The sequence below is a fragment of the Pseudopipra pipra genome, chromosome 15, assembly GCF_036250125.1.
Source record: "Pseudopipra pipra isolate bDixPip1 chromosome 15, bDixPip1.hap1, whole genome shotgun sequence".
NCBI classification, from domain to species: Eukaryota; Metazoa; Chordata; class Aves; order Passeriformes; family Pipridae; genus Pseudopipra; species Pseudopipra pipra.
The window spans coordinates 18,817,194-19,105,551 of record NC_087563.1 but is presented as its reverse complement, the minus strand read 5'-3'; the positions used below and the strand labels follow the sequence as shown (position 1 = coordinate 19,105,551).

The 288,358-nt window shown below is 38.2% G+C and overlaps 2 protein-coding genes and 1 long non-coding RNA gene across 6 annotated transcripts; 1 reads left to right on the top strand and 2 right to left on the bottom strand.

The window, feature by feature from the left end:
* The first annotated feature begins 69,942 nt into the window (after positions 1 to 69,942).
* LOC135422799 (uncharacterized) lies at positions 69,943 to 236,249 on the top strand. The gene is made up of 3 exons (XR_010434595.1): positions 69,943 to 70,195; positions 176,902 to 177,073; positions 235,866 to 236,249. It is a non-coding gene; the product is annotated as an uncharacterized LOC135422799 (long non-coding RNA).
* On the bottom strand, positions 113,320 to 175,458 carry GABRG2 (gamma-aminobutyric acid type A receptor subunit gamma2). 4 transcript variants are annotated; one of them, XM_064672300.1, is made up of 10 exons: positions 174,606 to 175,457; positions 152,817 to 152,965; positions 151,116 to 151,183; positions 150,149 to 150,369; positions 147,475 to 147,557; positions 146,640 to 146,777; positions 120,162 to 120,314; positions 118,447 to 118,652; positions 116,716 to 116,739; positions 113,320 to 115,261 (listed from the first exon to the last, which is right to left on the bottom strand). In XM_064672300.1, exons 1-10 carry the CDS (start codon positions 174,710 to 174,712, stop codon positions 114,986 to 114,988), a joined length of 1,425 nt encoding a protein of 474 aa, XP_064528370.1. In that variant the 5' UTR covers positions 174,713 to 175,457; the 3' UTR covers positions 113,320 to 114,985. The 4 variants fall into 4 exon arrangements, with proteins under 4 accessions (XP_064528370.1, XP_064528371.1, XP_064528367.1 ...); XM_064672301.1 differs by lacking the exon at positions 116,716 to 116,739 and having other exon boundaries at positions 174,606 to 175,458; XM_064672297.1 differs by lacking the exons at positions 116,716 to 116,739; positions 174,606 to 175,457.
* GABRA1 (gamma-aminobutyric acid type A receptor subunit alpha1) lies at positions 229,861 to 267,609 on the bottom strand. Its single transcript, XM_064672311.1, has 9 exons — positions 267,528 to 267,609; positions 263,741 to 263,853; positions 254,812 to 254,879; positions 248,984 to 249,204; positions 247,344 to 247,426; positions 242,775 to 242,918; positions 237,004 to 237,156; positions 234,120 to 234,322; positions 229,861 to 232,685 (listed from the first exon to the last, which is right to left on the bottom strand). Exons 1-9 carry the CDS (start codon positions 267,599 to 267,601, stop codon positions 232,377 to 232,379), a joined length of 1,368 nt encoding a protein of 455 aa, XP_064528381.1. The 5' UTR covers positions 267,602 to 267,609; the 3' UTR covers positions 229,861 to 232,376.
* Positions 267,610 to 288,358: the final 20,749 nt, after the last annotated feature.

The window sequence follows — 288,358 nt, the reverse complement described above, 5'->3', positions numbered from 1 at the left end:
CTCTGTAGCAGCTGGACTTACATCCATGCTCTTTTTGAGGAGGTGTCCAACTCCCCACCACCTCCCCTTCTTACTGTTCCATGCTTACTCAACCAGTACTAAATCCTGGGGCAGGAGGACAGGTTAAGCCTGCGTTCCACTCTGGTTCCTAGCTGCTTTGTCAGGTTACTACTTGATTTCAGAAAGTTCTTATAAAAATATTACCATAAAAGGGTGTAGTCATTCAACAGGGAAAGAAAAACATACACTAATTTCCTTGGAGTGGCTTTTTATACTAAGATGTCAAGATTCATTGGCATGAATGGAATTCTGGAGATTCAGGTCTCCACCAGATGAGAATGGTAATAGCAGCAGCAGAACAAGTTATACTTCTCTTTACCTTTGCGTATATTTTAAAGAAAAGGGGAAAGAAATCAAATAATGCAAACGTTCTGAAATAGTCCTTACTTGGATGCTTTTCATCTCCTCCCAGAATTAATATTAGTTCAGAGAAAACAAATACCTGATGTAATCCCCCTATCAGTTCCATGACTATATTTTCTATTCTTTGTAGTTTCTGTGCTGTTCGTATTCTAGAGACTTCTAGTCTCTAGAAAGAAGGAAAAGAAAAGATTAAAAAAATTATCACACACAAGAGACTCATTCCTGTACCAAGAGTTCTTGTTAATTCTGGTCATGTCAGGTCCCTTTCAGAGCTTCAAGGGCTGTTACCCCCTCCATGCTGTAGCCTGGCATTTAAAAGCTTTTAGCTTTGCCTCTTGACATCTACTCTATTTGACTTGTTCAGCTATATTTCCCTCAGAAGAATATATGAGGAACTCATTCTTTTTCTGCCTGTATTCTATTTAAGGTGTCTAAACTCTGGTTCTCTGTGAAATATGCTACATTTTTTTTTCTCTCTGATGAAACATTATTTTCAAATCTCAGGATTTTAGCATTTAAGTAATACTAAGATTCTTGAAATATGTTATTAAAAAAAGAGTAGGATTCTTTCAATTTTCCCTGCAATGCCATATTAAATGGGAAGAGGTCTTATTGTACAGCTTTATTTAAAATATGCTAATGAAGATGGCTTCTCTACTAAAATATGCATTTTCCAAGTTATCAGGCAGAAGCATTCTGTATGAAGTACCTACTTTTACATTTTAAAATGTAATTGGAGCTTGGTCAAAACTGACTGCAGTTAAAAAGAAAAAGAAGAAAAACAGGCAAGTACAGTAAGAAAGAGAAGAGAAGAAAAGAAAATACAGTATGTGCTGCTATTTGGATTCTTTGATGACTACTTCCTTTTCTGGTTTTTGATAGAAAGTTTGACTTGCATAAAAAAGCTCTCTGGATTTCTGTCAGTGGCCTCTTTTCTTCATCCTTTGGAAGTTAAATACTTTTGGGCTATAGTTTAGACAAGTGTCTACAGGTTTGACAAGAGCCCTTCAAAGCAGCAACTACAGTGGACTCCAACCATATAGGGCAGCAAGAGGTCATATAAATTGTGTGAATTGATCAGATCAGGATATAAAAGAAAGTAGACAGTGGGATTTTCTGGAGCTTGGGCTCTTCTGTTAAGTTCCAAGGGCAAGAACTGATTTGATCCCTCTTGCCCTCCCAGGATCGGAAAGGTTAGGATGGATAACAAGGAACTTTATGGGGCATCATGGGCAGCCAATTAGAATGATTAGAAGCATAGCTGCCTACACGTCATTGGTATTCCATGCATGCAGACACTTTCAGAGGACAATTCGATATGAAGAATCCATAAAAACGCTCAGAGCCTGAAATTAGGTAGGTAGGATGGAGAGTTCATCTAATCTCAGCATAGCTGCTGGTGCTTTGCTTTTCTGACCATCTCTGTGAATTTTGGTGCCATTATATTCTTGTGAACACAGAGGTAATCATCACATGGGTAAACACAGAGTACAATTATCAAGTTTGTTGAGCTTACAGGAATTACAGATCACAGAGAGTAAAAGTAAATTACTAGTCAAGCAGTTAGGAAGTAAATTCTTCTGGGGAGTTGACAGCAGAATTGTGCTTTATAGATGCAGAGCCTACTGTAAGCATTATGAACAAGATTTATATGTTAGGGTGAAGTCAAATGAAGTCATTTAAAGCTGTTGAGCTGCTGAAGAGATTAGCACAGATAGCTATTGTATATATTTATGCAGCTTGTTAGCCTTCCCATCTGAACACAGAGGGATTTAAGTTCCTCTTTTGATCACATAAGGAGAGGTGCTTTCCCAGGAGGTCTCATTAGACTGGATTGTTTCAGCATTAGTCACACATTTCTTTGGTGGGTCTTTTGCTGGTTGTAGAAACTGCACTGATGATAGATGGAGTAAACCAGAGGAGATTTCAGCAATATTGTGCCTACTTAATTAATCTTGGTTGTTGCTCTAGAACTGCATAGCTGCTAGGGTAATAATAAGACTAAGCAGAAGGTTTTTGTGTAGAAAATGCCCATCCACAAATATCTCAAGATGTCTAATGCAATACAATTAGACTCTGACAAGGCTATAAATGGCATGGTAATTGAACCACTATGAAAATTAACAGGAACAAAACAAAACCACAAGATAATGATTTTGTGCCTTCAAATCTGAAGTTCTGATGTAAAATAGAATTCTGTTTTATAGAGTTTTGTTACAAGGAGAACATCAGAGCCTCCAAAGATGCAGATGTGCATGATAGGTTAAAGTCCTTGTATGGCATCAATGCCTAGGAGACCAATATGACACAGATGCTGTTTTCTGCCAGACACTGTGTAAACAAAACTTAACGAATTATCTGTTTCTTTATGAACGATAACAATGCCTATTCTTTGAAGTTTTCATCAAGAATTTGTATTATTATGTAAAGGCAACAGTCCTGTAACAATGTAAAAACTAATAATGGAAAAAGGAGAATCTGAAGGCACACTTCTTTCCTACAGGCAACAGTGTAAACCTCACTCATTTGTAAATGCTGTGCCTGTCTGACCAAGATTTCAGGCTTTCTGTAATTGGGGTAGTGCTTCTTTTGCTCACAGCTGGTAAGCTACCAAAAGCAATATGAATGAATTAGTCTACCTTGCTGTATGAGATATTAAATTTCATGTGCTAGTTTGTGAACCAAAGCCAATCTGTAATTTATTTGAACTAAATCACTGTTCCCTCAACTTCCTTTGTAGGCCCTTGAATAGTTTCCACAGTAGCTGCTGACTCTTAAGTAGGAATTTAGGCTATGGCAATAAGATTGTTCTTAGTTTAATATGAACCACAAAGCTGAGGTTTGAACTCGAAGGAAGAACACTTTGATTTGTAGATTTTCCTCTACAAATTTTTCAGTTAAAAAGCTAATGGGTATGCTATTTAAACAGGTAAAATCTTTTTATGTCCTTTTCCAAGATGCTGTGTGTGGACAACTTATATACAAACGCTCATACATGAACATAGTGTGACTCCTTGGATTTAGTGGATAGTATCACTTGGTGGATCACATGGAGTGGGTCAGCACAGCTGCAGTCACAGCTTAAACTGCAGAGGGCAGAAGAGAAGGCAAAGATGCCTGTCACTGCTCTGCCTGCATTATGTAAGTGTGGTCTCTCAGCTTGACGCTGCTCTAAATGTTATGAGCTGTACAAGCCCTTGCAGACCAAGTAATTTTTCCTTTTACTATTTATGTACTATCAGTGAGAGTTCATGCATGAACCGTGCCAACTGAGTATTCAATCATCCAATTTAGCTGTTAAGGATGCTTTGCAGAAGTGTGACAAGGGAGCATGACTAGCTTACTCTTTTTAATGAGCAAAAGCAAAAAGTTTCTGGTTGTATCATCCTTTACTCTTGTTATTTTGAAGTCTAAAACATATTCTGATTTTGCCTAATGAATTTCTTCATTACAGAGTAAGATGATGCTCTGCTTTAACAACTTTCTTTCAGAATGGTTTTGAGACCTCTCTCATCTTGCTAAGATATGTAAATGTATATAGGAGCAAAAAAAGTAAAATATAGACAAAACTCTTGAACTCTAAGCAAAGCAAGAAGTAACAATAGATCTCTCAAGCCAAAGGATCAATGTTCTTGTGATAGATACACTTTCCTTTCTGGTTGTTGAGCCCCCAACTAACTTTTGATCTTGACCATTACCTCACAGCAGAATGAGGTGAGGTGCTTTTATACATCTGGGCTATGCAGGGCAAATGACAGTTGCTTGCCTTACGAGGCTCTCAAATGCTATCCCAAGAACTTAGGCAGGTAGTGCTGACTGTTCTAAGCTTGTGTTTTAAGCTGAAACTTCTTAGTGTGTCCATAGAAACAACTAACAAGGAATACTAGGGGATAAAAACAGAGGCTCCTCTTGTGCGTCAGTAATTGCCCAAAAGACATAATTGTGTTTAATTTTGTGCCTGACGTTTATGACAATGATACTATATTAAATGTAATTTCTTCCTTATATCAAGTTAATAAAAAGAAATCCCTTTAAAATGAGAAGAAAAGACTATGTCATTTAAATACCTTTTAACTTTAGTTCACTGTGTCTGTGTCCCAAATTAAGGGACTGCTGTTTTTTCAGTACCTGCACTGGTTGAAGATGATTCCTTACAGGGTGCATCTCAATAGCTTCCATTACAGTACACTGGCTAGCCTGGTCTTTCTTGCTGGTTGGCATAATTTGAAGCTTCCATAAGAATTATTAGAGTTCAGATTCTCAGAAGTGCTCAGCTTCTTGCAGGCTTTTATTGTTCTTCTGAGTGTGATTGAAAGCTTGGTCTCAGTAGGCAGTTCTGATAGCTTGTTTCTGTACCTGCACTAGTGGGGCTGTGAAGGCCTAAGGAGCAAAAGGGCTTTTTTTTGGTCAAGATTAGAATGAACTTTGCTGGTAACACTAAAGGTATTTTGGGGGAATATCCCCTCTCTGCTTCTAAGATGATGCTGGTGTAATGTTGATTTGCTTTGAGACAGAACAGAGACCTTCAGGTTATATTTCCACTGTAAACTGCTGGGAATATTTGTCAGAATATATTTGACAGAAGTGGTCTGTGTTGCTGAGTTAAAGGAAAGAACAGTTTGGGGAATGACAAGTAGGTAAACTGAAGACTAAGCGTTTCCAGCTGAGAGATAATATTCAGTGAGGATCTAGTGACTAGAAAGACTATAAAAGTGCAACATTCAGAGCAACAAAAGATAACACTTTAATTCAGTGAGGTCTGTATTTAGACATTATCTGATTGGAAGCATTCTGTCACCTCATAAATCACTAGAGAACATTGAATCCATCATGAAAAAGCATGAAATGTTAAGGTACATGGTTGGAAGAAAAGTCTAGTTATGCTTCATCTAGCACTGAACCAGCTGTAATAAGGAGAAAGGGTGAACTAACTGGAGCAGGTGGCTGGAACACGTGGGTTCCTAGGTGCCTTTGTCAAGCTATTTAACTCCTTTTAATCTTAGCTAATTCCCCTCTAAAAAGCAGGGTAGGGGTCAGGTATTTATCCTTCTTCATTAGGCATTATCATTGAATTGCCATAAATGTTCACAGCGGGCATAGGTTTGCCCTGAATATTCAAGAAGGCGTCTTTCTTTTTTGTTAATGTGAAATTATGTGTCTTTCTGTGTTAGAAAAAATCACATGCATAGAAAAGGTCTCAAAAGACAGTGTGGAGTGGAGAGCCAGGGGATGGCTCTGGATGACTACTCAGCCAGTGGGAGAAGCTTCTGAACAGCAGTTCTCAGGAAACAGGCTGGAAATAAGCAACCAAATAGCATCTCAGCCATGGACCCAGACAGAGAAAGGGTCAGACTTTTAATAATATTGAAATTCAATATGGACATAAAACGTGCGTCATTTTTCCTACTTTGTCTATCAAGACTGCATTCCTACTCATTCGCATTTAATGGGTACAGCCTGAGAAATATCGCAGCATAAAACCCAAGACCCCTTCAGTCCCGTGGCAATTAAATGTTCATTAGCAAATCTGTATTTTATCCATGTGTGAGCAGCAGGTGAATGTATCATCTGGCTTATTATGACAGTGTTTAAAAGAAATGTCACATCGACTTTTTAAGGAATTTTTCTCGTTAGGTTTTGAGTACAAATGAGTATTAAGCTTGGCTGCAACACTTTGTGGGGAGGAGCAGTGAAGAAGTCAGGTAAATTCTGAAGCCAATTCAAGGTTGCTACAGGCTCCAAAATTAAACAGAGGAGAGAGGTGAATAAAAACTGATTTATTTTATTAAGTTCTTCAGTCTAGCTGGTGCAGTTAGCACGTGGTAAGTGGAAAGCTGTACTGTATAGTACTTGCTGTGTTATAGGAACCATGAAACACAGTTCTGGAAATCCCCAGTTCATGGAAATGCTTAGTGTGCACTTTGCATGGGATGTAGTTTATTTTTCGTCTAGTGCTCGCTAACGTAATCCAGAAAAATAATTAGTGCCCAGACAGCATCACAGTATCACTCATCTCTACTGCTGAATGATAACAGAATTTACCCAGTACTCACTAAAGATTGTGCCTAAGGATACAGCCTACCCCTCTGATATTTAAAACAAGCAGGAAAGAGAATTCTCAGTATCCGTGGGCTTGTTGATGTTGTACTTTAGATGCATCAACTAAGCAAGCAGCAGCACTGAAATGTAACAACAAAAGCAGCACAATTTACCATTCTTCTGAATACAACACCCACTCATCCCTTGCAGAGATCACTGGGCCCACTTGGTCTTCAAGCAATGTCTGTATGAAATTGCACAGGGAGATGAATATTGGAAACTGCTGTGGAAAACCCAAGCACTTAGCTAAGTCTCTGAGGAATCACAAACAACGAAAGAAGAAGGGAATGTGAATATAAATATAAATACTAGGGTATAATTCATCTATTACATTATTGTATTGTGTGGCTGTAGATGTTCTGCTGGCATAGAATGCAGAACATATAATCAATGACAACTTTGGTCCAAAAGATAGTGTGATATATGAGACATCACCAGAGAAGTGAAACAAGCTAACAGATGCAGAGTGAGTGGAGGACAGGTTAAAAACTGCTAGGATATGGCTATTGGTAGAGTTCATTGCCAATACAGTACATCAGTCACAGCCAGTTGTGTTTAAAATTAACTCTTGTAAATTAGCAATCCATGTATGCTGCAGCTGCTGAGAAATGGTACATGAGGTAGAGATATCTGTAATCCTTCTCTTTCAACTGAAAGCTGGTATTTTAATATCAGTTCTTATGATGCTCATGTTATTGTGTTATTGGTCTGAATGAACAAATGAACAAATCTTAAATAGTTTAAAATCACATTAGTCTAATAGCCTTGATCATTGGAGGGCTGCAAATTAATGATTTACAAGCAGTTAATTTGTTCCATCTAGGAAGGTGTGAAACCATTTGTTTTCTGGATTGCAATCTATTAGATTTTGGCCAAGATTAATACAAAAATGATTAAGTTTACTGTAGATGCTGCTGCTCACTGTAACAGTGAACAGTGAACTGATGAATTAATATCTAATGTGATTTTATACACCCTTACGAAATCAAAGGAGAGGTGACATTGCAAGATATTCATACACTAATTCTTCCTTCGGAAAGGAAATAGTATAGAGGTCTAACAATGCCACATTCTCCTGCAGGGACAGACAGGCACAATGGCAATGGCACAGAGTAACTTGCTGTAATGGAGAGAAATTCCCATTGCTTTCTTCCAGGGGAAGAGTTCATCTGGATGAGATAGAGTACTTACACTTGAGGCTCTCAGTCACAGGAATCTTAAAATGTGGCTTCATTTGTGGGAATTTGCTGCTGATTTGCCTGGTGAGGGTTGGATGGCAGGGCAGCAGTGCGAGCTTCTTGCTGCTACAATGCCAGGGGAAGGCTGCTTCTTGGCCTCTCTTAAAATCATGGCTGATAACTCCTCTGAGGATAGGACAGATACAAGGAAAGACCTTGATAGGAAGGTTATTTAGCTCAAATTGTGTTACAATGGACTAGATCAAGAAAAGCTGTCCTGGACAGAGAATAAGCACCTGCAGGTATGTGCAAGAAAGATTAAAAAAATCATAACTGAAAGAGCTGGACTGTGCAGCAAACTAGCTTGGCAACTTAAATTCTTGTCCCTTTATTTAATTCCTACTCCCTACCCAATGGTAGTGACTTTGTTAAATCATCGAAAATCCCAGAATCCCAAAGTAAGGAAGCAAAACCTGACAAGAGGAAATTTTTCTATGTTCTTTGTGCTAGACTTCAGCAGGCATTATTCGAATAAAATCCCCAAGGTCCTGAAAATGCATTAGGCAGACTAACTATGAATCTTGCCCTTACCTCCTTGTGCTGCTTAAGTTGTTGCTGACAACAAAGATCAATGATTTATCTTTTCTCTTTATTCACATTTTTGGCATAATTAAATCCTTGAGTCTCTGGTTTTGTCATGGAGCCATGGCAATTGCCTTTAGTTTTTACTGTCTTATGACCACATGTAAAAGAAGTAATTGGAGATAAGGTACCATGATAGATTCCAATATCACCCATCATAAAATGTGAATGGCACCAAGGTAATTTATATTCCTCAGTTTGCAAGATACGTCAATAGTTGAAAGAAATAGTTATGTTGTAGAAGTACTGAAAAGAATAGGAAAGAGAAGGATTTGAAAAAATGAGGCAAACATGGAATGAGAGTAGGGTATAAAATTCTTTGAAGTAAATGTTAATCCATGTAAATTTGTGTGGCAAAGGACTAGATTTAAAAACCCCCACAAAGAACAGCAAATCAAAACCAAACCCCAAGTGTTCCTTGCTATGCATAGATTATCATTTCAATATCCCAAGCAGACATTGGCGTACATGAAATTACCTTCTGGGAATATTGACTTGACTTAATTTACTTGTGTTATATCTGTAATTGAAATGGGGAGGAAGAATTTCATGTACTGATTTCCCAAAGGGCCCATAACAAATGTCATTACTCAGATTCAAAATTATGTGGTAATGTATGATTTTAGCACTGTCTTTAGATGTCATTGGTTGGCAATTATTTGTCTAGTATGATAAAGGTGTAAAGTATAAATCTACTTGATATAATGCTCAATATTTTTCCATTTATTTCTTCATAATTTCCTGAGATCAAATATTTTAACGTGGGCATCTGACACTTTAAAAGGCAATTTAAAAAAATTTTTCAAAGATTCTAGATTTATCCTAAATTTTTGGAATCATATGACAGATACTTATGATCCCAGAGGCTTGCAAACTGATTCAGAAATAGAACAGGAAGGTTCTTAAGACTTTAGTTTTAATTATTGTGTATGGGAAGAAGACATTTAACAAATGGCAGCAGTGAGAGCCCTAGTGGTGGAGGCTGGACTAAGCAACCCATGGGATGGAAGGGGCGGTGCTCTGGTAGGACAGGGTAGCGCTGATGCATGAGACCTTGCTGCTGGTCTGGTCCTAGAGGAGAAGGGGAAGAACAAGGAAACTAGAAATTGTTATTTGTATGCTATAAATGTATATCTAAACAGACCATTCTTTCTGCATTTCTAAGATCGTATGCAATGTTCATGCACTCCTGTCACCTGTCATAGTACAATGACTGGGCGATCTCGGTGCTTTGTCTGGGAACTCAGGGCTACTAAACTGCATACTAGAAGGACATACAAATCGTTCTTTAAATACTCCAAATTGCTGTCATTTTGTCAACTTGTTTGTCACAAGTTCATGTGCAGTCCACACCTATGGAGAAGATGGAAATTGAACTCTACCACACAATTTAACGTAGTGTGTCTGAGTGGAATGTGCTTTCCAAAGCCCTGCAACAGACAAACTTGTCTCAGATTTTACTTTTATTGATGTCCTAGTGGTGGAGCTCATTCTTTTTGAATTTTTAAGCAGAGGCTTTAAGCAATTTCCAAGTGATAATAATGTGAAAGTTTTTCAGTGAAGCCTCTTCCTCCATTGAAATATTTTTATATTACTTTTTTTTTTACCGGTGAATTTCTGTGGAATGGTTCCACTTCAGTGGAGTTTGTTATTTCTCTAGGGAATATTATCATATTCTCATAATTTTTATAAAAATTTAATTCCATTGCTTTCTGTAGGCTTCCTGTAGGCACCTGACAAAACTTGTACTTCCAGGTCTTGTGAGATCCAGGTTTTCCTTGCGGAGCCATTTATGCATCTAGAGTACATATCCCATGATGTATTTATAGTCTCTTATGGCTCAAATCCTGTAGTATATCGTGGGAAATGGACTGCAATTAGCGTGTCCTGTCTCTAGGGTGAAAGAGAGCTAAAGATACTGGAAACACAATTCCCATAGATTCACATCCCATAATTTCCTGATCATATTTTAAAAAAAATCATAACTGAATGGTTTTGAATGATTTTTAAAGATTTGGGGGCAGAAAAAGAAATTATATCTGCCGCCTTTGTTCTGTTTCTGCGTGTAATGGAGAGATGTTTCAGAATATATTATACATACAGTATTTTGTGACCTTGCCTGAAAAAGTCTTTATCTGAATTTCTTACAAATACAAAACCAAAGCTCTTCTCCCTGATGCTCAGAACATCATTTACTGTCATCTTCTGCTGTGTATGTGCTGTTGCAGAGCTGACAACCAGCATTGACACAACAGGGGCAGTGTGCATACACAACATCAAGACTTCATTCTTTGCTTTGCATCAGCCAAATTACTTACACACTTGATCTGAAACATGGCAAATTATTGGGGAGTTAAGTTTCTAGTTCTGTCCAGTCTCTGCTTTCTGTGCAGGCTGTCAAAATAAATAACAATACCAGATTTCATGAAGATTTTCTGTTGTTAAATCTCCCTCTCAAAGATATTTTCTCTCCTAAAATGAGGATAGGATATAAGTATCAATCCATTTTTAGGTTATTTGTGTGTTAAATCAAATAGAGACAGATATGGTAATTCATTTAAAGTTTCAAGGTTGTTTTATACTAATATGGCATTACTTGTTATCTTTAAATAATTCTCATAATCACTTTTTGCCTAATAATCCCTGATTGCACTTGACTTTTAAGTTTACCTTTCCTGATTAGAAAGTCAGCTTCATCAAGTCAAAAACAGGAGTCAGGAACAAAATTATCATATAGTTAATTGCTTGAGGGGAAGGAAAAAGGTGTGGGGCAGTAACATGTGGAAGCAAGGAGAACCTGAGACTGTCTTTAATGGATGCTTGCAACAAGAGCTCCATTTTACTGATGCCTAATTCTTCTTGGGTAGAGACAGTAGGGAGCAAACTTATCTGGCGTGGACTGTCTGAGTTTGTGGATAAAAAAGTTAATCTACTTTTCTAGTCCTTTGTGTGATAAATTTCTGTAAGATGTTCTAAAAACATATACATGTAACTCCTTGAAAGAAATTAAGAAGGGAATTAAAATGGAGTCAATTCATTTTCAAGAGTCAGATATTAAGGTACAAACTGCTAACTGTGAGAAATCTTTAGAAAAGCATTAAAAAAACCCCAACCCATCCTGTATTTCTCCTTGAACTTCCAAAAGTTGTTTTTAGCATCTCCTTTAGCAGATGTTCTCATATCCAAAAAAAGCTTGCTCATATTAAGTGAGTAGAGTTATTTAACTAAATTACATGGACTGTCCATTTGCCATTCTCCAGTAATTGTCTAAAATAAATATACCTGCCTTCCACTCTTTGCTAAACATTTTTGCCTCCAACTAGAGAGGGACTTGCTGAAATAAATAAATTAGTTTGCGGGGAAAAGCCAGCACCCAGCAGCATTTATTATGGCACCTGAAAGTCAATAGTGCATGCTATTTTTCCTGAAAGTTAATGAAACATATAATTAGAATTCTCTTTTGGTCGTTTTTGGGGGTTTTAACCATGAAGTATATGCACTGTGCAAGCACAACAGTTAAGCAGAACCATGTCACTACTCAGAATTGGAGCCATTCATATGCTAAGAAACACACAGACTTTTAGGTCATTTCTGTTTCAAAGTGCCTATATCCAAAGCTGTTTTCTTTGATGATAAACAGTGCTTTTGTTTGAAACTATGTGAACTTTAAGGTGGATAGTATTGGCATTTTCATTTTCCTGTATTGCTTATTCTCCTCTTAAAAGAAAAAAGAAACCACAATGTTTTTTAAGTAGACTGAACATAATTTGTCCCGTTTGATATTCCTTTTTTTTTTTATCTGTAAGATGATATGTGGCCAAAAAAAAATTATTTTAAAACTCTGTTATGTAAAATTTCTCTTTAATGGAATTATTATAAGGGTATTGATGTTAATGAACATGTTAAGGCAGTGGAGACTTTGAGAGACAGAAGCAATAATTCACATCTTGCAGCATTTCCTCAAAAACATGGCAAATGAGTGAAAGAAAAGAGAGATGTCCACAAAGATCTTCATATGTGGTTGCGATGCAAGGATTACCAAAGATAGATCAAAAGTGGTTGTATTTAGATCCAGTTATTTTGGAAAACAGAATAATTTCACGAAAGGATGACAATTAAAAGCACTTAAATTGTAATCATTACATCTGCTTTGTCAAAAGTTTGTGAGTTGTATGAGTTCACAGACCCCCTGAGCCTCACTTGGACAGCACAGTTTAAGGATCAGACAGAGGTTGAAGAGATACTGAAGGCAGCAGTCTGTCACCTATTGCACCTTTTTGTCTGTCCATCCTGTTATGCCTCTTAATTTATAAATAAGAGGGCCAGATGGCAATCTCTTATTATTATTGTTCTTTTGTTGTCTACATTGAGTTTTAGCTTCTTATGCAAATTGAAAACTTGCCTATAATTTTGTTCTTGTCCTCAGGAACTGTTGTTTTTAATTTTAAAATGCAGTTTTTACCAGTCTGTTTGATTCTAAGTTGTACTTCTGGCTGTAGTGTCATGTTTCATGTTGCATTAAAACTTGCAAGTGTGAAGACGTCTCTGCCCTAGCAGATGTTTTCAGACACGATGCCCTTTTCAGTGTTTATACCAACAGAGCTTAAGGCAAGTTACGAAGGAGAAGACTCCAGAAGGGCCTCCTTCACTGTCTTCCCCCGTGCCCCATGTCTCTTTTAAAGATGCTTGCCACACTGCAGATGTGTATGACTGGGCTTGACTAACCCTAAGGAAATTTGAGTTTGTTTAACTTTCAAATAAATGCAAGTGTTCCTAAACTGATACTGTTTCCCAAGTAAGACACAATGCATTATGTTGTGTCATGAGAGGAACCATAAGTGGGTGAAGTGCTCCTTACCATCTAGTACTGGGTCATTAAAAGCATTGCATTTTTCATATGCACTCACTGCTTAGAAATAATTGGCATTTTATGTAAATGTTGAAGAAAGCAAATCCAATATGACCCACATATAAGGAGTGAGTTTAACTTCTAGGCAGGAACAGAAAAAAGGGCACATCAAAGTGCTCAACAGCCCCTCTCTGGGCTCCCCTCAGAAAGGATGGGCTGTTTGAGAGTGGGTTGTTTACTCCTGGGTGAGCTCTTACTGGCAAATTCAAGCTGCATGGTTGTGAGCAGGTTAAGAGTATGTTTAGACTTGTCAAGATGCATCCCTGAGCTACAAAGAGTCACTTGGGCATCTGATAAGTGCTAATATTCATCAATCCTCAAAATATTCTTGGCTCTTACGTTGATTTTAACTTCATCATAGCTGTTCTACGGGATAGAGAATTTAATGAGAATCGTGTGTTGTTTGACCTTCTCTAGAGGATATGTTCCTCAGAAACCAGCTAAAAATGACACACAGTCATTATCCATTATAGAAATTTCTTTGAAGAAATAGTTCATATTCATAATGTAATATGTTAGCATCTCAAATGTAGAGGTTTTTTTGTCTTTTCTTGGTGCAGAAAATGTGGCATATTTTGCAGCTTCCCCAATTGTTTTTTTAATTGCTGTCTATTACAGGTCACCAAACAGATGTTGGCAGTACTATTGTGCATTTGACAGAAAGTTCAGGATTTAGGATGTTCTTGAGGAATAACTATATTGGTCGTTTATGTTAAAGAGGTTAACAATGTTTGGATACAACTCCTTACTTACCAGCTGGGACCAAAAAGCCAGTCTGTATATAAATGGAAAAGCTTCCTTTCCCAAGAAAGCAAATACTTGGGAAGAAATCCTCAGAGCTGCTTTTGATTTTTATTGCTAAAAGTTTGCTTTTTGAAATTATATTCATACAATGTAAATCAGCCCATTACATCTTATTTTCTAGAGAAGTAGATTCAACTTCTAATCAACAGTTCAACACTCTATCAAGAATTGTACTTTCTTATCTCATTATCTCAGTTCTAATCTGGATACCAGTGAGTAAACAGAGGCAAAGATCAATTAGTGCTCATTGCCCTTTGTCTGTGTAAGAGATTCTAATTTCTACAGTTAGTATTTTCTAAATGATCTCAGCACTAGAAAAAGATTTTACTGGGCTGTACTCTTTGAAATGTCTCCCAGCATTAGAATTACCATTTCTCACAACTTGCATTAAAAACAAAGCAAACCCTCAAATCATTAATGTATTTCCAATCATCGATTTTGTTCTTATTTTTACTTTTTCCCAGTTAAAGTATTTTATCATCCTTAATATTTTATCCATGCCTTTGAATAAAGTCATAAACCATCTAAAAATTACATACTTTATTTGAGTTTTTTGTTTTCTTTTTGTTTGTTTTTCCATACAGAAAAAAAGTACTTGCCTACATGGTTCCTCAGTAACAGTCAATTGCTGTTAAAAGTTAGCTTTTTAAATGGACATTGTCCAAAATCTCTGTGTCCTTCAGCTGTTGTTTCAAATGCCTCAGCTAATTTTGTAGCCATCTACACTGCCAACAACACTTGGTAATTTTCAATGGCTAAGTCCCTCATAATCCTTTCTGTGTCATCTTAAATTATTTGAACTGCTGCTTAGCATTGTGCTGTCAGCAGTTTTGTAACTCTTTTCATTGATTCTACCAGCTAAATTGTTCCTGTAGAGCGTATCAGGACATAAAATAGACTGGAAATACAAACCGGAGTAAGAGTGTTACCGAAACACTCATCCCTAAAGAGTTACATGCAGGTTTCATAATGCCTTTGCCAAAGATTAACTGCAAATCTTTATAGTGTTTCTCAGACAGTTTTTTGAAGGACAGAAACAACTCAAGCCCCCTTGAGAAATATATCATGATATACAGTAATTAGACAGTAGTCACTGTTGCAATGGGCCTGCATTATGCAGCATGGGACCTCCTGTCACGTCTAGGTTAATGTACCTGATTAATCCAATGTGAGCAATGCCCAGTGCTACATGTTATCATTTTTCTATGCAAAAGTTCCTTGGGAATTGATCCTAATTTTTCATAAATGTATAATGTAAATTCTAGATACCTGTGGGGTTTAGCTAATTTAAGTTGTACCAGAGGGTACTCTCTTTTTCCTGTGGCTTCATAATTTTTTGGAGAAGAATACCTAACATAGTATGAAGCACAAACAGTTAACTATGTTTTCTGCTCATTTCATTGAAGAATTAATTGAAGTAATATGATGTTTCTGAGAGTTTAATTTTTAGGGTTTTAATATGGTTTAAAAGATTTCTGCAGTCTCTAAACTTATTGAATGTGTCTAACAGTACAGTTAAATGAAAAAATAGGTCAGTATTTCTGGGGGAAAATTTTTTTTGGAACTCAGTGATGTTTTTTCTATATTCTCTATTTTCCTAAATTAATTTCTCGTGTTTATTGGCAAGTATGTCTTAAAGCAGTGTTAACTTGTATGCTTTTGTTTATCATAGGAATTAATAACAAACAAAAGGCAAACCTGAAATCTTTTCCCTTGCCACCTTAGAGCAACTAAGCCATATTCCCTTTCACATACTGCTGAACGTTTGAATCCAGTAGACTAATATAGGACTAAATGTGTGACGTATCTGAGTTTCAAAGAAACAGCATAGTGAAGTGTGTCATAGTTCATTCATCCTTTGACCTTTGGGTTGGAACAATCAATAAGGGAGTCAAATTACTGTCAATGATATCTGGTTGTTTTCCTCTATAAGAAATACCTTTCATACTTCAGTTTTTGCTGGGTGTACTTTATTGACTTTTTCACATAAACACTATTTAATATAGGCCAAGGGAAATAGCTTTTAGCTATAAACCAGACATACCAGTGTTAAGAATTAACTGCCCAGTTCCTCTGCTGAGAAACAGAACAAAGGAAGAGACTGGCTCAGATACATATGCTCAAGCTTTTCCAATATTACACGCAGTTGCAGTTTTCTATTGTTTCATGTTGAGAGTTTATTAATATTACAGTTCATGTTAGGCTTAGCTTTAGCATTTGTTTTTGTTTTGTTTCTAATCTCATATAAATGCCCAAGGAATTTTAAAACAGTTCTAGTCACCTCCTGTGGGATAGGGACCTGAATTTTTTCAATCGGTAACCAATGGTGAGAACATTTCTTCAAATAATATCTGTTCCAGCTCTCAGGCAGAAGTGAAGCCTGAGTATTGTAACTTAGTTTTACTGTTCCAAGTCCCTGTCTGTGAACAGGTCGCAGTTGCTGCAGTACAGGTGCCTCCCTTGACGGAACTTGGTGAAGGACAACATGCAAGGGACAGATATGCTCTTCTCAGACTTCCTTTGAGGCTCTTTCCAGATTTCTTTTTTTGTTGAATTTCTGTTTGTATTCTTTCTACTAAACTCAGATTGAAGGTCTGGTTTTTCTTTTTACTTCTGCTTCAAAAGATATCTCACTTTTTCTTTGTTCTGCTACATCCAAATCTCATGTCCTTGTGTTGGGTAGATTCTCCAGACACAATTTGTGTGCCTACTTATGACATATTAGCTGTGGTTAACATACCAGGGACTATGGTTTGACAGCAGTGTTGAGAACCCATTATGAATGTTTGGGGATCTTACCTTGACCTAATTCTTGTCAGTGCCATGACCTGCAGGAGTGTGCGTTCTTGAGGCTGGTCTCCAATTTAGTCTTCTGTAAAAGAAATCCAGTTTGTACATGCTGAGTGCACTCTGCAAGGCACAACAAAGCATGCTCGGCTTCAAGAACATTTTGCTTTAGAAGTTCATTCCTGAGTCAAACTAAAAACGTAGTGTGGATACAGCAATGGATTTTGTATATGTATGGTGCTCTTTTGTGCTCTGAAGTTGTTCTTTTCCTCCAGTAAGATTAAATTTCTACTAACATTTCTGCTATCTTTATGTTGCTTACATAACAATACAGTTTTATCTGAGAAGATAGTACTTCATGCTCTTGGTTCTAAAAGTCTTTGCTCAAATTCTCTTGTTGTCTCATTTAGTTTGACAAAATTCAGTTCATTACCTACGGTCCAAAGTGTGTCATCAGTCACAGGATGGTAACCCAACCAGATGGGAGATGCTACATGCTTTAGGCGGTCTTCTTAATTTTCTTTTGTGCTCTTTGAATGTTATTCACTTATGTAGGATTAACTCTTAAGTATGTACTTTAAAAGATGTTCCTTTGATTAGATCAGAGTGAGTTTTGACAGAGTTCATTAAAGTCAGTGTGAGGCTTTTAATTGGTTTTTGGTGGGGTTTGATCAGGAACTTGGTCTATTAACTTCTGAATCTCAAAAATAGTTTCTGTGTTTCAGAGAAAATTTATGTATTTGGTGCCTTCAACTTTATCTGTGTTCTGATAACCTTTCTGTGGATGTTTTCTTACCCATTAATGCTGTCTCATTCACTCTATTTAAACTAAAGGACTAGAGACAGCAAAATGACCCAATGACAATTGGTTGCTTTTCTTTTATAGCACCTTTTTCTTGTTTCTTATCTCTTTTTGTAGTATTTTGTAGTTCTGTCTCCTGACAGTTCTCTGAAAAGTAACTCTTCTGAATTTATTTTCATTTCAAAAACCACAGAAACAAAGTTTCATGCAGCTCACAAGATATCTTTCCAGTCTGTAAATGCTTTGATATGGAATTAGATCTTTTTCAGATTAATGATCTGTCACATAGAATCCCAACACAAATATTGTTGCATGCTCCTGTCCAATTCATCTTTTATCAGCCAAGCATTGCCATTGAGTCACTGTCATTTTCTACTTGTCTCTGTTTCTTATTCATGAAATCATTTGACAGATTATTAGTTCACTTCCTTAGTTTTATTTGCTGTTTTATTATCTTTAGAGAAGCAGTTAATAAAAAATATTATTTCTCTTCCTTGCTACACTATAGTTTGTTTAGAGTACCAAAACCACATAGACAAAGGTTGACATTTCAGCAATGCATGCAATTAAAAAAAAGTCTTCTTACAGAAGTAATATTGGCCAGAGTAAACATAATTTGTTCCACCTTAGTACATGTTAAAAACTACCTGGTGCTCAAAAAAACCATTTGGCTACAGCCCTAAAAGCCTAAAGTACTGTGTCAACCAACTGGAGAAATAAACTGGAATAATGAAGAATTCATATTTTGGAATTTTTTTTTTTTACATGGAGAGAATCTTTGAGTTTCTAACTTGTGAGTTTTTACCTCTGCTTCATTGAAGTACTTGCCTCACAAGTGCTTAGTATTCAAGCTGCGTGTGTTATCCTGGTCAATAATGTTAATTAACTTTCTAGGCTCTGTAAGCCTACCTTTCTCAAAATAGGTTTAGACAGAAAGCTAGGAGTTCTTGATTCGCTGGTTTTATTTTAGGCGGGGATTTTACAAAGCAAGTGAGATTTGACATTGTTATTGTTCTCACTTTGGGGACCATTTTTCAGTTTAAATACAAACTCTGGGTGAAGAGACATCTATTTTGGTTGATTACTTGTACCCTCAGCCCTTGCAGCCGTGGGGATTTTGGAGGAGAGGCAGCTTCTCCTGCCAGGCTCTGCTGCGTGGCTGTGCAGTTGTGTTCCAGGGCAGCACGATCTCTGGAGGAGGACAGAGGCTCTCAGCTCTTGTTGCAGCTGAGCGGCTCAGCCACTCCAGGCCTGTTTTCCCTCTGAGGACACAGCAGGTGATCCTGGGGAGCAATAACACCTCAGGAACTGAGTGCTGCCGGCTGCGTCTAAGGGACCCCAGCATTCTAACAATGGCTGGTAGAAACAGGTTACTTTACTGTCTTTTTCCATGAAATGTCACATCATCCTATATTTATTGTATAGGCTGAAAATTCTATACAACTTCAGGAAAGAAAGTGTTTCTGGATCTCCTTTTTTTCTACTGTACCTAGTACAGAAACATCCTGCCCCATTTCTGGAACCCAAAGAATTATCTTAATACAAGTAAGGATATAATACGTCTGTTAGAATATAATAATACATCTATTTTCTGGGCTTGCTGAGATGATTTTATCACCAAACTCTTCTGCGCTTGCATGAAAAGAAACTATGTGGTAGCCTCTTTCAACACTGAGGAACAATTATGTTTTTGTGGGAAGTAACGTCTCTCTATGTTCACATAAAAAAGATAACTGATGAAAAGGCTTATTAGAAGTTTCTCTGCCTTGTTAGACCTGATAATGTGCTTTATAATACAAACTGAATTCAAGAATAATATTCCCATGGTACTAAACCAGTCGAGAACTATTAATTTCTTAGTGGTTTTTTCCTATCTGCAGTCACTGTCTCTGTATGGGCTCCTCTGTCTGTATCTGTCAGTCTGCCAAATATGGCACTAAATGTATGTCCAGTAGACAGAACTTTTGTCAGTACCATATTGCTTTCACCTGTCAACTTCCTGGCTCATGTTTACTTCTTTTGAGCATAAATTGCTGTGGTTTGTTTCCTTCTCACATAGACTTCCCTGTATTATAATGCAGTACATTCTGATCCTTGGCTTGAGGTTGTGAGGAAGCAGATTGACTACTTTTGGAATGTGTGGAACTGATTTAAGGAACACTATCTTTTTAGATACCATGGCAGTAATTTATATTATTAATGATTCAATACAGGGAAATAAGTTTCCCAAATTGTAGTTGGAAAGCAAGAGAAAATTGTCTCCTCAAGATCTTTTAATAGACTAGTTATCAGATTAGCAATCTGTTAGCAGCCTGGACTGTCATGAGCAGGAACCTACGCACAATATGAGCTGTCATTTATTCTTAGAAACAGAAAGAAAATGAAGAAAAAAAAACTGAAAAATTTTCATGTCTCAAATAGTATTAAAGTTACCTTGTAGTACTGGAACTATGCTCCATCAATGCCAGGATCCAGCCTTCAGCAAGGACCATAGACAACGGCACTGTAAGAAGAGGAAAGCTACAACAAAAGGTAGCCAAAACCAATTCAAAGCTAGGATCTTAACAAAAGAAAAAAAGTCCTTTGGCATATCCTTGAGCTCCTGCAGAGACAATAAGAAAATAAACAACATGTGCTGGGCTTTCTGAGACATGAGGTTCCAAATACTATCGGAGTGAACAGAATCGTGAAGTAGCAAAAATTTATTATTTTTTTTAGCTTTTATTTAGTTGAGAGCATTTGAAATGCAGGAATCTTGCTATTAGTACAGTCCTATCTTTCAAAACAGTATCTTATTTTCTAGGGGTTTTTGTTGTTGTCATTGTTTTGTTGGGTTTTTTTAATGATGAATCCCTGACATGTCGATTTTACATCACATCAAGGTGTGACTTGGGTAGAACGTGGTTTACTGGTTAATTCTGGAAAATCATTCAAACCGTGTCTTCAGCAGGCAAGCCCTACTGGAATATTGGCAGATATCTGAATATTGCAGATATCAGCTGCTGAAAAGAGGTTGGAATTGGAGACTACCAGCAGATTCCCCTGCATTGTTTATTTATTTCTAACTCAAAATTGTCTCTGTAAGATGAGCAAAAGTTCCGTAACACCTTTTGCCTCTCTCAAAAGTTGGCTTTGATTCCCGTTTCTAGAAATCACATCTCACGATCCCTCTTTTGTTTCATTCAAACTAGACAGTCTTGGCTATTTCCTGCAGATCAAAAAAAAAAAAGTAAGGTGCATTTGTAAAATGCTTCTTTTTCTACTGCTACGTAGTCATTGTGAGCAATCAGTTTATTAAGCACTTGCAGAGTTAATATGAAAGTCTTTTACAGAGTCCAGTTTGAAATAGTTAACTTTGAGGGTGACTTTTGATCTGCTGGAAATACTCTATTAGGTTTATGCTTTTGATAGCTACAAGAAGTATTCCATAGGCTGTGTGATTGGTCATTCTTTCCATTTCCTTACCTGATAGCTGAGATTGTTTTTTTTTCAGAATTGCTTTGTGGTAAAATAAACTCAGTAAGAACTGTAAAAGCTGTAAAGATTGTAAGAATCTTTAAAGAACCTCTACAAAATGTCTTCTTTTTCAAAATTTTTGTTCTTTGTATGCTCTCATTCCTGCTCTCCCAGCATATGGGAGAAGAACATTTCCTAGTATATGTTGGTGTTGCTTTTGAGCCATGGTGAGATTTGGTGTGCCCTGACACAGGTGATCATACAGCATCACTCTGAGTGCTGTTGAGTGATGCCTGGAAAGTCGGTTTGCTATGTAATTTACAGCTGGATGATCTTCCTATATCTATGCCAACAAGTGATAGGACAGAATGGGACTGAAGCGGTGTATATTAATGCTTAAATCTTCTTTGTTTCCTCACCTTCCCATGGGAGGTTTCATATTAGTTCTATGGTTTTCCAAGCTGTACTTTCACAACTCTGGAAACTGCAAACTACTTGCTATGGTCTGGGAATGAATTAAACCCCTCACTATCCTTTTACAGACAAATGTGGCTGAAATACATGATTGGAAATCAAGGGAGATGAAAAATATAATGACTGTTTAATTTCATGAGAAACAGAGTTTGTAGGATAAAATTTCTTTTAAAAGTATTAACTTACATTTAAGATGAATATTTTAAGACAAAGTTTTTTTCCTTTTGTTGTTCTGAAAAGATACTTTTCTCCAATGAGAACTTCAGGAAAATAGAATTCTTTATTCTTTTTTATATTTCTGTGGAAAGTAGTGCATGACACAAACCACGACTTGAGGTGGCACAGAGGCACTAGGCAAGAAATAGGCAAACGAACAGACAAGGCTACAGTGCTTGCTGATAGCTTGGACTTGCAAACACAGTTATTGTGAGTTTTGACATTTACTTAATGGGCTAGGATTTCCTTTGTGCTTCATAATGCAGCAGCTGGACATGAGCTTTTCAAGGGCAGTAGAATAAACTGCTGTTATGTCCTGGCTTTTTTCCTCAAGTCCCCAAATACAAGGGATTTCAAAGAAGTATTTCTAAGTGATAAACTATTGTGTAGAACATGTCAGCTCTTTTGGTTCTTAAACTCCTATAGCTTATGAAAATGAATAAAACTTTTTCCTGCAAAGATCTGTATGTCAGCTTCAGACTACCATGAATATTACAGTTAAATTATAAAGATCTGAAAAACAGATTGTATCTTGCGACAAGATAACCTTTACTCCAGGAATGCAAATGGATATCAGAGTAGTATTTCATGCTTATGATTATATTCATTTGGGTAATATACACAACTGTCCATTATGAAATTGTGGGCAAAGTCAATCTCAGTGTACACAGACAGATTGATGCCACAGGCCGAGGGACAGAGGCAGTAATTTTAGTGCCAGTCTATGTGTTTGTATGGTAAGGCACTGGTAGAAAGAACCTGCTTCCCAGGACTTTTAGCTGTCAAGTAGCAAAGACAGTGCTGTAGCACATGATTAAAGGAGAGGCACATTACGGTTCAGGTCTATTTCTGTGTGGCAAAGATTTGAGTTTTGTTGTACTACTGTGAATTGGTTCTTTTTTTTGTTCCATCACTTTGTCTGCCAGAAGTTCCCAGATGATTGACAAGTCCAAGGAGGACCAAGAAATTGGTGGGGTTTTTGGGGGGTTGAAGACTGAAAATTCAGTACATTTTCTTTCCAAGGACAGTGTTTGTCTGGTGTCATATCAAGAGGTCTGAAGGGACTGACATATTTTGTGTGATGAGTCCTTCGCTGAAGGTCAGTATGGAAAAATCTTGATTTTCTTGATCGGGAGTGAGAGAATGTGTTCATTTCCTGTTAGCTGTTAGATAACTGACTACATTCTCTTGGTAGTTATTTTCCAAACTTTTATGGTATTGCAGTGCAGTCCCTCAGTGATTGAAAAATTCTGGCAGTACATTAATTTCATTACTGCAGGTTTAGAAGAAATTAAATGAGAGATGTCAGGCTTTCATTGAAACATGTAAAATATGCATGTGCCTGCTGAATTTAGTAAGTATGGAAATATAACGTAAATAGCATGTTTTGATCTTTATTTCAATGGTCCTTAAGTACATTCACGTATTGCATTGCATTTATGATAGTCAGACTGTCATAACACTGTTAAACACAGAGTTCAGGATTATATGCTTGTAAAATGTGACTCAATTTGTTTGTTAAATTTCTTCTTTCTTAACACATGTTTGGTTTGGCACTGTGAGTACTAAAGCTCTGTTTCATATCAGTAAAGCCACTTTGTTCTCCTCTTCTTTGACACTACCACAATGGCTAATTTATTTTATTATCTGTAAACATTTTTAATACTTCTGGGATATATTTGCCAAGCATTTATCCGTTCTTTACTGCATTTTAAATGTCAATGAGGCAGGTCAGTAAGAGACTGCTGCAGAGATTGGCAGTGTGACTGTTAAGTTGCCAGTGTCAGAATGTCTCCACCAAGACAGCAAACTGTTATATGTGCCCAGTAACTCTGAAAAAGGGTGCAGAGTAACTCCGTGGAGAAAACAGAAGAAAACTCCCCAACAAACAACCCAAAAGCCACTATGTGTATTATAATTAAAAACTACATTTCTTTCTTAAAGAATTTGTGGTCTAGAATGATAAGAGTGGAGTGGCAGGAAGAGTCTGCAGTTATTTCCTATATAGTAGCAATGAAGGCAATGAACGGGAAGTTGTTTCACCAAATGTATCATTTGAAGTAACCAGCTATGACCAGTATTTAGTTTATCAGTTTATCCAGAGCATCTCCTGGTGTAGCATTTGAACAAAATCAATCATATCCCAGTCTGAGGCAGGTGAATTGAATTTTACATACCTTAGAATCTGAACTATATTGTATTTATGAGCTGAGAAGACAGAAAGTTGGTGTTATTAGAAGGTCATTCAGCTGAAAACCATACATATAATAGGTGACCCTTTACCAGACAACTGCTGTTTAGCTACTGACTGGATATTCATTTAAATATTTTCAAGTGTTTTTTCTCCAAGTGGATGAGCAAGAAAATAAATGAAGAGTAAAATACAGATGTTCAAATATATATGGCTCATTAATTAGGTGTATTGCAGCAGCTTTCAATGTTATTCAGCAAATAACAATTTAAAATGAGGATTGTATTTTAAGAGAAAATTTTGTATTCTTTAAACGTGACAGTTTCCTACATCAATTAATTCAGTAATCAAAAACCTACATTTTAAAAATCATTGCTCCTCTCACTTCCCATGAGCAGAATGCATGATTTTTTTTCCATTTCAGTTATTGAATAAGCTCTACTGCAAATGTAACACTGCTCTTTCATTCCAAATGAATGGATCCCTGTGTTATCTCAACTTTTAATGAGAAGGTACTCTCTGTGATTTTGACAAGAAAATTTATGTATGCATGTGAGTTTGAAGAAGAAAAAAGATTAAATTGAAAGGTCAGAGTAATCTCATTAAGTTTGTCATTAAGTGTTGAAGACTGAAACACTGACTAGGTCTAAGCTGCCTGAGTTTGGCCATAAAATACCCACTCACTGGGTGGGTCCAAGTGTACTTTCCAGGCTGGAGGAGGCTGGACATTTTTGATCATTAGCAGTGGGTTAGTTGTGTGCCAGGTACCCTTCTGTGTCTCTCTGAAGGCAGAAAGAACAGGAACCCACTGTACTAGACTTGCACAGTGCTGGTGTCTCACCACTGATATTGAAAGAGTTTAATAGTGTTATTATCAATAGTATTGATGTATCTCCTGTTGCTGTGTTTTTGGTAATAGAACAGTCTTTGTTCTACATCTGTATAGTAACCAAATGTATTAAATTACCAACCTTATTAACCCCCACAGAAGTATAAAACCCTGCCACCAGCAGCAAAGAAAGTACTAATTTACTGGTGTTCTCTTTCTCTCTGATTTTTCCAGGTCAAAAATTACATTAAAGGTGTGTTAATTTGACATTCAACTCATGCTTTTCAGTACGCTTAAAAATCCATCTACAGCCCATTGGCTTCTCTAAACTCTGTTGGTCCTGCCAAGCCTTGTTCTGCTTTCAGATTATTGTTTAATCAATTACAATCTCGACTTCTCTGTACAAAAAAAAAAGCAAAAGCTTGTGTAGAAAATCGGTTGTATACATCAATTAAAGTATAGCCTAGACTGCATTTAGTTATGAGACTTGACAAGGTCAAATATTTATTTAGAATATTAATATGGGAACACATTTCTGGTAGGCTGTTACAGCTGACGTGGAGCTGTGGTGATTGCGAGGGCTTTTTGGCTCATTGCTGTATTGGTTTGATGCTGATTTAACCCTTTAAATTCAGCTGAATTGCACTGATTTACAGAGATCATAGTGAGAGCTGAGGAAGACATCATTAATAAAAACAATTACAATTTTAAAATGGCAGGCAAATGCTAAACTGTCCCTTTTAAGAGGACTGCATTGTCAGGTTGTGATCCCTTTCTGAGTCACGGCAGAGAGGAAACCGGCAGAGCTGTCATTTTATTGCTGAAAATACTGACCAGTTCATCTGTGTGATCACAACAGAATCTGTAATCCTGCTATTGGCATACTGATACACTCACTAGGTGAAGTGGTGTATGACCTTAATCTGTAGAATTATTCTTATTAGTAACCTTTAATAAAATAATTCTATGTGCACATTCAAAGCCTCTGAATGTACGGAAGTTTCAGATGGATGCTATTTCTGGCTTGGTCATTGCCAACAGAAATGAGCACTAGGTAGCAGAGTTTGAAAAATTCCTAGAAAACAACTTTCTCAAATTACCTCCAGCTTCCTCATTGACCAAAGAGGAGGAATAAACTTCTGTGGAGTTGTGAGTCAGAGCAGAAGCTGTTACTGAATCGTGCGGTGAGTGTTATTAGGGCACTTGGTTGATTATAAATAATACAGCCTCACTAGACTGTTGTCTTTACAAATATGTTTCTAAATTGCTGTTAAAATGCTCTTGTTCAGCCCCACATTACCCTGAGCTGTAGCTGTGGAACTGCAGGAAGGACTTGTCCAGCTGCAACTGAGCTGTGGGGGGATGGTGGCAGCAGGTGAGGGCTTGACACATCTCTGCCTCAGTCTCAGCTTTCAAGAAAAAATTTTGTGATTGTCAGTTAAAATGAAGGTGGAAGTTGAGAGAAAAGAAATTATCTGTAACTTGAGAAATATGATGCAAGTCAATCATCACAATGTCATGTAAAAACCTGATACCAGTTCTGTAAAGTAACTTCTCAGCAGAGCCACACTTTAAAAAATATGTCACTTTTTAAGACAGAAGCGGGACATGTCATTTCAGCTGGTGTAATGTACTGTAACATTTAATTTAATGTTTAAAGTCCATGTAGTATCATTGCCTTGTGTCAGGACACTAACCCTTCACTTTAATAGACTTGGCAAAGAGAAGTAAAGGTGTTTCCCTGGCAAATACTGAATGTGTGGGAATAAGTTCTGTAGTGACCTGTCATGCAACTCAGTAGTGTCAAATACACAGTTTTCCTTAGCAGACAGTGACAGTGATTTAGGAGCTCGTAGAGAGTATCAGAGAGAAAGAGAGTCATCTGCCCCTACCTGAGTTCTGCTTTCAGAGTGCTGACATAATGGGAATGAATCGACTTGTGTGGGGATTCTGTGTTGGGACATAGGCAAAGGTGCACAGTACAATTTTATGTTGTGTCGTGTCACTTTCTTTAAAAATAGTCAGGTTATTTCATTTTGGCACAATCAGGTTCAGCGAGAGAAATGTCTGATTTCCTTCCCATTGTAGGAAAACCTGTTTTCTTCAAGTCCTAGACAGACTGTTCCCTAAATACGTAAATATATAAAATGTCCCTGAGGAGAGAAAAGTCACTTTGTCAAAACAATAACTTAATGGTGTGTATGTACTCTCCCTCTATCACTTCCATACTACCTTTTCTCTCTTTGTTAATTACAAAAAGTTCAGTTAGTCTTCTTCATGCTATAATGCCATCTTTGTTTCTACAATTGTCCCTAATTCATTGTGCACTTTTGGAATGCGTTGGTCTGGAGAGGTTGCAGTGTCTTGGTCAGTGGAGATACTGAAACCCAGCTGGACACCACTCTGGTGGTGTGGTGCTGTTCCTGCCTGAACACGTGGTGTAGGGCAACTCCGGAGGTCACACCAACCTCAACCATTTTGTGATTCTGTTTTTAAATCATAATTTTGTCAGCTTGGGTTCCTCTCAAAGCCTCGTGATCTTAACTTTATATCAAATCTAATATCCACCTGTAGGAGTGCGACCTTGCTGATGTTTTCTTGCATGTTTTTTTTTCCCAATAAAAGTTGTCTTTTCCTCAGAAGTGAAATTTTAGTTCTGAGAAAAAGCTTCTGTAATCTCTGTCTGTATGGAAAAAATTATCTACAAAAATTTGGTCATGAGGAGAATTAGTTACTTAGAATATTTGGGGTGGGAGTGGGTTGAACACTGGTTGTCCAGGTTCAGGAGGGCTCCTGACTGTGTTGTAGCAGTTTCCTTTTTTCACATATGTGGTTCTTCCCACCCTCCTCTAGTGTTAGAAGTTAGTTTGGAGCAATCCCAAATTTTTCAAACTAGGATTTTAGTTTCTAAGACAATCCCATCTGTGATTCGTATTCTATAAACCCTCAGCCATTTTCTAAGCCTCACCTAAGGCATAGGTAGGTGGTCTTTCACCTTGCCATCCAAGCAGATGAGTGCCTTGCCTGCATATCCCCACCTTCCTGCTTGACTCAGGATGACATTTTTTCCTTGCTAAGAGCTACTCAACTGTAGCTGTTTTCCAGATACACTCTTCCCTCTAAAACCATTTTAATGAACTGAAAAGGTGGGTGTGGGTCTCCTTCACGGTTAAGACTTTGTAATTACCAAAAGAAAATAAGGGCATTCAGCAGTTTTATCACATTTCCCCAAAGAACAGATTTGAGTTCAGAACAATTGATGTTTCTGTTTTGCCCCTGACTGAAGTGTGTATGGGCTGGATGGACCTGATGGACCATAATGAGAGAGAATTTGTTTTCTTTTTTGTCATCTTCTTGTGTTAATACCATGGGTCTAATATATCTTATTCTCTGTCCTCAGAAAGGCAGTAAAAGAGGCTCGTAGAGCTGACACATTTGTGTTTCACCTGGAGATAGTAGAGAAAGTCAGAAGGAAAGTTGTGCGGCACATACAAGACTGTAGCAATAGTCCAGTTTAGGAAAAATACTAACACCTGTATACCAAAATAAATCTTTTTTCCTGTGGAAGGCTTAAGATGGCTTTAATCTGTATGTGGCTAATGGTTTGTTTTGTATACAAATGGCAATTATTATAATGTGGAGTATGAAATTTTGCTAAAGTAACATTATGCTGTGTGCTTATGCTGTGCTGAGCAAGTCCAGTGCTTGCTGATGCAGTCAGTTTGTGATTCAGTATAGGAGTTCTACTCTGCAGAAGGCATGCTTTAGCAAGATGTGAAAAATGTTTCCTTCCAAAGAAACTGCTCCAGAATTAAATGAAATATGATAAAAACTCAATTTACCATGATACAATTTGTCAGTGACTCAGTGATAACAGCAGCAGCTGCAAGAAGGTAGGAGATGAGCTTTCAGGGACTGCTGCGGGGGTGTATGAGACTGTTGGGGAAATGGCTCTGTGCAATGAAGTTGCAGGATGAAACAGAAGTGCTGGTTCTTTGCCTAGACAATCTTGATAATGAAGTGCTGTAGAAAATATAAAAAAATTTATTCATTACAGACTGGCCAGATTCATGTAGAGCATAGTTCCTGTCTGGCTTATAAAAAAATCAACATCGTATTGTTGAGGAAGTGAAGAAAACCACTTTGGAAAATTCTTTGAGAATGTTGGGATTTTGTTTGGAATTTAATTTATGTGAAACTCTACATAGTTATTGCTTCTTACCTTTAGATAAAGTTGTGGAGGGCTCCTAGTATTTCCAGTGTAACACCATCAAAAGATTTGATGCATGTAATAATCAAATGGTAATAAAAAGTATAATTACAACATACTCTAGAAGAACAATAAGGGGATTTTATTTGGAAGTATTTCTTTAAGAAGATCAAGAAGACATTTCATCAAGAGCCAGCTTGAGTCATATGCTCAAACCCAAATGAATTAAGGAGAGGGGAGGATAGCTTTCAGATTAGACATACGCTGGAGTGCTACTCTGATTCTTTCAAAAAAGAGTCTTTTTAAAATCAGGCCTTTAACTGCCCATACAACAGCAATCTTCACAAAATTGCACTCACAAATAATTCAGATTGTGAGTACAATCTGCCATCTCCTGACTGGCATTTAGATGAAAAGGCAAAAGCATTTATTTCAGCTCTCACTTGAGTAAATTTGATAACTGAATCAGGAAACCAGAAGAAACGTGTATCTTCAGTGATGTGTTCACAGAGTCTGTTTCAGAATAAAATAAGCCTTTTTGAAAGCTTGAATGTCATTTTTCTTAGATTCACTGAGATACATGAAGACATTCAGAAAGAGTGATATAATGATACTCAAAAATTCTTTCACTGCAGTGAATATGGAGCTGTCATGTCTGGCCACTGCTTCACTGCCAGCCCAAGTCAGTGTTGACTGGGTTTGTTCAGAATTCTGATACCTCTGAAACACTTTGTAAATAAGCAAATAAGTCTAGTTTCAGTGGGCAAATAGCCATCACAGAAATTATCTGGTATAAGAGTAATTTCTATTCATATGGCAGATTTACTGCACAGGGTAAAAAAGTAAATAGAAATGGAGACCAAAGTGTTCTTTCAGCTGGAAAGATGTTAGTTACAGGTTATCCTTCAGGCATGCTGAAACCAGTCTCAGGATAAATAGTTTGCGGAGTTGTTCACATGGGCTGTAAATTCACACTCCTAGATGAGTTACATGAGAGGAAGGAGGACAGTACACAGCAAACAGCACCACATGGCCTGGGCTGAGGATAATACTTTCCTGGAGGAACTATCCATGGGAGGAGGCTGAGATATCATGTAAAACAGTGAAATTCAGCTCTGGACTGAATCCAGATTTTTTTATCTCCATTTGGAAATAAGATGAAAAATAAAAAAGTTATTCAGAGGTGGTAAGCACTCCTAGGAGGTATTTGAACCTTACAGCAAAGAAGAGACTTTTAAGTCCAATATTTGGACTATTTTCTGACTGAATAAAATTAATTTTATATTGGATTATAATAAGTTATAAAGTGATTTATGTTCTATAGATGGTACCATTCTACTTGTATTGAGAATGACTGTAAATGTTCGTTCTCCTTACCTGTCTTTAGTCATCCAATAATCCAAGTAATCTTACTGACCTTTGGAGGAGGCAATGATGGAGGGTGCTGCACATGTACCAGAAGTTTCTTGAACTCCAGTAGTTGTGACGGAGCCTTTTATAGGCCATGCAGTTCCCAGAATATTCTGCCAATGGCACAAAGAGCCTTATTGAGGGCAGCAAGAACTGAAATCTTTATAAATAATCCCAAAAGAGTGTCTTAGGGAGAAATATTTGTCACACCTAAGAACTGAGTGTAGCTTGCTCTCTTGTTGGGCTTTGGCCAGCAGGCCTTGCAGCAGTGCTGCTGAGCATCACCAGTGCTTTCTCTCTGTCCCTGCCTCCAAGGTACTGTTAATCAAGATTATCTTCTTCTGGTTCAGTCTGTGCCAGGGATTCCAGCCCAAAGGCACTGGAGTAGCTTTTAAACCCCTCTTAACTCTTCTGAGACGCTTCTAATTGCACACATGGTCCTTCTTAAAAATGGCATTTATTTAGAGGTCATACTGTTTTCTTCTGAATGCTCACAAACCATATGTTGCAAAACAAGTATTAGAAAATGTTATAGGAGGCCATGACTTCCCATGGGAATATGCCTGAAACTAGATCATGCAAAAGTACATTTCCCCACTTTCCCTTAGTGCTAAGCCCCTCAATTTGCAAAAGTACATGGAAGATAATTGCCTACTAACTGGGGGGACCTAATCATTTTTATTGCTGGAATTTTGCACTGCAAATTCATATTTTTGATCAGTATAGAACTCCTTTAGTTTCTTGCAAGAGTGGTAACTTTTGAGAAAAAGGGAAAAAGAAATTTAGTATGAGAACCATTCTAATTATCACAGTATTTTTCTTATTAACACTGCCAGTGCAGTTTTGTGTCTGTTTGTTTTGGATGTTTCTAAAATCCTCTTAATCTGAGCACATATACAGAATATAAGAAAGAATTTCTGAAGCACAGAAGAGACTCAGTTTTTGTCTAGTGCTACAGATACTGTCTTAATAGTAATAATTGGTCTATTAAAATTGCCTGTAAAAGTGTAACTTCATTTTGCTTCTGAAGTACCAAAGATGGTCCTGGAAAAAGACTATAATTTATATCAAAAGGGTATCATTTGCATTTTCAAGTCTAATATAAAATTAATTTAATTCCACTTCATTTCTTCTTATAATTTTCTGTGACATATAAACTCACTTTTAATTACAAAGGAAAAATATCTAGCAAAACCACATAAGGCAGTTAATCTCATGCCGTCATATAGCTGTTTGTCAAAATTTTCATTAGCTTAATCAATATTTGATGATGCAAAATGATTTTTCTCTAGTTGGTTGGCTTTACAGCCTTGTGATTGCAGAGAAATTTATATAGTATGCTAGCAAGAATAATTTCTTGGCATAGGAAATTAATTTCTGTACCAAATTAATGAGTAAGTGGAGACTTTTGCTTGAGGAAAAGAGGCAATGGGAAGATTAGTATACGTTTCTCTCATTTTAACAATAAGGGAAAACGTAACGAGTCTGTTACACAGATGCAAAGGTCAAATAGATTTAAAAACCTGTGGCTTAGTTTTGCTTTCAAGAACTTGGAAAGTGAAAAGATCCTTCTTCAAACTCTGTATTTAGAATGGGTTAAGTTGGTTAAACCATGTCCTTTTCAGGGCACTTGGCACTGAACGTGTCACTCCTTCTGACATTTCCTGGATAAGCCTCAGCTGCCTGTATTTGAAGAGAGAGGGCTGTTTCTTCATGCTAGAGACAGCTGTCATCTTTAGGCTAAAAATTCTTTTGGTGATAGCAAATGAAATCTCAGTCAGATTTTTCTAGGCTGCAAACTGACAGGCACTGGTTTCCTTCTGCCATTTGTGTGTGTAGGCTGCTGAACTACCATGGGAATGGAGGGAGCTCTTACAGCAACACACATCATCTCACTTAAATGCAAAGGACACTGTGGGGAAAATACTAGGGTGCTGCAAAATGTGTAGAAGGGTATTTTTCCCCTGAAAATTAGATTCAGACATTAAAATGTGACCCCATAATGTCCTTCAGTCCGGTTTGCAAGATAGTCACTGTTTTCTGGAGCTAAAGCTGTAGATTCCGTGAAAAACAAGTGCATCTCTAACTTAATTGCCAATAAGTCTGTTGAAGCACCATCATGTGGATTTTGTAATGTGCTTCTATATATTTAATTTAGCATACACCTTGGGAATGCTGCTGAGAATATCCAAATGGTTTAGAGAAGGCATGACAACTGCAATCAATACCATTTCCTAATTTTCTCATCTCTGGTTCCATAATACTACTTTGCAAGCATTATATACATTACACCCCAGAGAGTTTACCTGAGTCAGGGCAGCCCTTCCTTCTCCTCCCAGTAGCATAGCAGCCTTTGTAGCTGTTTTTTTTTTTAAGATAAGATAATGTTTAATTTCTTAATTTTGTCTGTGATATATGTATATATGTCTCTTTGCTTGCCTGCATTCCCACTGAAACATATACCTCTGTGTGTGCTATTATCATCACTTGTGAATTGCTTTCAAATTGTATATATGAGCAACATCCTAGAATGTCTTCAGGCATAAGTACATAAACCATTTACAAATTTAAATGATGCACACACATATTCTCATATAATGGGATGGGGATATGGAAAAGGGACATAAGATGTTTTCAATTATAGGTAGCAGGACAGATTAGTGAGCATAAAACTGAAGCACAGATCAATAAATGTCTGGCAAGATCCTTCTTAGGTAAGAGATGGAACATATGAAAGTATTTTCTTGCTGCATCTTCTAGATTATCCTATAATCTTAAAATGCTAAAGCAAAGATAATAAGCTTATTTACACAGGGTGCAGTGTAGCCCGCATAAAAGCAAGGATGGTGAATAATTTTTTAAAAAAACTCAAACATGCAAACTCTTAAGGTATCTCTCACACATAATTTTTTTTTTGCTTTTCTGTTGAAAAAATGAATGTGCAGGAATTCCAAATTTTACATTCTTGCTCTCTCCTTGTTTACGTTTTGTACTCCATTTTTCAAAGCATGCACTTCTCCACTGTGGAATATGACCCTCGGGGAGTCCCTGAGCAAAGCAACTAATAGTCATTAAAAGCCTATTAAACCTAGGAATCCTCCTGTTGCAAAGAGAATTCGAACAAATTTGGCCAGAGCAGTCAAAAAGCAGCGGGGATTTGGAACAGTGCACAGGGTTATAAATATCAGCAAAGACAAGCAGAAATGACTGTACAAGTGATAGAAGTAAAACAGATGACAAAAATCCAGGCTTGTTCACAAGTATTGAAGTTATTCCTTGTTCAGATTTGGCAGGAAAATATTGCACCATCTTCTGTCCTGCTGTGATAGTGCTTCAGTGAAAACAACTATCCAGATGAATGCATCACTGCCACATTTCACTGCTCATCAAGTGTTTCCAGTAATATTTTAGAGACTTGGCTTCAGCTTCTACCTAGATGCAATTGAAAGCTCCTTCTTTTATAGGTGCTACAAGCTGACTCTACAGTGATCAAAATATTTCCCTTTCCTATATTCTATTCCAGTGACAGAAGTCAGTCCAAGTGTTTCTTTTTTATGCACTGCCCAAAGAAAACTCATAGTGTAGTATAATTGTTGAACTGCCTGTTCCATTATTTGTGCCATTCTAACAGCAGATATATTGCCTATGTCAGTCTCGTGAACTCTTCATTAGGTCAGTTCAAGCTTCTTAGCACACACAAAGCTTTCCTCATATTTCTGGCATTCCCATTTTTATCATTATCTGAAAATGTGAGTACATTGCAGAATGTCATTTGTGCTAAACCAGAGGTTTCTGCATATAAGCACAATCCAGCTTCCCTACAGGCAAGCTTGGGGTCTGGATAAATAACACCCTTCTTGAAGCATGATGTATAAATCTGTCTTTTCTGTCCTTTTGCTGCAATGCTTCCGTATGGTGAAATACCTTTTTTTCTTTCTCGAGTAGATCCTCTCTCTTTTCTAATCTGTAGAGTTATTCTCCTATCATTATACCTGACAACAACATGAACCTGATTCAAGGCTCATCTCTTCCAGATACGTGTCAGCAGCAGCAGCAGAGCGTCTGTGTTTCAACCTCCCACTTGTACTGAGCTGTTTCTCTCACCCTGTGCTCACTCCCCTTGGAGTGCAGGGGCAGGATGCTCCTCAGTGCCCAGCAAAGGTAAGCTCCACAGAACTCTGATTTTCTTGTCAGCCCAATTTGACAATATCAGCATCTCCAGATATGCAGAGTGGTTTTGATGGATAGTGCACTCACACATTATAAGATGCTGCTGGAACTTAAGGTTATTTGATCAGAGAATTCTTGTAAAATCTTAGATTTACTGGAATTTGTCGTGTTACCTCAATCCACCTGAAAAACCAACATTCTTATAAGAGGTGTTTTTCCTGTATCACAAACTTCTGGGGAAATATTTCAAGTTTATTCTTAAAAAAGATCACAGAGAAGGAGATGTTGCTATTTTATTTACGATGTGTGTTTAAATATTTTTGCAGTATTATTGCTTACATATCTCTTTAAAACATAAATAGAAAAATAAAATCTGTTGATTTAAAAGTATAATATCAACACTAGTAAAATCTGTTAAATAGATAATCCGATATTGCTTGCTTCTTTCTCAAGTAACCTTTTTAAAGTCAAGGAAGTTATTCAGAAGACAGAAATGAAGAAAAAGAGTCAGTTGTAAGTATGTTTGAAGTTCTGGGATAAAATATACTGGAATATACTGTTGACTGCCATGCTATATAAGAGCAATTTCTCAGTCTAGATACTTGAAATTTTTCTGCCTATACCTAAATAATATATTTTGTAACCATGAAGCTTAGTGAAGTGCTCAGATGAGTGCAGAAGCTGTCCTCAATCTTAGAAACAAGAGAATGGAGCTTTCAGTTTCTCCTTTCCTTCCTTTCTTCCCATGATTCTGCTTTCTATAGCTCACCTTAAGAGCTTCTTGTTCACAAACTTCCTATAGAAAACGAGAGATTAAAGTAAGTGAAAAATGATCAGTCTCTTCATCTCAGTTCCACACCTCTTCTAACTCACATAGTAAAAGAAACCCTGCTAATGAGAGAATACACATCTGTAGCTTCTTTCTGCAGTAGCCCAGTGCTTAGCACATGTTCCAAAGGAAAAGTTGGGGTCACTAGGAAACTATACAGATTCTGTTGTCTTCAAATTAACTGGACTTGAATGAATTTTCAAAGAGATGAAAAAGGCCACAAAGATCAAAAATGCACATTGAAATAGTGCTCTTTGACATAGGAAGGCCAGTGGCATACTGGTATTCTTGTCACTATCAGTATGATCAATAAGAAAATTACAGGGATGATTTTAATTTGGAATGTAAATTTCAAAAAGTTTGCTACTGTATGTCTTATTAGAGAATACTGCACAGTCAGGTGCTTGAGTTATTCCAGTAATTTTCTGGTTTACTTATTCTTGCACAATAATCAATTAAAACAATTGCTGTATCAAATCCTTTACATGATTTAATTTCTAATGCAAATAATCAGAGATGCTCCATGTGCTCCTCTCTGGCCTCTCAGGCTTTGGTATTCTTTTCCAAACCCTTTCTTTCTCAAGATGAGTTACATTTCAGAAAGCAGTTAACAGAAAATATGGCTGAGATGCTAAAAGTGACATGATGTTCAGCACTGATGTTTTTAGAAAGGAGAAAGCAGGGCTAATGCTGTTCCCTGTTGTAGGATTGTCGTTCCAGTCTCTCTGCTGCCCTAAAATGGAAGAAGTTATCAAAAGTTTGTTGAGATTTTTTGCCCGTAGCTTAAAAATGGAATCTATCTCAGTAGAAAGCTTGCAGCCTATCCCAGTCACCAAAGGATGTGAAAACATTTATAAATTATTCACTGAAAACATAGGATGGAAATGTTGCAAACACAAATGCCTCTCCAGTTGGTCCTGGAGATATTTGGCATTCTTTTATTTGTTTTGAATTTCAGGGACAGTTGACCTATGACTGCTTTTAATGTCTGTACAGTATTAAAACTATGTTGGTATTAGTTCCTGGGGACCTCTTCATTCTCACATTCTCTGTGACTGTGTCACTTCCTTCCTGCCCTGTTGCCATGCTCAGCTGAGTTCTTGCTGAAGCTCGACTCACTGGAACGGTGCAGCTCTGACTTCAGTGTCTTGTGGAACACGGGTTGATTGAATGACACAGTTCCTTGGGGAAGCACACACACTGTGTTTCAACCTCATTTAAAGAAAGTCTTCTATTTTTCACATTCTTTTTCAAAAACAAGTTGTTCTGTGGAATGAAACCTTTTTTCCAATGCCTCTGTGACCTTGCCTTCGTATAACACGTTCTCTGATGTCTAATAAAATTAAAGCTTCTGTTTAAACTTTTCAGTGCATCAGACTCTCCTCTTGTCTGATGCCTGTGCAGATTCTTTTGTGCTGAGGAAGGAGTTTTCTTGAGTTTCAGCCTTTGAAAGGAGGATTCTAGCATTTTCTCTTCTCTACCTGGCTACTTATTTTAATAAATCATGAGGAAGTTATTAGCTTTTAGACTTATATTGGTACTAGAAAACAGCTAACAGGATCGTAAGTAGGCATCTAATAGACACACACAAATGCAGTATGATGACAGAAGCCTTCTTGGCTTAGAAAAGTAGGTAGGAAATGCTTTCAAAGGGAGGAAAAATTGTAATGCCTGGTCTATCATATATCAGCAGAGAATATATCCACACAATACTATGAATACCAGTCAAAGGGGAAAAAAACCCCCAAAACTGTGTTAAAATATGGAGTTGGAAAAGGCACCAAATCTTTAAAACATTTTATATACTGAAGTTCTCTGGAGCTGTATCTGCTGTGTGGGTGGACTCAGTCTCTGGAGAAGTCTGTGAGCAGGAATTGTAGGAGATCAAGGTTTTTTGAGCATTCCAATGCAGTGATTTTTACAGATGAGTACTTCTGAAAGTGCTTTGTAGGAAAAAGGAATTGCATTAAAGAGACAAAAGTATAGAATTCCACTGTAATTTGCAGACTTTTAGAAAGGATGTTTGAAATCAGATTGACAGTAAGAGAACCTAAACATGATTTTTTTTCTCAGTAAAATCCTAAATGTTCTATGTGAAAATACTGCCATGCTTCTCCAGAGTAGCTGCTTTCCATGTGCATCAAGTTTGTTTTCTGCGCTAAGAACCTGTTCTATCATGTATCGCGTCCTTTTACCAAGAATGCAGATCTTGATAAAACAACAATTACAGATGTTTTAGAGCAAGCATTTACTATTTACTCCTTTGCTTCCTACTGCGTTTTCTCATTGTCCTGATTACTGTCTCCAGTTTATGCTACTAAAATGATATTTAAAATTTTCTTGCACTAGTAATACTAAGTTTCAGAAGTGGCTTTTAAGAACATTAAAAATAATCAAGCAGTGAATTAGTCATAATGTCCTAGGGAACAAGAAAAAGACAAATTATTAGAGCAAGAACAAACAAAAGAAAAATTCTTAGCAAGTTAGGGACTTTTCAGAGGGAATAACAGCAGAACTATTATGATAGCATGCAACCAGGAGACAGCCTGCACTTCCATGGTATCAGCTTTGTGAAACCAAATAGTCACAAATACAGAGTATTTTCTGGTCATTCAGTCCGGAAAGCCTATGAAGACATCAACTAAATAGTTATTCTATGTTTGTTTTTTTGTTTTTTAATAAAAAGCCTAAATAATTGTTTGCTAATACCTTTGAGGCTCTAGAACAATTCCAGATTTACTTGGTATTTGAAGTATTTGGGGTTCAATTTAACTAAGCATTCATTAGAGACTTTTCAATCCTTAAATAATTCATGAGTAGTTATGAAATGTTAATTAATCCAGTTGAAAGTGAAAGAGGAAATATTCAAAATTAGTATATAACTCAATTCTAGGGGTACTGTGTTTTACTTAAAAAAAAAAAGGGATGGCAGGTTAATGGTACTGTAGTTCCAGTACCCATTGCAATGTCTCTGAGTTTATGCTGTGTACATTCCAGACCCATATGAAAACCATTATGTGTTTACACAGCTGTTGTCAAATACTCAGTAACCACTATTCTGCCTCAAATTATTTTGGAGAAAACAGAAGATAAAATTAATGAAGAACAGATAAAATCCAATGAACTGTGACAACGTTTAGAACACCACCAGCAAACACAGGCTGCACACAGTCAGTACACAGTTGTCTTCTAATGTCAGCTCTTTACAGCTCTGGTTGACAATGCTTTGACCAAATGAAATGTTGCCTGTTAAAGGTGGAGAAAGCTCTTTGCTTAGGATGAAAAAGCTGCTGAATTCAAAAATACTCTTATAACGTGTCCAAGCATTACATCCTGCTAATTTAGAGTGAACCTGGAGCAAATCCACAGATTTTTATCTGTAATCTTTGTTAATCCAGAGTTTGCTCAATTAAGGTAAACTCGCGCTCTTTTAATCATCCATATAGAACCTTTGCAGGCACCAAGACAGAATTTACTGAAGTGCATAAGTCATAAAAATGGAAAGCAGTGTGCACTCGGGATGTTTTAAGAGTAAAAACTTTGAATTGCTCGTGTGATCAGTGAAAACAACATTGCCTTCGAACAAGGTTTGAAGAGCAATTTTTTTCTAAAAATAATAAAAGTGAATTTTCTTTTTTGCGCATGTGGCTGCTTTATACTGTCTAAAAACCTTAGTAGCCCTGGGAAAGTCCACTGCAAAAGTGCCTAATGGAGTGGTGGAGGTTGAGAAAGAAAGACATAGGATGATGCAGAACATAAATGGGAAATGGGTATTCCTCAGATGAGCTGCTTGACTCCTTGTGGCTCATAGGAATTGTAGCTTAGGTACAGCAGCATCAAGCTTGCTGTAATTTCACAGTTACTTATAGAGCCTTTCATTGAACCCACGAAGAAAAGCTTCCTTCTGCCTGGTTTGATGGCTGCCTTTCATGCCCTCTACAGTATGCGTAGTGTGCGGTTGAATATTCACAAATACGAATAATTTATTGGATTTTCCTCCTTTTCTTTCAAATGTAGATGAATAACTATTTTTCACAAAATCCCTCCAAGGATCTTTGGCAGAGATATAACCTTTTCTAGCCAGCACCTCCACTGCTGATAGTCTTTTTCTCCAATAATTCTAGCTAAGAACACTTGGAATGTCTGTTAGACGCCACTGCAACCAAGTGAAATAACCCTTCCCATTTGGCCAGTGGGCATATTTTAGTTGTTTTTCTAGTAGTCTGTTGTTCTGCAGTCTGTTGATATATTGCAGATTTCAGCATGAGGAAAAACAGGCATAAATCTTTCATATTTACTCTTATCAACTGCTCATTTTTTTGCAATCTCTTCTCAAGAAACCTATTGCACTTGGCAGCTTGGTTGATTCGCTCCATGTTATGAATGGAAATAGCCACAGCATCACCCATACTTTGGAATTCCTTAGGAGTGCCTATTGTCTTATGTTACAAGGTTTACAGAGTTAGATGTAATTGCAGCACTAAATGCTAGAGGGTGACAATTTACATCTAGAATCTTGCTCTTTGGGAGCAGAAAGGATTTCTTGCAAAGCCAGCTGCTGTGGTTCTACTTAGTTGCAAGTGCTAGAGGAAGGTGGCAGTAAAAGAGAAGACAAAGAATGCGGAGGAGAATAAGTGAAAGTGACTGGTTAAGCTAAGCAGAGCAGTAAAGGAATAGTCAGTGTTTGCACGCTCTATTTCCTCTCTAAAATTCAGGTTAGGTTGCTCTTTTCAACAGCAAGTTATGTTTGTGAACAGAGAAATTAAACACCTTTTATGTTAAAAATTAGTGGGATGGTAGGAAAAAACCCACATTGTTCTCATTTTTTTTTGGAAATTCACACGAGATATGAAGTGCTTTATATCTGTACAAAAATAAAATAAATAAAAACTTGTACAAAATGGATTAGCACACGTTGGCATGTATGCCTTTGTCTGCACCGATCAAAGTTTGGCGTATAAGACTTTGGTCCACAAATATTCAGACATAACCAGGTTGCCAAAAGTTGTATTAGAAGAACTAATCAACAAAAGATTCCTACATGGTGAAGAATGAGAGCACTGTCACCTCTCTGAGATCAGGGAGCACTGTTCAGGGGTGATGATGTGAATTAAAAGGAAAAAAAGTACCATTTCTGTACCTCCTACAATTAGGAGTTTGCATGCTATCTACGGCAGCTGCATCAGGAGATTTCTCAGAGTATTTTGCATACATTTTCCAAGCTTATGCATTTTCCAAGGCACAAAAACATCTGAACGTTGATTCCTTAGCATAACAGACATTTAGCAGACACATTTTTTCCACAAATTTGTTTTCTCCAATGCAGTCTATTTTGGGGTTGATGTATGAAGTGTTTAGGAAGATTATTATCTCTTACAAATTTTACTGTATCAACAATGTCAAAAAGAGAAGAAAATGAGTCTTTCTTTCCCCTATCATCTGAATACATATGTTATCAATGCCATAAAGAGAGTAAAACTTGGAACATCCTACATCTGTATTTTATTTACCTAAAATATTAAATTAGAACTTGTAGGTTAAAGAGCTTTTCTGACAACTATTTTCCAGTCTAATGTCTTAAGATTTTGTGTGTATGTGTGTGTGTTTAGGTTGTTAGAGTTTAGGTTTCAAAAGCATTTTTATTTAATTCTGGTTCTCACACATTTTTAATGAACACAAAATGTATTCTTGCCTAAAGAGGTTTTTTCTCCTTTTTTGTTTGCTTGATTGATGTCAAGTCTCTTGAAATACTTGGATCAAAGTTCTCTAGCTATTTTTGAGTTGCAAGAAGGTTAAAATATTTTCTTTCTTTAGAATATTCTTTCCCACTTTCTTATTTTACTTAGATGACTCCTGAATGCTTCAATTTCCATGGAACATCTGATCCAGGCATTGACTGGATAAAGCTGAGCGTCCTTGTAATTGGCCCTGCACATGCTGTAGATGTTGCCAAGAAAGCAACTTTGCCTCTGAGGGTATCTAGTGCCTTTGAAATACAAGTTTGCTAAGGCTCCATTTTTTTTTTTATTTATTTTTTTTTTATGGACGCATATTCAGTCTACATCTTTCAATACATCAAGATACATCATTTTCAATGATCAGGATCAATGATCAAGAATATGTTATAAGAACAATATGGGGAATTTCTACCATGTTCTTAGGGCTCCTAGGTTATGCAGGAGAAGGAGGGACACCTTGGATGAGAAATACAGGCTAGTCAGGGCCACACAGAGTTCTTAATTTGCTTTTATACGCGAGGCCTGAGCTGCACAGGGGTTGTGCCACAGTGGAACAAGGAATACCAGTGCGGATGCACACACCAGGCTTTCTCTGACAGCTGGCACACCCAGGTGTGGTTGAGAATGTGACAGTAGTTGTGAGTTTACAAGCAGATTCATGTGTGCTGGAAGAAGTGTGTGTTGTTGGTAGATTTTCCTTTACCAGCTATTATTCTGGGATTTATGTATTCCTTTGTGCAGGTACCATTGTTGTGTTTAGTTGGAGATTTTTTGTTCCTGTGCTTTCAAGGATTCACTCTCTAATGTCTCTTACAGCTGCTGTGTGGTATCTGCTGTAAGGAGGCTTAAGTGCTTAGGCTGCAATAAGGCCCAGATTTGCATCTCTCTCACATTTGTGCAAGTGAGTTCCAGAAAAGTAGATGGAATAATACAAGAAAATAGTTATAGAAAGCAGAATCAGCATTAATCAGCTAAGGTGTATTAAAAGATTATGGGTCAGTACTCCAAGGGTGGATCTGCAGCATTTCATTGAAGATAATGGATCTACTGTGAGCTGGACTGGCTGAAGATCTGGCCCTAGGTCACACAAAAATTTGATATATACGTATTTTGCCTGAAGAATTTACACTGCTTTGAAGCTTTATACTGTGAAGGACTTTAGGTGGTTTATCAGTAAGTACTTTTTCACCATGAATATCTGCAGTAGTTTGAAAGTCCATGACTCTTCAAATATCTAAACTTGCTTTAATATGCTTCGCATTTCAAAAAATGCATTTTACTTACTTAAAAAAAAAGGTGTTCTTTTTGAAAGAGGAAAGACATGAATGAGAGAAAACTTGTCAAGATTATGACAATCTTGACGTCTCAAATCCATTCAGGAAGTTAACAAGTCAAGGTTTCAATAGTTGTGGTAGTTTGGCAATATTGCACAATATTCTTGTCTGTTCTTGCTTTTCTTGTCAATTGTGATACTGTAATGTGAAAGATGCTATGCAAGTCATGCTAGACAAACTTAAATAGCATCTAATAGCATCATTTAGGTAATAAGTCCTTTATTCAGGAAAATGAAAAAGGAGAGAATTCGGTTAAACCTCATAAATTATTTTTCCCATAGCCATAGTAGGATTTTAAATACCACTGTCCTATTCCCTGTGTATGTGTGTTAGGAAAGCCTGGGTTCACTAGATCATTGAAGTGTATAACTTACCGTAATCGAACAAAGTATTTTGTGAGTATATTTTGAAAGAGAATTTGGACAATTTTGTAACTGGCCAAACTGGACATAACTGGTTGTGTTTCCATGGTTGTCTCCAAATGTGACAGAAATCAGTACAGTCACTTACAGTGGGGCCAGTGCAAGGCTTTGAAAACTTGTTGGGTCCATTTAACAATGACAATGTTTACTAGAGGCTATATTTACATTATTTTCAGTTACAGATTGATCTACTAGTCTGCTAAACTTCTGTGGAAAGTGTGAGCAGAAGAGAGTGCGGGAGAGCAGAGGGGACTCCCTTCATCTTAGTCAGAAAACATTATTCGTTGAGCCAGCTTTGACAGCCATAAAATCTTCTGAGATGGAGATGTAGACAAATGGTGGTTATAAAAGGAAAGATGTAAGGAAATGGTTTTTACCTCTATTTTATTAATGTATTTTCTAGAGTACTGTCTATTGAAGACAGTGTTAATAGACCAAAAAGGAAAGGAGATACAAACTAGTGGATAGCAAACATGACTCACGAGTATATTCAAACTTCAGTTTGTCCACACAGCAGCTTGAGCGGAGTTCTTCACTCAGTGCTGTGGACACTGGGGTGTGACACGTGTGCTTCATAGACACTGGGGTGTGACACGTGTGCTTCATAGACACTGGGGTGTGACACGTGCCTCATAGACACTGGGGTGTGACACGTGTGCTTCATAGACACTGGGGTGTGACACGCGCCTCATAGACACTGGGGTGTGACATGTGCTTCATAGACACTGGGGTGTGACACGTGTGCTTCATAGACACTGGGGTGTGACACGTGTGCTTCATAGACACTGGGGTGTGACATGTGCTTCATAGACACTGGGGTGTGACACGTGTGCTTCATAGACACTGGGGTGTGACATGTGCTTCATAGACACTGGGGTGTTACACGTGTGCTTCATAGACACTGGGGTGTGACACGTGTGCTTCATAGACACTGGGGTGTGACACATGCCTCATAGACTGGGGTGTGACACGTGTGCTTCATAGACACTGGGGTGTGACACGTGTGCTTCATAGACACTGGGGTGTGACACGTGTGCTTCATAGACACTGGGGTGTGACACGTGCTTCATAGACACTGGGGTGTGACATGTGCTTCATAGACACTGGGGTGTGACACGTGTGCTTCATAGACACTGGGGTGTGACACATGCCTCATAGACACTGGGGTGTGACACGTGTGCTTCATAGACACTGGGGTGTGACACGTGTGCTTCATAGACACTGGGGTGTGACACATGCTTCATAGACACTGGGGTGTGACACATGCTTCATAGACACTGGGGCGTGACACGTGTGCTTCATAGACACTGGGGTGTGACATGTGCTTCATAGACACTGGGGTGTGACACGTGTGCTTCATAGACACTGGGGTGTGACACGTGTGCTTCATAGACACTGGGGTGTGACATGTGCTTCATAGACACTGGGGTGTGACACGTGTGCTTCATAGACACTGGGGTGTGACACGTGTGCTTCATAGACACTGGGGTGTGACACGTGTGCTTCATAGACACTGGGGTGTGACACGTGTGCTTCATAGACACTGGGGTGTGACATGTGCTTCATAGACACTGGGGTGTGACACACGTGCTTCGTGCTGAAGGGCAGCTTGTTAGAGCTGCTTCCATGGAGGGGAAGAGGCTGCAGTGGGAGCAGTGGCACTGTGAAGCCCCGACGCCCCACTCCTTGCAGGACTGGGTGTGTTCAAACTGTCCATCTGCAGGCACAGCCTGGGGGGTGAACTGCCCTCACTTCAACGTGCTCTCTCAGGCAAAATAAGTCATGTGATGTTGTCGTTGGGTGGAACCATAGACCTGTGGCTTGTATTGTACTTTGGTTTTCCGTGATGGCTGAGTTTCTGACCCCTGTAGTTATGGTAGCAGAAGTATCTGAATCAGTTCATACAGCTTCATTCTGGAGGTGTTCGGTTTGGGAGTGAAGATTGAGGACAGAACTCAGTTTCTGATTGCTCCTGCCTTACTTAAATTAGAAAACATTTACACCGGGGACTGGCTAGCACAGAGCAGTCTATAAAGCAGAGCACTTTATGGAGGTCCATTAATAATAGCTGTTCATATTTTATTTTAATCTAGCGTGGAACCATTTTCTTGAGATAGAACTCATACTGGAATTTAAATCTCTTACCTGAAGAACTACTAGCAGTCTATTTTGAAACTAAAACCTATAATACACTCTGTATCAGAAGGCTATTTGCAATGAAATGTGTGAAGCCATATTTTACAGAGAGTGTCATGGAACAGTTCCTCCATTGTGCAGACAGAGCAGATTTCTGCCTTCTTGCTTGCTAACTATTTCTAATTATATTCATTTCACTGAAATGAATATTAATAGTTCTACTGTATTTAATAAAGTTTGTTCCTCATTTGTTTTTCCCTTCAAATTAATTTTTCTTTTCATTTAATTAATTTAACGAGATTTTACTTCATGTAAGTTAATTACAATTTTTTCCTTTCAGAGGGAAAATGTTTCAGATTATAATGCTATTATTTTAACAATTATAATGAGGGCAAACAGCATCTTGAAGATGAGTTTCTTTATCCTTTTCTCTAAGTGTTGTGGGCAAGCCTCATCTACATTGTAATACTCCAAATTTTCCATCAGCCAAGGTATGAGTTATTAACATATCTAATAAATTTACATATCCTGATCTGTCATCCATAGCTAATGCAGTAGTGTCTGAATTAGGGATAAATACAACTTATTTTCAAGGGTTTTTTTAGTTGTTAAAGTAAATGAGAAAATGTTTCTGCGTACTAAGAAATATAATCACTCTGAATATCAGGGGTGTATTAAATGTATTCCACAATATACTTTTTCATACAGAGGAGATACCTAAAAATGACATAGATACATTTCAGCCACAACATGAGATAAATGTCTGAATGTGTGAGTACATAATCCCTCAGAGGTCAAATTGAATTTTAAAACAGTTTCAACCACGGATACAGACATGCTAAATTTACAAAAGTGGTGTGAATGGTGACTTCATGGAAGACACATCTGTTTGTCACAGGAGTACTATGGACATATAAAACAACAGTATATTAATACAAGTGATATGGGTATCTAATAAGAAAATCCTTTGAAATTGTCCTGAAAAGTACTGCTCAGGAAAAGGGCTGCTGTTGGAAAACAGTCTTTTCCATTTCTGTATTATATGATTGCTGACATGTTTTCAAAGTATTTGCTCTTCTTACCAATAATTATAGTACCAAGGACAAAATCAATAGCTTGAACCAGGCAAAACCTCAGAATTGTGAAAATCTTAGAGCTAGTTGTTCTCTGATTTACAGCTGTGCAAATCTGCTATTACAGAGGCTGAACTTAGTTCTATATAACTTCAGAATTGATTATCTACAGAACAGTGCTGGAGTTTTTGGTGCTTAGTAAGGAGAAATCTTGTGCAGTTATTTTACCTGCATACAGTTGTTGACAAATAGAAAGGGATATGGACAAAGGAAAAAAAAAAGTAGCATTTAGTTTTTCCTACAGTAACCTAGAAGATGTACATTTTGCCTTTATCTGAAGGGAACAAGGACTTATCAGAAGGTGGCTCTATAAGGGCCATGTAGAGGGGGATGATTTGAGATTGTACCCATGGAACTGACTTTGGCTGTGAGTGAGTGTGAGTTCTGCAAATGTAAATGATGGAATTTTGGTGAAGGTTGGAATATTGTAAACAATGAAAGTATCTCTTCAAAACAGATAAAACACAGAACACAGAAAAGATTTTTTTAAAGAAAAAATAACAGTTTAGGTATTTCCAAAGGCATCTTTCCTTTTTCTGTGGAATGGAGACCTTTTATATACATTCGTTTTCTCCTCCTTTGAGGGATTGATTCTTCCTGAAATTTATAATATATCACATCCTATTATTGTAGCTGCTACTTTTCTCCCCCTTTTCCTAAAGCTGTAGAAAATGACACCTTTTTGTTGTTGTTGTTGTTAAATAGCTGCTTTGTAGCTGCATACTTCAAAAGGATTTTTTTTCTGAAGAGAACAAGGCAGTTGAAGCAAATATTCTTTGTCCCTCTAGTTTCAATATGCTGATGGTTCTATTCATGCCGTAAAGGATGATATCTAGGCAGCTGCTGTTTACAATTACCCATTAACTTGAAAACCAAAATCTACTTATTTAGCAGAAAATAACTTTATTCTTTATTTACACACATTAGTTTATTTGTTAAACACAATGTGAAGGCTGCATTAGTGGCAGTAAAATTAAAAAGGATTTAAGATCTTGCCTTATCATAAATCAAGGAAATGGATCACTGCTAAGTTCCCAGATTCTGCTGGAATTTTTGAAGCCAAATTACGCTGTAGAACGAGATGACAGAAAAGATCCTGTGCACACAGACACACAGCCCAGTGGATGCAAAGCAGTGCTGATGGGCTCTTGCTCAGCTGCCAGACTGTGAGCCTGTGGCAGGGCAGTGTGAGCACAATTCCTGCTGCTGGTGCTGCTGGGAGGGTGGCAGGGACCCTGACCTAGGCTAGACCTAGTGGAGCCTGCAGCCCTGTCCTCCTGAGTCAGAGTGTAGTGACATACACGTTAAGAGGAATCTAGAATTGATGGATTCAAGCACCTACTTTCTTTGCAATAATGATGGCAAAATGAATTGCTTTAGTGTCACGGATTTCCAGTACCTTCTATATGGTTTTCTCTCCATAGGACTTCCATACTCATAGGATACCTGTGTACTGCAGGGCTGGCCTTAAAAATGTGGCAGCAAGTCTCTCAAATCAGACCTCATACACCAGCTTCTACCACACATTCAGCAGTGTTTTCTCACACCTGTGGATCTGTACTGTGACTTCTTCCCTGCTCCAAATCCAACATTGCAGACCGTGTGTTCAGGCTGGTCTGGGAATGAAGCTAGAAAAGTGATAACATGCTGCAGCTGGTGACTTGCCACTTAGCAGACACAGTTCTAACTAAAGGAACATCACTAAAATTTACATTCCTCCCACACATCTGATCCAAGGTTTCTTTCAGACAAAGAGAAGGAAATCCAGAGCTCTGCACTGCATATCCCAGGACATAATGGTGCATAGAGCCATGTAGTTGAGAAAAAGAGCCCTTTCTGTCTCAGCCTGTAAGGATATGTCTCACCCAGTACCAAGGGAGCTCCCAGATTGGCCTGTGTCCCCACACAAACCTGTGGGAAAGGTTCCATGGCCAGGCCACCTGGGCAAAAGCTGTGTAATTTCGGGGGGGGGGGGGGGTGTGAAAAATGGGATTAAGGTAGAAGTATGCTTGATTAGCATAGATAAACCTTGAATGATTTCAGTGCTGAACAGGAGAAGACAGAGACCAAACATGCTTGTGCCACAGAGGCAAATATGGGAGACATTTGAGAGCTACCAGTACCTCTATTATTTATTTTCCAGTCACATGGCACAGTGATCAGGTTGTCAGTATGACTAAAAGCTATGTCCTGGGCTTCTGCCTAAAACCTCAGGCAGCCTCCAATAGCACAGGTTAGCAGCAGAATTATGTTCAGATTAGAGGTATCAGGTGAGAACACTGATGGGAGGACCTAAATGAGATCCTGAGTTATCTCTGACTTCAAAATATACATATACATGGAGGAAAATGAAGGTCTCATAGACTCGCTTCTATGAGGAGAGGCCAGGGAAGACTCTCTGTTTGGCCTGCAAATTAGTGCTTTAATTGTTAACAGCATGAAGAGTCAAAGGGCTGAGAAACCTCATGAAAAATTTAGTGCAGTTGATCCCATGAGCTTTCATCTGCTGAACTCATGTAGGAGACTTTCTGGGGGAGGGGGAAAAGATTTTAAAGAAAAGAAATATGGGAGAGCAAAACAAGAACAGACAAAATCAGTGATAAGATTTTGTGAGCAGATATGGTGGTTTTAATGTGATTGCAAGTCACTGATGGACAATCAAGAAAAGCATCAAATTCACTGTAAAAAAAATTGTCATGAGGAGCTCCATCACTGACAGAGGTCAGTATAGGTAGTATAAGAACAATGTGAGTTTTAACATCCTTCTGTTCTTGTCTGCAGTAGTTAAACAGTGCTGAGCTTGGCAATAGTGCTTGCTACACCAGCTTTTGGTGAAAGAACTGGTCTCTAAATTTTGCTAACCACTATCTTGAAGGATTAGGCTGGTGGTGCTGTCACAGACCTTCAAAGATTAAATAAAAAGGTCTGAGAAATCCTTTATACAGGCCTAACTATGGGGTTTGTGGGGAAAGAGGGGAGAGTGGAGGACAAAATGAAAAATGCCATTTCACTTCTCTAGGATTTTTGTAATGTTTCCTGGCATCCCAGTGATTTATAGAAACAGAAACAGTGATCAGAAATTGGCAAGAGTACAGGGAGAATAAGCCAAGGAAAGCTGAAATGAACAGCAGTCATATATACTTAAGGCATCAGTGATGTATTGGGGCTATTTCTTTGTCAATGTCCCAAGCTGTGCTAGTGCACTAGGCCAGATGATACCTTAAGACAATGACCTATAATCTGCTCTGTTCCCTCAACACCTTGCTAATATTTTACTGAAGGTTTGACTGTGCTGCAGCTTAAGACAGAACTTTGCCAACCGCAGGAAGAAGATACAAAAGGCAAATACTGGTGCTTTGTACAGAAAAAAGAGACTGCTGGATTTAATCATTACTCATAATCCTCTCAAACCAGTGGAGCTTGAAACAGCAGTGAGAGAAAATGACAGGTACCTTGCCTTGGTGAAGGATTATAGTCATCATATTGTAGTGTATGCTCCCACAGATCCAACCCCTTCCCTTGGCATTCCCGCAAACCCGCACCAGGGGGGACCCCGGACCACGACAGGGGAAGGTGTGCCAGGTTCCACACGGGGTCTGTGTTACTGGGGCTTAACATTAGCTGGTAATGCTTGCACTGCTCCACAGCAACATGCATTGCCAGACCATTTTTAGTGCAGGAGACTCCACTCACCTTGTCAAATCTGATTTATTGCTTCTGTTGGGTTATTGTGCTTCTTGCCAAAGAACTGCTCCTGGTTTTGGATCCTTTTTCTGGCTGATGGGCTGCATATGCTGTCTGATCTGAGCCATGTCCAGTCAGCTGTCTGATCCCACTCCCCTGCCCTGTTGTTGTCAGGTCCTGTTGTTTCTAAAATGAATTGCTTTCTTTTCCACCGTGTTTATGATTTGCACTTTTCTATTCATATTGCCTGGCTCTGGAGCCCTCAGATCATTTCTTGCTACCTAATTCTGATGTTTAATACTCAGCTGCCCCACAGTTATACTTGCTGAGTTCTTACTGTCTCACTAAGCAAACAGCTGCAGGGCCACCTGTTGCCGAGTTCCAGCTGTCTGATCAGCTGTTTTTGCAAAGGTATCCTTTCCATGGTGTAATCCTATTGTGAGTAGCTGTAGGATAATTCTTTTTCGCACAGATCAGCTGGTTGTGTAATTATATATTTCATATATCATCTAGTTATACTTTGAGACTGTTCTAAATAAGTGAATATCTTTCCTTTTTCTCCTTTCTTGGTTTTTTTCATGTTTAATTTCAGTCTGTCCTGATCACATTCCACTTATCCAACAAGTTCCTCTTTTCTTTCTGATTTCTTATTAGCTGCTCTTTAGCATCTATTTTTGCTTTCACAGCTTCTGCTAGTCAAAGATTCTGATGTGTGAGTTGCTATTCCTGCAGGCCCATGTCTACCACCATCCGTTTAATCATCTCTATTGTGTCCTGCTTCTGCTATTCAATCAGCGGTGATTTTTTTTCTTTTGTGCAGGCCTGCAATGATCTGATCAGTACTGTCTGTCATATGATTGGGATGATTCCTACTGGGTAATCAGGACAAGGAACTCTGTTCTTGCACAGTCTTGGATAATTATCTGCTCATGCTGTTTTTGGTGACTTTCTCAAGCCCACAGAGTGGAGTTACAAGTTCTTGGAAGCACATGCTTGGACTATATACTGCAGTAATGATATTGCTGGACTTTGTGGGATTAGTATCCTGGAGTTGCATATATAAATGGGTATTCTTAGCTGAAAGTTTTGCAAATAGCTGAATTTCACTGTGCACTAGTCAATAAAAAAGTTCCTATCCTCTCCCTTCTCTCTGTCATTTTGTTTCCTTTCACGTATTCCTCTGTTTACCTGGTAAATATGTAATAGCTCTTCATTAATCAAGAATATGTACATCAAGGCTATGATGTTGATCTTTCAGCTCATCTTTCCTTCTCGTTACTTATCCAGCCAGCACAGCCAGACTGATCCCTGGTTCACTACTGTATCATAATTTGAAATAAAAGAACAGTGCTCAACTGATGTAAATTATCATAGTTCGTTGACTTCAGTGGACCCCAATAATTAAGACAGTCAGCTCAAAGTCTCTGGAGGAGAAGACACATGCTGTGACTAAAGAGTACTGTCTCCTGTTGCTGGCTGAGAAAAGTAGATTGATTATCTTTGCTTTCCAGAAGAAGATTAGGAATTAGTCGAGAAGAACAAAAGCACATTATAGTCTTACTAAGAGCTTTAAAAGATACCAGACAGGGAGATGCATAATTTGCAGCCCTGCAAGTTCTGTATAGGAGCAATCTGTCATTTCTTCCTTAAGGAATTTTTCTCCCCCAAATTGGTCTTAGGCCAAGGTTGCATTTGGTGCTTTACCTCTCAAGGTGAAACTGCCTGGGTTAAATGCTGATTTATTCTTGGAATGTTTAAAATCAACTGCTAAATTTGCCCTTTGCTTATCGCACATAAAACTGGTTTGCCATAACCTCCCTAATCTTCCAGCTCCTCATGGGGCAAGAAGTCAGAACTTTCCAGAATCTGAACGATTCTTTAGAGCTATCCATATAGGAGCAAAAAAGTATTCTGCCTGACTGTTTCCTTTACAGTTTCAATACTTGGGGAAAGGAAACTCACATTAAGAAAACTTACATCTGTGAAAATTAATTCTTCTTTTGAAATAACTTGGAGGGCTGCAAAAAATTAGTTAGCAAGTTTTGCAGTGGAAGGGTAGATGAGACACCTTCCTGAAATACATTCCAGTTTCATCTTTTATGATTGCCTTCACACCGAGTAAACTGTGATTTATGAAGTTTTATAGAAAGTTATTCATTTTTCAGGTAGCCTCCCAGATGCTTGTACATTTACGCAGATCTTTCCAATATATAAATTCTGAAAGGTTAGAAGAATGTAGAAATAGGTAGAAAGTGAATTGTGCCATATAGTTCAGAATTTGGAGAAATGTTTGAACTTAGGTGGTTTTTTTTCCCCAAATGCATGTTTAGTTATAATAAAAACTTTAATTTTAGAATTTAGAAAAATGTGATTTTAGAGTTTGGATGTGTACAGGACTATGAGATTTTTTTAAAGTGAAAAAAGGGATTTGTAAATATAAAATTAGATCTTGTGCTATCAGTATATTTTCATATTGAAGCAATGGATATACTGATTTTTCTAGTATCATTCATATAATCCTTCACAGATAAAGAATGTTACCCCATGTTTGTTTTATCATTTGATAGGACTAACTTTGTCAATGACAACTACAGTAAATATTGCATCCACCTACATAGATAGGCCTTAAATATATGTCTCAGATTCCAAAGCATACTACAGCAGGAAATCTCCATCCTCTCCATCCATTTTCTTGTGCAGTCTCAGTAGGTTATAGACACTTCTTGGGTACTTTTGGGTGCTGTTTCCTTGTCAACTCAGCTCTATTTAATCCAGTGTCTTAAACCAATGTTTAAGTGCTCTGGTAGTAGGTTGTTAGGAATTCCTGCAGCTTGTGCATATAAGGTAAAAATAAAGATTTTTTCAAATTTAATACATTACAAAACCCCTAAAGGTGTTTTGCTTTTACTTATACTCTGCATCATTTCAAGGCAAACCCCCACAAAATCATGTTGTCAACCTGGAACTTTTTCCTGCACAACTTGTGCATGTTGAAAAATCTTTTTACTTTATAGGCTTAATTTTATGGTTGTGATCTTTCTGTCTCTTTAGGCAAATTTACATGAATCTTATTTTAAATTTAATGGAAGTTGATCCAGCTAAGAATGACTGTTCATCTAGGATCTGGTAAAATAAACCTTGTGTTAAAGTCTGAAAAAAGATGTAGAGGATGTGCCTGTAGTTTCTTGAGATATCAAAACTAAATTAAGAACCATCTTCTACGGAATACTTTAAGTATGTTCAAAGCATTCAGAATTCCCAAGAGACTCCCAAAAGTATTGCAGATCTGTCTGTGCCTGTAATACTCTTGCAGTTGGTGGTAGCCCCCTGGGGAGCACAGGGAGCCCTGTCAGGAAGCTGTCTCTGCCCACTCTGACAGCCACAGGCACTGAGTGACACTGGGGAACACAAACACTGACTGAAGCTGGGCAAGATTTCAGAGGTGAACAACACTATACTTTACTATATATACAGCATTCAAAACAAATCCACTTCTTTTTTCTTTTTTTCTGTTTTTGGGTTTTGGTTGGGGTGGTTTTTTATGGGTTCTTGGAGTGGGGTTTTTTGTGTCCTATCTGTCTCTTCACTTTTCATTAGATTAACCTCTTAACCTGTTGAAACCTTCGAGTCACTTCATAAGCCTGATCAAAAACTCTGAGCTGATCATAAGAACGTGGATTTTTCCTTTGACTTCAGTGGTCTTTGAAAGATTGATAGACCACCATGAGCTGGCAGTATCTTTTCCAACACGTGCTTAGATATTAATTAAGCAGAGAAGAGGAGCAATTTTTATCCTTTAAGAATATTCTGAAGAAAACATTTATTATAGAAGCCATTTACTAGTATGAAAAAAACCAGCATGCAATTTATGTTTAATAATCAATTTGCAATTGAAGAAAAGCAATAAATTGAAAATCACTTTTTCTGTATGAATTAGGAGTGGATACAGTTAAGGCAATATAATAATCTATGAAAAATTTTTCCTTTTGCATTTTGGAGGAAAAATTTTTTGGAATTACCTTTAAATTTGTAAAACAGTTTCTGATAGGGTTACTATGTCTACGTTAGACCTAAATCTCTGCTTAATGTCCACAAAAGTCAAAGTAGAAAGTAATGATGAGGATTTATAGAGCTCATTAATAACTATAAGTACTTAGCAGGGTAAGAAGTTACAAAGAACTCCACAGGTTTCTTTTGAGACTCTTCATGCTAAGTTCCTTATTAAAAACAGGGAAAAAAGAAATAATGAACTTATGTTTTCTTCTCTCTCTCTGTCTTTCTCAGTTAATTCAAAGTGAAGCTGTTAACTAACACCCAGAGTACAATCTTTAGTTACTGGATTAATCACAGAAGACTTGCTGTGGTTTTAAATTCTCTTTTGGGATATTTTTAAATCTGGTGGGTAGTAATACTGCCATGTGTTTTGTGAGCCAATAGTTTGTTCTTATTGAAATCATTAAAATTTTGAAAACTACACTGCCTGCTGTCAAGGCTCATAAATAAGTGGGTTTTTTTTAAAAGCAAAATCTGTTTATACTCCACTGTTCACATCTGAAGCAACATTCAGTGCACCTCCCACATATGCCGTGGGTAAACAGCCGGTCTGAGAAGAAAATGCACAACCTGTCTATCCAGATCACAAAGAACTTTCAGATAGCTAAAGGAAAGTTACAGCCGTAATCTTCATGTTACAGATTTTTTCCAGCAAATAAAAGTATTTAAATAACACTGTTTTTAAAAAGTCATCAATTTTCATGTGATGCTGGAAAAAATAATTGATCGGAACTGGTTGCTGCTGTTCACTTGGCATTTTCTGTAGCCTGAGAGGCTCATCTGCATCCAAATCTGAATATAAATAAAACCTGATTTTGTAAGAAATGCTGTTGAACACATATTTACCGAGAATTGCCCTCAGGAGAAAAAATATCCAAAAGTGAACTAATTGTAGGTTACTCAGTCCTCTCTTATTCTGAAATAAATGTCTTTTCATTTCTTGTTAAAACCCGATTGGATAAGGCAATTTTTCATCTATACTGCTGGCAGGAATCTGACAGACTTGCAGAGATCCAAATCTCTTCCAGACAGATTTGCATGCTGCATTTAATTTAGGATTTTCAATCAATAGAATTGTCAAGATCTGGCTGGTGGTCTTTTTAAGTGCAATTAGTTCAAACCATGTGCTTGTTGACTTCAAATTCTTCATCTTTTACTTCATTTCATGTACTTTTCAGTGATCTCAATATTCTCGTATTTTTTCATCTCAGGACACACACCTCAGCTGCTGACTGTGTTAAACATTTTAGCATGTATCAATTTAGAGTAAGTAATTGTATATTAATTATCTGCTATGCCGGGAAGGTATTGTTTCTTCTTCCAAATTCAATTCCTTTTCATGGCCAACAAATAAATTACCTTCTTTTTTTATGGAACAAAATCTTGTGAAGCTCTCCTAAAGTTAAAACGTATGGAGTTTCCCAGTCAAGTCATCTCTATTACCTACTGTATTGGTGTCTGTCAGTCAGTCAGGAAAAGAAATTTATGTTTACCCTGTTGAGAAGCAGTAAAAGCAGAAGGGCAAAAGATTATTCTGTAGTTCCAAGGAGGGATGATCCTTTTTTATGATAATGAGAAATTGTGAGGAAAAATGCCTGACATCCTATGGACTTAGCAAATCCAGAGAACTGATTGAAGGGGTAAAGGGATGCAGGAATTACAGGGATTTATGTTTTTAATGTGTAGGATTGTAACATTTTTAGCCCGGTTCAGTATTTCACGAGACAACAGAGGGACCTTTAGGAAACAAAATAGAGTAAGAAAGATAGTTAGAGAGACTGAGAAAAGCATAGTATTTAGTTTTCTATTCATACAGATTTTTATTATATCTGTTACTTAAAATATGAAGTGTTTATTTGCATCACACTTGAAAAAATATATCTTATGTACTGTAAAAGTAGAGGAAAAAGATCAATCATGAGCTGCTCAGTACTGCAGCAGCTACTAAATGGCTGTCTTCGATCTTCAGTCCAATATGTTGTTTTCAGATTCCACTTGCTGGAACAACTCAGAATGCAATGTATCCTTTCTGGTTTCAGTAGCACTGCTGCAGTGTGAACAGATTGCTCACCCTCATTAGAGAAAGAGCTCTGAAGCTGTGTTGTATCAGCTGCTGTGCACAGTGCCCACTGATAAGACAGAGAACTGCTGGTGGAAACAATTTGACTGCGCATGAAGAGAAATGAAAGTGATTTTTCCCTCTTTCTTTACTCTCTCACTGCTTCAAGATTAATTTTGGATCTCATCTTCAAAAGCTTAGATGTCAAAAGCATATGTATTTTAGATTTCATTTGCACGGAGTAGGGAAATTGCTCTCAGTACATTTCCACTTTGCAGTTTCCCAGATCTCAAATCCCTGAAGGCATTGATTACCACTGAATCTGATCCTTCTCATCTTCTGGGTAAAAATCCAACCTGTTTTTCCAAAGGCAAGTTCATTTAGTGTATGGATATGTGCCAGTAATATCAGCAGCTTGTGAGTGCATTTTCATGCAATTGCACTATTGACTATTAGGTAAAGACAGAGCAGCTAAATACTTATTCTTTAATGAATTTTTAATTTGTAAGGTTAAAGTTATAGAAGTTAATACCTGTGTGGCAAGATATCCATTTAACACACTTCAGTTCAAATATAGTACAAGAGCTCTTATAGGTAATAATTCATTATACTTGCATATATAACTAATATTAGAGATATCCTCTCAGGAAAGTAAGTTTTGTAACTAAACTCTTATGCTTCTTGTTTCTGTCCTGAATTCATGTATCATATATCCATTGTCTGTGTGCCTTCCGAAACACTTAATGTACCTTACTCATTGGTTACCATTGCATGCATTGCTCCCACATTGGAGTGATCCCCATGATGCTTCTTCAAACTCCGACTTAAAAGGGTCTTAAAAGTACTGCTTGTCATTGAAATCATAAAGAAACACTGTTGCAAATACAACCTTTTGCCTGGTTTACAAACTTCTGGGATCTAACAGATAACACATTTCCCTTTACAAAAAACATCCACCTTGCCTCATGCTTCAATGCCAGTACACTAATTTCACTGTTATTTGCAGAATTCCAAATACCATTACAATAAATATTTGTCTATGCTTCCTCAAATCCTTAAGTGTTGCTAATCCACTAAATGTCTCAGTACAGAGAACAAGAACTCGGTCCAGGCAGGCGGCCCCTTGGCCTGGCAGTGCCATCGCTCGCCGGCCCAGCTGGGCTGGGAACTCACATGGGCCATCAACCAGGGCTGGCAGTGTCCATCCTCAAGGGATTCACCGTGGGTCAGTCAGCTCTCCAAACATCAGTGAACTTGGACAGCCAAAAAATTATTTAAGACTCCTTTTTTTTTAGCTGTCATATTGCCTCTCATTTTACTTTTTTTTAGGTCTTTTGTGCTTTGCATTCAGTAATTGCCCTGTATTTTTACTTTTGAAGTACCAATCACTGACAGGCTGAATGGAGTAAGAGGAGAAGAACTTGGAAGATGTCTTGGCTTCTGGTGCTAGTTGTGTCCTGAGGAGATGTTTGAAAGTTTTTTAATACCCTGAATGTGAGGCTAGATGATGTTAGAGAATCTCTTCCTGTGAAGACTTTTATTTGCATTCAAAATGTAGTCATGACACAATTTCTCTGTCACTTAATTAAACTTTTGCAGCTAATTCTACTCGTTAAAAAAAAATTCAAGTGTTTCTTCTTTCCTCCATGTCTCCTTCCAGACCATTTTTTGCATCCGTGATTTGTGGATCTTTGCTTTTTAAATCTTTCAGCTGTGATGGGGAACAGCATTACTGATAGTTCCTCAAATTTAAACTTTTGGAGTAATTTTTAAGTAATTTTAACTTTTGCTGCCCTAGGCCAAAGTATCCTTAGTCTAGATAATATCACTTTGAGCTTTCTTTTGAGAGGCTTCTCATGTTGGAAGGGAAGCCTTTTATGGGATTAAATAGAAAATCAATAGGATAAACAACTCTTTAGCTAGCATGTGTATTTTTATTTCCTGATTGTATCTCTCTTTCTGAGAATTGTCTGTGGCAGAAAATAGGAAGGTCTAGGATTATTGTTTCAGCTGTACTGTAAAGATTTAGCTAGGGCAAATTATAAAATAGTATGAAAATCACCATTTCATTCTTACAATCACAAGGTAAGCTCCAGGTTTGGAGTATTTACTTTGTAACTCAATGGTATAAAGTGTAGTTACATAAAAAATACCCAAACCAAATAATGTAATTTATTTGAAAATTAGACTGAAATTAGTCCTTTTTAAGGTTTTGAATATAAACCATTCTAAATAAATGTGAGCAACTGGATTATGTGTAACAGGTTATTTTAGTACATGGATGATTTCCTTTCACCACAATTTAGAGCTGGGGGAATTTTCTTTGAGGCCTTTGGGAGTCACCTTGAACAGGAAAGAAGTAAGAGGTAAATCCCTTATTCTCCTCCCCTGTAGAGATTCAAAAGTAAATAGTGTGACATTTCTTTAAACCCAGGTTTCTATCAAGTGGGTTTTCTTGGTAACAGAAAAATAATCCTCCCTTATCAGGATCTCTAAATGCCTAATTATTTTCCTAAAATCTTACTCTAAAATTGTGGACCTATTTGTCCTCCAAGGGAACTATTCAGGAATTTTGCAACAACAGCAGAATAGCTACAGAATAATAATGGCAATGTCAGCTGTATGAACTTTTAAAGAAATATTGAAGTGCCTATTTGGATTGGAGAAAACATGTTAGGATGCGACTGCATTTCAGCTAAAAGTTTCTTTTAATGTTTTCTGCAACTTTTGTTGAAGGTTGTAAAGGTTAGGCTTTAAAGTTCTCATATTTGATCCAGAAGTCAGAATAAACCTATGTGAACTATCAGTATTTCTCATAAATTTTAATAAATAATAATGTTTAAGTAAATATTTATTGTCAGGGTTTTTCTGTAGTGTTACATAACATCATAAAAAATAAATATAAAAAGAGGGGCTGTTGTGGAAAGTGGATAACATAGAAAAAGGTGCTAAGCCTGAGCTATCCACATACCAAAAGAAATAACACTTCTTGAAGTACATCCTAATAAAATGAAAGTTTTTTCATAAATGATAACAACACTTAACAACTTTCCTTAATCTATCAATGTACATGACAAAAGTATAAATGCTTTGACCAATTCTAAGCGAGAATTTTAGAGAATACAGACTGTAAAGGAAAACACGAGATTACTAAATATTAAGTAGTATTTGGAGGAAACATCTTGAGATTATATCATTTAATTAAAGAAAACTAAATAGGACAACCATGTATTTTTTTAGGACTCATACTGAAAGATTTAGTTTGATTAGGGCTAGAAGCATTCTATAAGATCTTTCTATAGGTAAGGTATTTGTATTTTTATTTTAAATCCTCTTTCTTTTTAAAACAAGTAGTAAAAAAATCTGGTACTCTTGTATCTGCCCTTTGTTTATATATATTGAAGCACTTCACAACAGAGGTCTTGATCATTTTGGTTTTTTGATAAATGGAGGAGCAGAGACAGAAGGGAAAGATTATCTGTTATCACAGAAGTTTGTACTGATTCTCTCCAAAATCCTATTCAACCCAGGACATCCTACGTCTGCAAAAAAAAAAACAAAACCCAAAAAACAGTCAACAGAAAGAGTATAAGTACTCATTTCTCTGTTTTTCAATAATGTCAATGAAACTTGAAGGCTGGTGAAAGAGATAGAAACAGAAACTAGGTTCCCTGAATTCAGGTCCAGCCTACTTCAAAAATACGCAGTTTATAACAGAAGGAACCAAAAGAGATTTATTAAAGGTATACATTTCAAGAATAAATTAGCTGCAAGGAAGATAAATTTAACATACATTGTTCTTATTCCTTATAGTTGAAACTCACACAGTTCCACTATGATACATTTTCAAAGATCTATAGAAATAAGTTTTTGAGTGCTTTTCCCCTCTGAATGCATAGAAATGTTTTATCAGCAGTTTCTGACCATGCATAAAACATTGACATGAAGACACAGTAGGATACACCCTTATTGTAGCCAAGAAATGTCTTTGTATCACAAATCAAACAAACCAACCAACAAAAAACACTCATTTTTTTGTTGCCAGAATTCAGTTCTGTAAAGAAAACATTGATCAGGCTGGATGCAATCTGGGCTGGGAATAGTAGAATGATGCCAATCTAATATGCACTAAGCATGCTCTGTAGTTCTGAAAAGCTGTTTTACTCACTATAAATGTACTAATAGCTGGTTCAAGTTAATGGTAAATATGTGATATATAGAAAGCAGCACTTGTTGGAAATGATCCTCTAAATTACAGATGATGATGATGATTTTGCAGGTTTTTTAAGGATTTACTAGAAAACAAAAAAAATATTGTGACAATTCATCTTCTTTTGCTTTTCCCATATGTTTTATGTCTGTGTGTGCTGGCTGAATTTTTAATTCTGGAATTGTCCTAGTTAAGTAGCTAAAAAGGATATAATTTGGCAAGATTCTGACACTGGATTTCAGTATAAAAACTTTAGTTTACAATTGTAGTTTACAAGCAGCTTTAAGATAAGACCAGAGTAGCAGCACTGACAATAATATGATTAAATTCCATAAACTTAAAACCTTGCCCAGTACACTCAATCACTCTGACTTAAGCAAAATAAAAGAATCTGAAATCTTTAAAGATGCCTTTCAAAAAAAGACATCCCTGGCAATTGTACAGGTTTACAGAATGTCTAGGAAGTTACACAAATTGCCCTTAGGGTAGGCTGGTTCTGACAGAAACCAATAATAAAAGAACATGTTCCTATGAAACCAGATCTTCAGGTGAATCAGCTTGAGCCCCAAGTCAAATCAGCTTTATGAACTTCAGTGGAAGAAACAAATATGGAAAGTATTTTTGCTCTTCATATAACTTTTTACATTATGCTTTATGCAATTATGCAAAAGTGCTTGTGTTGTTTTTTTGAAATTCCCAAAATATTTCTGAAAGAGAAAGCTGATTAAGGCTAAACCAAGAAGTCAGGTGGAGCTGAATCCAGTAAGTACATTAATAGATTCTAACATTTCTTTAGGTATCTTAGAATTTGAAGTAATACTAGTTTGAAATATTTGTCTTTCTGCTGTATTCTCCTATCACCACCACTAACTGAGCTTTTCATAAGTGTCAGCATGACATTCAGACAGTTCTACGTAAAACTTTGTAGAGCTCAACAAATGAACCTCATAGTGAGAGGAACCATAACTCATCATGCCTTCTCCACAAAGATGCAGAATGCTAAAACAGAGGAAGGTCATAATATCTGTCCTTATCCTTCTGTCATAATAAAAACTTCATTCTTTATAGTCTGACCTCTAAAATATAATGTATCTTTAAATAAAACCTACATTTAAACTTTTATACCTTGGTTAGAAACACTTTCATTTTACATGTTTTTTTCTTTCATGGCTGCAAGAGTTTAAATTGATATTTTTAAGCTTGGGAACAGGAATTATACAGAACTTTCTTGTTACTGCGTTTCTTAGCACTTGTGAAAATATGTTGAGACTTCAGAAATGTGTGTCCTGTGGGACTGAACTTACTAAAGAGCTCCAAGTCACTTATTAGAAAATGCCTGCTAGTCCCTGAGGATTTTTTCCTATTACCTACCCCTAAATGAATGACTAATGTGATGGATTAGTCTTTTCACCCTTGGTACATGACTAGAAGACTTTATGAACTACCAGGAATGTATTTTGATTTCACTGGTGTCCTTCCTAATCACTGCTGTTGAATTTCCAAATGCTTTTGGTACTCACCAGAATCCAGATGGAGAATTTTCTGAATTGTGAGAGGCTAACACTGTTGTTCTGACCCTCTTTTTGCTTAACCTCCACATGTCCTGTGTGTAATTCTGCCTTTTCCCAGTATCAAATCTGTGACAAGATCAAAAATGGATCTAATCAGATAGCAAAGGTGTTCTCAGCTAAAATGTACAACTAGAATTTTAACAAGAAAATTCAAAGGAAAAATTATAAACATGTATATGCATAAATGAAGATAAATGTATTGGGTTGTCTTAAGATTTATGACTAGATATATTGATCTTTGTGAGGGTTCTCTATACTGACTTTGAAAAACTTACCATGCAAGCAGTGTTGATGGAGGATATCCTTCAGAGAGACCTGTAAGGATGTGTTTGAATATATCCAACCATCTTTTTATTTGCATGATCCATTTAAAGCTATAAATTGCCAGTCAAGGGTTTGGATTTTGACTTAATTATCATTATAATTTTAGACACTTAGTTATGATGAAGTGCATGTAATTAAAACTATAAAATAGCAATAGATGTATATAAAATGATATACAGATTCCAGTTCAGTATTGTGCTTCTGATGAGAATTGCTTTGCACAGAAGCTGGGGATTACAGACAGTTTGGGGTAGCTGAATGCTGTGACCTCACCTGTCTTTGTGCAGGTGAGAGTAACCTGTTGTCTCTCTTGCAACATTTTGTAGCATATTCTCTGTTGTCAGTTCTGAAGTAACATCTCTGAAACTTTTTTCATAATTCATACGCTGAGTGAAGGCTGGTGGAAGCCTGTTATGGTCAATTCTGTATCGAGAGAGCATTTTGGCCATGCACAGAATTGTTGTGTAGCACATCTGACTGCATTTTTGTGAGCTCAAATTAGCCAACACATTGTTCTGTGCATTACTGAAGGGTACTCAGTTTCCTCAGAAAATGACTGTACTACATATGAAGCTTCTGAAGCTTTTAGACAAGTTTCCTGGAGCACTGACTATAGACATGGAAAAGCAAAAAACACTGTTATCTGTCTCACTGTGTTGTAAGGGGACGCTGGCTTTGTCCCCATCTTTCTCCATACCCCATCTGACCAAATAGGTTTTTTAGTTACTAACTCACTCCACTGTGAAGCAGGTCTCTCAGATGTTTGGCTGCTGGCTAAATATATTTTGTTGCCTTTCAGTGAAAAACAGCTCAGCTCATCAGGTCCACTCTATCATGTGCAACTAATGTTTTCCACTGCCTTTTCTGTCCCAGTTACTTTTCAAACTCTCTGGTCCTGCCAATCTTTTTTTTCCTCATTCCTTGCAGCAAGGCCTCTATCTGTTTCTACTTCTTTCCTGAGACTGTCAACCGGTGACAGTATTAATTATTCAACCTTATTTTCTATTTCTCAAAGCTGTGGGAAACACAGCAAAATGTTACATTTGCAGTGCAACACAATTCTTTCACTCCAGCGTGACACTGGCAGGAGTCAGATATACTACAGGTGTCTTCATAGACAAGAGTTCTCTTTACCAGTAACTGGATACCAAGCACAATGTTACATTTTCTCTTAGATATGCAGCCTTATAACAGAAACCTAATTTATAAAGATGAGAAAATTACTCGGTGCAACCATACATGTCTACTTTTATAAGAAAATAAATGTCACTGTAAGTTTCGGTAATGAACAGTTTCTATGAGAATTGTCTACTTCTTAATTAATTAGTATTTAAACTGTATGATGATCCATACTAACAGGTATACCATATGCTGTGGAACTATCCTTCAGCCTCCAAACAAAGTCTGAGAGGAAATGAATCAGAATTTAACTGTTCTATTCACTAAACAAACACTCTGCAATTAGAGGTTCAGATGATGACTTTAAAAAGACAGTAAACAGATGATGTGACATTCAGACTGAATGAAATGCAGGAATGAATAGAAAAAAATGCAGACGCTGTCTTTAGAAGCAAGAAAAATTGTAGTCCAATAGTTGCAGGGGAACTTTACATTAAGCTGTGTTATTGCTCAGCTAAGTAAACTGGGAACTCAATAAACTGCAGGCGGTGTAAGTTGTGCTTCACAAAGAGGGAACAAAGAGAAGATCAAAAGGCACAGGGCTCTGCAAGATTAGAGCAATTGAAGTTGTTTTTCTTGTCACAGTATCAGCTCTGCTTGAGCAGCACCAAGCAAGATCTGGGCAGTGCCTCCTGGGGAGGGTATCTCTTTTGAGACAATGCCCTCATTATCAAATACTGGGGCTTGTTCTTTAAAATGACTATACAAAGACTAACAGGAGCCTTGAATGTACACATGCATAAATTCAGATACCATTTGCTAGTAATTACAAAATATTAGTTTAAAGCAGAGAGGGGCAGCACTAAAATAATACAGTTTCTGCTTTCACCAGAAATTGCTTTTTTTCCTTTTGATTCTTCCCCACCAAAAGTATTGCTGACAACACTAAAATGACCTTTTTTTTTTTATTATTATTAAATAGAAAAAGAACTCTGGAAAAGCACAAGTCTTCCAGTCCTTTAATCCAGTTATTTTAAGATATTTTAAACTTAATTGTTGTATTATAGTCATTCCTTTTATTGCAAACTGACAGATATTGTAGATATTCAATGTCCAGTGTACCAGAAACTGTGTGATTTAATCTCCTTGCAAGCAGAGCACCTCCTTGTGACTTCCAAACTCACAGCTCTGTCCTCGGAAGAGAACAGGCACATAGAGCTGGCTCGCTACAGCTTTATTGAATAGCATAACTGACTTCCATAATGGAAATGCTGAATTGAAAAGTGTTGCCTTTAGTTCATAATGATTAGCTAGTTCAAAATGTAATTTACTGGTTGGGTGCTTGCGTTTTTTGTCTTGAAAAAGCAGCGTTTCTGAAGGGTGAGCACTGTTCATAAAAACTTCATCTTGTTGAGAACCTGGTATGTTTAGGTGTCATTAGAAGTAAAAAAAGTCTTTTCCTTGTATATATCCTAGCACCATGAGATCCTGGCAAGATACTGAGAATCCTATTGAGAATTTTACTTCCAATTTAAGAATATAACTGAAAACAGTAAAAAAAAATTTTTTTTGCAAGTCATTGTGTCTCTTTTCAGTCTGTTTTCCACAGATACATAGAAGAAGTGTCAGTAGGTGAGTTTGTTGTGCTAGAGAACTGGAACTGTCCTGTAATAAAACCCTATGCCTTGCATGACTGTGATACACTTCCAGTACAAAGTCCAAAAGTGTAATTCCACCCAAGTCTGCAGAGATATAAAAGGAATCAATACATTCCAATAAAGAGCAGTGCTTGTGTTATCAGCACATTATTTTAAATACTTGACTATGATCAGTAGGAATCATAATAGACCAACATGTCTGAAAATCATGTACTTTTATTTATGTGCTTAAGTATGATAACAACATCTTTCATTATATTTAAAAAAGCATCTGAATTTGCAGATAGACTTTCAGTGTTATTTTCAGATGTGCTTATGTGGCATTTTTCTACATCTTTAAATACCTAACACTTGTAAAAATATAGCCTTTAATCTGTAACTTCAGGGATTTTAGCAAATCTCTAGGGGAAAATCTCTGCTCTTTCTGCAGAGAAGAAAGGGAAGAGGCAGTCTGATCAATTCTACTGCCTCTTCCCTGTAGTTCCTCCTCTTAACCTGTGTGTCTTCAAGTAGAAATAATTTTAATTATTCAACATATAACGGGTTCCTGTAATAACAAAAGATCACAAGACTGGACCATGGTGCTCCTTGGAATCAGCAAAGGACTGTGTAAATGTGGACATAGAGTTTATAAAATTCAGTATTCAAGGCAAAGAGGATTTTACTCCAGACTGAGACAGTCAGTTTGAAGAAATAAGGCATTTCTTTAAGAGTTTTGAATTGTTCTGACTCTCTCACTAGATAACACAGAGCGGGTTTGAGTGAAGTTGTACAAAAGTGAGCTGCAGAGTAACTTGACAAAGTAAGGGGATTTTTAAGCTACTTCAGAGTCTTGTCCCATCAGACCATTACAACCACTGAAGTGGATCAAATGATTACATAAAGCAGTAGAACTAGAACTAATGGAGTGATTTTATTTGTACTAGAGCAAGTCCACCATTGCACGCCCTTTGTCTGACTAAATATCTGGGTAACTTTATAGGAAAAGACATTTTCTAGCCCTAAAAAAGTCAAGTGCATGTTTCTTTTTTCACATTTTTATATCTAGGTTAATTCCTGTTTCTTATGGTTCATTTTATCTTTTGAGCAAATGGAAAAACAGCTCTACCTAAATTCTCTAAGTTCTAGTGAGTAGGGAAGTGACACTTCCAAACGCAGACTGAGACATTGTATTTTCATTTTCCAGGTGTAGGCATGGGCATGGCATTTAAGACAGAGTTCTGTGTATTTTTGAAACAATCACTGTAAAGTTATTTTGAAAAAATATTGTAAACATCCTTGGAAGCAAATTGATATCTCATTAGAATGAAAAATGTAACTTTTGGCTGGGAAGGTTTACCCAATATATATATACCTTGGTGTTTTGAAGCTTAAGTTGGACCATAAGCCCAGTTCTGAATTTTCATATATGAAATACCAGGCGTATTCATGTCTAACAGCATGCACTGAAAAAAGCTTTATTTGTTGAACTCCCTCCCAAATGTACTGCAGAAAAAGTTTGCCTACAAGTTGAGCATGTGGATATCTGTAGAGGTGAGAAATACTTCAGAAAACAACATTAATCACCTGTGATGTAAGAGACATTTCTCCCCTTAAACTGTTTGGTCTGGAACAGACTGCATTGGAAATCACTCAGACTGAAGTCTTGAACTGATAGGCAGTTTGTGTGAACACAATTACTGTACTGTGCAAATCTGTTTGAACATCTATCATTTAAAAGATAGGCATAAATTTAATAAAACACAAGGCATAAAGCTGCTCTTGTGTTGAATAGCGACCAGATTGTAAGGTGGTTTTAGAAAGCAAGACTTCTAGTGAATATGCATTTTTAAAAGCCTCCAGCCAGTGTCAAACATATTAAGAACTACAACTAGTCCTTTTTATCACGAGGGTAACTTCCAAGGGTTTTATTCCTTATTTGACACAATGTAATCTGCACATATCCCCAGAGGACAGCTAATTCTTAAAATCTGTTATTTTTTCTTTGTATTTAAGTGTATTAGTCATGTTGATTAGATGTCAAAGCTTGGACAGTGTGTTCTCTAATACTGTGAACTTGGCAACACTTCTATCAGAGAGTGGCATTTTGGCTTATTCCGTTATTTCAATAGGGAAAGCGGAAGAAAAAATCTTAACCTTTTAAAAATAAATTTTAATAACATTCTGAAATTTGCAAAAGGCCATCAGACCTTGCACCTGATGCGTTGATTTCTGCTGACCCCTTTTGACAGGAAAAAACACACTTAGGTTACAAAAAAGAATGTAGAGCATGACATAATTTAATTGGGCAAGTTTACTATTCTGAAAAAAGCCAACGTCTGCACTTTTTTTTCTGAAAAGAAACCAAAGCAGCAAATAGGAAAGGAACATATTTTCCTTACTAGAATAGGAAGCGTTCTCCTTGTTGCTGTGTATTGGCAAAGCTTTACCAACCTGAATAGTGCAATACCAGTTTTTTAGCATCTGAGAAGTTGGTTTGGCCTTTGGAATACAGTGGATCATCAATTCAAGGCTCTCCCATCAACAAAGGGAGATTCCTTAAAATGCCTAAGTACACAGAAACTTCCTTCGCTCCTCACTATGCACATCTCAGCAGTTTGTATTCAGGTTCACATTCAGGTCTTGATGATTTTAGTCCCTTCTCGGGCAATTGGATTCTTTTTCCTATGAACTGTAATAGTCCTTGTCTCTGTTTCCATGAAAAAGCCAAATCAGTTGTTAAGCCATTAGACTCTGACCACTGCAAAACTTTTTTCTAATGAACTTATTTTGATTTACATACCAACTGTCTCTGAATGCAGTAGCTATGCATTTGCCAATGTGATGATCTAATTCATCAGGCTGAAACATAACTTTTCTTTGTCATATGTGAAAATAAGTGATTAAGTAGAGAACAGAACTACTGAGAGATAATAGTTCTTAGACAGCAGAATATAGCTTAAGCAGCAAGTTAACCTCTTGAATCACTTAACACAGATTTCATACATAAAGATGTTGTTCCTTTATTTTATTCTATTTCAGGCACAAAAAGTAGCGATACAGATTTTGAAGTTCTGTATGACAACTCACAGATGCAGATGGTTTGTAACTAATTTTAGGCTGCATTTTCCATTCAGATGAAGAGATCCTAATGTTAGAATCTTCATGATACATGAAGAGTTGTCTTGAGAAGCAGAAGTTATTTATAAAGGTGTTGGTCTGCTTTGGATGGAGAACTGCAGATGAATTCTCTTTTCTCCATAGTGGTACCAACATGTTATGAAACAAGATGTTTCAATACCAATGCCACCAATCTGTATGTCACTGAACACCTGTTTTTTTATATGGTCTATTTGAAGATTAATTGCCTGTTTTGCAGCAAAAGCTTCTTGTCAGGAAAACCCAGTTAGAAACATTGCTTTTCCAGATCATTACCCTGAATGTAACCACATATACAACACAATGATTATTGAATAACCACATTTAAATACTGCCATTTTCAAGTAAAAGGGAAAAAAATGCTACTGGTATTGTGTATTCATTGTCATGGCTACAGTTGTCTGCTAAGAAAGTGGTTTTGCCCTTAATCCACCCCAGTTAAAACTGACATACAAATTTTAAGAAATGCAGTGTAAGCTAAACACAAAGATCATTAACTCCAGAACATTTTACCCAAAAAAATACCAACATCTGGGAGGAAAACAAGGCAAATAATTGTTTGATTGTTTGGCTTTTGCAGATGCAGCATATGTATGTGATATCTTGGTTGCAGTATTCTTCATCACTAAGAAGATTTTTTGGTGCCAAAAGTTTGAGAAGATTGTGGGACTGACTGAAATCAGGACTGAAGACATGTTTGATCAGAAAAAGTGGTGAAGATTTCAGAGCTTACAAAGCAAATGCAGTGATTTTCTTGGCCCTGTTCTCTAAACCTTTTTTCCCCCAGGAAAACCTTTGCAGCCTCAACCAACTCCATAAGCAGGAGATGGCTGTGCATATAAAAAAATCCTAACATGTGAGAACTTGGCAAAATGTAGTCTCCACTGGGATGCTGAAAACTGTACAGCTTTGCAAAGCAGAGCTGCACCAAATTGGAGAAGAGCACTTGAGGCATTTTTATTTATGTACAGCTAGCAAAAACTTTTATTTTTATTTAGTTTTATATCTAGGCCAAGCACAAGAGAAGCAAGCGTATCTTAGTGCTGTATTAGTGTGATCATTGTGCTAGAAATTACCATATTCTGTGATTCTGTAATTTTTCTTTTACAATACTACTTCTGTAAGTTGACTGCCAAAAAAAGGTAAAATTTTGCCAAATCTTTTGCTCAAAATTGTATAAAATCTATGTTGCACATTCATACCAGCTTAGATTAACACCACTGTGTACAGTGGGGACTCAATGGTTTTTGTATGTGATGCCATATATATTAAACTTTTTTGATAAATCAGTTGTTGTCTTCTACTTTTAATAAAGACATGCAAATACTGCAGTTCCTTGTCTGTGCTTTTCTTCTCAGTGTTCAGGTCTAGATACTTGTGTGTCTGTGTGTGTGTGTCTGTGGAATGTTTATGTGTGTGTGTGTGTCCGTGTGTGTTTGTGTGTGTATGAGTTGTGTGTGTGTGTCTGTGTGTGTGTGTCTGTGTGTGTTTGTGTGTATGAGTTGTGTGTGTGTGTCTGTGTCTGTGTGTGTGTGTCTGTGTGTGCGTGTATGAGTATGTGTCTGTGTGTGTGTCTGTGTGTGTTTGTGTGTGTATGAGTTGTGTGTGTGTGTCTGTATGTGTCTCTGTGTCCGTGTGTGTTTGTGTGTGTATGAGTTGTGTGTGTGTGTCTGTGTGTGTGTGTCTGTGTGTGTATGAGTTGTGTGTGTGTGTCTGTGTGTGTGTGTCTGTGTGTGTTTGTGTGTGTATGAGTTGTGTGTGTGTGTCTCTGTCTGTTTGTGTGTGTATGAGTTGTGTGTATGTGTCTGTGTGTGTCTCTGTGTCTGTGTGTTTGTGTGTGTATGAGTATGTGTGTGTATGAGTATGTGCGTGTGTGTCTGTGTGTCTGGTGTGTGTGTCTGTCTTTCTGTGTGTGTGTGGAGGGGAAAGGGCCAGCTCAAGCCTCCCTGAGGTGGCCCCGTGTCCCTCTGTCGGTCAAAGGCAGCTCGCGCACACTTGCCCATCCCTCAGCTCCCGGAGTGCAGCTCAGATTGGCAGGACAGCGAGGACACCGCCCCTCACCCCGTTCGGGAACCCCCTCATGGCCGGTGGGTGAGGCCCTGCCTGGGCGGGTTGGCCACAAGAACCAGAGTGGATAAAAGCAAAGGAATGTGTTCGCCTCGTGTCGCGGCCCTGCCATCTGGACAGGTGAGAGCTGGGCTTCCACGAGCTTCCTATGGTAGCTATACAATCCGCCTTTCCCTCTTTCTCCTTCCTCTCTTTTCTTGCTCCCTCTTTTTCTCTTTCTTTGCTCCTTTTTTGATGCTTTGGGAAGCTTAAAGCTGAAGGAATTGGATTTTAACTGGGTAGTGTGGATTGGTATGTGCTGGGTCAGTACTGTGGAGAAATGTTTCCTCTAGATTGTGTGATGCCCTTTTGAACTTTTGCCAAGTTCCCTTATTTTCTCCCCTAAATTATCAGTAAAAATGCCTCTTAGGGACGAGTGTGTGGCTTATTCTCTTGACGCTATCTCGAGGTATTAAAGAACCCTATATATATTTTAAAGTAAAACTCCTGGCTGATCCTGTGAGCTTGCAGCTCCGGGGCTGGGGTGTTAACAACTATCACAAAGGAAAGCGCCACAACTCCAGGGTTTGGAAGCACCATGTGGCCCCTTTTGGATTTCAGCATTGGACTCTGTGCCCGTATTTTGCTTAAGTCCTGCCTTAAATCCTGTTTCTAGGTTACAGGCTGATTCCTCTCTCTGTAAGGGTCAGGGTCTATGAGAGCATGGCAGTTTAGCTAAGTGGAAGATCCTGGGTTCAATAAGTGGCACAGCTGAAAGTGTGATAGATAATAAATGAGAACTAATTATGTTCAAAATGCAATTGGGCCAGCAATTCCTTTAATTTATATAAAAAGAAAAGGGTGGCCAAGTATTTCTTTTGTCCGAGGTGTGTTGAAGATCATTACAGTAAGAGTTTTTAGGAGGACAAGAGTTTAGTAGGTAAGTGCTTTTTCTTTATAACAGAGAGGAAAAAAAATAGAGACTATCTAGTTAGTCATTGCTATTTCAGCTTTTTCTTTCTGTCTGTTTTCAGGCAAAAATGCTTTTCTACTTTATGAATTCATTAATAAGGAAAAAAGTTAGAAGCTGTTTTCTGGAAAGCAGAGCACATTGCCAAATGGTTATGGTAGTAGGTTTTGAAGTACCAAGTCTGAAAACAGAGAAATTTGCTCATAGTGTGCACCCCATAGAAGAGCTTTTAGCCTTTCATTCAGCAAATTGGATTAGAACTAGCAATTTCTATTTCATCCATTTTAATTGTGTGGTTTTAATTATTTTCTTTTGTTTTGGCTCAGCATATGTTATCAGGGCTAGTGGGCCAAATTCTCTGTGGTCTAGCCATAGCCTTTTTTCCAGCTTTACCCTGATGATTAAGAAGTAAAATGAAGCCTCTTTATCAATAGATCCCCTTTACACCAGTGTCTGGTTTTATTACAGCAATATCTAAGAACTCATGATCGTTAAAATTCAGAGGTTACTGTTAATAAGAGACATGTGGGGAAAGCATCTGGTGGCTTTTGCATTCTGAATACTGCTCCTTTTTAGAAACAAGTAGTACTGGTTAGAAATTAAAAATGTATTAATGTCTCTGACTTTTTTGCAAAAACTTCTTGGGCCCCTTGGGAAGTAGTTTCTTGACAGAAGCAAGCACCTGATGTTAACTTTGTTGTAACAGACACAAAAAGTTCCCTTTATGTTAAAGCCCAAACCCAACTGATATAGTATATCAGATGACAACTAAATACAGGATCACTTAATGGAATAGACCACAATGATGTTTGTTCTTCTGAAAAGTAAAAGAAGTGGGGGAAGGAAAGACGTGCAGAACTTGCTAATGATGGATATCTGTCTGCAAGTGGTGGTGTTGGATTACAGGGTGTGTTCCCTCTTTCTTGACTGTCAGAAAGAAAACCAAAATGTTAAAACCAGTTGATCTCTACTCTCAAATCCCCATGTCACCTTATATTCTGTATGTTTTCTTCTGAAAATATTCTGCGTTCTCAGAATTTGTACGATATGCTAGAGACGCAAATGGCTCCCATCTAAGGAGCAAAACAGTGAAAAGAACTGCTGCTCACTTTTCCAGTAGTTAATGAGTGAAACCAATATCTCAAATACTGAGTTCATAAATTTAACTGACTTACATTGTTGTATAGCAAGATGTCTAAGTGTACATATAAAAAAATGTTAAATTTTTGGTCTTGAGGGTTATTGGTGACAACTATTTGGCTCAGGGCAGTATTTATCATTGCTTCTCTGAGGTGCTGATATCAATTCCTGGCACCCTGCATTTGCATACTCTGTATGGTTTCTTTAGATATTTTTTAACTTTTAACTCCACAAAACCTTTCACATGGTACTTCAGAAGGAAAAGCAGAATATGTGATTTTTAAGACAGGTAAGTTAGCAGCATTAACACCTCGAGGTTTTCAGAAAAGGGTTGAATCTCATGAAAATGAAGATTGTAGCAATCAGTGAAGCTTAGAGCTCTGCAGACAGTGTCAAACAATACTTCTCTGATAGCTTCTTGTTTGATTTGGAGTCATTCACGTCTTTGTGGAGGTGAATTTGACAGCTCTGCTGTACTCATTAGTGGGGCAAAAAGCTCTGAAAAAAATACACGACCATATGCAATTATGTTCTCTCCTGTCCTTGTGCATCTATTGCTCTGGTTAATTTAAGTTATTGATAGAAGTTATTTTTCCTGGTCTCTAACCTGTTATATATGTAAAAGTTCCTTAGTTCATTCAAAATTTAACAAAATAGCCTAATGTTTAAAAAAAATAATTAGTTGTTATTAGTAGTCAGCATTAATACCAATTTCTGTTCTAGAATTCGAAGACAATATAAAACACTCCTCCTGCTAAAAGCAAATTTTAAATATGCTTTTCAAAGCCTTTAGTGCTTATTTTGCTAATCCATTTTTTGCATATACTGTGCTAAATTCCTTATAACTAAGGCATGGTTATCCCAATAATGTATATATACAGTATTAGTCTTAATCATACATCCTAATTTTTCTTAAAAGGAGGAAAAAAGATAATTAAGATTTGCAGTGTAAGTAGAACACTAACAATGTTATGCTCCATTTGGACACGAGGTGGGGGGTGGAATTCCAAAATGTAAAGCCTTTCACAGAGTGCCTCATGTCAGTTCTCCCAGTATATGTGTATTAGGTGTGATGTATCTGGTTGAAATTCCAAAAAGGTCTTGCCAAATTTAATGCATGAGGATAAAAACAACTGAAGTCAAGTACTTGTGCTGAGTCAAAGCTGAGTTGGATCTTTAAAAGCATGAGTTTGAAACAGTTTTAAAACTGTTAAATAAGGCTGGATTGCTAGTGAATCTAGTTGCTATCTTGTCTGTGTTTGTTTCTCTTTGGAAATAGGGATGGTTTGCTTAAAATATCTTACAGTTCATTGTCAGAAAAGGTTGGGGTTCGGTTTTTTCCAAGTGTCTCTCAGAGCTATAATGAGATGACATTTTCTCAAGCATCACTGTAGTCAACAGAGTATAACAATTGTAATGGTATTTTTGCTTATATGGGCTTGGCTATGTGGTGAATGTGTTATTTTGGTTTTTTTTTTTGTTTTTTTTTTTTTTTTTTTTTTTTAAATTTATATATAACATGAGATAGAATAAAAATTGCACTGAGTGATGAAGTAAGCCTAAGAAATTTACATTAAGAGAGTGGGAATATTGTCTAAGTAACTTCAATAGTAAAACTGAAGAACACCTGGTGTTAAGAATGTGTATTTACATATATGGAGCTCATTGGCTACCGCTGCATTGCCTTTTAAGTGTGCACTGTGTAGTCAACTTTTAATATTTCAATGTCTTCCCTTGGATTAACCCCCAGATTATCAGTGGGAACCTATGACAAGAAAAGATGAAAAGCTGAAACCAATGCAAAATGAGCTATGGTGTTGTGTCCACCTCAAATGATTTTGTAAGTTATTGTCATCCAACATGAGGAACATGTTACCACAGAAGCAGCAAAGTTGTAGAAGGACCTATAAATGGGTGGCATTGCTTTCACTCTTTCCTCTCAGGTGACTGCGTATTTTTGTTAGATTGAGCCACGAATTTTATCTGCAGGGTACATAACCACTCTAGTTAATTCAAGCTAAACAATGGGGAAATCATTTTCCTTTAGTTACCTTTCACCTATTTTTTTTCCTCAAAAGGCCAAAAACCCAAGGAGCTCCTGTTGCTGGATCTCATTCTTTCCTTAGTTATTTGTAATATTTTTTTAATTTGTGTTCTTAAAGAAAACAAACCCCCCTTCAGCAATTGTTAAAACTGTTCCTTCACACACAGACCCAATGTCAGCAACTTTTTTCGAGGTGGCAGGTCCCTTAAGATGATGGGACACTTTCTATGTGCTTCTCGTTTAAGTGACATTGAATTGCTGGGGTATTGGCAAACCTGTCCAGTGGACATTCAGCTTGTCTTCCCCTGGTTCTAGTTCACTTCACTTATGCTGAACTCTGTTTTCTTTTGTCATTTGAGAATCTTCTGTTCAATGAAAACCTTCTTTTGAGACTAATTAAAAACAAGCTAGAGGTTTTCTTTGAAGCAGGAGCAGTGTAAAGAATTGCAGTGTCTCATTAGTAATAAAGAGATGTCTGCCTTGCCTACCAAGGTTTTTTGCAGCTAATCTTAGTATAGTTATAATATTTAACAATTGTATATATTGAAGATTACTTTCCTGGTGTTTTCCACACTGCTTTCCTTTGTGTACATCATTCCATACCCATTACTGCTGTTGAGGTAATGTGATAAAGGGCTTGACAATTACAAGTCTGAAACAAACCCTTTCTCATTTCTTACACTAATTTAACATACACTACCAGAGTAGCATACAAATTATTTTTGTAGTCACATTCTGAGTTCTTTTTGATGCCATTATGCTGTGTGCTATAGATGCACAGTAATTGAAGGTATGGTAGGTATAGGCTACTATCCAAATGTGGTACATAACCATAGATCTCTTTGTCTTGTGTCCAAGTTTCTCATATCCTTTACTTTTTTTTTTTTTTAAATTAGAGAGGCTCTTGAAATCTTATTTTACATGGACACCTGTGACAAAAGAAAAAATTAATTTGACTAACATCACATGAGCCTATGCAGGGGGACTATGCTTAGCTTTGTATTGCAAACCATCCTGCTTTACTTCTGTTATCTCTATTACAAGAGAAAAGCTCTTTGTAACAGTGAGAGAAGAGGAGATCTATAGTATGTTTGTAGGGCTTCATGAAACAATTCATCATAATCTGTTGTTGATTAGGATATTGCTATTTACATAATTTGAAGTGCAGTCCTTTTCCCTGGCCATTAGTCTAAAATTACTTGTTCCTTTTGACAACATGCCACCCGTGTTTGCTTCTTATGATTGTAAAACCATTCTTATAACCTTTCTGGGAGAGGATCTTACCAATTTTCTGATTCCAGCTGCTGGAGATGTATTACTGCTATATGTGCCAGCCAGCATTTCTCAGCAGTAAGAAAATCTACTTGAGGGGAAAAAAGGATTGATATCTAGTAAAAAGTAATTAAAATAAGTAGAAAAGCTCAACTGTTGAGGGAGAAGAAACTTCCAAAGCCTCGCGAAGTCTGTGCTGCTTTACTGCATCCCTGAGTTACTGGTCACAGAGTGAACGAGGAATTACATATTTTATGTAAAATATTCATCATAGTTGAAATGAAAACATGCTGCAAAAAGTTTCAGAGAGACACTAAGCAATAAGCTCTAGTCAATAATAGTTGGGTGATAAAGTTGGAGAAATACTGAAGATGCATCGAGATGTGCTGTAAATTCCTGGTTAGCAGTCAGAACCAGGATCCCCATGATGCAGTGTTGAACATGCTAGAGCAGTACTGAAAATACAAGAATATTAGACATTATGAGCTAAGTACTTAGAAATAGAAAACATTATTTATGCCACTGGTAAAGACATAGTGAACATTTAGAATCCTTCATAGCTCTGTACTTCATCTCATTTTAAAAAATCTAATAGAACTGGAAAAGGTAGAGAAGTTGACAAAATATATCTGGAGCTATTGAACAGCTTATAAAATAAGATTCATTATATCAGGATTTTTTCTCACAGGATAAGAAAACTGAGGGAGAAATGCTAAAGTTCTGAAAAATACAAATCATGTAGAGAACAGAATGATTATCACTCTGCTAAAGGACACTCCATAAAAATAATAAGCACCAGACTTCCATTAACAAGGAGATACATTTTCTCATAAGTACACCACCACTATGAAATTCCCTGCCCTAGAGAACATTGGGGCTCTGTGATGAGTGAGAAAAGGCCATCGAAGGTTCGTGCAGAATGTGTTTCTCAGAAGCTGTTCGGTGTGGCTGGGAAAAGGCAGCTCCTGGCTTCAGGTGGCTTTACCTGCTGCTTTACAGGAGCTGTGATGGTGTCCAGGCAAAGGGTCACTCTGTGCTTTCTCAACTCTGTTGCTTTTCACTACAGCATCTTTTCATGGCCCTTGGCTGAATTCTGGGCTAAATGATGCTTTCTGAAGGAATATGTCTGTTCTTATGGATGAGGAACAAACTCATATGTAATTATGACAAAGCATCTCCAAATTGAACAAATACATTTTATAAAGCTGCTATCTGGAGTTTTCTCATTTCTTTCACATGAGCTAACCTTTCTGTAATGGAGTAACTTTCTGTTATCTCTCCTCATCTTGTTTTCAAGTTTTAGCTGTAAGCCTGTCCCTTCTGCCTTTTTATTTATGAATAAAACTACTGTGGGGCAGCAGTTTTTATATGAGGGGCTTTTTAAGCAGAAATGACATTATTCAGTCTCTGACAACACTGATAGCTGTCTACAGTCAAAGATGGATTTAAGATGAAAAATGTTTTGGACGTGCTAAACTGAAGACTAAAGAAGAGCAAGTTTAATTTACATAGGAAAGAAAATAACTATTTCTGCCTGTGGTATTTTATGCACATTGGTATTTCCACTGAAGTTTATAGGTAAATACCTATATTTGCTTCTGATCTCAAATACAAGAAGAGCTCATCTGGTATGCTTTAATTTGATGCATTATTACAGCTGAAATCCTGGCAAGCTTGTAAATCTGACAAATCCACAATTCTTCAGAATTGGAAAAGAATGTTTTCCTCTCAATTTCTGTTTGACTTTTAACAAACAAATTTATGTCTCTTGATGTTCCAAACCAAGATAATCAATGTTAAGTAGTACAGATAAACTTCCTTGAGGGAAGGAAAAGCTCCTGCAGTAATAAGTGAACATTTATACAGGTTAATGTTACTGATAACAGAATTCTGCAATGATTACCATAACAGTAAGCCTGCATTCCTGTGCTTCCTAACAAGCATATAAGCTTTCTTTTCTTCCACCTGGCATCAGACACTAAACATTAACCTCATCTTTCTAGAGTTTAAGACCATTGACAAATGTCTCAAATTAAACTGCAAAATGAGGAATCCTTGACAGTAGTGGCTGGTTATTAGTTTTGTGAACCTACACAGGGCTTTCGGGGAGGATTCTCTGCAGGGCTGCACTGTGCTACGGGGAGGAGAGAAACCTGACAGTTCTGAAGAGCTTTTGATCACTGTCCAGCCTTGCAGCTTCTGAGCACTAACTCTTTTCATCTGTCTTTTGGTTCAGCCTGAGGAGTTTGTTCATATTATTATTCTGTGCCCTAATGCTGAACAAGTAACAGCCATTTTTGCTTGTATCCACCTAGACTCTAATCACCATTTTTGTTTCTTTGTAAATAGCAATGAAGATGCATTCCTACAGCAATGTGGGCATAATTAAGGTCAGAGCTGGGTCTTCAAACATCTTCCTGTATCTCCCTTGGTCTGTAAGACACCATTAACGAACACTTTATTTATGCCCTTGCACTGGAGAGCTGTTGACATTTAATTTTCATCTATTTTCTTTTTTTCCACAAGGTGCAAGAAGGTGGAGGGAGGAGCTGCCTGTTTCGTAGCTGAGGGAGCTAAAGCAAGGAAGGCTGGAGTTGGTTATCAATCAAAACTGGAGGGTTTCCTAGAAAATGTTGCTGTGCCCCCAGACACTGTAGTACAGCTCCTATTCTGGCCCGGGGCAGGTAAGGCTCTGCCAGGGGCTGCCTGCCAGGAACAGCCCCTCTGCTCCTGGCTGCTGGCCCTGGCATGGGCTGAGGGCAAGGGGCAGGGCAGAACAGAACAGCTGCTGCCTGTGAAGGGGGAGAGGGTCCTGAAGAAGTCTCCGAACTCCTCTATCAGGCTGAGGCTACAGGCTGAGCCATGTGACAGTCACAGAATTGGTCAAGTTGGAAGAGACTACAATGGGTCATCTGATCCACCCTTCCTGCTCAAGCGGGGTCATCCCAGAGCACGTGGCACAGGATTGTGTCCAGACTCCGTGCCTGCTCTGGGCAATATGTTTTAGTGTGCAGTTCACCCAGACAGTAAAGAAGTTTTTCCTCATATTCAGGTGGAACTTCCTATGCATCAGTTTCTGCCCATTGCTGCGTGTCCTGTTGGCACCACAGAGCAGAGGCTGGCTATAGCCTCTTGCACCCCCACTTTAGATATTTATATACATTAATCAGGTCCCCTCTCAGTCCTCCCTTCTTGAGGCTGAACAGGCCCATGTTGGAGCTGACCTGATGGGGGGCACTGAGCTGGGGTGGGGGGAGGCTGCAGAGTGCCTGGAGACTTGAGGCCCTGACACCTGTGGCCCCAAACACTATCACTGCATGTGAGATGTCCTGTGTGCTTGCTGAGCAGAGAGGTGCCTGGGGTGCAGAGGGAGGGAGCCATGAGAGTTTCTCTGTTAGCCCAGAGCACAGGCAGGACAGTGAGACAGCAGTGGGTGCGTGGGGCAGGCGGGAGGTGGGCGGTGCTGCCATAACGTGAGACGTGCAGAGCATGACTAGAGTGAAAGTTCCCAGTGCTATTAATTCTGGTTGCTACTGTGTGCTGGGGAACTGCAGCAGCACTGCCATGGTTACAGCTCCTCACTGAAACACAGGCTCCCTGACAGCCAAAGCAGAAGTTAAGGAGCTCAAGTACCAGATGTAAAAATGGTCAAATCTAGGAAAAGCACTTCCCAAGCATTGCACGTAGGGAGGTTGTTTTGCAAATGCTTCTGGGACTAGCAGCTGACTTTGAAGGAGTACTTAAAAGTCAATTAAAGTAGCACATGGGCTGGCTGTCACTCATTGGTTTTCAAATTGAACTAGGCCAAAAGAGACAGCTTGCAGCTACTTGCCCACACTGCACTGGACTGAATGGCAAGTAGGTGGTGGCTGCAGGACACACTGAAAGCCATGTGCCTCGAAGTGCTGGGCTAGACTGGGTCCATCCTGTATAAACATGCCTGTGTGAGTGAGCTTCCAAGCATTTGTTACTTTATAAAGTTTCCGATTAAATTAGCAATTGTAAAAGTTAACATTTGTAGCATTTGTGGGGGAGTGGATAGTAGAAAAGTCACAATGTAGCTGAGAATCTGAAGTGGGGGAATGATGTGAGGGGTCATCCGTCAATCTTTCTTGAAAAGTAAATGTGGTTTCAAAACAGTTCCAGAGTGGATTAAAAGTAAAAAGTAAAGTAGAGGCAAAGAAAATGAAACTGTATACTTCTTTTATCACATGCACCATGGGCCTATTATACAAACGTTTTTGACTTTAGCTACCCTAAGGAGTCTCATTACTTCAGTAAGAGTTGGAAACCCGATTGAAACAATGGTGTTTTACCATGGGATACACAGATGCTCACAGTCCAGCCAGTCAATGTTTGTAACAGAAATGAAATTCCACTTTGCTGGTCCAGTCCTTTTGTCTCTGGGTTTGGTTTTAAATCCGGCAACCTATCTATCCTTTGTTCTCACTATGTGTTTTGTTATTTAATTGTGCAGTGCCTCTATATGTGTCAAAATTAATATTCATAATGTGCTCCAGGCAACTTAACTATCCACACTGCCAAATTTTAATGTCTGACTTCTTCACCACCTTTAAAAACGAGCATTGAGTACTGAAGATTTGACTCTGCTGAGCTCCTGCTTTGAAGTAACACGATGAACTAGTTTACAAGTGGAAACCTGAAGTTTCTGAGCACACAAGCATATCCAATGGAGTCACCTTGTTATTTTGTTACTTCCCTGGTACTGCGCTTGTCCCTTTGACCCCTGTAAAATGCAGGCTGCTTGACCAAGATAATTGCTGTTGAACAGTGCTGTTTTATTAACATGCACTTTATCACCACAATCCAGTCCTGCCAGGGCTTTGCTGTGGTGTATATGAGAGGTACACAGAGCAGCAGAGAAAAATCCTTTAAGACAAATTTAGGTGCCAGATTGCTTTATGCCTTTTCTTTTTTTTTTTCTTCAGGGGACATAAAGCTCTTCAGTTTACCAAGCGAATGTGAAGCCCTCAAGAGTATAAACTAGGGGTCAAAGTAGACTCTTGCACTGAGATTGTAGAAAGGATTTTCTGTTTGCAGATTTCCTTATCCATGCACATTAGAGAACAGACCTTTCTTCCTCTGCCACTGGCAAAGAAATCCACCTTACTTAATCATATTATTATGCTGTGACTCAGCAATAGTTGTGCTATTGTATCTCAGTATTCTGGTTGACACTGAGTACTTAATGTCCAGTATAAAGTTTTAGTAAGGCTGGTAAGGTCAGGTGTTCTTAAGGGAACAGCTTTTTCTTACAAGTCTGAAACTGTCTCTCTTGATGGGGCATGAGAAAGAGATGAAGCAAGAAAAGAGCTTATTTTACTATCCTTGTGAAGGTGTTTTTCAACTTATGGGTGCCTGGAAAGAACTTCCTGTCAGACTGTTGATCACAGCCTTCTTTTTTGTCATTCTTTCACGTAGCAGCAGTCAGTAGTATTAAATAATCATACATTCATGTCAGTATGATAAATTTTAAAAAACATGGATTTAAGAGATGCAATCAGGATCATAATCAGTAGCACCAATAAGCAATTATTCAGCAATGATCAGGTTGTGGTGAGACCTGCACCAGTGTTTACTGCAGGATCTCTCCTGCAGATCATGCTCAAGTGAGAGGACTGATTAGTTATAGCAGGATAAGAATATCAGCCTTATAGTAGATAATGGCCGTGAAACTGTGTCCTAATATTGTTCTTTTCATTCCATGATGAACTTTACCCCAAAATGACTGTAGATCATATATATTGAGATGGAAGTAACAGAAATTTTAAGTGTATATCAGATCTTTTTTTTCTTAGAGGGATTTTGTAGCCTCAGACTCATATAAAGCTTTATTATAGAATGGGAACATGGAACATGCCAGGCTCTGGAATTATACAACAGTAATGAAACACAGAAAGTACCACTGTCATTTCCTTAGAATAATTTTACATTTTTGCCATTAAAATAAAAAAGGAAAGAGAGCTTTCGAATGTGAATAAATTCAAAGGTCATATTCCATCCCACTGCCAAACACCAAGTGCCCTTTTCTGATGTCTGTTGACTTTTAAGTTCTTGATATTTCTCTTGGCAAATTCTATTTGGAATTCAGGGGTTTTTTTTCACACAGCATAAAAACACTGCACATGCTGTGTGCCATAATGAAGCATTATTGTAGTTCTGACTTATTACAGGCCTGAAAGTGAATTTAACCAGGGCAAGTAGGCAGAAGTCATTATCATTTGATAGCTGCTAAAGGTCACAAATGACAGGGCCATAGGCATTCCTTTATTAGAATAACATCACAGTTAACAAACTAGGAACTGCTTTAGTTTAGTGCTTGAAAGAAGTATAACGTTTAAGTGTGTAATATCTTAAGAATAAGAAGCAAGGCAGTTAATACTATATGGTGTGTGTATTTTCATATATACATGTGGATGGAGACTTCTGTTTATCAGCACACCGAAGTGACAGATTTCCTCTGAACCTGCTGAATGCTCATACAAACTTTCTCAAGCTAGTTAAGTCCCTGAAGTTTAACCTGTGTTCAGGTGTTGCTGAATCACAGCATAAATTTTTATATACTTTCTTGGAGTATTCTTTATGATGTGGTGCAGTATTTATTAAAAACTGGATTGTTGTTACAGGCATTTAAAATATTTATTTAAGTCTTTCATATGGATCTCTCTTGCCTCAGACAGATTTGTTGCTGGGACCTTAAAAAAACCATGTAGATCAAGTCTTAAATTTCAAAAAGAATATTCTGACACTCATAAGACTTTTTTTCCATGTATTTTAATTGTGAAATTTATTATAACTAACTCTTTCACATCAATAACATGAAGACACAAACTGGTATGTACTGAGAAAAGACAGTAATTGAAAATTTAAACAAAATCAAAAAGCCAGCACCTACTGGGTTATTTTTTTTCATTTATGTGTTTCTCCAGTCTACCTTGTAACATCAAATCAACTTTACAAAAAAGTTAATGTATTTGTGATAATTTTTTTTCTAACTCTTGATTCTGCACTTTTCTATTCTCTAGACTTTTGCTTTAACTTCTTTATAGAGGAAAAAAAAGTTTTAAGGGTAACCCTTGCCATGTACTATAACAAACAAACAAGAACAACTCTTCAGGGGGGATAATTTTCACTTTGTCTTAACACATTCAGAGGAAAATCATGTCCTAAAAGTGGGTAACATAATGATACATAGAGTTCTATAAATTTTTCATTTTAAGTCATGATTGTAGTGTACACCACATCAGATATAAACAAGCTGAAGGCCTCAGATGGGAGTGCAGCAGCAGGTGTAGGAGGAGATCAGGTGAGACAGAGGTCCCTCTGCTGACATAGGTAGGAACTCTGGGCAGCCCTTTAACAGCACTTGCTGAAACTTTTTCCTGTGTAACTTCAGGACTTTGAGTCAACTAAGCTCTGCCTACCTGCTCTGTCCTTAGCTTGCAACTAAGACATCCTAATGGACTTCTGAGCTTCTCTAGCAAAATCCAAGATGTTCACCTTCCTTTCCATTTTCTCTAGCCAAACTTTTTCCTCCCCTACTCCTTTCCTGCAGGCCAAGGATGCGCTACATTATCCTATCCTTGATAAGCATCATCAGTTAATACTTAGTGTGCTGTTACAAGACACTTTTATAAATTGTTGCATTTACCGTTGACATTTTCATGCCCAACCTTGACAGTGTTATGTTTATATTTTTGTTTAAAAAGTACTCCCAAAAAGCAGTTGACCAGCTCATGCAGTGTGGGAAACTGATATGACTCCTCCCAGAGGATACAGAATTGATATGATAGGATTTTAATTACACTGCTGCTAGTGCCTCTCTGAATCTCCATTAAAAATTAAATCACATCCTCACTGAATAGGATGAAACTTCAGCTGTTCAAATTGCATAACCACAATCTTTTTCCTTGTCTTTAAATGAAAATTGGTGTAATATTGAGTAATTGAATGAATTTCAGGTCTTTGGTCTGCACTCTGTTACATTACTGGCAGTGTCACAGGTGGTCTGTCTGTCTTCTCCACTGCTCTTTTTTCGGCTTTACCATCTAAGGATGTGATGGCTTGTCAGCAAGCTGGCCAAGACAACCTGCTGGCTTTTGGTTACCAAAAGAGAAAGACTTCTGTATCAAAGCAACCAGTTGAAAGCCAATTAAAATATTTTCCTGTGCCTGCTTTTTCTTTTCCTTAATGATCTTACTTTTCTACTGTGGCCAGACCTATCCTAATTCAAGATATTTTTGATTCAGGGAGAATTGAGGTTTCGTTATTTGGTTTGGGGGTTTTTGTTGGGTTTTTGTGCTGCTTCAATTTTTTTTTTCCACACTGCATTGTATTAAAAGATATTTATATAAGCCATATGTCTTATGAAAGGATAGACACATCTGTCCTTCCTCAATGGAAAAATCGCAATGCTCTATTTGAAAATGGGGGTGACATTTTCTATCCCCCTCTTCCTCCCCCCTGCAACCCCACTGTGTTATCCAAACCCATTTGTGAAACACTGAACTCAGATTGGCAGAGCTATTAGAATAATCACAAATAAGTTTGTAAAAGAAAGTATGGGTCTGATAGGTCTTAACTTTGTTAATTTTCCCCAGAAAATATTTCATTTAAATATGTATAAAGCAACTTCTCTAAGACAGCAGCAATCTTGCTGTAAACTGTTTGATCACTGCCTCCAAGTGCCTATTCTATTAAGAGTAACTTCATTGTTCAATAGCTGTAATACAAAACACTAATACAATATTTCAGTGTTATCAGACCTCTGACATTTCATTTTGGTTTTGTTTGCTAGACTTTGATTTTAAGTGTTATAATTGATGTGAGGAAAGAGGAAAGAAAGGTCTTCAGGGGATGTTAAAATACAGAAGAGGGAATCAAATAACCACAATGTAATAGAAAAGATTCCTCTCTTTCAACCTCTAGCTCCGTGCTTGTGTATACAAAAAAGTCCATGAGAATATTATTGCTGTGACTGCAGGCAACGATGTACGAAATTTCATTTGTGCATCAAAGCATGGGAATGTCAATCTGGAGTGTTTTGTTTTGTGAGAGGAAGGGAATCCAAAATGTTTTGAACTAAAATGTACAGTTGTGACAGGATGTCCAAATGGCTTCACATATACAGGAATACAGTGCAAGTAATATTTCGGATTTGATGAGTTTTGAGGGATTTCAACCAGCATGAGTGCTAAGAGGAATTATTTTGACTTGTCTTTTCATCCTATAGCAATGATTGGACGATTTTGCCAGCAAAGCAGTCCATTCAGCACGGACTGAACACAGAATATTCTGTTCAGTTGTGTCAATCTGACTTTTCTGCCCAGATCTGAACTAGCAAAGAGCTGGATTAATTTCTAACTACATATTTAACCTTTGGCAAAATGCAAATGGAATTGTAAAGTGGGCCATGTAAAGATCTTTACTGAAGGTTAATTGCCTGTACTATAACTTCCTGTTTTACTGTACCTTACATGGCTAACTTAAAAGGACAGGTGAAAGGATTAATGAACAAATATAATGGCTTGGACATCAGCGAGGCTTTTTCAGTTTTTCTTAATTTAGTCAGCACAATTAGGCAGACTAGCTCTTCTTTATGCTGCTCTTTCCCACTGGGATTTGCCCAAGCTGTAACTGAGAAACTTTCAGACATTTGCTCAGCCACATGGAGAAGTGCTGCTGTATCCAGACTGATGTTCCTGCAGATTTTGTCTGGAGAGGTGCCCCTGGTCACGGGCTGGCTGCAGATTGCTGCAGTCCATTGAGAACTCACATGGGAAGATCTCCAGATGGTGCTGGTTAATGCCATGATGTTTTGATGTACACCTCTCTGTTGGCCTTTACCACTGAGTGCTCATTCTTTCCAGTATTGCTCTTTATATATTTTCAAGTAACTTAATATTTCCATTACCTAAATCAGGGTTTTTTGATTTAGAATCTCTGATGTCCATGAGAGATGATTAACCAAACCAAATCTACTGCTAATCTTGGATAAAATTCTGCTTGTGACACCAATTTAAGTGTGGCAGGAGTACATTATTGTAGCTTGAGTTACTTCTTCTGTAAACTGATGGAATCAGGACCTGGCACCTTAAATGTTTTATTTCAGAGAATGTTCAAATGTAGTTTCTGAAACTTCTTGTCTGCGTAAACTGAAATTTATTTTAGGTGAATCAATAAGATAGAGACCTTCCTAAGACATTCGGGTATCTGCCCAGTCTAAAAACCTCAGATTAAAGAACTGGAGCCCTTGCAAAAAGTCATTTCATTTTCAAGGCTAAGATTAAAGTAATTGATTCAAAGTGAAATTACTGTTATTATTTCAATAAATGGCAATCATGGGTCTGTAATACTTTTTGAGACAAAAAAACTTTGTTCAACAGAATATAGCCACTGGAAAAAAAATCTCACTGCAGAAACTCAAAAATTAGATATTTGATTATTCAGCAAAGATAAACATTAAAAAATGTACACACTGTTGAGCAATATTACATGCTGTCACAGGTACCTACAGAACATCAATTCTGAGAAAGACAATAGCTCATCAAAAGCTGATCTCTGAAACCATCAGTAGTGATGTCAGATTGCTGTAGAAAAGTTTGATTACCTTTAATAGTCACTAGACACCAAGCATGAAATGGTGTTGGCTACAGCCTGGGCTCAGCAGCTTATTCCATTTGTCATCAGTTCTAAATATCGGAGCGTGGGAGCTAGCCTAGTAGGACCAAATGACTGGATATAGTTTAGTTAGGAGAAGGTACTGAAAAGGGAATTAGATTTATAATGATCTGGACAGGTGAGGGCTTTAAGGCAATATGATTTGGAATTTAAAGCTTACTTAATTAAATGTAAGATCTTTAAGAGCTCTTAAGTATGCAAGTACTTGCTGGAAAAAGAAATAGCACTTGGTATATACTGAGGAGCCTGCATAATGTGTAGGAACTAATGTCTGTATGCTTGCTTACCTTTGTGTGTGAAAACTAAATTATATAGACATACTTATTCTTGCATTTTTGAAATGAAATCTATTTATGCCTCTGCTTTGGAAAAATTAATCTTGCATAGGCTTCAAAAGCAGACTGTTTTTCGGCTGCTTCCCCAAGGTGTTACTTCTGCTATTTATGATATCCACCTTACAAGGTCATCCCAGTGGGTTTAGTGCTCTCTGTATTAATATCATGGCTTTTGTGAAAATTACAATTTAGGGTTAGTTAATATCAATAATCTAATCCTATTATTAGGTAACCTGAAACTATTTATTAAATTTTAACCTCTAATGTAACACATTTTTTGAATATTTCTAGAGTATGAAAGAAATCAATTCTATTTTTTTTCATTACATAGTCTTCCTTTTTCCTCTTCTGGTTTTGTGTTTTCTTGTTTTCTGTTTTGTTTTTCTTCATAAATATTAGAGTTTCATTTAAGACAAGTTTAACATTTCCCAATATATTTTGGTTTGGTCCTCAAGATATGTGCTGCAATGGCAATAGCTATGCTGCTTCTAAAAAGAATAATCTAACCCTGACAGTATTTAATGAGTTTAATGATTGGTAGTCATGACCAGTTGTGGAAAAGAAGTGGAAGTGAGGGAGAAAACTGTGTCTTACCTTTGTAAGGATTTTTTTTTTTTTTGCATTGACTGTCTGGAAGAGTTTCCATATCTTTCATTTTTTTCATGAACAGGCCAATATGATCTACTGTATTCATCACCTAATAGCAGAAACATTCCTCTGAGTATAGATACCTTAATAGTTCCAAGGGTTTTCTCAAGGTAAATATTTCACTAAAATATAAGGGTTAAGAGTATATGCATTTGAGTGTATGAGGAAGCAATACTGTGAGATCAGTGGAGGATGTAAAACACTGAGACTAACGAGGATGCATTTGAGTGTGAGGCAGGTCCAGCAGCTCCAACAAGTGACATCAGTAAAGATGGTGCAAGTTAGCACATGCAGTGGTTTGTACCACTGAGGTCCAGTCGGTGTCACCGGCTGAGAAAGATTTTACTTTGCTCTGATGGAGTTGATGCACCTGTAGTTTTTGGTCAGTGAAAAGCACACTCACTCACTGTGGGATGAATCTCTCCTATATATGGTAGTAACAAAGGAAAATAACAGGTTTGGGGAGGATTTTTAATATAATTGGTCTTCTTTTTCCTCATCCCTAAAAATGTTGGTTTTCTTGTCTGGAACCTAACACATTTCTATTGCTTAGAGATGTTCCATGGAGTCTGGTGTTTTAAAAGGATCCAGCATACCTGAAAGAATTAATTAACATTTAGTCCATAAATGGAGTGGAGTTTTAGTAAACATGTTTTAATGCTTTGGACGTTTTTAGGTTGACAAGCTTTCAAAAAATTTGTGTAGTATGGCATCTGCTGACGAACTGTTCCCTGAAAAAATAAGCATTTCGCTTCACAATCCAATACTGTGCTGACTGTCACCAGTTTTCCATGTTCTTTTTGGCTGTAATAATATCCTATGCTTTCGTCTGTTATGTAAATATGTAAACAATAGACTGCTGTGTTGAGCACACTGTACAAAGTAGCATAGTACTAAATTAAGCACAATGGATTGAGATATTTAGATTGCATGGAGTGAAAATCAAGGAATAGTTTTGCAAAGAGTAGAAACAGCTTTTGTTATTGCTTTTAAAATATAATGGTTTGGGTTTGATCATGAAAAGCTTTCTCTGGATTATAATGATAATAGTGGTTTTGAAGGAATGCATTGGTATAAACTATACAATTAATGATAACTGCAAAACAATGTGCATTAGCAGAATAGTATATTTCTTAAATTACAGGGCCATTGTTATGTGTGATTAGTATCAGTAAAATCTCCTGTAATAATTCAGTTTCTCTGACTAAACTAGTTACCATTCATTCTTGCTGCCGGAGGCAAGAAAATCCAGTGCACTTATCACCCAGTGACTCTTCCTTCCCAGTCAGGTAGAGCTGAGTTTTCAGGTTCTGTGCCTTGTCCCAGGTCAGCAGGTGGGAGGCTGCTGGGGTTTTGGTGTGTCCGGGTCCAGCCAGATGCAAGACTCAGAATCATTTGCAGTAGGTTTGCCCACAAGGGCACATCATCACAATGCAGCTGGCCCCACAGAAGTGGTATCTTTATAAACACACACTGCATGAGTACTTTAATCTTGGGTCTACAGGCTGACAATCAGGGGAACACCCTTTTCCTGTGTATCCCTGATCCTACTCACTGGCCACTTCAACTTGAGCTTCACTGGAGTTCACACACCTGCACACAGTGTGCTGTCTCCGGGAGCTGCTGGGCTCTATCCAGCTGCTGGGCTCTATCCAGCTGCTGGGCTCTATCCAGCTGCTGGGCTCTATCCAGCTGCTGGGCTCTATCCAACTGCTGGTCCCCACACATTTGCTCTTCAGACCAACCCTTCGGCATCACTGAATGGTCTTCAGAGCTCTTGTGCTACTTCAGCTCTTCTTTCTGGTTCTATTCTGATCTCTGTGCTCAGACAATCTTGATGCTCATAAGTACAGTAGATGCCATGGTCATATGAATAAATAAGATTTGGCAGGCTGTCACCTGGAAGAGACATGATTAGTTTTATTGCTTTGTACTGATTCTGACAGTTTGACCTTAATTTTATTGGTGGTTTAGGATACTGTTTACTGAGTGCATGTGACTTAAATCAGACAATATGCAGTTTAAGGTGTATTCAAACCAAACTTTACATTAGTTTATGTAACAGGTTCCCCAAAAACTTAAGATTCCTAGCAGTCTAGTTCTTGCTAAAATAACAGTCTTAAAGGGTTTTATTCCATGTTCTGTTGTCTAGAGTATGCAACATGGTGGAGAAGAGAAAATGAGGAGAACTTTCTTAGAAAAACTTCTATTTGCTGGACAATTAATATGTGTTTAAGTACAAAATTTGTATCCAAGTTTTGATAGTTGACAGAGAATGATACTTGAAGACAAAGCCCTGTATTACATGATCTCATATCCAGTAAATGAGTAAAAAATTGACCTAACTGGGACTGACAATAGCATAGCTAGATTTGCACTGAACTTGAAATGGTGACACAGGTCAGAGGGAAAAGGAGTACCTACAGTTATAGCAAAATTAGAATCACAACTTCTGAGGTAAGAAAGTATAAAGATGCTGCTGGGATTCAAGAAAGAAAGGAGTAGATAACCAGGTGATGTCCTTATTCTCCCTTGCTTAACTGAGGAACACATAGTAATTAAACCCTCTTCATTTGGGGAACAAAGAGCTATTTAGGGAGTCCTATGTACCTCTGTCAAATCTTCCAAAATCATCATTGCTAAGTATACAAGCAGAGGAGCTACCTGTATAAACTTTTCTTTCATTTGGAGAATCATATTAGAAACAACTGGAAGAGCAGGCTTCTCAAAAATTTTCAGCAAAATTGTCTTTTTTTTGTACCTGCTCAGTTACTTCATATAAAATGCAATTGGTGTATTATATATGCTGTGTTTAGTAGTCTTCAAACTTGACCCCGTTAGTAGAATACTATGAATTGCATAGAGTGACCAGATTACTAGAGCCAGAAGCATGACTGTGGCCATGGATAAACTCGTAATTCCAGTGCTTTCAGTGTATTGAGGGTCTTTCTGTAGGTTGGTAAAAGTCTCTTATAACAACTGTAGAAAGATCATTCACAGCCACATTGTCCTTTGGCTCTTCTCTAGTCTGCCAGGAGAGCTTCTAGCCAAGAACTTTTGACCCTTCTGCTGTTTGATGGCACTTTTGAAAGCTTAGTTCAAGCCTTTGGTGTTGCTTGGTCCACTGAAGTTAATTATGGGGAACTACTGTGTGAAAAAATATCTTCTCCTTCCTTGTTTTGGCATAACGGTTATTGGCCTCTTGGGATGAGGGAAGATCATGATGGCATATTCAGGTCACTTCAGTGACATAGTAGCTGTAAGTTTAACTTTTAAAAGTTTGATTTCAGCTACGAGTTTTTATTGGCAATTGACAGTAGGTAAAAAATATGATTAAGTTCTTACCCTCTGCCAGCTTGTCTTCCTTAATTTATACTTACTGAAATAAGTTGACAGCAGTTTAAATTGAAAAAAATGTGCTGGCCTGAAATATTGCACATGGTTTACTTAAAAGTGACCTATTTCTGAAAGACTTTGTAATAATTTTTTGTGCAACTCTGATATCTTCTGTCTCAAACTGTTTTGCAGAGGTTGTTTTTGTAGCTAGAAGTTACAACTATGGGTATATTATGATCTAGGTATCAGAGCATTCTGCCACTAAAAATGTAAGATTCCTAATTTAAAAAAAACCCCTATGACTAAAGAAACGAAACGAACAAACAAAAAACCCAACTCCAACCCAGATATATTTAGATATGTTAAGTCCATTTTACACTGCTCTGGTGTTATGGTTAGGTGATAAATTGAACAAACTCAGTTTAGGCTACTGTAAGACACCTTGTAACACTGTTCACTACATTTTTTTGTTACAAACAAATGTTGCATCTTTTTTATTGATGAGAAACTATTTTTTAAAATATAACACCAAACATATTGCAGCTCTTACATCCAAGACACTTGGTCCAATTCTTTTTACAATAGGTGATCTATTTGTAACTCTTTTTCCATTTATGAAGACATGACATTGAGAATGAGGAGAGCAAATACAAGAAGCAAAATTCAGCTCTTATCAATAGAGCCCACGCATACAAATAGAAATGCACTGATTTCTGCTGGGCAGCCTTGAGTCATGCAGCAGATGTTGATTATATACTGTCAGTGTGCAAATAGCAGTAAGTTCTTTTAAAAACGAGCGTGTTCCGTACTAGTGTATCAAAGGAGTGCAGAATGTGAAGGTGAGATGAGAAAGCTGGGCAGAATGGGAATGAAGAATAAATATTTCTTATTGAATCTGCATGATATGTTTCCTGTTACTTTGCAGGCTTCGCTGTCTTGCTTTTCTCAGAGAGACAGAGGGCAGGGAGGGAGAGAAAACGCTAATTATTAAGTGGGAGTTATCAGGTGAGAAGTGTGATCCTTTTGAAAAGAAGAGGAACTAGAGAGATGAAGGGACATTGCATAGGAAAAAACCAGTAATTTAAACCTCCAGTGAAAGTACAGGTTTGACTCTCATCTGTTTCAGACCAGCTACCCATATTATACCATTTAAGGTAGCACTCTGTTAAAGGCTAGAAAGGATTTTAGATAGAACTTTTTCATGGGAGGCTATAGGTGGAGACAGGAAATGGGAACAAACATGACATTTTCAAAATCAAACAGGTTTCTTTTAGAGATGGCTGCCTTAGATTCCTAGGAAACAGGCTTCATACACAGCACTCAAGGAGCTTGTTTCTAAAGCTGGTGGAGTTGAGTTCACATTTTGTCCTGTAACATTAATGAATCCTAGCAAACGTTGCACAATTTGCAGATTCTGGGAAGATGGATGTAAGTGTTGATTCTCAAACTCAGACTAAGATCAACCAACCACGCTTCAGGATATCAGTGCCAAAATATGAAGACAAATGAGGTTCAACACAAAAGGGTTTTACAATAGGAGTCTGCATTAAATTGTACAAAACCAAGGCTTCTTTGGCCTTAGGCAGCAGGTATGGACAGAACTGCAATTTGTTGGTGCTTGCTATTTTGCCTGAACTTGCTCTTCTGATTTTATTTTGGGCACTGGTGTTCATTCCTTACATAACCTCTCCATGTTTTACTACAGTGAATTGACCTTAGTTCATAGACTGGTGTCTCTCTTTTTTCTTCTTTCTCTTCAAGCTCCCTAAGGTACTTTGACTGTTACACTCAGAGGAAATGTGATCTTTGGAAGGCACACTTGCCTTCCTGCAGTCTAAGCAGCCTCTCTATTCAATTCTTAAGCTCATCCTTAAGGTGACAGTTCTTTATGTCACTCTTCCTATCTTCATATTCTGTACTTAGCTGCCAAAGGATTTGCATTATTTAAAAGAAAAACAATGCAAATCTCAAAGGTTTTTTTGAAATTATTGTGTCTTATTAATTATGTTCAGTAACTGTATTCTAATTCCAAAGGTAGTTCTCGTACTTGTCTGTAATTCACTGCTTTTTGTTAATAATAGTTTTGGTTATCTTATTATTCCTCTGAAAACTGTGTAGTTATAAAATATTCATAATTATAATGTTGGTGCTACGATTAAAGTAATGTTAATGCTTCTATTAATGAAACCTTCACTTGCAAGTAGGTAAAGTTCATATTTAGCTAGAATTTGTCATAATGGGATATAGACACAAAGACTGCACTTGCAAGTAGGTAAAGTTCATATTTAGCTAGAATTTGTCATAATGGGATATAGACACAAAGACTGTTTTGCACAATGAAAAATATTTAAAAGAGTGTCAATATTTTTTATGATTTAACTTTATCCTATAACCATGTCATTGGAATAGACATTGAGTAGCAGGCAATAAGATTAAATAGCCTTTCTTATTAAAAGTACTGTGTTTCCCTTTGGAAATACAATTTTGAAGGCTTAATCTTGGAACTCATTCTTACCTTGGAAAGTCTTTCTATTTTGGCCCTGTGAGTGTAGTTTTGGGCTAGAAAGTCCATGGATCAGTGATGAAGTCCACTTCATCAAATGTCAGCGTCCCATCTGCAGACATTCTTTCTGGGTTGGGTTATACCAGCTGTGTTCTCTGGTCATGATTTTCTACTATTCATTGCCCTTCAAGTCTGGGATACCACAGTTTGTGTGACTAAGCACTACAAAGAGTTGATACAGTATGTGGGCAGGAAGATTCTTTCTTATCAAGTTCTTTTTCTTTGATGATTAAACTCTATATGTGTTTTCCTTTGAAGTACTTCTGAATAATTTCCTTTATTTCATACCAGTCTCTGGTATTAGATAGAATAAGGGCTTGGCAGACTTTGGTACCATGTATTTCTTGATTTACTTCTAATGACCATTATGGCTTGCTTTTCTTTTCCTGTTTGTCAGTGGCTACTCTGTCAGTGGTTAGAAATGTTTGCATATAGAACGATTAATCCTGTACTGCCTGGTCAGTCTCACACAGATCCTTCTGTACATTAGGCAGAGCTGCAAAGACTTCTATGCCAAGCTAAATCTGAACAAAGCTCAGTTTTACTTGATGTCTCGTGTTGAAATAAATCTGAATACAATGAGATAGGTGGCTGCATGCAGATCCCTGGCCGTGTGCAGATCCCTGGACACGTACATGGACCCTTTCTTAGTCTACTAGTAGAGACAGAGTATCACCTCTAAGGTCAATTCAGAGGAAGTTAAGTTGTCCTCGCATACATCGAACACCTAAACACATAAGCAAGAGTCACACATGAGATGTTCTCCAAAAAAATACATTAGGAAACAGAACTTTTGATTCCATGGAATGGAGCCCACAACTGCTTTCTTCCTCTTCCTGATGTTTCAGGCTGTTATTGTTGTACCTCTTCATGATTTGAAAAATGCATGGGTGAGAAGGTGTAACAAGGGCCATGCTCTCTCCAGCACTCTAATGTCATGTCTGATTGGGATGAGATATTTGTGCTCTGTCACATGAATTCCCAGCTATGTCACTGAGCAAGTAGCTCTGGAACTGTTGCTCAGTGAGATGAACCTACCAGTAGAAGGTGGCCAACAGCTGAAGGGATTTATTCTGTCATCACCAAATCTACTTCATGTTGAGAACCGAAAGAGCCACAACACTGTAAAATACTTAAAAGGTTATGCAGAAATAACTTTTGTGGCCAATGATAAATAAAATATGAGCATTTCAACAGCTTATTTACTAGGAAAACAATATAATCCTATCCCTTTTTAAAAGCTGCCTTGAAAGTTTATTGGACTTGAACTGTCCCAGCACTTTCCATAATTCTGCTTTCATCAGAGGAACCAGGTTGCTGAACACTACAGCTTTTCCTTTTGCAGGTGTTTATAGACGTGCACTTATTCTGATGTTTTATGTATCAGTAAACCTGCAATATTAAATCAACAAACCCAGATTTTAAATGCTGACATACTTATTGCATTTCTCATGGAAAACTGCTTTCTGACCATACAGTGGCTGCTGCAATGAATCTGTGAAGTGATCATTGCTGTGAAATATTCTGGAGGGTACTCACTTTGAAATGAGCAGTCGGAGCCTGGCTGATGGCGAGCAATTAATTAGTGAAAGACCATATGTTAGCAGGCACACAGCAGATGTGTGTGTGTGTACATGGCAGAACAGAGTCGAAAATTCTACAGTTGCAGTTCAAGTGAGAGAAAAAGCTAACCTAAGGCAGAATCCAAGAATAGCAACTTTGATTTGTTTTCAAGTGGCTTTCTCAATGCTTAAAAATGTTTATATTTTTACTGTGATTATTGTTGGATTAATTCTACTTGTGTGACTTCTAATGTTACCTTATTATATGGTAACTGAGATTGTTTTTAATTTCCACTGACTGGAAGCACACATGCCCAAGCCTGTTGTGTCATACAGCAATGTTCCATATGTGTTTATTACTTATATTAAGAAAGAAAAATTGGCTCCCAGTCAGACATGACTTGAAAAGAGGCTGCCCTAACTTGGCCCCCTGTCAGACCACTTGCTTTATCAACCATTGTAAGATAAATCATCAAAACATGTGTAGTTTGCAAAGGAAACTGGTGTTGAATCTCTCTCTGTGGACATTTTAAACATACTGTTTTGTTCTGTGTGATAACGTTTTCTCTTGCTTATGACAATCATTAATGTTTTATGAAGTGCTGCATTTATTTGCTAAATGTTATTACAAATATTTTCTAAACAGCCCTGAACTGGGCATGTCTAACTGCCTGGAATGCTGACAAATATCAGTGTTTATGGATGGTTAACTAGGCAATGAGCTGTTCACCACCCAGTGTAGAATATACTGTATTTTTGAAAGGCATAAGAACAAATTTATTTCTCTTTCTAGTAATCCAGAATGCGAATGAGATTTATAGCTGGCAATAGCAGAAATAGATTAACTGGTATGTTCAATAGAAGCTATACTTTGGTTAAGCTTTGGGCAGAGCCAGAGCAGAACACAATGGCTTGTTTTCTGACAGAAAACTCCTTTTCCACTTGGTAAATAAGTCAGTCAGTTAAGGGTCACTTGTAATGCCCCAGGATGTAGAGGTGGTCTTGTTGTGTGTATTACATCTGCCCTACAGCACCCATGACCAACCTGGAAATTGGGTAAACTGCTGCTTCACCAGTTATATAAAATTCTTCACTCATGTGAAAGCATTTTTTTTGCTTCTTTATTGGTCTGTTTGACTCTTTTTACAGTTGCAGCTCTAATTTGAATTTTACTGGGTAATGATGGTGACTTATACCTATTTCATTAATATATTTATTTCATGAATTTTCAGAAATAACTGGGATAAAAATGAGTAATGATGTACATCACTTAAACTAAGAATATTCTCTGAGATGGTTATAGTCACAGGAAGTTCCCATGTTTATTCTGGTGAATTTACTACTTAAAATCTGGAAAGTCACCTAAGAAAATTTCTATCTGAAAATGTCTTAAAAAAAATAAAAAAGAAAAGAAGAAAAAAGTAAAAGACATGAAGAAACAAAACCAAACTGTGTTTGTACAGTTGGCATATATTGAAGCTTTGAGACCAGAATGGATTGGGTAGGAAGGGACCTTAAAGGTCATGTAGTTCCAACCCCCCCTGCCATGTGCAGGGACACCTTCTAGGAGATCAGGTTGCTCCAAGCCCTGTCCAGCCTGGCCTTGAATACTTCCAGGGATCTTGGTTTCAACCAGCAGATAGCAGGGATGGATGCAGCTCACAGCAGCCTTGTCCTTGAGAGCAGAGCTTCCTCCCAAAGACAGAGCACGGAGCAAAAGGCAATGGCAGGGGCAGGTCAGGAGCCAACTCTCCCCCAGTAGTGATGCAGTGAAGCTCTGGGTTTGTCAGGGACACTGGGCTACATTCTGGGTTGTTGACTCGGGCTCAGAACCAGGTGGGTGGGAGTACACAGCCCTTCACATCATAAATTCCCCGACCTCTCCAAATGTACAACTTTAAGCTAGCTTGCAGCATTTAATTTTTTTAAAAAGAAAGGTTTATTGTTGTTATTATTACTTTTAGAAAAACTGTATTGACTTTGCTGCAGGCAATAGATAGAAGGAAAATAGCACTGTGACTCAAGAAAGGATTGTTAGCATTCAGTTAGAGTAAATGATTGCTGTTAGCATTCAGCTGAACTAAATGATTACTGCCAAGAGACAGCTATACTGTGAGCTCTTAAGCTGTTCTGGTCCACTGTTACTGCTTATAGGTGAAGAGCCTGCCAAAATCCTACATTCAGTCTTCCAGAAGAGTTATCAGAATATGAGATTTCTACTCTTTTTGGGGAGTGAAGGGGGGGAGGAAATCTATGTTTAATATTTGGCATAAGGAAAAAGTTGTAGTGACTTCAGCATCCTGAGAAACAATTCATGCTCTAGATAGTTGCTTTATATTGAAACAATCACTTATATGACAATTAGAAGAAAAGAAGGTGGTGAGGTTAAAGGAGAGATGTTTGCTTGTAAATTTTTAAATATGATACCAAATGCAATTGACCACCTGCAGACAGAATTCATTAATACCGACTTTTATATAATGTTGGAACAGCAGGTATTTACTGAAAATAATTCGGGGAAAAAAATGATCCGTTTAACTTCTCTCAGAGAAAATCTTTCTTTCAAAAGCTGCTATGAATTTAGGAAAACTGTAGGTCTCATAGTCTTAGAATGGTGGCCTATTTCTAACAAAAATACAAAACAATATAATGATAAATTAAATCATACTATTACAAAGCTAAAGAGTCATTTTGTGTTGTCTTATTTATTGGGAATGATGACATTTAAAGATTCCAGTGAACACAAAATGTAATCGTATGGCTCTTTCAGCTTTAATCATGCAGGTAGAATGCACAATCCTTTGCAAACTGAATTCTCTGACCTCTCAAAATGTTGGCCTTTAGCTCAGCTTCCAGGCAGGATTTAATAAAAGGAAACTTCACCAAAGGCAGTGGCTCTCAAGAGTGGCAGTCTCCAGCGGGGAGGCTGGTTTTCCCTGGAGAACGACCCTGACTTTTCCAGCAGTGCAAGCAGTGTCCTGATCCTGCCCGTGGAGCAGGGCAGAGCCAGGCCCAGAGCTACTGCCCAGAGCAGGAGGGTTGGCTTCTGCCAGCAGCTGCCCAGGGGGCATCAGGAGCAGTGGCATTGTCCCAGCAACAGCAAGAGGAACAAGGAGCAATGCAGTGCTGAAAACTCGAGCTGTGGTTCTGCCAGCAGGATCTGAATTGTGAAGTCCACAGTATCACTTGAGTGTGTTTTCTATAGGTTTTCTGCTGTCTACTTGTAACCATTCTGAATCCAGGTCCTGTTTCTTCAGCTGCCTCTGATCAAAAAATTTCAGCTGTGTGGAGCCCTGGGAAGCACTGAAAGTACACTTGGGAACATAAGTATACTTGAAAGATAATTTCAGGCTTGCGAGAATAATGCAGGAAATCTTTAATAATTCAATATATGAAAATTCAGTATATGATTTGGTTTGACAAGAATTTGTCAAATTTAAGGATTTACTGTTACCTCTAAGTGGCATAATTATTCTTCTGAACTCCACAAGAAAGTAACTATTAATGGTGTACACAAAAAAGTAATTGTCATATAGAGCTACTTCAGTGTAGTAGCTCATTTAAATTTCCTTACACAAGAAAATCTTCCCTGTTACAGCTTGTACCAACTCAAAATCAGGTACCATATCTAGAAGAAAAGGTAATGGTTCAAAAGCCTTTGTGAGTGTGCAAAATGTGTTACACAGTTTGGCTTTTTCAAGAAAGATAATTGTCAGTAATTTAGATTTAATTTTAGGCCTCCAGAAACCAAACCCTTTATCGTATCCTAACAATTACAAGGCAATCCCTCCCACAACCCAGTAATCCGTAGGCTGAGTATGTCCAAAGTTTCTAGTGAGCTGTTGAGGAAAAGAGCCACAGTGAGAACTGTGTGGAGGGTCAGAGTGAACACTGAAACGCTGCCTTGCAGAGTCAACTGTAGGGAGAATTTTTTTTGCATCCTGAAGGCAAAGCATAATGTTGATAATTCTTGTGTAGAATAAGGACTATGGATCCTGGTAGTCTTATTAAACAATTCCAGTTGAAAAGCATGAGGTCAGATTCTTAACTCAGTGGAACGACTCTGGCAGGAAACGTGTCTGACTGAAGCCTGGATACCTGTGTTGCCTCTGGAAGGGGAGCCACACATTCCCACTAAACACAGGAACAGTTTTGGAGGATTTTAACACAGTCCTTAAGTTGCTCTAACAATGACTGACATTTCTTTCAATATTTATTTTGTTTGCACTGCTATTACTGCTGTTGTGTTTACCCCCTGCTGGTTCCTGCCTGCAAAGCTGGCAAATGTAGTTCAGTGTCTATAAATAGCTGGTTTTCATTGCAAAAATTCAGCTCCTGAAAGCAGTCATATTCTGATGAGTGTTTAAGTGGCAATCTGTGATCATACATCAGCACATGTTCATCTGAGATTCATTGTACTTTGAAATTTATTGTCTTAAGTAGTAGTATTTCAATCAATATATGTTAGAAAACATTTTAGTCTTTCATAAAGAAAAATCTAGCCCTGTGAAAAATCCTTTAAATAGGCAAATTTAAATACTTGCTGGCCTATTACTCAGTGCATGTTGCACAGTAAGATATTACAAAGTAGTTAACGATATGTTCTTGTCTTTGAACTCAGGAATTAAGGACTTTCATAATTTTCCAAAATTCTTTCCTTGCTACAGTATTCTAGCATATTCTTTAACCAAATGTACATGATGTGCATTTTTTACTTTAGTAATACTGTAGGGTGGATTGCAAAGTTAAATCACAGGCAGCTCAGTTTGTACTTTGAGAGGCACTGAAGCAGCCGGGAGTCAGTATTGACTTAATTTCTCACTGTGTCTTTGAAAAACTCAGACTTTGATGTCTTGGGTAATTCTGGGGAATCCTAAGAATGGAGAACAGAGGAGGGAGAGCTACTATTTCTAAGCCATGATTTCTTTCCTGTGAGGCAAATCTTCATTACGTATTTGTTGCTTTTCTTTCATTTTCTTTCTACCCTTAACCTTTTCAACTAACTATTTAATTCAGGATATTAACAATCTCACTGTGTTCACAGTTTATGGTCTTTTTGTACATTTTTAAAAAAACTTCAAGAAAGTTGACTTAAGGCTTTCTGAATACATAGTCTTCTGTGTAGGAGCCTACAGTTTGTTTTTCAAGGAAGGACTCTGGTAGTCTATGACAATTTCCCTCTACTGAACAGATGTACAACTAGACCTTTAAACTCCCTTCTCTGTGCTTGCTCCCAAACAAATTCAGATTTTCAGATGGAGGACTATTGGCTTTACTTTACACCTATAGCTTGTTATCACTGGAGGCTCTTTGAAGAGCCAACAATACATTTAAAAGTTTAGTAGTTTATGCAGGAAAGTGGGTTTGGGGATTTTTTTTTTTTTAATTTTTTGTTTTCTGAAGATCAGCTGGATTTTTTCTTTTGAAGAGATACACAAGTTACAATTTTGATTTGCTTTTAATACCTGTTTGCAAGTATTTCTCAGCTGCTTTTTGATGCAATGACTGAAAAATGGGCACTCACTGGCTCCCAGTGTGCACTGCTTCAGGTGAACCTGTACCAGGTATACTTGTATCTGCCTGCCAATACTGAATATTTGAATGAGCTGGCAAAGGAGAAGGGCATTAAAAGAAATCAGGTGTCTAAAATTCCTTCTTACAAGACAGACTGCTGTTCTCGTTTTCCAGTAGATCCACAGAATTAGTTTCATTTCAGGTAACCCTTAGGATGTGTTTAATTGCCTTTTGTTCCTGTCTTGATTGACAAAAATTGTTGCCTATTGAATTGTGTTTTTTGCTTCTTGTTTTGGTTTTTTGCTCATTTTGATTTTTCCTGATAAAAATAACAGAAAACCCCCATAAAACCACAATTCAGATGGGCATGAAAAATACCATGTGCCTTCTCTAGTGCTTGGAGAAATTGTCTGCTGGAATCGAAGTGTCCATTTGTGTGTGAGGATTGACCAAGCTGGCATTGGCATTACTGGATGCAGTGTCATCAATCATGCTTTTGATACAAACCCAGAAGTACGCCAAGATCATACTTATGATGATGAATTGCAGAGATAAATGATGAACTAGCATATTTACTTCATCACTGTAAAAGGCCTTTTATAGTACTTGCTATTTCTCTAGGCCCACAGTTTGCAATGTTCGCTTTGTAATGTTTGATGTTTTTTATTTATTTATTTTTAAATGGATACTGTGTACTATGATTCACTTGCTAGTTTGCATTTGCACTGTTACCAGAATTTCCTAGTTGCTCAATTTGAGAAAGACTATACCAAATACTGTCAATTTTTTGTTCCGTTTCTCGGTCCTTAACCTTTATAGTTGCTTGTTACATGTGACAAAGTAAGTCATTTGACATAAAGGGCAGGCCAAAACTGAATGAAGTTGACCTTATGAGTTAGTAAATAGTATATGGATGCCAACATCATCATGTCTGTGTGAAGTTGTATTCCCAATTAAGAGACTGACTGTATTTATTCTATGTATGTGCTTTCTATCATCTGGTGGTAGGTACATGTGTATATCTGGAAGTTCTTGGCAGAGAACAGGGTGAACTCTGCTTTGCAGGTTAATAGGAGCATGGCTTGGAATGACCAATGACTCACCTACCCAGTCAAATGCTGAGGTACAACAAGTACATTTGAAGATGTGCACTCGGTGTAGATGAGAAAATGCACCAGCAAAGGCTGTCCTGCTCTGAGCAGCGGCGTTCCTCTGCATTCTCCTGGGCACATTAGGCAGTAACTTTAACTTACAAGAAGTCTCACAGCTTGTTTGTACATGCTTTGTAGATAATTGGGCTATGTATCGGTAGATGAGAAAAGAAATGTCTGCATTAAAATCTTCTAAAGCATCTATCAGTTTTAAACAAAGACATTTTTTGAATTTAAAGTGAAATATGGTGGGCAGGAAGGCTTCAACATTTTTATAAAACATTTCCTCTTAATAACTATCTTGGACACAGGTTTAGTATAAGAAATATGCCTTTAAGCAGGCAAACTGTAAGATCCAGAGAGAGATTTTTAGTGACAAAATTCAGTTCTATTATTCAGAAAATGAGAACTTGGCTCTGCAATCAAATAAAATGTGCTGACTCTAGCACTGGCCCCCAGATTTAGTGAAAGACTTTTTAAAAAAGTAAGTTAAAATAAGTTTTTAAGTAGTTTTCTTGTGTGCTAGTATGAGGTATGTCCAGGAATATTTGCACAGTTAAAATTAGATTATTCAATTTTATTTCTCATCTTAATTGGGAAGGGGTTTTAATTTTATTTGATTGTGAAATGCTTGAATTTAACCTACTTATAAACACAGATGAGTCTTACAAGTGAGACTTAGAGTAAGGTTCCTTTCCAATTTGTGATGGCTCTGGACACTGCACAGTGCATGGGTTTAGACCAACTCCATGCCATCTGTCCCATCCCAGCACTGAGAATGATGGATGTATAAGCTAAACTGGAAATGGCACAAACAGCACCTTTGAAGCAGCAGAGATGCTCAGGCTTTCTTACTGCTCTGTCTGTTTGCCAGTAAGTGCATTTGAGTGCAAACAGAACTGCTCTGACGTTGGCAGCTACACCTGTCTGGCCAGAGCCTGTACCAGCTGCAGCCACTGCAGCAGGAGGTGGGAAGATGGGAGGGCACAAAGATATCTTTTATGGTAATAAAATGTAACAGCTTGGGAAAGTGCCTTTCTGTGGAGTTGTCTGGACTGAAAATAAGCCAGGCACATCAAAGGACCTAAATCCCTGACAAGGGGGTTGAAAAATAGGTCTGGGCACACAGAGGAACAAGAACCTGGCAAACATAGAAGGGAATGAAATTCTATCAGATAATGTCCAAAAAATGTTTGAGAATGGACACCTCTTTCTAGAATTCAGTTACCACTTCACTGATGCTTCTCTTAGAGGGGTTTCAGTCAACCATTCAGATATTTTCTGTCACCCATTCCTCCTACACAGCTGCCACTTTGTTTCTATTTATTTCTGGTTTTAATGACTCTCTTAAAAAATACCTTTCGAGAGTTAGACTGGGTTGTATAGTTTGTCACCTTCAAGAGAATAAAATCTTTTCCTGTGTCAGGAAAAGCAATAAAGGGTGAAGGGTTGGATTTGGGAAGCTGGTATCTTTTTTTTTATTTGTTGTTTTCTTAAGAGACTTCAGAGTGGGCAACGAAACTGGTAGGAAGAGGTCCAGGAGCCGCAAACCACACTTTTTGAGAAGGTAGCTCTAGTAAAATATCAGAGGTTTAGTTGAATTGAATTTAGTATAATTTTTTGAGTAATGTCACAGCATTTTTGCCTATGAAAGCAGAAATAAGAAGTGATGCTTGAATTGAAAATACTTGAACTGTATATCAGTGCAAAGAGGAAGACATCTAAATATGCCTCCCTCCTCAAATTAAACCATTAAAAAATACATATTCCACATGACTTGGTTTTAAATCTGTTTCATTTGCTTGTTCTAGTTCTGGAGAAACATATAAAAAGAGAACTTGAAAAACAAGTTAAAAAATTGACTTGTTTTGTCTTTTGCAGTAGTTTTGTCTGTAGAGAAGCAAACAGGAAAACTGTCTTTGTTAGTCCAGTATGTTTTTCTAAGCTTCCATTTAGATCTACAAGCCCTTTTCTTGTCAGCAATGTATAGTCTTCAGTGTATTTGTGCTGATGTGTAAGGGCACTGTACTTAGTTAAGGCAAAATGATTCAAACCCAGTCTTCTGCCATTTTAAAACTCTTTTCATTAAATATTGTCATTGCTTCCTACTTTTTCCCCCAAAATCACACCCTATTATTTTAATCAATTTTTTTCAGCCATATCCATTCCATCATAAAAGTATTTTAGGCAACTTTCCAGAAATCTTTTGAATTTTTTTGGCAGTGCTTATTAGTCATAATTTCACCAGCAGATCCCCTTCTTCTATCCTGCCTCAGTAATAATATTTAATATTTAATACCTAACTGTTACTGTGCACTTGGCCCACAACTGCTTTTGGTCACTTGTAGTGACCTGAATTTCAAATCTGAAGGCAGTAGAAGCTGTGGGGCTCAGAAGCTATGAAAAATAAAGACAAAATTAAGTAGCTAGAACATAGTCATTTCAGGCTTTCAGCTGCAAAAAAAAAAAAAAAAATTTCTTCTTCCAAAAAACACGACGCTGACTGATCTTTCTGACTACAGTCTGTTTTGTAGTGAGAGTTCCAGGCAAGGCACCCTTAGACCTTTCTAGGTCACTGACAGCCCAGTAAGTTATGATTTTCTCTAACAGATTCATACACAGTTAATTACAAAAGGCCATTTTCCTGGATTACAGCCAGAGTGTAAAGCTTTCTGAAAACCCTTTTTCTATATGTATCTGAACTTCTGGCTCCCAGAAGGTGAGAACTGTGAAGTTCTTCACCTTCTCTTTGCTCTAAGCAGTTTGTTGTTGTTCACAGTTGGATCTTCACTGACAGCTTGCTTTGCTGTGTTTTCAGTGCATAAAGAGCAAAGCATACATTTCACTCTCAATGACTTTCATTTTAGATTAGGAAAACTGAAATACAAAGTGAGAACAAATATAAAATCTTCATGAGAGAAAGCAGGGAATCTGTAAGATCTGCAGTTTAAAAAACTCTAAAACCTTTCATCTTTAATCCTCTTATAATGCTGTCACTGGCTGACAGGCAGGTGGTGAGATTTTCCATTTTATGGCATAGAAGGACAGATCTGTGATTAAGGCATAGATTGAGTCTCAAAGGATTCAGTTTAAATGTTTTGACATAAACTTTGTACTGGTGTCGGTTTAGACTTCACATTCCCTGTATCATTTGTTTCCCCTCCTCTCTGTAAGGATAGCATTCATCTGTCTACTTAGATGTCATAGTCTCGAGAATTTTATCTTTTGCACTGGAACCATTAGCATCTAGCAACTCTGCTCTAATGTGAAATCTAGGTCTCCAGTACAGGGGTGTAGTTGTGCACGTGCCTAATTCCTTCGGCCAGTCAGACTAACAGTGTGTCCAGCGTTAGCCTCCAGACACTCACCTGAACTGATGCTGAAGAAGGATCACAAATTAGAGAAGTTCAGTGTACCAAACAATGCATCTCTTAGCAACAGGAGATCTGCACAGTACTGATGTCCAGCAAATTTCAGTGTTGGGGGTGTGTTTATACATCAGTTTGGTGCTAACTCTGCACTATAAGCACAAAAGAATATTCATCTTTTTGATGCCACACAGGCAGAAGTGGATATTTCAAGGGCAACTGCAGTAGAGTTTGAAATGCGTATCAACATTTTAAAATACTCTTATTGGAAGATATTACCTTTTACTCATGTTATCTGACATAAAGGCAATTTATTTTATGTTCATATTTAGTTGTTGTCGCTTTATATCTCATCTGACTTTTATGCTGGTCAACTCATCATGAAACCAGGTTTCTTTTCAGCTGGGAGTAACATGCTTTCTTTTATTTTAACCTGGTTTGTGCATTGGGAAGCTGTACAATCCCTCATGTGATATTCAGTCTTTTAGGCTTACACTCTCAGTCAAGTGAAGATTTCTGCACTGGTAAAAGAAATGCGTTTGATGGCTTGGCAAGCAAAGCATTTTTTTCCCAACTCATAAAACTAACAAGTTTGGTTAGTTTTTTGCACATTAACCACTTTAGATGGCTCCTTGAAAGCCATCTGATGTCATTTGCCTGCAATTTCAATATCTATAAGAAGGGAGAACTGTCTCTCAAGCTCAGTTCTCACTTCATCTGTAAAATAGGTCAAGGAGGAAAAGAATCAACTAAAGGAATGGAAGAAGAGAAGCAAGGAAAGGCTTGAACAAATGGCCATTTCATTTGCCACTTCCCCCAAGAGTAATAGCATCAGAAAAGTTCTTGGTAGGAATAATTGCTTGGCAGCATGAGATAATTTATCCTGGTTTTTCTTGCAAATCATGGAGTCTACAGAGGGGTATAGACAGAAACTTCTGTGCAGGTGTCTGGCAGTGCTGCAATGGCTCTGTCTCCTTGAGACTTTTGTCATTTTGTCTGAGAAGATACAGGAACTGAGTCATCCTCCTACTGTCCAGTGGACTTACATTCATTTCCTGCTTTTATTTTCCTTCAGAAACAAATTTTCTGTTTATCATTGCCTCCAAATATCCATTTCAGTCTTAAAATGATTAAATTCAAGGGATGATGCAGAGTACTCATCCTTGGTTTCTATGGTAGCAAAGGGAATTTCTTCCTGCATGAGTTAATACAGAGTACAATTTGTGTTACTAGCTGAGGGCGATTGCTTAGAGGAGGATTCTGCTTTCTTGAAATGGGAAAATCTTAATTATATGTAGCATTATTAGCTGATGATTAGGGAATCATTATGGGGTCATAGAGACTAAATCCTGGGATTTTCACTGTCTATGGGTAGTATTGTTCTGACATGCAAGATCATACTTGCCTGCCAGCAGCCAGAAACTAAGATAATTAATTTTATAAGGTTAATAAATAAGCTGAAAGAGCCAGGATGTAGGCTATAGGTTGCTATAGGTTGCTTTGTTAGGTAAAGGGACATTTTAGATTCAAAAGAGAAGGAATAATCTTATATCTTATATGTCATTCTCTAACCTACAAGAAAAAAAACAAACCAAAAATCACTGCTGCTGTCTAGGGGTGACATTCACAGTGCTTCCCTCCTTAACAGGGTTAGGCATTTTGCTAGGCAGTTTGAAAATGCAAAGTAACGCTTCACTATCTCCAGGTAGCATGATATTGCACAGAGAATATTTGGGTAGTGTTTATGAATCTCATAAAATGGACCACTTTCTTCTTTTCAATATTTACTGCAAAATATGCAGTATGATTAAACCCGAGATTACTTAAGATGGTATACCCAAGTGGTATTTAAAATATGAAATGGTAGAGCAAACACTTTGATACAAGTGAGCCACACAGTAACGAATATTGCTGGGTTCTTATGCAGCTTAATATTTAACTTTGTATAAGAAAATGTGGCAAAGAGACAATGTATCACTGAACTGATAGTTTTTTAATTCTGTATGTACCTGTCCAGCTATATAAGGAGAAAATATTCATTAATTTATGAAGAACCTTGTAACCATCTCCTACATTTATCTTCTTATGCTCCCCTGTGTGTCTCTGCATTTGTGTGTGTGTGGTGATCCCAGCAGGGATTTCTTTGGTCTCTCTTGGTACCTCCACCTCCTAAGGGGGTGTGGGGTTGCAGGCTCATCACAGGAATGGCCTTGTCTCAGAAAGGGACCAAGTCCTGGATCAGTTTAAAGGCCATTTCCCACCCAGTTTGCTGACATAAGTGAATGAAATGTCAGTGTTTTCTCTCTACAAGCTCTGGAAAATATGTGAAAATGTGAATTCCGAAGTTCCCACAGATGACTAAGTGCCAACTAAAGCAACCTGCCGACTTGGGTTTTTTGGTTGTTGTTGGTTTTTTGTTTTGTTTTTGTTCTTTTATTTTGCTGGGTTTTTTGCTTTTTTGGGTTTTTTTAGTGTTCTAACTTCGCTGTCAGTTTTGGTTGTCTAAACATACTGAAGAACAGGTGACCTAAGGTTTAATTTAAAAAATAATTTATCTGTAGGGAAGGCTTTAGAGAGAGGATTTGTATCTCATGTTGAACAAAATGGAACTAAATAAAAATGCAGATCTGCAGAGTTAAGTGCAGATGGTAACTTACCTTCAGGTAGGAATATATTCATGGTTAGTTGTGACATAACTCTCCAATGGTTCTGATTGTTGAATTTGTTCCAAATTAGTGGAAAAGAAAATTGTAAACTTCAAGTGTGTTAATTCTTAAAATGTACCTGGTGAGTTTTCTTAATTTATGTTTTCCATTATTTTGCCATATTTTCAGATAGTTCTTTTGCCTGCTTTGTTTCTTTCACTTCCTGTGTAAGTATTTTCTTTTTTTTCTTCGTAAGTAAAGTACTTCTTCTGTATTTTAACTCTTTGAAAAGCATATGATTCCTCATAATTGATAATAATTGCAGAGCATCTTTAGAAACTGGCTGTTGCTGTTTAGAATAAAACGCATTCTGTTCTACTAGAGCATGAATGATTTTGGTTAGCTTTTTGATTAGTATTTTGCCTGCTACCTATGAATTAAATGGAGCTTTAGAAGTTAATATGATTTTTGTTACTAAAATTGAAAAACTGGTACTTTATTTTTCTGTTTTAAAATATTCATTGAACACATTTTCTGGGCAACATCACAATGTCAATCCATTTATTCAGGCAGGGTAGAATTATTTAATTGTACTGGTACTCAAAATGATGTAGGAATCTGGTGTACTCATCCTAGGATTGGTCATGATGGTCTTAGTCTACAAAGATTAATTTACTAAACTACTATCTTAATTTTTCTATGATTTTTAGAAAGAGAACAGAAACTAAGCTGCCAATCAATACTAGTCTATTTCTTTACCTCGAAAAGTTTGTTGCAAGGTTAATTTAAAGCTTTTATTTTATTAGAACTTTCCCCAAATACCACTTTTCAGTCCTACGCTTCCCCCTCCCCCCCCAAAAAAGACAGCATAAAATAAGGGCATCTTTGAAAAGGAGCATCTTCTCACATGGTACTTCTCCTTTGCACTGCATATGAATTCAAAGTACCAAGGGTTCCTTCTGGGCCTGGGTGCCAGGGAGAGTGGGAAGGAAGGTAGAAGGAGCAATAACAGAGTACTTAGTATTTATTTGGCAAAATCCTCAGAAGAATTTTACAATTATCTCGGATGTACATGGGATGTGAACTTCAGCCTGTTCACATAATCAAACCCTGTGTGTCTGCATTAACTGCTCAGCATTATTGCCTGTTCCTCTGTGTACAGGCAGGAAAAACAAGCTCTGGAGACCAAATTGCATGTTCATGAAATGAGCTTGTATCCAGCTACAAAATATTATCATAGCAGATCTTATTTCAGGTTTGGGATGGATTTTATCCATAAATTTCCTGTTTTATCCTTAAATTACCTGTAAAGGATAAAAATCACACATACAAAAAGTGGCTCAGATGATTTTCCCATTTCAGAGATCTCGAGCAGAGCTAACCACTGCAGCACTGTACCAGGCAGGCATCCTGTAGTTTTGTTCATTTCATAGTAGCTCTAAATTATGCAATTACAGAAAAGACGTGTGCTACCACTTATACTACAGCAGTTTTGGTGGTAACTGATACCTTTACTTACAGGAGCAGCCGGAAGCATGGTAGAGAAATTACCAAAAACTTATGATGCTTAAAATTTTATGCAGAGATTGACATCACTTTATGAATAACTGTCACTGAATAACACTGCAGGTGGTGCCAAGGTGGGTTCTCTCTGAGCTGTCACAATTGTGGCAGTGAATTGTGGTTACAGTTCACTGTAGAGAGACCGGCCTTGACGAGAGCTGGCACCAGCTCCCCTGAAAGCAAGGAAAATACAGGCAGGCTTGAAGTCAGCAATGCTCTGTCTGAGCTCCTTTTTGCCTCCTGGTATTGAGTCCATTAACTTCGTGACATCACTTAGTTTCTTTAAAAGTAATAGTTTTCAAACTACAATAATTTTTCAGAGTTGAAATGGGGGAATCTGTGGGGATGGTGGTTTGTGGGACAGAAGCACACGGGCAAGAAAGACCCAACACTGCTAAATCAGCAGGAAAGGTACCAACTTCAGGTGAGCGTGAGGGCAAAGGAACTGCAAAGAGCAAAACTAAAGTGCCCTTTTCTATAAGAAATCTCTCTGTGGCAGCAGTTTAAGGAGTGCTGGTATAAATAGAACAGGAATGACAAGCAGAAAAGATTCTGAAATCTGAACAGATTTTTAAGACTGTGGAATTACTAAAACTGTCGATCTAGTCTTTCCCTTCTAGTCTTAAGGGAAACACTGAAGTGAAGTCTGATGCATTCTTATGCATTGGTATGTGAAGAGAAACATGAAGACGTTAATTTATTTTTTTAAATAAAGACATGGTAAATCTACATGGGGTTTTTTGGTTCTTTAATGCAACAAAGTATCCAACTATGCTAAATCTTCTCTAGCAGGTCTATCTGACTTTCAAGTAGTTTATAGCCTCAATTGCTATTTTTATAGACATCTTGTAAATATATTAGCTGGATGGATGTCTCTATGTGCTTGTATCTCATTTTAGGAATGAAAAGAGAAGTCTTGATTTGAAGGTTTTTTGGAGAAAGGGTTTTTTTCTTTTGTGCAGGTTTTTCTCACAGCAAAATGACTGACTCTATAGTTAGGCCTGTAGCATATACCAGAAAATTCTAAAGAGAGTGATGGCTGATTAAATCTCATTAGATATACACTTCAATATACCAGTATTAAAAAGCATGTGTCTGGTGGAAAGATCAATATTTCTAATGTTTTTCATACTGGTTGAATTACAGCTATATTAATATTTTTGTATTTCTTGTTTTCCCTTTTCTCATTTTGATAATCAATACGAATTTTATATAAGTACAAATGAGAATATCTTACCCAGTCTAACATACTGTTTTTGTGAGCTAATTTGACATCCTGGACATTCTGGAATGAATTATTCAAATGTATTTGTCAAATGTGTTTGCTGAGTTGTAAGCAAAGCTTTGAGTTCATATCTGTTATTCAAGATCTTTTAAAGGTCATGAGCTTTCTTTTGCATATTCAACAGGTATGCTTTTCATTGTAAATCTTGACTTTAAAAAGAAAAACTCAGTAATGCGTAAATAGGAAGTCTAAATTTTTTCATCTACAGAATCCTTCTAAATAAGGAAGCAAAGTGCATTGGCTTTTAATTCTTATGAAAGAAACAATAGATCTCTCATGGGTATAATAAACTGATTTATCTGTGAAGCTTTTCACAAGATTTAATTGAATTCTCAGCAAAGTGACTGAAATCTTGTTTGAAAGACAACACTTGCATTTTAAAGTGTTGCTTTTTCCCCTGAGCTGTAATTAAGTTACATAGATTCCTTATATTTTTACTTTTTTCTTATATTCATGCTTACTATGGGATTCTGCCTTGGATGATCTCTTAGCTTAAAATAACAGGTTTTATACTTTCAACTCCAGAGGCCCATGAACAAGCTTTATTTTTAATGAGGACCTTATCTTGGATGTAGCTATTAATTTCCAAATAACATCAGCTTTCTGCCATGGCATCACTAAAAGCCTGAACTCTAAATGTGTCCTATTAAGTTCAGAGAACTGCAACCTTCATTATTTTGGCCTTGGAAATTATTTTCTGTGGATCCTACTGCCTCTGAATTCCTCTCCTTAACTTGCTGTTCTGGGCTGCCTCTTTAGTGGCTTAAGGTGCAAATTCTTTATCTGTCTCTGATTAGTTCTCAGCTCAGGCTGGAGGAGCAGCTCGTTCTCTGCAGCCTCTGGGTCGTAGCTGAGCTGCAGTTTTGGTCCTTGACTATCAAGTTCTCACACAGAGACTTTTCTACTTAGTCCTGCCTTTCCTCTGCAGCATGAGAAATGCTTCAGCAAACCTAAAAAACCCTTACTTATCGTCTTTCAGTTTGCAGCTCATCCCTACCACGGTCCTACAAAGCCCAGATTTGGTGGTAAGGCAGGTAATGTAACACTATATTTTCCCAATTATTTTTTGGTTCAAACCAAAGTAATGCTATCCACTAACATTTGTGCAGTTAACAAAGCTTTCTTGTTCCATTTCTGACATTATTCATTTGCCTGAATATTTTATAGGTATACTTTGTTCTACACACTGCAAGACTGAAGGGCTTTAGCAGCACAGATGGAAGAAGGTCTGAATGTTTGGCCCACCAATCCATGTCAATAATTGCTGCTATATGTGTGTCATTGGAACTGCTACGCACAGTTGTGAGACCAATCCAGTCATGTTCAATAGATTTGTGTGACTGTGGGAAAATGAGGCAGAAATGAGTGATTAAAAAAAAAACCAAAACCTCTTGATTTTTTTTTTATTTTTTTTTTTACCTTTGTGTGTGTGTGTGTAACTTCAGCATTTTGTATTATACAGAGGCTAAAATTATTCCATACTGGCTAGTTAAAATATAGTCCTTTGAGTTTGGCTAACATAGAAAATAGGAGAACTACTTTTTAGTCACATTATCTCCCTAAATACCAGTTCTTTATGTTCAGTGTGGGGTTTTTAAATGTTATAAATATATAAAGAATTATAAATGCTTTGAGGGTGTTCTGTTTTGGTATAATCCCTGGGAAAAAACAGTGTCGTGTCTTGCTCAGGACATAGCATACTCTTGGAATATAAGTAGCAAGTAAGTGATTGTGCCACTAGTGTATCCTTTATGACCTTTAATGACCATCTGAACATCCTCAGCCATATCCCAGAGCAGTAAGAGCTATCTGCAGTGTGATGAGCTTGGAAACATTTTAGCAACCTGGCCTGTCAGGAGTGAGTTCCTTCCCTAGAATATAACTGGGAGAGTTAGTATGTATAATGTATATATTAGCATAATGTTTTATATAATATGTATGTGTGAATGTCTAGAATAGACAGGTTTCTGGGCAAGTTTTTTCTGAATAATAACCCTTATCACACCCAAAGGCTGTTTTGTTTGCTGTGGTGGCAGCCTGGCTTTACAATACAAAGGTCATCCTCTGATCCTGTGCTGAATAACTAAGATAATCTCTGTTCAGAGGAGCACTGTGCTTCTTATCTAGTTAGTGCTAGATTGTGCTCTGGTGTCATTTTCTTACTTAGAATTCTGTGGTTCTGCATGAACTGTCCTTTGGAATCTCATCCATTTTCCCCAGGAGGAACTGACAAATTGCCTCAGTAAGTGCAGGAACCGGAGTCTGGAGTAATGACTGATAAGGGCTTATTTTCTTTATTTTGTGTAGTGGTGGTGAGAAAAGTTCACTCAACTCCTTTAGGGAGACGTGGTACACTTTTCCATCTTGTGTGGTTTGTGTTTTTGAGATGGGGGTGTATCAGTCTTTAACTGAGCCCCTCCCTTGCTGGAAGGAGATCCCACCTTGCACAAGTGAGGGATCTGATCGTTCATTCCTTGTTACTGCATCCAGTTCATCGGTGTCACAGGCTTTTCTCAGGCACATGTAACTTGACCTGGACTAAGGTAAAATGCTTAGTGTTTCTGAATCCTTAACTTCACAGACCGTGCCAAAAATAATCCTAAATATGTTAACCAAAATGCACCTGGGCTGAGGGAATTAAAGGGCTGGCTTGGGCTGAGTTTCTTAATGGTCTGTATAAAACTTGTTTGGTAGCAGGAAAAATCCAGGTAAAAATTAAAATGTTAAATCTATGACATCAGTCACACTTATTAATTGCAAGGAACTAACAGAAAGCTGATAAATCACTGACTGTTGGGAAAAAAAATTAAAGATCTGTCTGCCACCAGCTGAAACACATTTCCATGTGAACGATGATTGACACACATTCAAGTAGTGGAGACTCTAAGTAGATAAAGAAAGGTTCTCTCTCTTCATTGGAGTACTTCCAATTCAGTGATTTTTAAATACTTTTGTTATTATTATCATTTAAGAATAAGATAACCTTCGAAAGATTTAATCTTAATCCTTGAAAATTATGTGAGTAATCCATTTGACTACAAAATGAGACAATGCAGAGGATTATGAGGATTATAATCATTTATATTTAGGCATCTGATGAATCAAACTAGTCCAGCAGTCTAGTTCTCAAAGCATGCTTTTAACAAACTAATCACAGGAATACTGGAATTGAGTGCAGCAGTTTTATTGAAAAAGTCCACAGGTGTGTGCAATTCCTTTATTAAAATTTTTTCAAATACATTGGACAAGGAGCAATCGATGATAGAGATATTCCTTTTTTATACATTTTTATTTTCAAAACTATACAAACATTGGAAAACTTTCCTTTTTCTCCATTTTACCTAGTAGTAATTCTGTAATGATAGATTATAGATCTCCCTTTTCAAGATGCAAGCCCACTTTCCTGGAGGTGACATTTTACAAGTAAAAAAAAAAAAGGTCAGTCTTATTTACATGTGCTTAAGGTTGCATAATTGAGAATCATACAGGTTCTGAAAACCAGTGAATAAATGGTTTTCAAGATTCACCCAGGTGGGTTGAAGGTTTTAAATGCACATAACTGCATACATGTGATTTAGTAGCCAAGACACCCTTTTGTTCCCTATCATTTTCAAGGCTGTCTATAAACTGTGTGCCAGCCACGGGCAAGGTTGGTTTTAGTAAAGGTACTCACCGAGTGAAAGCAGCACTGACAACAACTATTGCTGATCAAGGACATGGATGGGCAGAGAACTGTTTGTGTATATATAATACAAAGTCTAATGTTTCAAAATTAACTTGAAGCTCTTATGTAAAAATAACATGTAGAATAAAAGCTATTTCCTGGATTGGTTTAAAGAACAAAAGACCCCCACAAACACTTGTGTAAGGAAAAAAGGAGAGCTCAACATAGGAAAAGAACAATAGAAGCACATGGATTAAATTCGGAAGCTGATCTTGCAATGTATAATTACTGGAGATTCAGCTGAAATATCAATGGCAAATGAAGGCTACAACTGCAGCAGACACATACATTACACTTTATGAGCTATTATATTGGCCATACAGGTTTGTCTACATGTTATTTATTTGAATCCTTAAGGCTTCTCTAATGTCTTACATGAAAGTGCTGTCTGCTTGGATCTTCCATGCATGAGGGAAAGGGGCAATTTTTCAAGAAAAAAAAAAAGTTCTGTCCACATTTCAATTACAATAGCACATCCAGAGACACAAAATAAAAGACAAAACTTTATGGTACCTTTTCTCATTTATTTTGGCCCCCAAAAGATGCATGCACTAGACTTTATGTACTACAAGGTATTGAGATATTTACAGCATTGTACATGTGCTCTTAAAGGGATGGTATTTTCATCTTGGTGGGAGTAGAATTTAACTTTCCTAGCTTAATAATACCTATTCAAAGTGAGAGATGACTCTTCCAAAAAGAAAAGCCCACAGAGAATAAAGCTATAGCATAATTATAGCCAATGTTAGCCAACTGTACAGCACTTTATCTCCCCCCTCTCTCTCCCTCTCCTGTTTGAAACTGCAGTACCAGCTGTTGAGTGGTGTTGCTGTGCTCCCCGTTTCTCTCTATTCCAGTGGGTGTAGCTGTATATTGCCTGTCCAAATGATTTTCTTTTTAAATTATTTTTGGCATGTGGAATGGACATACAATTCACAATAACCAGATGGTGAATTTTGGACAAATGATATGACTGATATTTACGGGATTATGGCACTAAAGAATTCAGACCACTATAAAGCGCATCATAAATACTTCAAGTGAATTTAGGAAACCATCTCTCTAAGAAATTCAGTGAGTAAGGCTCATATCACTGATTTCCTCCTGCCTTTAAAGGTAAAGATACGATACCCAGTAGACCAGGTTGAAGAGGCAGAAGGCGGTGGGGAAGAAGATGCGTGCGTAGGAGTCCATTTTGGCGATGCGGATGTGGATCCGGCCGTGCCGCCACGCGCCCGTCCGGCAATCCTCGAAGCAGCAAAAAAAACTGGCACAGTCCTTGCCATCCAGACACTCATACCCATATTCTTCATCCCTTTCTTGCAGGTGTGTAGCATTGTTCATTTGAATAGTAGCTGAGCGGGGGCGGATGTCAATAGTAGGTGCCTAAGGTGGAGCAGCAGAAAGAGGAGGATCTGTTAGTGTCACCAGAGCGACAGGAGAGGGGCATTAATGGGCAGCATGGGCATGGGGGTCTGTGTGGGCAGGGGGTGCTGAGGGGCTCTAATGGTGATACTGCCTTGAACTTATTAAAGTCGCTTGTATCACACACTTTAACTTTACAGGGAAGCAGCACGAATCAATAAAGTTAACAGCTGTGGGCAACTGGCTTCAAAGCCAGACTAAGTAAATGTTAGAGGTTAAATGAAACATCCAGGAATGTAATTTGATGGTATTTTGAATTTCTTTTTTGGTTTATATTTTACATAGCTGCTTGATATCTGAAGGCAATTTGTGTATTGGACGTGGAAGGAGATTAATTATTTGGAAATGCAGGATTTTAATAGAATTGGTTTATGTTGAGTCAGGAGCAAATACATATACACAAGAAATAAAGGAAAAAACTGGGCCTTTTGAATAGGGTTAGGAGAATCTTTATAAAACTCTCCAATTATTTGAATATATGCAGTTCACCACCTACTAATGTTCACCACCCAGACAGTTCAATATAATCCAAATTTTATATAGTAGTTGTACATATATATCTACACACACATATATATTTAGTATCAGTTGAGCAAGTTAAGCATGTAAACACATCTGAGCACTTGGTGAACACTAGCATGACAGGCATTGAAATTTTCTGGTGTAGTTATTAGGGAAAATAACAATTCCATTCTATAAGTATGTAAATTTCTTGGGTTTATTTTATGTAATTTCTTTTTTTTTTCTTTTTTAAAATAAAATCTCTGCATTTCTGAATGGAGATAGGTTTTAGATGTAGAACACAGCTAGATATATTTGCTAATTTGCTAAGAGTGTGTTGATCCAGGGATGACATTAAAAATCTATATGCGTCTTAAACCCTTTCAAAACCCCAAATTTTTTTGCATAAGGATCATCATTTGAATAATTGATGATAACACTGAATTTTGTTCAGGTCAACATGGGAACAGATTTGGTTTTATAATATGAAGTATCACGAAGGTTAAAAAGTCAGAGTCAGAGTTGAGTTCTAAAAGGGTGTACATTGCAGGATTGTAGGGCAGCTGGTGCTATTGGATCCCATGGCAAATTGAGAAAGAGAGGAGCAGAAATGTTTTAACATTAAACTCTCTTAATTCATGTGATCCAATAATGTTGGTCATTCTTGAATTTAGGTAAGTTCAGAACCATAGTGAATCAGTATTTGGGCTGCTGAATCAACTCTACAATTTGTTTAGAAATATGTAACCATTCTACTTAATTAGGAAGTACCTTGAGTAGAATGCTTAGTAGAATGAGGCTTAGTAGATGCCTCATTAATAAAAAAACCCAACAAAACACCACTCTCATCTAAGTTCTAACAGTTAAATTCAGCAGTCGCATGCAGTGAATTTCCATTCCAAAAAACATTATACCTTGAAGGAAAACATCCGAAGAAGCTTTCATTTTGTAGACAGAAAAGAGAATCAGAGGGTTTTGTTTTAAATTAAAGAAAGAAAGAAAAGAAAGAAAGAGACAAAAATAATGTAAATTAAAAATATGTTTCTAAAACATAGTAAGTCTAAAGAACTAGAGTTATAGAAAGGTTGGGATAACAGCAATTGAAACAAGTATCTGTAGCATAAAACCCCCACATCTTTGACTTGTCACTGTCTTGTAGCTATAGCTGGGCCAAGGACATAAGACATCAACCTTCATTTAGATTTTCACATCCTGAGGAGGTTCCAGTCTGTTATGCTGGACTGTTTTGAAGGAGACCATTCACAGTTTATAGAACCACTATTGAGAAAGAAGTCTTTTTTACCTGCATACTGTGACCCTAACAGAGTAGACTTATAGAGTTATTTTAAGTTTTTTAGGCTCTGTGATTAGGATCCAGGCAAACATTTCTAGCTCTGTTTCTTCCCTGAAGCTCACACATAAGCAATGTAAAGAACAAGTAATCAGCCCCTATATGGACACTTTAAAGGGTCACAGCTAAATCTGAGGTATTTAGATTTTGTTCCTTTACCTGACTGCATAAGACACACATGCACGGAGACATGTTTTATTTCCACCTAAGACAGGACACTTCACTTCATCATTTTATTTCGTTTTTTTACAGTCTACTTCTCAACAGCTTTTAAAGTTGAAATTAAAGGAATAATGTGCAGTAAAAGGTTCTTTAATTGTTTTTTTCTATATCCTTTTCATGCTCTGTGTTATAACTAAAAGGAATATCTTCAAAAGTCCATGAATATTTTAGCAGAGCAAATCCAAATCACTTTATTTTTTGCTGGATGCCTAAAATGGATTTGAAAATGCTCTCTTTTAATGTAAAACACTTGTTTGTCACTTTTTTTCCCCGTAGATGATTATGCTACTTTTCCCCCTCTGATTTTAAACTAATTATTTTAGAGATTCTAGACAACAAATTTGTCAGTTCAGTTGCCAAAGGCAAGGAGAAATCTGTCCTGGTCAAAATAAGCAACACTTTTTTCCCTGTTTGGGCAAAAGCCCAAGTATCTACTGAGGGTGCTTCCAGGATTTTTTTTTAATTATTGTTTTAATTTTTTTATTATTGGGTAGCGTGCATCCATAGGTATCATCATAAACTACTGGTCAAATCACTTTCTAAGGAAGAGAAGTAGGTAAAGGAGGTGAGAAATACAAGAAAAAGAAGATAAGGAAAAAATGGAAACAGATACTTAAGGGGAGATTAGAAAAAGCACACACTGCAGTTTGAATATAAAAGTTTAACTGTAGTCCTGATAATAAGAAAGAGAGTCATGTCAATAATATGGACATAAGTTAATGGCATAGAATATTGTTAATGCTAAGACAGAGAAATTGAGAAGCTTCTATAAAAGTCACAGCAAGAGCTCTATCTATGGCACAAATAATGGGTTTGGTCATAGTTGTGATTTACCAAACACTTTGGTTAAAAGGATCTTTATTCTAAGAAATTAGTTTCTCTGACATGCAGACAACTGTAATATATGAGCTTTTCATTCTCAAGGTGAATGTTTGCATTTCTATGATTACAAAGGAAGAGTATATATGTAACAGCAAAGTATGAAAAAAAAGTACAATTGTAAAGAGAGATTCAAATGCTCTCTCAGAAAAAGTAATTGAATTTAGGCCTTGCTGGTAAAAAAGATACATACTGGGTTTTTCTTCTTTTTGTCTTTATCCTTGCTTGGCTTTCTATTGCTGACAAAGTAATGCAAAGTTCCATATTCCACAAGTGCAGAGAAAACAAAAATAAAGCAGACTGACACAAAAAGATCCATTGCTGTCACATAGGAGACCTTGGGAAGAGATTTACGAGCAATTGTACTGAGGGTGGTCATTGTCAGGACAGTTGTAATACCTGGTAGATGGATAGAAAACAACAAAAGTATTACTACTTCAAGTAACAAACTGATTTTGCCAATCACCTCTCTGACTGGTTTTGAAGTATGCCTGGAGTTCAAACAGATAGCAAAGATATTAAACAGTACATCCCAGCAGTGAAATGTGGATTCAGTGAGAGCTTAGAGGATTAACAGGGGTATGAGATATTTTTGCATGGCCACTGCCAGTGCTGCTCTGTAGAATATTTTGGTTAGGTGGATTCTGATTCTAAGAAATTTAATTTGGAATTTTGGTTTTTTAGTTTACTTCTAGAGAGCCTTGATTTTTATTTAAAAATTTAGGTTTTGTGCTCAAACTCTTAAACAGAGCTAGAAAGAGTGTTTAACTGTGAAGCACTGTGACATGCCTCACCACCTCTTTCCCTTTCAGAACATTATTCCCTGTACTATGATGTGAAGAACATTAAAAATGCATTAGGACAGTTAAAATCCATCACATTGTACATGGCAAATTTCATGCCATTGGTTTTACCTTTTTAGTGGTACAAATAGACTAATTCTCAACAGAGGGATAAGTGTTTTGTGTATCTGAATGCCTTTATTAATTTTCTACTTCTTTAAAGCAGATTTTATAACCTCTTTTTAGTGAGAATGTGAAAAAGACAGTTAAATACTTAAAACTTTCTGCCATGGGAGCCACTGTTCCTCTATTCTTGTGTTTCTCTCAAGGGAATCTGGAATGAAGATTGTGTCCCTCATTTTGCACTCCAATGCTCTGTGCTGTAGTTCTCTGAAGAAATGAAAATGCAGAGGGAAAAACTAAAATGATCCTCACTTGTGTGGATTTAATGCAGAAGTAGAAAATGTGTTTGAGTTTCTCTAGTTGAATGTTTCTCCTTTGCTGATTCTTATGGCTACAGCTCCTTTGCACAAGCAAGATTAATTTGGTCTCCGTTTATTTGTGGAGCAGTTGCTAAATGTGTAGAAATTTCTAATTCTGATTAATTGCATGTCACATTTTCATGCCCAGGATTTTGATTACCACCGAATTCAGTTGATTTTTTGGCCTGAAGTCTACATTTGACTGTTGACCTCTAAAGCAGAAGTCAGGGTTCTACATTCTCCCCTTGTTACCACCATGGCACGCAGGCAACCAGAAAGGTGGATTCCTTCTCCTTCATTTGTGCTGCCAGTCATGGTAAGAATAAATGAAACTAATGTGTCCCTGCCTCTAATCCAGCAATGTTCCCCAGTACCTTGATGGGTAGAAAAAGGACTGCTGGAATCGGAAAAAATGCAAAAGCCTTTATTATTGACAATCTACAATACTCAAAATCTGACACAGCAAAAAGGAAGAGATGCAAATATGGCTTGTCTGTGTTATTCCTTGGAAATCTCTACATCCCTCTAAATAAGGAGAGTTCTTGCGAAATTGTGTCTTTTCTTACATCTACAAACTGGTGAACTGCAGAGGTGTCAGTTAAACATAATAACTCCTGAATAAAACCAGGAAAAAATCGACTCACCCAGTGATGTTCTGGCTGGAACTGCATCCTTATTAATCCAGAAAGAGACCCAGGATAAGACAACAATAAGTGTGCAGGGAATGTAGGTCTGAATAGTGAAATAACCCATTCTTCTGCTCAGGTTAAAGAAAACAGACATGACTACGTAGTCTCCTGTAAAACAAAAGCATAGTGAGATAAAATATGTTAAAGACCCAGCATAAATTTTCTATGTAATAGCTAGGCTTTTCCTATTCCATGTCTGGGGGTTGAGGGGTGTGTATATATATATATTTAACTGATTCTCCAGAGATGCTGATAACAAATTCATTCATACATCTTCTTCAACCCAGATCTAGATGAAGACCTGGTGGATTTTCCACACTCTGAAAGCAAAAAGTCCTGCAGATCCATTTAGGTGACTTTACTGTGAGATTTCCAGGGTAACCTCCCTTGCATAGTGTGACAGGTTCCTTCTACCCAAGCCACTCCTCACAACCTGCAGCTGCCCAGGCCAGTCCTCTGGTGTGTGCTGGTCCAGCCTCTGCAGGCCCTGTGCTGGCCCTGTGAGCACACAGCTCTGCTCTCAATGTTGCATGCTTTCACATGTACTCCCGAGGTTATTCCTGTTGTCAACTATTCTTCAAGGCTAGGCTGTGTCAGTAATTAATTTTTTATTTGCCTGAAGGTTTTCTGTTGTATTTTCTCCTCTAAAATAATTTGCACCCACATTTCCTAAGTGCTCCCGAAAACCAGGCTATAAGTTGCTCGGTGTACATAACACATCATTCCCATTCAATAGGTTGTGATTTTCTTTTCAGTTTCTTTTCCTCTCTCAAATTATTAAGTATATTCCGTCTGGATTCAGGGATACAGCAAAGCTTCAGTTTTTGATGTATTCTTTTCTAAGCCAAAAAAAACCCCAACCCAACAACAAAACAAAACAAAAAAAAAGCAAAACCAAACCAATCCAAAACAAAACCAACCCCAAAACAAACCTAGTTCCCATCTTTACTTCAGATTACAGCACTCCTGGGAAATCTTGATAGCAAAGGAACTACAGAACCCCAGGCTACAAAGACTTCATTGCAATTCAGTGAAAAGGAGCCCAGAGAAGTCTCACATGGAAACAGGGTAGGATTTGCAAATTTAGAGTAAGATAGTTTTCCAGTCTTATCAAAGAGACTCTGTGGCTAATGTGTATTCTGCTTAGATCAGTGCCTTTAGTTAACACTGAGCTCCGTCTTTTCAGGCATAATTAAAATTTTAATTTCCCCCAGAATAATCCCTTTGAACCTGACCACAGAAGAAACTTCAGAGATCAGTCTTCAGCTGGTGCTTCTTTGTTATGTTATTTTTTTAAAATTGAATGTCCATATTCCTGGGATTAACTGGTTTTAAATTAGTTATATTATAACTCGACCAAAACCACAAAAAAGGCAAATTTTATACATATGGTTTACAAGGAGATATGGCTGAATAGGAGCAACCAATTTTAATAACTTTAGTCTTATTATCCCCTTAGTTCATAGATAAGTTTGCATCATATGTATAGGTCCTTCATATACCAAGAAATCCTGAAAATAAGAAACCACCACTCATCAGAAGCACTGTAAAACTGTAGCCATAAAACTGCAATATGATTCAATCTTGATCTCTCTTCATCATGTATTAACTTCCTAAGAACTGATTATTTTTTCAGTTTAGGGACTTGTCTTTTTATTTACTCACCCTCATATATACTATTATTAGCATTGGTATTTAATTTTTCTTTTTTGCTATACTATGGTAGACCTCCTTTTAAACAGTAGCTGTATTACTTCCATGCAAACATTTTTAAGGAGGAGCTGTTTTCATGCTCACTTTTATATAACTTTAATGGGACAAAAAATTACCAAAAGTAAGAGGTGAAATATAAACCCAAGCATATATAAGAACATAAAAAGGTACAAAAGATTAGCTCAGAACTGAAATTTGAAAATCAGATGTTTTATATCTGTTATTGTTTTTTTCTGAAGCCTTTTGGAGTAGCTGAAGGATGTCTAAGATCCCAGGTAACTACTCTCTCTGGTTTGTCCTGCACTTGGACAGTTCTTTTTGTGGGAAAAAAACAAACAAACCCAAACTACTGTTTTGGTAGTTCTAGCACTCCTGCCTTGTATTCAAAGGAACAGAAAATAGCAGAATCCACTACACAAGCCAGCACTTTCTTACAGGTATTAGAGACAAATCCAAAACTTGGCACCTGTGCTGAGAAAGATAAATAGAGACGACCTAGAGTGAGGCCTGGCTGCAAAGCCCTGTCCCTGGTCAGACTGTGTGTGCAGAGCCAGGGCTGGTGTGGAGAACATGTGAATATACACAGGTGTGGAGAACACGTGAATATACACAGGTGTGGAGAACATGTGAATATACACAGGTGTGGAGAACATGTGAATATACACAGGTGTGGAGAACATGTGAATATACACAGGTGTGGAGAACACGTGAATATACACAGGTGTGGAGAACATGTGAATATAGAGAGATATGGAGAACATGTGAATATACACAGGTGTGGAGAACATGTGAATATAGAGAGATGTGGAGAACATGTGAATATAGAGAGATGTGGAGAACATGTGAATATAGAGAGATGTGGAGAACACGTGAATATAGAGAGATGTGGAGAACATGTGAATATAGAGAGATGTGCGGGGGGGGGGAGTGGCCTCAGCCCTTTAATTTATAGACTGTTTCACATACAGTGGTTTTTTGTTTGGTTCTTTAGAAAGCTTGGTGGGGACCATCTGCTGTCCATGGACACTTGTCTGGATTTTTCCCTTAACATGAGGAGTAAACTATTACAATAATATTTTTACAATATTGTATGCATTATTTTAATTTCATGTGTAAGACCTTTTAAAACATTAACTTGTAAAGCCCTTGGCTGTTCGCCAGCAGTGAAACTCGACTGAATTCTCTGTCATCTCAAAGCAGCACATCAGAGGACAATTCATTTCCATCCAGGAATAACAGTGACCTGTCCCAGAGCATTTGCTACAAAAACTGGAGACACTCCAGGTGGTTTATATCTAATGGAATATAAGAATACAATTCTCTCTGCTTTTCTTTTCTCTTTTTTTTTTTTTTTTTTTTAATACAGGGCTTCTGAAGCAGTTATGTTGGGAAAGAACATATCTCTGCTAATATGTCCAAAAAGTTAAAAAAGTGGTGTAATTGTTGTAGGTCTTGTTCAACCCTCACAAATGTTGTTGCACCTTCCTTTGTGCAAAGACTTCCTAATGACATATGTGTAAAAAAAATTCAAACCACTCCAGAATGATATCAATAGGAAACTCTGTGTCAGCTCCTGATATTTATAGACAAAGTCTGCAGCATTATTCTGGCAGATCTTATTTCTTATGCATTGGAAATGTTTTACTGAAAGCACAAGGAAATAAGAGACCACAAGGAAATAAGAGACCATATATATTTTATATGAGCTTTAAGGTTTCTACTAATGGAGAAGTTAAATCAGGGTAAGTGAAAACTTCAGTGTCAACTCTAACTTGCCAGGCACTGTGGAGGTGACCAGTCCAAGAAGTCATTCAAGGATGCAGAAATTCTTGTGAACTACATTTTGCTTTCTAATCTGAAAGCCTGCTGATGCTGCAGACACTGTTGTGTTATGGAGTGTTCCAGAGACCCTTACTAGAGAAAGGAATAATATTAATACCACTGAGAGTTGTTTTGTCAATATCTTACCTTGCTTTGGTGGGATTTTGGGAAGTGAGACTTACTGATGATTTTTATTTTTTTTTTTGAGGTAAGAGTGAGAATAACAAATAGAATTTAAGAATTGCCAAGACAAGGCAAGCCGGTAATTCTGTAATGTACTGACTATCTCTTCTAGCCTTGAAGTAATACATTCTGGTTTCACCTGGGACAGAGTGCATTTTCTTCTTAGGAGCTGGCACAGGATGTATTCTGGTTTTAGCACGAGGCTGGTGATAACACACTGAGGTTTGTTTTGCTGAGCAGGGCTGACCCCAAGTTAAGGACTTTCCAGTGTCTCATGCTCTGCTCTGCTGGTGAGTAACCACACAAAAGGCTGGGAGGGTGCAGAACCAGGGATCTGCCCCAGATGGCCAAAGGGATGTTCCACCCCACGGAACATCGTGCCCAGCAGACTGGGGGAGCTGGCTGGGCACTGCCCAGGGCTGGGCTGGCATCAGGCACTGGCTGCTGAGCAATTGCAGTGGCATCACTTGTTTCTGCTGGGTTCTGTTACTCTTTCTCCCCTTATTGTTACAATTATTATTAACATTATTCACATATTATTATTATTATTATTATTATTATTATTATTATTATTATTATTAATAATAATAATAATAATAATAATAATAATAATTTGTTTCAATTATTATGTTGTTCTTATCTCAACCCACAAGATTTACCTTTTCTTTCTGATTCTCCTCCCTGCTGGGGAGGGCTGGTGACTGGGGAGTGAGTGAACAGCTGTGGTGCTCCATTGCTAGCCAGGGGAAAACTGGGACAATAATGAGTCAGGGAAAACAGGACTAAAGGGTGAGATACTCCAGAGAAGTATCTTGGTGGTATTGCCTAGTTTATGTAAGTGATGTTAGAATTATATTATAGCATGTTTTCTGAGGTTTTGAATAAGGAAAGTACTCTGAGCATACAAAATAATGCAAGACCAGAGATGTGCAGTTCAGGAACTAGTATCAGTTGTCATAACACATCCATCCAAAATGTCAAATGCATTAACTCCTCTGTGGAACATGCACTTGACAGTACTTTGCTTTAATCACACCTTTCATGATGCAATCTTGCCCCAGCCCTGTTTTTAAGCACATTTGGTTTATTTTCCAACTCCATTCATGGACTTCTCAGCTCTTTAGCTAAAACCAGCTTAAATACTCTCTGGGTTTTTTCAGATTATCTCTGTGCCTCAGGTGATTTTTCACTCCTAGTGTGATGCCTGCATGAAGCTATCAAACTAAGACATTATTTTAGCAAAAAAATGGCTAGAGTTGATCCTTAGCACAGTGTCGTTCATTAGTCCTCAGTTGACAAACTGATAATCTTTTCATTATTACTTCATCCTCTTTCCCTGAGCTCTGGCTCTTGTTTATCCAATATTGTCTACTGCAGCAAGAAAGCTTCTCAGACTGCCAGACTGCTTTTGGAGGACTAATATACTTTTGGATTTTTCTAGAAATGAACAATAATGCAATGTGGCAGTATCTTTGTAAGACAACATACTTAAGGACTTAACATTTGGCACCATAATTAGGAGATTTTGGATTACTTAGCCTTTCACCAGCAACCTTACAGTCCTATGGCCCATGTTAACTGCTACATAAGTCTGGAAAATAATACCTAGGTAATTTTCAATCTTTAAAGAAATACAAAATTTCCCTGGAAAAAATAATCTTATTACACTGAAGAGCATAATATCTCATCCTGAATATATTTAGGCCTTTTTTCTCTCAGAATATCTGTATTTCTCCTATTCCTCAATCTTTATCATATACCTATTCCTCTATATCAGTGCTTGTGTGCCTATAGAGGCAATAGACACAGTCTTTGTCATCTGAAGATACAATACCAAGTTATTCGGTTTCTTTGGTGATATATATGTAAACCAGAATGCAATCCCTCAGGAAAATGCTATCCAGGTCATGTTTATCCTCATGTATAAATACTCATGTTTTCTCCTAAGTGTATATTCCTGTCAATTATGTTTGGAAGATCACGAGATGTAGGGCAGGGTTCTGACTTGAGACACAGCATTCTCAGACTGTCACTCTGAAAGGGAATTGGAGTATTTCTTTTGGTGGCAATAATCTCTGCTGCACTCAGAGAGAGTGCATGGATCTTAAGTCACTTCCAGAGTAGGAGATACTTTGAAAATGAGATGCATGCATCAGTATTCAGTGATCATGACCTTAGTAAGCCCTTACAAATGTATTTCTAACAGTCCTGTTCCATCCTATTTTACACAGGCTCAAAGCAGTCTATGTGAACTTCAGAAATTGTTAAGTTCCTCCTAATATACGTGTGTGATATAGTGATTTGCATACCAGGATTCTGGCTCTGTAAGCCAGTAGGGGAAGTGAATTCCTGATTTGGGGAACCATCTGTGCACACGTCCTGACCTAAGTCCCAAAGGTTCAATAGAAGGAATTAGTGGGGCATAGCCAGGGGAATGTACCCTGTACTTAACTGATTTAATCAGCACAGTGGGTGTGATCCTTCATTGCTTCCTGGTTGTGGAATCATTTCTACCTGTGCAAAGTGAATGGGAAATTATACCCATTAGTGCTCTCTTTATGCATGTTTAAGTGACTGTGCAAAGTGTAAGGTACTGGGGAAACAAGCCTTTAATTTGTACTCAGAAGTGATTTGGAAGCTAGTGCAAATGCAAGAGAAAAGAACAGCTTTAGAACATCACAGGAAATTGGTGTCTTAATTATAGTTCAGGTAGCAACACTTTTAGCTGAGATTGTCTCATGCTATTATGAGATTCTGCTTTCTGTTTTTTAAAACACTGCTGGATCTAAATTATTAAAAGAACTGCAGAAGAGCTTCAAAAATCATATGTTGGCTGCCTGGGCAAGTTATTTGTATGCGTCACTTCAGTTAATTCTCATAGATGGGTTGGAGTGGGGAACATTCAGTGCTTCATTTCTGTTAACTCTAAGAGAGAGTTTGGAACAGGGAAATTCCATTAGATGAAGGGCTGGCCTTTTTATGGGTTGGCATTTCTGTAAAAATCTTTCATGGCTAACTTCAAAGCTTTGGAAAACAGCCAATGTTTGCATAGACGTGTTCATAGACATAAGGTTTCTGAAAGTTTGTAAGACTTTATTTCTCCCTCTGTTTCTTACAAAGCTACACAGCACTCTGAATGGCACAGCAAAAACCAATGGATGGTAGAGGTGGCTCTCTTCTTCTCAAACTGTATTTGTCCCATTATACATTCCACCAGCTAAAATCTCCAGAATTTCTCTGTGTTGTGCTGAAAGTTTACAGCGTGTGAGCTCCTCAGCTCATGGACTCCGTGGTGTCAGGAGTTTCATTGTGGAGCTCTTCTCCCTGAGGAACTGCATGTGTTCTATCCCAGGGTATGAATACAATTTTTCTTGAATATTTGGTTACTTTAAATATTTTGGCAGTGTTTACTAGTATGAAAATCAATGTGTGTGTTATTAATTCTGATATTTTTTTTTAATTTAGTGCTTTTTGTACCAAAAATGTAAAACTCTGTGAAGAAAATAAATTATATAGGAGAACATTGGCAGAAAAAGCTACCAAGTATCTTTAGAGTGTCTTTTTAAAACATTGTTTTCCTCTACTAGATGGATCTGTGAAGCTGCCAAAAAAAATTTCAGATAGGAGAAGAGTAATATATGAGCCAAACTCTCCCAAAATTTCAGGCCATCATTTGTTCTTTAAGGACAGATCAAATGACTAAACACTAGGATCAATGTAGGTCACAATTGATATGGTAACTAACAGGCACAATTCTGTTAGCGCAGCAAACAGCGGCCACACGGTTCATCCAGACCAGAGATGCAGCAGCTGTCCAGATTCCCAGGGGGCTTTTATCTCCTCATTTTACACAGAAACATACAGAGAAGAGCCAGAACTTTTTTAAAATATTTGCTGAAAGAACCATATGAAAATATAGATAGAAATGGAACGTTTTCTCATAATTAACTCATATAAACAAGTATATAAATAAATGACATGTTTATATATTGGAAACCCTATCCAGTTCATATTTCAGTATGGAGTATACATAGGGAAAAAGGGAAATAGCAAAACTCCTGCCACAGGAGGGCACTGTCACCTCAGAAGAGAAACGAGAAACGCTTGCAAGTCTGCCAGTGGAAAACCGACTCTTAAAAACTTCTAATTTTTGTCGCCATTGAGTGTTTCTACAAACACTGAAACGGCACAACTGACTCGTGTGGCTCTGTTAGCAGAGGGCACTTGGAAGGACTAAACTGACTCTTGTATGGCAGAAATATCACCAAAGCAACATCACCTTTGTGCTACAAGTAATGAGTATAAACTTCATAAATTGTTAATGAAGAACAACAGTTGGGGCAGAATTTATCTTCTTTTCCTCATAAATAGCTAATAGATACATCCTTGTTCTTTCTCTCTTTTGCTGTTAACATGGCCACAGTCTCCTTTTCTGCTAGGCAGAGATCACAGCTAGTGCTGTTGGTTTATTTTAAAAGAAGGAATGGGTAAATAGTAGTTTAATGGAAAAGATGTGTTTTCTAGGGCTTAGTCATGGTACATGAAAATACCATTAAAATAGTAGCATATGATTTCTATAAACATCTCCTTTAAGCTAGGAGGTTCCTATTCTCTCTAGCTCTTTAAAGGCTACTGGATTAGTACAGACTATAAAAGTAATAGTAAACAAGACCAAAAGGATTCTAAATGGATCCTTCTTCCAAAAAGAGTCAGGCCTGGTGCCATTTTTACACAGCTATTCTGTAATAACAAATAATAACTGGATGGTATTAGACTGGGGGGCATTGCCTGTAAAACAGCTGATTTCCTTCCCACTGTGTGCCCTTCTGTTACTTGTGGTACACTGGAGGGCAGCAGGGACACCCAAAAGCTGCTACAAGTGGTGAAAGAAAATTAAAGGAAACGAAAAAAGAGAGAATATGGACAAAGTCTTTTCTCTTTCACGTCAAATCAGGTGGTAGTAGCAGAGCTCTGGTGTTGCTCTGCTCAGCAGTGCCTGAACACAGATAACTGCCCCCAGGAAAGGCAGGAAAAGGGGAGAATGGGAGACAGGAGTCAGATCTCTCTCCCAAATCAAGCCAGTGTCAGACTGTGGATTACATTGTACAGTGCAGCTCTAATCTAGGATGAAAAATCATGTAAATAGCTTAAGATTGGTGTATTTGTCCTGATGCACCTTAATCTGGTTTTTGTCTCCATCTCTTTTCTTGCCTTGACAGGGTCTATATTTGGAGTTTGCTGGCATTTACTGTCTTGGTGACCATCTTGGATACTGAGTCAGCCTGAAGATGGGGTTCAGTGAGATGTCTTGCACTGTTACAGTGGCATGAGCAAAAATACAATATTTGTTCTAAATTGTCACAGTGAGGATTCAGATTTAACCTGTTCAAATTATTGTCCTGTATAAAACTTGGTGACCTATTTTTTTTTATTCTTTCAACAGATCAGAAAGTTCTTAAGTCTGTCTAGTTCTGTACTAATGTACTTCTAAAACCAGTCACTGATCACATGAAGAGATGATACTCGCTCTTCCAGTGCAATATGTTTTTGCATATATTGCAGGAATGTAATTTCAGCTGAAGTTTTTGATCACTGGGCACATGAGTGAATGTTCATCAAGACAGAACAGAAATTTGGTCACAGGGCTGATCATAAGCTGATATGTATGAGATTTATTGGTTCCCACAGCCAGAAATGAGAAACCTGGGGAAAAGGCAAAACCAGAAAAAACACTGTTCTCTAGATATCTGACCATGAGACCTTCTTATCTCATTCTTTGCCAAATGTCCTTTTCATTGTTTCTATCCTTCACAGCTTTTTGTTCTTTCACTGACTGATTTTTAGAATGCATAAGGGCCAGAGTTCAAAAAAGAATTAATAATTAAGTCTCTTCCATTCCAAAAATGCTCAACAACCTCTTTCCCCCCGAGGTTTAGCAGCAAAATATCACTGTTGTGTCATAGAGAAGTTGTGATTTGAAATAAAATCCTGTAAATGTTTAGTCTTTAGGACAAAGAAAGAACATCTGCCATGGCATTCCAGATATTTGCTTGCAACAGACTTGAAGCACAAGGACACTGTGCCAGTCCCTACCTGGCTGCTGGCATTCCCCAGAGAATGGACCAGCCACACTCATTGCTGGAACAGCACAGCAAGTGTAGGGAGTGATTTCCCCTAAAAATCTAATCGTGGAAATTCTAAATATCCATTTCTTAGCTGTGATTATACTTTGATTATGTAATGAGGTAAAACAATGTTAAGATTTTGACAAAGGTTGCACTGAAGTCCATTTATATAAGATTATCTCTGGGATTCAGATAGCTGAAGCCTGCCTTTCAATTTACATTCCGAAAGATGAATCCCAACTGCATTGCACAGCTGGATGGAGGGCAGGGGATGGGAGGAGATTTGCTTTTGTTCTGCTGCTTTTAGAAAGTAAGGTGAATGTCTATGTGTGAATATGTCTGACATCAAACACCTTGATTTCCTGGGGGAGCACAGAGAAGAGAACTGCAATTAGTTTATGTTTGTGAAATGACAATCTCAGCTGATGAAAATTCTGCAAAATGAGATGAATCATTACAGTCATCCAAGCAAATGAAATTTCTTTATATATGACATGACTTTCTGCCCAACAGTTCTGTATTTTGTTTGGTCCTTGGCCACTTGAAGTGATGTTTTGTCAGTTTGTTTGACAGAATGTGTTCCATTTCTCATTAGTTTCTAATTATAGGAGGAAAGAATGTAATGTCACTAGACAGTGATTAAAATCTATTACTGTTGTTCCCACCTTCGCTTTGGAATCACAGAGACAAGATTTAGCCTGAGAATTTTTTTTTCTGAAAAATGTCAGTATGTGGAAATGTATTGAGGAACTGAATGTAAACTTACATATGTTTGCTTCCAAGATTTCATCTGTGAATGCCAGAAGTCTGAGGGGAAAATGAACCTAACTGACCCTATATATTTCCACATGATTTTTTCCTAGTTTGCAACATAATTACAAACAACTGATCTTTTTTGTTTGTTTTTGAAGGTGGGTAAGCTATTATATTGGCATTAGCAAACATAGGAGGATTTTTAGTGTGCAGGATAAATGCTCAGATGTGATAGCAGCACAGTGTAATAGGTTGCAACTGCTGTGAGTGAACCATTATGCTCCAGTGTGTAAATAATCTGCAATTTATAGAACCTTCTGCTCTCTTTCCCATCCCCCTCCTGCCTAGGAAGCATCAGGCAAGGATGGGAGCTCAGCATCTTCTCTCTGAATGGTTAGGAGTGGTTGGGTTTCTAAATGACCTCTTTGCCTTAGTGTGATAGAAAGTCCATTGAGTTCAGAGGTGAGAAGACGTGAGGATGACAGGAAATGTCGTGGAAGGTGAGAAAGCAGAGTCCCCATTTCCAGGCAGCCCCACGTGCTGGGTCTGTTCTGTCAGGAAGCTGCTGTGCCACGCTCAGGCCACCTGTGGCTCTGGCTCCTTTGAAAGGCTGGTTGTTATCTGAATAGCTAAGGAAAAGCTCTCTGCTTCAAACACATTACGCACATTTAGCAGGGCTCTGTGCATGTTTAACGTAACGACTTGATTCATTTTAACTATCTAACCTATTGCCATAATAATACAGGTTTTGAGATAGTGTAATCACCAATGGAAGGAAATAGGAAATATGTTTTGTCATGTTTCACCCATTTCAGGGTACCCAGATGGTATACCCACCTGCTGGCAACATCCAACCCTACTTGCTACAGGGACAGTTGGAAATAACTTTTATTTCCATACTTCAAAGCATGAAGTGCAACACATCTCTGGTGCTTTAGATCAAACCCACTATCAGAATTCTGAAATAGCATGACACAAAAATTGTCAAAGCTATGTAAATTTTATCACGTTGAAATTTTATCACGTTGAAATTTTTAGCATTTTGCATCTAGGGAAAAAAAGTACATTCATGTGGTGGTAAAGCACAATATTTATACCATACTGTGGGTCTACGTATTTGGACTTACTGGACAACTGTGCAAAGGATTTGTCTGAAAAGAGAGTGTGGGCAGCTCCAGGTGTAATAAGAATCAATGTAAGATGTAAAAATGGGATTTAAGTTAAAGGTGACACTTTGAGGTCAATGACTGCTAATAAAAATTATATACAGGTCTATTTGTTAATGCCACAAGAGGAAAAGAATGAAGTATTTAAATTTTTTGGTCTAAATAACAAATGTTTTACTGATATGTTGGAAAACTCTTGAAATTAGTTTAATGAGCTTTGTGCAGGATTTGGTTGCTGAAATGACTGCACAGCACTAATGTAGTTCATAAAACACTTCTTAAATTTGCTTTTTCATCCTTATAAATTGTCTTGCACAGCAAAGGTCATTCTTGAATTTCTCTGAATGCTTTTCATTTGGAAAGAAGAGGAATTTGAGGATATACTCCATTTAATCTTTGATCCAGATGTTTCCAGTTGTCTTAGTCAGAGCCAGGAGACAGCAGACCTGAGGCTACAATAAAAGTTAATGTTTTCTTCTACTTCCTCTCCAGAGGAGAGAAGGCATGATTGCATGGAGGCAATTTTCTGCAGGGGAGCTACAGATTTCATGGATTCATTCTGTCTGTTGGTGTTTAGGACTATTTAGAAGAAATTTTGATAAAAATATGACAAATGTATTTGTTTTTCAATTTGAGGTATTCTTCTAGAAGAGACTATTGTCGACTTGCACTTGAGCAGTAAACACTACCCTCCTTCTCCTGCTCTCAGTTTGCCTGAGGACAAGACCTGCTCTGTGTGCAGATTCCAAATTGTTTCTGGTTTATTAAGTATTTTGTGTTGCAGAAGCCAGGTGCAAACCTTCAACTATGTGCAAATTAATCTTGTTCACAATCACAGTTTAGAGGTAACAGCAGAAACATCCACTGGCAAAAGTAGGTGTTGCAAAATAGTCTAAGGTGTGATTGGTGAAGAAATGAAATGCAAAATACTAGCTCTAACAGAACAGTTATTTATATGCTAAGAAAGCAGATGACAAATGTGTTTGGGTGTATTTTTAACCTCTTAAACTTTCTAGGAGGATATTACTGACATCAGGTAGAAAGTAAAATTGCTGAGGGAAAGAAAAAGAAGCTTTCCAAACCAGTATGTCTTTAGTTATTCAAGGGGGGGAAGAAAGATTTTTAAAATCAGGGAAGAAATAAAGGCCCTGAAGTAGAAGGAACTAGGTTATGATTGAAATAGTAAATAAATGTAGAATTAAAGTAGAAGATGTAGGAGAAATTGAGGAAGAGAAATTAATAAAAATGTCAAACAATGAAATAATGTTATAAAATGACACTTATTACCAAGAGTAAGATAAGCCACAAGCCCACATGCAACAGGCCTGAAGGGAAGAAGAGAGTTGAAGAGGATGCTTAGTTTGAAGATCATCTCTCAGAAGAGACAGCTATGAATCATGAATAATTTATAACCAGTGTTGCCATTTGAAGTCAAACAGATCAAGCCTAGGATGTAAAAAAATTCTTTAAAGACTACAGATACCATCTTGAAGCTTCAGTTACGAGCTTCACGGGAATAAAGGTAGAGCTTCTAGGTGTATGTAATCACCCTAGTCCAAATCCTACAAGGTATTTAAATGGCTTGCTCTTTTCAAGAGGAGACCTTTGAAGAACTATTTATTTCTCAAATAGACAAATTCAGGATAACGTTCACAGCTACTACAAAACAGTTCCCCTGGGAGTCTGCATTCCATGTCGAAGTGTGTACACCATCACACTGCATGTTTTCAGGCCAGACAGTGCAACCTCTTAATCTTTTCTTAAAAGTGAGGTTGTGACACTGTGAATCCCATGGGTTATGTCTTTTTGAGGCTTTCTTCTCTTAGCATTTGAAAATGTTATGTCCTGGAAAGCTGTTAAGAATGAACTGGCAATTCTGAATCTGAAACACAGTGTGGCATGCAGAGAGGGATGTGTTTGTAGTCCCCCAGGAACACGGGGAGGGAGCTGTGGGTTGAGCTTTGCCGTGCAGGCTGGAGTGTGCCCTGCAGAGCAGTGATGGAATGTGGAGTCACTGAGAGAGAGGCCTTTGGGAGGGCTCCTGCAGTGTTTGTTAGAAGTTCAGATGCTGCGTTTGTAACTCCCCAGGGAGATGAGGCTGGGACAGGTGCTGGGCACCAGAGAAGGTTAAAATGCCCCAAAGAGTCCTCCAATGCTTTTTGGTTTTATCTTTCTGTAGAGGTTGCTCGACTCCAGGGCGAGATGATGGGTGACATGCAGAAATGAGGCAGTGGTCATTTGTACCTTGCATGTGTAGCTTGTTAGAGAGATTCTCTGTGAAACAGTCATGATGTTACCTCAGACTCCATAAGAGAGAAAGACGCTCAAAATGCAAGAGGCAAAGCAATAAAATTACAAGCATTAATTTCTCACACCCAGCAAAATAGTATTTGCTTTGAGGGGCTCATGAGTTTCCTGGAAGGCATGTCCCTATGGAAATGCCATCCAGCTACCTTTAGGAAAGCACCATTCCCACCAGTGTGGCTCCTCCATGGGCTGTGCCCAGCAGCTGGGGCCCTTCTAGTTCAGCTCTGCTGCCACACTCCCCAGCAAGCACTTGGCCCTTCATAGGCACATATTGCAGGTGGGACAGAAACAGTTGCTCAGAGAGCATTTAAATACTGTTTTTACTCTTTTTCACTCTACTGAAGTCAGAGGCTTGTTTTTTTGTCATGACTTTCAGTTTTTACCATGGAAATGACAGCCGTGTTCTCAAATTGCATCCCAACTGTTCCCAGCCAGACCACTTTTAAACATTTTATTTCTAGAAGTTCAAAAGAAGATGACTGATGGTAGTTTTTGAAAAATACATGTTTTACTGATGTAGTTTCCTCGCTGTTTCTTGATCCTAACATTTCTATGTGAACAACTTTTTAAGCCAAGTGAATGTTTGAAAATATGAATACAGGTGTAAACAAAGTTCTCCAAGCAGTTCTCAACACGAAACAATTTATTTGTTGTTTATTTGTATTAGTATGAGCTAGCAACCCTGATTTTGGAATAAAATTCCCCTATCATAGGAATTTTATCTAGAAGAAAAAAGTTTGTATCTCCAAGTTTACATTTCCAGAGTAAATGAATTATAGAATTAGAGCTTTGCCATATCAAAAATAGTATTGCTCATTGCCCTTTACTGAAAGGCTACTTTTTTCTTTAAATTGATTTTTGTACTGTACTGCATTTTTTTTGCATGGATAGTCCCTGCAGCACTGCATTCAGACAGGTATATTAACAACTATCGCACATTCATCTTTGATTTTAGCTAGTACAGGTGGAATGAAGCTCCCACATTCAACTAGCCTAGTCTGAAGTGGAGGCTCTGTCTATGAAGAACTTCATATTGGGCTGAATTTCCTTATTTTCAAAGGTGTTAGAGTCAAATATTATTTTAAGTACATTTCTGTGTAAAATTTTTGCTCACAAGTCTGCTAAAGGATCTTCTCACAAAAGTTGAGTGTATATTAGAATATTACTTTCTCTTTAATTCCACACACTAAATCCAAACTCTTTATCTGAACTATGCATAAAAAATTGCCATTCTTCAATCTACAAATATTATGCTGAACACTTCTCGGATTATTTCAGTTGTTTCCTTATTTCAGTTTAATTCCCTATATTCTTATTGGGATATTTGGGCTCATAGATCTTAAATCCCATCCGGAGGTTGGAATTACAATGGCTTGTGAAATGTAATTAAAATTGAGGTAAATAATGAATAGCTCTTTTTTATAAGTCTCAAAACTGGTATTGTTTAGGCTTTAGTTAAAACTTACAGAAGTACATTGCTTTTTATCCTGTTCATCTAAGAGAAGTCAAGGTCATATTATCTCAGGCAGTCCTTGATTCTAATTCTGAAAATATTGATCAATTATAAGTATTAAGACAGAAGTTGGAAAGTGTCAAAAAGACAGATAGGGGAATTTGAGGGACTGTCATATAATGGGGCTGCTGCTTTCCACAACATCAGCAACTCCATACGGTCCTCCTCCCTAGAAGGGTTAAGAAATGACTTAGAGAACACCTGTGAGGTGCTTTCAGCTGCTGAAAATGGCATTTACATGTTGATTAGACAGCAGGGAATTCTACCATGAGATGCAAATCCACAAAAAATTGTTCCTTCTTCTCACAGATCTACACATTCTTACTTAATTATCCCTAGAGAAAATCTCTTATTACACCAGGAAACAAAAATCCACTTTAAACTTCCAAGGCTGTGTCAGTAGGAATGAGGTGGGCCACAAAGACATGAGGTAAAGATTTTTCCCCTCCAAACTGCCCAGTGTCAGCAGCCCAGCATTCCGTGGAGGGGGCACTGTGGGTTGCAAAGCCAGGGCAGGCAGAGGAGGTTCCAGAGGGGTGGGAACTGCTGCAGGTACCAAGTGGATCCTGTCCTGCACAGAGGGCACCGTGACCCCGGTGCCAGCTGGTTTTCCTGCCTGGCAGGGGCTCCACAGCAACAGTCCTGGCCATGGCAGAGCCCTGGAACCTCCTGCCCGACTGACACGGTGCCAGCCCCTCTGTGCAGGACACCCTGGCACTGCTGGGCTTTGCTCTTGGCACATAAAATGAGCCAGTTTGGGAGTTCAGAGGAATGTTCTGTTGCCATATTCCAATATTCAGATCATTTATTTCTTCCTTTTTCACTTTAATTCTCTGAGTTACCGAGTCATAATTGGTTTTAACTATTTGCACCATTCACTAATAATAAATTTTCCTGGTGAAGTTCTTTACTTTTCTTGTCACCAGAGATATATTGTCTCTCTCTGAACGGGAGGATATCCTATACCTATACCTGAAAGCCTGCTCCTTTTTCTCTAAATCAAATCACACAGTTTTTGACAATTCTTGTTTTTTTAAAATACTAGTGGAAAGAAATTTTTTTCTTCATATTCAACAATACTTTTGCTTTTCCCAGGAACAAAGCAAATAAGAGAATTGTTCAAGAACTCTTATTTCTTAGCTCCAATTCTTAGCACAAGAGCAAACATAGCTGGAGTTGACAGTATGCTGTCATAAAAGTTAACATAGGCACTTCCAAGATATTGGTGTTTCACTCTGGGACTTTGCAACTGGAACAATCTAACAGCTGCGTTCCGGACCAGTAATTTGCTACAGTGAGATAAGAAAGGAAATTTTGGTGAACTTACAAGTTGGTTGGAAGTATTCAGACTTGTTTTCTTTTGTTTTTAAATATATGTTACCGAGTGACAGCAGAAAATAATCAAAGAAATCATTCCAATTATTTAATGAGTGTGGTTTTGCATTTTGCATAACTAGAGAAGGGGTGTAAAGTAAGGTCAAACAGTTATTGCTGGCTGTAATTTGAACCATAGAGTGTGAACCCATTGTAGGACTTCCAAAGGGAGGTAAGGGAAGAGAGTTGTTCAGGGGTTTTTTTAACCTATGCACTCAGAATGGAAGCGACTTCATGGCACTGGTTGTTACCTACACAGCATGGCTCTGCTTCCTCTTCAGATTCATATTCTCAAATTAAAGTGCAAGAAATTGAGCTACAATCAACAAGAACACATTATTTGCAATAGTCAAGTTTTTGATAATTTTCTCATTTCTTGGAACTATATCCAAGAAAGAACAAAGAGCAAATGCTGACTAATTTCCTGATAATTTGTAGTCACTAGCATTAAGACACACAAAGGGTGTTGTACTTCATGCATTAAATCTTGAAAAATATTTTCAAATTCTTCTATGTAGGGCATGACACAAGAAAGTATTATTACATCAATTTTATCCTGTAGCTCTTTAGCCTTAATTATGCAGTTTTCTTGAGAGTAGCAAAGAACTCACTTAATAGACTGTATCACTTTTTGAGATAAGTGGCATATTTATAGCTTCTGTAATGTACATTGAAATGAGGACAATTATAGCTTGTTTCAAATGGCAGCGTTAAAACACACTATTTACAATTAAGATTTAGTTTTAACAATACAAAATGAGGGAGTTAATGTTTGAGAAATGTACAACGATAATGACAATTATTTGAATGTTACTGCCATGCTTAACATTATTCTACTCTACTCCTCTGTGAGCATGTGTTGTCAGCGTTGTAGGATGGGTTTGTGGAATTGTGTAGATAACGTATCTAAAAATGGAAGTAGAACATTTTCTAGTCACAAGGTACAGCAGAGTGGTTTGTACATACTGTATGTACTGTAGTTGGACATACTGTACACATTTTCATTTAACATTTTCTCTTTGACCCTCCCATTTTATTTGATTTTAAAAAAGTAAAAATGAAAACTCATTGAGAAGGTCTCTTTAAACTTAGTTGTGTTGATTTAGTTTCATTCACTTTTTACATGGGATATTTGGCTGGATTTGAGTGTTATCAGCTCTCATGGATGCTGCCTGGCCCTTGCTACACAGACTTGTCTTGCTTCCACCCAGCCCTTCAGTTATATCTGTTCAAACCCAGTGACAACCTCCCCCGACAAAGCAGCATCTTAGATAAGTAGGTTACTAAAAATGCTCTGTAATGACAGGAGATTGGGAAGCTCAAAACTGCACTTGCAAACTGAAGGGATTGAACTAAGAACAACCTTAGAGGATATGTTTATTATTTAGGACATATATGTGCTCCAGGCAAAACTAAACCTATTTCAACTAACTATCCCTGCACTATACACATCATGAACACAGAGCTGTCATCATCTTCAAACATCCTTAATTAATTTATTTTTCTCCACTAAAAGAGCAGGAAGATGATGAATAATGTAAGACCAAGGGGAAAAAAAAAAAAAGTGAAATTATCTTATAATCATTATACTACAAACATATTTTTTTGTACATGCAAAGGGTCTGGAAGTGAAACATCAGTGCAGGAACTGACTGTCAGATCCAGACTGATCAATTCACAGATTACAGAGATTATCTTGTGACTTTGCCACTGAATGTACTTACTCACTCTAAAAGATAACTCCCCTAAAAATGCTTAATGTTCAGTTATTTTAATGCTAAAATAATTGTGACTATACATTGTTCTCTAACTACCAAGCCATTGTGTCTAATCCTTTTGAACAAGGATTTCTCCTTGCAATTCATCATAATTACATCTGGCTCAGGCTGGAAAGGGTGACATTACAGTGTTTTCTCTTGTGATGTTTCTGTGGAAGTCAGTCATTATTTGGAGTATGATGATTTCATTTTACCAAACAGGAATTATAAAAGGGAATTGGGATGTTAATATTCTTTGTGTCTCAAAGAGTCATCAGTACTTATGAAAATATATACATAGGGACATTAGAGGCATTACAAAAATTCGTGTGCTTAGTTATTTGCAGGAAAAGTTTCAAGATATAGACTTACTCTGCTAACTTGCTGATTTTATCATAAAATTAAAAGCATTCAAAATTCAATTTTTTCTTTATTTTTAAATAATTTAAATTTCTTAAAAGACCTAATTATTTTCTTGCTATTAAATGAACAAATATTATTTAAAGGCGCTGTTCTATTCTATCCACAAAACTATATTTAATGCAAAGCCAATCTTGCCTATAATATCTGTGCTTTTGTAATTACCCAGTAATGGGTTCAGTGAAAACGCTTGTCAGACCCCACATTATCCCTTATTTTCTGGTTACTTGTACTTTAATTCTTTTTATCCTTAGCTGCCCTTTCTAAAGCTCAGTTTAAGCTCTAGCAAGCCATGCTTTCAGATATGGCAAACCTTAGGAAAGACAGACTCAGGAAAAAAAACTTGACCCTCAAGAGTCTGTTCAGTTGGGAAGTCATGCTGGGGCAGATTGGACAAGTTTTCAGAGCCCACAGCCCTTTTCCTCAGGGACAGTCAGGATTTCACTTTGCCGAGGTGAGTCAGTTGACATTCAGTCCAGGAAAAACCGAGGATAAAAAAAAGGCTGAATTACTGTCATTGGAATTTTAAGAAAGCCTTTAACCCCTTTCAAAAGATGAAAAATAATCATCAAAGAGCCTTTCAACTCTTTATATGATTAGTTAGAAGCAGGTGGGCTTGAATGCATAAATGCTATATAGATACAAACCTGAACAAAAAGGTCAGATTCTTTCAACCTGGGAGAATCTGAAACATACTGATTCCCCAGAAATAGTGGCTTTTTTTTTCCCCTATTAAACCAAGAAAATCTGACCTGTCACTGTGACAGAGATAGCAAAGGAAAGGAGTGTTTGTGCTCTAGGAGCTTTTTTGCATTAACACCAGTGGTGAAGTCCCTTCACCCTCGGTCCCGGCTCCATCGCTGCTGCCGTGGCTCGGGGTTCTCACCTCTCACCATCCAACTCTTTCCAAGGATCTGACAGCAACTGGCAAGAGATGGAAATGTTTCTCACATGGGTGCAGCTACCTTTGTCACAGAAACTGGAAAGATCATTTTTATTGTTGTAATAACTGAACATAGAGCAGAAGAACAGGCAAAACCTGGTTATTAATTATTCATGTGGCTCGGATCCAGAGCCTTTCTTGCTGGATATGTCATCTGTGTTAAATTCCCTGGCCTCAGCCATGTTAAGAGAGCATGGATTTTCCTATGGTTCTGCTGTCACAGGAATAGGTCTGTGGTGATTTGAAAAGAAACTACAGACCAGATGATGAACAGAGAGATGGCTGAATGACTAAAGAAAGTGGGAATGCAACTGTGTAGATTTTCAGGCAAGGCTGAAGCAGCCAGTACAGAACAGCCCCAAATGCAGCTGACTTGAGTCCTTCCCAGCCATGCCAGGATTCCTCTGTCCCTCATTTGCAGTTCATTGAACAGTTTCTTGGGATGTCTTTGGTTTGTCCCTGTAGTCTTGTCTGCCTCTACAGGAATTATACAAGGAGAAATGGTTCTAAGGACTTGTGGCTTCGCAGCTCTGAATAAGCGCGTGTACACAAGTGTTGAATGCCTGCATGGCAGGGAGAGTGCAAAAAGCTGCTGACTGGATTAGTTCATTTATGCAGTCATGGGAATTCATCTGTAAATAATTATTAGCCACCCAATTAACCAACTTGGATGAGAAAATGCGGAATATACAACAGGTATGGAATGAGGGAATTGTAATGCATTTTTGCTTTTTGAAGACATGATCCTGAAATGTAGATTATTTTCAATGAACCAACTTTTCAATAGCTAAACTTTAGCAAACATCCATTAATTGCTATGGTTTGACGGATGACTGACCAGACAGGAGTATCTAGATTATTTGAGAAAAATTTGTTATTCACATTCTAGATATGTCTGTTCTTCCTTATACTCCAAAAAACATATACAATAATCAACCCGTCCGAGAACCTGGGGCTGTATATGGGGCTTTCTGGGATTTCTAGGTGCAGTGGCAATCCACTTATGGCCATTTTTTAGTGGCCTATTTCCCAACACAGATCTTCAAATATGATTTGCAACTGTCGTGTTATATTTTGCCTTATTAAAGAAGCAGAAGAAGACTCCTGTTTTTTTGAGCATTATGCAACCTCTGGGGACTGCTTGTCTGCCAACAGTTCAATTCATTACAATACAACACTAAAATAAAGTATAAAGGCCTGCAAATACATCCTCCTCCACAAAATAATAGCCTTGACCACATTTTCCTGATAAAACAGAAACCAGACCCAGATCTATTTATGTGGCTTAATAGATGCATAGGAAGATAAATATTTAATTACCAATTTGACACTGTTTATCAGTTATGAGCAATACACTGTCTCTGGTGCACAGCTCTGATTAGCTCTGTAAAACCCAGGACAGGAAGGAAATAAAAAGGCGTTTACAGATATTGGCTGACCAGTCTTGTGGATCCTGTGCAGCTTGTTGGACTGCTATTTATTGATTAGTCTTATAATGCCTTTGTATCTAATTAAAAATTCGGGACAGGCTCTGTAAATAAGCTGTAGACAATGTCTGGTGTAAAAGAGGAACTACCCAGTCACAGAAATGAACTGGGAATACCAGAAGCTCCGTCTGTCCTGAATAATTACACATGTACAAAGTGGTTTGCATAATACAGTATTTTTTACATTCAAAACCACTGGAATAGTGAACAGAAATCCAGTTTGTCTAGTTCTAGTATTTTTTATGAAATTCATAAAGCTAGCCCTTTCCTCCTGTTCTGTGGTGCAATTTCATAAGCCCTCTGATTTTAGGGTTTCTACTATCTTCCCAGAAGCAGTGAGTTTTGCAGCAGTATCACATTCTCTGTCCTTCATGGACTTCTACAGCCACCCAGAATTTTTTTCTAACAACTACTGATCTTTTTATGTTTATGCATTTGATTATTTCCTTCCTAAATCTTTCACTCTCTAACTACAAAAACTACTTTCAAATTTTGAAATGTTCCTGTTTTCCTGTTCCCAAAGTGCAACATGTCCTGATCCATGTAATCCACGTGTGCATTATATTTTGCAAACCTTATACTTCTGCAGCGCTTGTTGCGTTGCAGTAGCAGTCAGAAAAATTAAAGCTTATTCTTCTCATTGGTCAAATCTGAGTTGACAGAGTTCTCTAGAAAAACTTCCTTGAAGCCTCTCATTAGCAACAGACACCTTTTGTTCTATAATGTGATTCTAGGTAAGCTCTATAAAATTTTCATTTTGACACCCAAAAGTAAGGAACAGCAGCATTTGCTCATACGTTTCACAAGTGGCGAACTTGCTGGGCAATTTTCTCACCAAATTTGTTTCTTATTTTGAATTCACAGTGAATATAAAAGGTCAGAAATTAGATATAGAATAGTTCTTACGGCTAAACAGAACAGACATTCATTTGAATTAAACGTACTGTGCGATATTGTGCTTCTCTTTATTTTTGCCGCTCTTTTTATACTTAGTGTCCACTTCCTGCCATATTCGCCAGCTAGTTTTACATTTGCCCCATGTAGAGACCGTATATTTAATAAATCACACACACTTCAATAGCTAAAGACACTGTAAGCATAACATGAACTCTGAACTATGTCAGTAAAGCAACCTCAGTATTAGTTTTGAAGTAGGATTTTACAAATCTCTTGCTTTCTTTGTAAGGGCTACCCATGGCATCCAAATTTTGCAATGTGGTGAATTTTTGTTCCCTAGACTTTTCCATTAGCTCATCCCTTTTTTATTGGAGGATCTCGTTACCATGCAGTGGAGAGGGCCTTACACTGTGAGCACGAAGGTCACACAAGAGAAGTGGTAGTTTTCTCATAAATGATTGAGGTATGCATTGTTTGAGAAATGATTGCGGACATACTTCAATAATACAGAAAAATCTTAAACCCATCTCAGTTTCTAAGTGTATGAAGTCAACTGTACTAGTTCATGTAACTCAGATGGTATTGTCTTAGTGTGTATTTTATTGCACATTACCTAAACTAAACCACTGCTGTTTACACAATGTAGATTGTAGTAAAAAAGCAAAAAATATATCCAAGTAACGTGTATGGACTATTTAGTCATTTTAATGAAATGTTCACAGGGCAGAAGGTTTTGAGTTTACTTTTCTTAACAATCCCCACAATTTCTGGACATTAGCTAAGTCATTTCCTACTGCTTGGTCAGTGACTGTGGAAGAAAATTACAGTTCTAAGTAAATGTTTAGTTTGGATAGTTTGGAGGGAAAGGAGCTGCCACTTCAGGATGACTCACTTCAGACAAGAGAAACAGGCAGGATGGTTTGTAATATTCCAGTTGCTTTTTTCCTGCTGTTACTGGGATTTGCTGACTATTCAGGGACAGAATTGTGACATCTGGCCCTTTCAGTTAATCTTCTATTTCTGCAGTGCGTGCAAAGGAAGAGCAGCAGATAAATGAAGTCATTTCAGCAAGTGCATCAGGCTTCAGGAAGCTCACACTCAAACAAGCCTTGTCCTTCTCTGCCCACAGTTCAGCCCAGAGCTCAAATATCCATCTTTGACACGACAGAAAGAGAGTGAGGGAGTTTGGAAGGGCCAAATCTCAGCCACCCTTTCTAGTTCCCTGCTCCGAACACCCAGCGAGCAGAGCCCTCAGGGACTGGCACTGGGAGTCTCTGGGAGGAACGAGGCCAGAAACAAGAACTGGTTTTGAAATGGAGTAAATGGAGATATGGAAAGTTTACTCCAGTTTCAAATGCCTTAACACCATCAGCAATGGGACTGATATTAGTTTCTACCTAAATTCTGTTCTATACAGCACTGAAAATCGTTGCATAAAGTCTTAGCATTTATTTTGGCTGTATGGCCATTGAAACATTAAACTGGTGTACTCAGGCTGCATTTAGGTTTCAAATAAATCTATAAATTTGGAATATTTGTCCTGTCTTTTCTTTTAGTGAAACTCTACTGCAAATATGTGCATGTTAAGAGAGTATTTTTAAGTAGAGTATGGGTCTGGCTGAGGAATATTGGACTTAATGTAGCTGCCAGTATGCTAATATGTCACTTAAGTAAGCAATGAACACTCTTTAGGCTCTGCCAGCTTTACCAAAATATTTGTAAGAGATAGACCAGACTCATGACAATCCCTATTTTGTTGTTGGTTTTTTTCCCCCACCTTCTAGTCATTTAGATACCACACCTAGATCAAAATAATGTAGTTTTGTGTATCTGTGGTCATAAAAACAAGAGGAGCAAGGAAAATCAAACATAAGGTAACTGCAGAAGAAGAAATATAAACACAGGACATTTTCCCAAGTTTTTATACACAGCAGGTCTCTGAAAGCAGCTCAGCAGGCTGAGTAGCTTTCATGGGCGTTTTGTCCTAGGAATTGAGTGACTCTCTGCTGCTTTAAAGTGCATGCTAGCTGCTAAATACTTCCTTTTTAATGCAAATTGGGTGGACTGGTGTGTGTCATCATATGAAAAATTACACATAAAACATTATGGCAGTACTTCAGGTGAGTACTACAAGCTTGAATGGATATCCCCTGGGGGGGGGAAGTTTTCTTTGCATGAAAAAGTGTATTTTTGCTTCCTAAGTTTTACTGCTTCCCAGAATGTACCTTGTTCACATTAACAGAACATCAGAGTGCTTTTGATTCACCAATGCAAGATGTGCTGAATCAGGGGATATGGAACTTGTAGCATGTTAAGATTTTATTATTTTCTATCTCTGGTCAAAAGAAGAGTTGATTAGAGATTCTGCTCAAGCAGAAAATTAATGAAAATAGCAAATAAAGGAAACTCGAATGAGGGCTGAACTGTAGTTAGTTTTCAGTCTGGGCAGGATGAGACTTTAGAACGCATTTGGATACACTGCTGCCTTTTGTGCAGTCCAAGGGGAGATGTATTGCTGGTTATATTTTTGCTTTGAGAGCAGTGTGTGATGTCTAATGGTGGTTATTAACAGCTCTGGCTCACACATATGCTGCTCTCCTGTCCTGTTTTGCACCTTTATATTTATTTTCCTGGCAAAACGAGAAAAGTTAAATGCTTTCTCGAATTTCTGACTAAATATCTTCCTTGGCTAAAATGGAAGAAGATACCATTAGGCAAACATGGCTACAGCTGGGAGGCTCCATTCCACTTTTTTCACCAAGTATTCAGACTTGGAAGGGACCCACCAAGATCACTGAGACCAACCCTTAAGCGAATGGCCCCTGTGGGGATTGAACCCCCAACCTTGGCTTTATCAGCACCAGGCTCTGACCAGCAGAGCCAAGCCACAGTTTTGCCCTGCTCATAAGACCAAACATGTCATTGGTACTGAATGTCCATGATTCAGGGGTTGGAACTTGAAATAATTCTCCACCTCTTTCTTTGCACATCTGTGCAATGCACAGCAGGCTCCTCTCAGCTCTAGTGCATCTCACTTCATATAACAGCAATGCTGGCCTTTTAGAAATAAAATGGGTGGGGGTATTTCTGAAGCCAGAATTAACACAGATGTCTGAATTTAAATTAATATACTTGCCAGATCAATAAAATAAGGTAAAAATTGGAAGCAACCTGAAAAAAACCAAACCTGCTTACATTTAATTCTTCTTTTTGAAAATAAGAAATAAAAGACAAGAGATATCATGCATCTACAATCATGTTAATATGCAATTCCTCTTTAAATCCTCTCTCATAGTCACTTATTTTCTTTCCACTGAGAAATAAAAAATTATATATTCCTAGAATAATATGTTTTTCTTCTTAGTTAGTAGAGTTAATTTTTTTTTTTTACTGAATGCAGAGTTCTTCATTTATCATTTTAAATTCCATTACTTGTTTCCAAGGAGATAGAAATATGCAGAAAAATCATTTGAGACTCTGATTTGTAAGCCTGTTGTCTTTAATGAGAGTTGAATGTGTCTTTTTTAAAGAACAAAGTAAACTTAGAGCCTCTGTAGTAAAGAGGTTGGGATTTCCCACTTCATTTGTGTGCAGGCCTACTTTCTGTGTCTGGAAGTTGGGAGGGGATCATAAAATGTTCCCCTCAGTATCAGATCATCATTGAGTGGCTCAGCTCTGCTGTTTTCTCCACTGGAGCAGTGGAGGAACTTCCCTCGCCCACCCCCCTTGCAGTGGTGGTTTCTGCCAGCAGTCCCATGTACCCCTGGAGGATGGGAATGGACAGGAAAGAACTTGTTTTTCTGCCTGTGAGCTGTTCAGAAATGCTAAAGCCTGGATGGTTTCACAGATATTTAAAAGCCTGTAATTGTACTGAGAAGTGCCAGTGCTAAGTTCTACCAGAGATCTCTGTCTTGGTTTGATTCTGTTAGTAAAATCCGAAATGAACCTGGGGGTAAACACATCAGTTGTCTTACCTGAAGTAGTTTTCACCACCTCAGTTGTGTTTCTTAATCCTGTGAAGGCGAACTGATAAAGCCTCCAGGACCTGGTGTCCCCCACCTCGACCGAGCTGCGCTTCCACTGGTAGATGATCTCTTCTCTGGGGTACCCATCTTATTGCAATGGGAGATACAGAAGCTTTGGGTCAGAGTCAGTGCTAGGGTTTGGGGGTACTTTGGGCAGTAAAAATACTACTTTTTATTTCTGAAAAACCTGGAGAAGCATATTGCAAATAAATTATAGATATGTTTTCCTCAAATTACTTAGTAGTGCCTTTTACTTAATGTCACATTTTATTTTATTAATTACAAATTGAAATCACATTTGAGATAAATTTTTCAAAACTAGCCTTTCCACTTTTGTGGAACCCATAGTATATAGTTTTTTCCATCCTTCAATTTTGGACAAAAAAAGTCTGCAGCTGGACCAGGAATTCACACCTTGACCTGACTGCAAAATGTCAAACTTGAGTCCAACTAGTGCAATAATAAAACACCTGTGTGCAAACGGAAAGTGTAAGGTCACGGGACTTTGATGCTGAAAGTAAACATTTCTACTTTTATGCTCAGATATAAGCATAAACTAATCACATAGGTCCAGAAATTTGATTTTTTTTTTTTACATAGCATTCCTCAATTTTTTTTGTGAACGTATATGATCCACATACTGAAAATAAGATCAAAATAAAAGTGAAAACCATTGGGCTAATTAAGAACATTATCTTCACTGACTCTAAGAATGTAAATATAAATTTATAATAAGCAGTTCAGTATGGGGCAGAAAAGGGATATTTTTAAGCAAGTTACTTACAGCTTGAAAATTCCAGGGGGCAGGAGTGCACATCCATTGGGAAGTTGTGTAACTGTAGCTGACACTCTGCATCAATTGTCAGCCTGAGAAGAGATCAGGATATACAGAATGCACTTGAGAAGTTTGTCCTGAAAGCTACATCATGGCAAGCAAAATAAGATTCTTCATAATATGGATCTTGACTATGAAATATATAAATATTATATGTAGGGAGAGAGAGAGAGCAGAAGTAAGTTATTGAGAATTATGTAATTGTTTGAATATTCCAAGCATAGGAAGACATCATGGTTACCAATAACCACTTTCTTTTTTGGTTACATAGACCCTGATCATCTTTTCAGACCGTGTAACAGAAGAAGGTATTAAAGTTCTGTTCCTCTGCATCTGAAATGGCAACATTACTCATGACTAACAAATCCATAAGTAGATATACAGGTCATCTCATGACCAGTGACAAATCTTTGTATCACAACATGCCATAATGCTCTAGGGAAATGTATTTTCTGTGACAAAAATTCTATTTCCGAAATGGCGGATGGCAGTCCAAATTTAGACACCTGCATCCAAGACAGCCACCTAGACTCCCTTCCCAGCTGGTGCAAAGGTGCTCTGAGGATACACTTCATTTCCTCCCAAAATACGACATTTGCACTACTGCAGAAGAAAAATGAACCAAGAGGGGTTTCTCTCCATTGAATATTAGGAGAGGGTCCATAATAACTCAGGTAGTGTAGGTGCTATAGATCAGGTGAAGACATGTACTTTTAGAAATCCAGAATTAGATGAGATGTACCCCCTGATGTGCCTGCTAGAAACTCTACCATTTTTCATTCAGTCCCATCCTTGCCATGAGCAGCAGGATCTTGAACTTTGGAAAGGAGGGAGGAGGTGGGGTGAGAGAGGAAAAAAAGAAGAGGAGGAGAAATGTTTATTTGTTCCATGAGTCTCTAGGAAAACTGTAGGTTTCTGGTCTTTGCTGATCAGCCTGTGAGCTGGGTTTGTCTACAGGATCCTGAGTGTTCCTGCCTGCTAAGGGCTCCCTGAGTCTCACCCTGTGGGATGCAGGGGGGGTGCTGTGACCACCAACCACCAAGTTAATGAAGTCAAAGAGAAACATTAGGAATTTAGGAGCCAATCTAATTTCCTTGTTGCCCTTCCTCTTTTCATTTTCATCATCTTGAGTATCACAGATACTTGATTTCCTGCTGGTCAGGATGGTTCCTGAGCCTGGGGGGAGGTGACTGAGAAAACTCAATCCGCCCTTTCGGAGCTCTCTTCTCTTCAGAACAGAATCCCAGACGTGTTAAATCCCATTTCACTTGTGCTTTAATCTGGATCAGATCCTTACTGGTGCTTGCTGTGGCTCCCTAGCACAACTGAGTAAACACTCATAACAGAAAACTCTTTCCAAGTTCTATCAGATACATCTCCTTCTAACGAGAGAACCTGAGGAATTTGAAGAGAAAGGTAATGACATCTGAAGAGACAGTAGTGTAGCCAAGTTCAAATCTAACATTTCCAAAGTGGATCTAGGATCATTTTTATCACACTGACTTTGATTTGCATTGGACTTCAATTTCGATTGTTCTCTTATCTCTTCGGGTGATGCAACTTGTGATGAATGTAAAATAACTATGAAATAAATCTTCTTTTTGTAATCCAGACAGCTGCAACGTTAAAAGGTTGTGTTAACCAAAGCCCCACCTCTATTCATTAAAATTATGAGTATAATTTTCTTCAAAACTTTCAGTCTAAAATCAGATGATCCTGTCTATCATCTTTGATTCTATACTCTCATTTTAAATTATAAATAATTTGACAAAAAATGCTGTATTTATCTGTATTTTACATAAACCCAAGTATCATATCACATGTAAAAAAAAAAAGTAAAAAAACCCAAACACTTAAGATTTTCCCATTTAGGAAGTATCTTATGGTGATTTGTAATATGAGTTGTTACATAAGGCACGTGCTACACTTTAATGTAGGCACACACATAACTTAATTATTGAGAAGGGAATCTGTCTCTGTAGGAAAGCTACACATGTGACTGGAAAATCTGGACATGAGCACAGCAATTTCAGGTTCATGAAAATTTTAGTGGAATGGGGCATATCCATAGGTTGGAATTAAACCTTAAATGTTCAATGCCGAAATGATAAACCTTACTCTCACAGGATATTTGAGGAACAAAATGCTTTTGCAGTGTTGAGCCTCATCTAGCTAAATTGTAGTTAATTCAGAATAAGACACCTTTGATGTATATAATACCTCCTTTTATACCATCTACTTAGTTCAAGGAAAATTCAAATTTATCAGTTTAGTGGAATAAAAAGGTAAAAGACAGTAGGGACCAAACCAGTGGCAAACAATAAAACATACCTGAAAATGAAGAGTAATTACTGTAAAAATCTGTAATCATTTTAATATAGGAAGGTGACTATCGTGGAGCAAGACAGTACAATCCATAGGAAGAAATAAAATTCTTTATTGTGCCAATATAACATAAATTTCATGCAATGACTATCTTCTAAATACTTCCCTTTTTCAGGGTTTTATGAATAAATAAACAGGAAACCCCAATGTTTTTTCCTTCAGGTTAGTGTCAAATGACCTGAATTCAGAGGGTCTTTCTCTGGCTTTCCTTACAGAAATTAAAGTTATGTGTAAATACCTCAATGTGTACAAGACTCTGCCGTCATTCCAGATCCTGAGCATCCTATTAGGAGTTGTTATCCAATGAGCATCAGCTTTCTTGGAATTTCGGAAGAATGTGTCTGGTATCCAGATCTTCCCAACCATGTTGCTGTTTAATCTGAGCACTTTTATAGTGCTGTTGAACTTCAGACGTCTGTCATACCACGTTTGGGCGAAAAATATATCAATTGTATATTCCTGTTGTGTTAACCAGAAATACCGATGAAAACATAGCACTCAGCGTTTTACACAGCTCCTGATATGCTTTCCTTAATTTCACATGAAAAAACTGAACTACAGAAGATGATCCTAGAACCGGTAAAACCAATTTTTTTGTGAATTTTACAAAAGATTATTGTTTAAAACCAATTTATCCTGTTATTTTTCCCACTGAGAGGTAAAACTAGGGTAAAATTGAGTGTCATATGCACCTTTCTAGCTCTGTGTCCCCACATCTCAACCCAGACCTGCTCAGGCCAGAGAACAATTACCTATTTCCTTGGATCTAGGACAGGAAAAGTTTGAGCTGACTGAACTGCCTGTGTGCCATGGTAATATCAGCAGTGGGGAAGCCTGTGGAGAGGATCTGGGCTTTCTGCTTTTTATCTCTGGGTGGCAAGAATTATCGTATCATGAACAGCTTTCCTTATTTTGTAGCAATCTGGAAGCTCAGTTTTACAGGAGTTAAACTGTCCCAAAGCGTGTGAAAGTAAGGCACATGAAAGTGTGTGCATATGTTAAAAACTATTATTATTACATTTTTCAGCATAGAGCTCAGTTTTCCCATCTCATAGAGATTTATACCTCATAATAGTCCTCACATTCATAATTACAATGAGGTTTTAAAAATAATACAGGTACAACACATTGGAACTAATGGAAGCTTTGTCATGTCAAAATGATGGAGACGTGGTAAGAAGGAAAACTGGCAATCATTTACGTACCATGTTGATGGCATTCACAGGCCCAATGCTGTTTACATACATGTCAGTGTGAATTATTGTTGGTTTAACTGGAAGAGAAACACGAGAATCAGTGAAATGAATGAAGGTCAAAGTCAACTACATGGAAGTCAAACACAATCATATTATTTTAGTACTTCTCCTGGATGGCTGTGGTTGCCTCACATTTAAATGTGCATATACAATAAATATAGATTTGCAGCAATGTCTTCAGTTTGAAATTAGCTGGAGACACTTTGAGACAAATTCTTGTATCACTTATTCTATCAGAACTAATTCCTTTATGCTATGAGAATAAATACTGAAACGAATGTTGTTAGCTTAGAGTGACTCATATCTGACTGAGAGGATGTATATTTTGTGTCTGGTCACAGCAGCACATCTGACAAAACACTATCAATGAGAACAAACATTTTTCTTATGGTGTTTTGGACCACCTGTTTTACATTATAATGCCAAATGCAACATTGCTGTTGCCTGCAGAGGTGGCTGTAGGCAAGTAGCAATTTCAGGAGCCCAAAGCAAAATTAATACTCAAGGCTCTCAAACAGAAATGAAGAACAGTTGTTAGAATAAATTTATTTTGAAATTACTCTATTGTAGCTTTATTATTCTTATACACCTTGACTAAAACATGATGTTTTTTCTCAATTGCTTTTAAGAATGTCTACTTCCTCTCTGTTTCTGGAGTCTTGGATCAGGAGAATAAGTTCCTCTGCTAATTTACACTGTATATGTACATTGAAGGTTAAAGACTCATCCCCCACTGTGAAAAATTCCTTTGTTTATAAGCCTCTATAAACTTGTTAGAAACAGGTTCCTTCATTAACCTTGCTGCTCTCTGCTTTCCTGGGCCTTCCTCAGCCATGAAATCTCCTTGCCTTTTTCTATAATCTTATTACTGCTGCATCCTCTTCTCCAGAGGTATTGTCTGTCTGTGCTGTGCACACATGGGGCTTCTCAAACACACTTGCAGCAATTCAGATTTTTCTCTTTGAGCTCCCTCAGTAATCAATGGAGAGGAAGATTCCTGTAAAAGGTGATTCAGTCAGATAAGACTTCCATTACGAGTCCAGATTTAGGTCTATATACTTATACTTGCTGTGGGAAACATCTGGGGAGACTGGCCTTGCCTGACTGCAGTTATTTTTTGTGAACCTCTTTCTCCGTGCCCCATTCATTCCCTTGTCACCTCTTGCCCTGCAGTGCAAGTCAGGGCCCAGGCTGGATCAGCCAGTGCAGACCTGCTGCCATTGGAGGCTCTGTATCCATCACATCATACAAGGATCAGGCTGTGGTATCCTCTTTTTGACCTTCCTTTCCAATATATTATTTGTGATTCTCTAACACCCTCACTTAGGTATAAAAAGATGATAAAAACTTGCTTTTTCAGTCCCCAGAAGTTAAATTTAGAACCTCCTATGCAGGTAGATCATTACGGGCAGCCTGATTCAGCAATTAACAACAGTCTTATCAGACGTTTTAAGATAGATTCAGCAATCTTAATTTATGTCAGCTTCCAAATTCATGACTAATTTTCATGCCTCTGATGTTTTACTGCATTGTATTTTATTCCCATAACTACTTTGAATGGATTATGCTTCCTGTGTGCGATCATATGACATAACAATTGTTTCTCCTCACTGCTTAATCCAAAGTTGTCTAGAAAGAAAACCAACATACCTCCTATGTCAGGTCTCAACTTGTTGTCATATCCTTCCAGCAAGCCATTTAAAATAAGAGTCACATCACTCTCATGGACTTTGGGAGTCAAAACCCAAGTCTTATTTGAAGTGTAATCTTCATAATCATCATCTCCCTTCTGGGTGGAACTAATAAGGAAATGAAAATGAAGAAATAGCCTTGAGAAATACAAATTGGCAGGTAACTTTTTTGGGACACAAAACACACCCACCTCAGGCTTTAATAATACTGTACAAAACATTGAAAAATTGCCTGCTTTATAAAAGGAGACTCCCAGTAAAGGTACCATGTAACAGTTGAGGTTACAGTTCACTTTAGCAGCATTTCCTTCTAGTACAGCTGATACCACATTCAGTCTCCCCGAAGGAACATCAGTGCTTATCACCTTTGCCACGCCTATTTTTTCTCTCACTGCCTCAGGTGGGACCTGTTATGAAACAAATCTAATTGTCACTCAGCTTATGCAACTCTCCCCCAAAATATCACTTATTATGTACACAGTGTTGTTGCATTACTTCTCTTAGAGAGAATGATTTGATGCACCACATAACTGACATGACTGATAATTAGATTCATTCAAACTAACTGTCACCCAGCTTTTCTCCACTCTGATGAACTTGAGCCTATTGTGATTTTGGAAAGTTCAGCACAAATTTTTGCCAAGGGTTTTCATTTTCACTTTTGCTAACCAGAACCCAGAGAGGATAAAAAGTCTGTCTGCTAGTTGTTTCTGCTACTGAGCAGGATGACAGCAGATCTAATTCAACCTGCTTATCACAGTGAAAAAAAAAAAAAGGCAAGTTAGGAGTCAGAAATGTGTAGACTGCTCTTAATGGATGTTTTGTTTTCTCAAAATCTGTGCCTCCAGTTCTAAAGGAGAATACAGAAACTACTTCAGGATATGACAGAATCAGATATTTTAATTTCAGAATGTCAGTGATAATCAGCTGAACAGTGCTAGGCAACTGTTTTTTGCATAATATACCAGCGTCCTTCTTTCCTGACCTGCTTCTGTGACAAAGTTTGAACACTGCTGGATATGAAAAATCTTAATGATACTACAGATTTCTTAAGCCAGCAGGTAGAACTTGGATAAAATGGGTTAAAAGCAGAAAATTTAGTTATTTTCCCATTTCAGCCAGAATCTGTACAGGAGTGGGAAAGAGCTCAGAGAAGTAGATTCTTCTGGGGCCTGGGTCTTGTGCTTGGCACAGGAGATTGAAAGAGGCCCAGCTGGCCATGGGTGCAGCAGTGCAGGGAGGAGTGGGCCCGGAGTCTGAGAGCACCACTCCCTTACCAGCAGCCTTAGTGAGGTTGTGCCCACTCATCCCTGCAGTGTTCTCCTGCTGCATCCAGCTTGGACCTACCCAGAATGGATGGCCTGAAGGCTCTCCTGTGCTGGGCTTTGGGAGCTGTAAACCAACTGCACAAATACAACTGAACTATGAAAGAGGTTTTGGGTCCTTTCTTCCCCATGGGCACAACCTGACAGGACAAAGCCACTCCACGTCTGTGCCTCTGCGTGTGAGACTCTGCTCCCTGGGAGGTGCTGAAGGGACAGTGACATTTGAAGCAGCCTGAGACTGTGCACAGGGAATGTGCAGCATGAAGAGAGAGCCAGACTTGCACTGCATTGAGTTGAGCTTTGATTGGTTAATCTGTGCCTTCGTTCCATGTCCTGAATTCCACTGAGTGCAGCCTCCAGGCACCCCTAAGCCACCCAACACCAGCAGTATGAACCTGGGAGCTGCAGCTTCCCAGCTCAAGAGCTATCAACCCAACTTCTTCCTTCTGGCTGCACAAGCCTGAGCCTTTTACAGGCAGTGAAAAGCAGAGTTTTAATTGGGTATGTGCTCCATAGTATTCTGCTCCTACTGACAAACAGGCCAATATAATTAAATCGGGGAAATTTGTTTATTCGCTGTCTGGAGTTCAAAGTTCTAATTATAATTCAAAGGAACATAACTGAAGCCAAGTTCTTTCTCTTGGAGGAAAGAAAACCTTTCTAAATAAAGTCTTTGCAAACAGAAGGCACTAGATTATATGTTTTCAAACCATGCAAAGATAATGAAGAAATACAACTTTATGTATAAAAGGCCATATTCCTGTTTTATAACCAAATAAACATCCATTCTCTGAAAAGAATATAATTTTCTGAATGGAAAAGAAAAAGTAAATCAAGTGCATGCTTTCATAAAGGCAAGGTGTTACTGAATATCAATGTGATGAGAAAGCTTCAAAACAGCTAGTTAGTAGAATCTGGTGTCCTAGACAGTGCAAGATTAGGAGTAGGTGTGTCTAGTGGTTTTCTCAAATCTAGAACAACCTTATTGAACAGCAGTCAAAAGTCACTAAAACTTCCATTTCTTCTTGGAAATTATTTGCATGAACAAAATATCTACTTATTTGTTTGCTCATCTCTCATTTCAAGCCATTTTGGCAGTCCACATCTCAAAAACCAGCAAATACTTTATGAGATTAGTGGGAGACAGAGGAGAGAGAACACAGCCAATGTAGCTAGGGAAAAATGCCACTAAATGCCAGCTTTTATCAGAATTCCAAGAGGATCATAAGTTAGTATGGGTATGCAATTGTCTAAATGTGTCTCTGTGTAAACCTGCACACCAGCCAGAGCAACCTGAGCTCCATCTCTATCCAGATGAGCAGGGCTTTGGCCATGCCATGCATAGCCAAATACTAATGAAATTAATACTAATGAAAGTTATAACGACAAAGCCCTTTTCATCTCCTTAAGACTTTCAGATCAGTCCTTCTGATTATATCATCTAAATTTTGCAAGAACTTTTAATGTCCAGAACAAATTTGTTAAAGCCTAGATTATACCCAAATGTATATTGAAATCTGCTTTTATTTTTATGACTGCCAGAAGTCTTCAAATCTAGTAATATAGATATGAAAAGAAACATCTATTTACCTACTTGCAGATTACAGCAAAATTTTTAGAAGGTTAATGTTTCGGACACTGACACAAAATCTCAACAGTTGAGATATTCCCACTCGGCCATTAATGCCATTGCAAATGTGTGCAAAACTGCTCTACATAAATCCACTTTCCCTAGTTGAAAAAAAGAAGGCTTAAGAGAGTCAGAACCCAAACTTGAAACTTGAAGTTAGAAGGCACTTTTGGAGGTCATCTGGTGCAATCCCTGCTCAGTTGGCCAGCTAAGCCTGTATGAGGTAGCTGTGATGGTAATTACTTACATATATATTTGACCATGAGTGTTTAACATTCAGGGGGCTCTTTGTATGACACAAATTACCTGAAATACATCTTCACAAAGCAGACAAAGGGTAGCAATCACTACATGCTAATAAGCATTTATTAATTTAGATTAGATTTTTTTGTATAACATGCAAAGATCTGTAAACTGGTATCTCACTCTACATTTACATAAAAACCTCATTCTTCCACTGAGCTTTTTACCATGTCAGGTGTTAAACAGGAGTGAAAATTAATTTTAACTATTACTGAGAATTTTCTGTGGACCTTCACCCAAGAGTCAATTATCCTGCTGAAATGTGCCTGCTGTTGCATTGCCATTTACAGGCAGAATCAGAGCAGCCACAAAGTGCATAAAGGAAAAGAAATGTAGCAGTACTGAATAGCTAACAATTAGTTAGTTTAAATCCTATTACGAACTTAAATTTATTTGTTGAAAAACTCTGGCCAATTTCATCTTTTATACAAAGTAGGCTACAGAAGTTATAAAGCCTTCAGCGAAGATTTAATAAACTACTTACATATAGAACGAGTTGTCCATTGAAAGCACCAATCTGTTCTACCTCTCAGGGAAGGACTGAAACGAGGCTTCCTAGTTTACATAACAGCACTGTTTATTTAATGAAGAGTCAAATTCATTCTCTGATGTGCATAAAGAATTACCTTAACCTATAGGTCGTACATTAGTCATGGTGATAATGAGGTGAGGGAATGGCATCCCAGGTTCCCCCAGTGGATGCAGAGATGCTGTATGCAGATGTGACAGATGAGTCTGAGGAGCATACAGTGTCTCTGGCAGTCTGGCAGTACCTGTCTTCTCTCTGGGGGCTGCCAGCCACGTCTGAAGCAAAGCCATCTCGATTGAAACAGAGCATGTTTGCACAAAGCTGTGGCCTGGATTCTCTCACCCTGTTCATGTTTCTAGGCTGTCCATTCGTATTGTTTAAATCCCAGGGCTATGCCCAGGATTGTGCTATTATCCTTACCATAAAAATCGATCCTATTTTCTCTTTCACTACTAAATGTTCATCACAATACCCAACCTTCAATTTTCTCAGCACTGCAAATCATGTAATGTGGAGATTAATTTTTCCCAAATCATTTCTTACATTAAAGATGGAATAATGCTTTGCTTAGAGAGGAAAAGAGGAGATCCAGTCATTTAACACGAAATGATGTGGAGAAATTTGAACTACGAAATCGTGGAAATCATGTAGTCCTACTCCCTTCACCTAGAGTTGTGGTGCTGGTGCAACTACAATTCTGGATGGAGCTATGTTGAAGAGCCTGAAATCCTAGATTCCCAGAGTTTCCAGTAAAACTTGTTTCACACCTGGTCAAAAGAGAGTATAAGCTGTATTTTGGCCCTTTGATGTAGTCATGGAGTGAGGGAGGATGAGGAAGTTCACAGGAAGAAACTAAATAGTTTTGACCTCTACTCAGTGTTTTGGGTAGGGTGGATCTTAGGTAGGTCACCTGTAGAAGGTAGTTTATTTCCTAGGCAACTGCTTCTGCTACAGCTATCATTTCATGAACTATTCAAATCGGGTAAAGTATTTAAAACCTTGTCATGAAATGATTACTGTTTAAAAACAAAGCAAAGCTGAGTTTTTCTTTCATCCCTAAGTCACAGAAGTACTGAAGTGTACAAGGCAATAATTATTAAAATAATACTACAGTTCTCATAAGCTGAAACATTAGGATTACATGGGGACTGAGTACACAAGTCTCAAAATGGATATTCAAGACCCAGAAATCACTAGAGGAGCACAGATGAGTACTCCCAGCAGATGACTTCTCAGTCATCTTTACTGAGCATGAAGGCCCCAGATTGCCAGCAATCACTCATTTCTGAAAACTGTGCCTACCCTGAGATTTAAAGGGTGCCTGGATCCCTGTGAACATTCCATCTCTTGTTCACTGAAGAGATGATACCTGGCAACACAGACCTATGTATCACACTGTGGATTTTACAAGCTTTCTTCTAGTCATTCAACAATTCACAATATCTCACTGGTACTTTTCAGACATTTTGAGTAAAACTGTCCAATTCTTAAACCTCTTCACAGAATTCTAAAATATTATATGGCAATTAGGGTTTTGTATTGGTCTCTGTAAAACTGTCAGTCACAGCAGACTGGTTTATCCTACTGTCATTCTGCATCTTCCCCAAGATATGCACTCACATCAACTACTGCACATAACACATCATAAATTTTAGCTCTTCGCAGTTATTGTTAAAGCATCTATTTGCCATATTTTCAGATTAAGCTCAATGTGGCTAAAGCAAGTGTTTATAGAGAAATATTGAAAATGAAAAATTTAAGTTGGTTTAAGTTTTGTTTCCTTTCTGTATGTTCACAAAAACACCTCTTAAAAAAGCCCTTTGGAGTGCATTTACTGAGAGTTCTAACAATAAAACTTATCGTTTGTAGTATTTACTCTGTTCTCTAGTTCACTATACTGAAAAATTGTAGTGCAATATTTGCATTGCACAACAAATTGGGTTCAAGTTGTGAGTGACCATGAGGATTATTATTCCTTTTAAAATATTTCTAGTAGCAACAAAATGGTCACGGCAAGTTGTCACAAAAATTCCCGGAAACGGGGACCAGTGTTAGCAGTCCTGGCAAAGAACCAAAAGCTGAAATGTAGCACCCAGTCTAGAATCTGTTTCTTCAGCAGAAAGTTGAGGCACATTGTTAAATAAGTTGATAAAGGATTTCCACCTTCAGATCTATCAGAACAGGCTGATGTAAATAATCAAAGCTGAATTCCACCACAATATGAACCTTTGGGTGTGCACTGGAATCGTGTGCTACCCCTAGGGAGGAAAAAATAGTGTAGAGGGTTGAAACAAACTTGTTTAACCAGTAAGGAATAAGAAAGATAATTATAGAAACAAACATATATCATTAATTTTGAACATCCTGAGCTTGAGCTGCAGCATCTAGACTTCTGGAGGAGTGTAAGATGCGATCAGATGATTCAGATAAGCCTCCTTAACTTAAGATGATTATTTCCATTTTTTTTGAGCTTGAATTTTGTATGAATATATTTCCTTACATTTCGTTTACTGGAGGTTATATAATCTACTCCCATACCTGTTTTCACCATAGTTCTGGCTACTCATGTTAGTGGCAAGTGAAAGCATTAGAAACAAACAGAAAAGGTGGAAATAGGTTCAGATATTCTTCTGCATCACAGGGTTAGCTTGAGTTGATCTTGTGTTTTATTTGAAATTTACTGGCTCTATCTAACTGTAAAAGGTCTAACCTTGGAATTACATGAACCTGAGAAGGTTTTTTGGTTTACCTTCCTCTTCTCTCCAGTTCTCTCCCTTCTCATCCTCTTCTTTCCTCCTTTTTTCTTTAAATTTATCTTCTTTTGAAACTGTTTTATGCATCTCTGCATGTGAAATCTAAGGCACTTGGAGCATGATTTTTGCCTGTTGCTATTACTCAGCTCCTGCAGATTTCCACTATAGCTGGGAAATCTCAAGAGAAGGAGTTAATGGCCATTACTGGAATGTGATTGGACTAGGTCTGTTTTAGTGTGAGCCCACTTCATTTTTCCTGGCTGTGTTTTATTGTATATAACTGTCATCTGTTAGTATTTTATGTGATTTCTCTTCCCCAATGACGTACATTGCTTTTAGAAAAGATTTCCTTAAAATCTCACTATATATTAAAAAGAGGAGTAAAAAGCTCAATTCTGTTCTCAGTGAGTCAAATTAGGAAAACATTGATGCCCTTCAGCCATCTATTTAAACAACATTAGCTCAAAAAACCCTATCCTATTGCTCAATTAGATTCGAGAAATAAAAAAATTATTTCTTGTTCTGTACTAGTGCATGAGGCACTCATATTTGTGGCTTTTCAGAATTCTTGCACAATGTTTTTCTGTATTTTGTTTGCACAGTAATTTCACACAGAAGGAAGTCACTCCTGGAATCAGTCATTCATGATGTAGTCATCTTCTCATCACTATCTCCTAATGTTTAAAAACAAACATGTGAGGTGCTAGAAATGTCAGCAGTTTTGCTTATTGAGTAACTCTCCTGAGCATTTTTTTTAGATTTAAAATCCTTTTTTGTGTGTGTGTGTACTGATGTGAGCTATAAATTCAAGTTAAACTGAATATAAATCCTCGTTAGAATTAAATCTGTCATGGAATGTATTTCTTCTTTTCTTCTTTGTCTTGGTACACAGCAAAGCACTATAATGAGGTGTTCCCAGTGTTGGGCTGGGAGTCAGGAACATTGAATGCTTACCCCAGTTAAAGGACTAGAGTCCTTCTCCTTGCTATGGTAAGTCAAGTGATACCATCTCTCTATGTAAGTGTAAACTACTTTTATAACATAAATAAGCACATAAATGTCCCTTATTATTTGTGTTTGATAAAGACTAGGTATGATGGTAAACCATCTAATTAGGAAGAAACAACCACTAACCATGCCTTAGGAAATGACATTGCATTGCACTTATCAGCAAGGTTAAAGCCTGTATCTTTGGTAAAGCAAGTGGGTCAGATAAGCCCTGAACGTTTAGAAAGCCAGTCAAAACTAAATGTGAAACCCATATGGGTTTATTCGGAATATATTAATAATTCTTACTTCTCTTAAATCATGGAAGTGACTTTACTGGAATATTTATTAGGTAGAAATGTGTCTTGACGAAAGAGCTGAATGAACAGAAAATAGCTGCTTAATACACATCATCATGTAGCTAACTCATTCACAAAATGACTGTAAGCAAATGGTAAAAACTAAACTGGTTTTTTGTTGTTTCTTTTTAAAACAATGCTTCTGATTTAATTTCATTTTTAATGCATGGTAACCAATAGTAACCCATGTGTTCCCACATAAACCAGCTTATATCATGCAAGACGCTGTTTGCACTCATACTCATAAAACAGACTGTGCAGGGGTGGATGTGGAATTTAGTTCTGATAACAGGGTAGATGTGTGATAAATTAAGAATGTAAGTGGCAAACTAATGTCTCTATGTCAGCTGAGTAGGAAAATTGTCAACAAGTGTGCCTGTAATTCCCCTATGAATTTCATTAAATGGTGGGTTTGTTGTAGAATTCTGATGGACTTTCCTTGATGGTTATTGCAATCAGAATGGCTTCATGTCAGGGTCTCCTTAATTCTGTGGGACATAAATATCCTAGTTTTAGGGTAAGGACTGCTGGCACCTCTCCTGTAAAATGCACCCAGGCAGGGTTATCCAGTGGTATTGTCACCCCACGGCTGGTCAACCTCGAGAAAAGGAGGCTCAGTGGAGTCCATTGATCGTTACTATTGTTCGTATAAAACTCTGGTTGCACCATGCAAAAAGTCAAACAAATTAGCTGGAGATGTCTGGTCAAGGAGCTAAATTGCTGTGGCAGCTAGACCAAGTCAAAAGAAGCTGTGGGCAGGTCAAGAGATGTTCATGCCCGGCCAAGCCTCTGTCCTGGGGCCCTGCAGGCTCAGTGCAAGGAGGGCCTGTCGTGAGCAGTGCCCACACTGCATGGCAGGGCTGCCCACTGCCACTCACACTCCTGCCCTCCACGAGAAATAGGGGTGCAAACTGCTACATCTTCCTTTCCTGTTTATGTCCCACTATGATAAATGTTTTCTAGCTCAATTTCAAGAAGAAATGCTGAGGTACAGAAAATTTTGTAAAAAAAGAAATACTTAAGATATCTATTCCATAGAAAGAAAATCTCACTATTAACTATGTAGAACTTTTTATGCAAGAAAATAAAAATCTTTTTCTGAAAAATGGTCAATTGTTTTAAAGGCACTATCTAATATATATGGTGACTCTGAACTTTATTTTAATGAGAAGAAACCATGCATGGGTTCACTCAGTGTCTTATTTATCTTTTTTGCCTTTCTATCAGTCTCCAGTAAGTAAAATGTAAAGTACAAGCATGCAAATCCTACCTAGCTCTGAAGTTTTTGGCATTTGAGTGGGCTAGGCATAGATCACTGCAAAGCCTATCTTCCCATCTCTCACATTTGAATGTGACTATTAAGACTAGTCAAAACACTGGGAAAATAGCAGCAATTTCTATTCCAGACACATTCAAACGTATATCTCCCAGGCTTTTCTTTTTCTCCCAGAAATATTTTGGCATACCTTTTTTGACTCTCGTCATCATAAGAGAATTTTATTTTATAAATTGTCATGGTTCTGATTATGGTCAGAGAAGTTTGCCTTTGTAAAAGTAAAGACACTTCTACAGAGGAAGCTACTAGAAACTTGTTTTATAAGTAGGTGTCATTCTGGGCTAGAGAAAGCTCCTCGTAACTGGAAAAAAGGGCAAGATCAGAATAATAAATAAGTACAAACAGAAGCTGAGAGTGGGTTTGATTAATGTGTGCAACTGGCTACAAGGGTGAGAAATAGCAGTAGATGTAACCACAGACATATTTCAAAAGCATTATTTGGAAACATTGCTTTGGGAACCTAGTTTATACAGCACTGTTACTGATTTATTTCTGAAATTCCTGGAGAGAAGAAACCACATTAAGGTCTACAAGATGCCGACTCATAAAACTAGAGTTTCAAAATATATTTAGCAATGGAATAATACAGAGTGCAGAAGATGCTACAGAGAATGGTACAAAGTCCAGAAACAGATACAGGTGAAATTGTTTCCTTCAGTTTGAAAGATTATATAAGAAGATTTTTGTTTCTCTCCCTCTTCACTGCAGCTCTGTACTGTGCTAAGCCAAATGACCCACTAAATGTGCTCCAGAGACTGTTTCAGATGAAACCCAAAATGTCCATATATTCAGGCCACAATGTCCAGTTCCCCAGCAGGTTTCCTTGGCTCCTCCTCAAAAGCTCTGTGGAGGACCCCCCATGGCAGGACAGCAACAAGCTTTAAGGGTGAATGGATACAAGATGAAGCAGGGATATGGAGAGGTTCCCATCTGGCATTACTTGAATTAGTCCATTCCCACCTGGGGGGTCTCCATGGAAGAGATGTAAGCAGCAGCTACATGTGGTGTCATTTATGGATCTCGTACTCTGAGTGAGCTCTGAAGCAAGATCCAGGCAGGAATTTAGGGTAGCCACGCAAAGGCTCGTGGCAACTAAGAATAAGCTCGTTGGCAAAGTGCAGATGGTTTCAGACCTCATTTTCCATGGGTACACAGAAGGCACCATGATGCTTCAGAGATTTTGTTGGTCCTTTATAGATCTTATCCAAACTGCACAATCAGGAACTCTTTAAAAACAAGAAGAGTCTTTCCATGACTTGAGCAGATGCTGATGGGACCATCAGGTGAGGATGGACATTTGAAAACTTGGAAAGAGTGCAAACCCCTAAAATTAATGGGACATGAGTAGAAGCTAAGGAAGAGTAAAGAAGTTTTACTAATCATAGCATATCTCCCACATGAATAAATCCATCTTCAGTTTCCTTTTCTACAGATCCAGCAGCTTTCTATGAGCTGCAGACACGCAGAATAACAGGCAGAGTATTGACAATAAGAAATTCCCCTGGAAGCCACTAAAGCAAAACTTCTACATGCAATCTGTCCTCCTGAGATCCCGGGGAATTTGGCAAACACACCTCGAGATAATTTGTTAAATAAAGAAACAGGTGCTATTCTAAGCTCTACAGTTTTCCAAGACAGATTACCAAAGAAATAATTTAGAAGACAGGACATAATTGGAATAGACTTTCTGGCAAATGTTGCATTTTTAGCTTATATCTGTCAGATTTTCCAGGATTATGCTTTCCATACTGCCAGCTGCTCCGTATTCTCATCCTGGTGCAGAAAACTATGTTGGTAAACATTTAAACACAAATGAAAGTGTTTTCCTGGCTAAGGGCTTGAATGTTAAAGCCTTGCTGAACTGAACCCTGGCTTAGCTGCCTCAGCCTGTTTTCCCAGGTGTCACTGCAGACATGACACCTTTGTTGACAAAATACATTCTTTACTTGCTGTTTGGAAGTCTTGCTCACAAACTCCAATGGGAGGTCCTATTTAAAATAAGTACTATTTATGACTGGACATAATTTTACTATTAAATTTCTGGATTTTTTCATTATATCCTTTCATTACTGTTTTTAATTGAGGAGCTCAGATCATGGCATATGCAGGTAATGACTGCAGATAACAAATGTTTCTCAGTTTTTGGTCTGAATATATATTGCATTGAATTCAATCCCCTCTGTGCTTATCTACCACAGAGATATTAAGAGAGACAGTGGTTTGGGGATGGAAACAGAAGAATTCTTTTTACGGATATAGTATCTTCTATCTTTCTTCTTTTCTTTTTCTCTTTCTTAACAAACTATATAATTTAAACTGCAAACAATTTTCTCTCCTAGTACTCTCCATAAGTCTTCTCATACTCAGAACTTCTTCAAAGTTACCACGTAAGCTGAAATTCTTGGTTTCTGGCCAAGGGATAATTTTATTTCAAAGCTTAAAATAAAATCCAATTTTTGAAATCTGTAAAGTTATTCCTGTTTAAAACCAAATCTATATATGAGTTGTTTTCATACACATAACCCCTAAATGACTGAATAGTAAATTCTGGAACTCATTATAGAAATAATCCTTATTAAGATGTATACCACAGTAAAAGTGATTCGCTATTAAGAAGTTAAAATGTATTCAGTGGGTATAAAAGTGGTTAAAAATGGTTGGATATTAATAGCAAGTAATTTGGAATTGCTTAATTTAATTTCTGAGAAATGAACTCTCTGGAGACAGTGGTGGCATATTATGGCATATTGAGTTTATCTGGGCGAAACAGAGGCACCTGAGATCTACATTATGACATCAAGGAGGCAGTCGTGGATCTGTATCACAAAAACCAGTGGCAGACAGGAATAAGCCTTGTTAGTTATGGTAGACATAGAAGTTAAGGATTTGGCCCTAAAGATTTGTCATGACTTTAATCTCATGTGCTACATTACATTAGACCTTTATTTAGGTTTTAAGTAATATTAAGTGCGTGCTTTAAGTCTTTAAGACAGCTTAGTGAGATGTTTTAGCATTTCCTGGAGAAAATAAAATGGAAAAGGCCATTGCTAATGTATTGTTTATTTTTGTTGCCCCAAAGAGCTTACAAATACCTGATATGTTTAGTCAGTACAATATGGTCTGTGGTTTGTAGTTAATTATTTGGGTTCAATAAAAGAGTAGCAATATTTGGATTTGTATTCTAAGGACCTCCAAGCATTTTACCACTGGTAACCTTTCCTTCTTCCAAATTCTTACCTTCCCAGAAAATCATTTCTTTACTACATTACAAAACAAAATTGTAACGCTCAAACATATTTGGGGTGACAGCCCTCACGGGCTGCAGGAGCAGATTGTATCACTTACCTTATATAACAGAAGCCAAAAGGTGACTTTTCAGTATTAGTTCGGACACCAAGACAGTTCTTGGTAGTGTAAATATCATTACATGGGTGACACACCTCATCTTCTTTCTCAAGCCACTACGAGCTTTCTCACTTGTGTTCTTGTTGGGGTGTGGCATCTCTCTGGCCTCTGACTTCCAAAAATACACCCAGGCTCTCTGCACTTCATGCAAACAGTTGCCCTGCGTTTGTCATCTTTATTAATTTGAACATAACCTAATCCCTGTGCTGGTTTTCTATTTGAAGCATAGCAAGCTTCTTGTCTCTCTGTTAAAGATGATGTGTAATTCCAGCCTTCCCAATTCGCTTCCAGACCTCCTTCAATTCTGCCTCCTATTCACAGCAACTGTAGAGCCTTTTTGGGCTCATAGCTACAGCCCTTACTGAACTAGGTAACTCTAAGGGCTCTCAGTAATTCATCTGAGATGGTCAAGTTGACTGCAATTTTAATCATATATAAAGTATTTGGTGGCATTCTCCACTCCCTGACATTTTTGTGCCTGTTTGCCTTTCCTGTTGGATCTCTTTGGGCAATGCTTTCGCAGATGGTTTGAAAATATTGGCCATCAGCACAAATAAACACGAACTACTGGTCTGAATATAGAATTATGTTATTGATTTTTGGGGGGTCAGGTGTTTATTTTTCTGCACAAAGACTCAGTTTGAATGCTTAAATTTTGGAAGAATGTCTCTTAGGCCTATAACAGTAGAATCAGAGGCATTATTGAGGATAGCAGAAGAGGAAAAATGATTGCAGACTCCTCAATGAACTGTTTTCCCTTGCCTGCATCAGTATCTGCTATGCATCTAATTGAAGCCTTTTTAGTGTTAATCTGCACTGTGAAGTCTTCTGTGTCTTCATCAGTTTTTGGAGAGGAAAAGCAGAGTACACCCTCTCATAGGATGTACACAAAATGGCCAAGAGATAAGTGATCTCTTTGATCATTGTGAGTACAATTCATACACGGTTCTCTGGCTTTAGCAAACATAGGCATGGTTCAGTAGGTTCCCAAAGTGCATTATTACTTGATAATCTATTGAATAATACATTGATTAGTTTAGTAAGGCTTTCTAGCATTATCTGATTAATTGTTCTTAATTGTTCTCTTTCTCATTCTTTCTCCTTCTACCTCTTTTTCGCTCATGAAAAATAATCTCAGGGAATTAAATGAAAGTGGAATCCAGTAGATAATCCTCAATCTGTTGCAGCAGGCAGATTTCTGTTTGGATTTGAAGATATCTTGCTATGGATTAACAAAAGCTTCATATGACCAGAACATGCTATTTGTGTTACACAATATAACACTGAATCACTATTGAAGGAAAACACTTGTTTTCTCAGATCACCCACTTTTTTTCTGGGGAATTCTGGCAGAAGGTTATTTTAGGTGTGTATGAGATCCTCTTTAAGATGCATTTCTCATCAATGTATAGAACCAGAAGTATTTTTCAGTACAACACAAAGCATTCAAAAAGCTTAAGATGATAAATAGTTCAGAAAAAATCTAGCCTTTCGTCTCAAGGGTTCTCACCAAAGTCTAAGATGACATTCAGTAAAAAATACAATTTCATACATGATTACCTGCTTCATTTGGAAAGAGTTAATGCAAGCATAAAAAGTAAATAACTTCTTATTCCATTTCTTCCAAATACTCATTATTATCCTTCATTTCTTTTAAATACATTTTTCCCATATATTGATCTTTTATTTTTGGTAATAATCTGTATATGTTGGTTTAGGTATTGTAAAAATGCTATTTCTTAAATATTTTCCTGTTTATCTGCAAACAGATGAAAGTTCTATCTTGTAAGAGTAATATTTAGTCTCATATACAATGGCCAGATTTCACAGCTGTTGTACTTCAGTGAATATGTGTGAAAATGTCATTCCACTAAATCTGAAACAATAGAAGTGATCCTCTAGGTGTAAAAATCTGACACAGGAGTGTTTTTCTTCATTAATGGTGATAATCCGTTGCACTGAGATTGTATAAATTACTGAGTTTCTATTACCTGCTCTTACTTCTCAGTAACCACAATGTAATCATTACCCTGGGTCAAGTCACCAATATATTGAGCCACGTATTTTGCATCTGGCAGATGTCAATAGCAGAAACTAAGAGCAAAAGAAAAGGGCAGAAATATCCCTGCCAAAATCTCTCCTCTTCCAGAAACATGAAGATAGAGATTTCCTGTAATGGAATGTTAGCATTGAGTTCAGTAGATTTTGAAATATTTTTCTTCTCTTTGAATCTATATAAATACTGCATTACCTCACTTACTAAAAAAACCCAACCATTTTCCTAAGTTTTCAGGCAGCCAGGGATCATTTCATTGGGTGCTCTATGCCATTTACATAAGAGAGAACAAGTAATGCTGCTGTAGTCAACTTTTTCTATGTTGCTTAGGACATCACATGAAGAAACATTATGCAGCTGAGGTAGTCATTTACATGGGAAGGTGTTTGCTACATTTCTCTTCTTATGCAGTCACTGGTGGTTTTCAGCAGCATTAAAGCCTCCTTTTTTGACAGCAGTTGTGTTAAAAATATTACTGTTATATAAACAAGAGGATATCACCGTGTGTCAGACTGAATACCCAACATTCAGTCTGACGAGACTCGTATATTAATTTCCTGTCAGAACTATAAAATACCCCAGAATCACACTAGATATAATCCTCACTGTTCTCTCAATACTTTTGTCTACCTGCCACCTTCGGCCCTCTTTTACCTCAGTTTTGTCAGCCAGCTGGCAGGTGTTGGAACTCGCGAAAATATGTACCCACTATCTCCCTCTTCCCACTCTTTTTTCATATGGATGAAAAAAATATATAGCTTTTTCCAAATTTCTCACATTGAAGGAGATGGTTACACATTCTGATATAAATTAAGTTCTAACCACTTCGTATGACAAGTTTAAAAGCAAGTAATATTATGTTCTGTTTTGCTGTTTTCTCCACCTTCTGGCTTAGTGTGAAGCTGAATTTCTTCTTAATTTGAAGAATCAAACTAGCAGGTTACTTCTGGACATTACAAATAGAAAACCAGACCCAAAAAACAGCAAAGCTCCCACTTACTGCACCAGAGCTCTTCTGAGCCAGGAGCTCACCTGAATAAAATGCCTGCACAGACACTGCCTCTCCACAGGCATATACACCAGCTGAATTCAGACTCTCATGGGATACTTCTTGGTATTATTGGGACAATTTGGGCCATAATCAGTATGAAAAGGAAGGATGCAATGAATGTGAAATTTCAAGTCATCAAAAGTCACTCTTCATATTGAGTCCAAAGTTTAAAAACAATAGGTGCATCTAGAATATACACTTTATACTGTTCCTTTCTCATCTCTCCATCAGCTAAAATAGCTCTTCACCCTCGTTTTTGTGTGTTGGATATTTTCACTAGGGGCAGTTGTAGTCCCTAATTTCATGAGTTTGGTTTTAGTCTCATTTTTTGAGATAGACTCTTCCTTACGTAATAATAATAATTATAGTTACCTGACTATGGCAATGGACTCTTTTTTTCTGTAATTTATGGTTCTTTCCAGGTACTTTCTGCAGTCTTTTTATACCTCATATAATGAATGTATCTTGTTCTAAGTAAACAACCTCCTCCTTTCAGCCCAGAAAGCACATGTATACTTCCAGTGAAGTTACCTGAATGTCCATTTCTATCATCAGTTGTCATATCTTTTCTAAAAGAAAATAAACATGTCTCTTTCTCTTTCACTGCCAGAAAGCCTCCCTAGTTCTTGTTCAGAACTTCAATTCAGACAAAACAAGCCCTGTTTGTGAATGGAGAAATTCCTTTATGTTCAGAGGGCCAGGACAAAACCTATGTGCCATTTAAGATCAGTTTACATTAGTCTGTGGACTGGAGTGTAAAGCTTATGTTGATCTTCTATGTAGAATAAAAAAGCAGGAATGAAGGAAAAAGTGTTTAGAGCTATTGTAAATCAGTTGGCTGGGATGTAGGTTGAGAGTTTTCTGCAAAAAAATAAAAGCATTATGCAGTGTAAGAAACACTTTTTGAAGATCCTTCCTGAGTTCTAATTTAACTTCGGGTGATTTCCCAGTTCTTACTTATGAGCATATAGCCACTTGTAAGAATCTATACTGGCTATGTCTTGGCTTTGCCCTCAGCAACAGACTGACTTCAGTGGATCAGGGATTACTGAGAGGATAAAACGAGGCTCGACATGTGAGAAGATTCCCAGAACTGCTGACATTTTCAGTACTAGGTATAGGATAGGGTGTGGATTTCTTAGTAAGCAAAACTGGAAAAATGGACAATTAAACTTTATCATTTGTGTTAAAATGGATTTGTATTGCAATAATAGCCTGTTAAAAATGTTCAACTCTAGACAGGCTATGAAGGATGAAAATTAAAAACCCCCTTCAGTTCTGACATCCTATGTCAGGTTTTGGTTTTAGGGTTTTTTGTGTGTCTATTTTTGCATATGTATCCAGACTCTTTTCAGTGATGTCCAGCGACAGGACAAGGAGCAATGGCCATAAACTAAAACACAAGAACTTCCACCCTAACATGAGGAAGAACTTTACACTGAGGCTGGCAGAGCACTGGAACAGCTGCCCAGGGAGGGCGTGGAGTCTCCCTCTCTGGAGACATTTCAAACCCACCTGGACACGTTCCTGAGTCACCGGTTCCAGGTGACCCTGCCTTGGCAGGGGTTGGACTGGATGGTCTCCAGAGGTCCCTTCCAACCCTGAATATTCTGTGCTTCTGTGATTTTCGAAGCCTGAATTGGTATTAATCAAGCCCCAGGCTAGCTGGCTGTTCTCACTTCCATTCTCACCTGAGCCATTTATTTTCTGTATAAGGCTGTGAGTGGGGCTGCAGGCACAATAGTCTGCAGAGCTGCAGCTGAGACTGTCCCAGTGAGGCAGATAACCACAGCACACTCTGGTTATCCTGCTGAATGCTAAAAATTAAATAATCAAACGATCACCCCAATAGAATCTTTGTATTTAGAAATATATAGAACTTGTGCAGCTGGAGTAGCTGACACCAGTTGTTAGAAGGGAAAGGCTGCAGGTTCTGAGCCAGCTTCAAATGAGCCACAGCATCTCACTGCAGGACAGTGCCAGTCAGAGCCACTGACCTTTAAACTGCCTCTGCTTTGGAGCTGATTTGAATATATGTCTACAAGGTATTACTTAATTTTCAAATCTACTTCAGATCTGTGGGTTTGGTACTCCTTTTATGACAATGGTAGTTGTTCCAAGTTTGTGTCCCAGCATTACAGCTGACAGCAGTCAGGAATGCAGCATGCTTATGAAAAACTCAAAGGCAGTCTCACGCTCCTTGCCACCCTGGACATGTTTAAGTAGTGAGCAGGTCTGGTGTCTGTACAGCCTCAGCTTTGCTGACACAAACACTGTAGTGTATTAAATATTCAATTTCATAGTATCATAGGCAAGGATAAAGTCATATTTTAACAGCACCTAGATTCACATCTTCTGTCATGATGCTTCTTTAAAGGGAACCATTCCTTGTGAATTGAGAGATCATTTCTTGCTGAGCAGCTCCTTATTCTTGACTTAGTATTTAGTGCTGTATGCTGTGTGGAAGTATTGGAAGTATATGAATAACTACAGCTACAGGAATACCACCAAACTGATGTCAGCAAGTTTTATAGTAATTCTAAATGACTGCCCGTCTGGGGGATACCCATGCCCCTTTTAATTCCCATTTATACCATATCACTTTACAAGAGCAAAACAATTTTATTTACACCCATGTTCAGTAATTTACTAATAAAAATACGTTTCACAAAGGCACCAAACTCTTTTGGTGCTAAAATGATTATGGATTTTTTTGATCAGTCCCGACAGTTTTTGGTTTTAGGTACGTAACTGCAGCACATAAACGTTGCCATGATGCTACCTGAGCACTCGCAAGTGAAAAAGTAAAAGTTGCTGGTGTTCCACGTTTTCCATCTGGACATTACTTTGCACTGTATTCATGTGGATTTTGCTGACAATTTGTTAAAGCTAAAGACTCTGCAAAAAAACCTAATAAACACTGTATGCAAATCGTGTGCAGAGTATAGCTTTAAATAATTTTAAACTTTGCTGGTGAATTCTATTATATGTAATGTTAAATACCTACTGTTGTTCAATAAGGGTAATCAAACAATTAATTCCAATTAAACCATATATTAGGATGTGCAAATATTAGGTTATTATATTTATAATTTTAAACTGTCTTTTAATCCTAAGATTTTTTATGTACAATTTTCAGAAATTTGGAGCTTAGTTTGACTAATTTTCACTGAAACACAGCTTCAGTCAATGTGATGGACTGCCCAGTGCTGTTACAGTAGTCTGAGTGCTAAGATGATGAGGAACTGCAAGAAGTTTGCAGTACAGTTATGTATGTCAAGAAACAAATTGTAAGAAAGCACTTCCTAAAACTTTAATGTGCCCAGTTGTAAGGATGTACTCTGTGCATGCAATAAATCTGACACAAGTTCTTGTGAAGGTAAAATATTGCAGTGCTGTAATATGGCATTTGTTCAAATAATGGTTTGCTGAGGTCAAAGCCAGAATTTTAGTTACTTCCATTAATGCCTAGTGATGTCTTGACTTTTCTTTCTTTACTCTTGCAAATGTCAACAACTTTGCAAAAATAAATTTCTTAATATAGTATTTTCTGTATTAATAGGGTTCAAACTTCTGCACAGTACTAGTAATCAATATTTATGTGTTCAATTACTTTGATCAGATTCTGCAAATATTTAAACCTCTGTGTGTTTCAGATGCATAATATGGAGCACTTTTGTTGGCGTTCAGCTGCATTGGCCTTCCAGAATTTCAGACAAGTGACACATAATAAATGACATTGCTCTCCTTCTGAAGTGTTTGATTAGATTTTAACAAGGAAAATCTTTCATCCTGGCTATAAATAAATGGTATCTAAGTTCAACTTTTTATAACTCAGCCTTGGTCCATGAGTTTTCAAAACTACTTATAATAAGGCTTCTTCCACAATAGAAGTAGGAAATTGTTAGATTTCCTGATTGTTAGAATTAAAATAATATTTGCATGTTGGCTCATTTAAAATGTTTCTGTAAAGCACTATTTTCTCTTTACTTATAGCTGTTTATTAGTATTTTTCTATTATATATTCTTTAAAATTATGAGGTCAGGAAACTGTCAGAGGAAACCATCTTAGCTATCAGATGGCTGTGAAAAGAAAACAGCCTAACCTTTTGCTGAGATAAAACTTTAAGTTGCATTATGAAGGGGTTTTTTTAGAGCTTATGAAATAATTTTGGCAAAATTCCTCTCGGGTGATGCTATTCTGAAAGATGAGTGAAAAGAAGGAAGTGTGTTAAAATAAGTATTTGAGATTATTTTAGTGGAAGTTTTATGTCAAAATAATCTGAGAACCTGTGTCATAAAATCCTGTAGAAACTCAGTTTCCATTGCTGTATTCACATAGTAATCATAAATGGCTCTGTAAGGATCAGAGATACCTCACACTTGTCTTACTCCCAACAACCAGGTATCCCTCATGGTAGGCTCACCAAGTTTTATTTCACTTTCATTTTCAACCATTTTAACTTTCTTTTCACAGGAATTCTTTACAAAGCCCTTTTTTTGTGTGTGGAAAACAAATGATCTAAAACACAGCAACTTTTAATTTCCCTGGGCGATCATTTGGCCTTTTATTTGGCTTAGAAGTAAGATACTGCAGCTACCAAGTCTGATTTTTCTTAAACAGAACAGAAAAGCAAACAGAAAGAACACACTTTTCAGTATGGTAGTGTCCAGGTAAAGGGAGGGAAGAATCAAGAAGGTAAATTTGAATGAGAAGCCTGTGTTGACACAGCATTAAGAGTAGCAAAGAGAGCGGGCACTAACTTCTCAAACGTATCAATGACAACATGGCTTATGCAGCTGTGAGGAACAGTCTGTTGCTGCTGGAAAGGCCAGGTACTTTGCAATGCTGTGCTATTTTCTCATCTAACCTGTTAAATGCACAGTCCACACATTTTTACCGGAATGTGTGATTCAGCGCAGTGCTTGGCACTGCAGCAATACTCCCGCCCTCCACTTTCTGCTCACCCGTGAACTCCTTCTTCCTCTGCTCTTGAGATTTTTACCTCTTTACATTTCGGTATCTGACACACATATGCAGCACGCACAGGTCTTCCAACAGGACGTGTTGGTGTGGGGGGAAACGCTGTTGTAAACATCCATCTCATCTGGTCCGCGAACGCTATCGCAGCCTTCTGGCAGCGTGAGGAGACCGACAGCGGTCGGGAGCCGCCCGGGAGGGCTCTGAGGGACCCGGGAGGGCTGTGCGGGGCCGGCAGGGCTCTGAGACACCCGGTAGGGCTGTGAGGCACCCAGGGCGGCTGTGAGGGACCCAGGAGGGCTCTGAGGCACCCGTGAGGGCTCCGAGGCACCCGGTAGGGCTCTGAGACGCTCGGTAGGGCTGTACGGGGCCGGGAGGGCTCTGAGGCACCCGTGAGGGCTGTGAGGCACCCAGGATGGCTGTGAGGGACCCGGTAGGGCTGTGAGGGACCTGGGAAGGCTCTGAGGCACCCGGGAGGGCTGTGAGGGACCCAGGAGGGCTGTGAGGCACCCGGGAGGGCTGTGCGGGGCCCATGAGGGCTCTGAGGCACCCGGGAGGGCTGTGCGGGTCCCGCATCCCTGTCCTTGGTGCTCACCCTGCCCGCCGCTCGCAGCGCGCTGCCGCGGCCGCAGCCTCGCACAGCCATGATGGGTCTGCCCGCTCGGGGAAAACAAGCACGAATGCGCGGACATTCTGCCCCCAAAACACAGCTGCGTTAGAACTCCATGCATTGGAGCAAGCAATTAATTCAGAGATAAAAGGCTTCATTAATATGGCACCAAATTCTATGAACACCCCGGCATGTACCACCATCATACACGCCCGCCGCTCCCCTCCCTGGCCATGTCAGAGCGACAATTGTAAGAGAAATAAAACATTGCAAGATCAGAGCTGCTAGGAGATAGATGAATGCAATGCCACTGCCCAAACCTCCGGCATTCTCACCGCAGATCGGCAAATTTGCAAACAGATTCTTCACCCCCCAGCCCTCCTTCCCCCCACCCCCCGAACAGAATCAGAAAGCACATCTTACCACTGGATGAGAGAGAGGAACAGAAGTGCCCACACCATCATTTTGAGAGAAAATGCAGGATTCAAGAATGCAGTGCTCCCCAGGCTTGTTGGATTTGGAGGAATCATCTCTATTCCAATCCCCCCCCCCAGCTTTTTCCCCCCTTTTCTCTTGGTTGCAGATGGATCCGTCCCCTTCTTTAATTTTTTTTTGGTAGTGGTTCTCCCCCCTCCCTACCGGGTCCCGTCAGTGGGATGAGACATTGCGCCCAGCTGCGGGAATTAATATGCAGGGGGACAGAAATTAGATCTGCACAAGCCCTTTGCAGATATAATCAGAAAACGTCAGCTCAGGCAGCAGGCAGCAGCTTCCAAATCTAGGGAAATAATATAATTGGGAGAAAAGGAAAAAAATAAAACCCAAACAAAAAGCCAGAATCACAGACATTCACAGAACAAAAACAGTCAAGGAAAGAAGCACATGCACAAGCACACATTTACGGAACCACTGACACACATGCAAGAAAAGCCAACAGAGCAAGAAAGAGTAAATGGAGGAAAAAAAAAAAAAGAATGAAAGAATAAAGAAACGGAGCTTCTGCCTGAATGCAGATTAACTCTGAGGTCAAAGTGGAAATGATGCACTCTGCTGCAGCACAGATTAACACATGCGTGGTGTCAGTCAGGGTGCTTTTTAACCTTTGATTACACATATGCAGGCAGCCTGGATTTTCATTTTGGAGGCAAGAAGGATTTGGCAGGCATAAAAAAGGAGGTTGGAAAGAAAAGCTTGCCCTATGCTGCTGAGCATCCTCATTTTTCTAAACAGCCTGGAAATCGTGATTGCAAAGGAGGAAAAAAATGAAAGGATGGATGGGGGAGTGGAAAAGGGAGGGATGGTTGTTGCTAAGTGACTCAGGAAATGGGGAAAGCAGTATTGGTGGAGTCAGTATGAATGAGGTGAATTAGTGTGTGATAGGATTAGGGGAAATATGCAAGGTTTTTATCTCCCCTCCCCCTAATAAAATCAGACACAGGAAACACTTCCTGTCCAGAGGGGAAACACTAGATGACCATAAAAGCTGACCTGTGCCAAATTTTGGAACCAGAATCCCAAGTTCTATTGTCCAAAATGCAATTTAGCAACTACTAGTGAAGTAAAAAATTCAGGGAATCTCATGATTTCCCAAAGTAAGAGCACCTCAGTTGAAAATAGGTACTTGGATCATGACCAACAATAACAAATTTTTTTACCTCCCCTATTTTTATTGCCTAAACCACAGCAACAAGCCTCCCCAATGCTGATTATGAACTGGTAGATTAATGGACTAACTTAATCATCAGAAACTGGGAGATGTGACCTGACACTGTTTCAGTTCAAAGCCCATCTTTCTAAAACTCAAGGGAGAAATAAAGAAATAATTATTCTAGAAAAAAAACAAACCAAACCAAACCAAAACAAACCCCCCCCAAAAAACCCCTAAATGAAGAGGAAGTTAAATGTTTCCAATAGAATAAATGCATCAAAATTTCCCTCTGGACTGAACCAAATCTGACACTTGGATCCTGCTCAAACCTTTTAATACCCAGGACAATCTGGTAGTTCCCAATGTCCAAATTCAAAATGACATTTATCCATCAGAAAAAGATAGTTACAGTAGTTGCTGTCTCAGAGTCTCTGGAAACATAGATCCAGCCTTCAGCCATCGAGCTAATTTTTTCTATTTCCAAACACAAGATATTTAACTCCCAACAATAAGCAATAGATCAATGTTATTAGTTGAATGAAATATATCTTGGCCCTTGGATAGTTCTGTAATAAATTGAGCCAATATCTTACACTGTCACTGTATCACTGTTTCCAAGCAAACTAATGTTACAAACTTGGTTCTTAATATTTCCAATCAGTGGTCCTATTCTTAATTAAGTAATTTCCCCAACTTGTGAAATACAGCCACTTCAGTGATAGAAAGCTACCAAATATTCCAAATCTCTCTTTCTCTTGGTGTATATCTGTATATGTATATATGTATGTATGTGTGCATGTTCAGATAGCAACATTTGCTCGTGGTACAGTTCATTACCTGTAAACATGACATTTTTATGATTTTACTGCTGTGATCTCTCTCATCAGTTATCACAACATTCCTTTGAAGGATAAAAATGCTGTATATATTTTGATGAGGGAATCAAAATTGTTGACAGCTAAAAATTTGAACTGTGTAAATAGTTATTGTCTTAGCTGCAGCAATTGTGTCTGTTATAGCATAGCAGCTTTACTCTGCACTTTATTTACTGAAATTTTGTTCTGTTAGCAGAATCTTCTTGTCTGAAAAGAGTTCCTGGACTTCCTACAAAATTGTTATGCACCTTCACTCCAGAGGTTCAGCTCATTATTCTTGTTAAGAGAAGCAAAGGATCTACAACAGAAGAAAAGCCTGCTGACATCAAATCTTCATCGTTTTTTCCAGGATTCACACCACATAGAGGGTATGTCAAAAGAATTAGACACTGTAATACTAATCCTTGGCTGCTGAGATTTCACTAAGGTACAGACCACTGATAACATTATTCCTGTAGGTATTTTATAAGCTGTACCTTCTATTCACATTGTTAATTTGGCATCAGTGGGGTTTGATAGCCAAGAGTACTCTGAAGATTGTGTAGATTATTCTGCATATTAAAACTTGCATCATCATATTATGATTAATTTTTCATCTCAGATGCATCTACTTTAATTTTTTTTCAGCTGGATGCAACTGACATTTGGGCACCGACTTAGGTAGTGGCAATTAGGGTCTGCAGCCTCTGATGCAGGAAGGGGACCACACAGAGGCCAAGTCAGGTTTTTCAGTGCTCCTAGATACCATCAGTTAGATATCAAAATACTTGACCCTGGTACGTAAAACTCATCCACCAATAATCAGGCAATACTAATTTTGGCTGTAAGTATTTTGAAATGCAAAATTGTCCTTGTGTTTCTTTGCAACCTCCGCCTGAAGAAAGAGAAAGCAACCCCAGGTTTTATGCTTAATGCATTTCCATATTATAATCTCTGGTTATGCTGATAACCCGTGCCAGGAAAAACTTTGTTTATCTGTAGCAGATAGAACTGCCATAGAAAACAAAAATGTGACAGGCTGTTTTCTATCTGAACACACGTTGTCTTTGAAGCACAGTGTTCTGCTTTCTGTGCCCACAAGCTCGGATCAGAATTCCATCATAATAAATTATCACAAAGGACTGAATTTACATGAGGACACTGCCCAGTGTGAAATGTTTTCCTGACACCTTTTGTGTGATAAACCAGTCCCACATAATAATTTGCCCCTGAGCTCAAATGTGGTATTTTCACAACAAACTTCAAGTTTTTTATGTAAAAAAAGTCTTGTGTAGAGTATTTAAACACAGAAGTGATTGTTCCAAAGACATGCATTCTTTATCAGACCAGAAAGATGTTCGTAAGAGTATCTTAGTGTATTTTGGCATGTCTTGTCTGCCTACAAGGGGGTTCTCAGCTTCCATGATTTCCTAGTTGTCTGTATGCTTAAGCTCAAAGAAAACGTGGCTCGTTTACTCTAAAATTATTTTTTTCCTGTCTATCAAATATTAAATCACACATTAAAAAAGGAGAAAAAAGATATATGTGAACAAGCAAATGCAAAAATAAGTGTTATAAAAGATGGATAAAGTGAAAAAGAAGGACAATGTCAATGTCAATATATTGCCACATTGTCTTTTATCACGTGTTCCTATCTGGAAGTTCTTTCTGTTTCATCTTTGAATTCCTCGTGTTCCTTTAGACACAAGTGCTAATTTCACTGTCTCTCCAGTGGTGTAAGATTTGGGTAGAGGTAGCTGTATTATGGGTCATGTTAAGGATGCTTTCTTGAAGACATAAGAAGGAAACATATAGGTAGTTAAATTCTCTGAGGTGATGATTTAGAAGACTAGTAATTACATATCTAGTAATGTTCTGATGCTTAGAAAAACACATTAACTGTTTCAAATTATTTTTATCCTGAAATAATATATTGTAGTTATAAAAAAAACCAAAATAACCCAGAACTCTTTTGAACTGCGTGAATCCACATATTTTAAAAAACAGCTTGTTTAAAGCTATATATAAATATATTTTTATAGTAGTAGTATTATAACATTGATAACATTTTGCTTTCCTTCATGATTCTCCTAGCATACTCTAGCCAGAGATAAATACCTTAATTCCTGAATTCCTGAGAAAAACAGCATCCGATATAAAACATTTCTTTGATGGAATTTTAGGACTTGATACAATCTCTTCTTTTTTCCCATGGCCTATCTTCTAATACATTTTATGGTTGTCTAACTATATTAAAAAAAGGAAAAAACTCAGAATGAATTTTGAAAAACTCCTAGAAGAAAAACCTAGGTCATGGTTTTGTACATTTATTACTGTACATATGTATTTGTGACTGTGTATGGGGGGAGTGTTTTCCTATTAGCTCATTATCCCACTGATAAGGAAAATTCTGTACTAGAGCAGGAACTGCCAGGTCTGAGCACTTACTGCCAAGTCAAGGGCCTGTGGGTGGACTTTTAATTTAGAAGACCCAGACACTCAGTTTGCTTTTAATCCGTGTGCTCAAAATACAGCTAGTGTGTGAAAGAGTTGGTATGGAGGTGGCCTGAGCAAAAAGGACACTAGAATAAGTGCTAGGCTAAAATCATAGTTCAGAGATGATTCTTGCCTTCTTAATCAATGTAAAATCTGGAGCCTTCAAACAGCTGACATTATTGTGACTGCCCAAATGTATACATCCATATCAATACTAAGTAAATGAACTCAAAAGTATAGTGCACAATGCATCACATATAGATCTCTCTCTATTTTGCCAAATGTAACTTAAATCTAATTATTAGTAGTTATTTAATTAGAACATAACACTTCTTAAAATTGAGTCGCACTGCTTCTTTTCCCTGGTAAATATTGGATGGAGTCAGACAAATTGCCTATCATTGAGTAGAATATTGATGTCCTAGAATGGCAAATTAGGACTTAAGGTTTGTTCTATTATTTAACCAAAAAAGTGTGACTTAAGCATTGTTTCAGTCTTATCTATTAGAAGTAAGATGATTTACTTAAATTGTCAGACTAAAAGAAAAAAAACCAAACTAAATAGGTGAGAATAATCATTCTTTCAAGAAAGCCATCAAGCTAAAGCCAGCTTCTTAGAGGATTCAACCTGCTGCATTTTTAAAAAGCCAAAATCTTGTGCTGCTTGGGAAATTATTTTTAAAATGAATTATTTTAAAACTTAGCAGAAAAAAATTGGGAACTCTTTCCTAAAATGTGTATACAGTGGTATTTCAGGATTTTATGCAAAGAGAATATTTTTTTTTAAAGATTATCATCAGGTTTCCATTCCAAACAATCACTTTCTGAGTATTTGACTTAAAAGAAAAAATTCTGGTAGCCTAACTACAACCAAAATACAAACCCAAAATAGGCTGTGTGCTTATGTGCTTTGATCTTGTGCTAGAACAGGAAAGAAAACAAGTTGTTGGCTAAGGGCTTTCTCTCTGTACTTAGATTTACAAGCTCGTGCCAGAAACAGACACCAAATGCTATTTTGTGCAGTAAATATCTAGGATTCTGTTACCATAAAACTCTTTGAGGAAACTGCAAAGCCAATCTTCCTGCCACTGACCTGACTGAGCCTTCTTATGCTGTACTGTTACCTGGAGGGTCCAGTTCCATGGCACTACATTTTTATGTGAAGAAACCACTATACTAAGATACTTTCTGAGGAACACAATAATGGTTGTTTTCTGAATAGTTTTTTAATGCTTAAGAAAAGTCTCTGCTCTGCAAGAGTTTAAGAAAAACGTGATTTTGAGGAGCCGTATATTAATATGTATTCATATGTATTAGTCTTCAGCTGGATTTCTTGTGCACAATATTTTATGCAGTTTATTTTGTATAAAGAGCTTAGATCAAACCCCTGTGTTCAAACTACAGCTTTCTCCCTATACATACCTTGTGCTAAATCACTACATTGGAGACCAGTGGCTTTTAAACCCTCCCAGGAAGGCAGACTCTGCCTCAGCACTGGGCTGAAGAGGAAAGGATGCTGGAGTTGGCCACCTCTCAGTCGTGAGGAGAAGAGAGTGGGCTCATGGGCAAGGCTGGGCTCAGTTCTGGGGGGAATCTTTATATGAAGGAAGGAGGAAACACTTCATATAATATGAACTGTGGGACGAGTTTAGATTTATTGTTCAGAAATATGGTTATGACCAGTGGCACTTCAACCTATCTGCTGTCTGTATCAGGGTTGTCTAAGTCCAGGTCTCTGCTCAAGGAGGTGCAGCCTTCTTTTCCAGTAAGGCAACAAAAGGCTGCTACCTGACAGAAAACAGTTCAGCCTCAAAATGTCACTTTTCACAATTTTAATCTCTATTTTTTTCAGTAAAGATATTTTTACTGTTTCTGCTTTTCTCTCATACCAGGAAAGTGAGGTCTAAAAGTAAAAATGTGAGATTTAACAATACAAGATCTTAATTTGTTCATCAGTGAATATTTTAAGACACCAGTCTCCAGGGTCTGTGTTGTAGCAAACATTCAGAGCATGATGTCACTCCTGTCAGACCCACTGTTGTTGACTTTTTCTATGGTTGTTATCCCTTTTGCATAGAAAATGTGATTTGACATACACTGGAGGTTTTCCAGTTTGGTTGGTGTTCAGCCATCATGGCTGGGCTTCGTGAATGAAGATTTGGGAAGGGCTCTACCCACACTTGTTATTAGTGTTCAGTAACACAGAGGCAAAAGCTCTGTGTTTCCATGCCAGATTTGGTATTTTACATAATTTTAAGATCTATTTTGATCTATCATTATTTCCTCTGACTGCAATATTCAAAGTCTGTTTCCAGTATCTCCTTCCAAAGTGAATGTGAGGAAAAACTTCCAGCCATTTGTGTAAGAAGACATTTGGGCACAAAAATGGTTTTGTGCAGGTTGAGTAGAGCAGGAATGTCTAAATCAGGAATGGATCCAGAGTCCCCAGCTCTGGGCAGCCTTTGCTGGGAAAAACTTACAGCCAGGCTCTCCAAGAGAATGTTCTGTCCATTCTGTATAATCATTACAAATGGGGTTTGATTCTTCTTGGTTGGGGTTTTCAGAGACACTACTTAACTAAGTTGTGGATCATTTCAGAGCAATCCTGAGGAATAACAGAAGCAGCTTTTTATGCCTCTGAGGTAGCAAGTTTGCATAACCACCAGCAAAACATATACTTATTTATGTATTATTCATTAGGGTCTATGTTAGAGGTTATAGGAAAAACAGAGAGGTGTGGTAAAGATCACAAGTTTAGATTCAAAACTGAAATTTCACAGATCTCAGTGGAGATATGGGAAATTAAAAATTCAAAATTTTATCTTTTTTTTTTAAGCTGATTTTCCTACTAGCCCAGAAATATTTTTTTTTACATGTGGCATTTCTTTCTTTCCACACCCTACTGCCCAGTTTGGCTTTGAAGTAGCCAGGAAGGGAAAGGTGCAGCCACCCCAGCACTTGTGCATTGTTGAGACATGAAGGGATTTAAGCCACAGGTTACAGTGCACACTTTGGTTTTATGAGTGTAATAATCTTCTGAATGTAACACCATTTTTCCAGTTAAACATTGTCCTTTCAAACTGCTCCGTTCAGCTGCATTTCCTAAGTGTTCATTCCATGCTGCTGCTGCACAGCAGGAATGGAACACGTGGACAGTTTTTTCCAGGGAGGCAAAATACTACTTAACACTGTTTAAAAGAGACAACAGATGGGGAGACTGTTTCTCAAAATAATCCTCCCTAATGGACATTGCAGTCCCAATCCTGCAGAAAGAAGGAGGAGAAAAAAATCTCTGCAGCATCTGTGAAAGGAAATCCTGAGAAAACAAATAAGTTAGGCTCTTTTAAACAGACAAGTGACTGCCTGGAGTTATTTATGCATAACAACATTTGTTTAGTTACTTCTTTCCATGTTGTTTATGGATGGTTTAACTGAATCTTCAGATGGATTCTGTCAGATCACGTTTCCAACCCTGATTCTTTTACACTGCTTCAAAGTATGGACAGAAATTTGCTTAAGCAGCTGGGGAATTCTTGGCATCAGGATTCCAAAGGTAATGCCAGCCAAGTTGAGGCCATGTTTCTTGCCACTTATCCTTCTCACCAACATGGAAAGCAAATGTTGAAAGAGAAGATTCTCCCTTTTCGTGCTTGCAATGCCATCCATATATGCAAATCTTTCTCGTCACTTCTTTTCTCCTTTAGGCAGTGAATAAACTATTAATCTGTAACACTTCACAAAGTTCTAGTGCTGTCCTCATACATTCTTTATTTTTTTAGTGTAATTAAACCATATTTTCTTTATTCTGTTTGTTGATCTGGGCAGTGTCTCATACATTCCTTTGTAGTATCTAGAGGCTAATTATAATCCTTGTTCAGGGTTGTAACATTCATTACAACTGCTCTCTAACATTTCGGTTCTGTATTTATAAATAGCCAGTTTTCTCTTTTTTCACAACTCTTTTTCAAAAGTCTTGCTATCTTCAGAATTTGCATATTCATTGTTTGGTTGGGTCTATTAAATTGTATGGAAATAAACATGGATTTTCCCCGTAGCAAAATGTCACAGAATAAGCTCCAGTACTGCTAAAATTGGTTAAACTAGGGGAATGAAAGAGAAAAAAAAAAGAGAGTGGGCTGGAAATAGGAATAAGAACAGATGGCCTAAGTTAACATTTTTAGATATTATATTACATAAAGTTGTAGGAGGAAAACTAAAAAGGTAAATAGCAACCTTTTTAATAGCAGAAGTGTTCTGTTGATACTCTCTCATCCGAGCTCATCTGCGCTAATGAAATAAATGGCCTTACCAAGGCTTGGTTGTTCTCTGTGTATTGTACAGATATGAAAACTGAAAACCACACTGCTAAATAGAACCAATTTCAACATTAAGTTGTTTAATTCATTAAGTTGGAGTTGCAAGGATACCTACAACAATTATGAGTGTCTCTGTGGCTTTTTAAGTCTTTTGTATTTATTTGAAAGAACACATTTATTATTGTGCATGATCGGCTCTGCATAGCTCATTTGCAAATTAAATTCACAGTAATATCCTTCAGAGACACTCTGCCACAATGTGTCTCCAGAGGAGTGTCTGTAGTTTCTGGCTTGAAGCTGTCTACCACGCTTCATGTGTGATTTCTCCAATGCCTAAATCTTTCTTTAGGAGCTTGGTTACTACCCAGACTTTTATAACATTACCAAGAAACTTCCAGCTGAATTCCAGCAGCACTTCTCGTTTTATTGTGTGAAAAGAAAAACAGAGTAGATTCACTTGTGTATTTTTTGCAGAGAAAGGTAATTCAACTTAGTGGCTGGGAGAAGACAAAAGTTTTTTTGTGTGTCATTATGTAAAATGGAACCTGGACAGATCGTCAGGGGATTTTTGACTTGTCGCTGGCATTATATTAGAACACAACTGTATATATAAGATTAAAGAATGTAGGTCATGTCTAAAAGTGTAAAGAGTCCAGAGATGCAACAATTCTGAAATGATCTGGGATAGTGGTTACTCATTCTGTTTTGCCTGAGAAAGTTGCAGTCCAAAATATCGAGGTATTTTGAAGTACTTGACTTTAGACAACCTGTTAGGATTTATTCTTTTAGAATTATGCAATGCAGATTCCAATTTATCTAGGTACAAGAGGCCTTAACTGTTACAAAATAAATTGTTAAAGCTGAGGTTTTTTAATGTTAAAGGCGAAATCCCCCGTATGTGACATTATGAAAACACTCCTCACCCATGCTCCAAACTGTTTAGCAGCATGAGCAGCAAGGAGCAGACTGGGAGCAGAACAAAAATGTACTACTTCTGCTGGCTCTGAGGAGGAGCAGGTGGAGAACTGATCAGCATGGCAAAACAGGCAGAATCAGGAGCCCCAGGAGTCTCTTGCTGACAGCCTCTGGGCCCCACCAAGGTCATGCAGAATGACTGGTGTCAAGGTACACATCAAAATGTAGGGGCCTGCATGTAAAATGAAAGCTCCTTTCAGGTCCTTGAATCCTTTTATGAGTCTGGAGAAATACACTGAAGATATAAATGAGAATAGAGGATGAAGAAAGGGAAAAATGAAAAGAAAAATTCTAAAATAAGCATTTACCTGCCAATGATTGAGCACTTTAGTGAATCCATTAAGGCCCAAAACACGAGTTACATCTTTAGATTGTAAACTCTGTATTGAAGTCAGACGTTCTTCACTAATTTATTGCCTAACAAAGTTTTCCTACTTACTAATTTAAGACATCATATCTCTCTATTCCTGTCTAGAACAATTTTTAGTACAAGTATTAAACACCTTTCACTCAACCATTTAGTTTGGCTGCAGTGTGTCTTTCCAATTAGATAAGACCTGAACAGCTGGTCAGAACCTCACCGTAAATCTCTATATGACTGTACCTATTTCATAGAAAAAATCAGATAGTTTCATTATATTCACCACTTTGAACAAAGTCGTGCTCCCCTGCATTATAAATAGCCATTTTCCTTTGCCTTTTGATGTCTTTGCCTTTCCAAGAATATGTGATTTACAATATGATAGTCAAAATGTCATGGGAATCAAAGTTCTGTGTGCGGCTATGCTGGGTCGTGTTCATCTGTGAATTGAGAATGAATGCATAAATGATTTATTTATGTCATTTTATACTTTGTTTTTGAATTATGTCCAGTATCATACTCTTATATCTTCCAAGAAGTATTTTCAAATAGATAATGGATAATTAAATTTCATAATTTCTTAAGATAACACGATTTTAATGAATGCTGTGAATAAGGCTCATCATTAACAGATTTAGCTGCCTGAAGAAACTACTTTTATCAGCTTTCTCTGTACCAGGAAAAAAAAAAAAAATTTCCTCTGGATTCGCTTCCATTTATGCCAGAAATATTTGTTTAAAAGCATAGGCAACCATTGAATAAGAGCATGATTCAGATAAAACATAGACAAAGGGCTTTATCTAGATAAAGTATATAGAATTCACTGGTTCATTTAAGAGATACATTAAGGACTAAAATAAAGTACATTATAAAATACAACTGCACTATACTCAGATCAGAAGGGCAGAGTGCAGTCAGAGCCTCACTTCAGCTGAACCTCTGGTGTTCCTAAGCTTTAGCACAGTAAGGGCAGGATTTTTCAGATTTTCAAGCAGTTTTTAGGTGTCTTTCACAGTGTCCATAATCTTTCTTGTAGACTTTTCATTGGCCTACTCACAGAAGGCATTGTGCTGGGAAATTCAGTGTAAGAGCTACACTCGCACATGCACTCAGTGACTTTTCTAGTCTTACTGGAATTTAATTCTGCAATAAACTCTAAATTACTCCCTGAAACTTTTTTCTGAATATTATATTGTCTCAAGACCTGGCAAGAATCTGTAGAAAGAACACCATTAATTTTTGGGGGCATTTATGTTGCATCAGAGGCATCACAGGAAGAAAGAAGGAAATGAACCTTTTCATTAGGAAATGAACCTTTAAAGGTATGCAACTCACTACCTAAACTTAACCAAAGGGTTTTTCTCAGCTTTTTGGAAAGCTTTTTTTCTATACTCACTCTCACTTTATTGGACAATACTGTACTCTTGAGCATTGAAATATTTCTTTATCAGTGATCTGATAGGACTGATAGAACTGAAATGTATTTTCACATCTGACCTGATTTATTAGTCTTTGTGCTGTATTTTTTTTATTTTATTCTTGATATAGCGTTATTAAGACAAATATATGTTTATATATTATTCAACCATTCTTTTATGTACAGATGCTAACCTCCTAGAAGGCCATAATAATGATAATGACTCATATCCAAGAAGGATAATTTTAGTTCATTGCAAAATAATTATTATTTAGGCCAGTGGTAGAGGGGGACAACTGAAGTCAAGAGAAGATCAGTAGTTTTGCCATAGCAATTGACAACTGTAAATAACACTGTTAAATAAAAGTGGTTGTGATTGAAAGGTTCCTGCAAACTTTGCTCGGGTTCTGCTGAGCCAGCAGGGTATGTTAGTCTCCCCGAGGGAGGAGGACACTTGTGGCAATGCACTGAAGAAGCCTCAAGGCAAGGTGCACAGTGTACCTTTCTATTGCTGAAGCAGCAGTGGGGCTGAGTTCCAAAGGCCTTGAACTGGGCACTTGTCACCAGAGGCACTGTGGGAATTGGGGCAGTACTGAGGGTGCGTTTGCTTTTCCAGAGGGGTGCTCCACTGCCATAGACCGTTCAGATCAGGATACAAAAATAACATTCAAAGTTCTTTTATAAAGGGTCTTCGAATTTAGGAGCCATATTCTTTCGTTTTGACTAAGTTTCTTCCCCTTGATTGAGCAGACATTAAAACAAAACTGGTGAAGTAAAGCTGGGTAAAAAGCATGCCATGAAGGTTTCCAGTACTGAGTATATTTGGTCCCTGTGTTTCTGGAAACTTTTCAGACTTTTTGCTGCGTGCATATTCATCAGACAGCTGTTGCAGTCATGAGTCTCTTCTCATGCCAAAATAACTCCTTTCTCCTTTCCTGTAGGCTTGCACTGACTCGAGGTAAATCATATGGCTGTAAATACATTTATCATGGGTTAAATTGTTTGTAAACACAGTGACAACAAATATGTGTAGCTCTGTACGTATTACTTGATGGTTAGGCTGTCTGCTACCAGCAAGAAAAGTGAGCCTAATGTACTGAGTCTTTGCATATTCTTGGATATTAATAGGACAGCACTGATAACATTTTGCTTCTCTACTTGCTTTTGAATTCCTACATGCATTTTAGCTTTATTTTCACTCTCATATTTTTTATTTCCCTTGATAATAATTCAGGTTTATTAGAAATAGCTTCTTTTCCACTGTTCTGAAAATAAGGTTCAATAATGGAAACAAGGGAGACACGGATTAACCACAAGGATTTTTCATTTTGGACTGATATAGTGGAGCTCAGCAATAACACAATTTTTTCCCATGCTTGCTTGCCGTTCTCACATGAACTCCGTTAGAAATTATTATGCAAATGGATGATACTGTGCAGGAGGGTAAGAATGTAAAGTCTCAAAATGTTTCAAAGTACACTAAATTCATCACAATTTTAAAAGTTAGTAATTTCAATAAATATGCAGTTTATGGGTATTGGGAATAGAAATTGGGTACAGAAATTTTCATGACGGGTCATATTCTTTAAGAAAAAAAAATCTACCTATTGGTAGGAATTACAGGCCTCAGAATACTTTATAAGCCAAGTCTAACAATATTAACATGAAATATGCACAATTAATACAAGGGAACACATGAGTCAATATAAAACATTCATCTGTTAAATAATTTACAGTACTTTTTTTTCCTGTCCATCTACCCTACTTTCAGATTATGCTTATACTCTTTTGAACTTGTTTGCTTTTTTCAGCAATGAATGGAGAATTCCTTTGTATGTGGGTTCTGTTACAACTCTATTAAAAAGTGACAGTTTCAGTTTGGCTGTCTAACAGAAAAGAAAATGTGAAACCTTCATATAACCCAAAGGTTTCCTTTTTTTTTTTTTTTTGTTAAATTACCAAACACATGAAGCAATAGCAAGGGGACAAAGAGCTAGATTCACAAATTGCCAAAAGCACAGGGAAGACCCTTCCTCTCTCTCCTCAGGAAAAGAGGGGGAAATAAAAAAAAAGAAGAAGAAAAAGGGGAATCTCAAGCTAAGGCACCTACAAAAGCCTTCAAAGCAGTGCACAGTGGGGTTATCTGGAGTAAGGTGCTCACTCACCATTTGCCCTGGGGGATGTTGTTGGTCCTGCTATATTCTTTTAATCAGTTCCTAAACTGAGGAAGAACAGATCTCTAGTGTTGCCCCAGTCTCTTTGTATCTAATCCCCAGCCTAAACCAGATAAAACTAGAAAAATTAATAGAACTTCATCTACTTGCTATGAAAGTAAATACCAGTTTATTATATTAATCAATAGAAAAAAAGATGTTTTACTTCCAGGCTTGATTCAAGATTAGCAGATGCAGGAAATAATGTACAAGTAGGTAGATAATTTAGGCGCTCCCTCTTCTGCCACAGACTTTGCATGTCTCATTTCCCTGTCTGTAAACACAATTTAAAAGCATGTTTTTCTTTATTTTTTCAAAGCATCTTGTAAGATTTCAGAAAACAGTAAGCAGTTCTTGATGTATACATGAACCACATGTGCCAGTTCTGTTCTCAGTCCTTAGTGCTCCTGTAATACAGATAAATTAAATAGCAGGAATGTAAATCAGCTTAGACTGTAAGTGCCATAGAAATCTTAGTCAATCATTCATATTTTCCTCCTGTGCATAGATCACACTGGCTCTCTTTAGCTCAAAATCAAGCTGGATCCCCTTCCTAAGGCTATAACATCATGACAGGAGTTACTGTATGCAGATTTGCCACTTATAATCAAACCAGCATTTCCTCTATCAGTTTGGTTGCATTATTAAGTGACACTTACAGTAATTTTGATGATTAAATGAGCTGTTCTTCACAACAAGCACGTAGTTTTCTTTTTTCCGTTAAGAATACAAATCACGACATAATATTCTGTACTTGGCACATCTATGCCAGAGGCAAGAAAATTGATCTGGAGGTGTGCTTCCTTCTTTACCTGCTTCTTAAACGTTTCCATCACTTGTAGTATATATTTCTTCATGGTTCTATTTGATAGTGAGGAATTATCTTGCTCCCAGAGACAATTCTGACAATAACTGTGAATAATTTTTTTGCTAATCAGATGGGAAGAAAATGAAGGTGAATATGCTGATACAGTTGGTCTTATTGGTTTCTTTTGGAGTCGTCAACCACCATTGTGGCATCAGGTGTCATCTGAATTTTCTCAAATCAATTCTCCACTCCTCATGCCAGCAAACAGCAGCATCATTCCTTTCACTCAGGCCTCCATTCAGACATTTCTCACACTAAATCCAAGTGCCATTGAGTGTAAGGAAAGTCTATCTCATTACCTTTCTTGTTCAATATGATTGAAGATATTAAGAAAACATAAGAGGCAATTGATATTATGACATCTTTAATAAATCATTATATGAGTAATTTTAATTAAACACAAAATATATGGTCTCTTAACTCTTGTAGTGATAGTTACGTTAAGAAATGGCATCAACTCAGACTATGAAGGACATTTCAAGCTCAGATTTATTTGTTTTCCTTTGATGCAAGAGGCTTGAATTTTACTTTCTGCAAATAAATGGCTTTAGCTGCTACAGTTATACATTCTACTTATTAATTTGACAGGTGAGATTTAATCATAGATGGAAGGAAACCAGGGAACAATATTTACAGCTTCATCCATGTACATTTTATGATCTTTGAGCGCTATATTCTATATTTTGTAGAGGTTTGTTTTGTTCTTTGCTGGAAAGGCTGGAATTTTTGATTTTGAAAAAAGTTATTTCAAGTTCTCAAGATATTTCTTACTAAAAAAACTCACACTGCAACACATGGAGTAACATTCTGGCCTTCTTTTCACAGGCAGGAGTTGGACTTAGATGACACTCGTTGTCCCTTTTGTAGATGTCTGCCCCACCAGACACATCCTGCAGTAACATTTCACAAGGCAGTTGGGATCATGACAGCCAAAGGAGCTGCCAGTGTGTGCAGGTGGCCAAAAGCTGCCAGCACCAGCTCATGCCTCCTTCAGGGAGGGGGGTGGGATGGGCACTGGCAGGGGCAGCAGGCAAAGGGCAGCAGGCACAGTCTGCCAGTGGATCTCTCCTAGGCCAGAAGGGCAGGAGGGAGGAATTGCAGCTTTCCTAGGGCAGCAATGCTCCCAACCTGATTATAAATGAAAGAAGTGTATCATGCTGGAAATACATAAAATTTGATGAATTGAAGAAAACAAGTGATGTACTCAAATTATCAGGGAGATTTTTTTTTTGCATCACACAATCCTGAATTATGTATTAATCTGCATATCTTTACTCCTGTTTGTACACCCCAAATATAATATGTTTATTTTTCTGTTGCTTATTTAAGTTTTGTTGTTATTTAATTTTATTTATTTTGAAAAATACTTTTAATTAATTATGTTTTATTTATTTTTATAATGTACTTCAACACAGGCTTTTAGAAAACTCAAAAAATGATGGAAGGAATTTCCAAAATGGAAAATACTGTCATACTCATCAAAGGAAGTGTCTTATCAATTCTAGGTGCTTTATGAACTCCATGTCTTCAGAACTGACTAGTCAATATCTAAGTTCCTCAGTTCTTTTAAAAATTAGAGGAACATATACATATTAAAAATTTTGCTCTGTTGGCTGGAAACATAGTATTATTGTTCAAATGTCTAGAGCAGTATGTTACTTGATTGTTCTTTTTGTAGCTCAATTTCAATTTTAGATTATGTTTAAAACTATCTGCTGTATTCTTGGTATCAACTGCTAAGCACATGATATTCTGGAAAGCTGAAACTGCTAAACCTGTTATGCATATTTTTTTCTAAATGTTATACCCAATTTTAGCACTGTTAACATTGTCATCTTACAATTATTTGGGGGCATATACAGCATGACCTGCAAATGATGTATCAGCAAAGGGTTTTCCCTCCTACAGGCTTCTATTTCAAATTCTTCATGAAATCAGAAGGTATGCAAAAGTTATTCTGAGCCACTAGCCCACCTACAACATGTCACTGTGGATTGCTGAAAAGTACTATTAAGAAATGAAGTTAAGATGGTGAAAGGGATGGGAGTCTTTGTTACATTTGTTGTGATGGAATTTGCAAGTGTTTTGGTTCTGTGAGTCAGTTAAAAGCAAAAGAAAGCAAGAATGTCATATTTCAATCCAGGGCTCCCCCCAAGTAGTTCCATGAATTATTACATTGGCAGCTACCAGATGGTCAGTGACTTACCTGAGGGCTTAGATAATTTGTTACAAATGACATTCATTCCTTTCTACCAAATTTCTATTGAGAACAACTTGAGGTTTTTCTGCCTTACTGTCTTTCTTCCTATGGAGTCAGTGGGGAAATGAAGGAATGTGATGTATCCTTTTGCTTTGCCCTGTCCTCAGGCCGGAATTCACAGGGGTATGAGATTCTCATAGATGGCAGGACAGTATTCATGGAATGCACAACAACTTTTTGGGTTTGGGTCATCAGGAGAAATCCACCTGAGAATATGGAAAAGAGTTGAGCTGGGCCTGGCTGGGACAAAATTCCATAGCACCCCATTCAGCATGTATTGACAAGATCCCAAATTTGCAGTTCCCTAAGGAAAACGTGCTCCTGTGTAAGGACAGTTCCAGTGTCCAGGGGACCGTGCGAGGCATGGAGGGAACTTAGAGGCTCTATCTGACAACTGACCTTATTTTGGCCTCCTCCCAGCTTCCCTTGCCCTTTTTTTTTGTAATTTCACTGCTCTTACTGAAAATGTTTGCTTTAATATCTAGGAAGTATGTAACCAGCACTATTAATTCCACAGACACCAGAGGTCTGATACAACAGTGTAGTAAAAGGTGGCAGTTTGGAAAGTCTGTGTAGCTGAAAATTGAAATCCTGGACTATGAAAACTTTGAAGAATTCTGTACAGCTGTGAAGGAATTGGCAAAACTCCTTAATTTTGATTGTTTCAGAGTTTACTCCCAAGTTATTTCTTAAAAAGTCACTCTTCAATAATGAATATTAGTGAGGTTTTCTAGCTGAATCTTCTGAGGGTTCTATCCCTTTAACAAAGGGGTAGGGGACAGAAATAGAAATTTTTTTCACAATGCTCTGAAACAAGTCCAGCCCACAGAAAGTGTAATTTCATCATATCCTATATAGCTTTTCTCTCTCTCAGAGATGTCCTTGTTGCCTGAATACTTGCCCAGCTGTACTGCACTCACATGATCTTGTTTGAACTTGAAAAGTGATGTACAAGGAAGACAAATGTGGAGTTAGGTAATTAATTATTCTGTTCTTTAAAATGGCAGTTAATTTCTATTAACTGTTTGCTTTTTGATACAACTCAGTAAGTAATACTTATTTTTCTTATAAAGAGGAAGAAGAGGGAAAAAAGTAAAATACTAAAATGATATCATCAGGATAAAACAAACAAAAATAACAACTAACAAAATAAGAAGGGAGGCTGAATAGTCAAGAGATAAGGCACATTAATGAAGAGGGTGTGCTTAACTGATTTAAAGCCAGTATTTAGAGCTGGGGAGGAAGGAAAATTAGAAATGTAACCTAATTTTATTTCATTGCATAATAAGGTCAATGAACAAAGTGATGCACTGGAAGTTACTTAGGAAATCTAAGAACTTGAGGCACTTAAAGCTGACATGGTATCTTCCTGTTAAGGCAGAATCTGCCTTTTGTTAAGCGCTGCTTTGGACTTGGGATTGAGATTTGACTTTAGGTCCCAAGTACTAACATAACATGGAAAAAAATAAAGAACTAGGAAAGTAACTACCTGCAACATTCACCGGGGCTCCAGTACTCTAATAGATTGTATGTCCAGGTGGGATGCACTGTCTGCCACAGGAAAAACGTGATATTTTTAAGTTTAAATCCATATTAAAGGAGATACAATCATCTATTAGACTATTCATCTGTTGAAATCAATATGAGCTAGACAACAGACTGGATATTTGGGGCCAATGTGATGCCTTCAGTCAGCAGGACTGTAATTGAAATCAGGCTCCTCAAAGCATAAACTGATAACCTGACTGCCAGCCCTCTCCTCTGAAGTCCAAGCAGCAGAACTGGAGTGGAGCAGCCTGAGAGAGAGATGCTGCCAGGGCTGGTGGGAGCAGACCCAGCCACTGATCTCGGTGGCACCCAGCTGGGCTGGGGCACTGGTGCTAGAGCCTGTGCTTGTTCCACTGGGGTTGGCAGCCCCTGGTTCCTTTGCTGGACTTGCACATATGACAGCAAGTGCAAGAAACCTGCTGATGCTCTAGGAAATTAAATCCTCACTTAGCACAATGGTGTACTGAATGAAAAGTGGAAGAGTTCAATTTGAGCTCCACTGAATGTCTCATATCGTAGTGAAAAAATACAGGTAACCAGAAGAAGAATCCTGCAACATTAACTTTAATAGAAAGAGATAAGAGGGAAAAATGTGCTGCTCTAAAATTATTTTTTCTGAGGGCAGGGTGTTCCACAGCAGTGCCACATCCCGTGTGACAGCATCGTGCCCAAGGTTAGCAGGGACATACTGCTCACTGGATATGTGATTAATGGGAAACATTGGTAGTGCTGCTGGATCTATCACAGAAAAGGGAAAAATATTGAAATAGAGTTATTCAAATGAAGAAAGAAAAATAAGTAAAAAATCAACTCAGAACGATGTATTAATGGACTATTCTATTTAATTCCTATTCTAGTACAGGTCTTAGAAAAGCACTCTGTGCCAGTTTGGGGTATTTAGTGTGGTGTTTAATTTAAAGCTGTGATTGACTTCTGGAAAATCTAACAAGCATTTAGCTTCATTTATTAATATCTAAAGATGCAGTATTCATCATCAGTGATTTTAATTAATGTTCCCCTTCAGCAATGATATACAACAGTTAGGTGACCTTGAGGACAGAACATTCCACACTATTAAATAATAGACATTCAAAAGATTATTTTGATTTCTGCGTCTGCCTGATTCATTTATTCCTTTGGCAAAACTTGTTCTTCATAGAATAAAGCCATGCATGCAATGAGACAATTCTTTGAATTTTAATCTATTTTTCTTTAACTTTTAAATTGAAGTTTAGCTTCCTTTGGGGGCCTTATCACTGGATATTAAAGGTCACTTCCTGACGAATTGTTTTTGTTCAGTGACTCTTTATGCTTTGGAATTTTTCTTATATTTTCCAGATAATTCTTACAATACATAGAGAAGTTACAAGTATTAATAACTAAATATTACATATTTATAAGACAAGTTGCATAAGTGCTCCTCTAGGATACTTTGGATGTAATTATTGACTGAACTTAATGAAAGGCTTGGGGAAAAAATATTTTTATCTGCCACTTAACATGGAAATGATCCAAAGTTAGGGAAAAGTTCAACAAGGCTGGGAAACAAGAAGTATATTTTTATGGCTAAGGATTTGATTTAAGGAGGGATAAATGATTAAATATTATAAGAAGAAAATATTTTGTCTTGAAAATTTATTCTTTAAAGTGTCCAATTTCAATTCAGGGTTAGTGCCAGTCATGAATAGCATGAGACAAAATCATTGTTTAGTTGTGGTTGCTGTGATAGTCATATGGGAGAGAGACACCTTATTCTGGACACAAATACATTGGGCATGACTTTATTCATAGAGCAGAATCTCTTCTGCATTTGAGTCCCTTGAAAAGTGTGTAATAAAAATACCACAAATGAATCCACTGTGCTGAAAATAAATTTTAAAAAATAAATAACTTCATTACATATTTTCAGAGGTAATTCTGTCCTTGCTGTCTTGGTTTATATCTTATGATTATTTTTTCTGTAGTTAAACCTAATCTTATATGAAAGCTAAACCACCCTTGTTCCATCTGCTGAAGAAACATAAAAAAAATCCAAAATACTCTTTCAAATATCTCTTCTCTTTTTTTACTTTTCTCTACTGTCTGTAATGTACTGTGACTTCTCTTGCTCCTCAGACTTTCTGTGGAGGCACTCAGAGTGCATCTGAATGCTCAGTGTTCCTCACCCTTGGGAGATGTGGGGCATTCAGGTCAGGAGACTCTTTTATAGCAAGTCCTTTGCTTAGCAAGGAATGTCCAGTAAGGCAACAGTGAAACTCTGAAACTGTTTTAAAATAATTTTCTCTTTAAACTTGTGATTAAGAGCCTTAAGAAAAGTAAAATAGCCAAGCTTTAGCATCAAGATAGTAAATCAAAGGATGCTTATGAATCAAAAATTATGTTGGGGAATTCTCTAGCCGGTGGTTTGAAAACAGAATGGGCAAACATATCTGCTAAAGAGAAGGGAAATGAAAAAATGCCATACAAACCAATGCAAATTAGACTTTCGATATTACTTCAGGGATTTAGCAGCACCATTTAACAAAAAAAAAGGGAAATCTTCCTTCTGAGTTTTACAGGTGATTGATTTTCCATGGATTGTTGAAATCTGTTATGTTCTGACCATAAGAATAGTGATTTATAGTTTTATCAGCCTTTCTAGACTTTTGAAAACGTATTATGTCATAAATCATTTTCCTCTACTTAAAAAAAAATCTAGAAAAAAGAGGTGTGCTGTTGATTTAGGAATCCCTTGAACTCCAGTGTCTGTAAAGGGTGGAGCACTAGGGCTGTGTGTGTTGTGCTGACTACCCTGGGGCTCCCAAATCTCTGAGCATTGGAATGACTCTGTAATTTCATGTCATTCTTGGTGTGAACCCCACGGGTGGGACTCCTGTGTAAACCAGCACCCTCCCTGTTCCCATGGCTGGGGCTGCACTGGCTCTGCAGGAGAACTCCCGTGGTTTGGGGTCTGAGCAGGATGTGTTTGTAGGCCCAGGCTTTCCCTTGCAGCATGCTCTGAGCTGGGCCCTGAAGGCCACGGGTGATCATGGGCAGTGTAAGGATGGCCTCCAAGAGCTTTGGGCTGCATTCCTGCTCTGTATGGCCTAGAGCAGTGCTTGCTAGTGGAGCTGGTCACGTTTGGCTCACTGCTTAGCCTTGAGAAAACAGAGCTACAGCTGCTACAGTTCAGTCATCTGTAAAGCTGATGTGAGAGTATCCATCTGGCCAGGGTTTTCTCAGGCCTCATGAAAAAGAGTAGTTAAATTTTTAAAACTGTTAGAAAGCTCAATAGCAGCAACATTATCAAGCAATGCTACAATAATTAAATAAATTCAATGTGAAGTTTATTCTCTATTTAAGTGACTTGCCAAGTGATCTGTGCAAGATAGAAAAAGGAAACTTCAATATTTAATGGTGTATCTATTGGAATGATATTTGCAAGCAATTGGAACTGGAATACTCCAATTATAAACAGTTTTAGGATTATTTGATTAAAGACTAGGATTTTTATGCATTCACATAAATAAATTGCCTTATTTTTACTAACTTATAGACTCAAACTTCTGTACTAAATGAATTCTGAAAAGTACATGATATTTTCTCCATTATAACTTTAATAAGACAACTAAAAGTAATTTGCTGTACAGCACAAACTGACCATCTCTTTAAAGAAAATCTGAGGGGAAAAAAAGCAAACTTAGAAAATTTATTTTCTGATGAATAGGTAATATTTTTTTAAATTTATAAGTGATTTCCCTGTATGTACATTTGGAAATAATAGATACTGGAAACTTGAATCCCATATATGTGTTAATCATGATTGTTTTCAAAATGTGTAGAGCTGTGCCTGTTGTCCTTTTTGACTCTTTCTGCCCATGGTTGTGCCATAACTTAATTTTTTATCTCTGGATTTGTTTGGCCATTACTGTACTCCTCAGTAAGACTTGTGTGTCCAAGCTGGACACTGTCATGGAATTACAATTTCTACAACTTGGCACATTGGGCTCAGAGTCAAGTTTAGGATGGGGCAAACCCAAAGCAATAGAGGCAGAGTAAGGGAGCTCCCACGGATCTGTCCCGGGGGCCAGGGATTGGAGTGGCCATGGAAGAGGCAGCTCAGCAGCTGAATCTGGGCTGATCCATTCAGCTCCTTTAGCTTTATAAAGGATTGTGTCTAGCCACTAGAACACCTAGTATTGCTTTTGCAAAAGCATCTCAATGTCTGAAGAAGTCTATGTTCTTTTTCTAGAATGAGATCAGCATTTTGAAATCTAATTCAAATAGGCTAGCTGTTAAATTCTAACAAAGGGGATTGGTAGGAGATTCAAGTTTTTGTATGGTTTTAGATAGTTTTTTATATGTCTTTTCGTATTTTTGTTATAATGGGATTCAAATGTTCATAAAAATTTATTGCAGTATTATCAGTTTCTTTTTTATTCTAACTTAATATAGCAATTGAATTTACCAACACCATTTTTATAGCAAAAAAAAGAGAGAACTCTCAGGATATCAAAGTGTTTTTCAAGGGATTAAGTGTTCAGAGAATTCATGAAAACCAGTTCTTCATTTCTCATCTAATTTGACTAATTAAACCTTTCTGCCAAGTGCTAAGGTTGTCATATAGGATGGCTTTTTTTTTTTTTTAAGGAATGTGAAATCACAAAATATGAGTGTATGTTAATATCCCCTGTGAATACCCACTGGAGTTTTTTTCTTGAAAGCCTGGCCTGCCACTCTGCAAGCCCTTACCATCTCATTTGCATTGGATGTCCCTTGGGCAATTCCCTTCACTTGTGCTTGAAGGCAATCAGTAGAATAATCTGAGAGTTCTTTTTTTATAACCATTTAGGATCAGTGAAATCTTTGGCAAGAACTAGTTTGAAGGTTTCTGTGTACTCACCGTGAACAAGTCTCCTCATCTATCAGTGGTGAGTAGCTCGTACACACATCTACATGAAGAAATGCTGATGCTGCCAATGTACACACAGGGACTGATGATGCACTTTAATGGCTGTTTGCTATAAAACAACAGCATAAAATATTTCATGTCACAAAAGACTTTCAAGTGAAAGTCTTCAGTTGGATTTTTGCAGAAATTGGATGATCTGGCTTGGAATTAGCATCATTCAGTAATAAATAAAGAGTGTGTAAAAAACTTTAGTGAGGTGGTAGAAAGCAACTTGTTTTATTGTCAGCATAAGGAACTGTCCTAGTAGTTTTATAGGAATGTGACAGAGTAAACCTTCTATTTACTTCTGGTTTTCTTCGTACTAAAAATGTATCATACTATTTGTCACTGTCCTCTTTTCTCGACTTTTGATCTGCTGCCACTCAATTCCTTAACATCTTTCTCATATTTCACAAAATCTTTGCTGTTTTATTTTTCTAGCTTCATGCCACATTTCTGGAGGTTCTTATTTACAAGCACAAATGTTTCAACCCACCTCTAGAACGACAGTGTGACATGATTCCACCTGCTCAATGTAAAATCATGAGATGTTTTTCTGACTTGTGCTCACACATGACTCCATCTCTTCTTTAGGCAAAATCATACATGTTTTCCCTTTCTCAAAGGCTGCAGCTGTGCATCACTGTTTTGCTCAGGCTTTTATGAAGACCTTCATATCTAGGTTATTCTAATTATCATGAACCAAGATCTCTAAGCCAGGCTTTCTTACCTGTGTGATCAGCAAGGCTCTTCTCCGGTCTCTTCCTCTGGCCTCTGGTTGCTGTAATATACCTTTGCTTTGGCCTAAAACTCTTAGTGGAGTTACACAGAACAGCACTGTGAAAAGTCATTTGCCTCACAAATTGCTTTCCTTACCTTGTACCTTTGTTGATGTGCTTTTTCTTTCCTCTTTCATCGAATAGAAGCTACTTATCTCTATTTTCATTTTACAGGCAACTTTTCCATAAGCTGTCAGTCAGAACCAAGAGATCAGTCATCACATCCTGTACTTGTGATGTCAGCCTCTAATCTACATGTTGAAGCAAAGAAACACTCTATTGTATGGCTCTCGTTGATGCTGCAGCAATAAATACCACAATTTGAATACAAAACACTGACACCTTTCTTGCTACTCTCACGTCCTGGTATTTTGTTGGGTGTGATCATATTTGCACAATGACTTCAGGCAGAGCACTTTGGGGATCTCATCCCTCTGTCTAAACCCAGATTTTCATATTTGCATGATTTTTCAAATTCTCTCATACTTGGTGACAGACTTATCTGTCAAATTTTCATTTTTAAATTTTACTGGATCGACTCTGAGCTATGAAAACTTTTGTAGAGTAAAATTTCATGGCTTAACATCCTAATTTACTTCACAGAATGGTTAACAGGAACACAAGTGGGGTTTCCTAAAATACTATGACTACTACTAAACTTGCAGGAAAATATTATCCCATTTTTGTTTCTCTTCGAGCATTTCACACTCAGAACCCATGAAATGTGAAGCATCATTATGTAAACTTTTTATTAAATGAAGTTTTAGAAGATCATCTGTAACTGTCTTCACCTTTTCTCTTTGAGACTGTCATTGAATTGTCCTATTTCCAGTAAGTTGCCAAACTGTTTTATACCGAGCCTCTGTGGAGGTTCTCCTGATCCTGCACTGCACCATTCTCTGTCAAAGGTTTTAACTGGTGAGAAGCAGCAGAGTGTTACTGTCCTCTGCATTTTGGTGGGGTTTTAATAAATCCAAACACTACTATTGAAAAGCCCCTGGGACTGGCCCTGTTCCTCCCATGGTACTTGGCAGTGGCACTGCACAGCCTTGCCACAGAGGCAGAGGAGAGCCCTGGGGAGGAAATGACTGTGCTGTTCTTTCAGCTTCTCACAGGACACACCTCCCATTAGGCTTGGCTTTGTGAAATGTTTGTTTAAGTAATGAAAATGGTGCCTCTGAAAAATAGCAAGCATAAAATTTCTCTGGGTTCTCAAAGGAATAGTCTTGGCCCAAGGAGAAAAATAGCAGCCAGGTAATTCCTGTTCTTTACAACTGGTCATGTAAGAAATTATGTTCAGGTTACTGAATTATATTAATATCTATGTGTAACCAATGGATTTGGTGTTTTTAAAATGACTGGCACATTTGAAAGTTAAAATTAACGTTATGGTAAAATTTAATTAAAAATTTGCTGTTACCCAACAGTAGATGAATTCACTAGTAGGGCTAGAGTTTAACTCATTCTTTATTTGTCCTTGTTAGCCTAATAGCTGATGTCCTTTAGAAAGTGTTGGTTTATTGTTTTTAAAAATTTTCATATGTATTCTGTGGGATTGTTTGTAAGTATTTCAGATAAACTATGAACACTCTTTCCTTTGAAATTAGACCTTCAGTGTTGCAGACTTAGTTTTTTACAATTTCCTTCTGTAAATGTCCCTTTCTGTTTAGTCTGTAGAAGATGAAGAAATGCATTTAAAATATCTTTTAAAACAGTGCATATATAGTAAAAAAAAAATTAATTACACAACTTATTTGCCATGTACCCATATGTCTATCAGAAAAAAGAACAACATAATCAGAGATTGGGAGAAACTGTTGACACGAATTTTGCCCTCTGTCACATTCCTTTCTGAATTAAGGCATTGAAATTTCTGAAATCTGTGGAGGTTTTATAAAATGCAACAGATGGCAGGAGCTGAGGAGGGTGAAAAGTGCTGAGAGATACTTGATCTAATTTTTCCTTCTCTATCTTAGCCTGTGGATATTTCCTAGGAACAGTGTGAGGCATCATTTTGAGGTGGTGTGGAAGGGCTGCTGGCAAGAATAAAAGGCATTGCTGCTTTGCACACAGAGAAGAATTTCTGTGTCCCAAGGTGATATTGCACAATGTCTGAGCCAATAACTTCTGAGAGGAAATCATCTCGAGCAGGTAGCTTTAGTGTTTGTCCATTCATAAGTTGACAGTTCTTTCTTTGTCTCTACCCTGCCTATCTTTTCTTTACCTTTGCAATTAGGGAAAAGTAAGAATAATATTAGAAATCTTTTCTGTAGAAGTATTAAAAAAAAGGAAGTTGTGCTAATGAATCTGATGTCACCTTTCGACACCCCTCATATTAAGGCTACCGAACTGCCAAAGCAAATTCCACTTGCGGTTTTCCCCATTTATCACAATTCTGCTCATCTAGTTCAGGTCTGTGTTTCAGTATACATGATGGAGAAAGAGAATCTTGATCCTGAACTGAAATGAAACCATCTATTGCCTTGAAAATTCTCTATAATACACTGTATCCTACCTTTCTCCAAAAAGTATGGTAAATGTTATTTTACTGAAAAATCTAATGGTGCATGACTGTCAAGTGGAGTTCCATAAAAAGAACCACCATGGAGATAGGTGTATCATTGAACATAATCACTGTCACAGCCGAAATTTTAGGAAAATTCCTGCTAAAATATTAAATTGAATTTAACTCTTGTTACATCTAGAAATTTTCTAGATTGTACTTAGGAGGAGGTTCACACTTCCTTCCTTTGATAATATACTTTATAGCATCTGAGTATACCATTTGAGCTTTACATATCCCGGCACATCTCATATCCCCCATCCTTAGTCCTTTGGTTTACACACAGTAGTGACTGAGCAGCTTGAAGGAGGTGCTCAGCACACAGGGGGATGTATTTGCTAACTCTGCACACAGGGGGGTGTTTCTTCCTGCCAGAAGGGTCAGATTTTGTGTCAGTCAAGTAAACAGAAACATAGCCTGGGTAGCAGGACCCCCTACTTAACAGTTTAAGTCTGCTGAAGTCAGTAGTACTGAAATTGCCTCACTACATCCAATATGTAGAGATTCCCTGGTTAGTGTGTACAGAAATTAGCCTTTGCACAGATGTTCCTGTTCTTTGCTTGGTAGGAGTTGGATTTATTCAGTTTCATGTCTCAGAACAGCCTTTATAATATTGTCCATTGACCTTTGCCAATTCAGTGCCATCGGGGAATACAGCAGAGTTAGCAAAGAGAGCAGAAAATGGACCTTGCAATGCCATAGTATTTGTTGCAGTGCCAGGATGGGTTGCTACTTTTCTGGGAAGATATATTTTCACTATTACCATACAAAGGATTTGGCTTATGAGTGATTCTGCCTGTATTTCATCATTTAGCATTTTTCTGTGTTTCCTGTATATATGTATATATGTGATGCTTCTTTAAGGCTGATAAACTGTGGCTGATATAAACACATCTCAAGGTGTGTTTATGCCCTGAAACACAAAAATATTAGCTATACTTTTTATTATAGTGGGGTTTTGCTTTTTACTGGTCAGTCTACTGTCTACAGGTAATATTGGTGAAAGCTGCTGTGTTGAAGTCACACTTCTTGCAGTGTATTCTCTCTGACTTTTAGACTTGTGTCCCTTTCTGCTGGGTAATGATCAGTTTGGACGTTACTAGATAAACCAGAATCCCATCTAGGCCAAATACTGCAAGAGCTCCTCCTAATGGAGCAACACAAAGAGATAAAAGGGGAGAGGAAAAAAAACCAAACCCCAAAACAAAACAAAACAAAAAAAAACACAAAAAAAACCCCACAAAAAAAACCAAACCAAAAAAAAGTTGGAAAGGGAACACAGGGAAATTTCCTCGCATTTGTTACTCTGCTTTGCTTCCTGATTTGAATGGTCTCACCATGCTAGTAAAAGGCTTTGGTACATATTTGTCTGAAACATTGTTTGGAGTGTTTCAGAGCAAAGTATGCGTTTCTTCTGCAAGTTATTTTATAGAGTGAAATCCATACTTGGATACTGGGGAAAAAAAGTGTTTTAGTGCTCTTCAGATGTGTGCAAAAGCTGGTGCAGTTTTGCTTTGAGTGTGTGCATGGAAAGGGTGAGTGCCACACAAAGCTTCTGCACTGCCCTTCTGCCCACATTAACAGCAATGGTGATGCAAAGCTTTGCCAGCTCAGGTCTGCATGCAGGGAGCATTCCCACAATGAAAAGATGGCTAGGCTAAACTGAATATTTGGCTTATAATAAAGACTTCTAGATTGCAGTGCTATAGATGCTGGTGCTGTTTCACTTCTGCTGAATGCGTGCCTCTGCTCACTGGTCTGGGTAGGGATGACAAAACAGAATCCTAATCTAGGCTGACAAAATGTTCTCAACAAACAGATGAACATGTTTTAATTCGAGCTGTCGCCAATAAAAGAATGGGCTAGCTGAAGCAGGTTGATAGGTTTTCATTCTATTTCTTTGTTTTATTTCTTTTTAATATGGAGCAGAGTCACCTTGAAACAAATTTGAAAGAATCACAGTCTGTTAAAATAAATAGCTATTGTAATCTAATGAATTATCATTAAGGGATTTCTACAAGCTGTGACTAAAGACTCATATTTTGTACAAAAGCAGTGTGGTGAGTTTTCGGGGCCTTCGAATCAGTGGAACTACATTTGGCAAAGAAACAGATGGCAGTTATGGCAAAAGCAGTTTTCTGTCACAATGTTACTGCTGGGCACTTCAATCACAGGTGTAAATAAGAGCTCCCTGGGGACTGCTGTTCCACATCCAGCTGTGAGAATCTCTGAGGGGCTATTTTAACAGATGGACATCATCACAGAGCTGCTCAGACCTGATGTCTCTCTGCTGAAAGCTGTCAAAAGAAGCGTGTATGGCTTTATAGTGAGTTTCTCCACCCCTTTTGGAATCCTGTGATGTATATCATTATTTAGATAATCACTATCTAATTTGCATAGTGAGAGCTGTGCAAGGTAAAAACCAGATTTAATGCAAGCCAGATCTGTTCACTACATTCTTCCATGGGTGCTTTTAACTTCCTGGCCAAAAAGTGTACATGTGTTTGGTTCTTACATAGGCCAGAAGATGGCTGTGATAAATAAAAATGCCATGTGTTGCTAATGTCAGAGTTTGAAGACAGCTGGTGATTTTCAGCTAAGAAGGCCCAATTCCATTTTCACTTCTAGAAATCCAGAGAACTGACTGAGCTGCAGCAGTGTATAAGGGTCTGGTTGGCTCTCTAGTGGTCTAATATTTAAATAAATCAGAAGAAAAGGTGATGGAGGGACTAAATTGGAACTGTTCAGCATGCCATGCTTCTGTGTCTCTGAGAAGTAGTGGAAAAACATTCTTCATAATCTGAATCAAAAATGCAGTAAAGGGTAGTCATGAAGTATAATTTTCCTGGCATTGAACAAGGGTGTGTTACAACTAATATACATTTCCTGAATGTTTATTCATACAGTTTTAGGTATTATAACTTGTTAGATCTTGCAAAGAGAAAAGCTCTTCATTCTTCAATCTCTGGTCATGGAGGGAGTGGCTTACAGTAGAATTCATTTGTTTAAGTATCTCAATTTGAAAGACACATAAGCTTCCTCTTTAGTCATTTTAGGAGAAGGCCACTTCCAACAGAGTTAGGGTACATTTGTGTCATTCTGTTTACAGAGTCAATATGTCCAAGGTATCTAGATGATGAACTTAAATATTTACCTTTTATTCAGGATAATTAATGTGCATAAACCATTCATTAAATAATTTAAAGTGAGCAAATTTGTGTAGCTTAGATGTAAGTTCAATTAATTCATCTGTTAAATTAATTTAAAAGAATGAATTAAACTAACATTTGCTGCAATTAACTTGTCCAATTCTAGTACTGAAATGGGTCACTTCAATTCTAGACAGATGAAGTAGATGACTTATTTTGATTTCTTAACTAACCATATAGACAGGGACCTACAAATTACAAAATTCATCAATACTTAGTTACTATGTACTTCTCACTTGCCAGGTCATCCTGTGCCACTCTTGGTATGTTCTACTGAGCAACATGAAAAATATGGGGTATCTTTGTACAATTTCTTGTTAGGACAGTTTCTGCTGTTCTGCTCTCTCTTTGGGCAAACGACCTTTTCCTAGGGTGCTCTTTTGACTGGGAAGTGGGTTTTTTCTCCCCTCATCACCTTCCTCTTCACCAAATATCAGTTCTTTCTCACCATTTTCAAAGCACTTGTACAGTGGATTCTTAGACCCCTTGCAGCATAGTTTGGGGAAAAAGTGTTTGATTTTCCACAAATGTTGCTCCAGATTTTGTATTTAAAACTGCACAATCAAGAGAAAACATGGCTGTTAATGACTCTTACAACAACAGTTAACATTCTATAAGAAAATACTATCCTTTCCAGCATACCTTGTAGGTGATGGTGTCTTTCCTGAAGTAATATCCTGACTGCAGAGAGACTAGCTTTAGGCTTTTCTGTTCTTTAAAGAACAGAATTCAATTGGAAAGGAGCTGAGACAAGCAAAATCTTCCAATTCCCACAAGCAATGTCAAGACCAGGTATTTGCTGCATAATCACTTCCTGCAGGACAATAAACAACGTTTAAGGTCTAAGTGTCACTGCTGTATCATTTTATAAATAGTGGCCTGCATCAGGCTGGCCGTTGTTTCACTTTTCAGTGTAGTAGAAATAAAGCTACAAACTTTGACACTGAATATTTTGGACACAACCTTTTAGTGTGATTTCTACCAAACTTCTCTTCTTCCTCATTTAATTTTGCAAGAATAAGATGAGGTGGGCTTGGTTTATAAAGGGCAATGCAATACACTGTTTTTGACATATGAACAAATATCAAATCATCTGATTGATTCTGCAAAAAATATAAGCTGATTAATGCAATTGCAAGGCTCATATCTATAGAAATACCTTTACTTAAAATGATTGTGCCATTAGCTTAATAAAAGCAATGAACCTTTTAAAGACTCCAAGTCTATGTTAACAACTCTTTCCATGAGTCTGCAGTTTACCATATACTCCTGTTGTGATTAATTTGCACTTCTATTTCATATCATTGTTGTTCTGGTTTGTCACTTTTGCAGATGACCCCTCCTCACACCCTGTTCCCCTGTGAAGGAGTCCTCCTGCGCCCAAAATGCCTGAAGGGAGATGTACAGGACAGCAATTTTTTATAGAATTGTCAGCTGGATGTTTTTGTTTCTATGCATAGCAGATGGTGCCAGAACTGAAAGCATACTAGAAAGCTGCTGAAATTGTTGCTTGAGTCGGACTTGATGGATTTACTGTTGGTTTTTGTCCATAGTGTAAAAGGCAACATAGTTTAAAGAGCAGTGAATGGTGATAAAGACACCGTGTGCTGAATTTTAAATTGTCACTTGATCTACTGACATCTGCCCATATAACTCAGTTTTCTGTTCATCTATTCAGACACTACCCTTTGTTTCCACTTATTTAGACAGTCTAAAGCTGAAACTCTTTAACCATGTGAGGATCTAGCAAGTAGTGCATTATTTTAGTTTGCCTTAGTTTTTAAGAATTGATTTATTCTCTAAATGCTTGTGGTGTGCTTTCATAAGCACGACTTGTCCTCTTATTTCCAGACATATCTCAGTTGACCTTAACCCACAGCAGAAAGTATTATCAATGTTGAATTTTACAAGATTGCCTAGTTTTAGTGAGGAAGTGTCTGTACTGAGATTCTGTTTGGGCAGAACTTGAGTAGCAGTCCCTAGACTTTGTCTTTTGCAGTAAGAAAGATAGTGGTGTGTAGGCTTCAAAGCTGAGTTTTGTCAGAGTACTGAATAACACTTTTGGAAGCAGAGAACTTGGACTAAGACATAACACACATAAGGCAGCCTTTTTTACATGCACCCATCCTTTGTAACTTTTAAATATGTCTTCACCAGATTCACGCTGCCAAGTCAGTGGTTTTCTTGGTGGTTAAAGCAATTCTGGCAGTCTCCTCTTGGGTCCCCAATGAAATACTGACCCGCTAAAGTCAGGCCACATGTCTGTTCTTTTCTTTCCATGGCACACTTTGGGGTTTTTTAACTCAATGAGCCTTTTTTCTAAGTCTCAAGAGCTCAAATGAGCACGCAGGTGTTAACTGAGATAAAGCCAGTCCTGCACTCATCCCACAACTTGACTAGGAAAGAGATCATGATGTGCTAGTTTTTCCTAAACACAGCACCAATTTCTGATTGAAGAACAAATATGGCCTGCAAGTTGTAGGCTCCTTGGTACCATGCACAAAGATTGGGGCTGCTTCATGCAAAGTTCTGGTTTATTGTTTGTTTAGATGTTGGGAAGAATTTTCTTAAAATATCTAATTATGAAGAAAACCTATAAACTGCACGCAAGATTATACATTAAGTACAATATAACTTCATATTAAAATAGGAAGTGTAATTTTGAAATAATTCATACTCATTCCTGTCTTGGTCCTGTTCTTGGGCATTCCCAACACCTCTGTGCAGAACTGCTGGCCAGGGCAAACCTGCTTCTGATGCTGATGCCAGTTAGCAGTTCACATGGGATTTAGCAGATACTTCTGTTTGTAAAATAAATGCAGCTATTATCGCATTATATTAATTTACCCCTTCTCAGACCAGCTTCCTTAGTTTTAGAAAGAACATGCTTACAAAAGAGCCAAGCATACATGCAGAAAAGTATGTCTTGGAAGTCTTTGGCACAGTATAGCAACAGCTATTTCTGGAGTGCCACACTGTAAGATTCCTGGTTTAATCTGGGGGATTTGGAGAATATGATCAAAAAAGAATGATATTTTAGAAGTTCATCTGTTCTTTTGCAAAAGTAAAACCTTCCCCTTCTTGCCAAATTCTGCATTTTTGTCAGATTCTGCTTCCATTTCTCTAAGCTACAGGAGGTGAGGCAGTCTTATTTTAAAAGTTAAGTTCAAGGCTGCATTCAGCAAAAGAAACTGCTGGGTTTGGTGTTTCAAATACTTCAAACTGACAACTACAAGTACAGCAGGGTGGTGTCTTTACTGAATGTCTGAAGATGGGGATAGTTACCAGCCCAATTGCAGTCCTGTGGAGTTCTTTGGAAGACTAGAAGATGATTCTGCAGCATCTCCACAGTCACGCTGGGTGTGGGAGCAGGTGGTGTCTGTGCAGAGCACTGCAACACTTACATGGAGGTGACTGTCACATCAGCTCAAACCCACAAAACAGGGATTAGTCACTTCAATTTTTTTTAGCACAGCTCACTCTTTTCTCAGTCTGTGTGACAACAGCTGCTTGTTATTAGAGGCAAGTCATGTTTCTGGTGGATGCCAGAGAACAGCATGTTCTAAGAATAACAGTTTTGCATCATGAGCAACATGATGATCCCCCTCTCTGAATGGGGGAGCTCCAGCTCAGGTGCCTTTCTGGCCTTTACCTCAAACGAAGAAGAGCACAGGCACTCGAAGCTGGAAGCTGAAATATCAGTGGACTGATCTAAAGGGATCCTAAAGATATACTGCAGTGGGTTGACCCTGGCCAGATACCAAAGCCACTCTCTCACTCTCTCTCTGCAACTGGACAGAGGAGAGAGGAAAAAAATAAGCTACGGATTCATGAGTTGAGATAAGAGCTGGGAGAGAGGTCAGTGACTGATCACCTGCACAGGCAAAACAGACTCCAAGTGGGGATAGTACTTAAATTTGTTACTAACAGGATAAGAGCAAAGAGTGAGAAATTAAACAGTCTTCAAAACACCTTTCCCCACCCCTCCTTCCTTCCACGTTCTCCCTCCTCCCCCCAGCAGTGCAGGGGGATGGGAATGGGGGTCACGGTCAGTTGTTGTTTCTGCCACTGCTCAGAGAGAGGAGTCCTTCCCGTGCTCCCATGGGGTCCCTTCCATGGGAGAGAGTCCTTGATGGACCTCTCCAGGGTGAGTCCAGCTCTCGGGCAGCAGCTCTTCCCAAACTGCTGTCCCGTGGGTCACTCCTCCATGGGGTCAGTCTAAGAGAATCAATGGTGTTGCTTAGTTTTTATGGAAACAGGTGCACAACAAAGTGCCTCCTGGAACATTTTTCCAGTATTTATTCTTCTATTAAATCTTGTTCAAAATGCTTTATCAAAACTTTTGAGGCTGATTTTTGTTTTGTTTGGGATTTTTTTTTTAAATGCACTGAAAAGTTTTGGGGTTTTTTTCATGAGAGAATTAAAAGGAGTTAGGAAAGCTACAAGCCACTTCTGAAAATAAAGGATAGATGGAAATATTCATGGTAGAAGTACTAGGCAAATGTATAAAACCATCTGAATACCATGGGACTAAATCCAGCAGAACTATAATATTTGGAAAATGTAACTGCATAAACCTAGGATACATAGCAGGGCTAGCAGTTTATTACTTAATCTCTGTAGAATCTAAGGACTTTTTAAATGAGAAATCAGTTCCTGAAGACTCTGAAGAAAAAAAAATCAGTGTTTCTAAACAAATTATATGCTTGAGGTAAAAATAGTAAGGTCTTCCTGCTTACCTTTTACAAAAAAGTCTGATTTGAAGGTTTGGTGGCCCCATTACACTCTGTGAATCACCTAGGAGTGTTCATTCATTTAGCTTTCCTACAATTAAAAGATGAAGGATTTTTAAAAGGAATCATTTGCTAACCAAACCCAGGCCAACAGAAAGCAGCCACCAAACTGTGCACTGCTAAAATCCTTTTATCACACACACCTATCATTATGTCTAGAATTTTTTGGCTGGTCCAGGATGAGAATGCTGAAGCATTTACCTGTCCCCAGAAAGTCTGATTTGTAATATAATGTATGATGGTGCCAGATAGGGTTGTTATTGCTGGTTGCTTTTTCCTTCCAAATGGCAATAATTTCCCATTACAAGCTGAAAAGCTTAGGAAAGTACACATATAAAGTAAAGGCTGGATTTCTTTTTTAACCACTAGCAGCTGCCTGCCATTTGTTTGAGTGCTTGACTTGTTTCTTTAAAAATGTGATTTATTTGGCAGAGATTTTTCTGTGGCACATTGTTTCCCCTCAGGCTGTCTCTGAGTCCATAGCACTGGAAATGGTGGGTAATGAAGACAGATGACGTTCCCAGCCCCCAGGCTACTGTTTTCCTTTTTCACTACCAGCCTTTGCATCAAGGAGTGAAGAGCAGCAGAGACATTCTCTGCCAAAAGCAGGGTCTTTGTTTTGTTTCCCAAGGTTCTTCCTTAATGGTAATACAAAATTTGTGTTTCTATAATTATATATGTTGTAGGAACTTTAAAGAACAGCATTAGTTTTAAATGCAACTTTGAAAACAACAATGTCCAGTCAAACTAATGAATGTTACCGTGTAACATTCCTCCTCTTTGTGCCATTCCTGTCATTATTTGATACATAGTGATGGAGTAGAGAGTGGAGTAGATAAATGAGTTTTGCTTCTTTGAAATCAATGAAACTACACAAATGGGATTCTTTTTTCTCTTGGCCGAATGTTGTTTAAGTATTTTATGATTTTTGAGGGAGGCAGGCAATGTGTGTGTTTGCACAACAAACATTCCCAAGCTCTGGGGCTTAAGTGAACGACTGGAATTTGGCTTGTGGATTAGTACACTGCTGTGGTTTTCAGGATTTCGGTATTGGCCACTTAACTAGGTCATTTGGGTCTCTCACACAGTGTGTATCCCATTACTTAGTACCTCAGCGGGGCTCAGATAAAATTGTGGTAGAATTTATTTTAAAAAAACAAGAGAAGTAATGGATTTCTAAAAAATTACATAAAAATTATGAAGTCACTTGAGGTCTGCTTACTTTCTAATCTAACTGATCAAACCCTAGATACTTAGATATGGATGTGTTTCTCTTTGAGTGGGGAAATACAAAGAATTTATATTCATAGATGTTCATATATCTGACTTTGCTTTCAAGACCACATTTTTGTTAGTATTTAGTAACTTTGATATTGGCATTGCAGCTTCTGCAATTATTCTCCTGTTAGGTTATTTGCTAAAATATTAATGAAGAGCAAGCACAAAGTTGTAAGTTAATTAATTTAAAATATACATGTATTTTCATTTGGCAAAGGTAAATTATATAACTCTTTTATACAATGCAGGGTTGAAAAAAATCAAGACTGAAAGATGGAACTCTGTATTTAAAAATAGTTATGCTTTCATTTTATTATGATTTTGTAGCTTTCTATCAGCTTCTCATTTTCTGAGAGTTTTGCTGTGTTCTAATTGCATATAATTAGTTTACTGCTATAAGTAGAACACTTCAAACAAAAAAAAAATCTTAAGATGGTTAAAATCTCCCAGAGAATAATCATATTTTCTCCCTTGAATCCAAGCACTTCAAAGTTAAAAATTCAAAGATGTAAGAATCTTTGAAGAAGATTCAGATCTGAGAAATGTGAAGGTCAGTCTACCTGTTTATACTTCCTTCCCAGTCCTACAGAGATGCAGGAAATTCAGGAATAACATTACACATACATGCATGTAATCCTTTTTTAAGCTCAAAATCCTCTCAAAGTCAATGATAATTCGTCGCTGACTTCCATAGAATCACAATTTGATCCACTTTTTTGAATTTTCTAGTTGAAAAAGGTCCATGAGAGTAAGGGAAAGCCCACCTCAATCCTCTGTGGGGGAGTAAAAGTACCAAGTAATATTTTGAACTAAAGAAGCTGAATTATATAAGTAATAATTTAAATATTAGGGAAAAACCAACATGGTTTGGGGTCTTAGTTGCTTTGGTCTTTTTGTAATGATGAACTAGCTACCTTGCTTCAAAGTGACAAAAACTGAAAAGGCATTTTGCTGGTGACTTTTATAAGCTGCTGAATTTCATAGGGTTGCCGTGCTGAAGGGCTGGATCTCATCTCTAGTACATAATTCTTTAGGGGATCTGGCAGAGTGAACTGGGATTTAAAACCACTGAGCTGCTTTCTGCTCTCTATTTGTAATATCACAAGAAAAAATCAGTGCTAAAAAGAAAAAAAATCTATTTTGGAAAAAGCCACGTGGTTGGAGAATGGTAGAAGTAGCAAGAGCCACAGGCATATTCAAATTGAGCAGAGTTACCTACTCAAGGGACTTATGAACTATCAGAAAATACATTTGTAAAATAATTTTTTTTCTTCCCTTCCTTCAGAACCAAAAATCACCCTTTCACAGCTGGGGGATGGAGCTGACGCTGTTAACAGCTAAAATCAGGAAATCAGCGAGAGTTTTGTCATGTTCTCTTAGACCAGTGGTATTTGGGATGGTTGTTTTTAATTCAGGAAATTATTTGCAAAGGAAATGGTTGTCAAACTTTAAACAGTTATAGGTCAAAATGTTAGGCAAGTTATCCTTAAGTAGGTGTGCACGAAGAAACTCCCCATTTATCAGATGTACTGCTCTGCTTTTTGAAACTTCCTTACATCCACTTTTTCACAGACTGTTTGCCACTGTTTTCCAATTCATGTGCCCCCACCACGTGTTAACTCCTCTCACTCTCTTCTCCTCCTCAGCAGAGGGTGGGGATAAGGACTTGTGAGGTTTGACAGGACCTTTGCAAGCTGCTGTTCTTGAGTGAGCTGGAAATGAGGCACAATGAGGTCCCTCCATCCTGAATACAGCTGACAAGAAACCATGTTTTAAAAAGTCCCTGTTGTGGAAAAATCTGAGTTCAGCTATATTAATTCAGGAGATAAGGTCGAGAAGGGTTGTCAAGTCAATGAAATGGGAATTGCAGGGAGCAGACCCAGTATCAGCCGAGAGTAAAAGGTTGAAGAGTCCCTGATTGCTCAGCTTTTTCTGGTGGATTCTACTTCAGATTATTTCTGCTTTCCATATGAAACTCAGGAAGCTATGAGCATCAATTACTTATTTGGGAGCTTGATCACAAGAGATAGCCTTGAATATGTCTCAGACTTTTCCAAATCCACTGAATTAATTTCTCTGAATTCTGATTTCCCCTCCTCTCCAAAGACAGAAGTAATGAAAAACTTGAGATCCAAGCAATAAAAAAGATAAACAAACATATTTAGGCCTATACATATACAGTGCTATCCTCATAAAAATCTGGCCAAGCTGATAGAGGTATTACAGTTGTTCATTTTCCTTCAGTTTGTTTCCTGTGCAGCTGTCTGATGCTCATACAGGTTTCACGTGTCAGTCGGTCACCGACCTCCACTCACTCAGCCCCAGACCTTTTAATCTTCCCCTTGTGAGTCTGCCATTGTTTTGTGACCCTTTTGTGGAATCAGTGTTCAGTGGGCACAGTGCTGGCTCCGGGCACAAAGGGCACAAAGCCTTAGTGAAGTGCAAACTGAAGCACTGCATTGAGTTCGACTAACTTACCAATGATAACTTTGTTTCATGACATGCAGCTAAGGAAAAGGAAAGCAATTCCTTCCCCAGAGAAAATAAAGTGGCTAGAACAAAAAGAGGTAAAAAAGGCAAAAGACAAGAAAAAATGCCTAAGAGAGTTTCCCAGAGAAAAGGAGGCCTTTCACTGTAAGGAAAGAGAAACTGAGGGTGTTTCTTGATGGCACCTCCAACTCCTCACCTTTTCACAAAAATGCGGTGGCTCCCAAGAAGAGGCTGGTGCTGGTGCTGTGTCCTCTTCCACAAGCTGAGTTTCTCATTTTTCCTTATGGATCCTGGTTTTTTAAATCATCCAAGGGGTTAATAATTACTCTTGTTGAACAAAAGTCTCACTGAAAATTCCTGTGTATGTTAGCAAGAACTTTTCTAAAATCAGCAACAGGAACAACAATATTCTATGCATGCTTTCTGATTTTTTTTCTCTGAGCAAAATGTTGTTTTGGCAAAAGCTTTTTGAACACCCCAGTTTTAATTCAGTGAATGATTAATGAGATATGGGAAGCTCTGCCTCAGTTGCACTTTCTTTTGAGATCTGTAAACATTCTCTGAGTTTTCCTTTTTTATGACCTAAGGTCAACATTGAACTAAATACTTTAGTAGTTGTTCATGTTTCAAATGAGGTACAAGTGCAAGTGTGTTGAAGTCTGGAGTTCAGCCCCTCTGAGGGCCTTCAGGGGAACACTTCGGACTTTGGGAGCAGCCTCTCACAGCTTCCTCCCACCTGCCACTGCAGTTCAGAGATTTCCTCACTCCCAGAAAGAAGCATAAGCAATTAATCAAAGTTCACACTGAAATGCTTGATGAAGAGATCAATAATTTGTCTGGTTGCCCTAAGTGACAGGTTCAAAATAAAGAGAGGCATGATTACACTGTTTAGGCTTGAACAGAATAGATGATGACAGATTATTTATGCATTGGATTGAAACAGCTCCTTCCCCTCATCGGTATCTGATTTTCCAAGGGGCAAAGGACAAATTTTGTAAGTAGTTCTTATGACTATTGTGATGATTTTTATATTGAGGCTTCAGTGGAAAAGGTGAAAGTCAAATACATCATCTGTCTTTGCACCAATTGTGGCTAATCTTATTTGACCATCTGTGTATGTCAGCAGGCTAATCATCATGGTTAGTTGTCAACAAGGCAGAGTTGAATGAGAAAATGCTGCAAGGGAAGGAGTCCAAAGTTTAGAAACCTGAGAGTTCAAGAAGACACTTGGAGTAAATTTGTGCTCTTCCTGAATGTCAAAAGGCAGTAGGATCCTCTCTGCAATGGTTATTGTTGGGTATTAAAGGAGGACACACACGTAGTTGCAGCTCCTCAAATTCTAGTGGTCCAAGGCACTGGGAACGGTATGAGCTCCCCCCCTTCCTGCCGTGGGGAGACTGAAACCTGTGATCTGTCTAGAGAGTATATGCACTCTCTAAAAGAGAGTTCTACGAGCTGTTCTAATACATGATCTAATTTACATATTCAGTCATTATTTATGCACTTGTTTTCAGAAATTACAGCTAACAGCTTGATTATAAATGTCAACGTTAATGCAGTAGCACAGAGTGACTTTCAGGAGGCTGTGAGCTTGTGTTATTGACTGACTGTGGGTGTGCCTGCTCTGCACGGTCCCTGCTGCTCCCTGCTGAGCACAGTGGCCGGTGCTTTGGGTGCTGATGCCTTTTCTGTTTGCTTGAAGTCCAGAATGAGCCAGGGTAAGGCCAGAGCATTGCTCAACAGCTCCAGGTGTGTCACTACTAATGATGTTTGGAGCAGGCCTGAAATTCCGGGCCTGTTTCAGCTGAAATGAAACCAAAGCACAAAATTGCCGGTTTGCAGCCCCGAGCCTGGGATGGTGTTTGTCCCGGGGCCCTGCGGGTCAGGGATCGCAGCCGGGGATGTGCGGCGGGAACACACGGGATGGAGCTGCTGAGAACCAGAGCTGGCACTGAGCTGAGCCATTTCATGAAACTTCTGACTTTCAAATCACGGCAGGAAAACCACAGAATAATATCAGAATTTGTGCCTATGGCTTCTGGCCTCCTGATGGGATAGTAAGTGATCATTTATAAAGATATTGGAGCATTCCTGGTGTCTGAGCGACTGTACAATCTGTATTAACCATCTCTCTGTGATTATAATATGGCTCATTTATACTTAGCTCTTTGTCTTTTTAAATACCTCGCATAAATGACGGAACAGCTATAAAAGACTCAGTTTGTCTTCTTGTGATTCTGAAAATCGTTGGGCTCTGCAGTTCAAATGCTTCTGTAATCCTAGTACAAAACATGCTTCATATGTAAATATTTATAATGAAAGTTTGTAGCATTTTTTTTACTCACTAGTTTTCTCACTGTATCTTAAATGCCCTTCAATTCTGCATAATAAACTAACATGCTGAAATTCAGGAATGCTGGGAAAATGTAGCTTGATAGCACAGTCCATCTTACTTGGTGCTTGAAGTTAAGTCTTAATTATAGAAAAATAAATTACTTATTTACTAATCCACACAGTCTACCCTAATTTGTTACTTTATCTCACAAAGAATAATTAAGTTCCATCTAAACATCTTATCAGTTAATCCTCCCTAGAAAATGAGCTCATTAAATTAGTGTAAGAAGGGTATTTTATGTGAAAAATCCTTCTTCTTGTTGAATAAACAGAGCTTTATTTATGTTGAAGAGTAGGAGCGTTTTTAATTTCTTGGTGACATTTTAATTATGACCACTGATGCTACAATGAGGAACACAATCAGCACAGTAAGACAAGCCCATTCTCAAACTGCTTCTAGTTGTCTCCTTCCAGAATACTTCGTTTTCACTTTTGCTCCACATGAGAACACGTGCAAGAGGGGGAACAGGGGTAATTTTTAAGCAAAGGAAGTAGTAATTAGGACCATTGCTGTCAGTCAGAAATGAGACGATCTTATCTGTACTTGTTACTTCATGGCAGCTTTTGTTTCCAATGAGTACCCAGCTGGTTCTCGTAGACGACTCATTGATGGTTAAATTCAGTGCGCAGAAGTTCTAAAATACAGTAATTTAAACACTACCTTTTGTTCTAGTGAAACACTTATTGCAGGTGGGAAGGAGATAATGTGTGAAAAGGCAGTTGGTGCTTTCCAGCTACACTGATCCTTAAACAGAGAGTGCATTTTTTGTGTCAATACTGCTGGCAATAGTTTTGAAAACTAGTTCTTAAGTTGTCTTGAAAACTCATCAAGGCCACACTCATTTCTTTAGCCCCTGTGTGTACAGTACTCGGCACAATGTGGTTTGGGCTGTGGTTATGATATGAATAATGATAAAGGGAGGAAGAATGAATAATCTCAGGGATTAATTATGAGGCATTTGGGAAGAACAAGTGACAGTTCCTGCTAACTTCCCTTTGTTTGAATGAACAAAATCTTACATTGTCGGAAGTCTGGCAGAGGAAGACATTCCTAATTTTTGCATATGCCGTGCTCAATATTTTAAGCTATTGTGCAGATCCTAATGAAATGTGCAATTCTGTTAGGTGAACTTGTTTAATTTTTCATTCCTGGATGACTTCATTCATCTGTAAACTTAGATGTCTCTGCTAGAGAAAAGCTGACTGTTTCTTTTCATGCCTGTCTTTGAAAGGAATAAAGAAGCCTATGCAACAAGCAACTCTCAATGAACTAACAGTAGTGCAATTACTTACCGAAATTCAGTTTTCTATTACTTTTTTCTTTAGTGTCTTTGAATGTCTGTTATACAGAATCCTGATTATGGACTAGTCTGGCGTCTGGCATCTCTCAGTCACAGACTAATTGAGTATGACTGTGCAAAGAGTTTGGATTCTATTATATGTTGAAGAAAATGCCTTAGAACTAACCTCGACTTCTATCTTAAAGTCAAAATAAGGAAAGATGTGTTTAAGTTTGGGGGAGTTTTGTTGTTTGGGTTTTTTTTTAATACCGTATCTGTTTTCAGGGATCTCCCTGCTCTGTAAGATAAATAAGACCTGGAGGAAAAAAAAGAAGTTAAAAGAATGCTCCCAAGTGCAGCTTTTTCTCTTATGGATGTGTTAAGAATAGAAATAATACAAATAACTACTTTAAGTTGTCCTGCACTGCAACAATGCTGGAGCCTTTGTGGGTTAACATAATTTTCAAGGTCATTTATGACAATTGTTTTGTGATAGCAAGATTGTCTGGTAGAGTGATGCAATAAGAGAGCTAAGATAACTTAAATCTATTTATAGCAAGGGCTATAGCACTTTGATTATTATGGGGATTCAGGGGAGTCTTATTTGTTTCAGTGCGGCAAGGTCTGTTGGAGGAGGGAGATTAATTTTGTAAAGAGGTTACACGCAATCCCTTTCAAATATTTGGATGATTGTTCCAGCAGAGCTGAAAGGTGAGCCTCCAGTCTGTCTTTTCACCATCTTTCAAGGTCTGAAAGGACATGGAAATGATCAATGATAGGGATGGGGAGGATGGGGCAGGGGGAGGGAGAGAGTCTAAGACGTAAATTTTACATCCTGAGCGTGAGGGAGACACAGCATTGTATAGAAGAGACACTGGGCAAGACTTGGGAGATCTGCTTCTGTTTCTGGTATTGATCTGCTCTCCTCTTATCTGTGATTCCCTTATCAACCTTTCTTTCGCTTGCTTTGCTAATGGTTTTTCCTAAAGAGCTCTCGTTTGTGTAGTCCCTTTCTCAAGGCAGCCAGTACTGTCTGGGCTCTGGGCTCTCAGCTGTGCTACTGAAGCTCAGGTTTCACCCAGGGCGGCCCAAAGGAGGCTTTACAAATCTCTCTTTAAACTGCAATTAGCGGCTCATCTCTCAAAGATGACGTACAGGGAGGACTCCCGGACGGGTTTGTTCGTGCTTCTCCTCCGCGTGTGAACGAGGCAGAACTGGCCTCAGAGGCTCACACTCGACAGATCAGTTCCATTTGTGAGGAAGCAGATTAATTTGCTTCACTTCGGATTAGGAATTTGGTTTTCCCGATAAATAATAATTCTATCTTTACAGAAAATATCCCAGTAGGGCAATTGATTTTAATTTGCTGCATAATATTAATTGGTCTAGTCAAATTGCCCAGTTACTGCTTCCTAATGAAACAGGTAACATGTCATTTTATGTTTAGTTATCTGAACTACTGCACAGATTCCTCATTCTTGCCACACATTTGATTTTTGACTTTTCTATCAGAGGCAGTTTTTAATTTTTAACTTACCATATTTTAAAAATTAATTTTGATCTGTATTAAGTCGTGTGAGGTGCATGGTGTGTTGCTCAGGCACTGCAGGGTAACATCATTCCTTGTCTCGGTTTTCTTATCCAGAGTTGAACAGTAGTTCTGTATTTAACATCCTAGTGCTGTAGGGAAGAAAAAAGTAGACACCAACAACAATTCTCTTTCTTATTTATCTGCCACTACTGTCTGCCTGGAGCTTTGATTCTGATTTTCCTTCTCCTGCTTCATGGCCGCAGTGCATTGGGTTGAAGTTTGCACATTTTCAGCAGTAGCTCCCAAAGCTCTGCCCTGGTCTGTGTGCAGCAGCAGAAGCCCAGATCTCGTGGCTTGCTTGCTTTCCTGGTTTATCTTTCTGGTTTGGGCTTGGAGGTCTTTCTTTTATTGCTCAGTAAAAGGATCCTACCTGTGTCTGCACTCATCTGCTATTTCCATCAGCTGAGCCCAGGAAGTAAAATGATACTATAATCCACTTCAAATCACATTATAACAATCCTCATTAATTGAGGCTTTGTCTTTAATCACCTCATAAGATTATGAAGATAGATTTTTGCCTAAAAACTGCCACCCAAGTTATGAATAGGGCCACTGGATCTCCCTGGGATCCTCTATTTCTATACAGTTGAAAATGTAATTTCACTAAAAACCATTTGCTTGTATCCCAGTCTGATTCCAGCATGGACTTTTTTCACACGTGATTCAGCATCAGTCACAAACTGCAAACTTTATTAAACATTTCAAATCTCTGTTCAATGCTGAGGTGCAAAGAGCTCACAGATAAAACCCTCATAATTGCCAACTCTGAATGCAGGTCTAGAGTTGGATGATTCAAACTGCTGTTCCTAATTAGGGCTGCAGTTTCTTGTCAGATCTTTTGATCAGAGGAGATGATTGTGGCAATCACCTTGATTAAGGTGCAGGAATGTTTTTTTTTTTTTCAGATATCTTTTCTCCAACTTAGTCAGGAATTAAATTCTATCTTAATTATATTTATATTGGCCCAATTACTACGATAGCAGAAGTTTTGTGCTGTAGCTGGAAAGAGGCCTTTCTTAAATCAAATCATTACTTAGGTCTTGATTTCTCAACATGAACCAAACATGTAGAGATACAAATACCAGTAAACAGTAAAGTACTGGGATGTATATGAACATCCTCAAATCTGCTTATCGCAGGATGGGAATTTATTCCCTCTTATTTTTTCTGCTGCAGCTTCAAGTCTTCCCTTTCTTGCACATGGGGCTTTTTTCACTTCTTGATACTTTGGGGCCAAATCTCTGAAATCCATTATCTGTGCTGCTTTTTTTTTCCTCCCTGGAAGGCCTCACTGTTCATCTTTTTGTCTTTTGTACATAATACACTTTTCATACTATTCAGTATAAAACTTAAGACAGATTGTAGATGTGAGGATTTGTTTCATGTAGCAGAATATACCTAATATAATATATTTTAGTAACTCATGGAACTTGAGGAGGATTCTTTTTTAGTCAGCTATCTATTTCCCATGAATCATTTAATAACACATTAATAATATTTCTACCTTGTATTTTAGTCACCATATTTAGACTTCCACTTTTTTTTCATAGCACCTTATATCTTCTATTAACTTTGAGATAAAATACTGACAATTTCTCATCACAACTCTTTTAGACCAAAAATATATTACTCAAAATAAAATACAAGTGTATCTTTTAAACTCTGCAGAAAAAAACCTTGTGAGCACAGGCAGTGACATTTTAGGTTGCAGTATTTGACAGGGTATTTGTCATGCCTATGGCTCAATCTTACCCATCATATGGTACGATTTTACTCAGTTTAGACTAAACCAATTGTACATAGGTGCTCCTAATTCAGGTTTCTCAAACTATACACTGCTGACTCATAAAGACATGGAATCCAGGAAGCTTGATATTCAAAGTACCTGTTCATTAAGTATCATCTAATACAAATAAATTCCAGTATTTGTTCAACATTCATTAATGTCAAAATCATTTCTCCATTTTTTGAGTCCAAGTTCGATTTACCATATGGAGGAAAATGATATTTAAAATGAACTAAGTGGGGTTGTACTCATGCAAAAGATCCAGTTTGGTGATGAAATATCTTACAGAGAGTAACAATATATTTTTATTCTAAAAGCTCATTTTTTGTCACATACAAAGGCCATGTTAATTCAGGATAAGATGCTCAGAATGGACTGGAAGGCAGCAACTACTTGATTATTCCTTTCTGTGTTTTACTGTCTCCTTTGACTAGATTGGAGATGACTAAATGGGGATTTTTTTGGTATTTAGGCCATATACAGTTGTTACAAGTCACAGCTCTGGGGCACTGCTGTCCCAGGACTGCTGCTCTCTAATTCTGACATAGGTTGCCTGCAGCCACAAAATCTTTCCACAAGCTCTCTGTGTTTTTTAATCCCGTGGCTCCTTGTGGCACGAAACAATGTCATCTCACTTTTGTCCTGAGTCTCTTCCCTGTATGTAGCCCTAACAAGTCTTGGCAAAGGCAAGAGTGAAACAAAAGCAGGTAATTGAAGATTTAGCGAAATAAAGGGAATTTGCAAGAAAATTCTACCTCAAATGTTCTGTTAATATCACTGAGATATGTATTTCCTTGATTTATTGTTTTAACAAGGTCTGTTAGAGTGAAAAATCAGTACAATTCAGCTTTCATGGTCCAAGACCCAAACTGGTTTAGGCACCCCCGTTTCAGTGGTTGAGCACAGTCCAGAGATATCTGGCCATCATGTGCTCAGTCATCACATTTGGCCTCCTGAATTTTCCTAGTTCAAGTGACAGCTCTGTCTAGGTAAACACAGCTTGAAAAACAGATCTGTAGAAACTCCAAAGACTCTAAAGCAAAGTATCACAGATTCACAGAATCCCAGAATATGCTGAGTTGGAAGGGACCCCCCAAGGATCATCCAGTCCAACCCTTGGCCCTGCACAGGCCCATCCCCAAGAGTCACCCCCTGTGCCTGAGAGGATCATCCAAACCCTCCTGGAGCTCTGTCAACCTTGGTGTTGTGCCCACTGCCCTGGGGAGCCTGGGCAGTGCCCAACCAGCCTCTGAGGGAAGAACCTTTTTCTAATATCTGACCTAAACCTCCCCTGAGCACACAATAAGACTTTGTGGAGATAGGAGGAGGGAAAGATGGCAAATGAATGTAGTGAAGGAGATGAAGAGCTCTGCATCTGTCTACAAGTTAAAATGTCCCCTTAGAATTAGACTTCCAGGTTATGTGCAAAAGTGTCATTCACACATTTGAATAGCTCACTATTTATCTCCATGGGAAATTGGACTGAAGTTTTGGGGCTTACTGAGATGTGCATCACTCTTGGGGTGCTCGCCCTGGCTCATGCAAACCTGTGGTTACTTTATACTAACTGCTTTAAGTAACAAGGAAAGCTTCAAGTGGTTGGCAAATCCCAGACTTTCCACTGTTTTGACAAAGTTTAGGAGCAACTGTGGTTCTGTTCACACTTTTCAGGAAACTATGTAATATAGCATCTTCTACATGAATCCTGTTGTGTTAGTAGACAACAAAGTTTAAGTGCAAATTAACACTGAAGCTACAGCAGATAGAAGAATCACTTGAAGTTGGAGAAAATTCATATGTATTTGTATAAATCTAAAAAAATGTTAACAGCATTTTGTTAATTTGATTGGAGGTTTAGGACTGTTTCATGAGGGTTGAGAATTCCTCCTCATTATCCCACAATTTAAGCTCTAAATACACATATTTAAGACATAGTTATTTTTCCCCAAGGGTATTTTGTCCTTGGCAGAGTCTCAGCACTGATGCAAATTTGTCTAAGGGTCAGCAGGTTTTGCACTCTTTCTATCATATTAGCCATAAAAATATTTTTAATGTATTTTGTACAAATAGACACTCTACCATTCCCCCCCCCCCCAAGCAAACAGTAATTAGGAGCTATGAGAAAATCTTACTTTTCTGATTTGCTGTAAGTCCATATTTCATATTTGCTGAACAGCAACCTCACAGTGTGTTCCTTGGAAGATTCAAGAGCCATAAGGCAGCTGGTTGTATTTAGCAATCTTCTGCATCAGTAGTTTTGCCTCTTGGGCTCTAAAATTGATGTTCCTCATCTTGGCGTATTTTTACAGCTCTGCCCCCTGTTGCACTGCCCTGGCCAGCAGTGACATGGGTGGCAGAAGAAATGGGAGTCAGACTGGTGATTTCTGGGACAACTGGAGAGTAGAACTGAGGAGTAGGGTGAGTTGAGACAGCTCTTCTGAAATGTATTACAGCCAGTGATCTGTCACCACAGAAAGACTATTCAAAACTTTCTTCTTTATGAAGAAATCCACTGCAAGAAAGGGAATGTGGATACCCTGCAAGCACACAACCTGAAGTTGTTTTCAAGATATTTTAGGCTTCCCCTAAGAATTTCATAAAAGGTGTGATAACTATCTGTCTCAAAAATCTTACTGGTTTTTGGTGTCTGCTTTTGTTTGGTCTTTTTTAAATTAGAAACATGCTGGGGTAAAAAAGGCTTCCATAAAATGCATTCTTGTTTATTTTAGAATTCTCTTTTAAAACTAACTTAGCCACAGTATTCTTGTACATTATTGCCTATTATGGGCTAGACTTTTGGCTATCAATACCACATTCCAGTGCCAAGACTTCTAATATACATGAACCGTACCATTACTGTGGTAAGATTTCCAACTTTTCCTCTCTTTTTCTAGTTATCTACCTCTTCCCTCTTTGTAATGCTTTGTAAAGCATTCAGTACCACAGGTCCCAGCTGGTGTTACAGCTGAGAGCTGATACCTACCTCCCTGAGACCTGACATTCTTTCTCAGCAGAATCTAAAGGTCATAGAAGTCTGGGAGAGCAGAGTGAGTGGATCCTTGCCTAATTTCTTCAAACCCAGGGAACTGCAAAATAATTCCTTCTCTTAAGCTTCATTTATTTAAAGAGGGAGATATGAGCATTTGTAAGCAGATCAGCATTATTATCACCATTTCACCAATGAAGCAATGCAGTTATAGAAAAAGTGACCTGTCTACATCCACCCAGATAAACACTCGGTAGTTTAGGTCCTTGGAGACTTAAACCATAGCTAAGGCATTGGATTATATCAGCTGAGTTATGGTGGTGTGACTATGGTGAATATTTTCATTTTGACTGCGCAGAAGTGGATGAAAATTATGTTTAGATTAACAGATTCCTAAGTCTCAGACAAGGCATCATGAATTAGTGTTGCCAACAGGTTATGGTCTGGTCTGCCTTTTTTTCACCTGCACAAGTCTGAGTTTCTTGGACAGACAATTGTTCTTGGCATAGATCTACTATTAGTGGTTTCTTGGCCTTTCTGAAACATGTTGGTTTAACTGTGGAAATTAGCAAATTAATACAGGGACCATTTAATACGAATTTTTCGGTCAAAGGGAATAGTGATTTCTGTGAGGACTGTTGATCCCTCTTGGAAATAAAGAATGCCCAAAGACAACTTTGTGCAGCCCTTTTCAGCCTTATTATTTGATGGTGGCACAATGTCCCTTCTGAGGGGACCCAAGAGACAGCCCCACACCAGGGCTTAGGATCTTCCCCAGAAATCTGCAGCGGGCACAGTCCTGCTCTGTGCCAGCTCAGTCCTGGCTGAGTCGGGGGGGCCAGGAGTGCAGGGGCCCAGGGGAACACTGGGGGGGTGACCTGGACATGCAGGCCCTGGCCTGGAGTTGTGGGGCATCACTTTCTTCCCCTTCCTACAGAGCACATTTTCTGCCTGCCAGCCTCCCCCAACATCCCCCAGCCTCCCCCCAGCCTGCTCCAGCCTCCCCCAGCCGGAGTTCAGCTGCTTCAACCCTGACTTCACATCTATCTTCCCCTGAATTCCCCCTGGGGTTGTACAGGCAAGGTTTCTTTGTGTCCTTGCTTCTCTCTTTGTGTGCTGATGAGAACAGGGTGACCATTCTAACTATGCAAAGTACATTGTGCATAATTCATCAAGTGCCAGAGCTGAAAGCTCAGGCAAGTTCTTCTCTGTTACTGTACAGAAACCAAGAGCACTAGAAACAAGGGTTTTTTCAGCTGAGGTTTGGATGGGATGCATTCCAATTCAGTTTGTGCTGTGTTGGTTTCTCTTCAAGATCTCTCACTGCACTGACCTTGATGTAAGCTCGTTCTTTAGCCGTGCACACCATCCAGACACAGCTGTGATGGGAATAGAAATCAATGATTATTTGCCTTTCTCACTAACCATGCTTTCAGATACCAGCAGTCTTTTTATCTTTTAAATATACATTCCCAGCTATTGAGTACTAGATATAATAAAATAATAGCTAATAAACTGTATAGTTTGCTTGCAATGCAGAGATATAATAGCCTGTCTGACATTTTTTAGGGCCAATATTTACCTTTATCACTTGTAAATCCCTCCTGAGACTCATTATTCATGTAATTCCCATTAAGAGGCAGTAGTAAAACAGCCTGTTGTCTTACAAAACTTGTTGTTAAGTACATTATGTTTAGTAATAAATACGTCAGCTTGTGCTACACCAGAGAATTATTATTATTTCTTATCTCTAGACATTTATAAATAAATGAATCATGTTTATTTATAGACTGCTTTCCATTTACTCCTTGCAGTAGCCAGATAAAACTCCTTTTTTTTACGTACATGGTCATTTTTCTTGACACTTGTTTATTCCTTTTGAACCTAAGGTTGTAACACAATTAATATTTTTGTGTTTTTGTATCTTCTACTTTGCAATTAACTAAGGATGATAGGAAAAATAAAAGTTGTATTGAAAAACAAGTTATGTTAGTTTAGAATAATGTGGCAAAAATACTTCACAGAACTGAGTTACTTGAACGTCTAATTGTTATTCCTAGCACCACTACCAAGGCCTAATATATGAACATAATAATTAACTTATGTCTCTAATTTGTCTGATCGGTGGCTCCATGCAGATCTGTGGAAACCCTCCATATAAATTTCAAGCTCTCTTATCTAAACAAGACAATGCTTTGCAGCAATATGAATATATCCTGGCATTCTTTGTCTCTTTCAAAGCCTTGAAACCCATGTTTCTGTGACTTGACATTTAAGTATTTACAGAACTGTTCATGTGGGTGCAAGAGGAAGATTTTTAACCTCATGGTCTGGTAGAATTCAGACTCAGAAAATTTTGTTAGTAGAACTTGCTGCACAATCTGATTATGTGTTTCTTCTTTTAATTGCTTTTTAGCATGATCAGTATGCTTTTGAAAGTAATTCTGTACCTGGATAGAAATGGTGAGGTTTTCAAAAGCATCAGCCACCTGTTTAATTCTGCTCATATTCACTTGAAAGAGTTTCTGTTGTTTTATTAACTCATTTGCTTGGAGCAGACCAGTGCTGTCTAGGGGTTGAATGAAAGCATTTTAAGGTGAATTTTCTGGTTTACCAGTGCTTTATATAATCCATAAAGACCTTTCTCTTCTGTCTTAGTAGTCTTAAATTTAATCTCAATTTTTGTATTTTTTGGGAGTTGCAAGCCAAAAATCTGTCAGTTCAGAAACTGCTGAATGGAAGCAGACATTTTTGGCCCTGCCACCTTTGTTGGAAAAGAAAGCCTAGGTTCTGGTCAGAGATGAACATAAGCATTGATATCCAAGGACTTGGCGACCAGAACACAGCTCCCATATGTTCTTGGGAAGCTGTGAGTGAAGTCATGGCTGGAATCCTCTGGAACTGCAAAAATATTTGCCTTCTCTGGGAATCACTGTCTTCTGGGGGACGAGATGATATGGATGTTAGAGAAGTTACATGCAGGTGTGAAAATTGTGGCTTTGCAGCCATTAAATATTGTATGGGTGCATCTGATCCGCTCCTGATTCACAGTGTCCTCTGAAACTCTTGGAATGAGATGTCTTGCTCCAGTTCATTAATGTTTTCTTTGCCTTCCACACACAAAGTAGGAGAGGATAGTCAGGAACAGGCTGGTAAAGGCCCTAATGACCCAAAGCCCCATTTTACTTGGTCTAAATTAGCCCAGTTCCTACAAAACCAGGGCTGGTGAGGCAAGGTAGGGAAGTGCATAGAAATGGAAACAAAACCCTATCAGGCCCTCAAAATTTTCACATTAATCTGCATATTATTTTGTTGTGCTCATGAGACTTAGCTAAGCATCCTGTGTAGTTACACAATCCTTCCCGTGGCCGTATCCAAGCTGATGTTTGCTGTAAGGCTCCCACCCCGGTATTCCCTGAGAAATGCACGTTCGAGAATGGTGTCCGTCGCCTCTTCATGCCTCCCAAAGCTCCTCAGACAGGGAAAACATGAAAACAGAAGTTGAGTTTCATGTGGGTTTGTACAAAAATAAAATCAAAGCAAACTCTTGTCTAAAGTGACTTCTGAATTATTAAAATTAACAATTTAATAAAGAAAAAAAGATAGCCTCTTCATTTACTGGATTATGATTAATTGAAAAATGTTATTTTCTTTTATTAAATTTATGTCCTACAGTAGATTATTATCCCTGATAATTAGCAGAGGATTTTACTGTGACCTCTATGGGCTTTTTCTCTGATTCAAAAGGTGCATTCATTTAAAAGATTCTTGGCTGAAATCCATTTTACTGCTTTTATAAGATATTTCACAAAAAAGTAATTTAAGAGAAAAATCTTTCTATTGTAGCTTTACTAAGCTTTATATTCGGTTTTAGATGGCCATAAAAGATTTTCTTCTGTTTAATTTGTTTCTGGAATTTTTCATATCCTTGCTGTAAATTTGTTGCATAAATATCACTAAAATGGAGAGCAAGCTTACAAAGCACTTTTTATAAGTGTGGCTCTGCTGCTATGGGCAGTAATGGAATAGGGCCTCCAAATATGTGGGGTTTTGAGTAATTTGCATTAATCCCACAGCAGCTGAATGACGTTTTTCCTGGGAGGCACTGTAGTCATCTAGCACCGAGCAGATGATCCATACATGAAAAATTAATATGTAACAAAGGCTGTGTGTGCTGGGCAGGCAACAGCAAATCACTGCAAAACTAATTTAGCTTAGGGCTGGTTCTGATCCTTAGGCTTGCACCTCTCGAGGCTGATCCAATCCTGCACATGTGAGGACACCTGGACAGGAATTCATTGGATCTGTTCACATTCAAATGTCCTTGGCTGGAGAAAGAGTTCAGCAAGTGCCTCTTCCCTCCTGTGACAGTGCGTGGGACAAGCTGTGCCCTGGGATGGCATGGGAGAACCTGTGCCCTGGGACAAGCTGTGCCCTGGGATGGCATGGGAGAACCTGTGCCCTGGGATGGCATGGGACAAGCTGTGCCCTGGGATGGCATGGGAGAACCTGTGCCCTGGGACAAGCTGTGCCCCGGGATGGCATGGGAGAAGCTGTGCCCTGGGACAAGCTGTGCCCTGGGATGGCATGGGAGAAGCTGTGCCCTGGGACAAGCTGTGCCCTGGGATGGCCGAGGTGTCTCTGCAGGTTTTTGGGGGGCAGTGTCTGCAGTCTTTGGGTGAACCGTGTGTAACAGCTCTGCTGCAAGTGCAACATCAACCCTGGGCATCCTCTGGCACCCCAAAGCAGTTGAATGGATAAGTTCCTCAGCACTGGGAAGTCCCCCTGCCTGCCTGGATGGGCTGTGGCCAGAGAGGGAGAGCCTATGGAAACTTGGCCTTTCCAGGCTTTTCCCTCTCTTGTGTTGGACGCAGTTTGTGATCAGATGTAACGTGACAGCAGCAGCTTGACAAGCTGATAATACACTTCACTTGCAAAATTCATCTGCTAAGACTGCAAACACATTTTTATTTAAGCTATGTCATGTCTATGCATAGCACAAGGATTTTTTTTCCTGTGGATCTGCTATAGAAAGTCTGAGAAGATCTACTGTTTTTATCTTTTAAAGTATGACTGATATTTTTGCAGCAGAAAAGGTTTGACTTTCCCTGGTCACACTAATTTATTTGGACAATCATTCAGATACAAAGCAGAGGCTGAAAGAGGTTATTACTTGCTCCCTGAAGCATTTGTGCCCCACTTTCTAGCCATTAGGGTGTTTTGTAAGCTGTTATTATTTGCCATATTGATGAAAAATAGAAGGAGATAGAAAGAAAATCAGGTTTTTTCAGGACTTAGAGTCCAAGTGTCAGAATTTTATTGAGAAGTCATTGATGGTGTAAAAAAGGTTCTTTGTCATTAAGGAAATCCTGGAGTAGCTTCTGGAGATGATCCAAGAAAAACTGAAGGAGCTTCTATTGATGTATTCTCAGAACAAACACAGAACTCCCATGTCAGGGTGTCATGCTGGACTCACTGGGGGCTGTGAATCTGTCATCTGATGAGGCTCTTCTTCCACACTGGGAACCTGAATCGTGCTATGGTTTTCTCTGAGTCAAATCCTGTTGCATCTAGACATTTTCACTCATTTTACTGGAGTGAAATTCTACCTAGCAATGTCTGAGCAGTGACAAAGAAGATGTGAGAATCCCCATGTATGTTCTGCATTTGGCATGTGAACCTGGGAGGTGGGTGTTCGAACGGCGTCACTCGACACTTTCTTTAGCACAGTCCTCCAGGAGAGGCTGAGAGGGTTTTCGTAGGGATTCAGCTCCACGCAGTTACTGGTGGGAAGCAAGGAACAGGGATTCACATGGCATTATTCTCATTCAAGATAGAGGAAAGCATAATAAGTTAATAGAATCTGAGTGCTTCCATTCTTTCCTTCCATTTTGAAGAATCCTTCTGTAGGACTCGTGTTTAAGAACACTGTGAATATTGTAATATACAAATACACAATTATATCAGCCTTTTGGGTACTCTAAAGCTGTATGGCTGCAATTTCTTGTCTCTCTCTACATAAAAGCACAAGCCTTGCTTTCCAGGATCTTTTTCAAGAAAATCTGAGGACTGAATACACTGGAATGACTTTTCCTCTCTCTCTTTTTCTATGTGGGAAAGAACAGAGAATTGAGAATTAAAATTTTCAAGCCAGACATATATCTATATATTCGCTTGTTGGAACGCTATCCCTACAACTTACTAAGTGAAATATTAATTTTGTACAGCATGAGGTTCTTTTCTAACAGTCTTTCTTAGATCTGTGTATTTATTTAAACAGATCTCTAACAAATACCCATACTTTTCCTCTCAAGTTCTGTTTTATCTGCTGTTTTATCTGGGAGGAAATGCACTGTATTTTGTTCCTACCCTGTATCGTATTTCATGTTGTGGTACAATTGTTCATCTGCTTTACTGGTTATATATTGTACAGACTAAACTGTGTTTTCTGAATGTCAAATCAGATTTGGGAAACATTCCTGTTATATTTGTCCCTGGGAAACACTGGACAGAAAAATCACATCTATTAAAACTGCATTCATTACCAAATCCACAGAACCTAAGTTTTTGAATTAATAGCAGTTAATCAAGCAATGCATCATAAAAAAGTGGGAACTAAAGAAAACCAAAGTAAAACATTCACTTTCATTATTGAACATTTTTAGCTTTATTATTATAATAGAATTACAGTCTGACATAAAATAAAGAGCTTTTGCTAAACTCTGTAAAGCAATACATGCTTCTGCCATAAACAACCTCTATTAGATTTAGGTTTTATTGCCACATCACTGCACTGAGGTGCAATAAACATTCAATGTCTTCTTTTTAAAATTATCTTAGGAGTAAACAGAAACTGTCCTCTATAAGAGTGTATCATTATTTTCAAGGAAGACTTACTATTATTACATGGTTTAGCAAAGCATTGTAAAAAAGCTACATAGAGAATACCTTGTCTTTGATAAACTGTGCAGTCAAGTTTATACAGTAAAATACTATTGGCATAGACTAACTAAGAGGTGATATAATGCAATCATTGCATAGCAAAAAGCAGACTAGGTAAGTAATATTCACATCTAATGTGCAAAATGCAGACCAAAAGGTAGCTATGAATTGCTAGAAAGATAAAATGCCCTAAATGAACACACTAGTTTAACGCCAAAAATAACAAGATAAACAAGTACACAGAAGTTAAAGAGCCATAGTTTATTTTTTTCTATACATATATCTACACATGATACCAGAGATGAAACATCCCCTTTTAATAAGCTGCAATCATATAACTTATCAAGTTTAGACAGGACTAAATGTTAGACAATGAAGCATTATTAAAAAAACCAACTTCTCTAAATAAAACATTAATTGTTTCCTTTTGTAGATAGAGGATGTCAGCTTTTTGATTTATTGAGAATGAGTTTAGAAAACTGCTTGTGAAACTTGACTCTCAGTAGCTGTTTCTCTGGAGGCTCATGTAGCACTGTTTCAAAATCCATTTAATACCATGTATTACACTTTCTTCATTGATGCTTCTTGAAAATATCCACCATTCTTCCCATCTTTTTGAAAAATCTTTTTCTGAAATTTGATTTCTAAGAATCAGCAGTAATGATTCTGACTAGAATTGTTTTAAAGGGAGCACAATACCTGCAAAATGGACATCTTGTATTTGAAGCCCTTACATATTGTTCCTACAAATATATTGCTACAGTAAAAATGAAATGTAGTAAGTTTACTCAATAAAATCTATTTTCCTGTACATTCTTTTATGTATGCTTTCTTTGTATTTAATGCTACATATATTACATCTCTTATTGTAACAGTTATGTTTCAGCAAATATAGCAGTAATATACAGATGAACTTCTGTCTTCACAAATATTTCACCATTTTACCTACCAAATATAATCCCATACTTTAGTGTTTATGCATGACCTGAGCAGACCAGTTGTTAATCTAATAGTATACGCTGGATGACGTTGTCAAATTGCAAGCTACTGTACACTTAACCACTTTACAAATGGAATTAATTCCAAGCACTTTCTGCTTATTAATTTTTTTAGGCTTTCCAGTACCACTGATTTATTTTTTCCTCTAATTCAGGCTCTAAATATGTTTTATTGAGCATTTAACAACATATTAAGAGCTAGGAGGTGAATCCTACACAATGTTTTAAGAACACAACTTTAAAAAAGTAAAAAATGTACAATCTCATGCTGCATATTTACAGATATTATTTAAATACTATATTTTATCTTTCTGCTATTCATAAATCTCAGTCTAAAGCTTCTTTTAATGTATCATTTTATAAAAGAATACATTCAACATATCTAGAGCTTGCAAAAATTGTTGTTTTGTTGTTTGTTTTTTTAAAACTCTCTAAAATATAATGATGAGTAAAAGCTATCTTTAAAGCATCCAGGAATTGTTTGGATTACGCAGGTGATAGAGGGAATTTGGATCTGCACTCGGGTGTGCAACTGGTTTTAAATCTAGTCTAGTGACAACTTAATGCTTGGAACGAGACTGCACTGAGAGCAGATGAAAGCCTTTGTTACCCTTGGGTCTCCTGTGCTGTACAGGGGACAAACTGTACCCAGAGGGAGTAGATTTCCTTTCTCATTAAAGAACATTTAATATTATAAGTCAGGTAGTTTGCAACACAGAAGAGAAAAGGGATTAGGAAAATAACATCTTATGGGATTCAGCAAATGGAAAGTTTTACAACCTTGAAAAGATTATAAACAGTGGTTGAATAAATGGTACAGTCTAGTATGTGCATCAGGAATGTCATAAAGAATATCTCCCCCCTCCCTACAATCCTCTGAATAAAAATATCTTTTTCCCATACATATACAATTCCTTTTGGGACATTCAGTACTAAGCTGGCAACAAATGGTTTCTTTCCGACCCCCTTCCCCCCATTACACTACAGCTCACTCTTTTCCATTTTCAGAATTACTTTTCCAAAGTATATAGCTTATACTGTTCTCTCCCTCACACACAGTTTTTTTAAATATATAGATATATTTTTACTTTTTGCTAAATAAAGAAACCTTTATTTTCTTAAAGACAGAGGCGATGAAGCAAATGGGAATTACTGTATGTGAAAAAGGGAAGCAACTCCCCGAGCAAAAGACAAAACAGAACTATAGGAATAAATGAGGTTATTGATGTGGAGTTTGAACCTTTAGCTGGGGCTCCCTGTTTAAATAGGTAGCCCAGTAGACTAAGTTAAAGATTCCAAAAAGCAGTGGGAAGGCTATTCTTGAGAGTCGGTCAATTTTACTGACGCTGTTAAAAGTTTTCTTGGGTTCTGCAGGTTTTGTTTCTGGCTTAACTTCTTTGGGCTCAATGGTTGCACTTTTAGCAATGGTTGCCAGCCCAGGGTCCCTTGCAATGTTGGGGGTGTAGCTCGTAGCTGCAGCTGTGTATGTGTTGTTTTTCTTAATGAGAGGATCCTTCACTTTCTTTGGCTGAAAAAAGAAGAAAGTGTTTTATTCTCGCTATCTTCTCAACAGATACAATTATGAAAAAGCACTATAACATTTTGCAATTAATCCAATTCATGCCACAAAATGTAATAAGCTGTAAGAGAAAAGTTAGCTCTGGACACATGACTCATGCAAAATATTTAGGTGACAACAAAGACAAAATCATTTGTGTTATGTGTGTTAGTTAAACCAAATTAGATCATGGATAAACTTTAATGAGAACCGATAGCTTTAATGGTAATTAGCAGTGACACACCACTCATAGTTCAATATTTCCCTAATCAACTGTGCTTCTCAACCAGAACAAAACTTTACAAAACACAAAAATTCTTAATGTAGCTTTCCAATATTAAGAGAAATAATGAGATGAGTGCTGACACAATTCATACATAAAAATACACAATAAATTATCATGTAACCATGCACTAAAGAGAGGATTATTTAACAAAATGCAGAGCTGCCAGTATTCTACTCACTAATGGTTTCCACCGAAGACACATGCATTATGGATTGGGAACCTCGTGTTCTTGTTTGAGTGTTACAGTTGGATCAGAGTGGCTGAAATGCCATTCCATATACAAGGACTTAAATGACTATATGATTTTTGCATCCAGCTACTTATATTGCTAAAGCAAGAATGTATTGAATATCTTTTAGTGGAGAAGAATTTATTGCACTTATTTGAATCTATTTTCCCCTGAATCCTTATGTTTTCTAGTATTCTACTTCTGGGACCGAGTTGTAGGAAAAGATTTAAATTTTGCCATCTGGGTATACCAGTGGCATTCAACTGTCCCAGCTGCAAACAGACCAAACCTTTCCTTCAGCCACTGCCCAAGGAGAAACACAGAAGAGAGATGTAGTGGGTTGTTAAGGAGATGTAAAGAAAAGTATCACTTTGCTCCAGGTTCCTTCCATTAGGAGAAAAAAAAAAAAACAAACAACAAAACACAGATAACAAAAAAAATCCCCAGAGCTTAAAAATCTTTAGACAGTATTCGCCACAAAAATTTTTTGCCTACATTTATACTGTATTATTAGTATATTATACCAACATATAGTATATTTATACTATATTATCCACATTTTCTCTTGTTTAAACAGAAAAAAAATCATTGCCTTCCCTTAAATAATACACATTCATCTTTTCCACTGAGTTGCACAAGTGAAAACCTCAGTGGAATATTTCATTACTGACAGCATGAAGTGGCAGCCGGTATGGCAGAAGTAGTATTTAGATGCTCGGCGTCTAAGTAATTCTTGTGTAGAAACACTGCATGTGAACACAAGAGGAAATGCTTTTGGAGTAATGCCTTTCTATTCTAAGGAATAAGAATTTCTAATGGGCTAAAGCCCCTTGCCCTCTGTGGCCAGGCAGGGCCCCTGTGCCCTGCTGGGCTGGGGAGGCGGCGTTACCTTCTCGGGGACGACGCTCTTGCCGTCCCAGGCGTAGCCCCTCTTGGTGAAGTAGTTGACGGTGGCGAACTCGATGAGCGCCGAGAAGACGAAGGCGTAGCAGACGGCGATGAACCAGTCCATGGCCGTGGCATAGGCCACCTTGGGCAGCGAGTTCCTGGCGCTGATGCTCAGCGTGGTCATGGTCAGCACGGTGGTCACTCCTGCAAAGCAAACCGGGGCGCTGGCTTTAGGGCCAGCAGCTGGATTTTGGCCTTCATTTCTCAGAGATGGAAAAGCCTTTTCTACGCCTCCGATTCTTATAAACTTCCCCATCTGGGTTCAGTTGCTAATTGAGGATAGCAGATTTCAAGTCCTGTGGAAGTTGCAGGATCTTCAAAACATTTTTTATACCTTTATCCTTTACATTGTTGTAATGGAATATTATTTTTAAAGTTGGAATGGAAATAATATCATGGGTTGTGGAATGGATACTACTTTACACTTCCTGGTATTTGAAGATTCATAGTCACTGTTCTTTACTCGTGCCCTGCAAATTGTCCTATGGGTGTAACAATTTAACATCTTTAGTTCTTTCTTGCAATAGTTCCAAGATACTGAGAAAACTAAAATACTCGTCGTTTCATTCAGATTATTTGGTATAAGCTCCTTCAAAGGTATACTCAAAGGGCACTAAGATTTATGTGTTATTACATTTACTTGAATTGATGGTTTTACAGATTTCTGTCCCTTTATTCACTGATGCCCAGAAAACAGCAAACATTTTACGTAGGAACAATGACATTGTAATTTGCATTTCTGATATCAGAGCTTCTCACTTGTAAATCTTGCCCCTTACCTGAGAGAGAACCAGGACTGTACTGAACTCACTCTGCCTGCAGCTGCTTAAAAAATGAATCTCCAAGTGCACGTCAGGCCTTTACATCAAATCACATGTCCACAAGTTACCTTGACAACTGCACTGTCATGGATTGAATGTGTCTGGTGAGTTCATCTTCGCTGCACTGCCAGTGAAAATGAGCAGTGGCTAAAATAGGCCAGATAATGAACAACGTATTTACATGGGAGTGTGAAGGGCTTGAATTATTAGTGCCTAATGAGGAAGCAATTCCTCTTCCCTGAGAGACAAATCTTGTCTTTGACTCATTACAAGTGAGCTTATGTTTCTCTTACACAGTAGCAAAACAGGATTTATAACTTTTATTATCTGCGGTACTAAGTGGACTTAAAAGATGAGAGTTGTGCTTCTGTATGTGTATGTATTCATGCAGCATGTTCTGAGACTGTGTTTCACTGCCATCATGAAATGAAAAAGCTCTCTTGGTACATAGCGATGGAGCTAACACAAGACTATTTACTAAATAACTGTCTTCTCAAAGGAAAACTGAGAAATGTGTGGGTTCTTGAGTCTGTGAAGATGGCACTTTGAGCACTCTGCAGTATTATATATTACTCATTGAGACTAGGAAATTCTGTTCTCCATCTAGTGACAATGAAGCATTTCAAACTGATGATCAGACACTTCTTTTTAAATGGTATGTGCAAAAATAGGTGAAATAGTTACAATTTCAATAGCTTTGACTACAGAGACCCATAAAAGTCCCTACTAGAGCAGTTCTCAGTGAAGCTGATGCTAAAAATTCAGAACTAATTTTAGTTGCTAATCTAAACAATATTATGTAAATCAAATTTAATATGCTGTAGTCTAAACCATTGTCCTGTAAATGCACATCTCTGTGTCAACAGAAAGCCTCTGCTTGGTTCATGAGGTCTAAGGCTATGCAAGTTGTGACTGATTTCCAGAGGCATTAGAAGCTAAAGCACAGCTGTGAAGAGTGCCAGGAAAGGTCAGTAAAATAGCTCTGCATTTCTCAGCAGTGAGTCTCTGGGGAAATGGGGAGATTCTCTTGGGCAAAGCCCAAAGCATCCTGGCCTGCAATGCCCTGAGGCAGGGAAACAAGTGTAAAAGCCAGTTTGGCTGTGTGTTCTTCCACCTCCTCCTGCCAAAGGTGTTCAGCTGTCCCATCTGAATATCACCAAAAAGATTAGGTCACATAGCTGAAATCTCAGGTTCTAGTTTTCCTAAATAAAGATTTGTTACACCTGTTTGCTTTGGGGTTTTTTTTTGTTTGGTTTTTTGGGGTTTGTTTGTTTGTTTGTTTGTTTTGTTGTTGTTGTTGTTGGTTTTTGTTTGGTTTGGTTTGGTTTGGTTTTTTTGTTGTTGTTTGGTTGGGGTTTTTTTTGCCTTTTTTTTTTTCTCATTTAATATGTACTTGACATGGATTAATCTCTCCAAAGAATATGCAAGTTATTTGTTTCTAATTTAAGATAAGCATTTGCAAGCAGTGGTTAAACTCTAGGGACCAGCTGTATACACTGAGAGTGCTTTAGATTGCTTTCTCACTGTATTTGTTGAGTGCACCTATTCACTACTATAAGCACAGTAAATTGTTGCTGATCTCAACAGGAGATCTTTAGCAGCAGCCTGCAAAAGGGATTATGAAAAAAAAAAATTAAGATAAAAATTTTCAATGGCCCTAAGGATGTCAAATGACCAACACCCATGGATTAAAGCCTTTCTGATAATCCCCTCATGAATGTCACTGCCATTGTCAGAAATGTTTTATTCATATTCTGGTTGTTTTGGAAAATTGAAGCAGTAATAAACTGCTTGAGGTATTTTCAAGGCTCTTCTTACAATCAGTTTTAAAGGTTTGGATGTACATCCTTGCAATGGAACATCTTCACTCCTGTGTACTGCACTGTGGCCAAGCTCATGCTGTTCTCCAACATCATGTTACACGAGAAGTTAAGAAGTTTTACCATAAAACTTCTTAAATCTATTTGCCTCATGATTGCCAGGCAGTTTATAGGTGTTGCTTACCAAATACTGTTCTTGCTGGAACAGATTCTCTGTTAAGCCAGAAGGACACCTGTGACAGAATCACTGTCATGATGCATGGCAGGTAAGTCTGGATGACAAAATAGCCAATCTTCCTCTTCAAATGAAAATGTGTAGTCATAACAACATATTCTCCTAAAATCAAGAAAAACAGGGACATTAAAGTTTTTATAAATATACAAATGAGAGAGCTTTATAGGAAGTAATTTTTCATTATATTCATCCCTTTTATAAAAAAAGTCCTCAGATCAAACAGGGTCAGCTCTGAAGAAAACATTTAGTAAACCTGGTTCTGAAGTTCCACTAATAATACAAAACTAGACAGTTCTGGGAAATGCTAATTAAATTTACATATTTTCATCTCTGCTGAGTAGTGAATGAATGTCTGCATTAACTGGTGGCTGCTCAGAGCTCTTGTGAAAGGTCTTGTTCCATTAGAAGATGGAAAACCATCACAGTAAACCCGTGTAAACATCATCTGAAGACTAAATCAAGACAGGCTCCCAAAAGTGTTTCAGTGGGGCCAGGCTTAAGATGTAATTGTTGATGCAACTGTGTCTGCATTACCACTGTGGGTGCTTTATGTGCTATGAAGATGGAATGTCCCTGTTCTGCTAATTTAGTACTTCAGTAAATGATTATTCTCTCCTGAAGTAAATGACTAATGCAAGAATAACACAGAATCTATTCATTAGCATTAGTGCTTTGGGTGCTACAAAAATATATGAGCAGGGTATTCTAATTGTAGTGGAAAGGAATGGTATTTTTATATATATATATAGATGAATGAATACATTTTATTAATACATTTAATAATATCAACTACAGATTAATATTGTAATATATCAATATATGTAATTCTATGAACCTTTCTTGCCAGAGCAGAGCAAAGAGTGCTCATTTTCTGATCATTATTAACATAACTGAAAATGGGTTTGGAAAAACAATATATTTTCAAGAAGATTGAAAAACATATTGTTGTGATTGAGTCTTATTATGCAATAAACATGATCTTAGGAATGAAACAAGTAGACATGTAACTGAATGGAAACTTCTGTCTAGATTAGAGATGACACGAAATTACTGTAGTTCTATTTTAAAATGTAGGCAGCTGGAAAGAGAAAGCTCTTGTACAGGAAAAGCTTAAACTGTGATTGAAAAGCCATGTCTAGACATTGAGTGCTTATGCACCGAGCATGTCAAATGCCCATTGCTTTCATGCAGGGTCTAGAAGAACATTCATTTGAACAATCTTGCTCAACGTATAACCCCAAGCAAAGCTTATTTATAAGATGTGACAATACTCCTGCTATGTTTCAATATAAAACACAGTAGCAAAGGGGGAAAAGGGAATAAATTTTAAACTGAGAGGTAAAGCAAAGCATATACAATGATTTTTTTTTTCAAAAATAGGAGTGACAGAAGTAGTATAGTGGGCATTATTACTTGAATTTTGCTCACCTGTCTTTAACTTTCACTGAAACAACCTTCTTCTCCTCTGTCCCTGAGATTATGATCTTATGAAAGGTGCCAGTCTTGGCTAGAAGAGCTAATAATTTAATTTTATCGACTCAAATATGCTGTGGGAAGCTATTTTAATGCAATCAGGTATAGAATGTGCACAATGGTATGTCAGAGTTGATTCAGTGATTGGAGATGGCAAGCGAAGAATGCAGAGCGAACACACCACTGTACTCTGGAGCTTTATTTAGCTGCTTAAATTATCAAAGTATTTTTAACCTCTGGAAAATGAGAACAAGATCCAAAGCATGAAGGCAATTAAAAAGCCAGGGATTACTCTCGTCTGTTAAGCACTGCAGCAGGTCGGAGCTGGAAGTCAGCTAAAGGTAATGCCATGAGGACTGAATTAGCAAAGCAGAGCCCCAGAATAAGGCCTTACAGTCCAGTTTGAGGGCAAAACCATCCTCTTAAGCCTCCAAAGTACCAGTGGCCCTCAGTCATTTCTCAGAAGAGAGGAGATCTTTGATGAGATTGATTGTAATGACTGCAGGTCATTAAAGCTCTCCAGTTATTTACTGCATCTTTAGCTTGCCATCTTTGGTGGCTTTCTTTAATTGAAAGCATGGCCACATTCATGGCAGCTGGTTATCACTCTCTAGCTTCCCAGCAATTCCTCTGTAATTCTATTTTGAAAGTGCTGTAATACAGCCGTAAAATTCCCAACAAGCTAAAGTTTCAAACAGCTCTTGAGCAAATGTTGCCTGTATTCACAGTTTCTGATTGCCAGGCTTTCACAAGTATGAATCTTGTATTCTCTTATCTTTTCTTATCCAAGAAAGTGAGAAAGAAAGGTATTTCTTTTTAGCTTTGTTGTAATTCCCCATGTCTTCTACAAATAACTGTGTTGTGCAGATAAATCTGTTTATCATTTTATTTATTCCATGGAGTTATATGTATTATACAATATGAAGCATAAAAGTCATCGCTTGCATCCTGCATCTATATTAACTTAATGGTTTGAATATTAAGTTATTTGAATATTTTCAGAGCTCTGGAGGAGTTTGTGCCTGTGCTCAGTACTTGTGTAGCTGTAGTTTTTAAACAGCCCTTAGTTCTACAGTATCTTGCAGGCAGTATAAGCTAACCTGTGTCCATAGAAGACAGCAGCTGATAAGTCAGTAAGGTTCCATTAAAGGTATTATTCAGTGTTCTGTGAACTATTTGTAATAAACCAAATTTATCAGGTGAGCACCTAAAATTACCGTGTGTCATGTCAGACATGAGGTTTGAGGTGGGGACTGAGTTCTAGCTATCACAATACTTTCTCTATCACTGTAAGGCTTTCCTTGTCATTAATTTAAAACAAAATATTTATCATCTACTACTTATGCCGTGTAACTCAGTAAAAAAACTCTTAAGAACAAGATCCTCTCAGCAGATTTACAGGACATCAGAAAAAACCAGACCATTGTGAGTATAAATCCTGATGATTCTTAGTGCAAAGAAACGTTTTCAAGGTGGCAGAATAATTCTATGTAAACAGAATCTTGGATGAGCCCTTTAAGCATTTGTTAAGGTGCTTACAAAAAGGATAATTTTAAACTATTTCGGAGTCAATATGAATCAGTAGCTGGAAAGTGACAGAAATTTTGCATACAAATAAAAAATGGTTGACTCTGCTTAAGCAAAACAGCAGCAATGATAATTATTGTTTCACTTACTGAATACTATTTTTAAGCCTGTAATACCTGCACATTCCATTGCCAGCATAGATGAATAGACTATACCATAAAAAAAGGTTTAGTCTTTCAAGATTCTCTTGTCATTAAAAAATCAGTGTTTGTAGTTATGTTGTTATATATCCAGAAATAAGGACAGAAGGTGGTCTACTAGCCAAGGAAGACATTAGGAAAAAAAAAAGGACTTTATAGAGCCATCAAATCATTGAATAGTTTTGAGGTTGTTTAGAATAACCCAGCTACACCCAAATCCTTGGGAAAATAAGGATCTAGAATTCCAGACAACTATAAATATCATCTTAAAATTGCCCAAAATTATGTAGATTCCTCTAATGATCCGCAGAATCAGCTGCAAAAGAGCTTCATTTTCTGGCCTAATAAAGGTGCTGAGAACTCTTAACTGAAGATTGTCCTCAATTTCTTTTGTCATTTTGTAAGATGAGTCATTATCCACGACTCTCAAAGTAGGGAGGGATTTCATCATTTTCATAACATACTTCATCTCTTAAACCAGAGATGAGCAGAGGACAAAGACAGGCTGGAAGATTCTGCTGAGACTGGCTGCCCACCTACCTCAACAAAGAGAAAAGGAATTATTAACCACTTCTAATCCTCACCATTATTTTGGAGAAGGCAAAGCATTTTCCTTTCCAAAGCAAATCAAGAATAATTTTTCTTTGAGACCTTGAATTTGCAAGCAATAAATATTTCTTCCACATATACGTACCTGTATATGCTTATTAGGTAGGAACTAAAGAGAATTGTCAGTTTGGTACAAAAAGATTCTGTAACAGGATTATTTTAGTTTTGATAACCATTGCATTTAGTTCTTTGTACTGTTTTTTAGCATCTAGACAACAGCACTTTCATTTCAGCATATTTTATATATTAACTATACTGTATCTAACTTTATAGATTGGAATGCGAAAAAGTTTCTTCAGGCAGAAAAAGGAGGCAGAATTCAAACCTTTCAAATAGCATGGGCAAAACAAAACCTTTTTTGTTTCTTCATGGATATGTATGAAGAAATTTTACACCTGCTTCAGTTCTGTTTGAAAATTTCTTACCCGCCTTTCTTAACAGTTTTAGGGAGTGCTTCTCACATTACTATCCAATTACCCTGAACTATATCTGGTAGCTCTATTTGCTTTAGATATGTTCCCAAGCTTGTGAGTCCTTTCTGATTATCCTGCCACCCTTATAATGCAGGGAGCAAGCAGAGAGCTGGCCAGGAGTGCAAAGGGCAGCCCCACAGCTCTCTGAGCGAGCAGCTTCAGGAAAGAGCAAAGGGATCCTCACAGTTTCCCTCAAATCCTGTTGACTTTTCAGTGAAGGGCAGCTGGGCTGAATTATTAGCTCCAGAAAAGTCAATGGCAACATTTCTAGGTGTGGCCAGGCCAAGAGTTTTCCCCTTTTGCTCTGGGCTGCCTGATGCACCCCTCTGTGCTCGGCACCGGGAGCGGTGTCTGTGGGAGCAGTTGTGTCGGTGCTGTTCTTAGGCAAAGTCCTTATTACTGCCAGCCCACTTACTTCTTTTCTGATTGCATCAACTGAACAGAAGCTTCCCAGCTGTAACCTAGAAACTTGTCTGGGAGAAACTTTCTTGGCTTAATAGAGCATATGAATATATTTTGGCAAGCTAAATAAAAAATTCAGACATGAATTACAGTTCACCCTAAAGTGCCTCACTTTCCCTGAAATGTTGGTTGACTTTAGCAGTTACACATTGGGAAGTTTGGTTTCTGCAGGTGTAACTGCACTTCTCTCCAGGTCCCCGAGGTTGTGCATTCCAAGCAATACAAACACTTCTAATGCAGAGCTGCTTCTGGCCCATGAGCAGCCAGGATGGCCAGCAGAGCTCTTGGTCATGCCCAATGCTCAGTTTCTTACTGCATTTAGGTCTTCATGCCCCTTCCAAATTATTAGAAAATAAATTTAAAAAATCACATCTTGAAAAACACTACAAAGTGAAAAAGCAAAGGTTTTTAGCCAGCTTCAAGGTTACAGGTACACCATATTTAAATGTTGGCTATATTTCTGTATCTTATTAAGAGTTCTGGAGTTAAAGGTGGTGCCAGGATTAAGCTAAATCCTGTTTGGATGTTCCAGATGGTTTTTAATTTGATGACATAGTTTTTTCATTCTCTAAATACCTCCTTGAGAAACTATATACTTGCTTCTAGCAACTTCACTGCCTCCAGGAATATGATCTTTGAGGATTCATATTGTTATACTATTTTTATAAGCTTACATAGTAAGCAGATAATACGATAAGAATATGAGAAGCGCTTCTTTATAATGTAAATTATTGTTTTTTCTGGCTAGATCTGATGCTGTAGGAACCTTTTTAATTGTTCAAATATTTTAACCACCAGTTGAAGTAGGAAAATAATCCCAGGATATGTTAACTTTTCAGAGACATGTTTTCCTAATCTGAAGCTCATATATTGCAATTTACCTCTTACTCTTACATCTTTGTATTTTTTTGTCCTGCTCTAAATTATGTTTTGGCAATGAAATATGAGCCTTCCCCAAAAAACTTTTTTCACAGACCTGTGCTGGACTGCACAATTCCAGAGTCCACAGTTTGTCCAAGCAGATCATACTGGTTCAATCGAGAGCCGTCCTCAGCCACCACCACTGACCTGGCTGGTTCCCGTGTCCATTCATACACAACCTCTGCTCTGGTATAAGCATCTAATTAAAACAAAATACATTGCATTTCAGCTTTGCACCTTCTGCTGCCTTATGGCTCTATCAGAACAATGTTTTGCATAGTAGTTTGAATATTAAAATCTCTTTAATTATCTGCAGAAACCCAAAACTAGCTTACTGGAATTTAGCAGTGGGAAATAGAACTGATTGTACAGGTCTATCCGTATGATGATTAGCTAAATATCTGCTGTAGGGCTGGATTAAGTTTAGTTCTCAATGCCATGAAAACATTTCTCTCTCTTCCATAATTGCTACCTATGTAAATGTCCCAGATGCCAGAGTGAGATGTGGAATTTCATGAGCAAGGGCTCCAACCCCTTTTTCTAATTTTTAACTATTGTCAAGAAACACAAGCCCCAGACTTTTCAATTTTTCTTAGTGTGATGTTTTCTGGGCCACTGTAAGACAGTAAATCCTTCTCAGAGTGGCTTCAGTGATGTCCCAACAAGGGCCTGGTTACAGCTCTCCATGTCTGCTTGTCCCCTGTCACACTGTCTGGGCTGGAAAACAGCCCGGGCAGACATTTCTGAGGCTGCCTAGGCTCAAGTGAGTTTAAATGACAATGACTCTATTTTTTATTTTCTACTTTGGTTATTTCTGAGAAGTCCTCACACTCAAGTTCACATTTATTTGAGTTTGGCACAAAGCAAAAGAAAAGCACTGCACTCTCCAAACCCGAACAGTCTGGTATGTTACAGAGATAATTCAGTAGCATCTACATGTCCCATTGAGGGGATTTGTACTGTTATTCACGTTATTTCAAGAATCAAGCTAAATATAAATATTTTTAATCTTAGTCCCATAGTAAAATTCTTCTGTCATTTTGTGCAGTCTGACTACATGAAGGCATCTTGTGCAATTTTGACACCTAAGAGTATCCAAAGACATGAATAGGACTGAATGTGTGATCAGAACCTACATCAAACTAGCACACACCACAGGCAGGTAGAAGCCAGGTGGGACACTGGCTCATTTGTGAGCTAACAATTTTATCTTATCAATGTAAGAGAAAACAGTAATTGAAGAGGTGGTGTTGGAGGGAGTGTGCTGGTAAATTACTTGCATGGCATTTGGTTCTGCATTATGGAAGCCGAAGGGTGCTTTTATCCTCAGACTTCAGATTGCCCCAGCACTGGAACAAAATTTGGAATACGTTTTTGGAATCAATGGTAAATGCAAATCTACACCTTAGTAATTCTGACTTTAAAAGTAATGGCCACGGTAAAACACAGGAATTGATTTGCTAATCTAGTCACATAAAGAAAGAGTGGCAATAATAATACCCATTTTCAAGCATTTGTTTGGAGTATGAGAGTAGCTTGGAAGAGAGAGGACTGGTTTTCTGAGCTGCTGAGAACCACTGGGTTGGATTTGAGGAAAGGGAGGATACTCAGCAGTGCTGGAAAGGAGCTTGCCCTGCCCTGTACCTGCCAGACTGGGCGCTCCATTCCACCCTCAGCATCCAAGGCACGCTGATGAACAGCAGCACAGCCTTTGGCTCCTGTCACTGCCCTGAGCCAGACTGGCCATGGTTTTAAACTGACAATCAGGAGTTTGTGGTAAGAGTTCAGGAGAGCATCTGCCTTTCTGATTTTGTTTTGCCAACATATGGCATTTCGTTGTTCCAGATTTTCTTCAGCGTTTGTCACATTGAATTTACACTGGAATAACCTCCAGCTTAAGCTGCTCTTTGGCAAATCACTTTAGCCTTGGAGCTGGGTCAAGCGTTTCTTGGCCTCTGCAGTAGGGGCACAGTCCACAGGAGACGTGCAGCTCCTTCAGCCGGAGGCTTTTAGGAGTCCAGCTCCAACAAGTGATGAATGGAGGATGTAAAAAAACTCTTACCCAGTTTAATCCAAAACAAACGGAGCTAGGCAAACACTACCTTGGGGAGCTACTAAGTGTGACATTGTAGTCTGCACTTAAAGCATGACTTTAGTGACAATTAAATGCATTTTCGGTACATTTTCCAGTCCATTAAGATGATTATAATTAATTGCTTTAGTTGTTGAACAGAAATGTCCCAAATGTATTTGAATACTATTATCACTTTAAAAGTGGCAATTAAATATAGGAACTGTTCTTTTTCTGTCTATAACAGTGACTCCCATTTTCATGTCTTACTTAGGTCCAGTCATTTGTCCTACGGGATATATTTCTGTCAATAACTAAAGAGTGAGAGAAATATTCTATACCTTGATAGTTATGACATAATCTGTTGAGAATGAGGGGAGAGGTCCAGCTTTAAGGACTCTTTTGGACAGTGAATTTCTCATGCAGTGTTTGCAGTAAAACCATGTTACAGAAGGAACTCCTCCCTGTGAGGATCCCAGATTAGGAGCTCACCTGAATTTAGCAGGTGACTGCAAAGTTTCCCTGAAAACTCCTTGATTTTGTCTCATGGTCCTTTCCAGCATTTGGAGTTAGGTGTTTTTCTAGGCACCATTTGAACAGCTGCCATGATAGGCAGTTAGTGTTCAAAATAAAAAAGTAATGAAAAAAGCCTGTAAAATCTGACAGACCACAGCAGCACTCTGAGCTTAAAATGTCAGTTACCACTTCTGACTGGAGTGTAAGAAATGGTCTTTCCATCGGAAATATCACTGATGTTTTTTGTTCAATTAAGAAAATTCTGTACATTATGATAATTTTTTTAGAGGATGAGAAAGAAATCAATTTAGATACAAAAGATATGCAGATGCACGTCTCTCTGCTATCTTGTTTTTACCTTGTGGTGTGACTCCGGATGTGTATGCAAATCCGTATTATCTATCCCTTCTCATTAATAATTTCTGCAAATCTTAGTCATTTAATTGAGGCAAAATCCTCAGTAATCTCGAAAGCCATGCACTTTGTGAGCCAAGAGTACACTAATCTGGGACACTGAGCCAGAAAGAACTCGATGGAGGCAAAGGATGGGAAATGTTCATACTGGGGAGGGTCTGGTGTTCAGGCTGTGGCTCAGTGATGCACAGGTGTGGTGACTGGTGTCTTACCGAGTCTGTAAAATTCAGGCTAGTGGTTCACATTTGTTCCAGAACTGTTCATGGTTAACTTGTCCTTAGCAGGTTTTATGCACGTCCGTCCCCCCCCAGCTCCAGGGACACTCTAATGTGCACCACAAAAGACATTCCATCCTGAGCCACTCCGATGTCCCAGGGGTGCACAGATCTCCTGCCATCAGGCAGGAACCTCCTGCAGCTCTTGGCTGGTTAGTTGGAGTCAGGCTTCCCCCTCCCCTTCTGCTTCACAGGAGCTTTGGAAAGATTTATTGGAAGTGCTGTAAGAAAACTTTACATTCAAGGAGTAAACTCTTCTTGTCAGTTATACTCCAAGGTTGTGTGAGCTCGCTGTTCTGCAAACCTTATCTAGGAGGCTCTCAGCTCTTTGAAGACAAACCATCAGTCCTGTCTCCTGGTAAACACAGAGCTGCTCAGCCCAAGGAAATGATCACCCTGTCGGGTACCTGTGAAGAATGAATTGGGTGCTCTGTTTGTTCACTTCTACAATTGATCAAACCACTAAGTACCCATTAGCAGCGAAGGGACCCATTTCTGCGAGAAAAAAGTAGCCATTGAGGAAACAATTTGTACACTATTACATCTTCCATACATTTTAACTTCCTTGTTTGTGCTGAACCAAGTAGGGTGAATCAGCTCTTCACTTTTGGTTTCTGTTTTTTGGTTGGTTTTGATTTTGTTGGTTTTTTACTTAAAAAATTGAAGGGCGGAACTATATTTAATTTTTAAAAATATTATGTTTAGTTAAGTGTCAGGTGGGTTACTATTCAAATTGAAGTTTTGGGAGAAATTCTCAACTTAGCAAAAGCTTTGTCTCTTATTACAGTGATTTCAATTGCACTACGTTTTGTCCAGTATTTTCTTTGACCTAGGGTTACATATGCTGCAAGCGGAGGACTAGTGGGAAATTTCTGAGAGTTTTCACTTCTAGAAATATTGCATGAGTGTATTATGACTATCTTATAATCCTATGAAGAATTTTTTTCTAAACATACCATGACTACGGCATTGGAACTCTTTTCACCTAAACCAATTCAGTTATCCATGGTGTGTTTTACTTTTCTCTAACACTGATTTTGGGTCTTTGCAAAATAGAGCAACTATGAAACTAACAACATTTTCCATGTGACAAACTACTTTTCTAGATATTTAGAGCACTGTCATTTTCTTTTTTGTGCACGTCCAGTCATGACACTGTAGGATATTTAAGACACATAAATTATATTAAATATAAAATATCAGTATATTAAATATAAATATATATATAAGAATAAAAATACAACCCTGACAAACGTGAAAAATACACAAGATTAAAACCTTGAGGTTTTCTCAGTTGCAAAATACAGTGGCCTAAAAAGGGAGAAACCTCAATTTAAAATAAACTTACAGCTTCCAAATTTCAAGGGGCAAGCATGTGCATCCATAGGAAAGTCTTCTAAATGCATTGGACATTCTGCTCTCACAGTCAATCTATAACGGATTAATGAGCAAAAGGACACATTTATTCCAGTTTCACAGAAATAGCAAATAGACTTCTATTAAGACACATCGAATAAGTACAGCACCATCTCTGTTCTGGATTCCTTGGTGGTCAGAGGGGGCCCGAACAGGCCGGCTGGGGGGCTGGCTCTGCCCCTGCCCTGCTGCGGCAGCACAGACAGACACAGCTCCTGCTGCTCGGCGCCGAGGGTTAAGGTCTGTCAGCACCTGCCAGCGCCGCCTCGCCAGCCTGCAATCGGCCGCTCGGGGGGCTCAGGCATTTGCTGAAATCACTTCACTGATATCAGCTCGAGTGCAAACGTGTTTCTCAATAAAAGAGATTGAATAAACTGGAAACAGTCACATACCACACATCAGCAAGGAATGAATAGTAATACTTGAATACTAGGCAGAAGATTGCATTAAGGCACTTGCAAAGGGGAGGAAATAGAAATGGTTATGGTCAAAAAAAGAGACGAGAACAATGTGCTCCTGAGATAGTGTTCCTGTGGATTAAATCCCTAACAGCCAAGCATTTAGAAAGACAAGCAAAATTGATCTAGACTTGTGTAACTACCAGCCAAGCAGTTCTACTTCAGCCTAGGCGGTCTTGAAAGATGTACAATAAATGAACATCCAAAAACCTGGAGACTTTGTTTTCTCCAAATGCTTGTACTGATTTTAAAAACATCTTCCAAATAGTTAAAAGAAAATTGAGTGTTCACCTATGCACTAAGCTCTCCATCTTAAGTTGAAGTCAACAGAATCCCTTTAGACCTTGTTTGATTCCATGAGAGACACAAAGAAGGGATGTGCAGCTCTGTAGAGACAATATACCGATTTTTTTTATCTTTAATTTGTAGTTTAATCCAGAATGTTCCCAAGACTGTATATCATCATTATTTCAAAAGGATTTATTTAACTCCTCTGACAACTGGGTAGCTAAAGTTCAGTTATTCATGAAGAGAGTGATGTATTTCCAGTAGGATTGATTCCAGCACAAAAATAATTTTTTCTCCCAACTTTCCAAATGCTTTAATCAGTTGTTTTTCTTGTAATGAAAGGAATGAGAAATGTCTATTTTTAGACTGTCATGCTTTGTATTCCCAAGCACAAGAAATATTAAGAATGGGCAATGAATTCTGTGTGCATCTGCTAGTTCTTAGAATCTGCTTCCTATAGGATCAAAAGATTAAAGACCCTTGAACACAATCTCGGAGTACAGATTATAGTAAACTTTCAGGCTTTATTATACTTGCTGAGGGAGTCCTTGAAAGCAACACCAAATTAAGGTCCTCTGCAAACTGATGGATTCTTAATACTATAAGAACCCTTTTAAAATCAAGCATTAGGACACATCCAGGGACTGTACACAGGAGGAGAGGAAAAAATAAGCACTGTAAATGCTCAGTTTGTCCATCATTCCAAAATAATTACTAAGCAGGACTCAAATTATTCTCCAAAAGGTACCTGTTTCCTGTCTGGAAAATCTGCTTTCACAAGTTAAATTGTCAAACCAAATGAAAGATGTAACAATTTAGGACTCACCTCATTGTGTATAGCAATGTCCCATCCTCTGTAATTCGTAGTAGTTTATTTGGCATCGTCATGTTATGAGCCACTGACTTCTTTCCATTGTGGAAAAAGGTATCAGGTGTCCAAATTTTGCTGGCCATTAAATTATTTAACCGAAGAACAGTCATAGGTCCTTTGAATTTTAATCTCTCATCTTTCCAGCTTTGGCGGAAAAATACATCTATGGTGTATTCCTACAGCAATTAAGAAAAAAGGGAAACACACCTGATGTCATATGTTCCACTATGAGAACTTGAGATGTACGTTCTTACCTTCCCTAGAAGCAAGATGACTATTAATGGTATTAGTAATTATCAGAACATTTATTCCCTGTGTTACTTACAATGTACCAGAAGCTAGTTATTAAACAGTTACAATATCATTACTGTGTTCAACAGAATAAATGTTAAGAAGAATAGTATTTCAAAAGTTACACAAGAGTTTGAGATATAATAGAGCAAAACCAAAATAATTCACCCTTTTCTCCCTTGTTCTTCACCTGCCCTAGAACTGTCATTGCAGCTGCAGATGGGTGGCCAGTCTGTGTGGCACAGGAAGGACGTGTCGAAATAAAACAAGCCCGCTGAGACAGGGTCTTACCACTTTTGTTCTAAGTGTCTCATTAGTATAAACATGTAATCAACCTGCAAAAAGTTCACAGGTCACTAAAATTGTGAGGTCTGATTGATGAGATGTGGGATGGTTTGCTGGGCTGAATGGCTGGACTGCAGAGAGCACAAGCTGAGGCCAGCTTTGGGCCAAGACTCACAGCTTGGTGACACAGGGACTGGGCCAGTGGGGAGGAGAAGCAGTGGCTGCCAGGGGATGTGGGGAGGGCCAAAATAACCAACACTCACCAGGAAATGAAAGAAATATTTGTTACAAAGCAAAAGGAACAAAGTCAAGAGGGAGAGGGTGAAATTAAGAAAGAGATGTTGGAATATGAAATATAGATGAATGTTGGGTGAAAATATGAAAAACTTCTGTGGATGCAGTATAGGATGGTATTCCATTCTGACATGGAAGTTCAGTAGGGATTGTCCTGCCCCTTTCACCCTTCATGGCTGTGATGTTGTGACAAACATGAAAAGCAGTCATCCAAATATGGTTCTCAATTACCCTGAATGAAAATCTTTTGGCTGAAAAACAGAACCTTTCCTGAGCTCTCCTGCCAATGGAGATGGCAAATCCTGAAACAGAAAAGTTCTTTGTGTGAGGGCACCCCGAGCTGTAAGGAAAACTGTGGGAAGGCACGTGGAGCTCTAAGGAACACATGTGTGTGAGGGCACACACAGCTGTAAGGAAAACTCCCTTGAATTTCTGTTTTTTCTTTTAACAAACAGCAACATTCCATACAACATTAAGCACTTGTGAGCTGTTTATTCCTCGTGCAACTATTTGCAGGAAAGAATGGTGATTCTTACGGGTAATGTGCTTTTCCATCTTTTAGGGCATGAAATGCTTGAATAAATTTCTTGTTCACATGGAAATGTTGTAGTTCCATGGGGTGTTCTCACTTTGGGCTTGTTTGGTTTATTTTATTTTATTTACATACCAGACCTGTGAATCCTTTTGGTGCATACTTAATTGTATATCCATTTTATTAATCACGTGCTCAGTGAACTGCTGAAGCCTGAATTTGTTCAGCTTCAGTGGTAGCAGTTGTGCACTTACAAACAATTTCTTGCTTCAAAATTTTGCTTGGTCAGGGCCTTAGGTTGAATTGTGAGCAAAATATTGTCCCAGGTATGCAGCAGAGTAGGAGAGAAGGAGGTATAAAAGGAATTATCTGTCATTAAAATGTTGGATTTCCTCCATGTTTTACTAGCATCAAAAAAAATTTCCTCCTACACACATGGGAAAGGTAAAAGACATGCCCAGAAGGTGACATCAGCCATTCCCTTTTCTCTTTCAAGTGCAAGGAAGGAGGTGAGTGGGAGGTGGTACAGGTTGAGAGAAGGGAGTCTGGTTCTTCACTTTATATGAACACAAGGTTCTTATGCTGGAAAAGAACAAGGAGTCTGAGATATTTGATAAGGGACCTTAAAGCATAAGAGAAAATTCAATTAAAACGTAGCTGACAGGTCATGCCTGGAACAGATTGAATCTTTCTCTATCCCAGACCATTTAACCATATAGGGTGAATTTATCTTGGCTGAGATATCTCAGTTCTTCAGCTTTCACTACCCACTTTAGCATGGACACTAATCCTTTTCAAATGAATTCTGACAGACAGCTGATCTTTAATGTAGAGTCATCAGATACTCTGCTTAGGGCTTTCTTCTGCAGAAGAGGGGCATGCAGAGCAAGGGAACCCAAGGATTTTCTCTAAACCAATGTATGAGAGCAGTGGCCTATGTGCAAACATATGAGTGAGGTGAAATTCTGAATAAATTCTTCACAGTGGGGACTCTTCATTCCATAGTGTAAAGGTAAAAAAAAGAGAATCCTATCTGCACTTGCCATAAATTATACAGTATTGAATATTTATAACACTTTGACTTAAATATTCTCTAATTTATCCATCTAATGTCTCTCCCTGGAGATTGTTTATTCACAGGGTAGACCACTCTGTGGTCTACATGAGGTGCTGTACAGGAAGGTAGTAAGATAGATAATCATTCCTGAAAAGCTTACAGTACAGAAAAAGTGGGAATAAAGGTTTACTAAAAAAAAAAATTATTCTGTCTTTATGAAAAAGTTAATTTTAAAATGCTTCTTATTCCAAATAATATATGTCAAAAATTTCAAAAAAATGACAGTAGTGTGAGAATAGCCAGATATCTGTTGATCAGTTCAATCCACTGAACATGCCTAAAAACCTGCAAAGTTCTTCCAAAAAAAGATGATTTTATTTTTAAAATGCTCTTCTCCTGTGTAACTTTATTCACAAGAACAAGCCAAGACATGCTCTTTATAGAATAACAGGTTATGTGTATGCTGCTCTTAAAAGAGTGTATTGGGAGTGGGTAGAAACACCCTGTACTCCCTGAGAAATGGAGCGACTGTGCGAGCGCCTTTGGATTCCTGCACACAGATGGGGGCTGTGCTTTCCTAACACACCCTGGCAGCTGGAACAGCTCAGTGCCAGGCCCAGCCAGCACTGCTGGGCTCAGCACTGCTGGGCTCAGCACTGCTGGGCTCAGCACTGCTGGGCTATCGGCCCCTCGGTGCCAAAGCAGCTGCTCCCGGTGAGCAAATGGCCAGGAAGGGCTGCACTGCCCATGAACCTGCTCACCCCAGCAAACCTGGAGGAGCCTCCAAGCACGGTGTCTACAACCAACTGCAGTAGGCACAGAGGACTTGGCACCAAGTCTGTGTTAAAATTAATATAAACTTTATATTCTGGTAAGCTCTTCATTTTATCTTTCTCTCTCCATCTCTGATTTCACACTTAGTTCCTTAAGCAAAAGATTTCACATGAGTAGGCTGCACACGCGTTCCTTTTCACGGGAGGCGAGTAGGAGTTTTACACTAAATACTTTTCTGTGAATTCTTTACTTCTCGAAACATATGAACACCTGCCTCTGTGTTTCTTGGTCACACACTTTATTAAGAGACTGATGAATTCTTTCTGCTGTTTAACTGACTGACAAACAAGAGCCAACGTTGTATGGGTCTTCAATTATTTTTGAGATTTTTTGTAGGTAGTGATCCCTTATGCTAAAATAATTCATGTACCGAATTCTAGCTGAAGTCAATAATTCTTTTTCAAATGTACTTATTCCTAATTCTGGAAGATGATTTTTAGCTTCTGCATTTTACTCTTTAAAACCCAAATCCCATATAAATACCAGTTTGTCCTAGGAATGTTAAATTGGCTTTACCTTCTACTTAATCAAATCACCTGAAACTACAAAGTAGGTGCTGATGTAAAAAGATCAAATATTCCCAAGTAATTCAGCAGGGCTATCAGGTACTCTAAATCTATGTCTACAAGTGGGAAAGCACCCGTGTTTATTTGTTTGTTAGATTGCCATTCATTAGTAGAGTTTTCTAGTAAATCTGATTCAACAAAGGAAACAATAGCTTAACCAGCTGGCTTATGCAAAACAACTCTCATAAATACAAAGAGTACATTCCCCTGCATATGTCCATCACCTTTTCTGTTCGTCTCCCACAAGCATATATGACCCAATACTTGAAATTACCTTAATCTTCAGGACATTAAAAACAGACTTGTCCCAAGACGACAAGTCTCTGCAAAACTGGAGCAACCTCAGATCACTCGCGAACTGCAGCTGCTACAGCTGCAAGTATTCCAAGACTATTAAATTTTTTAAAATATATATTTCAGTCACGTGCCTATGTTGGAAGTTTTCAGTTTGTCCACTGGTTCCCTACGTTGAGACTGAACCAATTACCAGAATATAAAAAGTGGATATCAATGGTTTCTACCAATCTCTAATCCAAGGAATTCCTTCTCTTTTAATGTATAATTTAGAGTAGTAAGTAGATGTTGTAATTTCACAAGATTATCACAGACCAAAAAAGCAGAAGTCATTGACTGAACTTTTTAAATTGTTCTTTATGATATATGTAGTCCTGTATATATGTGCTGAGGAGGCAGAGCACCATCCTGTATTACCTTTCTGTTGTAAGTCTAAGGAGAATGACTGGTCAAGAACTGTGCTGCACAAGCTATTCTTTCTCATTTAAATATCATGACATCAGTTGCAATTACAAATTTGACTGTAGTTTTCTCCAAAACTTGACAACAGCTATTTTCCAAGCAATCAAGAAAATGGTGTCTTTTCATAAAGTTCACTTAAAAAAACAAACTACCTTTTAAAAGTTACTTTCTCTTTTATTCCATTCCTTAACATTGCTTTGAGTAGTTAGAAACTTGTAATAACCTGGTGTTTAAGGTGTTAAAAGTCTATAGTTTTAGTTCAAATCAAACTAGTGATAATTTTGCAGTAAGAAATGGAACTTGTTTCCTTTCCTGTAATAATTTTTGCTCTCTGTTTTTCTTTTAATTTTTTTTAGGTGAATGTATTTAGTTAAATGTAGCCAGCTACAAGGCTGAACTGTTTTCATGTCTTCATTTAAATTAATGAGGTTGTTTCCAGCTTTCACACTCACACAAGATTCCAGCAGTAACTGGTGGCTGCAGACCACACCTTCCCTGTCAATAGCAACCTCCTGGTGCAAAATTTTAAGTACCTTATCTGTATTTCGACACAACTTTTAATATCTCTTAAGACCAGGGCTCACAACATCATTCAGTTTTCTGAACTTCTCCATCCCCTGCAGTTATCTAGCAATTTGATTTTAATATTCATTCCATAAAGAAGTGACACTAATTCTCTCATTAATCTTCTCTTCTCTTTCAGCAGCCAAGATCTAGGAAAGTCACTTCCCATTGATCAGTAGCTTTTAATATAAAAATACAGGTTAGACTGTACAGATGTCACACTGTAGGCATAAGTGTTAATTGGTTTTAAGATGATGATCTTTCTTAGCAAATTGGATCAGTGGTGTGCCAGCAAGGACCCGAGCAATCAGTCTCAGAAGAATATGGATCCAAGCCCTAATGCATTTCATGATATATTATGTAGCAAATAGAAAGTCTGTTAAAACATGTCATTAAAGTTACCAAAGCTGCTAATTTTAAGGCACTTCAATGCAGTCCCAGCCAGCAGCAGTGGTGGCACACAAAAGCTGAGCATTTTCGGATCAAGGGCTTTAGGAAAGCCCAGCCTTAAAAGGGGTAAATAAGTTATTGCGTAGGTCTTTCATCCTCCAAATTAAAAAGACAAGAGAAACTGAGTGCTGTAGAAATATAGGCCATCACTTACCATGTCGTGGTCTGAAACAGGCCCAAAGCTGGTGACGAAGATGTCAGTCTTCACTTCGGTTACTCGCTCTGATGGAGCAGGAAATTAGGACAGTGAGTGTCTATCAACAGCCTTCATTAGATCCAACCACTACCAATTCTCACAACGAATAGAAAAATTATTGGCTTTGATTAGCCATTCGAAAATTGGTCTACAATACGGTCCTGATAATTTACTGCTTCTAGATGTAATTTCACAGTCAATATTGTCAGCAACAATTTTTTTATTACAGTGTTTCCACAGAACTTTTTGAGAAAGAGGTTGTAATGCCACAGTACAGAAGCCACAGTTCCATTGCTGTGGAAATTTTTTCACTCTTTGACTGATAAATCTTCTTGTCTGACAATATAAACAGTGCTGAATATTGTACATAGTACTCCAAAGTCTCATGGGGTACTTGTTGGTTTCTGGGCAAGCTAAAGCAAGGTCTCTAATAATTAACCTGGGGCTTATGAGTTATATATTTTGTATTGAGACACAGGAACATAGAAGAAAAAAAGAGAATACATTATGGTGTACAAAAACACAAATATGCTTTATTGATATGAGTTAGAAATGGCTGCATTACCCTTTACTGCAATAAACAAATAGGAGCTAAAACTTTTCCAAGGAAACAGATAAAATTTCTATACTGAAATCATCTGTGTAAACATTTTCTGGAAGTGAGCCCTCTGCTCATAAATGTGCTCTATAGGCCTCAATGAGAGATTAGTATAAATAATAATTCAGAACTCTAAAATGTACCTAACACAGATTATATGTATAGGCTGTATCACAAAGCTGGACTTCTCTGTGATCTTCAGGCTGTAAATTTGCTCCATGGCACAATGCCCTTGATCAATTCAGAGGAAACCAGGGATTTTAGTGGTCACAAATGCTGAGTCTGAGACACCTAAAATGGTGCTGATGCCCAGAAAGAGCCCAGCATCTGCCTCGTGCAGATCGACTGGGAAAAGCCACTCCGAGGAACAGCCGGGCTTGACCTCCCCTTCCTCCCACAGGCTCGGGCCCTTCATACTGCTGTGTGCTGGGCACTCAGAACAAAGCATTCCCCAGGGTGGCACAGAGCAAAATCACCCTGGGGATTGAAATAGAGCTGCAGGGAGGGACACCTCCTGGAGGCACCCAGCCAACCGTGTGGAGTGAGCCAATTCCACCCGGACGGGAGTCTGAAGACATTCCCCGTGGGGCTGGACGAGCCAGCGTGGGGATTTGGGTAGAAACTTCCGATGTGGAAGGAGGGATACAATTTCTGAAATAACTCTCACTTTTTTGAGACAGTAAAATACTCGATTCTACTGTCAGTCTAGGAATACAGCAAATTACATGTATTCAGTTAGTAAGTTAATGCAAAAATTAGGTGGTATCAAAAGTAATCTTCAGGACTCAGTAAAATAGTTAAAGGATGAAATTCCCAATGTATTATTCATAATCACAGAAAGTAAAATGCTATGATGTGGCTGAATTGCCTAATATTATTTTCATTCTTTAGCTGTGTGACCAAGACATGTAAAAAGTACAGTGATCACAGGCAAAAGCACCGGAGAGGTGAAATCTCATCCTTGGGTGTCCAGGTAAATAATATGTGACCTTATTACTGTTTACAAGCCTTTCAACTGACTTAAAGAAATTTCAATATTTTCTTGACATCTAATTGGCTCTGGATTTAAAGAAGTTCATGGTGAGAATTTAGCCTTTGATAACTGAAAGAAGGATATGGTTGGTCTGAAATTACTTGGCTTGGAAGGAATGTATTCTGGCCTTCAGCCCATCACTATCACAAAAGTTCAAGAAGCTGTGGTCAGGTATGAAACAACTGGCAGAAAAAGAGTAGAGATTTCACAAGGTCCAGTGAAACATTGCTGAATCGACTCCAGCTACTGAATTGCCTTTTCTTAAGACTGAGAAATTAATAGCATCTTGAAATCTATAAGCCTTTTACATTTTGAAAAGTGAACCTCAAATGACTCTTTTAAAGGTCTTTCATCCTGACTCCCCATCCCTCCATCTCCTTTCCACTGAGGCACTTCCACTGCCATAATCAGGAGATTCTAGAAGCTCTTCAGGCTCAAAATGATGATCCTTTTAAGAGTCCCAGCTCTGAGCAAGACTCTGTTCAATATAATTCAATTCTCTGGTTTCCCTTGCACGGACACAGAATACACTCTTTGAATCAGCAGCACATCATGTTGTGGTGTCCTGGGTTCTGGCTTTGGAGAAGTGTGGTCATAGTAGCTGATGTTGAGGCTTAAGGAAATCACTTGAAGATCACAAAATGGAAATTAAAGAATTTGTCACTAAGGAGGAAGATTTCCAAGGGATTGGAAAAATAATTTGTTTCTGTATAACATTGAAAATAATTTAAGCAACATGTAATTAATAAGTAGTAATAGAAAATTTAGATTGTGAACTCAAACAAGATTGTGTTATCTTCACACTGATTTCACTTTTGCAGTGCACCTAATCCCAGGTCTCTTCAAATACAGATAAAATCAGTGTACACACCATCAATTTTTTTTTCTTTGGCAGGTAGCTCATTTTCAAGAGCGATGAAAAAGAGTGTATGAACACACAGAGAAAGATGAGCCCCTCCAAAGCCATATGGAAGTTTTGAAATCTTTGTTTACTGTTTTACTAATTAGATGATTCAACTGTGCTTTGTTAAGAGCTTCAGAAGTTGTGAGTCACTCCTGCACAGGACATGTGTTTACTCATACAGTTGGGATATATATTTAGAATCAAGGTTACCTATGATCAATTTGCAGCTTGATTACCATGGGAAAGCTTAAATCGTGTTTCCAATGCTCAGAATGCTGAGCTATATTCAAAGTCTAAGTCACTGAACAGAACAAGCTCAGGCCAGGAGCTGATTGGACTGCTGCAGATAAATCCATCAGTTCTAAAGGCACATTAACCATGAATCCTGACTACGGCATCTGCTCCATGAACGAGGACTAAGTAATGTGAGGATATCTGTAGAACATGTAACAATTCCAGGAAAAAACCCTAGGAAATGATTAATGACTTACTGGTTTTACTGTACGGTAACCACAGGGTCCAAGTAGTTACTGATCAGCAAAATAGCACCCGAATACCCCCCCAGCCACTCTGCAACAGCCTCAGGCACCTGATCCACACCCAGCCCTGACAGCACCACTCAGCACCAACTCCTGTCATCTCCCTGTTTACAAACACTGTGCTAATGATGCCAGACTAACGTCAACTCTCAAAATTAGTAACAAGAAATATTTTGATTTAAACTCCCAGGGATCTCATTATTGCTAGAATGGTGATCTGATTACAAATTGAGAACAAAATAAGAAATACAGATTTATTTAAACAGCAGGATTTAAGTCCATTTATCATAAGAGACTATACATTGACTGTTTCCCTTTATGACCTGCTAGTATTTGAGCACGAGGCTGATTTGAATTGCTTGTTTTGGTGGTTTACATCAGTTCCACCGTTTTGGTAATGCACTTGTTCCTCCTGCACGCCTTGTGTAAGTGTGGGCTATAATTGTCTCTATGGAGGAGACTTTTCCTGTGGTTTTGATTGAAAGGAATTCAGATACTGGACAGTGTATGCTGTTATTGCTAAAGAAAGTCATGTAGACTAATCATCCCAGCTGCATCCTGTGAGGTATTTTTATCAAAGAACCACAACAAATACACTCCTAAGAATTTTGTGCTGCTGCTTTTGTAGAGTAGGGACCAAAAGGGAGAAGGATGAGCTGTGCTGTGACTGCCCAGCTGTAGAGTTTGTGTTGCTGGAAAAGGTTTCCTGGGAGCTGTGCAGTGTCCTGGCAGCTCTTCACCCACCAGTTAACAGCTCAGCGCTCATATCCTCCCTGCCTCCCTACTGTTGTATTAAATCAATTTTCCTAAGCTTTTCTAAGGCTTTTTACATTTGTCTTTACATCGATGTGATGCCTAAGAGTGGAAAAAAGAGACCAAAATCAGCCTTTTCAGTTTTTAGAGAGTTAAGTGTAGCATCTAGCCCTTCTTTACTTACAGAATGATGTGTAGGGGTGAGGTATAGGACTGTCTTTTCATTTAGAGTAGAATCATTTAGGTTTAACTTCTTTATGACACATACAGACCAAAACCATATTTTCCCTAAACTTTATGTAACCTCAGGTACGTTAAAATCCAACAATTTCCATTGGGATCTCAATAACTAAGAGGTAATTTTATTGTGTTTATAGATAATGTTCTCATGAAACTGATTTTTGAAACATAATTAACATAATACTGTGAGGTTTATTTTCCCATCCCTTCCACTCTGTGGAAGTAATGAATTGCCTGAGACTGAGTGATGTTGCACTTAAGGACAGTCACACTCAATTTTGATGAATATCACACAGGAGACATCAACAAATACGTTCTACCCATAGCATAAAATAAGTGTAATTCTGTTCAATACTGAAGTAATGTTTATAATCTACTTGAACTGATCTATTGTTGGGCATTTGACCCAACAAAAGCATTTTAATTCGGGAAGATTCTTGTCTGTCAGATCAAACGCACTGTTTTTCTTCTCAGTTCTGTATTAACCTTTCTACTACAAAATCCCTCTCAAAGGGATAAACCACATTTACAATTACTCTCATTTAAAAGGGCACAGACCATGTGATATCCTTTAGTTTTAGGGAGGGGAGGTGTGCCATGCAAAGGTGCTAGTGCACCTGATCTTGTGTTGATGAATCCCATCATCAAACACAACCTGCCCTGTGCAAGTCTTCCCTCTCTCCACTGTGGCACCTCAGACCTGCTGTGGTGGCATCCCAGGGACCATCCCTTTGTCCCACATGAAGACAGCCCAGAACAAAAGGGAATAGCCTATCCATTTATCTGAGGAACTGATTTTTCCCACCATTTTTCACTGCTTTTCAATTCTTTTAACTCCCACTCTAGACACAGTGCATTACTGGTAGAGGCCACCAAACACTGAGGTGAATTTTCCTCCTTATTTCACTCCCCCCGGCACTATTTGATCCTTTATTTTCTTCAGGACTGTGTATTTGAATAGAGATCAGCATCTTTCTTATTTAGCCTATTTTTGATCACCTCTAGTTCTAGGGTGCAGATAGTTCCCACAGAAAATCATGCTATTACCTCAATAACTGCACTGTCTATTTTTTCCCTTAATGTCTAACATGATTTCCTCTTTTTCAGCTTCAATATGTTACTCTCTGCAATTTCTCCTCCTTGCTTTTTGTAACTGATTATCCTCTCATAGAGTTAATAGGTGTCCTCTAGTATGATTCACAACATTTTTGCATTAATTTTGAGAGTTCTATTTTCCATGCATAAATAACTAAATGTAACTATTTGTCCATGTTTATGGATGATTACAACAGATGCTATTTCCTAGCAATGTCTGACTAAGTGACTATGCCCACATATGAAGGTGGCAAACAACTAAATAGCATAATTTATATCAATAATTATTGATAAAAGGTGCAAATGTGCCAATGCATAACGTGGTGCTGCATTCTTCTTTTAAAAAGAATCAGCTTAATTCTAGCAGCAATGTCATTTTTTGAGTAACAAGCATTTTCAATAACTATAATTTTTCCCCATGGGTCACCGACTCCATTTTTTAATATTCTGGTTAATGAGAAATAATTCTTTCTTTGTTTAACGGCAAAATGCTCCAAGCTACTCATTTAATTTCAGATATGGCCTTATGGGGTTATCTGATGAATAATAATTTTCATTCCCATACTCTTTATGGAGCATATGCAATTTTTAGTTTTCCTTTTGAAGTAATACCTCAAAAGAAGATTTTAGAAAGGAAAAGGAGGAGTTAATTTTGATCTAGCACTGATTCCATAGATGCTGAAAGAGTGACCCAAAATCCAGCACCTCTGAATTTTTCATTATCTTAATGCTCTACCTTTTAGCCTGGCTTTTCCATGAATTTATAGTATAGCTCCTACAATGAGTCTTTGTAATGAGATCTCTCCAGAAGGTTGTTCTTGGCTTCAAGATGGTGCCTCATCTGCCTCACCAGAGTATTTCTACCTAGCAGTGAAACTGTTCACCACACTAACAGAAGTTTGCAAACTCGGGAGAGAGAAACATCATGGTGTTTATTTCAAAAAGAAGGAAATTACTCCTCTGAGTAGAGTCAAGATCAAGATCAAACCCCTTTCACAATTCATTCCAATTTTTCAGTGAAAAAGATACCTTTTAGTCACTGAAGTCTTCCTGTGAAGTCTTCACGCATAATTACAAGGAAGGAGAAACAAACTCAATGAAGAAACTGTCATCTCCCTTTTATTCCATAGGTGAGAAGGGGAGAAACTGATTCTCTTTTGTTTCTTTGTCCATGCCCACAATTCTGTTTCTGTAGGTGAACAGATTTGAAACTCTGCCCTACAGAAAGAGAGATCATACAGGGATAACCAGAGTTTTCTGCAAGATAGCCCTTTCTGAAGGAGAAAGTAACTGTACCACGCATGGTTTTACCTCATCTAGTGTTTCTCAGAAGGGATAGACAGAACAGAAAAAATGCCATGGCTAGGCTTCACAAACAAAGATTTGGGAAGGCTCTATCCATGTTTGTTACAAGCTCGCTGGTGGCTAATGAGGCCAATACGAGACAGACATGTCTGATTGCAAAAGGCACAGCAGAAAGACTCCTTAGGTGGTACATTCTGCAAGACACAGTTCTTTCTGCATTGCCTTTTCTCCTCGAGAGTGACCCTGCGTGTGTTCTCAAAGGAGACAGCAGCGTTATAGATGGGGTGTCTGCAGACCTCCCGATTGGAGGCCAGAGCAGAGCAGTTATGGTGATCGATATGGCCGAGGGGGAGATGTTGTTTCAGGGAGTCCTTGTATCTTTTCTTCAGCACGGCCAAGTCAGATATGGCAACACACTTTCTGAGCCCTTTTTAATTAAGAATGGTGTGAAACGAGGCTGTGTTCTCACTCCTACCCTATTCACTATCTTCTTTAGCATGATGCTCCAAAGGGCCACAGCAGAACAGAAAAAATAGTTTTAGAAAATTGGAAGAGTGTTACAGTGCACTCAATGATACACTGATTTACATTGTGCCTAACTGCATAACATTTATCAACATAACATATATATATATGAGGGTCTCTAGTCTCTTAAAGTCTCTGATAGGTACATCATAGCTAGTATGGAATGAATGAGTTTTTGATCTAATTCTTTATATCTAAAAATGGTCTTATGTTGGTAAATTTCTTTACTTTCTCTTCAGAGAAGATTAAAAATCGTGTTCTGGTCAAAATACGCAATAAGAAGCCATCACTGATATTGGAAAGAAAAATGAAACTACTGCTTTTCCATATACATTTTAAAATTTCCAGCAACAGGTCATGCTATAATCACAGGCTCATTGAACTTCCAAGTCCAAGGCCCATGCTACATTTGACACATTGATTTAGATTTTTCACTGCATATTTTTATGTATGGAACATTTAACTTGGTATAACATTTCCCCGTTATACCAAGTGTATAAATCAACTGTCAAAACTAAGTCCTGAGGTGCTTTGCTCATATTTAGATTTAGATACCTCAGCAAGAAGAGTTTGAAGACGTGAATTTCCAAATTCCTGAGCAAACCCTTTGTTATAAATTGGTACCAGGACTGAAAATATCTGCCTAGATGTTTGTCCCTAGTTTTTGAAATCTGTAATTTATGCCTTTTGAATAACACATTATTCAACAGTCAAATGAGTAAATCTGCTTCTAATTTACCACCCCCAATTTCATCAGCTGTGGAATGTTTTTAAAAGCCGTGGTACTCAGTTCTAATGTCCAGAGCTGACTAACAACAGACAGACTTGCTGGACTGACACTGTGGAGCTCAAGTGCACTGTGCAGCAGGAAAATTGTGATATTTGAGGTTCTTGGTTACAGGCAGGAACAGACAACACAATTCAAAAAAGGAGAAATGCAAATATTATTTAAACTGCTCTAAGCCTTAGTTAGAGAAACTACTCTCCTTCCTTTGCTCCATCTTTTCTTCCTTCCCTCAACCCCATATTTCCCATACTCCACTCAGTTTTGCTTTTTACAGTCATGCAAATGGCTTTTTAACTTTGTGAAGACACTCATTTCCTTCTATAGAAACAGTTACTTTAAACAGTCTTTTTGTCAGGAGTCAATTTTAACTGGACCAGGTGATCCTTTCCTGACTGCACCTTTGAAGTCTGGATTCAGAAACATCTGTACAAACACACAGCCAGAAGAGCTGACACTGATGTGCTTAGTTCTCTGAATTGCAATCCATAGAGTGAGAGAAAATTCTTTCCCTGCATCTCCCTTTGTTTGCTCTTCAGGTATCTGGTTAACAAATCATAATAGCAACAAAACTCATATAAGAAATCATCATATGCTCAGATTTTTCTTGTAGACATGTACCAGACTCTACACATTTTACAGTTTCATTTATTTATTGCTTCTCTGCTTTGTTTATTTACTGTAATAGAGTAGCTGACTGAACTGTACAGTTCCCTTAATCAAAGACTAAGGAGCAGTCATATGAAGTCATAAGACTATGAACACAGTCATAGATAGATGTGCTGTTTAGGCCTGATTAATAAACTTGTCATTTGTGAGGTCACAGGTCATATTTTATTATCTTTTCATTCTTCATACATTTAAAGTTTTAATACCCATTCAGAGGTCTTCTTGAATTGTGAACCATTTTCTTCTTCTTTTGGGTATAAGTGTGAGAAAACCAAGTACGTGAAAGACAGGGAAGGCATGGCTTTTGCGAAAAAAATTAATATTAAATATCAGCATTATTTTATGTGTCTATATAAGCAGAATTAAGTATATCATGGAAAAATACCACTGTTTGCAGTGATTTGTGTCTAACGTTACCGTTGCCAGTGAGAACAGCACGCACCTCCCAGGCCCGGCCTCAGGCGGTTGTCGTAGCCGTCCAGCAGCCGGTCCAGGATCCGGGTGAACACGGTGGTGTTGTCTTTGAGCTCATCTTGGGATGAGGTTTGGCCATAACTGAAATACACAACAGTCAGTGCTGACAAACACTGATCCACCAATAACCTCACAAAACAGTCATTCCAAAATCCATTTGTTCTTGCTTATACTGGTTTATGGTCACATAACCTCCCCCCTATGACAAGACTGTAGTGCTTTATAGGGTTCTTTCATGTTTACCTTTTATTCTTAAATCCTACATTTTTTTAAATCATAGAAAATCATCGGCCCTCTGTAAATGGTGAGCATGTAAAATGTCAGTTCCCTCATGTTTATCTCATTACTCATTAATTTTTATAATGTGCTAATTATATATGCTATAATGTGTGTATATTCCTCATGAAAAGGCTTTTTTGTCAGCAAAAAATAGTGTGTTTAATTCATAATGGTTATAAAGGATTTGCATGCAAAGAAAGGTATAGTAATTTAGAACACTGACATTAAGTACTGAAAATAAATGCTGAAAAAACACAGAGATATCTTCTTGAATATAGAAATAGACTGAGTGTACATTTTCATAGATCTAGATATTATTTTGCTTTATTTTATTTCTCATTTTCCTTTAGCAGTTAGATGTGGAGGAATATTTCCATCTTTTCCTTACAAATGCATAACAAAACTATCTGTTGATATGAAAATCTCTCATGTCTGTAAAGCTTCACTTGCAGATCTCTAATGTGTATCCCTAACTCAGCCAAAAGTCCTGAAATTTTACTTGAAGAAGGATAAAATTAAAGCTCTTTGAACTCAGCTACAAAAATCTTACTGCCATCAATACAAATCAGGATGAAATCCTTGGGCTTAGTGGTTCCTGTCTGCTGTAGATGACACCAGAATCAACCTCCTTACGTCTGAAACCTTCACCTAACGCCCTGTCACAGAAGAGTCCCTTGCTCACAGATCCCACTTGTCCCAAGGCCTCACCCAGGGCCATTTTCTCCTGCACTGCTGGGAACACCCATTGCAAACACGCCTTGGCATCGGCACTGAAAGCAAAGCACTGCTTTGCCAAACCTTGGTTTGTTGTTCCTGAACTGGAGAACCCAAGAACCTGTGCAGTGCCAGAGCCTTTGTCAGCCCCAGGTGTGACAGAAGGGATCCCTCCTTTGGCCCCTTGGCCCTCTGGCTCGGGCACAAGGGGCTCTGCCAGTCCCTCCTGCCCTGACCAGCCCAGCCTGCTCAGGAGGAACAAACTGTTAATGTAATGATGGGTTCTACTAAAATACCCATGAAATGATTTTCTGTAAGCTGCATCAGTCAGACATGCATTGTGTATCCCACACACACATTCCACTTGCATCAAATACAGAGAGAAGGAGGAAGGATACCCTGAATATGGGCACTCTGGAAATGCTTCCAAGTTTATTTTGCAGTACATGTTTGAATATGTAACACTAAAAATTTAAATTAGCTTCAGGAGTGCCATCCATGGAAGTTTTACTAATTTTTGGTTTATTTCCATAGGATGTGACTTTGTAAAGAACAATGTTCAGGGGTTTTTTAATGCATATAAATCACTATTTCTAATGAAGAAGACAAAATCTCTCACAGTGTTAAAAAATGCTATGACTTTCCTCTAGCCATGTCATACAATTTCACTTCACAACAAAATAGGTTGATTTATGTTTATTGTTCATACCTACAGTTGAATTCTAAGTCACAGACACAATTGGTTTTTTACCCTTGTATATATTCTCAAATAACAAGTTCTCCTGCTGTCTCCAGCGAGCATTATCTTTCCTCATCCACCTTCTGGAGCATTGCAACACAGGACCTTTCACTGGATTAAATTCACGTTGACACTCAGTGCCAGCAAACAAGCTGCTGTACATACATATCTCAAGGATAGCGGAAGGTCATCAGGAATAAGGTGGAAAAAGGATCTAAAACCACTTCAGAAATTGTGGTGGTAAAGAAATGAGTATGTTTGAGAGGTGGTGTCAGGAGGATGGCCTGGTGGCAGCACAGTGGGACAGACTCCCTGCTCCCATGCTGGGATCACATTTGTCGTTTGTCCTTACCTGTTCTTCCCACCGTTTTAGCAAAGGTAAAAAGCACCATTAGGGCTGGGGTTTACTGACATATGGTCACAACAGGAAGATTCTGAACATTTGTGCACATATGGAGTAGGCTGTAACTCCAGAGGGATTGTGATTTTTCATTCAAAACACACATATTATAATAGTTCTAATGCTGGGGGAGGGGGCTATTATAAGAGTGACATGGGAAGACTGTCTTCCTGTATCACAGACACTTTATGTCATTCATCAATTGTTTTTTATCATAAAGCATTAACAGCACCCCAGAAACAAAGGCAAAGGAACTTACTATGACAAAATGGCTTTAAAACCAGATATATTTCATGTAAGGTGTGTAGATTTTGAGGAAAAAGTGACTGTATGCAATTGTATTTTCACATGAAACCCCAGTATAATAAAAAACTGTGCACTGACTCCATCTACAGGTCATTCCAATACTGACACGCCACCGAATTTTTAAACACTGGTCCAATGCGTTTTAATTCTCACATTAGGAATGCACACACGTCCATTACAGTATAATAAATATATGTACACAGATGCATGTATGCATATCTAGAGAATAAACATGTTTTCACAAAATTCTCCAGCTAGGTCAGAGGAAGTACTTTGTGAATACCTCAAATCTCGCCTTAATATACTATAAAAATAAAGTTGTTGTTTTTGAAACATCAGATTTATTCAATACAGCAACTCTTAAATTACTCACCAACTTTCATTATTTATTGGTTTTTAGAGGAAATGATTGTGCAGATGAACCTTTGCCCACTCCACTCTATCTGAAATCTTCAAGGTAGTCAGGGATCTCTGAGGGATCACCATTGACAATACAAAAATTCTACTGCTTTTTGTTCATTAGGTGACATCACTGACAGGACATTAATATTTTTAAAATACAGAAATACATCTGAGAGCCTTCTTAAACACCTTCACTGAATTTTGAATTACAGAGAGTACTTCAAGCATACTGCAAACTGCTTTATAGTCTTCAGTTAACCTACTAATTGTTTGATGAGGTGTTGTATGATTACAAATTGCTCTTAATACTAATGCTATTTTTAGATTATGATTTCAACAAATATTCCACAAACATTAAGTGCAGCATGGTCTTTCCAACATAACTGTCATGGGCTTTGAGCTTTCAGATTCTTCTCCATCCAAGCAGTCTTCCTTCAGCAGGAAGGTCGACTTCAGATTTTCAGTACAATTGCTAAGTTAGGACACAGTCCTGACCAACAAAGAAGTTAAGTTTTGCCTCTGCTTGCAGTGACAATAAAGTTACTAAATGTGCTTAAATGAGATATAAAACCCCCTTAATTATACTTTTTCCCCTCTAAAGAAACTTGTATTTCTGAGTAGTAATTATATAAGAGTAGAAAAGGTTGCACAGGTGTTTAAGAGGTAGTTTAGTTTCAATTTGTTTCAGAAAGCTTTTTCTTTATTTTCTTCACCATATTGGAAAGAAAAAGTAGTCATGCAAACAAATTGTGGTTTTCTTTCAGACTTCCCCTAGTTAGATTTATCTGGGATTTGAACAGAGATTAAGTTCCCCCAATACACTAAGTGGTAGTGCAGCCATGAGTTTGTCTTATGCTGCTATATTAAATTAAAGGTTCCTAAATTATGTTGGTGCATTAAAAAATATCTCCCCACCTTCTTTCAGTCAGTGCATTCAGAAGGAGGCTCCAGGCCCAGAGACAGTCACAAAGCACCAGGAATCTCTTCATGGTGGACTCTGAAACTAGAAGGAAAATAACCATCAACATCGCCTACATTAAAGCAGGTATTACAGAACAAAAATGTCTGATTTTGGAAACTTCTGCAGAATAATTTGATGTCAGGCAATGACCTCACAACAGTATAGCTCATGTCATTCAGAATAAGGGCCCATGGCCTTGGCTGTTCTCCTGTTTATCTTTCACTTTTGGACCCAGAGGCTCAGGGTGGGATTTATTTTGCAGTAAGGGTGTATTCTTTTTGCATTATTTTTGAGCGTTAACAAAAATTACAAGTTAAAGCTGCTGTCCCCAAATTCTGTGGCAATTCTTGCTCAGTTTCCTCCTGTGTTGAAAATGTGACAAGGTGCCTCCATAACATTTGCAGATAAGCAAGTGGAATTGTTTTTTGTTTGACCTAACCAGCTGAGCCCTTCCAAACCTCTTGCAAAGTGTCAGTGTGGGGTGGTGTGGCTGAGGAGAGCAGTGCTTTCCTCACAGCCTCAGCTTTGCTTTGATGTGATGGAATCAACTTTCTTCTACAGACACAATTCTCCTCTTTCCTGAAATACCAGCATCAGAAAAGGACTAAAATGATCAGATTCTAACTCTGATCTGCTGCTACATAGGCACAGTAACATTTTTGTTGGGCTAAAGGGCACAATTCGTAATGAAACCATGTGCTGATAACCTACACACCATCTCCTAAATCTCTATCAGTCTCTGAAAGCTGCTAGGAAATGTTTTTGCATGAGCAGCCTTCTCCTCCTCCCCAAATATCTCCTGTCCTCTCTCCAGACTTCAGCGAGTTACTTTCAGTTTACCTTTGAGTAAAAAGTAACACAACTTAAAAAGTTTCTTTTGCTTTCTAATAAACCATAAAATAAGAAGTTAGCTGGTATTTGTGGAATCGGTGTTCCAGATTCAACTGCTTGCCCGGGAGATGATGAAAGTCCCTTTACATATCAATATAATGCGTGCTGGAATCCAGTTGATTTTTAGGATTCATTACATTAAATAAGGGCAGGCAAATACAAAGCCTGTATTTCCCCCCAGTAGTGAATTGGAGGGTTTTTTATGTGTCTGAGGAAGTGAAGCACTGTACACAGAAATGTTTTTGTACCTTTAAATAAAGCTACCCCAATTCACTGCACACTCTGAGGGACAATTTAAATCAATAAAATACCGTTACAAAGCGGTATGTAAGCAATGAGATATAATTAATGCGTTTATAGCCAAATGATGGGCAGATAAGCATTGAATGGGGCTGAGCTAATCTAACTGGATAGGAAGGAGCTGGATGTGGCAGGAAAGCGTGGATAAGGATCATCAGGGACGAGACTGCATCTTAACTTGCCCTGTAATCAGCCTCCTCACAAAGGGAAAGGCAACATTTGTGGCTTCAAAAATCACCTTCTCCCGGTCCTGCCAACTTCTGCCTTTGCAAAAGGCTCCTCGGGATGAAGAACGGAAAGTGAATTATTCTGAACTATCTTGATCTGTTGAGCTCCACGCTCTCCCCCCTCCTCCCAACACCACCCCCAATAAAACCGTGCAGGCACTATAAATGCCGGAGAAGGAAAGTTTCTCGCATCTGGAAAAAGCAAATGTTAACAACGACTTTGAGAAGCGTTAAAGCCCAGCAGCTTCCCTGCCCCCCGGCCGCCCCCAGCCCGCAACGCCCGAGAGACCAGCGCCGGTTCTCCCATTCAAAATGGGAGCGAGAGCCACGCTGGGAGCGCTTCAGCAGCGCCCACTGGAAAGGAAAAAAAAAAGGAGGGGGGGTGAAATGGGGAAAATTAAAACAAAAACGGGGCTAAAAAGGGGGCATTTTGATGCATTTTTGACTCACGGTGAGAGGTTTGCCTCTCTCTGAGCAGCAAATCGAGACTTGTTTTCCTCCCGGCATTTCAACTTTGCATCCCCCTGCCCCGAGCAGCCACCCCTCCCACCGCGCCCGCGGGAGGGAAAAACCCAAACCCCAAAACCTTCTGCGAGGGACCGGCGGAAATCAGTCCGCGCTAAAAAATAAATAAATAAGATAAATGACAAAGCCCATCGATCGCTGCGGATTTTCAAGCTGGAGGGAGAGGGAAAAAAACCCCCCCGACCCGGCGGTACCTGCGGAGAGGGGAGAGGAGCCGCCTGCGCGCCTGGCCGCGGTGCCCGCACCGGCAGCTGCCGGAGCGGTGCGGTGCGTGTCCGTGTGTCCCCGTGTCCGTGTGTCCCCGTGTCCGTGTGGCCGTGTGCGCGCCCGTGTGCGTGGCCGTGGGGGCGAGCCCCTCGCCGCCCTTACCGGAGCCCTGGGCGCGGGTCCCTGTGCCGCTGCCCGGCGCTGCCCCGCCGTGCCCGCCCGCCGGCGCGGAGGATGCGCGGCTCCGGCTCCGCCGCTCACTCCGCCTCGGCCATCGCCGCCGCTGCTCCGCTCCTCCGGGCTGAGCACCCAAATTTCTCTGCCCAATATTCCGACCGCCGCTATACAACAAAAGCTTTCTCTTTACCAAGACAGTAGTAATACGTCCCAGGGTAAACCGGATGTGAAATAGGCTGTGACTTCATGCCAGAGAGATTTTATTTTAGAAAGGAAGGTGGTACCAAGCTCTCATCTAGAGACCAATCCGCCCATTTTTTATATGCAGCACAATTTAACTTCCAGTGCTCTCGCCCTAATCCCTTTCTCTCTGGCTGCAGACTCAAATCCTTCTACAATCTGCAGCATTATTATTACTGGGGGGGGAGGCTGCACGGCCGGGGGAGGCTGCGCTGAGCATCTTTAGACACTTGCAGTTTACAAAACAGTCTATTTTAAGGGTCGTACATTAAAAATATAACTGATCTGAGTTAGCGTTCGACCTTTGATCGAATATTTAGTCGCGGTATAAATATGAATGAAGGCTGGCTAGGGGTGTAGAGGATGCAGCACTGTGCGCTGGTGCCTATAGACTGTCTGTACCCATAGGGACCTGGCGGCAGCCCGTGGCCATAGGCAGTCGGGGGCAGAGATGCTGTGCAATTCTAATTAAACGCAGGTAACACGCATTTTGGGCGAGGCGCGCGGGAGCTCAGCCCCAGGACGCGGTGGCTCTCCCGCACTTCCACACGCCCGTGGCCAGCAGGTTTGCCCCGGGGCTCGGCCGAGGGCTGTCCGTGCTCGGGGGCTGCTCCCCCCTCGGGAGCTGTCCGTGCTCGGGAGGTCCGTGCACGGACCTCCCCTGTCCCCGCGGGGCCGGGGCCGGGACAGCCCAGCCCGGCCGGAGCCCGCCCGGTCCCGCGGCACTGGGGGCGCTCCGGCCGCGCCCGGCCCCGCTGGGGGCCCGCCCGGCCCCGCCGTGCCCGCCGAGGGCTCGGTTCTGCCTCCCCCGGGCAGCGCCCGCTCCCCTCGGGCCGAGCGGGCCCGGCGGGGCCGGCGCTGCGGGGAACCGGACAAAGTTGGACGCATCAGGTCCGGGGAGGTGCCGGGGTGCGGGGAGAGCCGGGCAGCGCTCACCTGCCCACCGCAGGTTATCGTGCCTTCGGCTGAGGCACCGGCACCAGCTCCGAGCCTTCTGCAGAGATGTCAGACACTGCGAACCGCACGAACTGCGCGGCCAGCTGTCCTAGCTCCGCTTAATGGAAAGAGAAAATGAAGTCCTTCGTCAACAGTATCTGTTCCTCATAAAGCACTACCAGCATCCTCGGGGTGAAAAAAAGTTCCCATATCACATGCACCTACTGGATTTCAAATTCTGTCTACTTTCCCTCTTCTCCTCTCAACGCCATCACCGATTCGATTCCTGTTCCCTCCTGTAGTGCTGCTCCAAGGGAGGTCAAAATCCACACATCTTGTCAGAGATAACCTGAATTGGTATCTTATGTTACAGTTAAGCTGTTGCAAGCTTTATCCAGATTTTCAAATCAAATGTTGCACATTCTGTACATCCTCATGGAATGTGTGATCTGTTTGTCTCTGTAACAGCACAGGAAGGATTTGATTTGACCCAAGAAACCAATGACATTCATAGCTAAGGCTGGCAATAACTTCCAAGGTGGCAGTCATTTTGGATAAGTGCCTGATAACAGTCTAAACACTGCAATGATTTCCCTAAGCACAAGGAAAATAGAAATTTTGTTTATCAAATTCCTCTAGTGCACCAAGTTCAGCCAGTCATTATGATCAGCATTGAATAGCCACAGGTTATTTTAAAGACTTGCAATGGACTTTTTGCTGAGTTTCCTGACATTTCCAATGTAGCTCATCTCATTTTGGTTCAAGGTTGTTAGCAGTGCATAGAAAAGTAGGGAACAGGAAAACCTTCCCAAGGAAATTATAAGTACTGACTTTTCAAACCACTAGTGCATAGACACACTCTCAGTGGCTAGAGTGCATATTTTCCAAATATGCAAAGTTTTCACCTTCATTTGCTCTTAGCTAACACAATTTACTATGTTTTTGTTCTTCCGCTGAAGCATAAGAGGGTTTTGCTTAAGCAACAAGTAAACTGAGGTCCTCAGCTGAGTACACTGTATGTATGTGTCTGTGCTTTGTAGCTGGACAGACAGATGGACTGAAAAGTGAATGATTGAATGGCCAGAGGTTTGGGTACCTCTGTGTGCTAAAATCCAAGCAAGTGGACAGCTGAAATAGTTTCAGTGCCCATGAGACATAGCCTTGCATCCTATAGTTTTCTTGACTTATCTTAATTAGTATATAAAAAATGGCAACTGGTTTTAGTTTAGTAAAGTGTCAAGGATTACACAGGATAGTCTTTGCCTCCATGGGCACAATTGCTGCGTGAGAAAGGATAATATGTTTTTCTGAGTTCTCACTGGGTGAAAATATTAACCTAAAATTGGAAGTTGCTCATTCTCTCTCTAATTCTCATCTGCTCAGAAAGTAGGACAAAACTATTTTTCCTCCATGGCTGAGATTCCTGTCCATCAGTGCTCACACATAACCCAGATTTTCCCTCTTCCTTTCAAAGGCTGTTATCACAGTTATCATGTCATTCCATAGTAAACACTAAAAATATTTGGATGTAATCAAACAAATAGGCTGTTTTATGATGGTTTATGATATCAAAATAACTGCTTTTTAAGAAAAAAAACTAAAAGAAAATAGAATTTGTTTTTACCAGCAGACATGCTCTTTTGAAGCACAAATGCTTTGAAGCATAAATGTCTTTCAATTCTTACTTTTTCCCTTTCCCATCCAAGTTCCACTGACCTAATCCGTGTATGACTGAGGGTAATGCATTTATCAAATAAGTCCATCTGTGGATTGCAGGCACCTATCTCAAGAGGATATGTTTGAAAATCCAAGCTGTATATAGGAATGTGTATAGTCCCAGTGAGTCTGAGGGTTGTGTGATTTCATCCTGGAACAAGTTGTTCCAATGGGAAAGGCAGGAGGAGTTTGAGCCCAGGTAACTGTTCTGGCTGCAGGGAACAGCCTCGGGGGATGTGCATCTCCCACGGGTTTAGTCACCTTGGAAAAAGGAAGATGTCAAGCAGACCCATGTTTTTCCAAGCCAGCTTTAGGACTCCATAAAGTTTTCTGATAGAGTCTGTGTCACTCATGTTACATGGGAATGTAGAGCTAAATCCTTTAGAAACAATACTGTTAAATCTAAACAGTCAGCCAAAATGAACTTGGCACAGTTCCTCTGTGCAATGCTTTGAACCTTGATGTTAGTGCAAGTGATTAGTAGCAATGAAGTTAAACCAATTGAATCCTAATTTGGTAAAATATATTTATTAGATGATGGATTAAAATTGACATAGAGAAGTATTTTTAAAGTAGTTAGAACTACTTTGCTTCTGAATTTCTAGTAAGCATTTTTTGAAGTCTGGCCTATTCCTTTGGTGCCTGCATCCTCTGTGTATGTGTGTGTGTGTATAATATATATAGTAGTTAAATAGGTCACCAGGAAAGAATACTTTTGTGCAGTGTTGTGGTTTTTATCATGTTGTTCTTTGTGTGTACAAAATATACATCTGTTTTATTTTAGTTTAGGAGCATATATAAGATAACTGAAATTCCACAGCAGAATGCTTTGACACAGTGTGTCCTGAATAGCCAAGGGATTTGAATAAAGCAAATGAAACTCAGAGATTTACTGGCATACAGCAGATCAGATGAAGAATTAAAACAGAAAGGCCATCTGCTCCAAAGCTTTGAACACTGTTATTTACAAGTCCTGGAAATATTTTGTAAAATATATGACTCCAATTTGATTTCTAATTTAATGTGTTTCCAAAATATATCGAAGCATAGCTGTTGACCTCTTGGGAGACATAATGAAATGCAATGGCCTAACTCCCCCTCCTTTAATTTACAGGCACAGTAAAGAAAATAGGACATATACTTATCAGCTAGTGGTGCTTTTTTGGTTTTTTTCTTAAAAGGCAAGTGATGATATAAAAAAAGTTCACTCTCTTTATGCCTCTTTCATTTTACAGTAAGGTTTTATTTATCGCCCCTTTCCTCTCCAAACAGTTAGCAGAAAGAGAAAAAAAAGTAGAAACTTCCAGGGAAATACGAACAAGAACCTTCCTGAAAACAAGTTGCACTGTTTTCAAAGAGTCAGTCTAAGTTACAATCCCCATTAAGGACATATGAATGTTCTTTCTAGATCTGTGTTGCAAATTGGAAGTGGCACTTCTTTGAACCCATTATCTATTAAAAATGGAATAAAGATGTAAAATAGCTGATGCCCAGGAACTTAGAGATGATGATTTTCTCTTGAGTTTTAAAGTCTTCAAGTACAGTATTTCAAACAGAAAACCCAGTTACTGACAAGTTTCTCAGATTTTCTAATCCACAGACAACAATTTATTATGCCTTGCCATGCTCTTGCCAAACATCACCATGAAATTTAATCTGTAAAGTCAGAAATGGAGAATTCTTTCCTAAATAATAATAGGATTTCTTGTTTGATGTCAGAAAGAAGGAATGGGATAATAATCTGTTTTCTAAAAAAACCCCACTGTGGAATTAATGAAAACCACCAAAAAGAACAAAAGTTACAACTGGGAGCTTGTGGGGATTACAGAGGACTTGTAAATGCAGTGGTGATCATTGACAAGATCGTTTGCAGGAGGCTTTCCTCCAGCAGCTGCATTTCTCTGCAGTGCAATGCAGGCCCCAGATGTGGTTTTCTCCCACACTCTAACTCTCTGCTGCTGCTCAGGTGCATCTGGATTAGAACTCTCCAGTTTCCTGGAGCTCTCAGGGCACAGACTCAGTTAACCCCCCCTACCAGGAAGATCTCCCCCCAAAAGGGAGGAGTGTGCTCCTGGCATCGTGGGGAGAAGGTCAATCAGTTACCTGTCAAAAATGAGGCAATAATTTTGGGGTTACTGTCCTTCCCATACTGCAATTGTAAGGAAAGATTTGTTTAGAACTCAGATCTCAGAGTTATGACTTGTGGTTTGATACACTTAATGACAGTTCATTTTCCTATGGACCAACGAAGTCACCTGTAATTTCATATTGTCTTAAAGAACAGTACTGATCCATAAGGGTGATTTTCCCTAAAATTGGATAGGATAAAAATCTGTGTAAGGAGCCATTCTAGGTTATTCAGAGTTCATGAAGGTTGGTACTTTTTTTCTTTAAAAAATTTATTAAACTATACAATGTTTAGTGCATTAATAAGCCCTCAATACTAATTATTTGTGGATAAAGGAAATGAGTGACTATGAGAAGAATGTGAGCAAACTAAAATAAATATTTACAGAGGTAGAAACAATAAAATATATTTTAAAAAATTAGGAAAAAAATAAGTGAGAAAAACTTCAGTTAAGCACTGTCCTATAAATATTTGCCTTTGATTGAACTGAAATATGTAACGTCAAACTATCTCAACCTGTATTCAGAGAGATGCTTAAAACATGTTTAAATCCATTCCTTTTCAGCCAAATGTTTAAGACTCCACTTAATGACATGGGTCATAAATATTCTTAAACTTTAATGAGTCCCACCAGGCTGAATTTTGCTGCTTTGGAAGCCAAATACCCTGCTGACTTCTGAGGTGCTCCGAGGTTCATTTAGTTTCTCTTCGTGTCTTGGTGCCTTTATGTGGAATGAGAAAGATACAACCTGTGAAGTTCAACTCGTCCAAATTCCTGGAGGTTCTGGTGAGTGCAGTGCTGAGCTGAAGCTTTCCTGTAAATACCCTTTTGAAGGCCCAGAAAACTTTGTAGAGCAAAGGTAACACACACATTGACTTGGCAGGTGCTGGTTCCCACCCCCAGTTAGAAGCACACAGTGTCTGGTTCACCCACTCCTCCTGCCACGGTGCCTTCCTCACTCAGAAAGGATGACAGGGAGGCTCCTCAGGTGCCTTCCTCACTCAGAGAAGATTACAGGGAGCCTCCTCGGGTGTTTTCTCTGCCAGTTGGGTGCCCCATGTGCTTCCTGACTGCTGATGCCACTGCTGGAGCTGTGCTTGCCCAACTGCACTGGCTGTCAGAGCACCCTTGTGCACACTGTCCTCCTCCCAAGGCTGAAATCAGCTCTAGAAACAGCCAAGGAAACATTAAGTGATATTCATATTTTCAAATTTAACTTTTGTGTGATGTGCTTAGTGTGAACAATCCAAAGGCAGTCAGGCATAGCAAATACAGATGGGGAATACACTGGGGCAATCATTAACAAAGGGGGGCCTGGTATGATTTTCAGTTTAGCCTTTGCACACCTCTCTTTTAAGGTTCTTATCCAAAAGATCCTGACAACTCTTCTGCATTTTTGTTCTCTTTAAAAATAATTTGTGTTCGGTTTTATATCTCTTGAAATTACATAGAAAAAACCTGGGTGATTTTTGCAGACCTGCAGTGCTGGGAAGTTGAAGCTCCAGGTGTTAGTGGGAGACATTTAGAGGCACTATAAGAGCAGGGTGGGGGACAGACAAACTTCTTTTCTGCCCAGGGTTCCTTGTTCCTGTGCATTTGGCTTCTCAGGTGGGTTTCTCCTGATTTATTCTCTGGTTTATGTTACTTGGTTTTACTGTTACAGGTTAAATCATGATTTATATGTTTTGAATTTTCTTGCAGAGCCCCCAGTGTTAGTCAGGCAGAACTGAAATTTTGATGTTGCCTAGGGAGCTGCTTGATGAACTTTTAATTTTTTTCTTGCTTATTGAACCATACTGATTCAATTACATTTCCTGTTCCATCTATTTCATTCATAGAAAAATATCTCACAGTTGTGATGTTTATATGGCAAGCTTTGCAACACAAAATTTGCATGTACAATAAATAGTTTACAGGTGTGCTTATATTAGGAAATTATTGTTTTCATTCTGAAGCAGATAAAATAAACACTGGACTATAGAGGCAACCCCCTCAAAAAATTAAAAATCAGTATTTTTTGGACATTATTAATGAATGCAAATATTAGTTAGAATTGAAACTGTTTTGTAATCTAATTCTGGCTCTTATTCTAAGGGAGAGTTATAGCAATACAACTGTTGAAGGTCTCTGTTAAATGCAACCAGTAGTTTCTCCTGTTGAGAAGTATCAGAGGTTTTGGAGGTGTAAGAGTTGGCTTCTCACAGGTGTAAAGTGGCCCAGCTGAGCTGAGTTCAGTGGGGGGACCTTCCCTGCCCACCACCCTGCTCAGAGCAAGCAGGAATTGGTAAAAGCAGCCAGGCTTGCTCAGGTCAAATGTGAAAAGGTTTTTAACTGCATATGGAGCACGTTCAGCACCCAGAGTCTTTACCTGCTGTGTTTGTAAGAACATGAATGTCTACCCAGTCTTTGCAGCTTGGAGACGGGGATGCCCTTTTACCTCTGCTGAGATTCTGTGTGCCAGAATTTGGTTTTGTTTTACAGCTTAAACTGTTACTTATGAAAATTATGATGTGTGTCTGCAGAGAAACAGTGCCTCTTAGGTCAGTACTGGTTTCATAAAAAGGGGTATCGAGTCTTTTCTCTTTTTATTGCTGCCAACCAAGAGTAAAGCAATTGAAGTTTGAGGACATTTGGGCCAGCAGTTACTGGTGTGACTGGGAGGGAAACTACCTTTTCACTGGTGTTAGTTCTGCTGTGGGGAAAAGAGCTCTGTATTTTTGAGAGTAATTTGCTGGTATGGTTGTGGAACCATCTTCTCTATTACTGCTGTCTACACTTAGTGAAGAGAATGAGCGTGCACAGGCTTTGAATGATGAAATGTTTTTATTAACAACATTTCAAGGACTGACAAAAAGTTATCTGACTCTCATTTTGTGGTAAGGTAGGAACTAAAGGAGACAATTGTTCATTTTCAAAGCAAAACCCTGGGTTGTTAAAGGCAGGGGTTCATCCAACCCATCTTCAGCTGTGACTAATTAGATCCCTCAAGTCTCATGTGGACCATTTGTAATCAAGGAAAAGTGAGAGATTCTCCCCCAATAATAGTAAACATCAGCTAAAACTTAGTTGCATAAGTGCAATAAAGGATTGTAAAGTCAGAACTATAGAAAATTGCTGCTGTTTTCCAGTGGTTTTGGTGGGTTGTGCTTTTTACGTTTTTAAAATTTGTATTTGATCAATTGAGAGTTTGAGAAAATTAAGCAACACAACAGTATGTTGATACTGAGCCATGTGTGATGCTATGGCAATATCCTCCATTTTTTCAGGACAAAAACCCCAGCCATGTTGGTCTCTGAGATCTCTTGAGAGTGGAACTCCTTCCCTCCTTGCACACTGAGTATCGTGTAGCCTTTTGAAGCAAACCTGGCTATTCCTATTTGCTGCAGTTTGATCACATCAGGGAGGAGTCTTGGAACATGAAAAGCCAAATCATTGCAAATTAAACATAATCAGATGATAGTCTCCAGGTGTGTATCCGATATGGATGTTCAACCTATGGGGCCAGACAAGAAGTAACCTCTCAAAATGCCCCAGGGGTGGGTGATGATCCACAGCATCAGCTGCTTCCCCCAGGATACTCCATCTACTCCTTTGTGGTACCTGGGAATGCAAAGCCAGCCTATGAGAATTACATATCATACATTCTGTTTTACATTAATTCACTTTCTTTTGCTGTGTGTTTGAGAATGATATTATTGATATTAGCCATGCCAATACCCCTGTCCCCAACCCCCAGAATTCTTTTAGGGAGTGGACCTGCCTGTGTAAGGCTGTGCCAGCTGTGGTTTCCCTGAGTTACCAACATCCTATGGAGTTCTGTCTTTTTTCTTTTTTTTTTTTCCTTCTTTCCCCTGCAAGAACAAGCCTTGACTGTGTAGAATAGTCACTGCTGTCCCTGTCAGCAGACCTGCTCGTTGTCCTAAGCATATTGACTGCACAGGATTTTCAATAGGGTCCTAATACCAGTTTCACTTTTCCCTTCCCTGCTGTATACTGGCATTTTTGTCTGTGTTGTTAGGAGAAATGATATCAATCATGCAGATTTATTGGGCAAGTACAGTTGAGCAGTTTGGCAAGACTCCTTTAATTTCTTGGGTTTTGATTTTTTACATATCAAAAAGTACAGGTTTTACAAACTTGGACTCCCTTGATAATTACTTTAAACCAGTCCAAAGTCAGTGTGAAATAGCATGTGCCAAAAGCTCAGGATTTGCCTAGTTTTGAGACATCTTTAGTGAAGAAACACAGGTTATATGGTTTCACAGCTGTTAGCCTCTTTTATTTCTTTTGTAATTTTTGAGTTATTAAAAATATACAAAATTAGAAAAAGGATGCAAACTAAATATAATTACTGTTGTATAGCAAACAATATTGTTCCCAACAATGAACAGAAAAAAATTTTAGTTGAAAAAAATGTGTGCTAAAATTGGATTATAACTTAGAGTATCATTTACCCAAATAGATTTTACAGAGTTATAAAGAAAAATGTTTTTTGTGATTAGGGTGAATGAATGCATTTATTTCAGTATACCAAGTTAACACCTTTAGAGTGACAGAAAAGCTATTTAAAGGACCACTACAATGAAGAATGACTGACAATATGGAGCAGTACAGAGGGGACCTCATTAGTTTTTTACAGGAGGAAGAAATTTGAAAGCTAAAGCTTTCAGAGGGCAAGAGTCAGGCAATGTAACAAGGAAGTCCTTGTCTGTTCACCTACTACACAGCAACTATTGCAGTCGAAATGCAAGTGAGAAGTGTCTGAAGATACTGCAGAGAAATGTGAAATATGTTTGTAAAATGGCCTATTCTCACAGAATTATCTGTTACAGAGTGTAACATATAAAAGCAAAGATGGAGACAGAGCTGTCCTGGTAATGAGTAATAAGCAAATACTTTTTTACTATAAGGCATTTTTGTTTTATAGTAACGATGGTATCATGGTAAGAATTAAATATCAACATCAGATGCTCTTATGTCACTGATACAGTAGGAACAGCTTGGAAGGCTTTTTCATGCAGTAATTTGGAAGCTGTACTTTACAGTAGGTAGTGAAGCTATTAAGCAATAGTAAGGATTCAAAACTAAACAAATATTTCAGGCAACTGCACTTAATCTGCATTAAAAATTATATACATTTAAAACAAAAACCCAACAACAACAAACTACCACAGAACTAAATTTGTCAAAGCTCTTTACATTTGCTGGAAAATACACTGGTCTCTTCCCTTGTTATAACCACATAAGAGAATTTGTCCACTGAAGTGACAGGGGACAGGCAATTAATAGGAATGCACAAAAGGCAAAACCCCTTCCACTTGTCTGAACACAGGTTTACTGCAGTGGAGAAAAAATATTAAACCAATGAAAACTGTAATCTTTAAAAGATCCCGAGGGCTGAATTGTCATGCTTTCCGTGTCTGACCTTCAAATATAGTATCTACATGTATTTTCTTCTCTTTGATAATTCTCTCAGGCTTTTTATTGTAGCACACAACAGCCCATAAAAGAGGGGTATTTTATGCCCTACCATCTCTGCTAGGATGTCCTGTTTCAGTGTCCATTGCCTCTCCAGCAGGCAGGCTGGGGCCCAGCATGGCCTGTGCTCAGGGCTGGTGCTTCAGGAGGGGAGCAGGGCTCTGCACCCTCAGCTTGGCCCAATTGCAGGAGCAGCTGGGCCAGCTGAGGGGCTCCATGCACTGGTGTTCATGTTCCAAGGGGACAGTCACCAGACAAACTTGCTTAGTGAAAGAAATTTGGTAATAAAAAGTATCCCAAGAAAAAGAGGCGAGGCTTGCCCAGAGAAGGATGAGCAGAGGTGTAAGACCCCAGGAGGAGAAGCAAGGTGTGAGACATGGGCTGGCTGCAGCTGTGGCCCTTTGAAAATATGGCTGGTGGGGAGCTGAGTTAGAACACACTGGTCCTATACACAGTTGTTAGACCTTTGGATTACACATGTGCTTCTGAATTAAGCTGACAATAGATCTAACCAGGAAAATGTTTTGTGGATCTTGCTGTAACAAAACGTGGAGAATTGAAAGTCAAAGCTATGAAACTGTAAAATTTGGAAAAAATTTGCAGCACTATTAATGGGTCTGGTCTTGAACTTTGCATCCCTCATTTTTGTAAGCCATAATGTTTGTTAAATTCCTCTGCAGAAATTGCTCTTTCAAAGAGCATTAACATTATGTAATTTTAATACATGCATTATATGCTCAATTCCTAGTCTTAACCTCCTAGCACCATTCTTCAGTTCTTAATATGTTTAGTTAAATAAGTTATACAGTGCTAGAGATGTAGTAACTCTCTGCCATGGATGAGTTACAGAAGCCATTGAATATTCCAAACATTTATTTATATTGTGACACTTCTCATCAACTCAGAATTTGCAATTGTTTGCTTTTACTCAAAAATCACCAAGTAACCCAAGGTTTCCTGAAATTCAGTGTCGTGGCATATGACAGTCAATGTTTAGCTATGACAAAGGATTGAGATTTTATTCTTGGCCTGGTTTTGATGGCATAACTGTAGTTGCATTTATATATGATGCCCTAGGTTATTAAGGATCTCTCTAAATCAAAGCTCAGAGAGCTCAGTAAGTTTGATTTATCTTGGATGCTCATTAGGCAGAGAATGGGGATGCTCTTACTCTTAATGAATGCAGTTATAAGTGTCATTCCTGTCTCTGGGCCTTTTATGCCTCCTTCCAAAGCCTTGTGTTGGAATTCAGAGGAATTAATATATTGACTTGCTCAGGATATTGGCTCCCTTGTTGTGCTCCCACTTCAAAGCCTCTTTCAAGGATCTTCAGAAGATTAGCACCAGGCATGAGCAGACAGATAACCAACCTTCCCAGGAGAAATGGGCATGTCTTGCAGGAGCAGATTTGGGGGGTTGGTAATTGGGTTTTTTAGTAACACTATTAAGAAATCTATAAAAACTCATGCACTCAAAATATCCTAATTTCAGTGTCTCCAGGATTTCAAGTCATACCTCCTAGGCCTAAACAGGACAAGCATCAGTATTAAGTTGATCCTTACTTTTCCCAGCAAAATTATTATACTGCATCTACACTTTACTAACACAGCTTCTGACCAAACAACTCGTAACATTTAAAAAAACCCACATGAGTTTGTAAAGCAGATTTTTTGTAATCTGTGTGCATTCTTTTTAAAACAAGAAAAAAGTAAAATAAAAAAATCCCTTCTCTTTTATTCTTCCTCTCAGTACCAGGAGACCTGCTGACATTCACATCCTGTTTTGTGAGATCCAGTCAATAAAGCCAGTAGGTAGGACAAAGCACAGGAACTGATATAAAATATGAAACTTCATTTCTATTCCTTTCCCTTGCACATTCACATCTACAGACCAGTCGAACTTTTTTGTTTACAATGTTTTTTGCCATGGTTTTTCCTGTGACTGCTGTATTTTTATCAAGTTCAAGGAAAAGGACTCTCCATGTACAGTACGACAGTATTCACTGTCAATATCCATGATTTGTATGTTAAGACATAAAATGGAATGGATTGGCAAGCTTCTTCAGGGGGTTATTTCATCAGCTCGATGAGATATCTGTTTGATCTTATTCTTTGATAAAACTCTGTAAAGCTGGACTCTCTGGGATCTGGAATTCTATGTTCAGGAGTTCACATTTCTGATAGATTAATCTGGTTCACAGCATCCTAAAAGCATGTTGTGCTTTCAAAGAAAAACTGAACAATTCTTATAAAAGATTTTTTCAGCTCAAGAACATTATTATGGCAAGGAATAGTCTCTGCTCTGGCTATTCACTGTTGCCATACTTCATACACACATACAGGGGCTGTTGCTGGCAGCCAAGGGGCTGGGCAGCTGGCACAGCTGGGCACAGCTCTGGTTTGTGGTGGCTTCCAAGTGGCAGAGCTCCTCCTTTCCATGGCTGCAGGCACGGGGCAGTCCTGGAGAGCAGGGCACAGCCTACACCAGGCTGCACACTGCACAGGATTTCACACCAGTGCAGTCTGAAGTGCAGCACAGCCTTAGCTTTTGCATCCCCAAGAGTCCTAGTACTGTACCAGCAGAGAGGTGTTACCACAGCTCCTCTGGCCAAGAGTCTCCCACTCCAGTAACCTGAGGGATCCAAGGGGATCATGTTTCCTCCCAGGCAGCTCATGGCTCACCCCCGGGGCTGTGTTTCCTGTTTGAAGGTTGCAGTGGTGGGGTGGGCAGGCTCTGAGATTCTTTGGGCTAAAAATATAGTTCTAAATTTAATGTCAATATTATATTTCTAATATTTATTTCTATATCTAATATTGAGCAATGCATTAATACCAGACTTTTGTGAGAAGTGACATTTTCTATAGGGTTGTTCTTTTGCTGATGTGCTCAGACATATTCCCAGGGAAACTGGGTTTTCTGGGCATAATGTAAGACTCAAATTAAAAAAAAAAAAGAACCCCCAAACAAACAAAAAGCACAGTGCCTAAAGATAAGGTCCAAATCTCCTAAGTCTTCTGGCAGCAGATGCCTCTAGCAGGATGCTGGGGCACACCAGCCTTATCTCAGAGATGCCACTGACAGAACTTGCAATAGTGTGATGCCTCCAAGCCTCAAAAACTTTCCAACCAATTGTGTCACCAAAACAACTGAAACAAAGAGGAAAAATGTTCAATGATATCAAAGGCATAAAGATTTCCCTGATTGATTTTTAACCTGCTTAAAATATGAAGTCATCCAAGATCATATGTGGGGGCAGTGTAATGTAATTGAATCCATTTTGAGGAGCAGACATTGATAACAAAGGCGCTGGAAAAAGATTTTTCATATTCAAAGGGACATCTGCTTAAAACTTTCATTTTTAAGTCTTGTGAGACCTTCTGATGAGAGATACTTGTATACACTGGCTAAATATACTGCAGAAATTGTAGCAGGTCTGGGGGTGATTGTGTAAACTGAATATCAGAAGCAGTTTATGGTCATGCTTTAAACAGACTATCAAGGTTACTTCTTTGTTTAGGTTCTATCACGTTAGACATGGCAAACTCAAAATGTGAATGTGTGTTTTTAACTGAGTAAATCCTTAAATGTCCCAGAGGTTCTCCATTATTGTTAAAGTTCTATTAACGTAATAAAAGGGCAATCTTGTATGTGTCAGTAGGGTGTAGGCCCCGGTCTGTTTGTAAACTTATAATTGAATGTTGTTTTACATAAAGTTTTTTTACAGCACAAAAGCATAACAGTATTAAGTGGAAAAATACCCTTTAAGACGGTCAAACCTACACATTTGCTAATGTACTCTCTTTGTAGGAAAAATTGATCAAGTTATTGTTGGCTTTTGAGGGGTTTTAAGAAAACTTGGCATTTAGTTTAAAACAAGTCTCCATTATCTCTGAATTACCTTTATTAACCTTTTCTTAGAATTAGTAAAATGTCATTAAATTTTATGTTAACTACCCAACTCTTTATGTAATACTCCTCGGGTTAAAAATGAAGAGTGGGTGTTGTGACATCAGAGGGGTTTCTGTCTCCCTCTGTCCCTTACAAGGACAGGCAGGTTTCTCACAGGTTTACTCCAGGGATGGTGACACAATGAATTCACTGGGGTCCCAGATAACAGTTCACAGGTTGTAGTAGAAATAATGCACTTAAAAGTGTGTTAATGACAATCAGGAAAAGGCTGGAAACAAAACATTTCCTGTATTTTTACTTAAATTTGAGTGCTGAAGAACATTCTTAAAATAGAGTAAAGTGTATTTTCGGAACAGATTTGTTCTGGTACCAAAGTAATATTATTCAAAATAAAAGTGTTGCAGATATTAGTGTCATTGGTCTAATCACACAATTAAAGATGCTGAAATGCATATGGATTTTTCAGGATGAGATGTAAATGACATAATAAATAGATTGAAATTGGGCTGTCTATAATTAAACCAAAACAGGAATCTTTAAGTGCTTCCCAATTTTAGTCAATGGCCAGGTAGAAGTGTTCAATTTGGATACAAAATACTTATTGCTTGATTCTCTGATTATAGAGTAGGATAATTAAAGACTGATGAATGATTTATTAGTTCTCTTAAAATACATACCATCACTTCCATTTTAGCTTCTACCCCTGTTCGCTTGCTGAGCTAACTATAGACTTAAAGGTTTGAGGGCTTTGCCAGAGGTTGAATTGTCTATATTTATAACAATTTTAAAAAGATATCAGGTGGTATTTTAAAAGGTATTTTTCATTAAGCTTCTATTCTTTCCTCTGCTAGTCTCATTCCCATTCTGTGCTCAGCAAGATCAAGAATAAGCACCTGTGAGTGGTGAAGTAGGAGACACCCACGGTGTCTGGATGGTTTCCGTGTGCTCCTGCTGGAACTGCAGCTGTGCTGGGCCAGCCAGGCAGGCCCTGGGGGGGCACAGCCCTGTTCTCTCTGGTGTTTGCTGCTCTGGCTGGGCTGCCTCAGCTCTGCACATCCTGGGGGCACAGCCCTGTTCTCTCTGGTCTTTCTGCTCTGGCTGGGCTGCCTCAGCTCTGCACATCCTGGGGGCACAGCCCTGTTCTCTCTGGTGTTTCCTGGTGTGGCTGGGCTGCCTCAGCTCTGCACATCCCGGGGGGGTTTGTGGAACCCACTCACTCCCCTTAAGGCTAAGCTGGGACCAGGAGTGGCCATGGAAGTGAAGTCTTTCCAAACTAATTACCAGTGTAGCCATGTTCTTCTGTGGCCTTCAGCCTGAAGCATGTAACTTATTTAAAATGTATGAATAGTTCCAGTTAATTCAGAGAAGCTGACACTAAAGTATTTTACTAAACTGAAAGATCAACCTGGATTTTCTGTCTTTGTTTGTCTTGTGTTGTTTCTGTTTATATAATAGATATTTTTAATTTGTAGATTCCTTTGTGAAATGTCAAAGATAAACAGCAAATATAAAATTCATAGAGATTGTGTAAAGGATTTTAAATATTTCAAATTGTAGCTAAGATCTAACAGTATATAATCCAAACTGTATGACAAAGTGAGAAGTAGTTATTTCTGCTGGGGTGAAATTTTAGTAGCTCAAATGCAATTGTATCATAAAATGAAATTGTAGATTCTGTTGGTACTACTGTGCGTGAAAGGAATTGTGTTCAGAATAGTCTTGGTCAGTATCTGTACTTTGAAGTAGATGTGGACTTGCAGGGTGTGTGTAACAGAATTACAGATCTGCTGGGGCTGGAGGGACCTCTGGAGATCCTCCAACCCCCTGCCAAGGCAGGGGTACCCAGAGCAGGGGACACAGGAACTTGTCCAGGTGGGTTTCGAATGTCTCCAGAGGTGACATTCAAAACACACATATATATGTATATGTAGCTATAGATGTGTGTATGTGGTGGTCTCATTTAATATTTTTTATTACTTTAAAGCAAACTGATATGAATATCTGATCTGTAGCCATGATTGCTGAAAACAAAAAAAAATTATAACAAAGTTATATTATTCAATATTAATAGCTCCAGGTCAGAGTGTTTCATTTCTCTTTAACCACAAGGAAACCTTGACTGCACAGCCTTTGGGACTAATTGTAAAGACAGTCTCTTGTTGTAAGAAAGGGGAGCCACTATAACAACCTTTGATATGTAAAGTGAGCAGCAGTTTTGTATCCTTCCAGGCACTGTAGTTTGTATGGTGAAATCTGAAAAGATTTTGCAAAATATTTTGGCACTTGAGGATTGTTAATGATAGATAAAAACTAGACAGAGCCAATAGTTTTCCTCTGACTGTTTCTTCCCGGTGAGACACAGCCCCCAGCAGGAACAGCGAAGCCTAACCCAGGGTCAGGTGTGACCATCAGATCCCAGTATCTCCCAGACTGGCTGTGAAGTGAAGGCCCAGGGCAGGACTGACCCAGGTGGAGCACAGAGCCCCTCTGCAGTGGGGCCTGTTCTGCAGGGCTGCCTGGGAGCAGCAGCAGAGTGCAGGCACAGGGCACTCCTCAGCCTGGAGTGAGACCTTCCCTCCACAGCGAGGTGGAGGGGCTGGATGCGAACTCACAGGAGTTAATGGAGAGGGTGGAACAATGTCCTGACCCTGAACACATTCCACAGGGAAAGGAGTGACAGGGGATCTGTTTTGCTGAGAACTGCTTTATTTAAGTGTATCTTAAGGAGAAGGCAAAGCCACTTAGCAGCCCAACTTGCAGAGAGTGCCCTTGCTGGAAATGTTTATGCTTTTTCACAAAGGGATGCTGTGCATGTTAATATGCCAGTGCAGTGCTCAGCTCGTGGAGCTGGGGACAGTGAAAGAGTAAAGACCTTGTAGGGAGGTTATCCTCCTTGGGGAACATCTCCTTTGAAAATACCTACCATTTTGGGCAGCCTGATACATTCTGAAAGCGAGAGATTTTCTCTTCAGAAGCCTTTCCATAAGCCCCAGGGAAAAGTTATTTCTAGCAGGGATGATTAAGCAGTATCCAGAAAGGGTGTGCTCCACTGGAGCCAGGGAAATGAATCCTTTGGTTTGGTGGTGGGATTGCAGCAGGGCTGGGCAGAGCCCCCAGAGCTCTGCAGAGCTGGTGTTGTGTGAGGAGGGCTGGGCCAGGACACGGGGCTGGCAAGGGCTGCTCACACACCCAGGGATTGCTGCTGCTCTGCTAGGAAGGGATTTAAATGCACTTGGCAGTCTAAGCACATGAGTTCTTTTTGAAAGGGCTTTGCTGCTGAAGGTCATGCTCTGCCTTTCACTAAGTCACAGAGTTTTAAGTATTAGAGTTCTGAATAGTAAAACTACAAGAAATTTCTACTGACCACGGTCCACTAGAAACTGGAAACTGGATTCTTTTTAGGTAGGGGTAGATTACAGCAGTTCTGTTAATCTGTTCTGCAGACAGGAGCAAATCCTGCAGCATCTTGATTTCTTTACTACATATCAAATATTTCCTACTTCACCTATTCTTTTTTTTGTTTCATGTTAGAATGGGAACCTTCGGTCACCCATCTGAATTTTCAAACATTTCCACACGGAATGAGAGAGAATAGAGGAAGCTGTGAGTGGCATTATGGCAAATGTTTTACTATAGGTATTGTTTTAAGGTGGAAGCCATTTTGACAAGCAAGAATATGTGTTTCTACAGTGTTCATAATTAATGTCATCCATTTCTGAACAGCATTCATCCTGTACAGTATCACCTTAATCTCCTTTGAAATACATAAAGCAGGGGAAATGACAAAGAATCTCCACACTGACCTCAGGAAAGCAAGTGTTGTTACTAAAATGCATTTCTGATTTATTTGAAGGTTATGATTTTTAGAGAATAACATTTCTGTTTGCTCCGAAAGGGTATTAAAGCAATAAGGAAGATGGAATCCTGAACTGGAAAAGTAGTCACCTCTAAGAAGAAAACTTCCTTTTGAAAATGAGAATGTTAATTATTAATCACCTCCAGATACTGTCTCCCGGAGGTTCTATGAGTTTTTCTTTATTTGATTATATA

What these genes read in the sequence shown, in the direction of transcription:
- GABRA1 (XM_064672311.1), bottom strand. Translation starts at nt 267,601, where the DNA reads ATGAAGAGATTCCTGGTGCTTTGTGACTGTCTCTGGGCCTGGAGCCTC. An exon ending in AATTGTGCAGTCCAGCACAG is followed by an intron (nt 237,157 to 242,774) that starts GTCTGTGAAAAA and finishes TCTTGATTTTAG; the next exon opens with GAGAATATGTTGTTATGACT. An exon ending in TCCAGCAAGAACAGTATTTG is followed by an intron (nt 234,323 to 237,003) that starts GTAAGCAACACC and finishes TTTGCTTTGCAG; the next exon opens with GAGTGACCACCGTGCTGACC.
- GABRG2 (XM_064672300.1), bottom strand. Translation starts at nt 174,712, where the DNA reads ATGATTCCTCCAAATCCAACAAGCCTGGGGAGCACTGCATTCTTGAAT. An exon ending in CTGTGAATGCCATCAACATG is followed by an intron (nt 150,370 to 151,115) that starts GTACGTAAATGA and finishes TTAACACAACAG; the next exon opens with GAATATACAATTGATATATT. An exon ending in TCCAGCCAGAACATCACTGG is followed by an intron (nt 118,653 to 120,161) that starts GTGAGTCGATTT and finishes TCCATCTACCAG; the next exon opens with GTATTACAACTGTCCTGACA.